Source organism: Ochotona curzoniae, unplaced genomic scaffold (genome assembly GCF_017591425.1).
Source record: "Ochotona curzoniae isolate NIBS_2020 unplaced genomic scaffold, NIBS_Ocur_1.0 contig_605, whole genome shotgun sequence".
Classification (NCBI taxonomy): domain Eukaryota; kingdom Metazoa; phylum Chordata; class Mammalia; order Lagomorpha; family Ochotonidae; genus Ochotona; species Ochotona curzoniae.
This window is the reverse complement of record NW_024466491.1, coordinates 3,444,288-3,662,974: the sequence shown is the minus strand read 5'-3', so window position 1 is coordinate 3,662,974 and position 218,687 is coordinate 3,444,288. Positions and strand designations below refer to the sequence as shown.

The 218,687-nt window shown below is 60.5% G+C and overlaps 17 protein-coding genes across 30 annotated transcripts; 10 read left to right on the top strand and 7 right to left on the bottom strand.

The window, feature by feature from the left end:
• Nucleotides 1-11,027: 11,027 nt before the first annotated feature.
• TNFSF9 (TNF superfamily member 9) lies at nt 11,028-12,881 on the bottom strand. The gene is made up of 3 exons (XM_040990228.1): nt 12,609-12,881; nt 12,309-12,339; nt 11,028-11,820 (listed from the first exon to the last, which is right to left on the bottom strand). The coding sequence occupies exons 1-3, from the start codon at nt 12,879-12,881 to the stop codon at nt 11,354-11,356; spliced, it is 771 nt and encodes a 256-aa protein (XP_040846162.1). The 3' UTR covers nt 11,028-11,353.
• Nucleotides 12,882-25,268: 12,387 nt separating this feature from the next.
• TUBB4A (tubulin beta 4A class IVa) lies at nt 25,269-29,592 on the top strand. 4 transcript variants are annotated; one of them, XM_040990837.1, is made up of 5 exons: nt 25,269-25,369; nt 25,920-26,028; nt 26,197-26,307; nt 28,157-28,248; nt 28,855-29,592. In XM_040990837.1, exons 1-5 carry the CDS (start codon nt 25,313-25,315, stop codon nt 29,212-29,214), a joined length of 729 nt encoding a protein of 242 aa, XP_040846771.1. In that variant the 5' UTR covers nt 25,269-25,312; the 3' UTR covers nt 29,215-29,592. The 4 variants fall into 4 exon arrangements, with proteins under 4 accessions (XP_040846771.1, XP_040846768.1, XP_040846769.1 ...); XM_040990834.1 differs by having other exon boundaries at nt 28,157-29,592; XM_040990835.1 differs by lacking the exon at nt 26,197-26,307 and having other exon boundaries at nt 28,157-29,592.
• Nucleotides 29,593-30,159: 567 nt separating this feature from the next.
• DENND1C (DENN domain containing 1C) lies at nt 30,160-37,944 on the top strand. 3 transcript variants are annotated; one of them, XM_040990750.1, is made up of 23 exons: nt 30,160-30,261; nt 31,092-31,156; nt 31,266-31,309; nt 31,399-31,448; nt 31,891-32,010; nt 32,122-32,191; nt 32,365-32,445; nt 32,537-32,584; nt 32,674-32,727; nt 32,817-32,927; nt 33,570-33,670; nt 33,765-33,810; nt 33,948-34,049; nt 34,143-34,268; nt 34,590-34,694; nt 35,269-35,359; nt 35,476-35,516; nt 35,652-35,723; nt 36,536-36,577; nt 36,682-36,789; nt 36,898-36,965; nt 37,066-37,276; nt 37,377-37,944. In XM_040990750.1, exons 1-23 carry the CDS (start codon nt 30,245-30,247, stop codon nt 37,914-37,916), a joined length of 2,313 nt encoding a protein of 770 aa, XP_040846684.1. In that variant the 5' UTR covers nt 30,160-30,244; the 3' UTR covers nt 37,917-37,944. The 3 variants fall into 3 exon arrangements, with proteins under 3 accessions (XP_040846684.1, XP_040846682.1, XP_040846683.1); XM_040990748.1 differs by having other exon boundaries at nt 36,682-36,965; XM_040990749.1 differs by lacking the exon at nt 32,537-32,584 and having other exon boundaries at nt 36,682-36,965.
• An 88-nt stretch (nt 37,945-38,032) lies between these two features.
• Nucleotides 38,033-42,009, bottom strand: CRB3 (crumbs cell polarity complex component 3). The gene is made up of 7 exons (XM_040990947.1): nt 41,783-42,009; nt 40,777-40,967; nt 40,420-40,648; nt 40,026-40,216; nt 39,247-39,323; nt 38,785-38,928; nt 38,033-38,420 (listed from the first exon to the last, which is right to left on the bottom strand). The coding sequence occupies exons 3-7, from the start codon at nt 40,527-40,529 to the stop codon at nt 38,349-38,351; spliced, it is 594 nt and encodes a 197-aa protein (XP_040846881.1). The 5' UTR covers nt 40,530-40,648; nt 40,777-40,967; nt 41,783-42,009; the 3' UTR covers nt 38,033-38,348.
• A 926-nt stretch (nt 42,010-42,935) lies between these two features.
• On the top strand, nt 42,936-51,626 carry SLC25A23 (solute carrier family 25 member 23). Of its 3 annotated transcripts, none has more exons than XM_040990830.1 (10): nt 42,936-43,112; nt 43,966-44,092; nt 44,668-44,755; nt 45,189-45,300; nt 46,431-46,589; nt 46,702-46,854; nt 47,049-47,156; nt 48,198-48,365; nt 50,532-50,682; nt 51,392-51,626. In XM_040990830.1, exons 1-10 carry the CDS (start codon nt 42,954-42,956, stop codon nt 51,574-51,576), a joined length of 1,410 nt encoding a protein of 469 aa, XP_040846764.1. In that variant the 5' UTR covers nt 42,936-42,953; the 3' UTR covers nt 51,577-51,626. The 3 variants fall into 3 exon arrangements, with proteins under 3 accessions (XP_040846764.1, XP_040846763.1, XP_040846765.1); XM_040990829.1 differs by having other exon boundaries at nt 47,049-47,178; nt 48,160-48,365; XM_040990831.1 differs by lacking the exon at nt 46,702-46,854.
• Nucleotides 51,627-55,026: 3,400 nt separating this feature from the next.
• SLC25A41 (solute carrier family 25 member 41) lies at nt 55,027-60,566 on the top strand. Its single transcript, XM_040990977.1, has 7 exons — nt 55,027-55,107; nt 55,261-55,416; nt 55,648-55,800; nt 55,939-56,046; nt 59,786-59,953; nt 60,045-60,192; nt 60,392-60,566. The coding sequence occupies exons 2-7, from the start codon at nt 55,285-55,287 to the stop codon at nt 60,562-60,564; spliced, it is 882 nt and encodes a 293-aa protein (XP_040846911.1). The 5' UTR covers nt 55,027-55,107; nt 55,261-55,284; the 3' UTR covers nt 60,565-60,566.
• A 1,210-nt stretch (nt 60,567-61,776) lies between these two features.
• Nucleotides 61,777-69,137, top strand: LOC121163286 (KH-type splicing regulatory protein). 3 transcript variants are annotated; one of them, XM_040990754.1, is made up of 20 exons: nt 61,777-62,126; nt 63,029-63,125; nt 63,487-63,525; nt 63,722-63,761; nt 64,145-64,194; nt 64,328-64,399; nt 64,804-64,861; nt 64,981-65,155; nt 65,230-65,328; nt 65,417-65,515; nt 65,592-65,694; nt 66,242-66,342; nt 66,437-66,581; nt 66,674-66,834; nt 66,913-67,022; nt 67,125-67,213; nt 67,292-67,492; nt 67,596-67,673; nt 67,776-67,936; nt 68,841-69,137. In XM_040990754.1, the coding sequence occupies exons 1-20, from the start codon at nt 61,866-61,868 to the stop codon at nt 68,847-68,849; spliced, it is 2,148 nt and encodes a 715-aa protein (XP_040846688.1). In that variant the 5' UTR covers nt 61,777-61,865; the 3' UTR covers nt 68,850-69,137. The 3 variants fall into 3 exon arrangements, with proteins under 3 accessions (XP_040846688.1, XP_040846687.1, XP_040846686.1); XM_040990753.1 differs by having other exon boundaries at nt 67,292-67,415; nt 67,594-67,673; nt 67,776-69,137; XM_040990752.1 differs by having other exon boundaries at nt 67,776-69,137.
• Nucleotides 69,138-70,233: 1,096 nt separating this feature from the next.
• LOC121163001 (adenylate kinase isoenzyme 1) lies at nt 70,234-77,437 on the bottom strand. Its single transcript, XM_040990227.1, has 4 exons — nt 77,398-77,437; nt 75,669-75,868; nt 70,655-70,849; nt 70,234-70,302 (listed from the first exon to the last, which is right to left on the bottom strand). Exons 1-4 carry the CDS (start codon nt 77,435-77,437, stop codon nt 70,234-70,236), a joined length of 504 nt encoding a protein of 167 aa, XP_040846161.1.
• Nucleotides 77,438-77,890: 453 nt separating this feature from the next.
• Nucleotides 77,891-82,599, top strand: GTF2F1 (general transcription factor IIF subunit 1). The gene is made up of 13 exons (XM_040990827.1): nt 77,891-78,195; nt 78,311-78,357; nt 79,079-79,151; nt 79,449-79,642; nt 79,996-80,166; nt 80,524-80,702; nt 80,800-80,953; nt 81,164-81,225; nt 81,380-81,499; nt 81,709-81,782; nt 81,879-82,023; nt 82,158-82,263; nt 82,368-82,599. The coding sequence occupies exons 1-13, from the start codon at nt 78,184-78,186 to the stop codon at nt 82,570-82,572; spliced, it is 1,542 nt and encodes a 513-aa protein (XP_040846761.1). The 5' UTR covers nt 77,891-78,183; the 3' UTR covers nt 82,573-82,599.
• A 1,990-nt stretch (nt 82,600-84,589) lies between these two features.
• PSPN (persephin) lies at nt 84,590-85,373 on the top strand. Its single transcript, XM_040990226.1, has 3 exons — nt 84,590-84,632; nt 84,792-84,968; nt 85,069-85,373. Exons 1-3 carry the CDS (start codon nt 84,590-84,592, stop codon nt 85,371-85,373), a joined length of 525 nt encoding a protein of 174 aa, XP_040846160.1.
• Nucleotides 85,374-85,567: 194 nt separating this feature from the next.
• ALKBH7 (alkB homolog 7) lies at nt 85,568-87,298 on the bottom strand. Its single transcript, XM_040990943.1, has 4 exons — nt 86,935-87,298; nt 86,174-86,347; nt 85,964-86,088; nt 85,568-85,848 (listed from the first exon to the last, which is right to left on the bottom strand). The coding sequence occupies exons 1-4, from the start codon at nt 87,115-87,117 to the stop codon at nt 85,686-85,688; spliced, it is 645 nt and encodes a 214-aa protein (XP_040846877.1). The 5' UTR covers nt 87,118-87,298; the 3' UTR covers nt 85,568-85,685.
• A 1,075-nt stretch (nt 87,299-88,373) lies between these two features.
• Nucleotides 88,374-91,104, bottom strand: LOC121163378 (caseinolytic mitochondrial matrix peptidase proteolytic subunit). 2 transcript variants are annotated; one of them, XM_040990923.1, is made up of 7 exons: nt 90,928-91,104; nt 90,771-90,842; nt 90,066-90,162; nt 89,526-89,713; nt 89,340-89,445; nt 89,019-89,199; nt 88,374-88,985 (listed from the first exon to the last, which is right to left on the bottom strand). In XM_040990923.1, the coding sequence occupies exons 1-6, from the start codon at nt 91,081-91,083 to the stop codon at nt 89,033-89,035; spliced, it is 786 nt and encodes a 261-aa protein (XP_040846857.1). In that variant the 5' UTR covers nt 91,084-91,104; the 3' UTR covers nt 88,374-88,985; nt 89,019-89,032. The 2 variants fall into 2 exon arrangements, with proteins under 2 accessions (XP_040846857.1, XP_040846856.1); XM_040990922.1 differs by having other exon boundaries at nt 88,375-89,199.
• Nucleotides 91,105-97,677: 6,573 nt separating this feature from the next.
• Nucleotides 97,678-110,791, top strand: ACER1 (alkaline ceramidase 1). Its single transcript, XM_040990921.1, has 6 exons — nt 97,678-97,770; nt 106,548-106,662; nt 106,781-106,922; nt 107,675-107,812; nt 109,810-109,947; nt 110,548-110,791. The coding sequence occupies exons 1-6, from the start codon at nt 97,678-97,680 to the stop codon at nt 110,714-110,716; spliced, it is 795 nt and encodes a 264-aa protein (XP_040846855.1). The 3' UTR covers nt 110,717-110,791.
• Nucleotides 110,792-116,298: 5,507 nt separating this feature from the next.
• Nucleotides 116,299-144,629, top strand: MLLT1 (MLLT1 super elongation complex subunit). 2 transcript variants are annotated; one of them, XM_040990804.1, is made up of 12 exons: nt 116,299-116,335; nt 121,780-121,960; nt 128,016-128,098; nt 135,252-135,395; nt 137,314-137,439; nt 139,735-140,271; nt 142,048-142,135; nt 142,768-142,876; nt 143,489-143,588; nt 143,673-143,744; nt 143,817-143,888; nt 144,035-144,629. In XM_040990804.1, the coding sequence occupies exons 1-12, from the start codon at nt 116,324-116,326 to the stop codon at nt 144,161-144,163; spliced, it is 1,653 nt and encodes a 550-aa protein (XP_040846738.1). In that variant the 5' UTR covers nt 116,299-116,323; the 3' UTR covers nt 144,164-144,629. The 2 variants fall into 2 exon arrangements, with proteins under 2 accessions (XP_040846738.1, XP_040846737.1); XM_040990803.1 differs by lacking the exon at nt 116,299-116,335 and having other exon boundaries at nt 121,639-121,960.
• Nucleotides 144,630-147,883: 3,254 nt separating this feature from the next.
• On the bottom strand, nt 147,884-155,129 carry LOC121162999 (long-chain-fatty-acid--CoA ligase ACSBG2-like). The gene is made up of 13 exons (XM_040990225.1): nt 155,075-155,129; nt 154,631-154,857; nt 153,975-154,063; nt 153,562-153,682; nt 152,784-152,864; nt 152,393-152,542; nt 152,140-152,319; nt 150,600-150,781; nt 149,921-150,154; nt 149,359-149,576; nt 149,145-149,284; nt 148,149-148,395; nt 147,884-147,972 (listed from the first exon to the last, which is right to left on the bottom strand). The coding sequence occupies exons 1-13, from the start codon at nt 155,127-155,129 to the stop codon at nt 147,884-147,886; spliced, it is 2,013 nt and encodes a 670-aa protein (XP_040846159.1).
• Nucleotides 155,130-156,341: 1,212 nt separating this feature from the next.
• Nucleotides 156,342-169,565, bottom strand: ACSBG2 (acyl-CoA synthetase bubblegum family member 2). Its single transcript, XM_040990877.1, has 14 exons — nt 169,361-169,565; nt 168,523-168,611; nt 167,894-168,014; nt 167,045-167,128; nt 166,255-166,404; nt 164,962-165,144; nt 164,054-164,235; nt 163,701-163,934; nt 160,781-160,998; nt 159,063-159,202; nt 158,671-158,917; nt 157,955-158,066; nt 156,628-156,773; nt 156,342-156,476 (listed from the first exon to the last, which is right to left on the bottom strand). Exons 1-12 carry the CDS (start codon nt 169,505-169,507, stop codon nt 157,993-157,995), a joined length of 1,869 nt encoding a protein of 622 aa, XP_040846811.1. The 5' UTR covers nt 169,508-169,565; the 3' UTR covers nt 156,342-156,476; nt 156,628-156,773; nt 157,955-157,992.
• Nucleotides 169,566-175,488: 5,923 nt separating this feature from the next.
• Nucleotides 175,489-217,653, top strand: RFX2 (regulatory factor X2). 3 transcript variants are annotated; one of them, XM_040990761.1, is made up of 17 exons: nt 175,489-175,616; nt 202,701-202,798; nt 204,695-204,784; nt 205,900-205,979; nt 206,066-206,324; nt 207,382-207,563; nt 209,623-209,742; nt 210,743-210,858; nt 212,010-212,128; nt 212,274-212,386; nt 212,656-212,810; nt 213,718-213,815; nt 215,134-215,283; nt 215,419-215,627; nt 216,323-216,476; nt 217,145-217,187; nt 217,436-217,653. In XM_040990761.1, exons 2-17 carry the CDS (start codon nt 202,709-202,711, stop codon nt 217,546-217,548), a joined length of 2,091 nt encoding a protein of 696 aa, XP_040846695.1. In that variant the 5' UTR covers nt 175,489-175,616; nt 202,701-202,708; the 3' UTR covers nt 217,549-217,653. The 3 variants fall into 3 exon arrangements, with proteins under 3 accessions (XP_040846695.1, XP_040846696.1, XP_040846694.1); XM_040990762.1 differs by lacking the exon at nt 175,489-175,616 and having other exon boundaries at nt 202,709-202,798; nt 204,695-204,772; XM_040990760.1 differs by lacking the exon at nt 175,489-175,616 and having other exon boundaries at nt 202,709-202,798; nt 204,695-204,772; nt 206,066-206,399.
• The last annotated feature ends 1,034 nt before the right edge of the window (nt 217,654-218,687 follow it).

The following is a 218,687-nucleotide window of genomic DNA, read 5'->3' as shown; positions in this document are numbered from 1 at the left end:
GCCGGGCCCAGGCCACGAGAACCGCACCCGTGCCAAAGCCTTGGGATCAGCGGGCACCGTGGCAGAACTCCGATGACGAAGAGGAAGGAGAGGGAAAGGAGGGGACAAAAACCGCAGGATTGGAGCCAGCTCGGCGGCTCAACAGGCTGATCCTCCGACTTCAAGCACCAGCATCCCACAGGTTCGAGCCCTGGCTGCTCCATTTCCCATTCCATTCCCTACTTACAGCCTGAGAAAGCAGTGGAGGATGGCCAAAGCCTTGGGACCCTGCACCCACAGCTGCACCACATTACTCTCTCCCACACCCTCACCCCAGTCTGTCTCTTTAAGGGAATTTTGTCGGCGACAAAGATGACTCAGGCTGTCTCACTGACCACACAATAAAATCTAGACCTCACACCATCATCTCAAGATCCTGCTTTAAAAAAAAATTTATATATATATATCATTGTTAATGTATAAAATGGGTTTTTTTTTTAAATTTTCTAATTGAAGAGGCGATGTGCAGAGAGAAGGAAAGACAGAGAGAAAAATCTTCCATCCGCTAGTTTATTCCCCAAAGGGCCTCAATCGGGACCCATATGGGAGACCTGGAAGAAGCTCCTGACGCTCCTGGCTTTGTCCTGGTCCAGCCTGGACGCTGTCGCCTGGGGTTGTTGGGCTCCTACGCGTGCATGTCAAATCACCGGAAGATGGAGTCAGGCAGTTCGCGTGTAGGGCTCAGAGCAGTCCCACCGCTGGGTCTCCGTGCAGATCAAGCGCTGGTCCTCCTTCCGGGGCCATCCGAAGCTCACGGCTGTACTTCCCAGGTGGCCAGGTGGGGAGACGCTAACGAACAGAGTGGCCTTCCCTCTGCGCGGTGCAGGGGCGGCCGCAGCCATCACATGGGGCTTTGGAGCAGGCGTGATGATGGGGTTGTGTGGGGATGTTTGTCCTCGCTTTCCTGCGTGACAACACAGCTGGAAGCACTGGCTTGCTCACCCAGCTCTAGAGACTCGAGGCTCGAGGGAGGAGAGAGAGAGGAGAGAGAGCAGAGAGAGAGCAGAGAGAGAAAGGACGATCTTCCATCTGATGATTCACTCCCCAAAGTGACCACAACGGCCAGAGCTAAGCTGATCTGAAGCCAGGAGCCAGGAGCTTCCTCCAGGTCCCCCACGCAGGTGCAGGGTCTCAAAGCTCTGGGCCGTCCTCCACTGCTTTCCCAGGCTACAGGCAGGGAGCTGGATGCAAAGCAGGGCCGCCGGGATTAGAACTGGTGCCCATATGAGATCCTGGCGCATTCAAGGTGAGGACTTTAGCCACTAGGCTATGGCGCCACGTCCCCCTCCCGCAGGCTTCCTTCTATGCAGTCTGTCATGCTACAAAGACTGTGCTTTGGATGCACTGACACCATCAGCTCCACTTCCATGTTGGACCTGATGACTTGCAGTTCATCGACTCCTGGGTGCTCTCAGCCCAGGCAAGCTGACCCATGAAATGAGCCATCCCAGGCGAATTCCTGGGTACGGTAGTTAAGATGGTTCTTTTGAGAGTGAAACTGCCATCAGCAGGGCCAGCATCCCCTATAGGCAGTGGATCGAGTCCCAATTGCTCCACTTCCCATCCAGCTCCCTGCTCCTGAGCCGGACAGAGGCAGCAGGTGAACGCTCAAGTGTTTTTGCGTTCCCGCCCCCCATGTGGAAGCCCCTGCTGGTGCTCGTGGCTCCTGGCTGGCTCTGTCGTGTGTATTTAAGGGAGTGACCCAATGGCTGGAAGCTCTCTCTCTCTCTCCTTCAAATAAGTGCAAATCTACTAGCCCTGTGCAACTGTAGAATGCATTGCTTCTCTGGCTGGGGGTCCCAGGCTCTCTCAGGGCCAGTGCAACTGCTTGCTACAATCTCCCAGGGAGCCGGGATGTCCTTTGCAAGGGCTCCACCTGAGCCAAAAAAAAGGCAAGATAAAAAAAAAAAAATCCACCCCACTGATCCCCAAGACCCCATCCTCTCTTTGCTCCCTGGAGCCTACATTCCATCAAGGTTGATTCAGGTCTCTCCGAGTGGGGTGATATGATCTGACTCCCTGTTAATGCAAATCGTGACTTTGCCCCATGTGGCTTCCGCCCACCCGTGAGACAAGCCCTGGCATGCCCCATCACTCGCCTGCCTGTTCTAACTGCAGAAGCCAGCTGAACCGGCAAGCCATGCGCACACACTCACACACACACACACACACACACACACACACACACACACACACACACACTGAGCTCACCCTTCCGTGTACATGGTGGGGGCTTTACCAGGTCATAAGTCAAGCATGCGTGGCTGGTACAGTCACCCCAGAATGAATCAGATGCTCTAAGAGAGAGATGCGTCTCCAAAGGGAAAGAGGGGCAACCCCTTTCAACGTGCCCTCGCTGCTTGGCTGCTCCTGAGAGCTACAAGGAGCAAGATCCTGGGGCAGGTGCGCCTCTGGGCCCCGTTGGACCTTGCATCCCCTATTCATCTGGGTTTCTGATCTTACTAATGCGGACTTAGGTGGCTGCACAGCTGTCAGTCAAATGCCTTCCCTTTCCTGGGACATAGGGGGATGTGGGGGGCGGATGAAGTCACATAGCCTCACCCCCTTAGGGCCCTGAAGAGCCCGTGTTGGGGGGCGTGGAGCAAAGGGAGGGGGTCGCTCTTTTTCTCTTTTTTTCTCTCCTCTCCCTACAGAAGGACTCATACAGAGACTCACGGTTCCCTTGCCTGGCCTCTGTGCCTGACGATGGCTCTGAGCTGTACCTGCCACCCTCTGAATCAACCTTACCACCGTCGGAAGCCTGTGCTGACAATGTTGGGTTTTTTTGTTTTTTTGGGTTTTTTTGGTAACAGACAAGTACCTAGGCGTCAATGGGAGGCTGTAACCTAGACCACCACGTTTTGGCGAGCCAGGTTTGGGGCGTTTTCCTGCCCGCAGGTCCCCAGAGATCACCAAGGGGGATGAGGTGGCGGTGGTCTTCGACCGCAAGAACCGCCAGGGACAGTCTGATGGAGCATGACTATTTATTGTAAAATGAGAACAACCTGCACAGACTAGGAAAGCGGAAGGCAGAAGGGCGTTCCCCGGAAGTCCTCCCACCCGACAATGTCATTGGCTAGAAGACTTGTCTATCACTCTGAACCCTCCAACCAAGTCACAGGTCACGTTCCACAGGCTGGAAGCTGTGCCTCAGGTCACGTTCACCACCTTTGGCAGGTAAGCAGGCTGTGGGTCCCATCTGACTTCTTTTTTTTTTTTTAAGATTTATTTTATTTTTATTGGAAAGGCAGATATACAGAGAGGAGGAGAAACAGAAAAAAAGATCTTCCATCCGCTGGTTCATTCCCCAAGTAACCACAATGGCCGAGCTGAGCCGATCCAAAGCCGATTTGAAGCCAGGAGCCAGGAGCCTCTTCCGGGTCTCCCATGCGGGTGCAGGGTCCCAAGGCTCTGGGCCGTCCTCCACTGCTTTCCCAGGCCACAGGCAGGGAGCTGGGTGGGAAGTGGAGCAGCCGGGATTAGAACCGGTGCCCCTAGGAGATGTCCGTGTCACAAACTGTGGTGACCAGGGATTCCCAGAGGATCTGGTTGAAACCACTCACACACCGGAATCAATCTTAGCACTGTCGTTTGCTTACTGTTTCTCCAAGGCCTTGGAGCTGCGCTACAGAAAGTCCTTAACCTCCTTAACGCAAAATGCACCGACCGTCTTTGTGGTGCTCACACAGATGTACCACCCTCCACACGCTGGACTTGATTGTAGGGCCCGGCACAGTAGCCTAATGACTAAAGTCTTCACCTTGCATGCACCGGAATCCCATATGGGTGCAGGTTCTAATCCCAGTGGCCCCGCTTCCCATCTAGCTTCCTGCCTGTAGCCATTGAGAGAGTGTACCAGTAGTTGGAAGGCTTCTGTCTCTCCCTCTTTCTCTCCCCCTCCTATATCTGTGTGTGTGTAACTGTCTTTCAAATAAAAAGAAATCTTTAAAAATGCCATCACCTGTGGGCCCAGCAGGGGAACAGTGGACACCACCCTCTTGGGTTGCCACTCTGACTGGTGAGCATGAAAACCAGGACTGGGGCAGGCATGGCACCTGTCGGCAGGTGTGTGGGCTGGATAGTCGGGCTGGTTGGGTTGAACTAGGCTTCAACGCCCATTGACACGTATGAGAGCTGAATGGGTGGTGGGACAGGCTAGACCAGAGACTGATGTGATATGGAATCAAGTCAGGACAAGGGTCTGAAGTGCATGGAACATGGTCCATCTGGAAGCCCAAAGAGGTTGGATTATTCTTCAGCTGGGCATTGGGCAAGACTGCCAGACAGGAAAAGTTTCTTTGGGGGACCACTAGGATACAACATTGCAAAGATAAAGATCTCGCATTTGTTGGCTCATCCCCACCACCACCACCACCACCAAAGGGCTGCAATGGCCAGACTGGAACCAGGAACCTGGCACTGGGGTCTGGTACGTGGGGAGCAGGAGCTCCCCCCCCCCGCCCCCCCCCCCACCAACCGGGCAGCCCACCATGTGTTTGTGCCTTTCCTGGGAGACAGATGGGAAGTGGAGCAGCTGGGACTCGAATTAGAGACCTCCTTATGGATGCAAGCCACAGCTGAATGCTTTCCCTGTGAGCGCGTCCTGATGTCCAGCTGTCAAGACCTTGTGGGTCTAAGCCCACAGTTGTTCAGAATCATGGATGCTGACCAATCCGCGCGAGCCTGGTGTGCGTCCCGCTGTCCATGGTTCTGAAGTGTCCCCTGCCAGGAGCCTGGAGCTCGCCTCATAGATTCCCAGCAGCTGGGTGGCTTAAAGTGCCTGTGGACCAGCAGTCCTATGGCTGGAGGACCAAGCATTCTGTTTCCACACCCAAGCTCAGCCAGGGGTCACGCCGAGCTGTGGAAGGTGTCTGGGGTCTTTTCCAGGAGGCTCTGAGCATCTTCAAAGCCAGCTGGGGAAAAAGTCCAAGTTCTTCTAAGCTCTGAATCGCGGGCTTTTGGCTTCCACCTCTCCGCCTGGAAACTGCCCACTGATAAAGCTGGCAAAATGAGCTCTTGTGTGAGTGGCCTCTGTCTCCGACAGGAGCAGCTTGTTCAAAATACTTAGTCACGGGGTCGGCGTTGTGGCTAACCCTTGTCCTGCAAGGACCGGCTGCCCATGTAGGCACCAGTTCAAGTCCTGCCTGTTCCATGTCCCATCCGCTTTCCTGATGATGAACTGGGGAAAGCAGTGGACAACAGTCCAAGTGCTTGGACCCCTGTGCCCACAAGGGAGACCCAAGTTCCTGGCTTCGAGACTGGTACAGCTCCAGCTGTTGTAGCCATTTGGAGAGTGAACCAGTGGATGGAAACCCGTTTGCTAGTTTTAATAGTTGTTGGATTGAGCCTGGCATGGTAGCCAAGTGGATAAAGTCCTCGCCTTGCATGTGCCAGGATTCCATACGGGCACAGGTTCTAATCCCCACGTCCCTACTTCCCATCCAGCTCCCTGCCTGTGGCCTGGGAAAGCAGTGGAGGATGGCCCAAAGCCTTGGGACCCTGCACCTGCTTGGAAGACCCGGAAGAGGCTCCTGGTTCCTGGCTTCGTTGTGGCCGCTTGAGTAAGTTAACAGACAGAGGATCTTCCTCTCTATCTCTCCTCCTCTCTATATATCTGACTTTCCAATTAAAATAAAATAGCGGTTGGGTCTTATTCATCATGAGATTTTAAAAAAGGAAACAAAAATGAAAAAAAAAAAAAGGAAGCAAAGAGGGCCTAGCTTGGTAGCCTAGTGGCTAAATCCTTGCCTTGCATGCACCGGCTCCTATAGGGGCGCCTGTTCCTATCCTGACCGTTCCACTTTCCATCCAGCTCCCTGCCTATGGCCTGGGAAAGCAATGGAGGACGGCCCAAAGCCTTGGGACCCTGCATCTGTGTGGGAGACCCAGAAGAAACTCCTGGCTCCTGATCAGCTCAGCTCTGGCAAATGCAGCCACAAGAAGAGGGGGACTGGCATGGTGGCACAGTGGGTTAAGGCATTGTAGCAGGTGCCCCTGCATCCCACATCAGAGTTGGAATCCAGTCTGATCTGGTTTCCTGCTAATGTTTAGAGGCAGCAGATTGGGGCAAACACTTGACTCTTCGCCTCTCTGCCACCACACACACACATACACCGTAGGAGCCCCCATGGCGCCCCTGGTTCCCAGCTACTGCCCGGTGCAAACATTTGAGCATTGAATATTGACTCAATGGGTGGAAGAGTTCTTGGAAGAGAGTACGAATTAGCAAGGGAATTGGCAAGAAGAGCTGTGCCTAAGACTATTGTTACGCTGTTAGCTTTCTGTTTCTGTTTGATTTGTAAGCGGCTGCTGGGAGCCGTGTGGTTCACGCTTTGAGTCACCGCGCCATGTCACTCGCCCCACGTTCCATAACCGACGATCCTCGTGCAGGTCTCCTTGCTCCCAGCAGAGGCAAACCTGCATTGACTTTTACGGCACAAGGCTCATGATCCCATCCTTCACCGTGGCCGCAGCTCCAAGGTCTGCCCGTGAGGGGACACACAGGCGCCATGAAGTCTGCCCGCACTGGGAGATGCATCCAGCAAGGGGGGAGGCGGCCACGATGGCCACCTGTGCCACCCACAAGCCTCAGACACGTTGGAGTAACAGAAGCCAAACATTTTGCTTATTAATACCAAAAGTTTAATAGGGTCAAAGGGCCCGGCACCATAGCCTAGGGGATAAAATCTTTGCCTTACATTCACTGGGATCCCATATGGGCACCAGTTCAGATCCCGGCTGCTCCACTTCCCATCTAGCTCCCTGCCTGTGGCCTGGGAAAGCAGTCGAGGACGGCCCAAAGCCTTGGGACCCTGCACCTGCATGGGAGACCCGGAAGAGGCTCCTGGCTTCGGATCAGCTCAGCTCTGGTCATTGTAGCCACTTGGGGAGTGAATCAGTGGATGGAAAATTTTTCTCTCTGCTTCTCCTTCTCTCTATAAATTTTCCTTATCGATAAAAAATAAATGAATGTTTCATGCGTAGATACAATCCTTGATCGGATTGGATAGGGGACAAGGCTGGCTGAGCCGAACCTTGCTATTCCCAGATGGCGGCCTTCCGTTGAGTTTTCTCGTTCACACAATTTATTCCACATACACCAGCAGAGGTGTTCAACGCCTCCCCTCTCTCCTCCCTCACTGCCGGGTGCCTCCTGCTTTTCTGCAGAGCCAAGCTTCCCTTGGCTGTGTTCCTGAGCAAACACACACCCCAGACCCTGCACGTGTCAGCAGATCTGACCATGCTTCCGGCCCCTGCCTTCACACCAACCCAGCTCCAGCCATGACGGCCCGCTGGGGAATGAGCCAATGGAAGAGATCTCTCTCTTTCTCTCTCTCTCTCTCTGTTTCTCCTCTCTCCACCTATTGTCAAATAAAAACATGCCATTTTAAGACAGAGATGTAGATTTCTCAACATCCTATGCCCATTGGTCGATCTAACGGCACATGGGTGGCAAGGGCGGGGGGAGGTGGTCCAGATGGGACAGCTGGGCCCCCACCTCGAAGCTCTCATCCCCATGAACGTACCCAAGGTTTCCTGTCGTCTGTCAAATGCGCTCACACCGCACCGTGAGGTTCCTAGAACCACACCGATCTGTGGTTTCCTCGGGTTTTGCTTGTGAACAATCTTTGTCTCATCTGACTCATCTTTGATGAAACGGCCAGAAAGGGGAGCCTCGTGGAGGTGGGTGTGGGGAGAGAGGAAGAGAAGGAGGAAGACAATATGGAAAGAGAGAGATGATATTGAGAGAGAGAGAGTCAGGTGGACTAGATGGAGACGGAGATAAGGCAAAATGGGGCAAGATGTTCCTGTTCAGGGAATCTTCATAAAAGATGCCAGGACACTTCCAAAAACTCCTAGGGAAAAAAATATATATGTCACATGGAATGATCAGTTTAGGTGCTGCGGGCTGCTTCAGAACCGGCTCCCTGTCCAGCTGGCTGGCAGAGCAACAGAGGATGGTCCCTGTGTGGGAGACCCGGATGGAGGGCCAGGCTCCAGGCTCAGCCTACACCACTGCAACGCGATGGGGGTCAATCAGCAGATGGAATGTCTCTCTCCCTCTCTCTTTCTCAGTCTCTCTCATCAATTAAATGAATAAAATTTTTTTAAAAAAACTTTAAAAAAAAAGATTTATTTATTTATTTATTTATTTATTATTGGGAAGGCAGAGAGGAGGAAAGACAGAAAGATCTTCCATCCGCTGGTTCACTCCCCTAGTGACCACAATGGCCAGAACTGAGCCCATCCAAAGCCAGGAGCCTGGAGCTTCTTCCGGGTCTCCCACACGGGTGCAAAGTCCCAAGGGTTTTGGGTCATCCTCGACTGCTTTCCCAGAAAACAAGCAGGGAGCTGGATGGGAAGCAGGGCTGCTGGGATTAGAACCAGCACCCATATGGGACCCCAGTGCATTCAAGGCAAGGACTTGAGCCACTAGGCCACCGCACCGAACCCAAACTAGCATTCTAACACGGGATGTGGGCATTGCTGTGACTCCACCCATGGCACCCAATGCTGGCACCTAGAGAAACTTCTCCAACATTGATGTGTTGGAAAGACAGACACGGTGAGCTCTCTTCGGCTGGCTCATCCCACAAACACCAGGACGGAGTGGGGCCAAAGCTGAGAGCTGGAAGCCTCTTCCAGATGTCGCAGTGGCAGGGACCGAACTCCCGGATTCTGCTCAGGCTCTTGTTTCAGCAGGTAGCTAGAGTCAGAAGCCAAAGGCAGGTGTCAGACGCAGGAAGCCTTCATTACGAAGTATCTTCACCACCAAACCATCACCAGGATCCCTGGAACAAGCTCGGTTTCGTGGCGGTCACAGTGTGACGGCAGCAGGCAGGAGACACCTCCAGGTTGAATCCGCGAGCATTCATTTTCTCCATCACGTACTGGAAGCCGGGTAAGGAACATCCCGTGGCCTTGGAGCATTGCCAGTTACTGAAATGCTAGAGGCACAACCCGGCTGCAAAGAGACGCGTGGTAAAAAACCGCCGTGCAATATTTCCACCACGCAGGCGCAATGCCAGCAAGTGTCCCACATCCCCTCCCTGCCCCCACCCCAGCACATGCTCACACAGCAGAATGGACCATCTCAGAGCCAGAGCTGTTTCTAGATGTCACCTCAGGTGACCACGCTGGGTTCCAGACTGAATGCTGGCTCCGCTGCCCGTGGAATCATAAAAGTTAGAAACAGTTTCTCGTCCGGTTCGGTCAAGGTCACTTCCAGCTGTTGCCTATGGCTGTGTTGGGCAGAATCCTTGGGCTCCCTGAAGTATGTGTGGGGTGATGGCTGTGGTCTCCGTGGGATTCAGGTGTGAGCCGGAGGACAAGCACAGTGCCGCACGGCCCTTGTGGTTAGAATGCCCCCAGCCCACACTGTAGTGTCCGAATTGGAATCCCGCAGCCAGCTCCCTGCCCGTGCACACCCTGGGGATGGCTCAAGTACTTGGGTCCCTGCCACCCACAGGGGAGACCTGGTAGCGAAAACCTGTGCTAACTCCACCTCCAGGATCCCATGTGGGCATCAGTTTGTGTCCTGGCTGCTCCACTTCCCATCCAGCTCCCTGCTTGTGGCCTGGGAAAGCAGTGGAGGACGGCCCAAAGCCTTGGGACCCTCCTGCACCCATGTGGGAGACCTGGAAGAGAATCCAGGCTCCTGGCTTCAGCCAGCTCAGCTCTAGCTATTGTGGCTTCTTGCAGAGTGAAACAGAGGATGGAAGATCTTCGTCTCTGTCTCTCCTTCCCTCTGTAAATCTGCCTTTTCAAGAAAAATAAATAAATCTGAAATAAGAAACGTTTAAGGGCACTCCGGGCTCCCGTGGTGCTGCAGAGACCCGTCACTTGCTCTCAGCCCTGCCACCTGCCTGCCAGCTTGGGCAGCCTGCAGGTGCCCATCGCCTGTGGTACAGCCAGCATCGTGGCTGTAACAACCTGAGCCCAGCCCCCAATTCCCTTCCCCTCCCCCCATCAACCAGCAATACGAAGGGGGTCTCCCAAAGCGTATGGACACACACCCCAGGAAAACAACACCCTAAGATTCAAATGGTGCTACACCAAAGCCAGCCTGTCCATTCATCTGTTCACCAGCTTTATGGAATCTGTGCATATCCTCCGGGACCCTTGGCTCCCTCTTGAGGTCACCTAGTCATGCCATAAAGTTGCAGATGCTAATATATTTGAAGATTTTATTTTTATTGGAATGTCAGATACACAGGGAGAAGGAGAGCCAAAAGATCTTCGATCCACTGATTCACTCCCCAAGTGTCAACAACAGCCGCAGCCGAGCCAATCTGAAGCCAGGAGCCAGGAGCCTCTTCCGGGTCTCCCACACGGTGCAGGGTCCCAAGGCTTTGGGCCTTCCTCCACTGCTTTCCCAGGCCACAGGCAGGGAGCTGGATGGGAAGTGGTGACACCAGGACACAAACAGGCACCTATATAGGATCCCAGAGTGTGCAAGGCCAGGACTTTATCCACTAGGCTATAGCACCAGGCCCTACAGACTTTCTTGCCCACTTTCATGCTCGCTACAAGGCCACCATGCACTTTTTTCCCCCCTTCTGTTTATTTATTTACACATTCTGTCTACTTGCAAGGTTCCTTAAGAGAGACAAAAATCTTCTATCCTCTACATCAAGCCCCAAATGCCCGGAGAGCTGGGGCTGGGCCAGGCTGAAGCCAAAGCCAAATCCTCCTACCAGGTGTCGCCCGTAGGTGGCAGGGACCCAAGCATGTGAGCCCTCACCCGCTACCTTTTAGGGTGCGCGTGCCCAGGGAGCTGAACTCCAAAGCAGGGTTCCAAAGCAATGGTTTAACCTGAAGTCCGCGCTGGGCTGGGGTCTGGGGTTTGAGTTACCCGCCGGGTTCTCTGCATTTCCGAGGGTGCCAGACCCACAGGGTCCAATAATACCCACCAGCAGCAAGGCTCTGTGAAGCCCCCTGCCAACTGCCCCATGAACCAACAGGCAGGAGGACTCTGGGAACAAATCTTTATTTCTCACATCTTCACATAAATAAGACTCTCTTGGCACACGGCAGATGCTCAATAAATAGACATACAGTACGATGGGTTGAATATTATATAAAGTAGACGGCGTGAGCTTCAGGCTCAGCATAAATAACCAGTAGTCCGACTGGGGGTGGGGGGGGGCAGGAGTGGCTGGGAGTTTCTGGAGGAGGAGGAGAAGCCAGCAGCGGTGACCCCTGCCCCCAGCCCCATGAGGTAGAGCAGCAGGGCCCAGTACCAGGGCCAGGACCCAGACAGGGAAGGGCCGCGGCCCAGTCCAGGTCGTCCGTCCGTCTGTCCGTCCGTGGGCTAGTGTGAAGCTAGTCGCCCTGAAACCTCAGGGGTCACTCGGAAGAGACCCAGGAGTGTGGCGCCCTGGACCAGCTGCCAGGCGGGGTGCGCCTCGGCCGTGGCGCGCAGGTGGACGCTGAGGCGCTGACCAGCACCCAGAGGCAGCAAACGGCCCTTGAAACCCACGGCTGAATCGGGGCCTTTCTCCCCGCAAGCCGGGGGCAGGTGCACCTCGGTGGCCAGTGCGGAGGCGGAGGAGGCTTCGCTGAAGCGCGGTGGCTGCAGGTGCAGCGAGAGAGCCACGACGCCCGAGCCTTGGCGAGCCACCACGCGCTGCAGCTCCAGGTGCAGAAACACATAGTAGACGCCGGCCTGGGCCACCACCACCTCCCGTGCGTCCTCATCGTAGCTCACGCCCCGGGACAGGGCCACGCCGGCCAGGCCCGCCTCGCTGTGCCAGCGCACCGTCCCGTTGGTTAGCAACACTGCAGGGGGAGGGGACAGAAAGGAGAAGTTGAGTTGCGAGGGAGCGGGGAGGGGAGAGGAGGGAGAATGGGGTACCCAGGAAGGCAGGAATGGAGGGTCTGGGGTGGGGGGTCGAATTCCGTAGGGTCAGGATGAGGTGAAGGGAGAGCAGGGGAAGGGAGGGGAGGGCTTGGGCAGAGAAAGGAGGAGGGGGAGGAGGGAGAGAGGCTGTAGAACCTTCAGGAGAGGTAGGAGAGGGGAGATTGTAAACGGGGGGTGTCAAGAGGCCGAATCCCCGCGGAGGTGAGGCGTTCTGGAAGGGTGGGAGATTGGAGAGGAAGGAAGAGGACCGGGAGGAGAGCGCGGGAGGAAAGGGGTCTCCCAGGGCAGGAGTCTGTGCTGGGCTCAGAGGAGAAGCAGAGGAGGAGAAATGAGGGTTCAGGGACCTCCCCACGTCTTCCTCCCTCTTTCCAACCCGGGTTGCAGGGCGCGAGGGGCGCTCACTCACCGCTTTGGGCCACCAGCTGCGCGAACAGACCCTGCAAGGAAGAGAATGGGAAAACGCAGGTGAGCGGCGACTCGGGGAGTGGGGATCCCACCGCGCGCGCACGCCCACCCGCAAGACCCAGCTTAGCTCCCCCTCTCCCCCAACCCCAGAGGGCTTAGGGGATCCCGCGGGCATCCTACTGTGGCCACCCGCGGACTCAGTAGGAAACGAGCCAAAGACAACAGGTGCCTGTCGGGGTTGGGGTGGGGAGGGGAATCGGAGAGGAGCGCAGGAAGGAGCCGTGTTGGGGGCGCGTCTTACCGATTGCGCCGGGACGTCGGGGAGGAGGCCGGCGCGGGCGTCGGGCGCGGGTTCGGGGCCGGCTGCGGGGCCCTGGGAGGCCCAGGTGCGGGCGACGCAGGCGGCACAGGTGGCAGCGAGCAACAGCAGCGCGGTGCCCAGTGCCCAGAGCAGCGGGCGGCAGGTACGGGCCGGCGGTGTGGACGGCGGGGGTGGCCAGGCGGCCTCGGCGTCCAGAGACGCACCACCACCAGCAGCAGCAGCAGCAGCAGCGGCGGCAGGGGAGGGGTGCATGGCGGGGCACGGTGACGGTGCTGGCTGCGGAGGCCCAAGCTGCGCCCTCCTTTTATACGACTTTCCGTGACAAGGGACCCGAGCACCGCCCCTTCGGAACTTTCTCTCTCACGTCGGTTCCGCTGCTCCGCCCCGCGCGCTCCGCCCCATCAGCCCTCGGGGGCGTGGGAGGGTTGTAGGGTGTGTGGGGGGGGATCACCCGAGGCTGCAGAATCGGGGAAGGGGCTGCCCACCGCCTCGCCGAGCCCACCTGCCTTCCCTGCCCAGCTCCCAGGCTCGGCTCGCTCTGGCCTCTCTCTGTCCAGCCCTAAAGTTGTTTGTCCCTCTCGGCGCGCATTTTCTCTCCATGTCTCTTTTCGTCTCTGTCTCCCTCTCTCCAACTCTAATACTCTCTCTCACTATCTCTTCTGTCTCTCTCACTCTCTCCATCTCTCCCCTCTCTCTCTTCCCAATTCTTACTCTTAAGATTTCTCTGACACTTTCTATCTGTCCCTATCTCTCTCGGTTTCTGCGCTTCTGGCTCCTCTCTCTCTCTCTCTCTCTCTCTCTCTCTCTCTCTCTCTCGGTTTCTGCGCTTCTGGCTCGTTCTCTCTCTCTCTCCTTGGCACCCACAACCCCCACCTCTAGAACATCCCCCCCAAACCCGTGACCTCTGCCGAGATGCCAGGAACGCCCCGCCCACCAGCAGAACCCTGCCCTGACCGCCCGCCAGCCTCCCCTCTCCCCAAGTCACTGTCCACCCTTCCCTGTCCCACCCCCACCCACCCGTTCAGAGGCTTCCCGACACGACTCCCTGGAGACCCCGCGGGAGAAGGTTGGAGAATCCAGATGCAGAAAGTCCCCAGCGGCAAGCCCAAGATGAGGCCACCCCAGCCTGGGAGCCTGGAGGAGGAAAGAAATTTCCCGTTGGCCTAGGCTTGGCGGGGGTGGGGAGAGGCAGGCCAGGGGCAGCGAGGGCCCCGGAGCAGACAAAAAAAAGGAAGCTCCCCCCAGTTCTCAGGGTGGAAGGAGAGGCCTGGCTGGGGAAAGCCCTGGGCTGGAGGGTCCCCCTCCCCCCTGTCCCCCGGCAGCAGGCCTTGCGATGGGAGGGAGGGGGGCTGACTCAGCAAAAACCCTGTATTCTGGGATTCCCTGGGAGTGACTGTCAGAAGCAGCCAGAACCAGATGCTGCTGACCGGATGGAAATGCCACAAAGTGTAGAAGGCTTCCTTCCCGGCAGCCTCAAGGAGGCTCCCCAAGCCCAGCCTCTCCCGCCAGCAGAGGTCGGGCCAAACCCTCTAGAAAAATCCCATTGCCCATCTGACTTGCTGGGCTTTGTCTCGAATGTTCTCTCCCCAGACATTCCCTCCCCCCCCACACACACACACCTGCCAGGGTGAACCCCACACACTAACTCTCAGTATGTCGTAGATGGTGGCCAAGACAGCGTTTGCTAAAAGTGACTCGCAGAACGGCAGTGGCGTGCTAAGGTGGCCCCTGGGATGCCACGTCCCACGTTAAAATTGTCAGCTTAAGTCCCCTGGCTGCTCCGCTTGCCAGCTGGCTCCCTGCTTGTGCAAGGTGGCGGAGATGGCCCAAGCCGTGGACCTGGGTGGATTTCCTGGCTCCCAGCTACTGCCAACACTTGGGGAGACAGAACATCTTTGCATATGTATGTATGCCATTTCTCTTTCTGCTTGCCTGTCAAATACATAGATCTTAGTAAAAAAAAAAAAAAAAAAAAAGACAGTACTGGGGGAGAGGGGATGACCATGATGGATGGCAGGATTTTTACAGGGCTTTAAAAAGATTTATTTATTTTTATTGGGAAGGCAGATTTACAAAGAGAAGGAGAGACAGAGAGAAAGATCTTCCGTCTGCTGGTTCACTCCCCAAATGGCTGCAATGGCCAGAGCTGAGCCAATCTAAAGCCAGGAGCCAGGAGCTTCTTCCAGGTCTCCCACGTGCAGGTACAGGGTCCCAAGGCTTTGGGCCGTCCTCCACTGCTTTCCCAAGCCACAAGCAGGGAGCTGGATGGAAAGTGGAACATCCAGGACAGGAACTGGAGCCCCTATGGGAAGTTGGTGCTAACAGGCAGAGGCTTAGCCTGTTGAGCAATGGTGCCAGCTTTTACATAGGGCTCGAGAAGAGATAGCATCAATTAAATGAATCAACCAACTTAGAGCAAGAGAGAGCTTCCATCTGCTGATTCACTGCCCAAATACCCACAACAGCCAGGGCTGGGCCCAGGGGGGGAAACCGGCTACTCCTTCTGGGTCTCCCACGTGGATAACAGGAACCCAAGGGCCTGAGCCATCCCTGCTGCCTCGCAGAGCAGCACCCCGATGAGGGGCGTGCAAGCCACCCAGCTATGAACACCTGCTGCTCTGCAGGTGCAAGTAATCTAGGCTGACTTCCTGGAGGAGGTGCCTGCTCACTTGACTGAAGACCCAGAACAGGATGTCGGCGAGGGGCGGGTCCCCTCGAATCCCTCCTCAGGAGGGAACTCGGTGGGGAGTGGAGGGCAAGTTTACCAGCTCCCCGCTAAGCCCAAAAGTGCGGTTTCTGTGTTGTTATGGTGGGGAGGGAGGGAGGCGGGGCTGTCTAGCTCAGATGTCCCAACCACAGCCCTGGCGCGTCATGGCACTCCTACTGTGGCCAGAGCCCCTCGCACCCCAGTGGCTGGCTGCCCAACACGTTCGCATCCACCCCCTGCAGCAGACGTATGTAAGGCCCAAGGTCAATCCATCGGGGTGAGACAGGTGGGTCTCAGTCGGGAAGAGCGTGTGGCAGGCCCCCCAGCCACCCAGAACAGCAGGGGATGGTTCAAATCCTTAGGTCCCCCCACCCGTGTGGGAGACCCCTGCTGGAGCTCCTGGCTCCTGGTTTACACCTGCCAAAACGTCTGCGAATTTGATTTCCAGGAATTGAAGTCGCCCCAGATGAGCAGATATTCTTTTTAAGATTTTATTTATTTGAAAGACAGAGATTTTTTTTTTTTTTTCTATCCACTGATTCCACTCTCAAATGCTCACAACAGCCAGGGCTGTGCCTGGCGAAGGGCAGGAGCCAGGGGCTGCCTTCCAATCTTCCATCTTCCCCCCTGCTTTCTCTCCCCCTCCCCCCCTCCGCCAGGCACATCAGCAGGAGGCTGGACAGGAAACAGAGGAGCCAGTTTTGAACTCTGAGCTACAGGAGTTGCACCCTCTCTGAGCCACAAAGCCCATCCCAGCATTGACACTGAGCCATAGGCTGAGTTCTCCGTCTCCACCCGGGCAGGGGCAGAGCCGGGGTTTGCTCAAAGCATGGCTGGGGGAGGGAAGGCAGGAATGCCGGGCGCTGTGGGCGGCCCCCACCCACACCTGCTGAAGGTGGGAGAGAGCTAGAGAAGGGATTGACACCATCAGAAGCAGCTCCTCAGCCACGTGGCCGGAAACAGTACCCTCGCAGCTGGTACAACTTCCGAGGCATGTGTGCCAAGCCACGTGGCATCGACAAGCTTGCTCGATAACTCCAGGACTACATGCGGCTAAAGTGAGGGCGTGGACCCAAAAACCTAGGTGCACGTAGGTATTCATTCCAGGTGAGAAAGCCAAGACACGTGGCTTCCCATCCTAGCTCTACCTCCTGCCTGGTGAGGGTAGGGGGGCAGGGGGTAAGGATGCCTCTAGTTACTTGGTTTTCCCATCTGTGAAATGGGTCAAATGCCAGTGGCCGCCACCTCATAAGACCATCATGCAACATCAGGCAGCTGGTGGTTGGCGGGAGGGGATGTGGAAAGATACTGTTGCCTGACCTGGCCTGGTCTGCCCCCATTTCCAGCTCATGCTGGTGGGTTCTACAGCCTACCCCAATCCAGTCAGACCCAATCCAGTCCCAATATGAATTGGCTGGTGTTGCACTCTGACCTGTGGATGTTATGAACTGGCCAAACCTGGCCCCGCCCCCCCCCAGACCTGACCCACATATATCATGGCAATTACTATAACCATGGTATAGGAAGGCTAAGCCTCCATTTGTAGCACCAACATCCCCTAGGGCGGACCACTCGCAGTCCAGCTCCCTGCTCAGGCACCTGGGAGGGCAGAAGAAAATGACCCCCAAGAACTCAGGCCCCTGCACTGGCGGGGGCGGGGTCGTCCAGGCTCCTGGCTTTACCAGTCCTAACCAATGCAGCCACTGGAGGAGTGAACCAGCAGATGATAGATCTAAGAGGGAACAGAGGGGCGCATGCAAGGTGCCAGAGGCGGTGGACGGGGGGGTGGGGGTTGGGGGTCAGTTTGTAGAAAAGTGTTTCCAGCGAAGACCGGTGAGTGCAGGCGGGGAGGGCGGGGAGAGTGTGACGCCTTTACTGGATTCGACTTTTTCTGCTTGCACTTTCCACCCGTTGGTTTGCTTGCTTTTTTTTTTAACAGTAAACACAACACCGTGACCCAGGAGGCGTGTGTGCTCAAAGAGAAACCAGTGGCAGGGCTGTTTGGAAGAAGGGAACTTCAGCGCCTGTGACATCAAAGACGGGGAGGGGCTCCCCCAGCGGAAGCCCCAGGGGACCCGGGAACCCCTCTGAGGAGGCAGGGGGAGCCTCGGAGAGCATCTCCTGCAGGGTCGCTACCACACACACACACACACACACACACACACACACACACACACAGTCACGACAGCCCCCTTTGGGACACAGGGGTGGAGTGGGGGCACCGAGCACAGAGCACACAGCACCAGGCAGTGCAGGCAGGGGCACCCGCGGCAGCCTGAGATGGGCTACCAGAGATGTCAAGCAGACACCCAGACCCACGCAGTTCAAGCCCACGCAGGGGATCGATCACACGTGAGCCACACGGTTGATGCATGTACACAGTTACACAGAGATATGGAGAGACACACAGTTCAAAACACACACCCCAGGCACTGAAGACCAGTCACCACACAGCCACCCAAAGACCACCCATCACACAGCCGCCCAAAGACCACCCATCACACAGCCGCCCGAAGACCACCCATCACACAGCCGCCCAAAGACCACCCATCACACAGCCGCCCGAAGACCACCCATCACACCTGCTGGAGACCTGCTCCGGCTGACTCGAAAGCTTGCAAAGGATGCGTGGATCGGCGAGAGGATAAGAAGAGATAAGGAGAGGCAGAGGAGGCATGGACCATCACGGCATGAAGCTGATAATGGACAACTCAGAAAAGCTGCCTGCTTTGTTTATACACAAATCTTCACAAGCTTTTGCACAACATCCAATTGCTTCATTTTTACTTCATTACAAAATCAATCCTAAAAGACATTACTACTATTTTACTTTAGAGAAAATATTTTCAGCAAGCTATTACTCATTCAAACCTGCAGTGACCTGGCAGAAGCCAGGAGCTCCACGGTTGGCAGCACATGCGGTTACATAGTGACAAGTGGTTTACTGATATCCAAAATCAACTTTTACTAAACACAAACTAACTAATATTGCTTAAAAGATTAGGAGTACAGTTAAAAGATCATAAATGAAAGGAATTTATAAAATCATATGACATAGATTCTTTGCCAAATCTTATAATCAAACCATGCGTCACCCAGTGCTGATTCAATGGTTTCTGTTCTTAGTGTTGATTTAATTGTTTTTTTGTTCTTTTGTTAAAAGGCAGTGAAAGGGATCAAGGCAACTCAGCCAACCTACAAACAGAGGGCCTGTGCAAGAAAGTTCCTTTTATCTTTATCAACTGTTTTCTTTCCCTAAATACTAGTGCCGATATATGATAGATGTTTTTATAAACTGTTTTTCTTTCCCTATCTATAAGTGCCAGTATAAGGTTGAGATTTTAAGCCATTTTTTGGGGGGAGGTTCACATTTGCTTCCCTTTAGAAGATGCCCCATATACTTTCTGCTTCCCATGGTGAGAAACCAAGATGCGTCATACCGTTTGTTGGAACAGTTCGAGGCGCCTGGTAAACAAACTCTTTGTACCTCCATGATTGCCATCTGTTCCAAGATATTATCAAGCCGTTTCTTAAGGAAAACATTACTTATATTAGGGCAAACTTCAGGACAAAGATGGGCACATAACAGGATGCTTGGAGACATTGTGGGCTCAATTTTACTATTGTATACTTTAGCTGTGTGTCATAGCCTTACGTCGCTAAAGATGCTTTTATAACATGATTGATCAGTTTGAGGTGTTACACCAGTTACAGGAATCACTTCACATTAGCAGAAAAATAACACCCTCAGGAGAATTCTGTGAAACATCAGAGAGGTGATTGAGTGTCCATACAATGGGGTGAGGCAGCGATGAGATGACCAGAGACATTCTCCCGGGCCTTGCCACGCAGCTAGAAACTCCTCGTAGCCTTGCTGACCGAGAAGCAGTGCTCATCACACACCCATGCCATGTGACCCAACTGCAAGGCTTCCCACACACACCCACCTGAAGACCACCCATCACACAGCCCACCTGAAGACCACCCATCCCACAGCCACCTGAAGACCACACATCCCACAGTCACCTGAAGACCACCCTAGAACCACACATCCAGGAGATGCAGGGCCAACTCCCAGACCACCCAGCAAGACCATCCCCCACAGTGCATCCACTCTCCAGCCGTGAGCTCACGTAGGATCCATCCTTCAAGAGGGGACAGACTGATCTGGGCTGCCCCTCCTGGGGACCCCTGAAGAGGAGGCAGACCCTGGGGACCCCTGAAGACCAGGCAGGCCCCCCTGGGCTGCCCCTCCTGGGGACTCATGAAGAGGAGGCAGACCCTGGGGACCCCTGAAGACCAGGCAGGCCCCCCTGGGCTGCCCCATCCTGGTCCCTGGGCAGTGCTGCCCAGTGTGGGTGCAGGGCGCCCTCTGGCGGACCTGGAGCCTCGGGCAGGACGGCAGGAGTGTCCCCCCCCACACACCCTATTCCCTGGGGGTCCCCGGAGCCGAGGCCAGGGAGCCGGGTGGGGGTACAGCCCTGAGCCCCTCGCTGGGCTGAGCCGCCCTGGAGACCCCGGAGACCACTTGCCCGGCATGGTTCCGGCTGCCCAGGAAGTGACCGACCACCCAGGGACGGCCCAGCTCCCCGCCGGGCTCACCTACATACACCGAGGCGGCTGCAGCCCCGTGGGGTCGGAAAAGAGGGTGGGCGCCAGCCCTGCAGACAGAAGCCCGGGCATCCCTGCCCTGGCCGCCCCTGTGGTTCCCTCGAAGCCCCGCCCACGCCCCTAGGCCACGCCCACGTCGCTGTCACTTCTAGGCCCCGCCCACTTCCTTGAGGCCTGTGTCCCAAGTCCTGCCCACTCCTAGTGCTGCCCACTGCCCTGTCACTCTCCAGGACTCCGCCCACTCCCTGTCATCACTCTCCTGGCCCCACCCACTGCCCTGTCACTCTCCAGGACTCCGCCCACTCCCTGTCATCACTCTCCTGGCCCCGCCCACTGCCCTGTCACTCTCCCGGGCCCCGCCCACTGCCCTGTCACTCTCCTGGCCCCACCCGCTGCCCTGTCACACTCCGGGCCCCGCCCACTGTCCTGTCACTCTCCGGGCCCCGCCCACTCCTCAGCCCCGCCCACTCCACTCCACACACGGACCTACAGGGTCACATTCGCAGCCACGCGGACACGGAGACCCCACACACCGAGGAACAGTCAGCCACAGACCCACTCGGAGCGACACCCACGAGGCCGCAGTGGCCCACCCTCCTGAGCTGACCCCGGGGGTGCTGAGGGGAGCTGGCCTGGGGGTGTCCACGGATGACAGCAAGCCCTGTCTGCAGAAGTAGGGGGCTGCCCACCCCTCCTCCTGGTGACACTGGAGGAATGGGAGAAGCCACCCACTCTTTTGGGATGAAGGATAGTGGCTGGTGGGAAATGGCTGCCCCTTTCCCCCTGGGAAGCAAAGACGTGAGCTTGGCTAGGACAAACACGTGGGCAGAGCTCTCCATCCGACTGAGCTCTCAACACCCTCCCAGACAAACCTGGTCAGGCGCAGGACCCGCCGCCCAGCCCCAAGGCCATGGCCAGCGCCTGCCTGTCTGTGGTCTTCCAGCACCGGGCGCCTGTCACTTGGGCAGTATGGCCATCCCTCCCGCACCCCACGGCCTGACCTTGGCCCTGCCTGCCTTGCCCATCTCCCAGGATGTCCTGTCCCCTCCCGTCCCCATACCGCCTTCAGGATGTACCCACATGATGTATCCAGCCATGAGTGCAGGCGGGAGGCGGGTCATGCACGTGGTCAGCTCAGAGAATATCCTATTGTCTGCTGCCACTCCTCTCCTCGCTCCCCACCCCAACGCACACACACCCCGTGGATGCTTGGTGCCAGTCCCGCCAGGCACAGCCTCTTCCCCGCCCTAACCCCCCCGGGGGGCTGAGTGCACCCCACAACCCCTCCCCCCAGATCTGGGAGTCTGAACGCTCATTTAGCAGGTTTTCCCATCTAGGCATCCTCTGTCTGCCTCTGCCCACAGCTGCAGAGGCTTCCTGCCAAGCCGCGGCCAAAGTCAGCTTCCAGCTGGGAGGTAGCGGAGGGGCCTGGTGCGTAACAGGTGCAGAGGGACAGGCCAGGGAGAAGAGCCAGGGGAACAGGCCGTGGGGACCCTCAGGCCCAGATCACAGAGACAGCCACGCTGCACTGCTGTGTGACACCCATAGGAGCCAGTCCAAAGCCTCTCCCCTTCCCAGTGGAGCACTTGATATTGAGGCCCCGGAGGCTGCCCCCCTCCTATCGGGGCATGACACTCATTGTTTTCTGGGAAAGTCTGTGTTTGATTTTGGTCTTAAAAGACAAGTAACAAAGTAACCACAGCATCCTGAAAGGATAAGGACCTTCCCCTCCGCCTCCCCCCCAGGAGTACAGAGAGAGGTGAAGGGCAGCTTGCACCAGTGCCTGGCTGCAGTGGAAAAGGGGGTCAGCAAGGTGGGTGAGATCCTGGACCTCATTTTCTGCACGTGAAAAGTGGGGTGTGCAGACAGCACCTGTCGTCCACAGCTGTGGGCTGGCGGAGTAGAAACACAGACCACAGTGAGGTGCTTAGCACAGGTGCTCGCCATGGATGACAAAGTACACAGAGCCCCCCACCCCCGCCTTCTCCATTCTTAGCTTGCTGAATTGCATTTAAGTCTCACACCGAGAAGTGGCCTATGGCCATGGCACAGCATGGAAACAGGAACCCTGGCCAGCGGTTCCCCCCGCCCAGCTCATGCAGCCCATCCTCCAGCTCGCCGGCTCCATCCCTCCAACATGGCTGCAAGCTTCCGGTGTGGTAGGTGACATGCCTAGTACTCACCCCACCCTGGGGTCAGGCAAGCAGGGGTGAGGGAGAAAAGGGGGGAACAGATGACTTCACCAGTCCCCTACCCCACGCTCCCGGACCTCACCGGCCTGGCCACATCCCAGGCCAGCCCACAGCCAACAGTCCCAAACCCTAGAAGGCTGCTCTGTGCCCCCAGTCCTCTCCCTCCGTGGGAACCCCAGCCCAGGGCCACTGGGAGCCCATCACTGCAAGCAACTGTGCTGAATTTAGTGGACGAGCCTGGAGCCAAATCCCACACCCCTGTGGGGTGTCTAAGCCAGGCCCTGTTGCCTCTCCCTTTCATGCTCAATTTTTTTAAGATTTTTTTTTTTTATTGGAAAGTCAGATACACGGGGAGAAGGAGTGACAAAGATCTTCCATCCGCTGGTTCACTCCCCAAGTGGTCACAATGGCCGGAGCTGAGCCAATCCAAAGCCAGGACCCAGGATTCTCTTCAGGGTCTCCCACACCGGTGCAAGGTTCCAAAGCTTCAGGCCGTCCTCCACTGCTTTCCCAGGCCACAGGCAGGGAGCTGGATGGGAAGTGGGGCATCTGGGATTAGAACTGGTGCCCATGTGGGATCCCGGAGTGTTCAAGGCGAGGACTTTAGGTGTTGGGCCATGTCGCTGGGCCCTACACAGCTGTCTTAACCCTTTCTAAAGAAGGGAAACTCATATCGGGGACCCTGGGATGGGTGGGAGACTGAGTGAGGCCTCTTCCTTTATCTCCCTCTTTGTCCCAGATACAGAAAAAAAAAAAAATGTGGAAACAATGGTCTTCCCGATTTCCCTGTGCCTTCATCAACTATGTAACAAGACTTCAACTGTGTCTCCATGAACGTGTTGCAAGAATGTTTCATTTCTGCAGGTCTTCCGGCAGAGGCTGATTGTACTGGATCCAGTTAAATGCCCTGAGGTGTCTTAAATGACACACCTATGCAGAGTAAGAAAATGCAGCCTCCAGCAGGTGTTCTTGCTTCCATCTGCTGGGTCATGCCCTATCCCATTGCCCATGACAACCCCGGGGGGTAACAGGGATGAGCCAAGGCCGGGAGCCCAGAGCTCCATCCCGGGGTCCTCCGACGTGGGTGGCAGGGACCTCAAACACTGGAGCTGGCACTGCTGCCCCACGGGGCACAAATCAGGGGCAGAGCTGGGATGCAAACCCAGAAATTGTTTGGGAGGCAGGTGGCCCCTGTGCCTTATCCTAATAGCAGCCCCAATCCCCGGGAGGCCAGAACAGTCTCTGCAGTGGGGAGCATCTTGGAAGATGCCCCAATTTGTTTCTTTTTTTTTTTTAAGATTTATTTTTTTTTTTATTGGAAAGGCGGATATACAGAGAGGAGGAGAGACAGAGAGGAAGATCTTCCGTCTGATGATTCACTCCCCAAGTGAGCGCAACGGCCGATGCTATGCCAATCCGAAGCCTTAACCACTGCGCCACCGTGCCGGGCCCAGATGCCCCAATTTGACACACACAGATCTGACCATGGAAAATATCTTCAGGGCCTGGTGCGGTGGCCTAGTGACTCAAGTCCTCGCCTTGAATGCTCCAGGATCCCATACGGACGCAGGTTCTAACTCTGGCGGCCCCACTTCCCATCCAGTTCCCTGCTTGTGGCCTGGGAAAGCAGTGGAGGACGGCCCAAAGCCTTGGGACCCTGCACCGGTGTGAGAGACTCGGAAGAAGGTCCTGGCTCCTGGCTTCAGATCAGTGCAGCACCGGCCATTGCAGTCACTTGGGGAGTGAATCATCGGATGGAAGATCTTTTCTTCTGTGTCTCTTCCTCTCTGTATATCTGACTTTGCAATAAAAATAAATCTTAAAAAAAAAAAAAGAAAGAAAATATCTTCAGAGGTCGCCAAATGTCCCCTGGCGGGGAGAACTAAATCAGCCATTTGAGAACTCCCCTCATCAAGACGAGGAATAAATGCGACATCTGAACCGTACACCCCCATCCCCCAGCCACAGAGAATGACCGTCCCTCAGCAGGGGTGGAGGAAAGGGCAGGTGTCTTGGGTCCCCCTGCACTGGTGCAGCGGCTCCTCCGGGTAGACACAGGAAGTCCCGGCCAGGCCCAGGCGTTGATAAGGACTGCAGTGACAGGAGACACAAAAGCTTCCCCTGTGTGCCCTTCCCCTCCCCACCCTGGCAGCGCGGAACAGCCAAAGGCCATCACTTGCACCACCTGCAGCCGGAGTCGCAGCTGTGAGCAGTCAGACGTGGGCAGTCACTTCGCACATGAGACATGCAAATACGACCCGGTGGTTCCTAACGACTCCGGGGAGCAAGCCTGGGTGCAACGGCCCCAGCTCCCTGCAGACACACAGACCTTGCAGAACAAGTATGTGGGTGCCCCTCACTGTGTCACACTGGAGCGGGGCGGGGAAGAACCCTTCCTTGCACTGCTGCGGCTCCAGGCTCCGGCCACTGCAGGTGTCTGCGGAGAGGAACCCTGGGCTGGCAGTTCTGCCTTGCTTGGTTCTAGCTGCCTCTTAAGTGAAAACCAAAAGCGGCGGCCTGCAAGGAGTCTAAACAAAGAGGCACAAAGGGATTTGTTCTGGGGGAGCAAGGCAGCCCCGCGATGGGCCTTGGCCAAGGTGACCCCACCTGCCGCGGGGTCCCACAGCCTCCGGAGCCCCTTGCAGCTCGGGGACTCCCTCCACCCCTACCCCAGCTCAGCACCCCGTTTGGAGAAGGGCAGAGGGGTCCCCGCTTGAGGATTCCGGCCTAGGCGGGCGGTCTGCGTGCTGTGGGAGAGATGCTGCGGGTGGACAGGCCAGGGGCGGGGGCCGGATGGGGGATGGCCCGGCGCTTGTTTACCCAGCGCGGCCAGTCTTCTCCACCCCACCACGGCTGCGGCACACGCGCGCGCGTCCTGGCCCTGCTGCCGCGTGGGGAGCGCACGTCCCCGGGGGTGGCGGCCTCTCCCCGCAGCCCCTGCCCCTCCGGCGCTTGGCACGAGGGACCCCCAGCCTCAGCCCCCCTCTACCCTGGAGAGTTAGTCTGGACCCCTGCAGCCGCCGTCGCCGCAGGCCGGGGCGGGTCCAGGGGGTGGAGCCGGCCCGTGACCGGGCGTGACGCGGGCCGCGGCCGCGCATATAGAGGCGGCCCCGGGGGCGCAGGGACCGAGCTCCGCCAGCACCACCGCCAGCACCACCTCCATCACCACCGCCATGCGGGAGATCGTGCACCTGCAAGCCGGCCAGTGCGGCAACCAGATCGGGGCCAAGGTGCGCGGGGGACCCTCGGCCATCTCCCCCCAACACACACACACACACCAGAGCCCCTTCCGTTAGGGCTTTGGGGATGCGGTGAGGGGTGGGCGGGATGGGGGGGGTCCCCAGGAGATGGGAGGGGGAGAGAAGGGAGGGGACGCTGGGAGACCGAGCCGGCCCCGCTGCAGACAAAGGCTCTCGATCAATTGCGGGGAGGAGGAGGCAGGAAAGGAGACGCAGCCCCAGCGCAGCCCAGAGCAGCAGCTGCCGGCCGCAGCTGGCCTCACCGCTGGCCGCTGTCCTCTCTCGCAGGCGCACAAAGACCCCGCTCCTCCCCACCACGCCGCCCCCATCTCCTCCTTCTCTCACACACCCCGCACCTCCTTCTTGCCTCCTTCTTGCCTCATCCCAGCCCCCTAGGTCACCTTCCTTGGGAAGTGGAGAGAGTGGACGGGTGCCGGGGGTGGAGGGTGTCCTGGGTGGGGCCGGCCGGCCTCTAGCCTCCCTCCCCCTCATCTCCTGTGCACTGCCCCCACCCCCATCCCTCTTGCGCGCCTGTTTGCAGTTCTGGGAGGTGATTAGCGATGAACACGGCATCGACCCTACCGGCACGTACCACGGTGACAGCGACCTGCAGCTGGAGCGCATCAACGTGTACTACAACGAGGCCACAGGTACAGCAGCCCCCCTGGACCCCCGGGGGTGGGCAGGCGATGGGGAGGCCCTGGGAGGTGGGGGAAGGGGCCTGCGTGGCCCCTGCTCTTCCCCCAACCCTTCACTGCCGCCACCGCCACCCCCGCCACCCCCGCGCCCCAGCTGCCCTCCATCTGTTGTCCCCATAGGGGGGAATTATGTCCCGCGAGCTGTGCTGGTGGACCTGGAACCTGGCACCATGGACTCCGTGCGCTCCGGCCCCTTCGGCCAGATCTTCCGGCCTGACAATTTTGTGTTTGGTGAGCTGCCCTCCCCTCTGCCCCTCAACTCAGGAGACCCCAGGTTCCTTCGACTTGCGACTTGACTTGCGAGGGCCCCTGTGGACACACCATGGTCCCTGAAAGATCTCCTGGAGGAATGGGGTGGTTTGTTTTTGTTTCTTTGTTTCAAAGACAGGTACCAAAGTGAAAAGGTTGCCAACCACTAGTTCACTTGTTTCACTGCCCAGCAGAGGCCTGCAGCACCTGCTGGGCTGAGGCCAAAGCCAGGAGCTGCATCCAGGTGCCAGCCAGCCACCTGAGCCCTCCCCGTGGCCAGCACGCCTGGGGCTGTGTTGTGGGATCCAGGCATCTCCGTCAGTAGGGTACATGGCCTCGGGCAGGAAGAAGACGTTGTCATTCGATCCTCTGGACCAGAGCCAGATGACCGTGTGCCATTCCATGCCTGTGATAAGCAAGTAGTGAGCACCTACTGTATACAGCTGGGAAATGCAGCAAGAGGGGAACAAATGAGAGACCCGTTCATTCGGATGAGTCCCTGAGGGTCCCAAGCCTGTGCCCACCCTCCTCCATCTCCCATTCACAGCACAGACCCCCCCCTCCCTACTGTTTTAGGATAGCAGAGGGGCTTAGCATAGTAGCAGTGCTAACGTGGCAAGTTGGGCTGGGACCAGCTGAGGACAGCAGGAGGGGGATGGACAAGCAAAGATGGCAGGCACCTGCCTGATGTCCGCAGCTCAAAAACAGCTCTGCGGGAAGGGGCTCCCTTCCAGGCTGCAGCTCCCCCCCCCCACATCCAGCCCTGGCCCAGCACCCCAGCACCCTTCCCCCCTTGGAACTTAGAATTCTAGAAGCAGCTTGAGAAAGATAGGACAGGCCATGGCTGGGGTAGCTGGGATAACCACAGGTGCTTGGCAGGGGAGTGGGGAAATGGCCCAAGAGTGGAGCTGGTGATAGTCCCACCCGCACACTGTGTGGCTTTGCACACCTCACCTAACCTTTCTGTGCCCATGTGATAGAATGTGCACAGCGAGGGACAGGTGCAGGGCGTCCAGAATGAGGGTGAGAGGTGCAGGCATCCAGGAGATGGCTGGGGAAGAGATCAAGATGGGAACTGGCCAGTGACCACAGGCAGGTGCTTGCACACGCCCTCTCGTGGCTGCTGCAGAGAAGACAGGGGTCACTGTGCCTGGTCCAGGCTGCTGGACCCAGACAGAACAGAGCCGAGGTCGGACAGGAGGAGGAGCAGGAGGAGGAGGAATATTTGCTACTCAGAGCAACAGCAGCCCCGTGCTTGGCACTCTTGACCTGCTGGGGTTCGCATTCCCCAGCAAGATCCCAAAGAATACACAGCATTCATGAGAGAAAATGTAAGTTGGTGGGTGCCAGGGAGATTAAGAAATGCAGCCAAAACCAGCAAGAGGAGTTAACAAACCCAGTGTGTGGAGGCAGCCTGGCTCTCTTGGGGATGGGGTGAGGGGAAGGGTAGAATCTTCCAGCAGCAGGTGCCAGGAGCCTGTGGGCAGGACAGGAGCCTGGCGTGTGGGAGAGGCAGCGAGGGGGAAAGGCGTGGCTGACACAGAGCAGGTTAGGGGGACGCGGGGGTCGGGGCAGGCAGGCAGAGGGTCTGGCTCTAGGTTGATACAGCATTGGTTACTGGGATCATTCTGACCAGCAGGCGGACGGAAAGTACAGAGTGGACGCAGGAGATCAAATCATGAAGACATTCATGCCCTCCCCCTTTTATTGTTTGTTATTATCCAAGAGTTAATAGGGGCCCTAGGGTTGGGGAAGCAAGGGTGGGATGGGGAGCTGCCCCTAACAGGCCACCCCTTGGTGTATTTCCCCCCCACACACACACCTTTCCCAGGCCAATCGGGAGCCGGCAACAACTGGGCCAAGGGCCACTACACCGAGGGCGCCGAGTTGGTGGACGCCGTCCTGGATGTGGTTCGGAAGGAAGCAGAGAGCTGTGACTGCCTGCAGGGCTTCCAGCTGACCCACTCGCTGGGCGGCGGCACGGGCTCGGGCATGGGCACCCTGCTCATCAGCAAGATCCGCGAAGAATTCCCAGACCGCATCATGAACACCTTCAGCGTGGTGCCCTCGCCCAAGGTGTCGGACACGGTGGTGGAGCCCTACAACGCCACGCTGTCCGTGCACCAGCTGGTGGAGAACACGGACGAGACCTACTGCATCGACAACGAGGCCCTGTATGACATCTGCTTCCGCACGCTCAAGCTCACCACGCCCACCTACGGCGACCTCAACCACCTGGTGTCGGCCACCATGAGCGGGGTCACCACCTGCCTGCGCTTCCCCGGCCAGCTCAACGCCGACCTGCGCAAGCTGGCCGTGAACATGGTGCCCTTCCCGCGCCTGCACTTCTTCATGCCGGGCTTCGCGCCCCTCACCAGCCGGGGCAGCCAGCAGTACCGCGCGCTGACCGTGCCCGAGCTCACCCAGCAAATGTTCGACGCCAAGAACATGATGGCTGCCTGCGACCCACGCCACGGCCGCTACCTGACCGTGGCCGCAGTCTTCCGGGGCCGCATGTCCATGAAGGAGGTGGACGAGCAGATGCTGAGCGTACAAAGCAAAAACAGCAGCTACTTCGTGGAGTGGATCCCCAACAACGTCAAGACGGCCGTGTGTGACATCCCACCCCGGGGGCTCAAGATGGCTGCTACCTTCATCGGCAACAGCACGGCCATCCAGGAGCTGTTCAAGCGCATCTCGGAGCAGTTCACGGCCATGTTCCGGCGCAAGGCCTTCCTGCACTGGTACACGGGCGAGGGCATGGACGAGATGGAGTTCACCGAGGCCGAGAGCAACATGAACGACCTGGTGTCCGAGTACCAGCAGTACCAGGACGCCACGGCCGAGGAGGGCGAGTTCGAGGAGGAGGCCGAAGAGGAGGTGGCCTAGCCGGGGCGCAGCCCCAGCCAGCAACACCACCTGCACAGGCCCCTGTGCCACGGGCCTTCGCCTACCTTCCCACTCATCCTTGACCCGCCACAACCACCTCCACTTGGAGCCCTGTTCCCTGAGCCTCCCCCTAGACCCGTGAGCCCTGCTTTTGCGCCCTGCGAGCCTGCCTCCGCCTCTTAGCTGCAGAAGCACCGCCCCCACCCCTTTTCCTCCCTGTCATTTGCCTCAGCCGCCCGCCCACCTGTACTTGCCAAGCGCAGGAGAAAGTGTGTTGGCTTGGGAGGGGCGGGGCAAGAAAAAAGTAGGCTGCCCCACACCCCACCCTACCCATCCTCCCTCCTGCGTCCTCCCCACAAATAAATTCAGTGTTGGCCTAGCCTGCGCCTAGCGACTTGGTCTTTCGTGACACGTAGGGCAGTCAGCAAAGGGGCCATGGGATGCTGGCTGCTCCCGTGTGGCTCATGGGATCCTGGGTCAGGGGTGGGGAGGATGTGAATGGGTGGGGGAGTTGTCCCTCCCTAGCTGTTTGGGCCACTTCCTGGCTGTGTATGTGTGTGTGTGTGTGTGTGTCCCTGTGCAGAGCCTTCACTCTTCCTGGCATGCCCACCCCCACCCCCCAGCTCTCCGGACTGGCCCCTTCTGAACACCTTACACAGATACATGGACCCAGGGAGAGAAATGGATGTGAGGGGCATAGCATGACTTGGGGTGCTGCAGCGAGAGAGCAAGAGGGCTCTGTATGAGGTTTGGGGAGTGGGGGGCCTCGGACATGACCCAGGTTGGCAGTCCCCTGGGACTGCCCCCCTTTACTGCCCACTAGGAAGTAGGGTGCCTGGGTTTCTCACTGTGGGTGGGAGCAGGCACCGCCGAGCGGGGACGTCACCCGTTAAACTTCCTCTCTCGGTGACACAGGAAGTTGAGCCGGCTCTCGGCTCTCGGGGCCCAACCCCATACCCACCACCATCATCGTTCACCGCCGGGACCCCTAAGGGGACTCAGCCTGGCCTTTCAGCCCAGTGCGGGGACCATGGGATCCAAAGCAGAGTAAGAGCTAACATCTCCCTCCTCCTGCCCCCGCACGGCAGCTGGGGCAGGTGGGGGAGGTGCAGGGACCCGCAGGGAGGGAGGGCACAGAGGGTAAGACCAAACTAGAATCAGGGCAGGACCCTGCACTGCAGCCTCCACCCTCGGGCCCTCCCAGCCCTCCTTCTGGCTCTGGACATTGCTACAGCATCTCCAGGAGTGTGTGTGCCCTTCGAGGCTTCTTGGGGCTTCCTGAATGATGGCCGGGAGGGGAGGGAGGAGGCTCAGCAGGGGATATGATGGGGAGAGGGGCAGGGTGAGGCTGCAGTGAGTCGAGGGACCACCGTGTGTGCAGCTGGCTTCCCTCCATCTCACCTTATCCCTCCCTCTCTGCACTGACGTCCAGACAGCATCCTCCCCCAGCACACCACCACCCCAGGAAGCGGCAGGCAAGGCAGAAACATCTCAGGGGACACAGTGAGGACCAAGCACCCCACTCCCTCCTTCCTCAGGGATGAGGAAACAGGGCGAGGGGTGGAGGGGGTAAGGGAGGCCAGCTCCAGGGAACTGGTGAGGTCTTGCCTACAGAAACCCCCAGCACAGCTCACCTGCTTCCTGGGTCTCTCACAGCCAGGAAAGCAGAGGTGGCGGTTGCTCACCTACACGCACAGCCACTCACCCGGAAACACACGTACACACACTCCACAGGATCACAGACATCATGCAACCAGACACATATGCACACACACATACACATGCTTGCATGCATAAAGTCAACACGCTCACACACAGGTGCCACACACATACGCAGCTGTATGCACTCCCCACCATGCACCCTTCTCTGTCCACAGAGGGAGCCCCCCGGCCGTGTTTGATTGGTTTTTCGAGGCGGCCTGCCCTGCCTCCTTGCAGTCCGGTGAGCGGGAAGCGCAGAGAAGTGGGGAGAGGTTGGGCTTGGTTGGAGGGGTGGGGTCATGAGCCTGGAGCCCAGATCTTAGAGGCCTACTCTCTCCACCCCCTCCCAGATCCCCCCATTCTGTGGCAATTCCCCCCGGATTTCAGAGACCAGGTATGCGGACCAGCTCCTTGCTCCCCAGGGGTGGGGCCCCAGAGCCCAGGGAGGGGCCAGCAGCACCTGTGTCTCTCTCCCTCCCTCAGGAAGCTGTGCAGATGGTGCCCAAATTCTGCTTCCCTTTCGACGTGGAGAGGTAAGAGCCCAGGTGCAGGATGGGAGTAATAACACGTTAGCTCCACCTCCTGAGGGCGTGTCTAGAGACTACCATATAGCTCCACCTCCTAGGGGCGGGTTTCTGCTGAGCCCCGCCTCTTTGGGGGTGGAGTCCCTGGAAATGGGTTCATCCTGAAGGAAGATTGCATACTGTGGGCAGCCCTGACCACCAGGAGCCTGTGTAAGCAGGGACCAGGACTTGGGAACAGAGAACATCAAGGCGATTTAGGACATCAAAGGACATAGAAAAATTAGGGATGCTGCTACCTAGAGATGTCCAGGCATTTGACACTGCAGGACCAAGACAGGAGAAGCAGGGCACAGTGGCAGAGGGGGAGAGGGGGAGGGGGTGGAACCCTGCTGGGACAGGTAGGGGAGGAACAAGATGCGCAGGTCTCTGGGGATGTCTCTGTCACCTGCAGGGAGCCCCCCAGCCCCGCCGCTCAGCACTTCACCTTCGCCCTGACCGACCTGGCTGGCAATCGCAGATTTGGTTTCTGTCGCCTTCGCGCTGGAGCCCAGAGCTGCCTCTGCATCCTCAGGTGAAGATCCGGGGAGGACTTTAGCCTCTGTGTGTGTGTGTGTGTGTGTGTGTGTGTGTGTGTGTGTGTGTGTGTAGGGGGCTGCGTGGAACCTGATTCCTCTCCCCGCAGCCACCTGCCTTGGTTCGAAGTATTCTACAAGCTACTGAACACAGTGGGGGATCTCCTAGCCCAGGACCAAGTGAGATCTGTAGCCTCCACTTTTGCTTACCACCCCGACTCCCTAGCCCTGGGCCTAAATGCTCACCCCTGACGCAAGCACTGTCTCTCCCAGCACCCCAGGGAGGCATTTCCTGGCTCAGACACCCTCCCCATCCCACCTCAGCCCTGCTCCGGTACCCCACCCCTTCCCAGGTATCCGAAGCTGAGGATCTCCTGCAGAACATGCAACAGCAAACCCTGCCTGGAAACCGGGGCTCCGCAGGGTTGGGTCTGGTGAGTTGACCCCCGCAAGCCCTCAGGGTGTTGGAGCAGCACCCCAGCTTCCTGAGGAGGACCCACACAGCCACCTCTCCCCCTCTCCCAGGGCGACGGAGTGCAGGTCCTGCCCCCTGCCCCCGGGACGAGCAGGCCGGTGAGCGAGGCAGGGGAGTGCAGGGGTGGCGGGTGGACATTACCAGCCCATGCTCCAAACCCCCTCCCTGATACGCATGTCCCCACCAGCTCTCCTGTTTTGTGGCCCCGAAAGCGGACCGCCTGCCCTCCATCCCTGAAAACGTGAGTTGGGGGTGGTTCTGGGAAGTGCGAGCCCGGGGGTGGCAGGAGAGAGGGGGCTGCCAGATGCCAGAGCTCCTGTGTCCCCCCAGCGGAACCTGACAGAGCTGGTGGTGGCTGTGAGAGATGAGAACATCCTGGGGCTGTTCGCCGCGCTGCTAGCTGAGCGGAGAGTTCTGCTCGTCTCCAGCAAGCTCAGCACGGTGAGAGGGGCAGCCTGAGGATGGGGCCACAGACGGGCTAGCTCTAATACCACCACGGTGGACGGCAGGAGGTTCCACCCCTGGGAGGGACATGCAAAGCTCCTCCTCCTTTGGGGCGGGACTGTATCAGGCTCCACCTCTCTATGAATATGAGGAGATCTGTTTTGGCCTTAGCTCCTCTCCTTGAGGAAGAATGGGAGTAATGGTAAGGTTAGCTCCACGTCCTGGGGGCGTGTCTAGAGGCTGCATTATAACCCCACCTCCTGGGGGTGTGTCTAGAAGCTGTCTTATAACCCCACCTCTTTGGGTTCAGTGCAGTAGCCTGTTGGCTAGGGTCCTCACCTTGCAAGCCCAGGATCCCATATGGGCTCTGGTTCTGGTCCTGGCAGCCCCGCTTCCCATCTAGCTCCCTGCTTATGGCCTGAAAAGCAGTCAAGAATGGCTCAAGGTCTTGGGATCCTACACCTGCTTGGGAGACTGGGAAGAGGCTCCTGGCTCCTGGCTTTGGATTGGCTCAGCTTTGGCTGTTGAGGCCATGTGGGGAGTGAATTGTTAGCAGATGGAAGACCTTCCTCTCTGTCTCTCCTCCTCTCTGTATATCTGACTTCCTGACCCTGAGACTCCATCCCTGCGTGTCCCCAGCTGACTTCGTGCGTCCACGCATCCTGCGCACTCCTGTACCCCATGCGCTGGGAGCACGTGCTGATCCCTACACTGCCCCCACACCTGCTGGACTATTGCAGGTGAGGTCCCGTATGGCTCCATGCGAGAGGGGTGTGAGGGCCCCGGGGGGGGGGGGGGACAGCACCTGCGTGACCTTGCACCCTCCACCCACAGCGCACCCATGCCTTACCTCATCGGAGTGCACGCCAGCCTCATGGAGGTGAGCCCAGCTCCCCCAACGCACCCGCCCGGCATGGGGTGGGGGGCGGGGAGTGCAGAAAGAGAGAGCACCCTCCCCCAGGCCTGGACCCCTCCCTCGCCGCCCACCCCTGCACGCCCTCTCTTCGTGCCCCGCAGAGGGTGCGGGACAGAGGCCTGGAGGACGTGGTGGTCATGGACGTGGATGCCAACACCTTGGAGACGCCGTTCGACGATATAGGGGCCCTGCCCCCAGACGTGGTCAGTCCCTCCCCCACCGCCCTGCTCCGCGGGGAGACCCCCAATCCCGCGCACCTGCCACCCCTTTTATCCCACCACCACACCTCCCTCCAGGTGTCCCTACTGAGGTTGAGGCTACGCAAGGCCGCGCTGAGCCCCGGGGAGGGGGTGTCCCGGCTGTTCCTCCACGCCCAGGCCCTTCTCTTTGGGGGGTACCGCGACGCACTAGTCTGCAGCCCAGTAAGTTACAGTTGCAGGGCGGGGTAGGGAAGGGGCCTGTGCTCCCAGGAGTAGCTGGCCATAGGGGACACTGGACTTGAGGGCTGGGAGGTGGACACTGCGGGATCCCAGGGAACCAAGGCCAGAGGTCTCAGGGGGCTCACTTACATCCATGCCACCCTTCACGCCCCACTAGTGCACCCCGGAGTCACACCCCAGCCCTGCTGGGCCCAAGGCTCTCCCCTCCTCGCGGGCAGCCCAGCCAGCCAAGGTGGCAGATGGCAGGATGCAGAAAGTCGCTGCGGGCGGAGGGAGCTCAGCATGTGGGGTCCCTGCTTCCAGGGCCAGCCCATCACCTTCAGCGAGGAAGCCTTCCTGGGCCAGAAACCTGGGGCGCCACTGCAGGCCTTCCACCGGCGGGCTGTGCACCTGCAGCTGTTCAAACAGGTGCGCGCTGAGTCTGTAGGGGCGGGACTGAGGGCGGAGCCTTGGGGTGAGGCACAGACTTGGGGTGTGGCTGGAGACGGAGTCTCGGGGTGTGGCCTGGGTGCCCCCTTGGGCTGGGGCTGGAGAGGTTCTCAGGGGATCCCCCATTTCAGAGTCTTGCGGTGAAGGCTTGAGTAAGAACCCTTGGTTACCAATTCGAAAGCCTCCGTCTTTGAGGTTCTTGAGGACCTGAGCAGGGGGGCTGATGAAGATGGGTTCCAATTCCCAGTATCTTCCTGGTTCCAGACTTGGGGGGGGGCGATCTATGCAAGACCTCCCCCCCTCTACTTCTGGTGCAAACTCCTGGATCCTGGGAGAGGGGACGGGAGCTGAGCAGGACTCCCAGGCTTCTTGAGCTTGGGGATTGGGTCCTAAGGTCGCTGAGGTTAGGTCCCTGGGGCACCAGTCCGGACTTGGGGAACCAGAAGGGTTGGATGTCTGGTGCTGCTGTGGCTTGAGGACACAGTGGATCTTAACACCCGCCCCCCCCCCCCCGGGCTGTTGTGCCCATGCATGTCCCACCTTCCCTCCCCAGTTCATCGAGGGTCGGTTGGAGAAGCTCAACAGCGGGGAGAGTTTCGGAGACCCCTTTGAAGAGCAGATTACCTGTTGCGGATCCTCCTCAGGTGACCCAAGCCTGGCCCTGGCGGTGCGGCCGTCCACCCTTCGGGCGCCCACAGCCCAGACCTGCCTTTGATGACAAGCTCCTGCTTTCTCTCTTCCCAATCCCCCCCACCCCCAGGCGGCATCCGCTCCTACCAGCTCTGGGCCGACAGCCTCAAGGTAGTTATATCTCACACACACATAGGTCAGAGATCCCCACTTGGGACCCTGGTAGGGCTCGTATTCAACTAGCAACGCAGAGAGGGGGTGCTGGGACCCCGGCCCACCTCTCCCTCCTGTGTCTTCTCTTCCCAGAAGGGTGGTGGTGCGCTCCTGAACTCGGTCAAAACTAAAACACAACCTGCTGTCAGGAACATGTACCGCTCGGTAAGCCTGGTCCTGGAGGAGGAGGGGTTCCTTTTAACCCTGCCTGGGGAACTGGACTTTCAGAGTCTATTGGAAAAAGTGTTGTGTGTGTGTGTCTGGGGGGGTCTTCCATGGGCTGGTGCACACCCCAAATGACCACAGAGCTGGACTAAGCCAAAGCCAGGAGCTTCTTCTGGGTCTCTCACGGGCAGGTGCAGGGGCCCAAGGCTTTGGGCCGTCCTCCACTGCTTTCCCAGGCCACAAGCAGGGAGCTGGATGGGAAGTGACACCCCCACAATACAGGATGTGACCTTTGCAATGACACAGTTCCCCCTGGTGAGGGCTGAACATTTTGGTCCACAAGAGGCATTTATTTACTAAAGTGCAAATGATCAATCGTAACCAGACATGGGAACCCGTGGAGAAGTCTTCCCACTTTTATTGGCCATTGATCGCTCCCACCCTGGGGCCAGGATCATGTCCTGCCCACTGACACGCGACAGCCCAGGTCTACCAGCCACCCCCGTTCGGCTGTGGCAGTCCCAGCCGTGATCACCAGAACTGTCCGCACGTTGCTGCGCTCCGAGACAGGCAGGCATTCCCAGCAGCTGTTTCCACCGCTGTCCATTCAACTTTGGAATGTTCCTTCCGTCTTTGCCAAAGAGGGGGGAAGAGCAACGTTCGTCTTCACTCTTTAGGTGGCACAGGCCACCTTGGGCCATTTTCGCAGACAGACAGATTCAGGGTTGAGCGTGTCCAGGGCCCAGGGTCTGGTCAGTCTTGGGGCTCATTAACCCCTTGTCCTTTCCCCTCTGCCCTCTCACGCTCCGCAGGCCAAGAGCAGCTTGAAGGGTATGCAGCATCTACTATACAAGGTAGCACACCAACCCCAATGCCACCCCTGCCCCACAACACAGTGGCCCATGCCCTCAGGCAGGGAGACCCATAGGGGCTTGCATCTGAGTCTCCCCTTCCCTAGGAGGGGGACCCCATCCTGCAGAGGGGCGGCTCCTTGAGGGTTCCAGCCCCTACCAGCCGCTCGGACCGCCTGCAGCAACGCCTGCCCATCACCCAGCACTTCGGACAGGTAGAGCTGCCGGTTCCTCCACGCCCACCCCTCCCCGATGTCGCTCCCTCCCGTGGCCCCTGCCTACCCCTGCCTGGTCTCCCCCATCTCTTCCCCTCCCCCAAGCAGAACCGGCCCCCCCGCCCCAGCAAGAGGCACCGGCCAGAGGAGCGGCCACCTGAGATCTCAACAGAAGGGTGAGTAATATTCCGAGGTTGGAGGGGTGAGGTTGGAAGAGGCAGGTAGGGGCTGATGGGTAGCTTGTCTGGTCCTCCCCCTCTTTCCCGCCTCTCCCAGGACACTCTCCTCCTTGAGCCCCGAGGAGCAGCCAAGCCCCTGGGCGGAGGACACCCTCGACAACAGCTTTTTGGGGTCCGGAGAGGAACTCGACTTGTTAACCGAGATTCTAGGCAGCCTGAGCGTGGGAACCGACAGCATGGGCGGGCTGAGGCCGAGCCAAAGCTTAGACTGTTGTCACTGTGGGGATCTGGACGGTAACTTCAACTTGGTGAGCTACGCCCCTCCCCTGCCCAGCCAAGCCGCCTCACTCACCCGCACAGCCTGCCAGCTTCCCTCCACTAAAACCCAGGCCTTCCTTGCCTGCCCAGCCTGACACACCAGCAAGCGGAAGATGGGCGTCAGACCATGGGGACCCGGCTCAGCCTCTCTCCCTCTCGGTGCACCTGTCACCGCCACCTGTGCAAGCCGTGTGCCCATCAGGGACCCCCTGTCCCCAGCTGCCCATGGAGACTCACCAGGACATGGCTCCTGCACCCCCCAGCAGCCAAGGGGACCCCAGACCCCCTGACCTCACAGAATCCCTCATCCTGCGTCTCTCCCCTCCCCAAGAAGCAGCTGAAGATGGTGGAGCCTGGGCCACTGCAGTAGCACCCACCCAACACGGCCCTCAGCTCCCGACACCCGGGACCTCCGTCCAGCCTTGTAACCCTTCCTTGGATTCCGGCTGCCCGGACAATCCCAGAGCTCCGCTCCCCAAGCTGCCGCTGGAACCTACCCATCCCCAGCACCCACCTCCAGAGCTCAGGGGGGCCTCTACGGCCGCTGCAGCCCCCATCAAAAACAGGCAGGAACCCCAAGTGAGGAGCCAGTCCCGCGTGGCTGACCTCAAAAAGTGTTTTGAAAGCTGAGAATCCAATAAAGCTATCCGAACCCAAAGCTGCTTTGTTCCTGATCAGTTTGCCTGAGACCAAAATCCCGCACCAAGGCCCAGCTGCACAGCCAAGGTCAGCCCCTGAGGTGCCTCTTCGGGGGTGCGGGGTTATCTCCCCAGAAAACCCTCCTCCTCTGTCCCCTGAGATCCTGGCCACCTGCCTTGCCCACCCAGGCTAATGCCCGCATGTTCCAGCTAGAAAACCATCTCTCTCTCTCTCTCTCTCTCCCTCCCAGTTTTATATAAATATACAAAAGGGTACAGCCCCACCCTCCTTCGCCCATCAAGGCAAGGATTTTGGAAGCACCTATTGGCTTAAGCACTGAGTGAGACGGGGGAGGGTCCAGAGAGGCCCCCCTGGTCCCCTGCCCAAGGCCACACAGCAAGAGGAGAAAAACAGAAGAGGGACCTAGATGGGCAGGCAGCCCCGCACCGGCTCCTTGGAGTCCTGAGGGGCCTGCGCCTCGGCCGCATGGGAGAACTGAAAAAGAGGAGAGGAGGTTATCGGGGCTGACCCGGGTGGGCGCGAGGCAGACCGAAGACTCTCTCGGGAGGCACCGGCAAGCAAGGAGGGAGGTGGCGGGGGAGGTCCCCAGCCCCTCTCCCCACCAAGGCAGGCTGAGGTGGTGTCATTGTAGGTGCCCCCCCTCAGCCCCACGCCCTAGTCCTCCAGTGCCTTCAGAAGCCCGTGGTGGTGCTGGTGGTGTCTGGGCGGTGTGAAACATGCGCACCGGGCAGTCCTGGGCAGCGGTGTCGGCTGCAGCAGCGGGCAGCCCCGGTGGTCAGATGAGCCGCTCCTCAGGGGGCAGCTTGAGGTTGGGGGGCGGCGGGGCGCGGGCACCCACCTGCTCCTCACTGCTGGGCCGGTAGGTGCCCTCTGTCTGTCGTTTCTCCTGAAGCTTCCGCACCAGCAGGAACAGCAGCACCACCACGATGAGCACCCCCAGGATGGAGAAGACCACAATGATGGCGGTAATGGCGCCCTGGGACTGGGGCGTGGGACCAGGCGTGAGGCTGTGGTTTTCCTCCCTCCCTTCATTCACATACACTCCCTTGCCAGCTTGGTGACCCGGCCCCTGCCCTGTGCTATCCACACATCCCCCCCACCCCACCCTTCCCTGTACACCACACACACACACACACACACCCTACTCCCAGCCACCACTGCACCTGCCCGCTTCCTGTGGGGAGGGCATGGGGCGGGGCCCTTGGTCTTTCTGCTCTCTTCCACTTGGAACTTAAATCTAGGGGCACCTGTCCTTTGCACCCCTCCGCTCCCCACCCCCTCGCAGGCACCCCCAACTCACCAGGCCCCCATCGGAGCTGGGACCCGTGGGTGGAACAGTACTGGTCTCATTCGCCAAAGTGGCCGTCGCGCTGGTTTCTGGGTGTACAGGATTAAGTCAGCCCTCCCTCTCTTCCTCCACCACCCTTCCCCTCCCATCCCCTCCCATCCCCCCACAGCCTTCCCTCAGCCCTCTCCCCCCTCATAGCCCCAGGCCCCCCCCCAAGGGCCTAGGCTCCAAGGGCCCAGCGGGTGGTGGGGGGGTTGGGATAACCGGTTGGTAGAGCTGGAAGCTGTTATCTTAAGAAAATCACCCCTCCCACCCCGCTTTCACCTCTTGGGCCTGGGGGCCTTAAGGATCCAGGCAGTGCCTGCCCTTCCCCCAGGCTCCCGAAACTGAAGTAAACTGAAAGAATGAATAGCATGCGGGTGCACACACATGGTCCCAGCGCCTCGGGGAACCGCACCGCCGCCCCTGGGCTCAGGCCTCTGTCCCCAACCCCAAGAAGACACCAAGCCTGGGTGACAAAGGTCTCTGGCCCCTTATCCCTAACTCTTTGGGTCTTCCCCCTGCCCCACTGCCCACCTACCCCACGAAGGTTCAACACCGACCCAGGAAGCAACTAAGATATTCCAACTCTGACCTCTCTTCCCACAAGGCACTCCAATCCCAGCTCCCCAAATTCCGGAGCACCAGGCACTTGCAAGCCCCGCCCTCCACCCCACCTCTCCAAGCAAAGAGAACCAAGGAATCCGGACCCCTCCCTGCTCCCCGCTGTGACCCTCCGGCTCGGCACCTACCTTGAGCCCAAGCTCGGCCCCAGCGGGTCAGCAGCAGCGGCAGGCCGAGCGCCAGGAGCAGCCCCAGCGCCGAGATCGCCATGGGCTGGGGCGCCGGGGTGGTGGAGCCGAACACCGGGCTTTGGGAGCGCGCCACTCCTACCGCATCGCGAGCCGCCGGCTTGGGGGTGGGAGTACCTGCCACTGGGTACCTGGGCGCCCGAGAAGGGAGGAAATGGGAGCTTGTCGGGGAGGGGGGAAGGGGCCGGTCCCGGGCGACGCGCACCAGGGCACCCCGCCCCCGCCGCCGGAGGTCAGAGATTAAAGATTAACTCCCGGGCGCGCGTTCCAGAGCCAGGGAGCCGAGGTGGTGAAGGGGTAGGAGACGGGGAGCCGCCGCCGCCGGCCTCCTTACCTGGCCCGGGCGCCTGGATCTCGCCGCGCTGCCCTGTCCGCGTCCCTCTCCGTACTCCAACCTTGCTCAGTCGGTCGGTGCTCCGACCCCCACCGGCCCCGCCCGCTCATGTGACCCGGAAAGTTTAGTCACTCACCTGGGACGGGAGCGCACTTCCGGCTGGTGCACCTGAGCCTAAAGGAGCGAGGGGCGGAGTCCGGAGAAGGGGCGGAGCCCAGAGAAGGCGCACCTGTAACGGCAACCCGATTCCATCCTTGGAGACGCGCACAGGTGCAGAGACGCACGCACGCCCAGCGGGAAGCACGAGGCACTCGGGCCAAGGGGCAGACGGAGAGAGAGACCCGGAGGGGAACCGACCTGCGGAGAAGACACACGCGCACAGAAGTTCACGCACCACCCGCGCGGAGCCACAGGTGCGTGGAAACCCTCTGCCTTGCACGGCCGCTGCGCCATCACGCACTTCTGTCCTCGCGCAGCGTGCGGTTCACGGAGTGCACCTGTATGGGGGGCGGGTGGGCAGAGTGCGCGCGGCTCCCCGACTGGAGATTCTGGGTGAGCAGGGCGATTGGAGCAAAGCACGGGTTGGGGAGAACTCGGCGGGGACAAACTTTCCCTCCTGGCAGCGGCGCCTGCGAAGAAAGCTATAAATCTTGGTGCTGGGGGACTTTGGAGTTTGGGATATCCCTGTGTCAGCGAGCGCGCGCACACACACGCCTGTCTGCACAAAGCTGGGTGGGAAACCAAAAAGAAAAAGAAAAAGAAAATGTGCATTTTTTGGCAATGAAAAACTGGGCAAACGGAGACTCTACGATGGACTATGTCAATCAGTGGATTCTTCAGTGACCTCATCGTGCCTGGGAGGACGGGGCGAGATCGGCAGCAATTCATAACTGCTGAACTATCAAAACCTCTTGAGCAAGACCCTCGGAGCATGCCCCACATCAGGGACCTGGGGTGGGTGGGAGACTGGGTGGGGCTTCTCCCTCAATATCCTCCTTTACCTCAGATACATGAAGGAAAGGAAACAATGTGGAAATAATCGTCTGACCCACTTTCCTGCAGCCCTAGAACCTTTTCACCCTAATTAACTATGTAAAGATTGTCAAAAATGTAATTTTTTAAAAAAATGGAAAAGTTCTTAAAAAGAAAGAAATGCGCATTTGTGGGTGATTACAGTCCCCACCAGCAGCTGCGGGGGGGAAGCATGGTGGCGGGGGGGACAAGCGGTGGAATTCCGCCCGGGATGTGTGTGGGAAGATGGCTAGGGGAGGGTCCCACATTCTCGGGAAGTCCTGGGGACACACACCCCCTCCTCCTCTCCAAGCTCCAGTTTACCAAGCTGGAATGATCCAGTGCTGTTTACCTTTTGGGGCGAGGGCCGGGCACGTCCCTCGTGTGGCTGAATCGCTCCGGTGTCCAGCTAAGCTGTCCCTCTTCCTCCTAACTGGGCAGGCTGGACAACTGCGCCCTGCACGGGTGGGCGGGACCTGCAGCAGGTGCACCGAGTGGGCGTGAGGTCCGGTGCCCCGACACCCCGACTTCATCGTCCTCCCTGTGGAAGGGCTGCTGGTGGGGGGGGACACCCCAGTTCCCGTGGAACCCCCACCACCACCTCCAGCGGTCAGCCCGCCAGCCCCCCACCCCGGCGTGCGCGGCTGCGGCCCCTTTAAGACGGGCGGGACGGCGGAGGTTCAAGGCTACCCAGGGTCAGGCGGGAGGCTCCGCCTAGGAGGGAGGACGGGGGCGGGGCGGACGGGCGCCGCTCCGCCCGCCTTGGCCAATCAGAGCGCGACTTGGCGGCCTCTCCGCGCGCTGATCTTGCGTTTCTCAGATCGAGACTTGGAGGCGTGCGGGCGGGAAAAAAAAAAAAAAACCATACACACACACACACACACACACACACACACACACACACACTCTGGGTTGATTTTGCGTTTGAGGTGCTGCGGGCGGGCACAAAGACGCGCGTGGTGGCGCAGGGGGTTGAAAAGACGATTAGGAAAAGGAAACGGGTCAAGTGCAAAACAGATTAGCAAACCCAGCCCGTTCCCTCTCCCCGCCTCCCCGGGAAGGACGGGGGAAAAAAAAAAAACACATGAAAGGGTAAACTGAGGCATGCATAAACGAAACCGCCACCCCACCCCCCAGTCCTCCGAATAGTAAACCCCGGATATCTCCACCACCATCATCAGGAGAACCCTCGGGGGGCTGCCCTACCCCGGGCATCCCTCCCCACGCCCCCAGCTCCGCCCCCGCGCGCGGGTCGGGGTGGTGGTGGGGGGTGTAGGGGGAGGAGACGGCCGTCCTGGCGCGGGCGGCGACGGCTAGCAGTTCTCGCCTCCTTCTTTTGCAAAGTGCCGGGGAAGGCCGGCTCTCTGGGAAAGGCTGCACAGCCCGGGGAGGGAGCTGGCCCTGCGGGGGTGCTCCTGGGGGGGAGGGGAGGGCAGGGGGCGCCCCCCTCGTGCCTCCCCCGCCACCCTGAGGCCGCGGCCGCCCCTCCCCCCCGCCCACCCACCCACCCCGGGGCAGGAGTCATGCGGGGGGGTGCCGGCGGCGATGCAGAGAAGCAGCAGCGCTGGGGTCGCCTCTTCCAGGAGCTAGACATTAACAAGGATGGCCGCGTGGACGTGCACGAGTTGCGCCAGGGCCTGGCCAGGCTGGGCGGAGGTGACCCGGATCGCGGTGCCCAACAGGTAAACCCTTGTCCTGCTGGGATGCAAGGCCCCTCCTCACCACCCACCCACCCACCCACCAACACGGGCACCTCACGAGTGCCAGTGGCTCTCCAGGGTGGGGGGCTGGCTGGCTGGCTGGCTGGCTGGTCGCCACCTGTGGCTGCTGGCCAGAATCTCCTCCTCTCTGCCTGTCCCCTGCCCCACTGCCCACCCTCCACCCTACAGGCGATTGCACCTGCCACCCTTCTCATCCCCAAAGGCAGGACACACCCTCCTCCTGAGGACTACCCCACTTCCGGGAGACACACCCTCCTGTAGCCACCACCACCCCCACCCCGGGCACCCTGACTGTCTGCTCCAGACAGGGACCCAGTCCTGAGGTCACCCCCTTGCACCCAGCAGGAGTCACCCCTACCTGTGACTCCAGGTACTTCTGCCTGTGCAAACTCCCACTTTCTAGATGGAAATGTAGAGGTCCCATGGCTGGCTACCTGCCGCCTGCCGGGGACGGGTCACTTAACAACAAGACCCCCAGACAGACAAGCGGACAAGTGTCGCGAAAGGACAACCAGCTGGACAAACCTACCCCCCTCCCACAGTCCATCCCTTCCCCATCTCATGACCTTGAATGCAGACATTGACCTTGAAGGGCCTCAGTTTGCTGGTGGGCAGAGCTGAGCGCCCACCAGGGGCCTTGCGCCCATCCCTGCAATGGCCTTGGGCTTCCTGCTATGGGAGAAGACGGGTGTCCCCATGCTCCCCCCCACACACACACCTCCTCTAGGCACTGGAGTTGGTGGGAGGAAAAAAAAGGGGGGCAACTCTGTTACTTGCAGCCCAGGGGAGCCCCCAGCTGTCTGTCCCCCGCCAGGCCATCTCCCCTGAGGGTGACGCTGACCCAGATGTTGGACTCAACCTGGAAGAATTTTCCCAATACCTGCAGGAGAGGGAAAAGCGCCTGTTACTTATGTTCCGAAGCCTGGATCGGAACCAGGACGGTAAGGCCCACGGGCAGGCGGGCGGGCGGGCGGATGGGGGTGGGCCCGGCCCTGCTGGGAAGGCTGGGGTTGGGGTGGGGGGAGGGCTGGCATCTCCCTGGGTGACTCATGGCCTATTTCGGGAGTTCTCCTCACCCCCACCCCCCTTCACCACCACCCCAACAAGGTGTCGGGGGTGGTGGTGGTTCAAGGCCCCGCCAGCCCAGCCCACTCCATGTTCCTTCCTGGAAGGGGAGGATCCCCACCTTGGATTTTTCCCCCCCAAAGGGCAAAATCTGTCCCCCTCCCCAGTGGCATTCAGACCTGCTTTGGGACATAGACCCCCCCTCCCAGCTGCTTGTGGGTTCCCTGTGGCCTGGAGAACCCTGAGGTCATTCATTCGTCACAGGCCTTGCCCCTTACCCCCAGCCCCTCCCCACCGCCACCAATAACTTATACTTTCAGATCTCCTATCCTGACAAAACTCAGATCCTTGAGTCTGGCTCCACTCTGCCCCATTCCTTAGCCGCAGGGACCCTCACTGCCCCTACATCACACACGCTCAGGCACAGCCTCGCCCACCTCGGTCCCCCCAGGTCACATCGACGTCTCTGAGATCCAGCAGAGTTTCCGAGCCCTCGGGATCTCCATCTCGCAAGAACAAGCCCAGAAAATTCTGCTCAGGTAAACCTCGCCGGGGGAGGGTTGGGGGGGGAGGGTGCAGGACCAGGGGGGCACCGTGGGGCTCCGTCTGCAGAGCGGGGACGGGGAAGGCGGGCAGAGCTGCTCGGAGGGAGGTTGAGGGTTGGAGTCTGGCAGAGCCTGGGGGCAGCCACTGCCTCCCTCTGAGGGCCTGTCTGTAAAATGGGCATACGGATGCCATCTCCCTCCCCGGCATGGGGGGGTGGGTGTCTCCCGGTGGATGCTCCAAGGCTTAAAACAGGGTTTAGTGGCGTGGCAAGCTCTCAGCATGCTGGCAGAGGTTAGACTTAGGTCTCTCCACAAACCCGAGCAGCACCTGCTAGGCCCATCCTGGCCCACCTAGCCACCCGCTCCACCCCCGTGACCCTGAGCCATCTGTCTGCCCGTTGCCCACTCACCCACCCCCGCCCTCCAGCATGGACCGCGATGGCACCATGACGGTTGACTGGCAGGAGTGGCGCGACCACTTCCTGCTGCACTCCCTGGAGAACGTGGAGGATGTGTTGTTTTTCTGGAAACATTCCACGGTGAGCGGGGGCGTGGTGTGGGGGAGGGCGGGACCTGGTCGGGGTCTGTCCCCTGCTCTGTGACAGGCCCATCTGCTGGGGGGTGGGGCGGGCACAGGGGCTTTTGCGGACAGGCGTGTTGGGGTCTCAGGGGGACAGCGGGTAGAGGTGTGGGGAAGAGAGAACGCAGCAGATGGGGCTGCAGGTCCCCCACCCTCAAGCCATGTGTGCACGGCTTCCTCCCGTCCTGCTGGGCCACCTCACCGCCAACAGGATGCTGCTGTGGAATGGCAAACTTGGGGAAACCCCCAGAGCATGTCTTGTGAGGGTCCTGGGAGACGGGAGGAAGACAGGGAGGCGGTCACCCTGGACCCCAAAGTGTCCCTGGTGATGGGACCCAGTGGCTTTGGAAGGGAACTCATTGTGAGTTCTGAAAATTCCCACCCATCACCCCTACCAGCTTGCATGGGGGCCTTGACTAGTGTGGGTGGGCCCTGGCGGAAGCAGAAAACAGCCCTAGGAGGTCCGTGGAGGGAGGGGGTGTTTTCCAGTGGGGTCTTGCTTAGCCCTTCGTAGATATCTCATTAGGCTGCAGGAGTCTTTTTTTTTTTTTTTTTTTATTGGAAAGTCAAATATACAGAGATGAGGAGAGACAGAAAGATCTTCTATCCGTTGGTTCATTCTCTGAGTATCCTCAACAGCCAGAGCTGAGCTGGAAGGGAAGCCAGGAGCCAGGAGCCTCTGCTGGGTCTCCCACGCAGGTGCAGGGTCCCAAGGCTTTGGGCTGTCCTCCACTGCTTTCCCAGGCCACAGGCAGGGAGCTGGGTACGAAGCAGGGCCACCGGGATTAGAACCAGTGCCCATATGGGATCCTGGCATGTGCAAGGGCAGAGCTGAGCTCCTAGGCTATCGCACCGGGCCTGACTGGAACAGTCTTTATGAGGCAGGTGTTTGGGCAGGCTCCCGTAGCATGTGTCATGTTTTCTAAAAGGGACCTTAGGGCTATGCCAGGATGCTCTGGTGGGACACAAGCCGGGACCTCCCCGGCTCTCCCCAGGAATACCTCATTTGGACCCGAGCCCTGCCCTGCCCTGCCCAGCCCTGCCCTGCCCTGCCCAGTGGCCTGATGCCCACAGCACCTTTGCCCTCAGGTCCTGGACATCGGTGAGTGCCTTACAGTGCCCGATGAGTTCTCCCAGCAAGAGAAGCTGACTGGCATGTGGTGGAAGCAGCTGGTGGCGGGCGCCGTGGCAGGCGCTGTGTCACGGACGGGCACGGCCCCACTGGATCGCCTCAAAGTCTTCATGCAGGTGTGTTGGGGGGAGCTCTATGGGGGTGCAGCCTGGCCTGTCCCCAGCAGACCCGAGCCGGACAGACCCCCCCCACCCCCCCACCCCGACACTGCTTTGTCTTGGTGTTCAGGTTCATGCCTCGAAGACCAACCGGCTGAATATCCTGGGGGGTCTGCGTAGCATGATCCGCGAGGGGGGCGTCCTTTCCCTGTGGCGTGGCAACGGCATCAACGTGCTCAAAATTGCGCCTGAGTCGGCTATCAAGTTCATGGCCTACGAGCAGGTGCCGGGGTGGGGGGGTGGGGAAGGGAGAGGCAGGGGGCTGCACGTGGGTTAACTTGGGGTGGGGGCTTCCAAGGGGGAGTATGTCTGTCGCCTGCGTGCTGCCCATGGTAGGCCAGTCCCATGCCTGTGACCCCGCCCCCATCCCCAACCCTACCCCACCCCCCAGGAACTGTCATTTCCTGCCCTTCCCAGATCAAACGCGCCATCCGAGGGCAGCAGGAGACACTGCACGTGCAAGAGCGCTTCGTGGCGGGGTCCCTGGCTGGCGCCACGGCCCAGACCATCATCTACCCCATGGAGGTGAGGAGGGGGACTTGGCAAGGCACGGGGCGGCATGGTGGCTTTGCTTCTCCCGGATTCTGGCCACAGCTTGTGCGAACAAGTGCCAGCAGCCGTCATGGGTGGTGGTATTTTTGGCATGACGGTGAAGGGGGGGTGTTGTTTCTGGGTGTCTCTGTCCTCAGAGTTAGGGTCAGAACCCTCCAAGCTGGGGCCTGGGGTGGTGAGGGCTTCAGAATGTTGGAATTCTGGGGTGCTGCCTTCTGTCCACCACACTATGCCTACTGTGGCATCCATCTGCCTCATGGAGCAATGTGGCTGCTACTGCTCCCCTCATCACATTGAACATTCTAGCCACGACACACAGGCTTTCTGGAGGTTGTCCTTCCTTTTATTCCTTCCTACCTTCCTTCCTTCCTTCCTTCCTTCCTTCCTGCCTTCCTGCCTTCCTGCCTTCCTGCCTTCCTGCCTTCCTGCCTTCCTGCCTTCCTGCCTTCCTTCTTTCCTGCCTTCCTTCTTTCCTGCCTTCCTTCTTTCCTCCCTTCCTTCTTCTGGATCCTTGACCAGGACTTAGGGACTCGCCCCGGGGGAAGCTGAGAAAGTCTTCCTCCTGAGGGGCTGTGTACATGTGGAAAGGAAGAAAGCAAGTGCCATCCTGAGGTATGGGTGCCATCCTGGCAGGTGTAATGGTTCCTAGGTAGTGAGAACAGAAGGCTGAATCAGGCGGCTTGCCGTGTTTTTTAAATTTATTGTTATCCCTATTTTTTCCCATGATGGTTTGATAGGCATTTGATTTCCGCTCCGCATCTTTTCCTCGTGTTTTCACAGTAGCAAAGTCCTTTAGTAACAGTTGCAACTTTCACCTTCTGCTCTTATTTAAGTGTTTCCAGACATGGCAACAATAGCACAGTTAGAACTTCTAGAACATCATCCTTAGGCCACCTGCTTCCCGGGAGTCCCTGTTGAGGGTATCTTTGTTCCTGGGGTTGCAAGGGGTGTTCTGGTGGAAGGGGAAGCGGGGGAGAACTGCCTTTGCAAAGGTCCCACGGGGTGCCCACCCAGGTGCTGAAGACACGGCTGACCCTGCGCCGGACCGGCCAGTATCGGGGGCTGCTGGACTGCGCCCGGCGGATCCTGGAGCGGGAGGGGCCCCGCGCCTTCTACCGCGGCTACCTGCCCAACGTGCTGGGCATCATCCCCTACGCGGGCATCGATCTGGCCGTCTATGAGGTCAGTGGGTACCCCCCTGCATCCCCGGTCTCGCGTAGCCTCCTACAGGTTGTTGCGAAGGGGGCGGCAGCATGGAATCTTGGGGAGCCCCACCAGGCTTCCCCTTTCACTTTACCATGGCAAGATTATTTCTTTTTTAAAGATTAATTTTAATTGAAAAACCAGACTTACACAGAGGAGAGACAGAAAAATCTTCCATCTACTACTGCTTCATGCCTCAAGTGGCCACGATGGCCGGAGCTGAGCCAGTCTGAAGCCAGGAGCCAGGAGAGCTTCTTTTGGGTCTCCCACGCGGGTGCAGGGTCCCAAGGCTTTGGGCCGTCCTCGGCTGCTTTCCCGGGCCACAGGCAGGGAGCTGGATGGGAAGTGGAGCAGCCGGGACTTGAACCAGCGCCCGTACGGGATGCCGACAGACAAAGGCATTAGCTGCTGTGCCACAAACCTTTCACTTGCAAGTCACCCTTCCTGGGGCACCTTCAGGGTCCCCTGTGGCCCCCAGAGTCCTGAAAGCAGCAGACAACACCCCCCCCCACCCACATGCCTTTAGAATGTGTGGGAACCCGCCTTTCTCCAGGCCAATTTCTGAGCACAGCCATCACCATGGAAACCGTACCCCGTGACCAGCATGGTGGGGTTTGCGAAGAGAGGCAGGAATGAAGAAATCTTCACCGTTTCTCTCTGGGAGCTTTCTATTTTTTTTTCCCCCTGGGTGAGCCCCCCAGTTCCACCCAGTAAACACCAGCCTGGACATCCTAGAGAGAGAGAGAGAGAGAGAGAGAGAGACAGAGAGAGAGAGAGAGCCGGGTTCCAAATATACATATCTACATATGCCCAAGCACCTGGGGTATTCTCCGCTTCCTTTCCCAGGCGCATGAGCAGGGAGCTGGATGGGAAGCTAAGCAGCTGGGACGTGAGGCAATGCTGTCTTTGGAGGTGGTGGCTGTTGCCCGTGGTGGCACACCTAGAGAGACCACGGCTGGGGTACGTGGGCTCCAACCAAGCTTCACGTGGTGGGGCGTAGGATTGCACCCACGAACCCTCAGGGGTCGCACTCAGTCCCTCTCTGTCTCAACTTCCCTGCACCTGTTCCCTCTACCTGCCCTGCCCGGCTCTGGCCCCAGGCAACCACAGGAAGCCTAGCTACTGCTCACTCATTCATTTGTTCATGTGCTTAGCAACTATTTACAAAGCCCAGTGACTGGACTGGTCTGTAAGCGGGTAAAGCTTCCACCTGCAGTACCGGCATCCCATATGGACTCCAGTTCACATCCCAGCTGCTCCATTTCCCTCCCAGCTCCCTGCCTGTGGCCTGGGAAAGCAGTGGAGGACGGCCCAAAGCCTTGGGACCCTGCACCTGCATAGGCGACCCGAAAGAAGCTCCTGGCTCCTGGCCTCGGATCAGTGCAGTTCTGGCCGTTGTGGCCATTTAGGGAGTGAACCAACAGATGGAAGATCTTTGTCTCTTTCTTTCTAACTTTCAAGTAAAAAAAAAAAAAAAAAATAGGGTTTCTTTTCCAATGTAACAGCTGGGTGGGCAGTTAGCACAGGTGCCGCTGGCAATGCCCACAGCCCACAGCAGAGACGCAAAGTACAACAGAGCATCTGGGTTGTCCCCCGCTGCAGGGCTCCTGACCCCAGCTCGCCCACTGCTGCCCACCCTGCCCCAGGGTCCCTGCCACCTGTAAGGACAGTGCTGAACACCCTGCCTTCTTGCTGGGCTCCTGTGTGGCTGGTGGCAGGGCCACTCTAGCTCTGATGCCCATCAGGAGGCGGGGCTTGTCCTCAGCCAGTCACACCTGCTGGGACCCAAGGTCATGTTCTTGGGCAGTTGGAGCCAAGATCTCACCCCCACGTGGGTGTAACCGCCATGGAGCCGGGGTGGGATTCATTTCTTGGGGTCCCCTGGGAGGCAGCATGCAGCAGCCCCAGCCCCCTGGAGGGGGAGAGGGAGAGAATTTGGGGCACTAATGCATGGAACCAGTGGCTAGATCCCTCCAGGCCCTCTGCATGGCCAGGCGGAGCAGGGAAGGCTGCTGGCAGCTACACCAGGTGGCTCTGCAGGAAGTGGCTTCCCCAGGCCACAGCCCCGCGCCACCTCCCCCAGCTGTGTCAGCCACTCCCAGCCACCCCTCCTCCCTGAGCCTCTCTCCCAACTCCCATCTCCAGACCCTGAAGAACCGCTGGCTCCAGCAGGCCGGCCACGAGTCAGCCAACCCCGGCATCCTTGTACTCCTGGCCTGCGGCACCGTCTCCAGCACGTGTGGCCAGATAGCCAGCTACCCACTGGCCTTGGTACGGACTCGCATGCAGGCCCAAGGTGAGGCTCACCCCATGAGGGGTGTGGTGAGCTGCTGTCCGAGCTCGCTCATCCTGTCCCCTGGGGACTCGGATTCTGCCCCTCCCCCCAGGGTTTGGAGGGCCTCGGTTTACCCAATGGGACCCCTGGCGGGGATGGCTGAATGGAGCGAGAAAACAGGTGGCTTAGGGCCAGGCACCTGCTGTGATGGGGAAGCGGCAGGGGGAGGACTGGGGTTATGGAAGATCAAGGTCACGTCAGTGAGTGGGTGGGTGGGGTCTTTTCCACCTTTCTCTTTCCTGGCGGGGGGGGGGTTCCTTCTTCTGCCCACCCCACCCCCGGCTCTCCCCCTGGATCTGTGAGAATTTCCTTTGGGGAGGGACATTGGGTTAGTCAGTGCAGACTCCACAGGACTCCTGGATTCCTAGAGCTGATCCAGGACTGACTTGGGGTGAATGGGGGGAGGACAGGAGGAGCCTCATGGAGGTTGGGTGGGGCGCCACAAAGGGCTCCCCGCCTGCCACCCCAGCACAACTGTGGAAACAGAAGTTAGGAAGGGGAGTAGACAGAGGTTAGGAAAAGGGAGGGAGATGAAGTGGGAAGGGGGGGTGTGCCCACCATTGGACGGCACAGGCAGCACTGATTGCTGCCCCACCCCACACTCCCCCCTTGTGCAGGGTGGGCACGTGGCCTCACCCAGCCCCTCTCCTGTCCGTCCCCCTTGCCCCAGCCTCAGTGGAGGGCGCACCACAGCACTCCATGCTGGGCCTGCTCCGACACATCCTGACCCAGGAGGGCGTGTGGGGTCTGTACCGGGGCATCGCGCCCAACTTCATGAAGGTCGTACCGGCCGTCAGCATCTCCTATGTGGTCTATGAGAACATGAAGCATGCCCTGGGGGTCACATCCAGGTGAGGGACCCACAGCCTGTCATCCCCTCCCCCCCCGACACACACACACACACACACACACACACACACACACACACACACACACAGGATCTCTGAGCCACTGGAGATCAGCAACCTTCCCCAACCACCCCTCATCAACTTCACCCACTGGACCCCAACACCCTAGGTCCTTGAACCTGAAGGCTTTCCACACCCCAGCCCTGAGTCCTTGTCCCCTCCCTGACCCCACTGAGACACTGGAACCTGCACCCCAACAAGCCCAAAGTGGATCCCGCCCCCTGGGTCTTCACCACTGGATGTCCACCGGCCAAACAAGGACCTTGACCCCACAATCAGAGGGTCACACATGGACCCCCCATCCCCTCAGGGACCAGATCCAGTGTGTCCTCCCAGCCCACTGCCCCCTGCACACTGGGTCCTAGCTCCCCCTTGCCCTGAGATCCCTTTGCTCCGAGCCCTGCATCTCCAAGTTTCACCACTGCCGTCTGGATGACAAGAAACCTCAACCACTGGATCCCAGATCCCCCTCACTGGATCTCCAAATTCCTTTACCTCAACACTGGGTCCCAGATCCTGCTACTCCGGCTGCTAGATCCCAGCATTTCAAGCCTGAAGCCCTTCACAACCCACCCCACCCCAACCCTCCACCCCGTGGATCTCACATACCCAAACTTCCTCCCACCCCAAACCAGGATATCACCTGCACTGGATCCCTAAAATCTCCACAGTGGAAACCCACCCCCCCCCAAAAAAAAAAAAACCCAGCAAGTGGATCTGGCCACTGCTAGCTGCTAGATTCCCAATCTGACATCCCAAATCCCTTCACTAGATCCCAAGAACTGAACCCCTGGTTTCTAAGGGGATCCCCAAGGCCTAGAGCCAGATCCCCTACCAACAAGCCTAGACCCCACCCATCGGATGACAGAATCCTGGATCCTTTGCACTGCTCCCTACGGCCATGACGGGGTGGGTTTACCAAGGATCCCAAATCCTGGCCTGTGTCCTGTCCGAGAAGATAGAGGGTTCCACCCCCACACCCAGCCACACATCTGCCGAAGCTGCACCTGATCCTGTGGGGAGACACCCCTCCCGCTGCCCCCAAGCATCTGCCATGTCTTCCATCCATTTGTCTTCCAGCCCTTTCCCAACCCATGGGCAGATAGCTCCCCCTTGCCCAAACACACACACATGATGACCCAAGGGGCTCCATTCTGGGTGAGGGCGACCGGCAGAATTGGCAAGAAAACCCTGCTCCCAGGCCGCAGACAACACTGCCAGCCTTGCCCTAGCCTTTGCCCTAGTCGGACGCTGCAGGGGGGCGGGGAGGCCAGACCTACGGGGACCCACAGGGGCAGGCACCCCGGACCCCCGAGCTCACACTGCAGGGCTATTTTTCTACCAGAGAGAAGAGATGCATGCCACCCCCGCCCCACCCCACCCCTACCTGACCCTCGAACAATCTGCACTTTATACTTGGACGCTGAATTTAGGAGAATTGGGGGACTCTCCCCGTCCCCAGCTCTGCTCCTGCTCGTCAGTACCTTGGGGAACCCTACATTGAGAAATTGCGAAAGAGGAAGTGGAGGGGGCTGAAGGCCATGTCCCCCCTCGACCTTGTGACTTCCCTCCCCTCCTCACCTCCCTTGCCTGCCTGTGTTACTTCAAAGGAAAAAAGAGAACAAAAGGAATAAATTTTCTAAGCTCTTTGGTTGTTTTTTTGTTTTGTTTTGTTTTTGTTTTGTTTTTTTCACTGTGGGTGGGGAAGGACTGGTGGATGTGGCGGCCACTGAAGTTATCCTGGTCGGGGGGGGGGTCTCCCCATCTCAATCCTACACAGCTCCACCGGGCCAGAGATGACTACGCCCCCCACCTTGTTTATGACACCTGCCAATTTTCTCTGTATTTGTGCATTTATATTTGTGTCACAGATCTTCCATCCTCAACTGGCTGCAGCGGCTGCAGTTGGGCCAGGCCAAAGTTAGGAACCAGGAGCTCCATCCAGGCCTCTCCAAGCACTTGTCATTTGCTGCCTCCCCGTTAGTGCGGAGCTCAAACTGCCGGCACAGAGTTCTGGGGTTCATGCATATTGTGTCTGCTTATAAACTTTTTGAATATCCTGTATAACTTGAGAGGATGAGAGATAGGGAGGTAGAGTAGTAAGGATAAATGGATGGATGGGTGGATGGATGGATGGGCGGGTGGATGGATGGATGGATGGATGGATGGGTGGATGGGTGGATGGATGGATGGATGGATGGATGGATGGATGGATGGATGGGCGGGTGGATGGATGGATGGATGGATGGGTGGATGGATGGATGGATGGATGGATGGATGGGTGGGTGGGTGGATGGATGGATGGATGGATGGATGGATGGATGGATGGGCGGGTGGATGGATGGATGGGTGGATGGGTGGATGGATGGATGGATGGATGGATGGATGGATGGATGGATGGATGGATGGATGGGTGGGTGGGTGGGTGGATGGATGGATGGATGGATGGGTGGATGGATGGATGGATGGATGGATGGATGGATGGATGGATGGATGGATGGATGGATGGATGGGCGGGTGGATGGATGAGTGGATGGATGGATGGATGGAGGGGGGCAGGAGGAAGACATTGTATCTTTTACTGAAAGCATACAGGCTGTTTTACTTGTCACCCTCCCCCGTGTTTAGGGAAAACTATCTAACAAGACACTAAGGCAATGACGAAGTAACCCTGATCGTGACTTAGACGCCAAGCCCGCTACAGGTGATCTCAACTCTACGGGCAGGCATTCGACCCGGGCTCACGTCCTGACTTCAGTTCCCAGTCCCATCTTCCCATTAGCACAGGTTGTGGGAGGCAGGGCAGACAGCGCCCAGACTTTGGTCCCTGCCACCCAAATGGGAGACCCAAATTGAGTTCCCTTGTTGCTGATCCGGGCCTCTCACGTGGCTGGCAGGGCATCACAGGAACCCTGGGACTCCTGTGTGGGACCAGGTGTTCCAACCCATGTTTTAACCTCTGGGCCGACCACACAGCCATCCCACCCTCTCCCCCTCATCCCCACCTTCAGATTGCACCCAACTGGAAGCATCTTGGAGAGTCGCAGTCCAATACCCTTGCACTCCCAGGTTTGGGGGGTCTGAGGTGAAGCACCTGGAGCATGCGCAGTGAGGTCATGAGGCCTCCTCTATGACATCATCACTCCCAAGACCTCCAATTTATGTGGCGGCTGGTTCCTGCCACAAGCCACACCCCCGAGTGTGACAAAGGAAGGAACAGCACTCCCCCTCGCTCCAAACTGCCCCCATCCCCGTGTCCCAGCCTCCAGCCGCCATGAGCTCTCATCGCAACGAAGCTCAAAAGTCTTGTTCCAGGGTTCAGACCCTGCACAAGACGGTCCAGTCCGCGTTCCCCAAAGATCCCACCACCTCACCCGTGCCCTTGACTGCCTCCTGGAACCCCGGCTGCACACACGTGTTCGGCTACGTGTTTGGGCATGTGTCTGAGAACCATCTGGAACATCTCCCATCTCAACAGGTGAGTTGAGGCAGCCAGGGGTCTTCCAACACCTGCTGCTGGGAACGGGAAAGAGAGGTTCAATGAGAACTCGCCTACTGGTCTGGACCAGGGGCGGGCGGGAGGGGGCGGCACCTATAGCCTGGCTGGGCAAGGGCTGGCTGTGGCCCACAGGTTTTGGACACAGGAGAGCAGCTGATGGTTCCTGTAGAGGTCTTGGAGGTGGCCAACGAGGGAGCCTTGTGGAAGTTTCTGCTCTCGGGAGCCATGGCTGGGGCGGTGTCCCGCACGGGCACAGCCCCCCTGGACCGCGCCAAGGTGTACATGCAGGTATGCGGAGGGGAGGGCAGGCAGGGGCCTGGGAGTGAGGGGGTGGCTGGAGCTTGGGGTTGATGATGCTGGGGCAGGGGGGACGGGGGCGGAGTTGGACTCCAGAAGGAGCCAGGGAGGGTCTGGAGGGAATTCCCGAAGGCCTGCGGTGGGACTGGGGTGGTGGCGGAGTGATTCCCTCACAGCACATCTTCCCACCCCACCTGCCTCCCTGCCGCTCCCCTCCCCCAGGTCTACTCATCCAAGACGAACTTGATGAACCTGCTGGGGGGGCTGCGTAGTATGGTTCAGGAGGGGGGCATCCGCTCCCTGTGGCGTGGCAATGGCATCAACGTGCTCAAAATTGCCCCCGAGTACGCCATCAAGTTCTCCGTCTTCGAACAGGTGCCTACCCAAGTCTGGGAGATCCATCTCCCACACGTACCCTGGCGTGCCCTCTTCCCCTGGCTGGGCACAAGGGTGGGACAGCAGCTGGCTCCTGCCTCACTCTGCTCCCCTACCCCCACCCCAACGACCTTCTAGTGTAAGAATTACTTCTGCGGAGTGCACGGCTCCCCGCCCTTCCAGGAGCGCCTGCTGGCTGGCTCCCTGGCCGTGGCCATCTCCCAGACACTCATCAACCCCATGGAGGTAAGAGAATGGCCACTCCACGGGCAGGGACAGGAGGCCAGGCTGGGAGTTAGCTGCCACCCATCTGGAACTGGGTGGTCCTCCCTCTCCACTCCACTCCTCCTCCCCCCTCTCGCCACTCTGTCTTTTTTGTTGTTTAAAAGATTTATTTGTTTTTATTGGAAAGTCAGATATACAGAGAGGAGAAGAGACAGAGAAGAAATCTTCCACCCACTGGTTCACTCCCCAAATGGCTGCAACGGCCAGAGCTGAGCTGATCTGAAACCAGGAGCCAGGAGCTTCTTCCAGGTCTCCCACATGAGTGCAGGGTCCCAAGGCTTTGAGCCATCATGAACTGCTTTCCCAGGTCACAAGCAGAGAGCAGGATGGGAAGCAATGCCACCAGGACACAAACCAGCACCCATATGGGATCCTAGCGAGCGTACAAGGCAAGGACTTTAGCTGCTGGGCTATGGCACCAGGCCCTCCACACTTTATATTTTACAGAGGTATTTGAAAGGCTGAGGTATGTATAGAGAGGTCTTTCATCTGTTAGTTCACTCCTCAAATGATCAAAAGTGCCCAGGGTTAGCCGAGCAGAAGCCAAGGGCCCACAGCTCCATCTGGGTCTCCCACGCGGGTGGCCCGACCACTAGTGCTGTCTTCTGCAGCTTTCCTAAGTCCATTAGCAGATAGCTGGATCAGAGGTGGAGCCGCACACAGAACATGAACCGGTTTGATGTTTCAGGGGTTGGCTATACCCAGAACGCCACAACGCCGGACCCTAAGACTCCACGTTTTAGAGCAATTTGGGGTTTACCGGAAAAGGAAGCAGAAAGCATCCCCACAGTCCTCCGTGAGGACACACACAGCCTCCTGCAGCGGTAGGCGGTACTTTTGGTTACCATGGTGATGTATTGCTAACATCACGGCTGGCCTCTTGCATGTGTACGCTCTGCGGGAATTTTCAGAAAATATGTGTTTTTCCTGACTTCTCAGAAAGGCAAGCTGAAGGGAAGATGGAGAGACAGAACAACCTTCCACCTGCTCGTGCAGTCCCTCAGGGTCCCTAAGAGTCAAGGGCTGGACCAGGCTGGCGAGGGGCACTCCATCGGGCTCTCCCATGTGGGTGAAACGGCCCCACGAATTTGAACCATGACAACACACGCTGGGTTGGACTCAGATCCAGGCGTCAGGGTACATCCCCAAAGCCCCTTCCAGCCTCCTGGGTACCCTGTCCGTTCACCGCCACCTCCCAGCCTCTCCCTCAGGTCCCTGGACCCTCGGATCTCCTGTCACTGTCATATGCCTTCTTATGTTGGTTTTTGGAGCTTGAAGGGCATATTGTGTTACATTGCATTGTGTTTGCTTGGTCCGTTTCCTAGGATTTTATCCCATGTTGATATCATTTTTTTATTTTTAACAGGAACACAGACTTTATTTTTAAAGCTTTATTTTTACTGGAAAAATACGCAGAGAGGAGGAGAAACAGAGAGGAAAATCTTTCATCCGCTGGTTCACTCCCCAGGCAGCCACAACAGCTGGAGCTGAGCCCATCCGAAGCCAGGAGCCAGGAGCTTCTTCCGGGTCTCCCACGCAGGTGCAGGGTCCCAAGGCTTTGGGCCGTCCTCCACTGCTTTCCCAGGCCACAGGCAGGGAGCTGGGAGGGAAGTGGAGCAGCCGGAACTTGAACCGGCGCCCATATGGGATCCTGGCTCTGGGAGAAGGAGGATTAGCAAATTGAGCCATTGAATCAGTCCCAAAATGAACAAATATTTTAAAACACAGAAGAATAGAGGTTGATTGGAGATTCAAGAGTTTTTGGAGGTCCCGGGCTGGGAAGGTAGAGTAGGCAAGGGCCTTGTGCTCGGATGATGTCCTGGCAGAGCAGCTGGTGGGCAAGCAGGTGCAGGTGGGCACCCTGGTGGGCTGTGGGAGGGGGTGGCAAGTGCAGGCTCCTGACCCAGCCCCAGCTGTCACGCACGGTTGCGGGAATGAAACAGCAGATCTCTCTCTGAACTTTTTTTTTTTAATCTAAAGCAAGAGAGCCATGTGACCCAACTCTTCAATCTCTCTGACCTCCGCGTCAACTCCATCCCCAAAGGGCCCCCTGCCTCGGATTAGGCAGGTGGGGCGGATGTCCTCCTCTTGATGATATTAAGGCAAAGTGATCCGTAGACTTTAATGCTATCATAGCCCTAAGAATCCTGTCAAACCCGTGCAGCCCTTGCCTTCCCACACCCCATCCAGGCCCCAGGGTGAAGTTTCCTATCAGTTACAGAGGCTCCTGGGGGGTGGGAGCCACATGGAGACACGCCCTTATCACTGTATTTGAAAGGCACAGGCCTGGAGCAAAGACAGAGCTCTCCTAGCTATGGTTCACTGCTCAGATGCCAGACCAGCCCCAGCAGGGCCAGACCCAAGCCCATGCAGACTTATCCATGCCTGCGACAAGGGCCCAGAGGGCTTGAGGCAAGAAACTGGATTAGAAAGACAGATCTGGGGCCGGGAGCCATGCCGGCATCTCATGTGGGCAACCAATTCGAGTCCCAGCTGCTCGGCTTCCCAGCTAAGGCACCTGGGAGGGCAGTGGAGGACACACAGCCCAAGTGTGTGAGCCACGGGATTGCTCTCTCTATACAGCTCTGCCTTTTGGCTAAGACAAAGACCCCAGGCACTCTGGGATGAGTTGAGCTGAAATCCAGCCATGCATTTTTTTTTTCCGCTTTAAATTTACTCCTACTGAACAAGTTTTTTTTTTACCCCCTTGTTATTATTCCCTAAACAATACTGCATGGCAACTATCCTGCAGCGTTTACACCATGGGAGGTATCGCAGGTAACTGAACGTGACCAAGTACGCTCAGGACGACTGTGCAGGCTGCATGCCAAGAGTCCACCATCCTGGACGGGGGATTTGAGCATCTCAGGTTACCCACGGGGGACCCCGACCCAACCCCCTGCAGACACAGAGGGTAGACCTGAAATTAGGATGGGGTGCTGCTCTTTGGGTTCATCTTTAGAATGCAGCCTGCCTCTTTGGGTTTTGCAAAACTGTATACCCTGCCGCTGTCTGAATGTTGGGGACATTCTGTATGAATTGGGACGTCTGGTCATTTCCCTAGGAGATGGACAGAGCTGGCTGGCCGGGGCCTGGGGTCCCAGGGGGCACCAGGAGGCAGAAGCTGGGGAACAGATAAGGAAGACATCTGTCCACACACGCTCCCACCCCTGCCAGCCTTGGCTCACCTTCCCACCCTTTGTGTCCATGTGAACTTTGGCTCAGAGCATGGGGATGGGGTGGTAGCACAGTGGACTAGGCTACCCCTAGCATCCAGCAATGACAAAGCTGGCTTTCAAGTCTGGCCGTTGGCTGTTCCACTTAACACCCAGCAGCAGAGGATGGCCCAAGTGCTTGGGCCCCTGTCACACACAGGTGACAGGGAGGACCCGGGTGGAGTTCCAGGCATCGTTGGTTTGGATGAGGCGAACTTGAGGGGTGATGAACCACCCACAGATGGACAATTTCGCTCTGCCTTGCGAATTCTGTTGCTCCCTTCTGGGGGTGGGCTTCCCCCCTGGTCTTCTCCCCCCAAATCCAGTACTGGGACAGGAGGCTCATTCCATGTGGCTACACACATCCACATTTATGCCACCTTGCAGACTGTGCTTTCCCAGGAACTTTTAGGGGAGCAGCGATGAGGAGGGCACGGGGTCTAGGGGCAGCTGCCACCCACAGCCCACCGACACATCTTGCACAGGTACTGAAGACGCGGCTGACCCTGCGGCGGACTGGCCAGTACCAGGGGTTGCTAGACTGCGCCCAGCAGATCCTGCGGCGGGAAGGGACGCTCGCCCTGTACCGTGGCTACCTGCCTAATATGCTGGGCATCATCCCCTACGCTTGCACCGACCTGGCTGTCTACGAGGTGTGAGGCGTGCACGCCTGGAGGGGCAGGCAGGGTGGACACGCCCCACCCCTAGCCCCAGCCCTTTGGCCATTCCCTCCATCTCCTGCAGCTGCTCCAATGCTTGTGGCTCAAGTCAGGCAGGGACATGGGAGACCCCGGTGGCTTGGTCAGTCTGTCGTCCGTCACACTGTCCACCACCTGTGGACAAATGGCCAGCTACCCGCTGACTTTGCTGCGTACCCGGATGCAGGCCCAAGGTCAGCCTGCCCTCCCTATGTCTCCCCTCCCTTGGGGGGTGTGGTCACCTCGGATTGGGAAGTGGGAGGGGAAGAGGGGAGAGGGCCTCCCTCCTGCCCAGGCTTAGTTATTTGACCAAGCCTGCTTCTGCCCTCACCCCAATCCTACCCTAATCCCTCCTGAATTCTCTAAGTTTGCCCCGCCCTGTTTTCCGTGCAGACACCGTGGAAGGTTCCAAGCCCACCATGGGTAGGGTCTTCCGGTGGATTCTGGCCCAGCAGGGCTGGCCAGGCCTGTACCGGGGCATGACCCCCACGCTCCTGAAGGTGTTGCCTGCGGGAGGCATCAGCTGCGTGGTGTATGAAGCCATGAAGAAGACCCTGGGCGTGTAGGCCAACAGCAAGGAGGTGTGGGATAGCGGGGAGGGGGTCCCCAGTCACCCCCATCCACCCCCTAAATCTGCCGGCTGTCTAGGCCCTGGGGCGGGAGGGTGGCCGCACAAGGAGGCTGGATGAAAAGATTCCCAAGAGGAAGCCCTTCCGGTCTACACCGCGGGGAGTGCAGTGTAGACTCCACCAGGCTGGATGCCCGAGGCTGCGGGTCCAGGGTGGCTCCCAGGGCGGCAACAACATCGGTGAATGTGCAATCAGAAAATTAAAAAATGGACGTTGTTTGAGATGGGGAGGACCTCCAGGTCTCACTGTGTGGAATTGGGTGGCCTCACAACATGGCAGCCGGTGGCTCTGATCTTGGGAGTGTGTGGACCCATGGCAGGGAGGGGAGGAGGTCCCAGCAGATGTCCACCGAAGCTCGGGAACGCCCCGAGTCCCGAGGCCTCAAGCGGGCCACGTGCTGGGCCTCCCGAGGCGCGAACCCGGGGACTTGGGGAGGCCCGGCCAGGCTCGGTGGCCGCCCACGTCGGCTGCCATTCACCCCGTCTCCCCGTTGAGGCCGCTGCAGTTCCTTGCTTGCCATTGGTCCGCCACGGTGTCAGTCTCCTCCACACCCGCCCATGTCGCTTCACCATTGGCTGACAGGGCCCCGTGGTTCACAAGGGAAGCAGTCAGATCCGAATCCGACCTCATCCCCTAGAACTCATCCGGGTCCCATGGGCAAGCACCGCCTCCCCGCACGTCCTCATTGGCTCGTGTACATAGCTGTCACGTCGAGCGTCCGCCCAGCCAGTCCAAACGAAGGAGGTGGCGGGGCGGTGTCTTGGGGCTAAAAGTCCCGCCTTCCAGTCCACGTGACTCTCCTGAGCCGTCCATCTTAATCTCTGGCACCGCCCCGCAGTGGTGGAACTTACGCCTCATTGGCTCTTCCTGCTCCTCCGATCGCATCCCTGTGCCCGCCCCCTGCCAGCAGCGCGTCGTTCATTGCCTCCCAGAGCGGTCCGTCACCTCGTCACTTCCCGCCTACTGCCTCTTGCCACATTCCTATTGGTCGCTGCGCTCGCAGGGCTTGGGATTGGTCGTCGCGGGGGAGCAGCGGCTGCTTCGGATTGGCCGAGACGACGGCGGCGACGGCGGCGACGGCGGGCGGGGAAGCCGGGCCGCGCTCGCTCGCTCTCCTCCCTCCCTCCCTGCCCGTCGTCTGCCCAGCCGCTGGCTTTCCCAGAGTGCTCCGCGGCCGTGTGGAGCGAGGCCTTGTTCCCGCGTTGAGCCGCCGCCGCCAGGCCCGGGCCCTCCGCGCCATGTCCGACTACAGCACGGGAGGACCTCCGCCCGGGCCGCCGCCGTCGGCAGGCGGGGGAGCAGGAGGCGGAGGCGGCCCTGCGCCGGGCCCGCCGGGTGCGGGGGACCGGGGCGGCGGTGGTGGCGGTGGCGGTGGTGGTGGTGGTGGTGGTGGAGGAGGAGGAGGAGGGTCGGCCGGCGGCCCCTCGCAGCCGCCCGGCGGGGGCGGCCCGGGCATTCGCAAGGACGCCTTCGCCGACGCCGTGCAGCGGGCCCGCCAGGTGAGGGGGAAAGGCCACGGGGCCTCGGGCACGCGCGCGGGGGAGGGGGAGGCTGGGCACGTGCACGCGCACGGGGTGTCGGGGGGGGGGAGGGAAGCGAGCGAGCGAGCGCGCGCCTTGGAGCGCTCGGGAAAGCGGGGTGCACCGCCGGAGGGAGTCGGGGGACCCCGGCGCGTGACCACCACCCCCAGCACCCCACACACCCCGTTCCCGTGCAGCAGCCAGGCCGACCTGGAACCTGTTGGGATTAAGCGGGGGGGAGTGGTGCAGCCCAGGGACCACCTGAAAGAGGAAGCAAGGGTCTTGCTAGCTTATACCCTCCCACACACAAGAAAAAAAAAGTCACCACGTATCTTGGCCCGGGGCATTCCCCCCCCCCAAAAAAAATAATCCCAGTTGCCTTCGTGTAGCTTTCCCAGGACTAAAATGCTGTGGGAGGGGATCCGTGTGCCCTTCCCCCAGTCTAACGAGACCCTTTAAGGGCTTGTGGGGGGCTCTGGGTCGCTTGCAGGGCTGGAGCAGAGCTGGGAGGGTGTCGCCTCTGTTTGGGGTGGCCTGCTGGATGTGGAGGGCCTAGCAGGTGCACGCACCCAGTGTGCCCCCCTCCCCCGGGAAGGAGGCAGGCTCCTGTCTGGTCCGTGGTGGGCTGGGGTTTGCGAGTGGTCGAAGTGTCCCCATGGATGGGGTCTTGGTGCGGGGAGCTGGGCCTTCTTGGAGAGGGGTGTGTGCCCCCAGGCACCTGGCAGAAATGGCACTTGTGCCAACAGTGGCTGTGTGCACCCCTCGGGGGGCTCCCCGTCTTGAGCTGGGTGGGGGGGAGCTGGCTCTACCCCCAACACACACACACACACACACACACACAAGATGGTGGGTGAATCCTCCGCGCTTCCCGCTCTTTCTAGATCGCAGCCAAGATCGGAGGCGATGCTGCCACCACGGTGAATAATAGCACTCCTGACTTTAATTTTGGGGGCCAGAAGAGGCAGCTGGAAGATGGAGGTACCTGCCTGCCTGCTTGCCTTTCCAGCCTGGGGGTCTGGTGCTTGAGGGAGAGGGGCTGGGGTCCCCCGCTGGGAGGGATGCAGAGAGCTGTTCTGTTTTGGCTGCTTCCTCCACGTGGCTGCACTGGCCGGGGTACAGCTAGGAGCCTGAAGCTCCGGGTCTCCCAGGCTGTCCATACTGCCTTCCTCGGGGGGCATTAGCAGGGAGCTGGATGGGAAGTAGAGCAGCTGGAATGGCAGCTTGTGTGATGTTGACAGGAGGCCATGTACCCCACTGCTCCCCACGCTGGCCAGGCCAGGTGGCCCCAGCAGCCGTGGGCGTGTGGCCACGTGTTGACGCCCCTTCTGCTTGTCCACAGATCAGCCGGAGAGCAAGAAGCTGGCGTCCCAGGGAGACTGTGAGTCCATGGGGCGGCTTTCAGTGGGGGCTGGGCAGGGGACCCCGAGCCCTGGCTACTCCCTTCCCCGAGCTGCCTGTATTCCCAGGCTGGGGCCCACAGGTCCTGGAGAGGGGGCTCCTTGGTGCCCCCTGGGTGGGCAGCGTGCACCCCGGGTGGGAAGCTGACATCGTCCACCCTCTGGTTGTCTCTGCAGCGCTCGGTTCTCAGCTGGGACCCATCCATCCTCCACCCAGGTGAGCGGCCGCCCTGGGGAGCCTGGGCAGGGCCTGCAGGCTGTGGGGCTCCGGGCAGCAGACATAGGTCACTCAGACTGGGGTAGGAAGGGCTTTGGCGCTGCAGGAGCCTCGGGCGCGGGGCTGTTCACAAAGCCTCTTCCCTGTAGACATGGAATGAGGTGGCTGCAGGCAGGCTCTTGTGTTGCTGGGAGTCCGTGGACGTCCAGTGGCCTTGTCAGTTCTGGTCCATCTGCCATGCTGGCAGTCAGCTAGCCGTGCCACCCTGTCCGTTGGAACTCTGGGGGCTTGAGGCCTGGAGCATGGCTGGTACCCCCTGGGGGTGGGCAGGGCCTGGGGGACCCTCTGCACCCCCCCACTGAGATGTCCTTGTGTTTCTGCAGGACCTCAATGACGGAGGAATACAGGGTCCCAGATGGCATGGTGGGCCTGAGTGAGTGCGGGCCCCTGGGGTCCAGGAGGGCTTCCCTGGGCGGGGCTGCCCGGCAGAGAGGAATCCCAGCCACCTGCCCTGCCCGTGGCATCCAGGCCCGCTCGACAGCCCCCGCATCTCCTTCCCCCTGCAGTCATTGGCAGAGGTGGCGAGCAGATTAACAAGATCCAGCAGGATTCCGGCTGCAAAGTGCAGATCTCACCAGGTACGGCGGGACTGGGCTGAGCTGGGTAATGGGTAGGCCTTGCCTGGTTCCTGGGGCTGGCACCTGTGTGTGCCCAGCCCTGGTGAGGGCCTGGAGTAGCCAGACAGCGGGCAAAGGAGTGCTGTAAGGCAAGGCAGGGAATGCTGGGGAGGCCCTTAGCTAAGGTGAGGTGTGGGGGCTCGGGCCTGGGGTCCCTGGGTAATGCTCTGGGGCTGGGAGCCAGGAATGTACCTTCTGGAATCATCTCTCCCCTGGCCTGCTGTTTTGCTTCACTCACATTGGCCTGTGCTGAGCAGGCCCCAAGGGTGTGGGGGCCACAGCATGGGGACATAACTGGCCATGGGTGGTTCTGGAAGTTTCTTTGTCTCCAGGAGGGCCCTGACCCTGTCTCCTCTCTCCTCCAGACAGTGGTGGTCTGCCTGAGCGCAGCGTGTCCTTGACGGGCGCCCCCGAGTCAGTGCAGTAAGTCCCCACCAGGGCCACCGCAGGGAGGGCCCTTGGAGGTTGGGGGAGCCCCCAAGCCTGCACAGCCCAGCCCTCTTGCTGCAGCTGGGCCGCCCACCCCGTTCTCGTCTCCCCAGGAAAGCCAAGATGATGTTAGATGACATCGTGTCTCGGGGGCGCGGAGGTCCCCCCGGGCAGTTCCACGACAGTGCCAACGGGGGCCAGAACGGCACGGTGCAGGAGGTCATGATTCCCGCGGGCAAGGCCGGCCTGGTGATCGGCAAAGGCGGGGAGACCATCAAGCAGCTGCAGGTGAGCCCGGGGCCTGGGCCGGGCCCTTCTCCCCACGCGCCCCAGCCCCGCACTGACGGGCATTGCACCTGCAGGAACGCGCCGGCGTCAAGATGATCCTGATCCAGGACGGCTCGCAGAACACGAACGTGGACAAGCCCCTGCGCATCATCGGGGACCCCTACAAAGTGCAGGTGCGTGCCTCGCTGCGCCTTGATGCAGAGGGCCGGGGGGCTGGGGACACGCCGGCCGTCCCAGCCCCCACCTCCACTGTGTGTACAGCAAGCCTGCGAGATGGTGATGGACATCCTGCGAGAGCGTGACCAGGGCGGCTTCGGGGACCGCAACGAGTACGGCTCGAGGATCGGCGGGGGCATCGATGTGAGTGGGGCTCCTGGGCGGGGCGGCGGGCAGCAGGAAGGAGGCCCACGCTGACCCAGCGAGCCTCTGCCCTCAGGTGCCAGTGCCTCGGCATTCGGTGGGCGTGGTCATCGGCCGCAGCGGGGAGATGATCAAGAAGATCCAGAATGACGCGGGCGTGCGCATCCAGTTCAAGCAAGGTGAGCACGGCTGCTCCACGTCCGGCCACGCGCACCTGCTGCCTGACCCCCGGCGGGGTCCACGTGCTCCCCAGGCCTGGCAGGGTGTGTGGGTGGTGTGGATGCGGCAAGGAGATCCTCACTGCTTCTGCAGAACCAGTGCTGGGGTGCCCCGAGTGGGAGCTGCCCGGCAAAAGCTCCTGGCTCCAGACTGGCTCTGCTGCAGCCGGTGCGACCACTTAGGGAGTGAGCCAGCAGCTTATTTGAAAGAAAAACAGGCAAGAGGGACCCTCCGTGCACTGCTCCACGCCCCTCTTGGCTGTAGTGGCCGGGCTGAAGCCAGGAGTGCCACGTGGTCTCCTTTGTCACCTCGGGGGCCCAAACACTTAGGTCACCCTCCACTGCCTTGCCGTGCACACTGGCAGGGGACTGGATCAGAAGCGGAGCAGCAAGGACTGCTGTGTCACTGTGGGATGCCAGTGCCACAAGCTGGCAGGCCCTGGGGCTCTGCAGAGGCCGTGCTGGCTGGTCTGAGCTGTTCCCTCTGCTCTCTGGGTGCTGGCACCAGATGATGGCACGGGTCCTGAGAAGATTGCCCACATCATGGGACCCCCGGACAGGTGCGAGCACGCGGCCCGCATCATCAATGACCTCCTACAGAGCCTTCGGGTAGGTGGCTGGAGGGAAGCTGCCAGTCCACCCCACCTCCCCACACAGTGCCGGCCCACCTGGCTGCCAGCTCACCCGCCTCCCTGTCTTGCAGAGTGGGCCCCCAGGTCCTCCCGGGGGTCCTGGCATGCCCCCTGGTGGCCGGGGTCGGGGACGAGGCCAAGGCAACTGGGGTCCTCCTGGCGGGGAGGTGACCTTCTCCATCCCCACGCACAAGTGCGGGCTGGTCATCGGCCGTGGTGAGTAGGGGGCGTCTCCACACTTGGGCCCCTCAGCCCCCTCCCCGGCCGCCCACCCGGCGGCCCACCCATCACCTGCTGTGGCCCTGCAGGTGGCGAGAACGTGAAAGCCATAAACCAGCAAACGGGCGCCTTTGTAGAGATCTCCCGGCAGCTACCGCCCAATGGGGACCCCAACTTCAAGCTCTTCATCATCCGGGGCTCCCCCCAGCAGATCGACCACGCCAAGCAGCTCATTGAGGAGAAGATCGAGGTGGGCTCGGGCGGGTCCTGGGGGGCTGCATCCCACTCCCCTCCTCCAGCCTGCTCACCTCTGCCTCCTCCCCTGCAGGGTCCTCTCTGCCCTGTGGGACCTGGGCCCGGTGGACCAGGCCCTGCTGGCCCCATGGGGCCCTTCAACCCCGGGCCGTTCAACCAGGGACCCCCTGGAGCTCCCCCACAGTGAGTGACACTCGGCTTCCCAAGGCCGCTGTGCGGGTGCGGGGCTGGGGACCCAGGTCCTGGCCTTGGGGGTCCCCCAGCTCACAGCTCCCGTCTCCACAGCGCCGGCGGCCCTCCTCCTCACCAGTACCCTCCCCAGGGCTGGGGCGGCACCTACCCCCAGTGGCAGCCTCCTGCACCTCATGACCCCAGTAAGTAGGGGCTGCGGTCCCAGCCAGGGGGGCCTGGGCCTCCTGCGGGCCTGGCCCTTAGCCGCACCCCTCTTCTAGACAAAGCTGCAGCAGCAGCCGCCGATCCCAACGCCGCCTGGGCCGCCTACTACTCGCATTACTATCAGCAGCCCCCGGGCCCCGTGCCCGGCCCCGCTCCGGCCCCTGCAGCTCCTCCCGCGCAGGGGGAGCCCCCGCAGCCCCCGCCTGCTGGCCAGTCGGACTACACCAAGGCCTGGGAGGAGTACTACAAGAAGATCGGTGAGCCGGCACCACGCCCCCGGCTCCAGGGGCGCCCCCGCCCGGTCCTGGGGTCCCCGGGGGCGAGGCCACTGACCCTTCTGCGCCTACCCTCCCCCTGCAGGCCAGCAGCCGCAGCAGCCAGGCGCGCCCCCGCAACAGGACTACACCAAGGCCTGGGAGGAGTACTACAAAAAGCAGGGTGAGCCGGGGGGCGCCGCGGGCAGGACGGGGACCGGGCGAGGCAGCCCTGCCCGCCCCCAGCCACTCGGCTCACCCTGCCCTCGTTCCCCCCATCGCACAGCACAAGTGGCCACCGGAGGGGGTCCGGGAGCGCCCCCAGGCTCCCAGCCGGACTACAGTGCTGCCTGGGCCGAGTACTACCGCCAGCAGGCCGCCTACTACGGACAGAGCCCCGGTCCCGGCGGCCCCCAGCCGCCTCCCGCCCAGCAGGGACAGCAGCAGGCAAGTGGGAACTGCCACCCTCCTCCTCCTCCTTTCTCCTTCCAACCCCCGGCCACCGTCCATCCTGCCTTAGTGGGTAGCGCCGGAAATCCCTTCCCCTGCGGGGTGTGCCCTTGATGCCTGCCTGCAGCGGGGGCCGCGTGGCCAGAGGTCTCCGGGAGTGCCCACGTGCCCGCCGGGGCAGCGCACGCTGGGGCCAGAGGCTAACGAAGAGGCCTCCCTCCGCCAGCCGCTTGTTCCTGTGTGAGCTGACGACGCCGGGGCCAGCTGCAAACAGAGGTGGAACTGTGAGCTGGTGGGTGGGCCCGGGCTGGGCCGCCGCCCGCTCGCTCGAGATCTGGCCACTCGGGAAGAAAACAGCTATTTTTTCCCCCCCTTTTTCTGCATCACTTCTTTGGTCTTTTTTTTTTTTCTCCCCCTTTTACATTTTTGAAAGCCACGATCTTTGTTTTCCTGGCCCGTGTCCTCGTCCGAGTGACTGTCGCAGGCGGCCCGGCCCCGGCGGGGAGAGGGCCGAGGGAGAGCAGCCTGTGGGCGTGGGCGCGCTCGCTCCGCCGTGTCCCGGTCGGATCTGTGAAACGGGCACTGACCATCGCTGCCACCTGCCAACCTACCTCACAGGGGTGTTGTGGGGACGCCGCGCGCGTGGTCGTGGTCGCGGAAATGGTTTCTGTCGCGCGTTCGCCGGGAGCCGCCGCCTAACGTGGGGCGGGGGGGCTCCCCTCCGCGCCTCATCCCGCACACCTGCTGTCCTGTTCCCTCCCTGCTGCTGCTCCTCCTCCTTCTCTTCTTCCTCCTCCTCCTCCTCCAGCCAGGCCGAGAGCGCTAGCCAGTGGACACCACGCGTCCTGCCCGGCCCGCCCCTCCCCGTGGTGACCAATTGCTATCTCTTCCCTCTCCACAGGCGCAATGAATCCAATGTGAACTTCCTCATCTGTGAAAAAAAAAAATCTATTTTTTTTTCCCATTTTGTTCTGTTTGGGGGCTTTGTCTGCTTGTTTTTTTGCTTTTGTTTGTTTGGCGAGAGAGCGCGATGGCCGCCGCTGGGGGTGTGGGGAGCCCCGGGCGAGGCTGGAGCTGGGGGGCCCTGGCGCCCTCCCCCGGGGACCCCTCACCGGGGCCAGCCGTGGAAGTTAGCGAGGAACTGAGTCCTGCCAAAAAATAAATTACAAACATGAAAGAGAGCAGAACAAAAAAAAAAAAAGTATAAAATTTTATATATATTTAAAAAAAAAAAACAAAACCTTCTAATCCCTCCCCTGACCCTCCAGCTTCCAGAAACTGCCTCTGAGGGGAGGCCCCGTTCTCTCCCTGCCACCTTGGCCTCTTGTTTTTAAAATAAACTTTAAAAGGAAAAAAAAAGTCACTCTTTGCTACTTTTTTTTTTCCCCCCCTTTTTTTTTAGTTAGAGTTGGAACATTCCTTGGACCAGGTGTCGGTTCGGCAGGACCTCCCCCCACCTGCCCGCCTCTCTCTCTCTCTCTTTTTCTCTCTCTCTCTCTCCCCCCCTCCTGCTCTTCCTCCTCCTCAGCCCTGCTCAGCCCCCTCTCCCCCCGCCTCCCCCATGGTCTCCAGAACTCGGTCGTTTTCATGTTGAACAGGAGAGATTTAAACTAAACCGAAAAATGAGAACAAAACAAAAAAATTGTATGGCAGTTTTTACTTTTTATCGCTCGTTTTTAACTTCACAAATAAATGATAACAAAACCTCGTGGCGTCTGCTGGCTGCTGTGTGTGCCCCCATCCCTGCCGTGCCACCAGCCCGACCCCGCGGAGCGGCCGCGTGTCCTCAAGTTGTCATTGTCCTTTTAACAAGAACAGAAAATGGTTTCCCACAGGCGCGTTGTGCTCTTAACTCCTCTTGCCTTTCTTTTTTCTTTTCCTTTCCCTTTTTTGATTAAATAAAGTGCTTTTTGTTTAAAAATGGCACATTGGCTGCAGTTGTTGTGTTGGTAAAGGGAAACGGCTTGGGTGGGAGGTTGGGGGCAGGGAGGGCACGGGGAGTCCCCAGGGGCCTGTCAGGGTCATCCCCTCTCAGGCCTGGGACCTGGGAGGGAGGTATGGGCTGGGGGTGGGCCCAGGGACGGGTCCCCATGGACACAGATGACGGGCTCTGCCTCCGCTTGCTGCCCTGCCAGCGGCTCAGGGCACACAGCTAGAGGCCCAGGGCACGGCCTCTCCCTTAGGCAGGGTTCATAGTGAATTCAGGGACCCCCGCCGTCACCTGCATGTGGCAGCTGCCGGTCCCGCCCCGAGACTCTCACCTCGGTGCCCCGCGCGCCCCAGGCCTGCCCGGGTCACTGCAGGCTCTCAATGACAGAGCAGCATTTGATGAAGACGCTCTCTGGTGAGTCTTCCGCCAAGATCTAGACGAGGGGCAGAGCAGGTAAGTCCATGGGGCCGGAGCTGCCCCCCAACACGCCCAGGAGAGGGTGGTGGGCCACCAGCAGCCGCCCCCCTCTGCCCCTGCCCTAGGGGCATGCCTTGACCTTGTGCTGGGTGGCCCTGGAGACGTGCCTGGCTTTGGGTGACACCGGGGCCCTTTTCCCTTGGTTGGCAGGAAGTTCATCTGCCGAAGAACCGACCATGGATTTCCCATCCCAGTAAACTTGGCTTTTCAGGAGCCCACTTACAAATACGAGTCCTCCCGCCTTGTCACAGCCCCACCCCTGACTCCCGTGCCCCAAACTCCATTCCCCAGGGCCCGGCAGCACCCACACTTCGCAGCAGCTTCTTGTGCTGGTAAAAGTTCAGGACTGGCTCGCACGAGGTGTAGTGAGTGTCCAGCCGCCTGTGGATGGCCGGCTCGGAGTCGTCCTCACGGTGCTCCAGCTGCCCACGCCGCAGCACCCGCTGGACCATGGTCTCCATGGAGCAGTCCAGCACAATGACCGCGCTGGGGGCCCGGCCCACCTAAGTACGCAACGGGGGCGACAGGTGAGCCTGGGGTCCCTTTTCCCAGCAGGAAAGTCACAGCTCCTCCCCCTGGTCTATCTTGATTTCTTTCAAAATCTTCCATCCGCTGGCTCACACCCCAAACGGCTACAATGGTCAGAGTTGAGCCAATCCAAAGCCAGGAGCCTCTTCCGGGTATCCCATCCACATGGTGCAGGGTCCCAAGGCTCTGGGCCGTCCTCCACTGCTTTCCCAAGCCACAGGTAGGGAGCTGGATGGGAAGTGGGGCTGCTGGGACACGAACCAGTGCCCACGGAGGGGGACCCGGCTGGAGCTCCCCAGCGGCTCCTGTCTTCCACCTGGCCCAGCCCTTGGCTGCTGTGGCCACTTGGGGACCTGAACCAGCAGCTGGGAGAGCTTCTGCCTCTGTGTCTCCAACAAAACAGAGAGATATTGTTGAGGGAAAAAAAAAAAAAAACCCTTCTGCCAGCCACCTCTTCCAGGCGCCAACCTTTGTCCCGAAACACACCTGCCCTGACTCCCTTCCCAGGGCCACGGGAGGGCCCTGTCCCTGGGTGGCCTCTGTCCCTGGGTGTCAGGGGACGCCCTGTGCTGCGCCCTGGGCTTGGGGGGACGTGTATGTGGGGAGGGGTGTGTGTGTGACAGACATGTACCCACACAGGGCTCTCACCTTGCTCCAGGGAGCAGGTGCGGGGCGATGGGAGATGCCCACATGGGTGGAACTGTCACCTCCCCCGACACCCCCACCCTGAAAGGGGACCCTGAGGGGGAGCGGGCGCTGGTCCTGTCCCAGAAGCTGGCGGGGATGGGATTAGGGGATATGTCCCTCCCCAACAGGGCTTTCCTGGGACCTCAGTCTCCCTGTATCATCACACAGCACGTGTCGGCCTTCCAGACACTTGGAGGTCACATCCCGCCTCGAGGGTCCTGCTGGGGGATCCTCTGCTGGGGTCTGGGGTCCGGTCACCCTGGTGTGGCAGAAGTGTGCGTATGTGGGGGATGGGGCGGAGGAGGGGAGGGTGATGCCTCTTCAAGCTGCACCCACTCTGCAAGCGCCCCTCCAGGAACCCACCACCGATGCCCGAGCCAGGCAGGCTCACCCCGTTAGGCTCCCAGTCTGGCCCACACAGCGCCCATCCAAATACAGGTCCCAGGCATCTAGAAAGTTCTCTCACTTGCACAGAGACAAAACTGCTCTGTAGTAGTCGGTCTTTGGGTTTGTTTTTGGCGAGCATTTGCTCTCAATGTGACGGCACTCCCTCCCAACGAAACGGGGTGGGGGGGGTGAGGGAAGTCTGCGATGGAGAAGCAATGGGGGTGAAGGTGGGGGTGGGGTGACGGTCAGACGGGGCTGCACAGCCAGTGCTATGGGGTTCCTATGGAGGGGGGTCCTGGAGGCCACGCAGCCCCTAGATGGACTCCCTACTCCTGTGTGATATCAGGGTGTGGAAGGTTCTAGAAGATGAGTTAGTCCAGCACAGCAGCGCTGATGGGCAGCCCAGGGCTCGGTCAAAAGCTTGGGAAAGCCAGCTCGCTGCGGTTGCCATGGGGACGTGCAGGGCCTGCAGTGCCAAGTCAGTCGGGTTTTGTGTGTGTGTGTGTGTGTGTGTGTTTCCCAGAGAAGTTGGGTGTTGCTGGAACGGTGGCCATGTGGATGCAGAAAGCTGCGCTGTGGGGTGGGGCTGGCCACCTGTGCACGGGGCTGCTGCATCCGCGAGCTGGGGCAGAGCAGTGGGTGCAGGGCAGTGATGGCCCTGCTGGCTGGCTCCCCATGAGCCTGGGGCTGTGTTGCTTCAAAGCCGGGCTCCGGGAACTCCATCCAGCTCCCCTCTCCCCGCTGGGTTTGTGGTGTGCCGGTTCGAATCCTGGCTGCACTGTTTTCCCCTTCGCTCCCTGCTCCATTTGTCTGGCAAAGCAGAAGATGGCCTAAGCACTTGGGGTCCCTGCCACAGGCCAGGTGGGGACCCCAGATGTCACATGACGGGCGAAGGCATGCCTTCCTTTGTGCCTGTACGGGGGCCTGGAGTTGAGACCACACAGGGCTGTGGGTTACACCTGCACACTGTTGGGCCCGGCACGATTGCTCAGTTGCCTAATCTGCCCCCTTACAAGCACTGGGATCCCATTTAGGCACTGGTTCAAGTCCCAGCTGCTCCACTTCCCATCCAGCTCCCTGCCTATGGCCTGGAAAAGCAGTGGAGGACGGCCCAGAGCCTTGGGACCCTGCACCTGTGTGGGAGACCTGGAAGAAGCTCCTGACTCCTGGCTTCGGATCAGCTCAGTTCCAGCCATTGCAGCCATTTGTGAATCCCCCAGTGGATGGAAGATCCTTCTCTCTGTAATATCAGCCTTTCCAAAAAAAAAATCATATTTAAAAAAAAAACATGTATTTACTTTTTATTGGAAAATCAGATATACAGAGAGGAGGAGGAGAGAGAAAGATTTATCCTGTGCCCAAGAGCACAGGAGCAGGGAAAACCAGTTGGACGTGGAGGAGCTGAGCCTTGGAGCCACTTCCGGGGTGTGGGCTGTTGTCCACATTCAACTGCTTGGGCAACGCCCCGCCCCTCTGCAGGGACTGCAAACGGAACCGGGCAGGGGGCATAGGAGGGTGGCGCTGAAGTCCCATCCTTTCCAGAAAAGCCTGAGAGGCCCTACCACTCCTTGCCCCGTTTTCTGAACCCGGTTGTGGGGAGCCCTCCACTGCCCCGTCACTGGGCGGCGGCGGGTGGCGCTGGGACAGGAGCCTGCAGCAGAAGATCCGAGCTGACCAGCAGGTGAATACCGCCAGCCGTTGCTTGTCTTCCTTCAGCCCCAGGTGCTGGCCCCGTGCTCTGTTCTGTGTGTTGGTATGTGTTGTCCATGGGTGGCAGCTGGCACCTCCCCGGGTGCCCCAGTAGTACGCTGTGCCCCTTTGCCTGCACCAGGGTGCCCGCCCGAATGCATGGCAGTGCGGCCGGGGTCAGGCCACTGCTCGCCACGCAGGTATTCCGCATATCGGAGGGCCAGTCCCCTAAGGCAGCGAGCAGGGGTCACAGATGGCCATTTTAGGAATTCTGGGGGCCCAGCCCTGGGACAGATGGCTGAGAACACAGAAACGTGAACAGCACCTACTTGTACATACTTAAGTATCGGCCTGGGACCTTCCACCCTGTCCCTAAGACACCTGCCCTTGGGCCCAGTGCGGTAGCCTAGTGGCTAAAGAATCCCACATAGACCCCAGTTCTAATCCTGGATGCTCCACTTCCCATCCAGCTCCCTGCTTGTGGCCTGGGAAGGCAGTCGAGGATGGCCCAAAGCCTTGGGACCCTGCACCTGCACGTGGGAGACCAAGAAGAGGCTCCTGCCTCCTGGCTTTGGATCAGCTCAGTTCCTGCTGCTGTGGCCACTTGGGGCGTGAACCAGCGGATATAGGATCTTTCTGTCTCTCCTCACTGTAAATCTGACATTCCAATAAAAATATAAAGTCTTTAAAAATAAAGTCCTTTTGATCTGTGATTGGCTATGGAGGGCGGCCTGGGAGGATCCTGATTGTACCTGTGTTTTAGGAAGGACATGGGGGGGGGCAGCAGGGGGTGCCCAGGTGCCTGAAGTGGGCAGGAAGGCAGGGAAAGGGCCTCTCCTGAGCCCTCCCCTCGTCCCTCCCCACCTCCTCATCCTCGGATTTCCCACCCAGGCCAAACCTCACTTGAGGTGGGGCAGCTGCGTCCCAGGTGTGTGCCCGGGTGCTGGTCCACAGGCGTGCCCCCACCACACCCGCGCACCCCGCTCTCTCTCACCAGGCGCTCGAACTCCTTGGCCTGCTGCAGCCCGCGCGGGAAGCCGTCAATGAGGAAACCCTGGCTCTCGGGGTGCGCCAGCATCTTGCTGGTGACCATGTCCAGAACGACGCCCTGATGACAGAAGTGCGTGCAGCCGGTGTGTGCCGCAGGGGTCGTCCCCCCCGACCCCGGGGCGGTCACCAGGGTGCGTTGGGCTGCCCCTTCCCCGCCCAGGGACAGAACCTGGAGGTGACACAGTCCCCCCATCCCGGCACCCCGCAGTCTGAGCTTGCTTGGAGACCCTGGTGGGAAATGCAGCTCAATGCAGGACCCTCCACCCCAGGGGTCGGGGGTGGGTGACTGTCTCTCCTAGGCCCCAGGCACATCACGAGGTCAGCCCTAGGATTTTCTCCCTTTTTTTCGGGGTTGTGAGGAGAGATGAAGAAAGAACCCTAGAAGGGACTGGGGGCCAGCATGCTAACAGAGTGGGTTAAGCCTCCATCTGCAATGCCACATCCCATGTGGATGCTGATTTGTGTCCAGGCTGCTCTACTTCCCATCCAGCTCCCTGCCTGTGGCCTGGGAAAGCAGTGGAGGACGGCCCAAAGCCTTGGGACCCTGCACCCGCGTGGGAGACCCGGATGGAGCTGCTATCTCCTGGCTTTGGGGAGAGAACCAGCGGATGGAAGGGCTCGCTGTTTTCTCCTTCTCGCTGTGTAATTCTGCCTTTCCAATGGAGAAATGAAATCTTGGAATAAAAAAGAACTTGTCTGTTACAGGTGCCCCTGTTCCTCTCCACCCCCCAATCTCTCAGGGGTCGGCTGACATTGGACCCGAGTCTCAAGTGCCAGGCACCTGTTAAAGACCTACCTTCTAGAAACGATGTCACATCCCCCACCTTTGGCTGGGGTGCCCCATTTCCACATGAGGATATGGAGGTCCAGTAGAGACAGGGGAGAGGGTGTCGGGGGGAAACCCAGCGGTGAGAGGGAGGGGGGCCAGCCTCCACGCCACCCCCCGCACAGCCACTCGCGACCCAGGCCGTGACTGCTCACCGTGGGCACCAGGAGCCCCTGCAGCATGACGTCGCGGATCTGGCGACCCCTCTGTGTGTGCTGCCGGGCTTCCTGCCTCAGCAGCTGGCCCAGGCCCACGTGGCAGAAGCCATACTTGGCGGCCATGTTCTTGCACTGTGTCTCTTTGCCAGAGCCGGGGCCGCCCACCACAAAGATAATCAGAGAGGAGTTGAGGGCATCTGGGGTGGGGGAGACAGGGAAAGGCGAGTGAGTGCCTGCTGGGCACTGGGCCCTGGGTGGCAATGTCCCCTTCAACCCTAAGGTGGCATGGTGGGGAGGGCATGGTGGGGAAGCCGGATGGTACAGGGCCAGGTGTGCTGTGTGCTGAGGGTGTGTGAACTTGAGCCAGCTGGTCCCTGGGTGTATGTGGGGAGAAGAAAGCTTCATAAGCACCTTTACTATTCCATTTCACAGCTGAGAAAACTGAGGCTTGGCAGGGGAAGGGGGCATGCCGCGTTCAGGCCACACCACTCTGCACGGCTCTTGATCCCATCCTAGCCCAAGGTCCCCGCCAACTCCTCCTTTAAACTTGACCTATTTATTCTTCCCCTAACCTCCTCCCCCAGGGAAAAATGCCTCCCTTCTCCCTTTCCTGTGGAGGGTCACAGTTCACCCCTGAGGCCTTTCCTAACTTCTGCGTAAGCAGCTTAACATGGGTATGTGGTCTGGGGTGGAGGGGCGTAGGTAGGTGGGCGTGGGTGTTTATTGATATAGCAGGTTAAGCCAGTGCAAAGCAATGCCAACTTTCTATACCAGAAAAGGTTCGAAGCCCACCTGCTCCACTTGCTGATGCAGCTCCCTGCTAGGGCCGGAGATGACCCAAGCGTTTACTTGCCACCCACCCCCACGGGAGACGCCGACACAGCTCTTGGCTCCTCGCTTCGGCAGACGGAATGTCTTTCTCCATCTCTCTCCCTTTCTCTCTGTAACTCTGTCTTTTCAAAAAATTTTTTTACACATTTTTTTATTGGAAAGTCAGATATACAGAGAGGAAGAGAGACAGAGAGGAAGATCTTCCATCCCCAGCGGCCACTACAGCCGGAGCTGAGCTGATTCAAAGCCAGGAGGCAGGAGCCTCTCCTGGGTCTCCCACGCAGGTGCAGGGTCCCAAGGCTTTGGGCCGTCCTCCACTGCTTTCCCAGGCCACAGGCAGGGAGCTGGATGGGACGTGGGGCTGCTGGGATTAAGGGACGTGGGGCTGCTGGGATTAGAACCAGCACCCATACGGGATCCCAGCAGCAGTGCATGCTAGGCGAGAACTTTAGCCACTAGGCTACCACGCCCAGTCCTTAAAATGTTTATTCAAAGAGCCTCCTCTGGGGCCAGGGTTGTGGCGTTGCAAGTTAAAACGTCTCTCACAGCAGCTCCCTGCAGAGAGCAGTGGCTGTGTCCTAAGTGCTTGGGGTCTCTCACACCTCCATGGGATCCAGGGCTGAAGACCCCAGCCATGGGGGCCACTGGGGAGTCACCCGGCCTCCCTCCCTCCCTCCCTCCCTCTCAGATAAATCTTATTTTAAAGAAGGAAGCGTCGCCTTCAGCCTTCTGACAGGCACCACCCAGGGCTGGCACGCAGCTGCAGGTGCTGGGTAGGGTAGCAGTGGGGTGCAAACGCCATCATGCTTTTTGGGGTGCTCCCTCCTGCTGCCGCCCCCCGACCCCTGTCACACATGACAGCTTCCTTCCCCTTTCTCGGCGGCGACCACGTTACCCTTCTCTTGGGGCTTCAAGGTTCTGCCCACTGGGGGCATCTTGGAATAGCACAGACCCATCCCAGCGACGGCTGTCTTTTGGGGGGTCGGTCAGCCACCCTGCTCCCCCTCCCCCGTCCCCTCCTCTGTCACTCCCCAGCGCTCATCCACGTCACAAGGGCACCCCACCTCATAAAAAAAAAAGCAACATTGGGGTCCCCCTCCCTCCCCGGTCCTCGGGGAGACGAGCCCGGCCCATTCCCGCCCCCATAAAAAGCAGGGCAGGCCGCGCGCGCGCGCGCGCGTGTGTGTGTAGGCCCCGCGTTGCCATAGTCACGCGGACGCACTTCCGGGATGGGCCTGCGCATGCGCTCGAAAGGAGAGCGGGGGCGGGGCACGATCGCTTCCTTCAGCCCCTTTACCCAGAGTGCCCAGCGCGCGGCGCGTAATGGCGTCACGAGGAAGGCGTTCCCCTGCCCGCCCTGTGAAGCCGCTCAGCACGGCCCTATAAAAGCAGGCGGTTTGTGGGTGTCCGGCTCGGCGCCCGCCCCGGCGCCTTCTCCCCGTGTTCCCCCTCGGTGTCCTGGGCCCGGAGTCCGTGTCCGGGGCCGCCCCGCGTCGCCCTCCGCAGCGTCGTCCACACGCGCGCCGCTTCCGGGTCGTCGTCACCCTTTTTTTTTTTTTTTTTTTCGGGGCGCGCGAGGGTGTAGGGGGTCGCCCCGAATTCGCGAATCTTTCCAGGAACACGAAAACTCTCCCGGCTCGGGCCCGTCTACGGAACGCCCATTGCACACCCCCACCTCGCTATGGCGTCCCTCGTGAGTAATACCCGAGGAGGAGAAGGAGGGATGTTGGGGTGCACGCGGGGTGTGGGGTCCCCTCCCTGGCCCCCGAACCTCCTTCCTCACCAAGCTGCGATTCCTCTGTCCACAGGGCCCCGGCAGCCAGAATGTCACCGAGTATGTGGTCCGAGTTCCCAAGTGAGTCCCTGAGGGTCTCGGAGGGGGGATGAGGGGTCCCCCAAACTGGGGCTTCCTGGGGGGGGTGTCGGTCTAGGGGGTTCAGGGCGGCTCTGGCTCCGATCCCCGACCTACTGTTTGTCTCTCTTGCCGGGGAGTCGTGTTGGTGCCCCAGGAAACGGAAAAGATGAAGTTTATTGTGGGTTGAAAGGCAGGGGTCGCCCGTCCTCCCCTGCCCACTCCCCATCGTAGGCTGTGTGTTTGGTATTTTTGTTTGTGATGAGTTTCATCTGTAAGGCAGAGTGGAAAGGTTTTGCGTGTGGAGTTTCCCTCCTCCTGTGAGTGCACTGGCTGGGGCCGAACCAGGCTGAATTCAGGGTCCTGGGGAATGAATGGAGCAGGAGCCGGATGGGGGTGGGTGTGCGGGGAGCAGCCGGGACCAGAACCTGCACCCTGTGGCGGCTGCTGCTGTGGTCGGCACCAGCTAAAGATTTATTTATTTGAAAGTCAGATTTACACAGAGAAGGAGAGACAAAGATCCTCCCATCCTGGTTCACTTCCCAAGTGGCCACAATGGCTCCAGCTCAGCCGATCCGGAGCCAGGAGCCTGGAGCCTCTTCCGGAGGCCTGGAGTGTTGGAGTCCCCCAGCATCGCCTAGCTCAGAGTGCCGGGCTTGGGTGGGTTTGATGAATGAATACATGAATATTCAAATCGGAAGCACCTCTTCCCCATCCGTTGCAGGAACACCAGCAAAAAATATAATATCATGGCGTTCAATGCCGCTGACAAAGTCAACTTTGCTACGTGGAATCAGGTAAGAACTTGGTTTGGGTGGCCCTGGGGGGTGGTCACGAAGAACCCCGTGGTGGATTTGATGCTCTCTGCTTGTATAGTTCCCCCTCGTTGCTGGCTTCATCCACAGTGGGCTGAGGCCCAGAGGAACTTTCCAGAAGCTTCTGGTTGTCCACTGTGCACTCTTCTGAGTAGCAGGATGCTGGTCCCCGCTGTGCAGCAAAACGCAGCCGGCTCCTAAGCGGGGGGGCTGTTCCCTGGTTCCGGGGGCGCAGGCGCAGTCCCCTCACCCCACGAGTCTGGCTGCTTGCTCCCCCAGGCCCGACTGGAGCGGGACCTGAGCAACAAGAAGATCTACCAAGAGGAGGAGATGCCGGAGTCGGGCGCGGGCAGCGAGTTCAAACGCAAACTACGAGAGGAGGCCCGCCGGAAGAAGTATGGCATTGTTCTCAAAGAGTTCCGGCCGGAGGACCAGCCCTGGCTGCTGCGCGTGAACGGCAAGGCTGGCCGCAAGTGAGCGGTGGGGCCGGGCATGGGCGCCCGGGAGAGGGTGCAGGAGGGGCACCCTAAAACGGGAGCCGGTGTGTGACCGGCCCTGGAGGTGCCTGGCAGGTGTGGGGATGCTAATGGATGCTGGATGTTGAAGGGCAGTGCAGGTGGACCCACAGGCCAAGGCTGCCAGGATGTGCCAGGACCTAAGCCCGCGGGCATCTGGGCAGGAGAGTGAGGATGAGGGTAGAGCTGAGGTCAGTGTCCGCTTCAGATCGCCCCATCCTATTTGTCCCTCCCTGGGGATGCAGAGGACGGCAAGGGGGATGCAAGCAGGCTGGGGCCCTGGGCTGGGCAGTGACCGTGGCTCCCTGCAGGTTCAAGGGCATCAAGAAGGGCGGCGTGACGGAGAACACGTCATATTACATCTTCACGCAGTGTCCCGACGGGGCCTTCGAGGCCTTCCCCGTGCACAACTGGTACAACTTCACGCCGCTGGCCCGCCACCGCACGCTCACCGCCGAGGAGGCCGAGGAGGAGTGGGAGAGGTGAGCGGGGCTTGGGTGGGCAGTGGCAGGCCGGGTCACCCCTCTGTGATCGGAGCTGGGGGTGTTGGGGTGAGGAGGTGGGTGGGGAGTGGAGCCGTTTTGGGGGTTGTTGGAACCTGCTGGAACTAGGAGGCTGCGGTGCCAGCCAGCACCACCAGAGGGCGCCGTGGACACAGCTGCGCGCCTTGTCCCCTTAGCCGATGCGCCGAGGCCCCCCGACCTGTCCCAGCGTCTGGGTCCCCTGGGCGGCCCTCAGCACTGCCACTGTCCAGTCCCCACACACGGGACATGCCCCCCGGCAGCTCACACTGGCAGGTGCAGGCCTCCCGGTCACCCTGCGCCCCCACCCCCTTGCAGGCGGAACAAGGTGCTGAACCACTTCAGCATCATGCAGCAGCGGCGGCTCAGGGACCAGGACGAGGACGAGGGGGAGAAGGAGAAGGGCGGCCACAAGAAGGCCAGCGAGCTGCGCATCCACGACCTGGAGGACGACCTGGAGATGTCGTCGGACGACAGCGAGGCCAGCGGCGAGGAGGGTGAGGGGGGCAGGCCCGTGGGGCGGCCCGGGGTGAGCGCGGGCAGGGGTGGCTGGCCTTGGCCTGAGTCCAGCCTCTGTTCCCCCTCCTCCCCCAGGCAGCAGAGCCCCCAAGGCCAAGAAGAAGGGGCCGCAGAGCAAGGGCGGCAGGAAGAAGAAGAAGAAGAAGGGCTCGGATGACGAGGCCTTTGAGGACAGTGACGATGGCGACTTCGAGGGCCAGGAGGTGGACTACATGTCCGACGGCTCGAGGTGAGTGGGCAGGGAGCCCTGCCCGGTGCCTGCCACCTCCCTGCATGGCATCCCCCGCACCCCTGCCAGACTCCTGCCACGCTGCCTGCCCACTCGCCTCTGCCCCCTCACCCCTGTCCCCCTCACCCCTGTCCCCCATGCCTCTGCCCACCCACTCGCTCCTGCCCCCCACGCCCCTGCCCACTCGCCCCTGCCTGCCTTGTCTTACAGCAGCTCTGGGGAGGAGGCCGAGGGCAAGCCCAAAGTGCCGCAGCAGGAGGAGGGGCCCAAAGGTGGGTGTGGCCCAAAGGTGGGTGTGGCCCAAAGGTGGGTGTGGCCCAAAGGTGGGTGTGGCCGAATAAGGGCCAGGCTGGGGGGGGCAGGAGGGAGGCTGGGCAGGGCCCCCCTCTTGCTCACAGCTCCCCTCTCCTCACCCCTACCCCGCAGGCGTGGATGAGCAGAGCGAGAGCAGTGAAGAAAGTGAGGAAGAGAAGCCGCCCGAGGAGGACAAGGAGGAGGAGGAGGAGAAGAAGGCCCCCACGCCGCAGGAAAAGAAGCGCAGGAAAGGTGAGCTGGGGGGGCTGCAGGGGGCCGGGGGCGGCCAGGGGATGAGGTGGCAGGGGGTGCAGGCCGCAGGGATAGGGCGGTGGGGGACAGGCAGTGAGTATAGGCTGCAGGGGCGGCTGGTGGGGGTGCAGGCTGCAGGGTTGGGGTGCAAGGGTCAGGTGGGCTACCCCAGCGCTGACCCCACCCCGACCCCACCCTGACCCCTGCAGACAGCAGCGATGAGTCTGACAGCTCCGAGGAAAGCGACATTGACAGTGAAGCCTCCTCGGCCCTCTTCATGGCGGTAAGGCCGGGCCCTGGGTAACCGGGGTGTGGGGTGCGGGGCAGGGCTGCCGTGGGGGTGCTAACCCCACTCTACCCCCATCCCTGCCTCCTGCAGAAGAAGAAGACGCCCCCCAAGAGGGAGCGGAGGCCGTCCGGAGGCAGCTCCCACGGCAACAGCCGGCCAGGCACACCCAGCACTGAGGGTGCCGCCTCCTCCTCCTCCTCCACGCTGCGTGCCGCGGCCGGCAAACTAGAGCAAGGTGAGGCCCAGTCCTGCCGCGACCTCCCGCTGCCCAGTACCTGGATCCAAACCTGGAGGAGGGTGGGCAGGGAGTGGGTCGGGGCTCCCCACCCTGGCCCAACCCTGCCTCTTCACACATCCCCGCCCCGACAGGAAAGCGTGTCGGCGAGGCACCGGCGGCCAAGCGCTTGAAGATGGACAATCTTTCCGGGAAGTCCACCCCGCAGCCGACATCCGGGAAGTCGACGCCCAGTGGCGGGTAGGTGGTCGCAGGTGGGATGGGTGTGAGGGGGCGGAGGCCAGGATGGGGCCAGATCTGCAGGAGCCCTCACCTCACCCTCCCCTTCCCCATCCCCCGAGCAGGGACGTGCAGGTGACCGAGGAGGCCGTGCGCCGCTACCTGACCCGTAAGCCCATGACCACCAAGGACCTGCTGAAGAAGTTCCAGACCAAGAAGACGGGGCTGAGCAGCGAGCAGACGGTCAACGTGCTGGCCCAGATCCTGAAGCGGCTGAACCCCGAGCGCAAGCTCATCAATGACAAGATGCACTTCTCCCTCAAGGAATGAACCCCAGTAAACAGCATTGGCTCAGGACAGCCGGCTCCGTGTGTTTCCTGGGCCCCTCCTTCTAGAACCTACTGCAGCGTCCACCAGGGAGTGGGGGTCCACACTGTCACCTGGGTGATGTCCCTGGAGGCGGCTTCCCCTTGGCGAGGCCTCTCTTCAGCCGTGTCTGACCCCGTCCGTGGGCCCCCTGCTGGCGTGCTGTGTTTCAGCCAAGAGCGGGGCGCCCTTTTCAGCTCAGGGCTCCGAGGGGCAGCGTTATGCCTTCTCCTGTGTCTTGAACCTCATTCTGTCCAACTCAGGTCCTAGGCCGCCATGTCCCCCTACCTGATAGGTTCTTTTCAAAGATTGAACTTATTTGAAAGAGTAGAGCAGAGAGAGATCTTCCATCGGCTGGTTCACCCCCACAAGGGGCCGCAACAGTCAAGGCCTGGGCCAGGCCAAAGCTGGACCTCCACTGGGTCTCTGTCGTGAGTGGCCACGTGGGTCCAAGCATTTCCGAGCACCTGCCGCCTTCCCGTGGGAAGGGGAGAAGCCAGGGTTCGAACAGGCGCCCATTTGGGATGCCAGTGTCACAGGTCACAGCCTCACCCACTGGGCTTCGTGAGACACGGCTGAGCAGGGCATTCCTAGTCACTGTGTAGCCTGGGCCAGTGTGTGGGGGCAGGTCCCCATCCTTCAGTGCTGGCCGTTCACCCCAGCATCCCATTGCCCAGGGAGATTTCTGATGTACCCTGGCTTTCTCCAAGTCCGATGCTGCCGCCAAGGACTCTGGACGGGGCCCGGAGGTGCCCCGAGTTCCTGGGCGGATACCGCGCCCAGAAATGGAACTTGGCTTGCAGCCGCTGCTGCCAAACCCTCCGTCTTGGCCGTGGCCAGGAACTGCAGGTGGAAGGCGTCCCTGGCCTGGCCCAGCCCTGCCGACACTTGGCCGCCAGCACGTATGCCTGAGATATCCCACTAATTCCTAGGAATGTCCTGGCTGCTCCAGCTGGGCCCCCCTCTCCCAGGCTGTGAGCCAGGCCTCTGTGGCTCCCACTGGCGCTTTACGCGTGGGCTCTGGAGGCTGGGCTGCAGTCCTCGGCTGGGCTCCACCTTGCCGTAGCTGCTGCCTCAGCTCTGATTGGCATCCATCAAGCGACTGTTTTGGGTCTGGAAGTCCTCGAGGTGTCTGAGGTCACAACTGCAGTTCCTCTGGGCATGGGGCTGGCACTCCTGACTTGCTGGGGGCTCACGTGGCGACTCATATTCCTGCAGCTGGTGTCTTTGGGGGGCAGAGGGATCGGCCATCAGTTTACTAGTGACCTATAGGGAACGGCAGCCACGGTTCCGGGTGGGCCAGGAGCTCCTTCCAGGTCTCCGCAAGGACTTGGAGGCACTTGTTGCCTTCCAGTGCGCTGGGTTGAGAAAGGAGCTGGGTGTCTCCAGTGGTGTCTTAGCTGCTAGGCCAAGCCCCACTCCTATGTAACCCCCTTTTTTTGGGGGGTGGTAGTGGTATCAAGCCCCAACTCCCACAGCAAACAGGCTGCCTTACCGCTGGGCCAAGCAGTGCCCGATGCACACGGGTCCAGGCATGGAAGCCACCAGGGTTTGCAGCCCCTGCCGCCTGTCCCACTGGTTGTTCCAGAAGCTTCCCTCTGGGTCCCAGAGGGGGCAGCAGGCACGGGGCTCTACCTGGCCTGGGTGTGTGCATAGCCCAGCCCTTGGCCTCTCCCTTTTCCTGTTTTTGACACCGGCTTCGCCAGGCCCGGAGACAGGGCCATGATGCCTTAATCCCTCCATCCGCCCCGGGCAGGAGCCATGACGGAGGGGCACCCCGTCGGCTCACCCATCTGCCAAGCTGCTCTTTCCTGGCACATGTGTAAGAAACACTGCCACCTTCCATGGCATGCAGCACTGGGAGGGAGCTCCCTGCGCTGCTGGGGACCCCTGGAGCGCACCCCGCCATACACACCTCAGGTAGGGTGGGTATACCGGCTGGGGCCTGGCTGCTGCCGGTACAACTCGTAAATCAGGGGGGATGTCGGAGATGGATCTGTGGAATGTCTGGGTGCGGTGGAGGTGTGAACCCTTAACCCTTAGGGGGAACGGGGGCCCCTGAACTCAAGTGTGTGGACGACATGGGGCCGTAGCAGCCGGTGGTGAACAGGTTAACTCCTGCCCAGGCCCCAGCAGGGCATAAATTCAGGGGACACGGGGTCCCCCTTCCTGAGACCTGCCAGCAACGGTGGCCATGGGGACAGCGATGCTGGGCGCCGTGCTGCTGCTGCCCCTGTCCCTGCAGCTGGGCCGGGCATCCCAGCCTTGGGATGCTCCCTCGATGGTGGTGGCAGCAACGGAGCGGGAGTTCCTGTCACAGCAAGTGGCAGAAGCTGGGGGGACCCCGAGGCGCCCGCTGGGTAAGGATCTCTGAGGGGGTTTTGGGGGAGGGTGGTGTCTCCACACAGCATCCTGCCCTGAGCCCCCCATCCCTGGCAGTGTCCCCTGTCTGTCCCTCAGGTGCCCGTTTGCGCCGTGCCCCGGCCGAACCGTGCCAGCTCTGGAGCCTGACCCTGCCCGTGGCCGAGCTGGGCCTGGGCTACGCCTCGGAGGAAAAGGTCATCTTCCATTACTGCGCCGGCAGCTGCCTGCGCGGTGCCCGCACCCAGCACGGCCTGACGCTGGCGTGGCTGCAGGGCCAGGGTCGAGCCCACGGGGTGCCCTGCTGCCGACCGACCCGCTACGCCGACGTGGTCTTCCTGGATGACCGCCTCCGCTGGCAGCGGCTGCCCCAGCTCTCGGCGGCCGCCTGTGGCTGTGGCTAAGATGGGGCTCCGCCAGTGGCCCCGGAGCCCAAGCGTGCGGCTGACTTATTTATTGGGGCGGCAGCGGGGGGCAGCACATGCAATAAAGGAAACCGTTTTCTTGGCCTTGGGGGCCCCACACCCGTACGTGCCTCTGTGTGTCTGTCTCAGCTGCCCATGGACTGGTGTTGCCAGGGACCATCACCCCGCCCCCTGCCCCACAAGTGATCCGTGCCAAGGGGGAGGCTGTTCTGTCCAGTTTGCCACCTTTATTTCCCATTCAGGCATCTGTGAGAGGCCCAGATGTGGTGATGAGGGGGGACAGCAGTGGGGTCAGCAGGCTGGAGGGGGCTGTGGGGGTTCCCCGGGTCCCGGCCCCTCTGGGAGGGAACGGCAGATCACAGAGATGCGACGGCTGCGGGGAATCCGTCGCTCCCCAAAAAAGGACTCCTCGTCCCGCAGGATCTCGTGGGAGAAGTCATACCGGACTGAGTCCCTGCGGGGAGGAAAAGGAGTGCGGGGTGAGGGCAGCTCGCCGTGGGGGAACCGATGACGTCTGCCACGTGGGTGACAGAAGGTGCTGGAAGCCGTGGGCAGGTGTCGGTGCCAACCTGAGGATGTACAGGGAGCCAGGCTCCAGCAGGAGTTCCAGCCAGTGCCCCGGCTCCTGGGTGTGCACCAGCCGCATGACGCTGGCGGACAGCAGGGACAGGCCGGCGATGGTGTCTCCGCAGAACTGCAAGAGGAGGGTCAGGGTGTGGGGGTCAGGCCCCGGCCCCACGCACACACCCCATCCCGACCCCACCCCAGGCCCTGTCCACCTTGACGCTGTCCACGTGGGGCTTGATGTAGCCGCGGGCATCCAGGTCCAGCACGTGCACGGAGGACAGCAGGGCCTGGCCGGGCCTGAAGGCCGCCACCTGCACGCGCTGCAGGATGGCCCGGCTGGCCTGGGACCAGCGTGACTTCTCAGTCTCCCGGAAGCCGTGGATGGCCTGGTGGGAGAGAGCTGGGATCATTCCCAAGCCGGCCCACGCCACACCTGTGACCGCAGCCAGGTTCCCAGTGGGCGTCAAGACCAAACACTATCCAGGTCTGACCTCGGGGTCCCCACCCAGAACTCCTCCACCCCCAAAAGCTGACAAGGCCTGGTCTCCTGCCGAGTCCCTTCTCGACCCTAACCTTGTTTCCAAAGCCCTCGGCTCCAGATCCGAGCTTCACAGCGCGCCTGCGCCCCAGGGCCCCAATCCCCCAGGCCCTGACCCCTCCAAGGCTAGGGGCTCCATCCTGCCCTGGCTCCGCCCCGGCCCAAACCCCGCCCACCAAGAGGCCCCACCCACCACAAGGCCACGGCCAAGGACCCTGATTGGCTTACAGCTCCCAGACAGGCCCCGCCCCCAAGGGCTTAGATTGGGTTCCAATTCTGGGACGGGCCACGCCCTCATCCTCGGGCCCCTCCCCTCCCAAGGCCCCGCCCCTCAGGGCTTAGATTGGGTTCCAATTCTGTGGGACGGGCCCCGCCCTCATCCTCGGGCCCCTCCCCTCCCAAGGCCCCGCCCCTTCCGGCCCCGCCCCGCCGCACCGCGTCCCAGTGGTCGTATTCGTAGCGGCGGCGCCGCAGCTCGGGCTCGAGCTCCCGGCTCAGCGTGTCCTCCTCGGCCGCGCTCAGGAAGCCGGGCCGCACGAGGACGGCGCCGCGCAGGCGGCTCAGCACGGCCGGGCAGGAGCCGCGGAGCCAGGCAGGCAGCGGCCCGGGGCCGGCCATCGCTCCGCAGCCGCCGCGCGGCCATTGGCTGAGGCAGGGCCGAGACTCTCCTGCGATTGGCTCGTTCCCGATCGAGGTCCGCCTCCCGCGCAAGGCTATTGGCTGCGCCAAGAACCCTCCTCCTCTCCTGCGCTGTTGGTGGCAGCGCCTGCAGCTGCCAAACCCATTGGTGCAGCGGCATGTCCGTCAGTCGCCTCGCCCCTTTCTGGCAGGTGGAAGGCGTCCGGGTCACAGCCTGGGAGAGCCAGGGTCAGGGTCATGGGGTCAGAGGGACAGGGGTCACAATGGGGCCGAGTTGGGGTCAGAAGTCAGCGCTCAGACGGTGTCCGAGTGGCCGGTTCGAGTTCCGGGGCTGGTTTCCCGCCAAGACAGCTCGGGGAACATGACCCCGATACTGGCTCCCTGCACCCCAAGGGAGACCCGGATGGCGCCCCTGTACTGGCTCCCTGCACCCCTAGGGAGACCCGGATGGCGCCCCTGTACTGCTCCCTGCACCCCAAGGGAGACCCGGATGGCGCCCCTGTACTGGCTCCCTGCACCCCAAGGGAGACCCGGATGGCGCCCCTGTACTGGCTCCCTGCACCCCTAGGGAGACCCGGATGGCGCCCCTGTACTGCTCCCTGCACCCCTAGGGAGACCCGGATGGCGCCCCTGTACTGCTCCCTGCACCCCAAGGGAGACCCGGATGGCGCCCCTGTACTGCTCCCTGCACCCCTAGGGAGACCCGGATGGCGCCCCTGATGGGGAAGAGAAGCGATGGAAGTCCCTTGCCTCGCAAATATAACCCAGAGAGAGGAGGGCCCGTCGCGCGAGCCTAGTGCCTAAAGCCCTCGCCTTACAAACGCTGGGATCTCATGGGCGTCAGTTCATGTCCCGGTGGCCCCGCTTCCCTTCCAGCTCCCTGCCTGTGGCCTGGGAAAGCAGAGGAGGATGGCCCAAAGCCTCGGAAAGACAATCAGCCTTTCCAATTATCATAAATACATCTGTAAAGACAATACAGGAAAGTCCCAGAAGGAAGTGGCCGTGCCCGCATGACTGCTGAGCTATTGGAACGAGCACTTTAATGCTGAACTCTGTCCTGCTTATGAATATCCTTGTCCGTGGGGGCAAAGCGCAAAGAAACGTGACCTCAAGTGCTTGCAACGAACTCATTTATTTCTTAACAACTGCCAGCATCACATATGGGCGCCGGTTCGTGTCCCAGCAGCCCCACTTCCCACCCAGCTCCCTGCCTGTGGCCTGGGAAAGCAGTGGAGGACGGCACAAGGCCTTGGGACCCTGCACCCGCATGGGAGACCTGGAGGAGGTCCTGGCTAGCACCCAGTGGATCCTGCGCCCTTCAACCCCCACGTTTTCGTTCTTGCTGCGCCCCACCTGCCAAGATGCAGAAGAGCTGGCTCCACGCCTTGCTCAGTCCCCATTGTTCCATGGCAGGTAGGCTTGTCCCTGGCCCCACACACATGGCGCCTTGCCCAGGCCTTGCCACCCCACCTCACACCCTGATGCTTACTGCCCACCCCGCCCCGGCTTCCCCAAGGGCGGCTTCCCCTCATGGCCCCGGTCCGTGGTGTCTGTGCTGCAAGGATGGAGGGTCCGGCCCGGGGTGCAGGGCATGGCGAGGCGGGCACATGCGCTTCCCCTGTCCCCATCATGGAGCGTGACGCAGGACCAGACCACAAAGGTTTAATCTGGAATCACAGTGTCTCGGGAGGCCTGCCTGTGTGGCCAGCTGGCTCAGGGGGTGCCCAGCTCAGGTCCCAGGGTGGCCAGCTCCAGGGGACCCCCCTCAGGTCCTAAGGGAGTGGGGTCCAGGCCTCAGACCCTGCTGGCATGGTGGGCTCCAGGGTATCCCCAGGTCCCGGGGTGGCGGGTCTGGGGCGTCCACTCAGGTCCCGGGTGGCAGAGTCCCCAGGGCTCAGGAGCCTGCTGGCGTGGGAGGGTCTGGGGTTGCTGCGGGCTCCTTCTGCACCAGCTCCGGCTCGTCCTCACCATCCTGGGGCGGGTGCACCAGCACCTTGTCCAGGATGCCGAATTCCTGGGCCTCCATGGGGCTCATGTAGCGGTCTCTCTCCATGGCCGACTCTGCGGGGGGCAGACAGCCTGGTGAGGGGAGGAGCCATGGGCGTGCCTTCCTGCCAGCCCCGCCCCCTCGGCACCAGGAGGCGGGGCCCAGGGCGTGGCTCTCTGTGCTCCCCGCGGGCGGCATGGCGCGGGGACCTCACCGATGACCTGCAGGCTCTGCTTGGTGTGCTTGGCGTAGATGGTGTACAGCTGTTTCTTCAGCTTCATGATCTCCTCGGCCTGGATGGCGATGTCCGTGGCCTGGCCCTGCGAGACGGGAACCCGGGCCGGTGGGGGGTGGACTCCTCTCCCCGCCTCCTGGCCCTCCGCCCATCCCGGCCACTCACCCGCGCGCCCCCCGAGGGCTGGTGGATCATGATGCGAGAGTTGGGCAGCGAGTGGCGCATGCCCGGGCTGCCGGCAGCCAGCAGCAGGGAGCCCATGCTGGCAGCCTGGCCCACGCACCAGGTACAGATGGGGTTCAGGATGTACTGCATGGTGTCGTAGATGGCCAGGCCTGCGGTCACCACGCCACCTGTGGCAGGAGGAGGGGGAGCTCAGGGGGGCTGGGCCAGGTCCTCCTGCCTAGCTACCCCCCCATGCCCTTCAAGCAGGGGATCCCCTGTGCCTCTGGGTGAGCCAGAGAGACGACTCAGACCCCAGCACTCGGGCCATCTCCCACTGCTCTCCCAGGCGCCTTAGCAGGGAGCTGGATGGCAAGCGGAGCAGCCAGGACTGGAACCAGCATCCTTACGGGCTGCTGGCACTGCAGGGGCAGCTTAGCTCGTGGCATCTGCCCAGTGCTGCCCAGTGCACCCACACACCGGAGCACAAGCCTGGGGCACTCCCTGGCCCGGGGGTCTCTCCGGAGTGCCCGCCCCGCTCACCAGGGCTGTTGATGTACATGTGGATGGGTTTCTTGTTGCTCTCCGACTGCAGGAAGAGCAGCTGGGCGATGACCAGGCTGGCCACGCTGTCATCGATCTGTGGGTGCCGGAAACGGTGGTCAGGGGGAGGTCAGGGGGAGGGCCCGGCGTGGGACACCGGGAGGGAGAGGCCAAACTTTGAGAGGTCAGATGGGGCAGTACCAGGGAAGGAGGGGGATGGGAACCAGGGAGAGAGGGGGATGGGGACCAGGGAGAAGGGGGATGGGGACCAGGGAGAGAGGGGGATGGGGACCAGGGAGAAGGGGGATGGGGACCAGGGAGAAGGGGGATGGGGACCAGGCAGGAAGGGGGATGGGGACCAGGGAGGAAGGGGGATGGGGACCAGGGAGAAGGGGGATGGGGACCAGGCAGGAAGGGGGATGGGGACCAGGGAGAAGGGGGATGGGGGCCAGGGAGAAGGGGGATGGGGACCAGGGAGGAAGGGGGATGGGGGCCAGGGAGGAAGGGGGATGGGAACCAGGCAGGAAGGGGGATGGGGACCAGGGAGAAGGGGGATGGGGACCAGGGAGGAAGGGGTCTTAATGGTCAGGGGATTGGGTGGGAGGGGACGTGAAGCCAGGAGTGAGGAGGGCGCTGCTGGGGAAGGGGGTCGGGGGTGAGGGGTCAGGGGTCAGGGGTCAGGGCCGCCCAGCAGGTGGCGCTCACCGGGCCCATGACGCACACAATGCGCTCCCGCAGCAGCCGCGAGTAGATGTCGTAGGCGCGTTCGCCGCGACCCTGGGACGTCGGGGAGACAGCGGTGAGGGGTCGGGGTCCGGGCCGTACCCCGAAACCCGACTCCACCCCGCGAGGGCCGCGCTACCGTCTGCTCCACCACGATGGGGATGAGCGGCGCGGCCCGGGCCGCCGTCGCGTGCAGGCTCCGCCGCCAGGGGCAGCGCGCGGCCAGGAGGGGACCCAGCGCGGACCACCGGCCGGACGCCACCCGGGACCCCCGGGCCAAGACTGCCGGCCACATGGCGTCCCGCGTCCCTGTCGGCTTCCGTGCGACGGCGGGACTACAACTCCCGGTGCGCTCCGCGCCAGGAACGCCCACTTCCGCGCGACGGCGGGACTACAACTTCCGCGCGACGGCGAGACTACAACTCCCGGCGCGCTCCGCGCCAGGAACGCCCACTTCCGTGCGACGGCGGGACTACAACTTCCGCGCGACGGCGGGAATATCGGCTGGCACCATCGCTGGGTGACCACCAGGTGGCAGTGCAGCCTCACGCTGCTCTCGCCGCGGCCGGCACCATCGCTGGGTGACCACCAGGTGGCAGTGCAGCCTCACGCTGCTCTCGCCGCGGCCGGCACCATGGCTGCCCGCCCCTCTCCCCAGGCACACAGACCCTCTAGTGCCGCTTCTCGCAGCAGGATGTGCTGCAGCCAAGCCCCCTGCGCTCTGCCCTCCGAGCCGCCGAGTCCCCGCCTGCTTCGTGATGGAGACCGCCGGCAGACGCACGCCGTGATAGAGACCAGGGTCGAGGCCAGCAGAACCAGAGGTGGCGGCTGCACCGTGGTGAGGTGGGACAGCGGGGTGGAGGAGGAGGAGGAGGAGGAGGAGGAGGAGGAGGACAGCGGGGTGGAGGAGCGCACAGATGGCGGGACGCTGGGCAATCTGAAGCCAGAGGCCCCTTCTTTGTCTCCCATGCGGGTGCAGGGTCCCAAGGCTCTGGGCCGTCCTCCACTGCTTTCCCAGGCCACAGGCAGGGAGCTGGATGGAAAGTGGAGCTGCCGGGACTAGAACTGGCGCCCATGTGGGATCCTGGCGCTTTCAAGGCGAGGACTTCAGCTGCTAGGCCACGCCGCTGGGCCCCATTCAGTTCTTCAAATAGATGAGAATAAACATTTTGGAAAAGTTCAGGGCCATTGAGTGTCCTTGCGATGTGAAGCCATTGCCTGTGTGGAGTCCAGAATGTTCCTGTTGCCTCCAGAGAGAAGTCTGTCCCAGGGGCCGACACCCCCTGTTCCCTCCCCCAGCCCCGAGCATCCGTCCTCCGAGGCGGCATAACGTGCCAGTGGGATCGCACAGCCCAGGATTGGCACGCATCAGTACTTGGTGCCCTAAGGGCCTGATTGGGCTCCGTCGTTGTTGGTTCCGTTGTTGGGTGGTCGCGTTGTTGGCTCCGTTGTTGGTTCCGTTGTTGGGTGGTCGCATTGCTGGCTCTGTTGCTGGGTGGTCACGTTGTTGGGTGGTCACGTTGTCGGTTCCGTTCTTGGGTGGTCGCGTTGTTGGCTCCGTTGTTGGGTGGTCGCGTTGTTGGCTCCGTTGTTGGGTGTCACCTTGTTAACTTGTCGTTGGAGGTTGTTACGCTGCGCTTTTCCGTTGGAACACCTTTGCTCACAGGAAAGACAGAACCCAAGTTTTGTTTTGCTTTTGCAATGGGACAGTGTTCACGTGACGAGTCCGTTTTAAGCGGACCCTTGGATTCATTCTGACACAGGTCTGCTCGCGTAACCGTGGCCTCCGTCCACCCCGTAGGGCCATTTTCCAAACAGTGGATCAAGGCAGGTGGGTGGCACGGTACATTTCATCGTGACGTGTGATGCCCACAGTCTATGTAGGAAGGCTTGGTTTGAACCCCGCACTGCTTGCCTGCACTCTAACACACACTCTAAGAGGCTACAGTTTGGGCCTGGCTCAGTAGCCTAGTGGCTAAAATCCTCACCTTACATCCTGCAGGATCCCCTAAGGTCGCTGGTTCACGTCCCGGCTGCTCCACTTCCCATCCAGCTCCCTGCCTGTGGCCTGGGAAAGCAGTGGAGGACGGCCCAAAGCTTTGGGACCCTGCACCCGCGTGGGAGACCCAAAAGAAGCTCCTGGCTCCTGGCTTCAGATTGGCTCAGCTCCAGCCATTGTGGCTGCTTAGGGAGTGCAAGATTTTTTTTTTTCTTCTCTGTATAAGTCTGACTTTGCGATAAAAATAAATAAATCTTAAAAAAAAAAAAAAAGAGGCTGCGAGTGATGGCTCAAGCCCTTGGGTGCCTGCTCGCCTCGTGGCGGTCCTGCGCGGAGTTTCCCGGCTTTGCCCGGCCCAGCTCCGGCTGCTGGAGGTCCTTCGGGGGAACGACCCCTCAGATGGAAGAGCTTGCTCTCCGTATTCTCTCTCAAGTAGATGGAAATGAAATCAAATCAGCTTTCAAAGTTTTATTGACTTATTGGGGAGGCAGTCAGAGACAGGAAAGGGAGGGAGCCCGCACCCAACGGGTCACTCCCAGACACCTGTGCTAGCCGGGGCTGGGCCAGGATCCGAGACGTCGGGTGCGAGGTGCACAGGGCAGGGTGAAGGGCCAGGGCGCTCACAGACCTGCCTCCCACCCTGCTGTCACTCCCTGGTGCCCACGCCTCCTGCCACGTGACAAATGCACACAGCCCTCCTCTCTCTCTCACTTCCTTTCTTCTTTTTTTGTTTTTTTTTTTTTTGAAGATTTATTTATTTTTGTCGGAAAGCCAGATATACAGAGAGGAAGAGAGAGAAAATTTTCCATCTGCTGGTTTATCCCCCCACAAGTGGCCGCAACGGCCGGTGCTGCGCCGATCTGAAGCCAGGAGCCAGGAGCCTCTTCTGGGTCCCCCACACACGGGTGCAGGGTCCCAAGGCTTTGGGCCGTCCTCCACTGCTTTCCCAGGCCACAGGCAGGGATTTATGCTGAGACGTTATTGGCCCCGTATCTTATCTGACATTCAGACTTAGTCAGGCATCTGTGTTTTACCTGGCAGCTCTCCTCCGGGTGCAGTGGGGTCCTGGGTTTGGCAGGGGGCGGGGATGCGTAGCTGGGGCATACTCCGTTCCAAGGCTGTACTCTGTGTGTGTGTGTGTATGTGTGTGTGTGTGTGAGAGGAGGGCGGGAGCCAGGAAGGAAGGTGCCAGGCGAGGTGCCCTGTCCTGCCTCTGGCCAGTCTCTCCTCTTCCCTCCCCCACGAGCCGTCGCAATCCTGGGTGTGTTCAGGTTGTGCCTGCCGGACTGGCTGGGAGCTCTTGGGACTGCCTTCCTCCTTGTAGAAGCAGCATCTGGGGCTCCCACGCTCACCGACATCCACCTGTGGCCGGGGAGGGAGTGTGGGCCCCCCTCGCGTCAGCGCTGGCACGAGCTGCCTTGTCCACGTGTGCTCCTGGAAGTCCCAGGCATGCAGGAAACACGGGGCAGCCTCATGTCCTCAAGGCTTGGTTAGGTCATGAACTTGCCAGAATTCACATCTTTCTCAACTCAGAGGGATCCATCCTGATGCAACTTTTTTTTTTTTAAGATTTATTTATTTTCATTGGAAAGTCAGATATACAACGAGGAGGAAAGCCAGAGAGGAAAACCTTCCATCCGATGAGTCACTCCCCAAGTGGCCGCAACAGCCAGACCTGCGCCGATCTGGAGCCAGGAATTTCCTCCAGGTCTCCCATGCAGGTGCAGGGTCCCAAGGCTTTGGGCCATCCTCCACTGCTTTCCCAGGCCACAGGCAGGGAGCTGGATGGAAGTGGAGCAGCCGGGATTAGAACTGGTGCCCCTGTGGGATCCCAGCCGTTGCAAGGCAAGGATTTACCCAAGTAGGCTTTTGCGCTGGGCACCTGATGCACTTTTGTATACCCATCCGTGTGTCAATTATGAAACTGGATTGGTTTCTATTTTTTCAAATACTTATTTTGTATATTTGAAAGGCAATGGGAGAGAGCGGGAGAAATCTTACATCTGCTGATTCATTCTCTCCACAATGACAACGGCCAGAGTTGGGCCGGAACACCTCCTCCCGTCTGCCCCGTGTGCGTGCAGGGTCCCGGGGACCCGGGTCACTTTCCACTGCTTTTTTCAAGCGCATTAGCAGGAAACCAGATCATAAGTGGAACAGCCGGGACTTGAACTGGGACACGTGTGGGATGCCAGCCCTGCCGAACCCACTACACCACCCTTGCCAGCCTTAATGAGAAAATGCATAAATAAAATTTAAAAGAGGCAAAGAGAGCTCCCAGGCAGATGCCAGGATGGACTGGGCTAAACGCAGGAGCCTAGAAACATCACCTGTGTCCCCTGTGCGGGTGGCAGGAGCTCCAGCTCTCAGAGCATGCCCCCCTGTCTCTCAGGGTGGGCTTTCGCAGGGAGTCAGGGGCAGGGGCAGAGACGGAGGCTCAGGGCCAGACCCTGCAGCGCTGGGCATCCTCAGTGGGGGGCGCTCACTCCGGGCACCAGCCACCTGCCGGCTCCGTGAACTTTTTCTTAATCTCGTTAGAATCTTGCAGGAAGCCACAGGTAGTCTTCGAGCGCCCGCCCCGTCCCCACGCCCGTCCAGCCGCCCGCCCGTCTCCCAAGATAACATCTACAACCAGACCATGTCAAAGCCAGTGAGTGACTTCGCGCCGATAGCATCTCTCCTGGCTTGTGTAAGTTTCACCAGCTTTGATCCCCATTTCCGTGCCGTGTGCATGGGAAAACGCCGCCTGGCTTAACACATCTTCCCGCCCGCGCCCCCCGAGGAGCTGGCATCCCCAGAAAGTGGATGCTGCACACACAGATGATGAGCCAGCTGGGAAAGGAATCGCACATCCCCAGCTTCCAGCCGGGTCCTGGAAGGGGAGTGAGCAGCAAGGGGGACAGGGAGGTGTTGTCTCCAGGCCCAGCTGAAGGGCGAGGAAGCAGAGGTTTGGAGAGTGAAGTGCCCGGTCGTGTGACCTGAGATAAACTGCTCGACTTCTCTGGGCTGAGGGTTTCTCGGCGAGGCACCTGGAGACAGTGTTTTCTCTCTTTTAGGGCTGTCAAAGAATGTTCAATGAGGGGGCCCGGCACGGTAGCCTAGCTGCTAAGGTCCTTGCCTTGAATGCGCCAGGATCCCATATCGGTGCTTGTTCTAATCCCGGCTGCTCCACTCCCCACCCAGCTCCCTGCCTGTGGCCTGGGAAAGCAGTGGAGGACGGCCCAAAGCCTTGGGACCCTGCACCTGCATGGGAGACCTGGAACAAGCTCCTGGCTTTGGATCGGCTCAGCTCCAGCTGTTGCAGCCACTTGGGGAGTGAACCAGCCGATGGAAAAATCTTCCTCTGTCTCTCCTCTCTGTAAAATCTGCCTTTCCAGTAAAAAAATAAATAAATTTTACAAAATAAAAACCAAAGCATGTTCAGCGAGGGACAGGTGCTCGGCACAGCGGGGAGGACATTTGCCTTGTCTGTATCCAAGCTTGGAGCGTCTGAGTTTGAAAACCGTCGGTCCAAGTTTTCTGCCAAGACAGACCCCAGAAAACCAAGACTGGGCATCCCGGACCAGCAGCCCCAGGAGTGACCCTGCCCTCAGAGGCGCTGTGGAGGTGGCTCTCGGTGCCAGATGGGACATTGCACAAGCTCTTCAATCCATTTTCAGAGTACAGATGCGAGACGCAGACCGCCCAAGGTGGAAATGGCCCGGCAAGTTAAAGCAAAGTGTTTGAGAAATAGGCGGAGGGGTGAGGACTTAGCCCACCCTGGAATTTCCTGAAGCATTTTCCAGCTCCTGACACCAGCTTCCTGCCCGTGTAGACCCCGTGGGGCAACACGTGTGGCCCAGCTCCTACCCGGCTCCCACCCACGTGGGTCCCAGCCTCCAGCTGTTACTGGCGTTTGGGAAATGAACCAGGAGATGCCACATCTTTTGAATATGTTTCTCTGCTAATCAAGTAATAAAATAAATGACTAATTTATTTGGAAGGGAGCGTTACAGAGAGAGAGAGAGAAGAAAAAGAGACAAATCTCTTATCCACTGGCTCATTCCCCAATGGCCAGGGCTGCAGCAGTCCAAAGCCAGGAGCCAGGAACTTCTTCTGGGTCTCCCACGCAGGTGCAGGGTCCCAAAGCTTTGAGCCGTCCTGCTTTCCCAGGCCACAGGCAGGAGGAAGCTGGATGGGAAGTGGAGCAGCCGGGACGCAAACCGGTGCTCATATGGGATGCTTGGGCTTGGAGGTGGAGGATCAGCCAATTGAGCCATGGTGCCGGGCCCCTTATATTGGTTTTTTTTTTTTTTTTAATCCTATGTGTCTTTTTGTGAATTCTCGGAAGACCTCTGGAAAGCATGGATTTCAGAAAGCCCCCTGTGGGTAGCAAAGACTCCTCAGGGGATCTGGGCTGAACCCACTTAGGTGGGTTTCCCTAAGACTTAGGTAGGAAAGCCCAGCGGTGGAGAGCCCAGAGCCTGGAGCCATCCTGGCCTCACCACTGGGGGCGAGGGGTGGAGGAGTGAGGGTTTTGCTCCAGGCCTCCGTTTGTCCCTCTGTGGAATGGGTAGAGTGGTCCCATCACTCACCTCCATGAGCTCTGGCTTGCTTCCAATACCAATTAGCAATCCTCCACACCCTAATTCCCACATCTCCCGGCCTCCTCCCTGCCCTGCCTGGCCGGTCCGGGCCTCTGGGGAATGCCCAAGGCCACCAGCGCCACACACCTCAGCCGGGCCATCCCAGCGACAGGCAGCCCAGAGTGGCTCAGCAGGTTTTTCCTCTCGGGCCCGCCTGCTCTCCCCGCCTCACCCTGGCCCGGCCCCCTCTCTCTGGGCGGCTGGCTCTCCCGCCGGCAGCTCCTGCCCGCTCCACTCGGCCAGGCGCAGCCAGCGGGCGGCAGGCATGCCCAGCATCTTCGCGTACCAGAGCTCCGAGGTAGACTGGTGTGAGACCAACTTCCAGCACTCGGAACTGGTGGCCGAGTTCTACAACACGGTGAGGCCAGGGGGTGCCCAGGGTGGCCGGCAGCCAGCGGGCGGGGGGGCCACAGGTTCAAATCCCGGCTCCCCAGGAAATGGGCAGGGTTGGCTGGCGTGACTCCTTGTGTCTTTTATTTTTTTTTTTAAGATTTATTCATTTCAAAGAGTTATTGAGACAGGAAGAGAGATTTTTGCATATGTTGGTTCACTCCGCAAAGCCTTGCAACAGCCAGAGAGGGGCGGGTCCCGAGTAGGAGCCTGGAGCTTCTTCCAGGTCTCCCAGGTGGGTGGCGGGGGCCTATGCAGTGGGGCTGGCACTTTCCGCTGCTTTCCCTGGTGTATCAGCAGGGAGCTGGGTGGGAAGCAGAGCAGCTGGAACTGGAGCTGGCACCTATAAGGGTCGTTCCTGTGCAGAAGGCACAGATATGCCCTCAGGCATCGCTTTAGGGTGAGGATGGGGGTGTGTGTGGTGGGGGGAGGACGTGCTGGCAGTTGCTGGGCATTGGGCAGAGCAGGGTCACCAGGGGATAGAGCAGGGTAGGCTTCCTGGAGGAGGAGGTTGCGTCTGAGCTGCCTGCCTGCACTGGCGCCCACAGCGGAGGGGCACTGACCCGCCTGGGCGCTGAGCATGCCACCTCCCAGGACGGCGTCTGAGGCCTGTTGACACCCACGGAGCGTGGCCTGGAAAGCTCGCACATGCGTCCGTGGCGGTGACATTCAGCCAGCGCTGCTGAGACTGGGGCAGCCAGATGGGTTCCGTGCTGTGCCTGCACAGGCTGCCGGGCGCACAGCTGTGCGAGGCGAGGCTCTGGGCTCTGTGGAGCTCCTGCCATGAGGCCGCAGGGCCCTGCAGGTCACCTGTGCTGGGCTTCCCGCCATGTACGCCATGGAACCCGTGGGCGATGGGCTTTTGGGGGCACTTGGCTACACACTTTGTGTGGGCTGCCATAACATCTTCCCAGATTCACCATGACTGGGACGGGAACCGCGAGGGTACCCCGCAGAATTCATGCAGAGTGGGGTTAATGCAAAAGTTGATTTGGGTGCAGAAATTTTTTCCAAACGTGTGTGTGTGTGTGTGTGTGTGTGTGTGAACTATCTCCGATCGTGCAGGAGAAAAGGGTGTGTGTGTTTGAGATAGAAGAATTCAGCATGGATTCCAAGTTTGTGGATGCTAAAATGAACTTTTTCTTTTTTTAAAAAAAAACCTTTATATTGAAAGAATTATAGGGAGAGAGAAGAAAGAGAGAGCTGGTCAATCTGAAGCCAGGAGCCAGGAGCCTCTTCTGGGTCTCCCACATGGGTACAGGGTCCCAAGGCTTTGGACCGTCCTCCACTGCTTTCCCAGGCCACAGGCAGGGAGCTGGGTGGGAAGTGGAGCAGTCGGGATTAGAACCTGCACCCATATGGGATCTGCGTCACTTGAAAGGTGAAGATTTTATGCATGGAGCCATTGGACTCCACATATCTTTTAAAAATTCCACTTCTCCGTGGATTTTATCCATATAAATATTGTGAATTTATTTGTACTTTATTTGAAAGGTGCGAAAAGAGAGATGGAGGGAAAATTTTTGTTTGCTGGATCCTTTCCCAGGCACCCTCCGTGGTTAGTGTGCTGTGGCACAGCTAGGAGCTCAGACCTCATGGGGTCTCCCACACGAGTGACAAGGACCCAGGAACTCGGGCGTGATGTGCCGCTTCCCGGGGTGTGCTTGAGCTGGGAGCTAGATGGGAAGTGCAGCCTGGATTCGAACCCCGGGCCTGTGGGTGCGGCACTCACGTCACTCCTGAAGTTCCTGAAGAGCGTTCGTGGAACTCTCCGAAAGTCAGAGCGTGTCCCAAAACCCTTTCCCTGCCACAGTGAGTGAGACCTGCCACGACACGCTGAGCACGGTGGCGTGGGCGGCGAGTTCCTGGATGGAGCCAGCTGGGATGGTTCTGGCTCTGCGGCCTCGTGGCCTCTGTTGCAACGCCGATTGGGCCTTGTAGGGCGAGAGCAGCCGTGAGGGACAGCTCGCAGAGGGTCGGGCGTGACTCTGTCAATCAAACTGGATGGGCACCGCATGGTGGATTTCATATAATTGTCATATGTCATAAAAAAATAAAACCTTTCCATTTCTGTTTCAGACATTTAAAATGTAAATTTTTTTGAAGATTTATTTATTTTTATCAGGAAAGGCAGAGTTACAGAGAGAAGGAGAGACAGAGAAAGAAAGATCTTCCGTCTGCTGGTTCACTCCCCAAGTAGCCGCAACGGCCAGAGCTGAGCTGATCTGAAGCCAGGAGCCAGGAGCTTTTCCCGGGTGCCCCTCATGGGTACAGGGTCCCAAGGCTCTGGGCCGTCCTCCACTGCTTTCCCAGGCCACAGGCAGGGAGCTGGATGGGAAGTGGAACAGCCGGGATTAGAACCAGTGCCAATGTGGGATACTGGTGCTTGAAAGGTGAGGATTTGACCATTGAGCCATCACACCAGGCCCATAAATATTGTTCTAAATTCACAGGCCATGCAGGACAGCTGTAAAAATTTGAGGAAAAGCAGAATTCAGAGCTACGCTTGGGCAGGCAATGCAGAATTGAGTCGGCATTGGGATGCCTGGATCCCGGGTCGGAGTGCCTGGCTGAAGTCCTGGCTGACTCCCCGTGTAACGGAAGCATCAGCCTGTATCTCTGTCAAGAGCCAGAACACGAGCGATTGTTCAGCTGCGCATTCACTCCCCAGATGGCCACAGCAGCCAGGGCTGGACCAGGCCAAAGCCAGGCGCTTGGGACTCCACCTGGGCCTCCCATGCAGGTGGCTGGGACCCAAGCTCCTGTCCCCTCGTGTTTCCCAGGCGCAGGAGCCAGGACCCAACGCCACACTCCTACAGGGGATGTGGCAGCTGTGCCCAGTCCCGGTTCCTGCTGTGCAGGTCCAGGTCAGCTTCTGCCAGCGAGTGCTCTGGGAAGCAGTAGGCGATCGCTGGAGTCCTTGGGTTTCTGTTGCCCACGCAGGAGCCTGGACGGAGCTCCTGGCCGCTCGAGTTGGCCTGGTCCGGCTCTGGCTGTTGTGGGCCTGCGACTCAGCTGATGGAAAAACTTTCTCTCGGTTTCTGCCTTCTGTGTGGCTACTTTTATTAGACATAGAAGAAAAAGACATGGTCTCTTGGCACTGGGGCATAAAAAGATAAGCCTCTGCAAGCAGCATTGGCATCCCATAGGGGCATCGGTTCTAATCCTGGCGGCCCTGCTTCCCATCCAGCTCCCTGCCTGTGGCCTGGGAAAGCAGTGGAGGACGGCCCAGAGCCTTGGGACCCTGCATCCACTTGGGGGACCCGGAAGAAGCTCCTGGCTTCGGATCAGCTCAGCTCTGGCCATTGCAGCCACTTGGGGAGTGAACCAGCAGATGGAAGATGTTTCTGTCTCTCCTTCTCTCTGTAAATCTGATTTTCCAGTGAACATAAATAAATCATTAAAAGGAAGAAGAAGAAATGGTAAAGCGAGAGCTGGTCTGTTCAGGGTGCACTGAGAGCGTGGAGGAGGCGGGGGGGACCAGCTTGTCACCGATGCCGCGTCGGGGTGCTGCTGAATCCTCCTGTGTGCACCCCGACGCCGTGAGCCAACCCCCTGCAGGCGCTCTGCTGTGGAGGGGCTGGTCCCAACACAAAGACAGGCTCTACCAGCCCCACCTGAGGTGGAGAGAGGGATGGGGGCTGGGCTGGAGGTGGGGGAGGCACCGCTTGCTGAAGGAGGCAATGCCAGCCGTACCAGAAGATTGGTCTCTTGGGGGGTCGCGGAGGCCGTGTGCGCAAAGGCCCTGGGGTAAGAAAATGTAGCTGGCAGGTCTCAGTGGCGGCTTGGAGCCCAAGCAGGCAGGAGTGTCCTGGGGCCAAGGCAGGAATGCCAAGTTGAGGGGTGTGGGCTCCCTTTTGAGGGCACCGGGCAGAGGAGGAGAGGCACAAGACCTAGGGTCTCGTTTGAAGTCAGGGGTGTTGGGAGTGCTGGCTTCCAGTGGCATGGGGCGGGGCGGGGGGGACATCAGGGCATGGGCCGTGCCCGTCTGCACCTGCTTGCCTCTGCCTCCGTGCCCATGCCGCCGGCTGCCAGGCGCTCCCCTCTGGCGCTCCTGCTGACTGCTCTAAGTACTAAATGGTGCTGAAAATGCGAACACCATGCTTAGTTTTATCTGCCTTCATCTATTTGACGTACAGAGTCGGAGAATGTGCGTTTCGGTTTCCTGATTCATTCCCCAAACAGCTGCAACAGCCAGGGCTGGCTGGACCAGGTGGAAGCCAGGAGCCCAGGAGCCTGCAGCCTCATCCGAGTCTCCCACGGGAGTGGTGGCCGGGACCCAAGGGTTTGAGCCATCATGGGCTGCTGACCCCGAGCCTGCATGAGCTGGAGGAAACGCCGGGGAACTGGGCCACAAACCCACATGTTCTGCCCCGAGGGGCGGGTGGTCCCAAGTGGGGAGACTTGCAAGCGAGGATTGTTGATTATGTCATCGTAGGTAGGTCTCTCTTTCACTGAGGTGTAAAGGAAGTGGCCCACAGCTCCTGGTACATCGCAAGTGTGAAGTGAGCTCGAGTTGTGAAAGCGACGTTTATCATCTTTGCTTCTTGAGAGTTTTATGGAGTCCGAAGTCCTGGCAAGGAGGTCCTCCCTCCTGCCGCCCTTGTCACACCCCTCCCTGTCCCGCCCGGCCTCTGGATGTGCGCCCAGTGAGTGCTTGCTGGTGACCGTCCTCAGCAGGTGTCAGGAGCCCGGTGGGAGGGGTGGCAGGGTGATGTTGGAAAGGCAGAATTCACACACACACACACACACACACACACACACACGCTATCCACAGGCTTACTTCCCAAACGGGCACAGCGCCCAGGTCTCGCTGAGAGTGGTGGCGGGGACCAACAGACCTGAACCTTTGTCCGCTGCCTCCACAAGGCACATCAGCAGGGAGTTGGATGGAAAGTGGAGCAGCCAGGGCTTGAACCTGCACTTCAGTATGGGATGCTGGGGTCACAGGTGGCAGTCAAACTCGCCTTGCGTCACATTCCCAGCCCCACCATGTGGTCCTTAATGTAGAGGAGGTTCTGAGCCCAGCACGGTAGCCTAGTGGCTGGCCTTCTTACCTTGCACGTGCTGGGATCCCATATAGGCGCCGGTTCATATCCCAGCTACTCCACTTCCCACCCAGCTCCCTGCTTGTGGCCTGGGAAAGCACTGGAGGATGGCCCAAAGCCTTGGGACCCTGCACCTGCTTGGGAGACCCAAAAGAAGCTCCTGGCTTTGGATCAGCTCAGCTCCGGTTGTTGCGGCTACTTGGAGGGCCAAGCAGTGGATGGGAGATCCTTCTGTCTGTCTCTTCTTCTCTCTGTATATCTGACTTTCCAAGAAAAACAAATAACTCTTTAAAAAAAAAAATAGAGGAGGTTTTTCAGGAGTGGGTGATGGATGGATGGGGTGAAGTCCCCCGCTGCGGCTGGCACCCTGGGCCGGGGTTGCTGAGCTGTCAGCTGGCTGGGGCTCCGGAGCTGCTCTGGGTGGCCTGGGTGGGGTGTGAGGCTGAGTGCTACAGGGCAGGGCGGGAGACCCTGGCACCAGGACTGTCGCTGCTGCTGATGTTTATCGAGGCCCCAGAGCCGGTTGGGGCCCTTTCTGGACCCCACCCGCTGCTGCTGCTGCGCCTTCACTCCGGAAACTCGCACCCCCCACCGCACCCCTCGCGCCCACGTTCTGGTCTCAGGTGCAGTGATAGGTGGCGCCTGTGTCTCCGGCCGCGCCATCTCCCCGGAGCCTGGCCTCGAGGGTGCCCGCAGCAATGCTGATGTTTGATCTGCTGCCAGAGGTATCATTAGGTCAGACCTGGAGGCGGCAGTGGGCCCCGTCCGGGCAACCTCGGAGGAGGCGACTTCGCACCCCTGAGACAGCCCTGGAAAAGCACAGGAAAAGCGGAGCTTGCGGGCACGTGGGGAGGGGCACGAGGTGCGAGGACGGGACACGGCCGTGGCCCTGGTGTGCACTCTGACCTTGGGGAGACTCTGGTTAAGTCCTGAAGACACACTGGTCCCAGTCGGAAGGACTGACTTTGACAGCTGCTTCACTCCCCGTGCCACTCGTCCCAGCTGGTTCACTCCGCACGCCAGCCTCCCTGCTACTGCACACCCTGGGCAGCCGCAGGGGACGGCTCAGGGGCTTGGGCCCCTGTATCCACGGGGAAGATCTGAATAGAGCCGCTGGCTCCTGGCTTCAGCCTGACCCAGTTGTGGCTGTTGTGGGCATTTGCGGCTTGAACCAATGGATGGGAGATCTCTCTCCCTCTGTAGGTTCATTCTCTGACTCTCACATGAATGAATTGATTAATGAAACATGTTCTTTTTTTTTTTTAAGATTTATTTATTTTATTGCAAAGTCAGCTATATATACAGAGGAGGAGAGACAGAGAAATATCTTCTGCCTGATGATCCACTCCCCAAGTGGCCACAATGGCTGGGGCTGAGCTGATCCAAAGCCAGGAGCCAGGAGCCTCTTCCGGGTCTCCCATGTGGGTGCAGGGTCCCAAAGCTTTGGGCCGTCCTTGACTGCTTTCCTGGGCCACAGGCAGGGAGCTGGATGGGAAGTGGAGCAGCCGGGATTAGAACCAGTGCCCCGTGGGATGCCGGCACCACAGGTGTAGGCTTAGTCTACTACTGCATGGCATCAGCCCCACATGGTGTCGTTTATCTAGAACTTTCTACGTGTAAAATCTTCCGCACAGTGTCTTCACACGTGTGATAGCTGAGCCATGTGGTTCCCCAGTGAGTGTTGGTAGAATGTCATGTTCTTGGTCCTCGGGGTACAACGGAAGACAGGAAGCCCAGAACAGCTGCTCTGTGTGTGTGTGTGTGTGTGTGTGTGTGTGTGTGTAGGGATATGCAACTTCCAAGAGGATGGGACGTGTTAGGGCCCTCGCACCTGCCCTGGTCTGGGGGTGACTGGGGGATCTTCTGCTGCAAAAATGACACCCAGAGACAAGGCATGTCGGGCGGCCATTGGCTTGGGCAAAGAGGTGAGGAGGAGGAGGTGAGGTTGGTCCAGGGGGTGGGCACAGCTCAGGCAGAACCCTGAAGGTCAGGGACACCCCGCTGTCCTTCCCTGAGCAGGTGGCAAAGTCAGGCAGCCGAGAGTGGTGGGTGGAGTCACAAGTCGGGTTGAGCGGCTGGATGTTACAGAGAGAGGCTGCGTATATGGGTTCCCAGTGGCGCACAGGAGCTGCGGAGACGGGCTGCGGAGACGGGCTGGGTCAGCATCTTTGCGGAGTGTTGATGCGCCCAGGGCTGGAGGCTGAGGCAGTGCTGGGAGGGAAGCAAAGAGAGAAAGAGAGAGAGAGGGGACTGGGGGAGGTGTGGGCTTGGGGTGAAAGGGGTTGGCCCCAGACCTGCCTGCCACGGGACCTAGCCAAGAGGAAGGACTGCTGGCCACAGGGACAGTGGCCCGAGGTGTGGCCAGCCTGTCCGTGCCGTCCTATAACCTGTTTTTCATTGCCAACAACACAATGGCATGGGTGGGGTAAGAAGTTTGTCCTGGCCCACGGCTCCTCTGGGCCAAAGTCGAAGGCTTGCACCAGATCCAAAGAGTTCGAAGGTGAGAGCCGAGGGGGAGGTGTCGGGACGGGCCTGGCCCCGCCACCAACGCTGCCAGCTTCTGAGATAAGCCAATCGGCTTCATCCGTGAATCACAGACCCATGGGTGTGAGAGGGCAGAGTCCCTCACTGTCTTCTAATCGGAGATTAAACTTCAACAAGGGGCTGGGCCACCCCAAGGGGAATGCCCCCACCCGCACCTCGTGGGCCCCCCAAAACCACAGCATCTCTGGTGCTTGACTCCAGCTCCCTGCTGACATGCACCTTGGGGTACCAGGAGACACCTTAAGTAGGTGGGTGCCCGCCAACTGCCCCCCCCCCCCACAGGAGCTGGATGGAGTTTCCGGTTCCCTGGCCCAGCCCTGGTCCTTACTGACATCACAGGTGTGAACCAGCAGGCGGCCCCTCTCTCTGTTTTGTAAAAGATTTATTTATTTTTATTGGAAAGTCACATATACACAGAGGAGGAGAGACAGAGAGGAAGATCCTCCATCTGCTGGTTCATTCCGCAAGTGGTTGCATCGGCTGGAGCTGAGCTGATCTGAAGCCAGGAGCCTCTTCTGGAGTTTCTTCCAGGTCTCCCACGCGGGTGCAGGGTCCCAAGGCTTTGGGCCGTCCTCCAGTGCTTTCCCAGGCCACAGGCAGGGAGCTGGATAGGAAGTGGGGCCGCCGGGATTAGAACTGGCGCCCGTAGGGGATCTGTGCATATCCGCCTTTCCAATAGAAATACATATTAAAAAAAACCACCCCTAGATTGCTGTCGGTAGTGGCCAGATTGATCCCTGGTTGGTTTATTCTGTGAGTGCTGAACCTGGCGGGGGGGGGGGGGCGGGCATTGCTGGGGAGGCAGGGCTTCTTCTAAAAGGAAAGCGGGGAGGTTTAGCCTAGCAGTGGAGACCCCGGAGTGTCTGGGGTCTGACTCCGTGCTTTGCCCCTGATCCCAGCTTCTTCTGCATACAGACTGTGGGAAGCACCAGTGACAGGGCTCAGGGGTGGGGGATCCCCTGACCCCAGGTGGTTGGGGAAAGACTGTTCCCCAGCTTCTACCCCCAAGCCCACCCCAGTCACCGTCAAGGTCAGCTCAGAGATGGACAGGCTATAGTGAAGGAGTGATGAATTCTGCCCAAATGGTGAGAGAGGACCCCGGCGCTAACCACGAGCATCCCGGCCTAACCTCCCCCTGCTCCGCCTCCCGCAGTTCAGCAATGTCTCCTTTCTCATCCTGGGACCCCTCATGACGTTCCTGATGCACCCCTACGTCCAGAGGCGCTCCCGTGGCAGCTACGGCAGTTTGTTTCTCTTCACCATCACAGGTAGAACTTGGGGCTGGCGGGGTGGTGAGCTGGGGTGCCCCCCAGTCCTCCCAGATGCCCGTGCCCACCAGCGCGCCCACCCCTCTATGCCTCTGCGCTCTCTGCCCCGCCCTCCCAGGTCTGTTCTCCATGTACTTCCACATGACTCTCAGTTTCCTGGGGCAGCTGTTGGACGAGATCGCCATCCTGTGGCTGTTGGCCAGCTGTTACAGCATCTGGCTGCCTCGCTGCTATTTCCCAGTTTTCCTGGGGAACAACAGGTGGGGGCAGGTTGGCTCTGTGTGTGTGTGTGTGTGTGTGTGTGCGGGTGGGTGGGTGAGAGGGGGGAGCTCACACCCTCTGGGGACCACCCTGCCCAGCCTCCCTGAGCAGCCAGGCTCTTCTGTACCACTCCCCTGCCCCACTTCCCCATCCACCTCCTCTGATCCTACTGGGATAGCCTGGGCAGTCCTCAAATGCTGTGTGAGCCAGCTTAGCAGGGCGGGTGTGTGTGTGTGGGGGGGGAGGGGACGGTCCCTGAAATTGCAGAGTCCCAGCGACCCCTCTCCAGGGCCTGAAATCTTTCATACTCTTTCATGTGACTGTCCCAGGTGCCCCTCCTGACCTGGCTGATCCCGTTCCCACCCCGGGCCCTCTGATAGCATCCTAACCCTGCTCGGTTCACCTGCACCCTTGGCATCCCTCCCCACCCCCTCCCTCTCTTGCTTTCCCTCCCCCCCAGCCCCTGGAATTTTGCTGGAGCCCAAGAAACCTTCCTTCGAGCCTCCCTGGGTCACTTGAATCCCTGACCTGCCCCTTCCCCTGGGGTCCCCCTAGAGCTGTTTCTTGGCCTCACCCGTCCCTCCCGGGACCCTCTTAGGACCTGACCTTGGACCCTCCTGGGATCCCCTCTGCTGGGCTGCCTGAGAACCGCACAAGACTGACCCGAGCCTGGCGGTGCGCGCCCCATCCTCACCCTCTGAGACCACAGGATTTACACCTGACACTGTGTCCTCCCCCCCGCCCCCCGCAGGTCCCACTTCTCCTGTCTGGTGGCCGTGATGACCTTGATTAGCACCCTCTTGTCCTTCCTGCGGCCCACGGTCAACGCCTACGCCCTCAACAGCATTGCCATCCACATCCTCTACATCGTTTACCAGGAGTACAAGAAGTGAGTGCCAGGCACGGGCACCTGCGTGGGGCGGGCGTCATTGGTCCTCTCGGCCCCGCCACCAGGCTCAGCCACAGCCCACCGTCACTCACCCACAAGTGAGAATGCGAACCCATCTATATGTGTCTGCAGACCTGGTCCCTGGGGTAACAAAACCCCACCCCCTGAGCACGATATGATACTGCTGACAGCTTGGTGGAGATGCAGAGGGCTGGCCTTGGTGGCACAGTGGGCTATGCCCCCGCCTGTTGTCACCCACGCTGTGTATTGCAGTCCTGGTTCAGGTCCCGGCTGCTCCACTTCCAAGTCAGCTCCCTGCTGATGCAACAGGCGAGGCGGCAGAGGATGGCCCAAGTCCGTGAGGACCTGCCCGCCCCCCTGCCCATGTGGGAGACCCCGATGGAGCATCTGGTGGCTGGCTTCAACCTGGTGCACACCCCAGGTTGAACCAGAGGGTGGGATATTCCATCCACCACCTACCCCCAACCTGTGTCTCTCTCACTTTCAAATAATTTGTGGGAAGAGAGGGGTTAAAAGGTAAGTGAATTATCTATTTCAAACCTCCCACATAAGAACGCCTGGATTTAGAAAGCAAGCATTACCCGTCATCTTTACTCATTTGTGGCATCTTTAAAAAAATAATTTCGTAGAAGATGAGAGGAGAATGGTTTGTGGCCCAGCACTGTGGCATGGCAGGGAAAACCTCCAGTCGCAATGTGATCGTCCCACAGGACTGCCGGTTCTAGACCCGGCTGCTCCACTTCCCATCCAGCTTCCTGCTAATGTGCCTGGGAAGGCAACAAGCATTCATTTTTTTCTTTCTTTCTTTCTTTTTTTTTTTTTTTAAGATTGCACAAATGAGTGGAGATCATGAGTGGTGCTTGCGTTGCCCAAGCAGCCGGGACTCGAACCGGCACCCATATGGGATCCCAATGCATGCAAGGCGAGGACTTTAGCCACCAGGCTACTGCACTGGGTCCGGCATAGGCCATGTTTTCTCGACCCACTCATCAGCTCCCGGGCGCACTGGTTGCTGTTGTGGCTGGGCTGTTTTGGATGGAGTGAACAGAGCTGTAGCAGACACGGAAGCACAGGCGTCTCAGCCGTGCTGGGGCCTGTGGTCATTCCATAGTTACTTTCTTTGAGCAACTCCCCACTGCGTGGAGCAGTTCTGCATGCCATGCTGGTTGCACTGGGTCACATGATCACCATATTCTCATACATACGGGAGGGTGGTAGCGTTCTCTACACATTGGTAGTTAAATCTAGATTTAGGCTTGGCTATCTCTTAGGGGCGGGAGGGGCTGGGGTAGGGGTCACAACACCGCCCGGCCCCTCCTGTTTGCGTCCTATGTTCTGGCCTTGGCAATCAGCAGGTGTGAGGAGGCCACAGCTGTGTACGAAGCTTGCGCCTCCTAGCAGATCCTGGTAGCTCACCCACCTGGCTTTCCTTGCAGGAGTTTGCTTGCCAACCTTGGACTAAGCTCCAACATGGTCCTTTCCTTAACGTCTGAAGTCACGAGTTTGTGCCTGAGCCATCTCTAGCAGGGGGCAGTTGAGTTTTGAAAGGCTCCTTAAAGAACTTTTTTCTGTTTCTTTTTTAAGGAGAGAGAGCACTGCTGTGCAATAGATCACTCCCCAAATGCCTACAGTGGAGAGCAGACAGGACTTCACCTGGTCTCCTGTATGCAGTCGCAGGGCCCCACGTCCCTGGGTCATCTTCTGCTGCCTTCCTGGGAGCGTTAGCAGGGAGGCCGGGTTAGAAGTGGAGTGCCCTGGACTCCAACCAGAGCTCTGAAATGGGATGTCAGAGTCACATATGGCAGCTTAAGCTGCCACCCCAGCCTTGCATCTTTAATCCTCACTCCTCCCCTCCTTCCCACGTTGGAGCCCCATGCCCTGAATGGAAGAATCGCCCACTAGTCAGTCAGCCTCTGCACCTGCAGGTGTCCGAGCCAGGCATCCCTTCCACCCCCTGATTCTTCTACCCTCCTTAGGACCAGCAACAAGGAGCTGCGGCACCTGATTGAGGTCTCTGTAATCCTGTGGGCCATCGCGCTGACCAGCTGGCTCAGCGACCGCTTCCTCTGCAACGTCTGGCAGTGGGTACAGTTCTTCTACCTGCATAGTGTCTGGTAAGCATCTGCTCTCAGGCCTGACCATGCAGCATCCATGAAACTGTTCATCTGCCCATCCACCCATCCACCCACCTATATATCCATCCATCCATCCATCTATCCATCCATCCATCCATCCATCCATCCATCCATCCATTCATCCATTCATCCATCCTTCCATCCATTCATCCTTCCATCCATCCATCCATCCATCCATCCATCCATCCATCCATCCATCCATCCTTCCATCCATCCATCCATCCTTCCATCCGTCCGTCCGCCCGTCCGCCCATCCGTCCATCCATCCATCCATCCATCCATCCATCCATCCATCCATCCGCCCATCCGTCCATCCATCCATCCATCCATCCATCCGCCCATCCGTCCATCCATCCATCCATCCACCCATCCATCCACCCAGAATGATGACAAGAGCTTGGGCAGTGGGCCGGGCAGCAGTAGAAAGGCATCCCACTGGCAGGCACCTGTTGACAAGGGTTGTAGACCTAGCAGCTCTTGTTGGATAGCTGAAGCCTGTGAGAAGGAAGTTAGGGTGAAGCCTTGGGGGGAGGTGGGGTTGCTGTGGCACCTCCTCAGCTCTGCCCTCCTGTCCCACAGGCACGTGATCATCAGCATCACCTTCCCTTACGGCATGGTCGCCATGGCCCTGGTGGATGCCAGCTACGAGATGCCCGGCCAGACCCTCCGCGTGCGCTACTGGCCACGGGACTCTTGGCGCGTGGGGCTCCCTTATGTAGAAATCCAGGAAGACAACAAGAAGTGTTGACGCCTGCCTGGCGTACGAACTTGCTTGTGTCCCGAGGAGGGAGACCTGGTTCAGGTGTTGAACCTGAGGGACATCCTTGGTACTGGCCCTGTCCCCAGGGCACGGAATGGACTTGGTGACATCTCTCATGATGGTCCTGGGGAATCGCCTGGTCTATTTTGCTTTTGATTTCACTTCTGTTTCAGCAGCTTCCCCATAACCGTGTTGTCCTCACATGACCAGGCACCATTGTCACATGACCTGGTTGGGGGTCATCGATGATGCATTATCTGCTAGGAATGACCCCAGGCTGGGACTTGTACTCCATGTTGGTGGTCATTGCCAAACTGTCTGGTTCATCTGCTTGGGGGCCAGCACACAATCCCCCTGTCCTTGCAGGGAGGGGGACACTGCAGAGGACGTGCCTAACTCTGAGATAACCCATTTGATGTACCTCATTTGCCACCCTCGCATGTATGTGGTGAGTGTACAAACCCTCACCATCCCCCTGGTCTTGTGGCAGCCATTGTCACCGGCAGTTGGACAGTCACGGAAAGCGAAGACCACCTGGGTGCTGTGGGGATGCAGCACACCAGGCAGGGGCCAGGACGGGAGGATGGTTTCCACGGTGCATAGGGCCCAGGGCTCGGAGACAGCCAGGGCTGAGTTCCTGTCCTGCTGTTTCCTAGTTGTATAATCCTGGGGAGGTGATTCTTTTTTTTTTTTTTTTCTATCTTTGGAGCTCAAGTGCCTGATGGGTAAAAGGAGAGTAGCATTTCTTTCTCTTGGTGTGTGTGTGTGTGGGGGGGGTGGTTTCTATGTAAATGAAATAATGTGTAGAAAGTGCTTAGTGTGGAGTCTGGGAAATGTCCACTCATCTGTCCACTGGTCCACTGGACCCTCCTCTACTGACCTACCAAGGCATCCTTCCCTTTTCTCCTGCTTCTGTGTGTACACTGCTTCATCCTTTCATCGCTCATCTGTTTCATTCGCCATTGATGGAATTAACCCAACCCATTCGTTGAACAAGCCGCGCATCTGTCCATGTATTGGAACAGATGCTTCCATGGTTGGAACTAGTTATCCATCCCTGCATCTCTCAATGAGCAAATCATTTATTCATCCATCATCCATCCACCCACTCTCCCATCCATCCATCCATCCACCCATCCATCTATCATCCATCCATTCATCCACCCATCATCCATCCACCCATCCATCCATCCACCCATCCACCCATCCATCCATCATCCATCCACCATCATCCATCCATCCATCATCCATCCACCCATCCATCCATCCATCCATCATCCATCCACCCATCCATCATCCATCCACCCACTCTCCCATCCATCCATCCATCATCCATCCACCCATCCATCCATCATCCATCCACCCACTCTCCCATCCATCCATCCATCATCCATCCATCCATCCACCCATCCATCATCCACCCATCCATCTATCATCCATCCATTCATCCACCCATCATCCATCCACCCATCCATCCATCCACCATCATCCATCCATTCATCCACCCATCCATCCATCCATCATCCATCCACCCACTCTCCCATCCATCCATCCACCCATCCATCCACCATCATCCATCCACCCATCCATCCATCCACCCATCCACCCATCCATCCATCATCCATCCACCATCATCCATCCATCCATCATCCATCCATCCACCCATCCATCATCCATCCACCCACTCTCCCATCCATCCATCCATCCATCCATCCATCCATCCATCCACCCATCCATCCATCATCCATCCACCATCATCCATCCATCCATCCATCCATCATCCACCCATCCATCCATCCATCCATCCATCATCCATCCACCCATCCATCCATCCACCCATCCACCCACTCTCCCATCCATCCATCCATCCATCCACCCATCCATCATCCACCCATCCATCCATCCATCCATCATCCATCCACCCATCCATCCACCATCATCCATCCATCCATCCATCCATCCATTTTTCTATTCATTTATCCTTCCAGACCATTCAGTCATCTTTCTACAGATAAAAGAGCCCCCCCCCTTTCTCTTTGTAACTCTGCCTTTCCAATAAACTTACCTTTAACGAATAAAGCTGGTGATTCTCTGCAGCCTATAGGACGATGGTGCAAGGCCTCTGTCTGACTTTTGAGATCTGTCCAGGTTTGAAGTTAAGCTGAGAGAGGTGGGGGAAAGGTCTCTCCTGGGTGGCAGCTGCGACACTCCGGCTTGGTCCCGTGCAGTGCTGCAGTGGGTGGGTGGCTGCGTGCACGTGCGTGCTGGGAAGCAGCAAACTTGGAGGTAGAGCGTGCTGAAGGCAGAAGGAGTGAGTATTCTAAGGGATGTGTCCAAAATTCTTGCTTGTGGCTGAGGGCTGGTGGAGTCATCTTCGAGGTGAGGTAGACCAGTAGAGGGTGGTAGAGAGCAACACAGCAGCAGTTTCAAGCCCGACAGAAAAGTTACTTTGTGGCCACTTGTGCGGCTGCTCCTCCATCCCCACTTAAGCATTTGTAACACTGAGATAGCAAGCCCCGGGAATGCTGCCCAGCTGTCCCCATCCCTACCAGGCACGCTGAAACGTGGCTCCCTTCATGTCTTCCTTTAACTCCTTGCAGAAGGCAATCAGATGAAATTTGGAAGTGGAAACTAGATAGATACACAGTACGAACCAGGAGCTGTACCACTTGGAGCTTGGAAATTCTCAGGCCAGGCTCGAGGCTGCAGTTCTCATGTGAGATTTTAACAAGGGAGGAAGGATGTTTCTGTCCCATTGTTGGGCAGAAAAATAGAAACCCAGCATCGTTGGAGGGAGGACTTTGAGTACAAGCAGACTTTGAAAACTTTTGAGGAGACTCACACGTCCTCGTGTGGTTAGGAAGCCGGGCACCCACAGCCGCCCGCCTCTAGGCTCTGAGCCCTGGAGCTGTTCAGTAGGACAGTATGAGAGAGGGGTTTTAGATGCATGATGCCAAGCCACATTCTCATTCCTGGACAGTGGAAGATGGACTAAAGAACACGTATAAAAGAAATCAACCTAGCTATTGGACTATGATTTCAACTTTTATTCCCAAATATTTCTAGAGTGCCTACTCTGTGCCAGGCATTGTGTTTAGGCTGGAAGAGTGAAAAGACAGATAGAGACCCTTATTTTGGCGGGGGCGGGAGGGGAGGCTGTTCAGCGCTGTGGCTTGCAAGTTAAGCTGCCACCTGCAGTACCAGCATCTCATATGGCAGCCGGTTCAAATCCCGGCTGCTCCTCTTCTCATTCAGCTCCCTGTTCATGCACGTGGGGAAGCAGCGGAGCGTGGTGTAAGTGTTCAGGTCCCTGTCCCCAGGTGGGAGACCTGGGTGAAGCGCCTGGCTCCTCCTGGCTTCAAGCTGGGTCCGTCCTGGTTGTTGTGGCCGCTTGGGGAGTGAGCTAGCAGATGGAAGATGTGTGTGTGTGTGTGTGTGTGTCTGTGTGTTTCTGTCTGTAACTGCCTCTCAAATAAATAAATCTTCCAAAAATGAAGGTGGAATTGCTGTATTGGCCTGGAGAAAGAGACAAGGAACCGAATTGGCAACTATGTATTTATTAGGAAGTGTCTGGTGGAGACAGAGGAAGAACTTGATAAGCTACTGTGTATGTAATTAACAGGCTGACAAGTGGAACTAGGCAACAAACTTTCTAAATGTGTATCTAGCAGGGAGCAACAAAGTTCCTAAGTAGAGAGTCCTAAGTGCTGTGGAAATAGATAAAGCTAGAAGAGCTTGAGGAAGGCAGGTATGCAAGACCCAGGTAGGATGCAACAGCAGGGTCTGCCGAGGTAGAAGTGGGCAGGTGCCCTGGGGACAAAGACTTGGAGGAGAAGGGGTTCAGGGTTCAGCCAGGCAGTTTTGGGGTGGAGGGAAGGGGTAGTGTCCAAGTTGGGAGTGGGCATTTGGCCTCATGTGATTACGCTAGCACTGCCTGTTGCAAATGGACATGGCACACTGTCCAAAATCAGTATTAGAGTATGAGGAATCTGCACGCCTGCGTCCCTCATTACAGACTCTGCCGTGCGTCCCTCGTTCCTAGCAGGTTTTTTTTCTTTAGTAGTGAACAATTCCCGAGCTACGTGTACAAGGAATCTGAAAAACTTGTGTGTTTTATGCATTTAGTCTTGGGTCCCAGCCTGGAGTTGTGTCACTTCGTACGCATAAACATTCCATTAGTAGGGGACGAAACTCAAAAGCTGAACTATAAAGAATCTTAGATAAAAGAAGCCCAATATTTAGTAATAAGCCAGACCCTAGCACCCAGTGTGATGGTTCAGCCGGCTAATCCTCTGCCTGGCAAGTGCCGGGATCCCATATGGTCGTCAATTTGTGTGTTCTGGCAGCTCCACTTCCCATCCAGCTCCCTGCCTGTGGCCTGGGAAAGCAGTGGAGGACGGCCCAAAGCCTTGGGACCCTGCACCCACGTGGGAGACCTGGAACAAGCTCCTGGCTCCTGGCTTCAAATCAGCTCAGCTCCAACCACTGCAGACACTTGGGGAGTGAACCAGCAGGTGGAATATCTTTCTGTCTCTCTTCTCTGTCTCAATCTGCCTTTCCAGTAAAAATAAATCTTCAAAACAAAACCAGGCTCTATTCCAACAGAGAGAGCGAGTAAAAATGAGAGGGCGTGAGCTAGGGGAGGGGAAGAGAGGGAGGAGAGAGGGGAGAGTGTGTCTTGGGCATTTAATACAGCAAGATTTTGAATTTGGGATGGTCTAGGGAGCGTGTGTGTGTGTGTGTGTGTGAGAGAGTGTGTGTGTGTGTGTGAGAGAGAGTGTGTGTGTGTGTGTGTTGGGGAGCAGCCCACCTGCCCTTGCCACCCTCCAGGGTTGCCAACACCGATGTGAAGTAGCAGAATGCCCGGTCGCCATCCTCCTGCCACGACGCAGCAAGCTGAGCGGACGAGGGTCGGGAAAGGTGGGGAAGGTGGGAGAGGTGGGGGAGGGGGAAGGGCCCTCGGTCCCTCTGCAGGATTCGAACCAGTAACGACGGCGGCGCCTCGGGGCGGCGCGGGAGGGGGGTGTGTGGGACCGTCTCCACGCAGGCGCGGCCCCGCCCCGCCCCCCTGCACGTGCGGCGCACACCTCGCGCCTCCCTCCCTGGCCTGCTCCCGCCCTCTGCACTCGAGCCTCGGCTGCCGATTGGTCAAACCGTCCGTCGCTCGTAGCGCGGTCCGGCAGGCCCCCCGCCGAGGAGGAAGTCCCGCCCCGAAGGCGGCCGCCCGCGCGTGCGATTGGCTGCAGCGGCTGTCGGTCGGGGCGGCGGAGCCCCGAGTCGTCGTCGGCGGCGGCGGCTGCTGCTGCTGCTGCTGGGGCGGGCGGGGGAAGCCGAGCGGCGGCCGTGTGTGTGTGTGTGCGTGTGTGTGTGTGTGCGCGCGTGTGTGTGTGCGTGTGTGTGTGTGTGTGTGTGTGTGTGGGAGCGCGCCCGGGGCTGGCGGGCGTTTCCGCTTCCGCGGGGGCCTGGCGGGCGGGCAGGCGGCGGCGAGCGGCGAGCGGCGCCGGGCAGACAATGAGGGTGGTGGGACGGCGCTGAGCGGCGGCGGCGGCGGCGGAGCGAGCGACGCGGGCCCGGGGGCGGGGCGGGGCGCCAGCCATGGACAATCAGGTGAGGAACGGCCTGCTGCCCCGCTGCTCCGCCCTGCGGGGGGCTCCCCGGGGCCGGGACGGACCCCGCGACGCCCTCCGTGCTCCGCACATGCCCCTGCGGGACCCCGAGGCTGGGCCGGGGCCCCGCTCACCTCCTGCAGGCCCCTCCATCACCCCCGATCCCCGTGTGGGACCCCGAGGCTGGGCCGGGGCCCCGCTCACCTCCTGCAGGCCCCTCCATCACCCCCGATCCCCGTGTGGGACCCCGAGGCTGAGCTGGGGCCCCTCCATCACCCCCGATCCCCGTGTGGGACCCCAAGGCTGAGCTGGGGCCCCTCCATCACCCCCGATCCCCATGTGGGACCCCGAGGCTGGGCCGGGGCCCCTCCATCACCCCCGGTCCCCATGTGGGACCCCGAGGCTGAGCTGGGGCCCCTCCATCACCCTGTGGGACCCCGAGGCTGGGCTGGAGCACCCCTCACCTCCTGCAGGCCCCTCCATCATCCCCGATCCCCATGTGGGACCCCAAGGCTGGGCTGGAGCACCCCTCACCTCCTGCAGGCCCCTCAGTTACCCCTGATCCCCGTGTGGGACCTCAGGGCTGGGCTGATGCCCCTCCATCCCCATGTGGGACCCCAAGTCAGCCTTGAGCACCCCTCACCTCTGGGAGGTCCCTCCATCATCCCCCATCCATCCGTATGTGGGACCTAGAGTCTGGGCTGGGGTCCCTCCATCCCCATGTTGGACTCCAAGTCTGGACTGGGGCACCCCTCACCTCTGGGAGGTCCCTCCATCCCCATGTGGGACCCTGAGTCTGGACTGGAGCGCCCCTCATCTCCAGGAGGCTTCTCTGTTCTCCCCTGATCCCCATGTGGGACCCCGAGGCTGAGCTGGGGCACCCCTCACCTCTGGGGAGGCTCCTCCATCCCCACTTCCAGAGTGGGACCCCTAACTCCTCCTTCCCCCGGACCTCTTCCTCCTCCTCCAGGTAGCTAAAGAGGGACCTTCCCCCTTCCTGAGCCTGTACCACCTTTTCCCTGTTTGAGTCCTGGGCCAGTTTTGTCTCCTTTCCTCTCCCCAGCTACCCTGAAGCCCCCAGCCTGCTGCACCTCCGCCCTTTCCTCCTTATAAGCCTTGGTAGCCCCAGCCCTTTCCTAAGGTCCCCTTGGAGGCAGCCCCCCTTCCTCACACCCACTCACTCAGGTACCCCCCAACTTCAACCCCCCTGCCCCGCTGCCTCACCTCCTACTGCTGTGGTCACTCAGATTTCCTCTCCCGCCCCATCACCACCCCACCGGCTCCTCTTTCCATCTGGGCAGCTCCACCACACCCAAGGGCTGCCTCCTTCACCCTCAGGGTCCCTCCCATAAGACCAGGGTCCATTTCCTCCCTGGAACACCACAGTCCTTGGCTCCCCACCTCCCCCACCAAGGTGGGCTGTCCGTTCTCTGCTGTGGGGCCCTTGTGTGTCCCCCACCTCATTCTCAATCTTCCTGTGCAGTCTGGAGCTTCCCCTGCCCTCACTTCCCGCCCCCCACTATCCCACCCCAGCATCACAGAGCCTGTCTGCAAAGCTGGAATTGTGTGATCCCCACCTCCCTGGGCCTTCCTGCTGGGGCTCTGGTACCCACACCCCGCCCCTTCCTCCTGCCGCCCCAGCCCCTTGCTGCCTCTGCTCCTCCCCCGTGCCCCTTGACTGGCAGGGGCATGGGCCAGGAGCCGTGGCAGTGATAGGTGCTAGGTGTTGGGGTGTGTGTGGCTGCTGGCGCCAGCCCATGGAGGTGCTATGTGGTCTCGGGGCAGCACCAGGTCATCCAGGCACACAGCTTGTGTTTCAGGCGCCCACTCGCTGGGGTTTCCCTTTTGGCTCTAGCGTTTCTGGTTTTTGTTCTGCGAGAGCTGGGAACTGCCCCGTGGATTCCCATGGGGAGCCAGGAATTGGAGCATACTGTCACCACTGTGTGGTGAAATGTCCCTGCCCAGCCCTGGGGGGGGTCTTGTCTGGCCCCCGCTCTAATCCGCTCATCTCCAGTGTGTCCTGCTGTGACGCATCGAGGTGGCTGGTGGGTGCGTCAGTGGGAAGAGGTGGCACACTATGACAGAGAGGGGCTAGCGCATCTCTGAGCTGCCTGGGACGGTGGGTGGGTTGGTTTCTTGGGTGGCCCAGTGAAAGGGCAGCACAGGTGACGCGGGCCCCTTGTAACCGTGGTGGCCATGGGGCGGCACTGGCCTCGGCCCCCACAGAAGTATTTGGTGTATACCTGGTCCTCAGAGCGGGGGTCTAGTGTGTGTGTGAACCTGCATTGTGGTGCACCTCTTCCAGCCAGGTTTACGGGAGACTTAAGAGGTCCCCGGAGACAGTGATGTCCCCCATGGCTGCACCGCCTTTCCTGCCTCCCAGCTTGGGGTTCACATCTCACTGCTGCTCTTCTCTTTCTCCAGAACCTGTGGTCCACCCACCAGGTGGGATTCCCCGTTGTGCTCTGGGCCCCCAGGCTCCCTGTGAGTGCGTCATCTGGTTCTCAGAGCTCCAACTCCCCAACCCTGAACACTTGCTTGGTCCCTCACCCCGGACTGTCTGTGTTCTCCCTGTGTGGGTCTGTGTGTTGGACTGGGGGATGGAGCCGGGTGATTCCCTAGGGGCTCTGCCTGCCAGCAGCGCAGTTGGTCTCCAGGGCGCCGGGTGGGTGGGAAGGACTGGGGTGGAACCTCCGTGAATGTTGTGCAGACCCAGGAGGGGTGAGTCAGGCACTGGGGGCGCGGGGAGGTAGCTGGCCCCCTGGGCAGCCCTGTCCCAGCAGGACCCTGGAGTTTCCCTTCCCAGAGGTTGGCCTGGCACCTGCCCTGGGGGCCAGCGTGGGGGTGGTTGGTCTTGTTGCTAGCCGCAGGTGAAGATGCTGGTGGGTTTGGGTGGGAGAGCAGCGTGTTAGGATGTACCTGCCGAGGGGGTGGGTCTCTAACTGTGTCCCCTTGCCCCATGTCCAAACGCCAGCCGGGAAGGGCCCGAGATGGGTTGAGGTCTGCTTAGGGAAAGTCAGAGTTTACCCAGTGCACTGCCTGGGGGGGGTGACCCACCTGCCCCCACCCCCTTGCTTGACAAGCTGCGGCCAGCCCCTTCGTGGCGTTGAAGTCACTGTGTCACAGCACCTGCAACCCGACCAGCCTGTCAGGACTCCTCGCACGGGGTTTTCCCACCAGCTTGGCCACGTGTCGGGTCACTATCTCTGCAGCCTGACCAGGTAGCACATGCCTTGGTTGGGGTCGTCTGCTTCCAGGAAGTCTTCCCAGATTACCCCCCTCCCTGTTCCTGGGAGAACTTGGGAGAGACACCCGGCCCTCAGCCCTCGACACCCACGTAAATGTTGTCCCCCCAAGTTCCTGAAGGTCTGTCCCCAGGGGGCCCAGGACGCCAAGGGTGGTGGTGTGATTGCACGGCCTCGTGGCCTGCACGCCTTGGCGTCGTTCACAGAGAGGAATAGCAGGGCCCCTGTGTTGTCTCTGCCGTGCTGTGGGTCAGAGAAGCCAGGGAGCACGCAACCCCTGGCTTTGTCCCTGCCCTATAGCCCGGGAGCCACTCTGGCCTTGGATCCATGCAGCCGGCCCTGCCCCCGTCCTTTCATGCCCTGGCCGGTGGCTGCCACCCTTGAGAGCTCACGAGGTAGGGTCGTTCACATGTCAGGTGGGACCTCACAGCCCACGGCTGCAGAGGGCAAAGCCTGTGACTCGTCCCTGCCCCCTGGGAGGCAGTGCAACCCCTGGACCGCAGGTCATCCCACAGGTGGTACACAGATTCTCAATGGAAAGCGCCACTGTGGCCCCGGAGTCCCCAGCAGGAACCCCTGGGGAACTGCTGGAGAGAAACTGGCTATTAAAGAGCTGCCCCCTGGGACCCAGGCTGGGGCGGGGCTCCTGGAAGGCTGGAGAGCTGCACTGAGCAGGTGTCTTCCGCCAGCCAGCGCCCTCAGGTGGGGGAGAGACCCATGCCTTCGGGTGAGGCATTTGTTGGGTTTGCAGGGCTAAGAACCCTAACCTGTTGGAGCCAAGTGGCCTGGAGGGAGGGCCGTGTCCCTGTGGAGGCCCTCTGCCCTAGTTGAACTGTTCCCAGAAGGCCTGTGGAGCCGCCTGTGCCCCTCAGCCATCCGGAGTCAGAAGGCTGGCACCCGCTTGCTGGGGAGCAAGTGGCCAGGGAGTGGGTCCCTAAAAGACACAGGGAAGGGGACCCCCTGAGCTGGGCGCCCTGGCGTGGCTGGTAGGAGACCCCTCTGTGCTCACCCAGCACCAGGCGGTGGGTTGCTTGTCTGCAGTTTAGCCTGGTGCTTCCTAGAGAAACGAGTTCAGCGTGCTGGAGTCACGGGCCAAGGGGACCCTGCTTGTCAATCATTGGGGTGTCCCCGTGCCCCTCTAGTGTAGTCACAAATGGCAGGAAGGCAGCGGTGGCGTTGGTGAGACGGCGACCCCGAGCAGACAGTGGGAGTCACTGGTGGCACAGGGGGTGGCGTTGCCGCTGTGTCCTCCCGCTGTGCCCACATCGGGGACGAAGTGGGTGGTTGCATTGAGTGTTCTGCATGTGCGGCGCTCCTCAGCAATGTGCTTGTGGTACAGCTGTGCCTGTCTTTGTGGACGGGGAGCCTGCTCCTCCCACATCGGGCTGGACGTAGGGGGAGGGGTGAGAAGCAGGGTCCTTGGCTGTGCGGGTGGGAGGGTTGGGTGCCGGGGTGTGCTGGTGGAGTGCAGTCCAGGCGGCTTTCCTGGAAGGTGCCACTCTCCCAGCGGCTGGCTCCTGCTTCCCCCGTGGGCAGTAGGTGGGCTTGGCCCTGCAGTGGTGTGGGGCACTCCCTGGCGTGATACCGGCTGTCAGGTCTGTGTCCGTTAGGGGTTTGGAGGTTTTTTCCTAACGTGGCCTGCAGTGGGATCACCTGAACTGCCTACTCAGAGTCCCCAGAAGCCCATCGCCAGCCGCTGGCTGTCTCCCCAGGGCCACCCTAGGGGAGCCCGGAAGGGCCTCTGTTCCGCCCAGGATGTGCAAGGAGAGGGTGGAGGCGTGGCCAGGGAGGCCTGGAACAGGTGGTATTTCCTACAGCAGCTACCCATGCTGTTGGGAGCCCCAAAGCCTGGAGGGGGATCCCAGAAGCAGGCAGGACAGCGCCCCCCGTGGGCGGCAGCCAGCTCAGGGCTTTCTGTAGAGAAAGATGCCTGGAGTGTGCTGAAGATGTGGGGGCTGCTTGAGTGGTCAGGGAGGGCATGGGAACAGTGCTGTGGCATCATGAACTGCCGAGGAGGCAGTGTGAGCAGAGCAGAGGGGGTGGGGCGGACAGCAGGTGGCTGTGCCCCGGCTGGCTGCAGCAACACTCGGCTTGGCGCCAGTGCCCTTAGAGTACCCCGGCTTGGATGGGCGACCCACATGGGAAATCGGGGTGGTTGGCCATGATACTGACCCCGTTGCTGTCCCCTTTGTCCCTCCAGTGCACTGTCCAGGTCAAGTTGGAGCTGGGACACCGTGCCCAGCTGCGCAAGAAGCCCACTACAGAGGGGTTCACCCACGACTGGATGGTGTTTGTGCGCGGCCCCGAGCAGTGCGAAATCCAGCACTTTGTGGAGAAGGTGATCTTCCGGCTGCACGACAGCTTCCCGAAGCCCAAGCGTGGTGAGTGGCCCCGGCCCGCCCCGCACGGCCTCCCCAGGCTGGCGCTGACCTGGGGAGGGGGCACCCCAGCTGCCACCTGCTGCCAGCACCCGGAGAACCTCCTTTGGGGTCCCACCCACCTCTTTACCTGACCCGCAGTGGGTGGTAGTGAGGGGGCACCCTGGGCTTGCTGGAGGGCACAGTATAGAGCCAGAGGCCACTTCCTGCAGCAGAGACCCTGGGACAGCTCTGGTAGGCAGAGTGGGGGCAGTGGTCATATCTGTGCCTTGTGGGGCCCGGGCCATGTCCCTGAGTCCTAGGCCATCAAGTATTTCCTGGGTGGGCGTGTTGAGGATGGATGAAGGGGGCGGGAGAGACTGCTACAGGGCTGCTGACCCCTTTTCCCGACCAGGTGGGGGTGCGGGGTCCCTCCCGCCTCTCCCCTCCTCTTCCCCTTTAGGCCCACGGGTGAGGAGCCATGGTACAGAAAGCATCACTTCCCACACTCACCCCAGTAGCCCTTGTGCAGGTGGGGACAGGCCGGGTTCACCAGATGTGGCCCAGGCAGGACCCTCCACTGCTGCCGTGGCGGGGACCTTCTTGAAGCTTTCATTTCTTTGAGAGACAGTGCTCTAACCTGCTGGCTCACTCCCCGGATGCTTCCAGTGACCGGGTGGGGACCCAGCTGGGAACTGGGACCTCGATCCGGGGTACCTGCTGCGGGGTGGGTGGTGTGGGTCGTGCGTGGCTTGCCTGCTAGGTCCAACAGCTGCACTGTAGTACGTGTGTGTGTGGTGGTGGGGCTGTCCCGCTGTGGGAACAGCTGGCCGAGGGGAAGCCACAGGTACCCTGCTGCCAGTCCTACTGTCTGTGGCCCCTCCCCTCCTGCCTGTGTGCAGAGCAGTGGCTTTGGCCCCGCCAACGCTTGCCATTGCTGTCGGTGCGGTCTGCTTCTGCTTCCTCTTCACTGTCCCCGGAGCAAGTGACCGCCGGCGGTGACTGGGAGCAGGCTGCAGCGCTGTCAGCACACGCGTGTAGCTTAGCAGCCCAGTTGCATGCTCCAGGACGCAGGCGAGTGGCAGGCTGTCTGTCAGGCAGAGGCCCCTGAGAAAGGGTTCCCTGGGAGGGCTGGGACTGGGCATCTCCCAGTGTCCACCTGTGGGCACTCCCGGCTCCGTGGGCTGCCGGCTGTCTGGCAGTGCCTGAGTGTGCTCCAGGAGCTGGGGGGGGACGGGCTTACTGGCGGCCAGCCTGGAAAGTGACACCTCATGTCCTCAGATCACACATTGTAACAAATGGAGGAAGCCCTCCCCCGCGTGTGATTCAGAAAGACCTTTCACATGGAATGCGCTCACATTGTAGCTAAGATCCCGGTGTGAGAGTGTCCTTCACTTCAAACGTACACACATTGTATCAAAGAAGCCACGCGCAGCCTACTTGAAAAGTTATCCGCTACTTCAACTCTGGGCACATTGTAGCCAATCAAAGCAGTGAGTGTGGGCCTGGGGAGCAAGCATCCCTCAGAGCAGCAGACCGTCTCATACCAGTAGCTTTTCAAAGAGCCGAGGCTTGGCCCTGCGCGTCGGCCAGGCTTTGCTGGAGCATGTTGCTAGCATCAACTAATTTGCTTCCTATTTCTTGTGTGCGTTTCCCAGATGTGATTTCCCATGTTTGTTAATTTCCCCACCATGGAAGGGGCAGGGTTTATCCCGGACCGCCCTCTCATCCCAGCGGCCGCTCCGTGTTACAGGTGCCCCTGTCTGCTGTGGCATTGCCTGTCCCTGTGACTTGCAGTGATGAGGCCAGCCCACGGGGGGCCCTGCCCTCCTCCCTAGGGGTCCTCTGGCCCCCCCAGCCTAACTTTTCTGCGGTCGTTTCCTCCTTAGCCCCGCCATAACGTGGAGTTTGTTCGGCTCCCACGTGTCCCCTGGCCTGCCTGGAGGCTGGTGTGCGGCGATGTTTGCTGCGACCAGGAAGTGTTTCCTGGGGAGTGGATGAGTGAATGAGCCAGTGGATGACTCTTTCCTGTCTCTCAGTTTCTGTCAGTGTGTTCTGATGCCCCGTCGAGGGCACAGACGCACGCCCCGTGTGCCTTTGGACGGTCCACACCCTGCGAGCCGCACTTGACCTGGGGAAGGTGTGGAGGTGCCCCTGAGGTCCCAGGGCAGCCGGTGGCGTGGTGCTGGCTTCATGGGCGCCCAGGGCTGCTCTCGGCCGAGATTCCCTTCTGCTCCTGCAGCTGAAGGAGGATGCCCGGGTCACACGACGTAATATTTCGGGTCGCTTTCGGTTAAAATGTTTTCATTTGCTTCCTGTACGGGCGGGCCTCGGATGCCTGCCTGCCCCTCTCCTTTCTCATCCTCCTGCCGCCTTGCCTTCCCTCCTCCCCCACCTTCACCATAGTGGTTGTGCTCACTGGAGTGCCTGCTGGTTTGCGTTTAAAATATGTGAGGAGCAGAGGGGCAGACAGAGCACCCCCATTCTCTAGGCTCACTCCCTCACACCCCATGCCTGCTGTGGAGGGGGTACCAGAAGGCCCGAACCAAATCCAGGTGTCCCGTGTGGTGGCAGGCACCTGCCAGGGCTGCCTGGGCCTGCCTGTCGTGTTGCTGTCCCTGGCCCCTGGTGGCCCCTGGGGCCGGCTCCCTCGCCGTCACAGCCCTGGGCCTTTTCACAGCCGTCGTCCTAAAGGGCTTTATTTATCCCTCTTAGTCTCGGTTTGTTTCCTCCCCTTGGCAGGGCACTTTCTCAGGTAATCACCCAGGAGATTAATTACTGCAGAATTTTCCCAAGGAAGGTGTGTCCCCGCGTGAGTGCTGGCATGCTCCGCTCAGCGAGGCCGTCGTCAGCATCTCATGAGTGAGTGAGGTTTGGCCGCTTTGAGCTGAATTCTCACCGAGAGCCTTGAGGGCATTGTCTCCGTTGTCCCTGTCTTCTTCCAGAGCTTTTGGGATTTTTTTTTCTTCCAAGATTTATGTATTTGGGCCCAGCACCATAGCCGAGTAGCTAAAGTCCTTACCTTGCACGTGCCGGGATCCCACATGAGCGCTGGTTCTAATCCCGGCAGCTCCACTTCCCATCCAGCTCCCTGCCTGTGGCCTAGGAAAGCAGTCGAGGACGGCCCAGAGCCTTGGGACCCTGCACCCGCCTGGGAGACCTGGAAGGAAGCTCCTGGCTCCTGGCTTTAGATGGGCTCAGCTCCGGCCTTAACAGCCATTTGGGAAGTTAGCCTATGGATGGAAGATCTTTCTGTATCTCTCCTCCTCTCTGTGAATCTGATCTACCTTTCCCATAAAAATCCAACACAGCAGGGCTGGGCCACACTGAAGCCAGGAAGCGGGAGCTCCGTGCGGGTCGCCCTGTGGGCGGCAGGGGCCTCAGGACCTGGGCTGTCCGCTGCTGCTCTCCCAGCTGGGTCATTTAGTGGACAGCTGGATCAGAGGCAGAGCAGCCGGGACTCGAACCCGTGCATGTCCATTACCCTTACAGGAAGCAGGCAGCGGCGTCACATCCTGCGCCACAGGGTGGGCCCCCGCTCTTGTGCCACCTTCTCCGCAGCCGAGGCTTTCTGTCGGGGAGCTGGGAGTGGCCGCGGGTGTCTCGCGCAGTCGTGGGTATCGGTGCGGTGGCGCGTGGAACACCAGGCAGGGCTTGGCACACACTGGGTGCTGTGGCAACGGGAGCTGCCAGCTGTCTTCATTGAGTCGGCTGAATCATGTCCCCGTGTCGTACCTGCGTTTAGCTCTTTAGGTCAAGATTTTTAGCTATTTGAATGATGCAGTTACAGACGGAGGGTGAGACAAAGAAGGGGAGTCTGTCTGCTCGTTCGCCCCCAGCTGGCCGCGGTGGCCGCACCTGGGATGGTCCGAGCAGCGGCTCCATCCGGGGCCTCCCGCTGGGCGCAAGGGACCCAGCACTTGGACCGTTCTCTGCTTTCCCAGCTACACGAGCAGGGGGCTGAATGGGAGGTGGAACAACTGGGGCTTGAACCTGGCCCTGACCTTTTGGCTGATTTGTTTGACTTAATGTTCTAGTCTTTCTACTGAATTTTAAAATCACACAGTCGACTCCTTTATTTGCCACTTTTGCCTCTGTGATTCGAAACCACTGTACATTGAAAAAATACATATGAAGAGATATTTATGTATTTGAAATGCTGAGTTTACAGAGAGAGGGAGAGGCAGAGATCTTTATCCACCGATTTACTCCGCAAGTAGATATAATGGCTGGGGCTGGGTTGATCTGGAGCCAGGAGCCAGGAGCTTCCTCTGGGTCTCCCACGCAGGTGCAAGGCTCAGGGACTTGGGCCATCCTCCTCTGCTTTGGTCCTGGGACCAGTGGACAGGCTCTGGGGGTGGTAAGGTGCCTCGTGGGCCCTGCGGAGGGGCCGCAGTTGGTCCTGGGACAGTGGACAGGCTCTGGGGGTGGTAAGGTGCCTCGTGGGCCCTGCGGAGGGGCCGCAGTTGGTCCTGGGATGGGCCCCGGGGCACAGTTAAATTCTGACATGTTCTGGCTGACCAAGCCAAGGATCGCTGGGTGCTGAGCACAGCACCTGGGCCACGGGTGGGGCTGGTTCCTCTGGCCTGTTCTGGGCCCTGTCACTGTCAGAGGCCAACAGTAGTGCGGGGGATGGAGGACTAGGCACGGTCACTGCTTTGATTGCTGGGAGCGGAGGCAGCTGGGGACACTGGTGGCCTCCAGCTTCCAGATGCCTGAGGCAGGGAGGGACTGGGCTGTGCCGGCTGGGGCAGTGGCAGCTGAGCTGGGTTCTGAGGAAAGGTGGGGACCAGGTCATGTGGAGGAGAGGAGAGTGTGAAGGGGCCAGTGCTGGGAGCCCAGGCTGGCTCCTACCCCACAGCTCAGCCGCTGGGTTGGTTCTGAGGCCCAGGCCAGCTGATCCCCCATGACCCCAGCCTCAAGGTTGGTCTTGGAGGGGGTTGGGCACTACTGCGACCTTTGCTTGCTAAGTTAGTTTGGGTGGTTAGGGCGTGCCAGGGTGACGTTTGAGTCTTTGTTTTTGTTTACTTAAAGATTTATTTGCTTTTTAAAGATTTATTTTTATTGGAAAGATATACAGAGAGGCGAGACAAAGAGGAAGATCTTCTGTTTGTTGATTCACTTCCCAATGGCCAGAGCTGCACCGATCCGAAGCCAGGCGCCTGGAACCTCTTCCGGGTCTCCCATGCGGGTGCAGGGTCCCAAGGCTTTGGACTGTCCTGGGCTGCTTTCCCAGGCCACAAGCAGGATGGGAAGCAGGGCCACCAGGATTAGAACCAGCACCCATATGATCCCGCCGCATGCAAGGCAAGGACTTTAGTCACTAGGCTACCTTGCTGGACCTATTTATTTATTTGAAAGGCAGAGTGCCACAGAAAGGAAGAGGTTCATCTCCCAGCTGACCACAGCGGCTGGGGCCGGGCCGGGCCAGGAGCAGATGCCAGCTGCAGCTCTGGCAGGTGGAGGAAGCCAGCCCCAACAAACAGGGCACGGCCCCATGTCCTCACTGGGACGGGCAGGGCAGGGCTGCCCGGGGCTGGTGAAGGGCAGCAGGGGTGATGGGGTGGAGCAGTTCCGCTCTTGGAGAACCGTGTAGCCTGGACCTGGTCCTGGCTGTGTCCTGTCCCACTGCCCCTGGGACTCGTGCATTAACCATGGGCCCTGTATGTGTCGGTCAGGGCAGGCAGGGTCTTTCCTGTCCCCGGTGGGGGTCGTGGCCTCTACTGAGCCTGGCGGGGGTGGGGGGAGCGGCAGGGCTTTGCTCTTCCCTCTCTGATGGGCCCCGCGACAGCGGCCTTACAGGCCTGGGCTTTGCCAGCTTGCTGCTGCTCCCTACCTGTTGGCTATGAGCCTGCGTTCCCTGCCCGCGAGCCTGGGGCCTAGCATCCAGACCTGACCCCCGCCTCGTGCCTGCTGCTTTGAGGTGCTGTGGATTGGGTGGCTTTCAGGCGTGGTGCAGTGCCCGGCGGACCCAGGGCTGCTGACGGAGGCAGTGGAGGGGACGGGCCGCGTGCTGCCGGCGGTCGGGCAGGCCTCGAAGTGGCCAGGAAGCTGACGATGTGTTTCCCTTTCCTCGCAGTGTGCAAGGAGCCCCCGTACAAGGTGGAGGAGTCGGGCTATGCCGGCTTCATCATGCCCATCGAGGTGCACTTCAGGAACAAGGTAGGCGCCCGTGGGAGAGGGCTGGCGCCAGGGGGCCTGAGCGGTGTCAGCGGCGCCTCGTGGCGTGGGCAGGCCCGGGATGGCCCGGGCCCCTAGAGCAGCCTCCTGGGCTGGCTGTGTCTGCCGAGTGTGAGGAGGGCTGAGCGGTGCTGGTAGAGGCAGGTGCGAACACGGAGTCATGGGTGAGTGTGTTTGCTCTGTGCACATGGCCTGAGTGTGAACCTGCTGGACACCCTTTCTGAGCACCGCGTTCTGACTGGGGGCCTGTGCCCATTTACGCCGAGCTGCCACAGCCTCTTGAAGGGCCTCATGCCCATCAGAAATGTTCACCAGGCCCATTGGGATTGGGGGACGTTTACGTGTGGGGGTGTCTTATTTTCCTCCATCAGTAGTTGCTAAGGGTTTTTTTGTTCTAATGTTGGAAGTGAAAAAACCAGCTACCTGGCTCGTGGGCGCCCCCAAGGGGCCGGCGGTGGTGTGTGCAGGCTCAGGCTGGTATGGCTGTGGGTACCTGGTCATGGTCTTCAGGAAGGTGTGCCCTGCTCACTGTAGTGGTTTCTGCCGTCCAGCTGGCCCTCGGGACCCCGGGCTGACAGTCAGAGGCTGTCACCCTCTCTCCGGGAAGCGAGTGCATGTCATCCTGTGTGATCCAGTCAGCTTTTTGCTACTGGGTCTCCCTGGGTGGGAGACCTGGCTGCTTGTGAGATGTGTGGGGTGGGGACACCCCATGTGCCTGCATGGGTGATGAGTCACCCTCAGAAGCAGGGGTGCCTCTGAGGGACCCCCGTGGGATAAGGTCCGGGGCAGGTGTGCAGGTGGCTCCACACGCAGCCTCTGGGGAGCATGTGAAACAGGAGGCCAGCAGGTGCATCTCTGCAGGGCCATGCGAGTCCACTGGGGAAGGTGGTCCACAGCACCGGGTGCTGGCAATCTGCAGGTGCTGGTGGGCGGGCTGGGGCTGCACACACCCAGGGAAGGGAGCAACACATAGGGCACCTGCACTGCCCCACGGGATCTCCAGGGCAGTGACCTCACATAACAGCCATGTCACTGTGGCAGGTGTAGAGATGGGCACCCTTCCTCCTGGCCACGGCATCCCTGCTGACCTGCAGATTGCCTGCAGGGGTGAGAGGAGTCCCAGGCGCTGGGCTGGCCTCCCACCTCTGGCTTCCAACTCCAGCCACCAGCTGTCACACGCCCTGGGAGCCAGTGTTGTTGAGTGGCTGTCTCGCACGTGGGAGTCTGGCATTATTTTTCCAGCTTCCAGCGTTTGCCCTGCCCCATCCTGGCTGTGACAGGCATCCCGGGAGTCGACCTGCAGATAGGATCTTTCTGTCCTAGAAGAGGACAGTGGATCTCCGTGCTTAGCCCCAGCCAGGCTCCCCTCGCGGGGCTATCCTGCTGGGGCTCCCTTGCTTCCGGTCGGCGTATACCCTGGGAAGCAGCAGGTGGGTCAGGAAGTTGGGAGACTTGGGTGGAGTTCCGGGCTCCTGGCTTTGACGTGCTCCAGCCCTGGCTGCTGCAGGCACTCAGAGGGGGACCAGTTCGGAGAGCTGTTGCGCCCTCTCTCTCTACCAGCACGGCTGGCTGCTTGCCCTCAGCTGGCTCTGCACCAGCCACTGTGGCTGCCTTCACCCCCAGAACTATAGGGGTCAAGGGAGGGGATCCCCCGCTCATCCCCATAGGCTCCTGCCTCGTTTCCTTCACACAGGCCTGGAGGAAGGTGGTCACTGCCCACTGCGAGCAGGAACTGTGGGCGCCGAGTCGTTCAGTGGGGCGGGCAGCAGCAGCGATGTGTCAACTGCCACCTGTCACCGACGTGGCTGACACCCGGCCCGCCGAGGGGCAGTTGTGGACGGGTGGTGGGCTGTGCTTACATCCAGTGAGGAAAGTGGTGCAGCTTCATGGCCCGTGTTCTGCCAGCGTTGTCGGAGTGCAAAGTTTTATAAAGACCAGACGGGCCTGCTCGGGGCTGGAGTTGGGCGAGATGCAAGCGAGCGGGTGGGCGGCAGCTGGGCCCATCTGCCTCGGGCAGCTCACATGTCCTGCTGCCCGGGGCGTGGCTGGCAGGACTGGTGGCAGCTTGGGAGTAAGGCGGAAGGAGGAGGTGGATCTGCTGTTTGCGGACACACGGACAGTGGTTTTCCAGCTGTTGGCGTCTGTGATAGGGCACGGTGTATGTGTGTGTGTTTGGGTCACTGCTGTCCCCTCTTGGGCGCTTAGAGGGGGCATTGCCAGGCCATGTGGTGGTTTTGCAGTCCACTTGCTGAGTCCACCTGTCCCAGGGGAGCCCACCTTGCACCTCCCCTCCCCCCCGCAGTGTGCGGGGGACCCCAGAGACCCGGCCTGCTCTTCCTGGTGGGGGCATGGCACCTCTGGGCATCTGGATTGCATTTCTCTCCGGATTAGCTGCTCAACGTCTTGTGTGTGGTGGCTATTTGTTCTTGGGAGAATTTTCTGGATAGATCTTTTGCCTGTGTTGGTCTTGTGCTGTAGTTCTGGTCCGTTCTGAAAAATCACCCAGGTTGGATTTCTCCCCGGCAGTCTTGATCTGTTTGACAGAGACAAAACTTCCATTCGCTGGGTCACTCCCCAAGTGCCTGCTGCAGCTGGGGCTGGGCCGGGCCGAGGTCAGGAGCTCCATCGGGGTCACTCCCCAAGCGCCTGCTGCAGCTGGGGCTGGGCTGGGCTGAGGTCAGGAGCTCCATCGGGGTCACTCCCCAAGTGCCTGCTGCAGCTGGGGCTGGGCCGGGCCAAGGTCAGGAGCTCCATCGGGGTCTCATTTTCAGGGACAGAAACCTTCAGCTCCTGGGACACTGGCTGCTGTCTCTCAGCACGTCAGCAGGGAGTGATGTTGAAGAAAAGTAGCCAGGACTGGGAACGGGCACTCTGATGTGAGGTCCGGGTGTCCCAGGTGGCGGCCTAACGCGCCACGCCACAGCACCTGCCTCTCCTCTTCCTGCTCAGATGAGGACACGGGGAGGCCTTCCTGTGTCGTGGGAGCAGCGGGCCTGGGGCTCCTGGAGTCGCTGCCTGGCCTGGGCACGCTGTGTGTGCTGTACGGCCGAGGGCGTGTCAGCCGTGGAGGGGAGGCCCTCCCACCAGGAAACACCAATTGCTTTCTTCCCATGGCGTTCCTGACTGCCCAGCTTCCTTGAGATGTTCCTGGAAGGACAACGATTGGGCGACAATGACATGTGCCCTGCAGCTGTGGCACAGTGCTCCCTGTGAGTGGGGTGGCTTGTGCCTGCCACTCATGCCTGGGCCATGCCTGGGCTCTGCCTGGCAGGAACTGTGGGATCAGACAGCCTTTGATAGCACAAATTGGGGTGCTCTCTTCCCTTGCCTGGTCCGCTGGTGCGTGGTGGTGTCACGGCTCCCTGTGCCACGTCCACTGATGCGTGGTGGTGTCACGGCTCCCTGTGCCTGGTCCGCTGGTGCGTGGTGGTGTCACGGCCCCCTGTGCCTGGTCCGCTGGTGCGTGGTGGTGTCACGGCCCCCTGTGCCACGGCGGCAGTGGTCTCTCCCAGAGCTGGCTGTAGTGATGGGCAGGAAGTTAGGGGCTGCCCCCGCCCTCCTCCATTTGCTCTGGGAATGTAGCCCAGGCCCTCAGCTGTGGGGTGTAAGGCCTCTCCTGCCCCACACATCTCCCCGTGTACCTGGCACCTGCCCCTGTGCCTTTGTGAGTATGTTTGCACAGGACAGAAGTCAGCCCTTCTTGGAGGGAGTCAGGCTGCGGACCTAGGTATACCCCGAGTGTGTGTGAGACAGAGTGGGTGTGGTGAGGTGTATGAGTGAGTGTGAAAGCCAGGACCTGAACGTGTGCGTTCATTGTGGGTTTGTGAATGTTGGTGTGTGAGTGTTAGAATCTGTGTATTTGTGAGAGCCGCGAGCATGCCCTTACTGTGGAAGACCCGAGGCAGAGGAGGGCAGTACCCCAACCCCTGCCCCCTGCCCCCACTCCAGCTCGCCCATCCCTCTGCTCTTGATGGCTGCCTCCCATATGTTGGCACGCCTGGGGACAAGCTTAGCTCTACTTCCAATCACTTCCTTCTAGCGTGCATCCTCGCTAGATGCAGATGACGGCTCAAGTCCTTGGGTTGCTGCGACTCACGTGGGAAACCAGGACAGAGGTGCAGGCTCCTGCCTTCTGCCTGGCTGGAGCGTGGCTGCTGTGGGCAGGGGCCAACAGAAGCCAGGAGCCCGGAATGCCATTTTGGTCTCCCATGCAGGTTGCAACAGCCCAAGTGTTTGGGCCATCATCCACTACCTTGCCAGGCACACAGCAGGGAGCTAGGAGCCTTTATGACCTTTCACCTGAGGGGTGCGGGCAGGAATGCCCCAGCCTGGCACAAAGCCAGGCCTGAGGCTGGAGCGTGGCTGCGGCTTGGGCACCAGCACCCGCTGGACCAGTTCTGCCACATCTGGGCTGCTGAGGAGGGACAGCCGCTGGCTTGGCGTGGATGCCTGTGGCCTGGGGGTGGGGGCTGCTTGTGGCGTGGCCATTGTGTGCCAAGGGGCTGGAGTCTGCCTCTCTAGGCACCACGCTCCCAGGCCAGGGTCCCAGCCTCCTCAGCCTCGCAGTTTCTTCTGGCGCTGCAGGAGAGGCCTCTGCCTGACCCACAGCCACTGCCTCCCCCTGTTCCCATCCTGTTTCCTTCTGGGTGTCGGGCAGGACTGTGTCTCCCCTGGCGACCATTGCCCCTCCAAGATGCAGGGTTTCCACCCAGACTGGTACAGAGATCCCAGGAACTTCCTGTGGGGCTCAGCCAGGAGCCTGGCGGGAGGGCCCACAGCAGCACAGCCACGGGGCCATCCTGAGCTCCCACTGGGTTGGGCTGCTTGCTGCGAGCGCCCCGGAGGGTCAGCGGGGCTCTCTGTGCGCCAGGCCACTTGGGACCAGGCAGCAGCAGGCTGGGGCCGGGCCGCCACGCCAGGAGAGCTGGCCACTGAGACCGGCGCTGAGGCTGGAGGTCGCGATGGGTGGTCGGGGGTGGGGGTCTTCAGCTTCTGCTGGTTCTTCAGCGAGGCAGGAGATGGAGCAAGACTCCCCCAGCGGAGCCCTGAGCCAGAGCCGGAGCGCCCCCGCAGGCTGTGCGGGAGGAGGAAGCCGGGCAGCCCCGCCTCCGTCTGCTTGCGCCCAGCCGCTCCCCGCCAGGCGCCCCTCCTCAAGGGTCCCAGGGCCCCTCAGAGAACACAGGCTTGTTGTTTGTGGCAGTCAGCACCCAGCATGGAGGTGCGAGCTACACATCATGACTCAGGGGTCTGTCTCCCAGGTTGCCCTGAAGCCCCATGAGCACCCAGCGCCCGCTCTTCACCCTCCTTGTTTGTGGCCTGTCTGTTGGTGGGTACCCGAGAGCACGCCCATGTCCATGGTGGTGATGGAGCAGATGACCCGGGGGGTGTAGCAGTGCCGTCCTGCTGTATCCACGGGGGTGGACCTGCCCCCGTCCCCTTCTCCGTGTTTGCCTGGAGGTGGAATGAGGGCTGCTCCACTTGCTCTCGGCAGTTCTGAGGCCTAGGCCCGGCCCACCGCCTCCACTGGACACAGCCTGGTGTGGAGACCAAGCCCTTTCTCGTGTGCTGCTCCGCCCACCCTCCAAGCAGGTTCCACGCTGAGCAGGGACACAGGGACACAGGGACACAGTGCCCTGCAAGGCAGCTGCCCCCTCGGGTCATGCCCAGAGCGCCCAGCCCCCAGCTAATTCTGTCTGCTTGGGCAGTGGGGAGGCGGCGTGCAGGTGCAGGTGAGGGGTCCTCAGGCCGGTGGAACGAACCCCCTTCTCCCCCCAGGGAGGAGGGATGTGGAGCAGAGATGCTGTGCGTTGGCAGTTCAGGGTGTATCATGCAGAGTGATGGAGGACAGAGGGCTGGGCAAAGCTGTGTCCCTCAGGGCTGCATCCAGCCGCCTGTGCCCACGTGGGCTGGCTGATTTCTCTGTTTTTTTTTTTTAAAGATTTATTTTTATTATTTTTTCATTGGAAAGGCAGATATACAGAGAGGAGAGACAGAGAGGAAGATCTTCCGTCCGATGATTCACTCCCCAAGTGAGCGCAACGGCCGATGCTATGCCGATCCGAAGCCAGGAGCCTCTTCCGGGTCTCCCACGCGGGTGCAGGTTCCCAAAGCTTTGGGCCGTCCTCGACTGCTTTCCCAGGCCACAGGCAGGGAGCTGGAAGGGAAGCGGGGCTGCCGGGATTAGAACCGGCGCCCATATGGGATCCCGGGCGTGCGAGGCGAGGACCTTTAACCACTTGCGCCACCGCGCCGGGCCCGATTTCTCTGTTTTAAGATGGATTTTAATTTGAAAGTCAGCTACAGAGAGGAGAGAGGTCTTCTATCCACTGGCTCACTTCCATGTGTGCACAGCAACCCAGGGCTGAAGCTGCGAGTCAGGAATCCCCCTAGGCCCCCACATGGGTGGCCGGAACTCTAGTACCCCGCCCCACCCCTTACCCCCCAGGACACAGAGTGAACTCGGGAGCCAGGCTGGGGACCAGGCCCAGGCAGGACATTGTGGATGCATGCCTCCCAGGCGGTGGCTTAGCTTCATGGCACTGGCCTGCCCCGTGCTCACCAGGCCCCTAAAAGGAAGGACACCCCATTGGCTGTCCCTTCCTGCTGTAACCCCAGGCCCTGTCCCCGTGGACGTTCCCACTGTGTCTGGGTAATGTGTGCATGGGCCGGGCTGTCTTCAGGCTTTCTCAGGCTGCACAAATAGGACGCCAATATTGCAGCTGGGAACTTGACCTGCTATGCCGTAATGCTGGCCCCGGCCTGTTCTTCATGCCAGCCACGGCCTAGGAAATCCTCATTCCCTCTTCCACAAACATCCTGTGCCTGCCCCGAGCTGATGTGCGGGGCCTTGTGTTACGGTGCCTGTGACCACTCCAGTCCTGTCCTGTTGTGTGGCAGGGGACTCCGTGCAGGGACTTCAGACATTGGGGTTGGGTCTTGGCCGCTTGTCTGGGATCCTCAGTTTCCCCTTTTGGCTGTGGCGGCTGTGGGGCTGCAGGAGCCTTGCAGGCCCCGGACAGGAACGCCACCCGTGGACCTGTAGGGACGCTGCTGGCCACGCTGATATCTGTGGGGACAGCCACTGCAAGGGCCGCCCTCTGACCCTGAGCCAGCTCGCTTGTTTTCCTGGTTGCAGGAGGAGCCCCGGAAGGTCTGCTTCACCTACGACCTGTTCCTGAACCCGGAGGGCAACCCGCCCGTGAACCACCTGCGCTGTGAGAAACTCACCTTCAACAACCCCACCACCGAGTTCCGCTACAAGCTGCTCATGGCCGGAGGGGTGAGTGCCCCCTGTGCTGGGCATCAGCCCAGCCCCGTCCCTGCTGGCCTGGGAGGCAGGTGGCTGGGGGCCCGGGGGACCTGTGACCCCAGCAGGCTCTCCAGGCAGGGCTGAGAGACGCAGTGCAGGCTTGCAGCCGGGGTGCCGCTGCCGGGTCTTTGAGCGTGGGCGGGGTGTGCACCGTGCGTGGCGTGGGGGAGGCAGGGGCGTCGGGCGCCGTGTGCTCAGGCAGTCGCCATTGCCTCTTCGTTCCTCTCTTGGGAACCTTGTTTCCATCCACCCGAGGATCCTACTCGCTGGTGGCAGCAAGCTGAGCATGTGCTGCCGTGTCCCTCTGCCAGGCTTCTTGCGTGGCTCCAATCTGGACCAGGGAGGCTAGGGAGTGGTGTGTGGGGTGCTGTATGCGGCGTTGAGGGAGCCCCCTTCCCGGCTCTGCTCTGCTCCCGCTTTGCGTGGCCACGCGTCTGTGTTTCCACACGGTGTTTCTGGGCGTCCCCCCATGCCCACCCCCAGCCTGTCCACAGGCTTCCTTGTCGCGTCCCTGGGGAGCAGCTGCGTCCCCGGGCCTCCCTGAGCTCCGGGTGGGTGGCGGTTTCCTTTGCTCTGCCGAGATGAAGGCTGTGAGGAGGGCGTCGTCTAAACACATAAAACCCGGGGTGGGGAGGAGGCAGCGCGTGAGGGGAGGGCAGATCCGGCTCCGTAGGAAGGGCCGACGCAGCAGGGCAGCTGCCAGCTGGCCGCCAGGGCTGCCCCGGGAGCAGGTGACTGCTCCAGAACCTGCCGGGGCCTTCGTGGGACTGTGGCTCCGTCCGGGAGATGCCCTGACCAGGCCGCTGTGCCCCGATATCTGAGCGGCACGGGCCGGCGGCAGGCTGTACTGGGAGGGCTGGAGGAAGAGCTGAGCCGGCCACAGTGGAGAGCAGCCGTGCGTCCTGCCCCTGGCTGGGGGTCTCCTGGGGGTCGGGGCGGTGGTTCCTGCAGTGGGAACAGCACAGCCTGCGTTACCCTTGCTCTTCTTGCCTTGCGCTGAGGGTCTGTCGCTGGGGAAACTGCGCTTTGCCGAGGGAGCGTCAGGCCGGGGTGGAGCTGGAGAGGGACCAGCTGTGTGCCAAGGACAGTAGGAGGGGCCTGGGGCAAGCCAGCCATGCCTCCTGGGGGCATCAGGCCAAGGCAAGGTCTGGGGCAGTTGCATCTGGGGTATACCACCCTTGCCCAGAGCCGGGCCCTGCTGCCTCTTTGAGCCCCACGTCCTGGGACTGTGCCATGTCAGTGACCCCAGACAGAGGGCCTGGCTCAGCCCAGAGTGCCAGGCGCCTGCGGCTCCTGGATGACACTGCCCTCTGGAAGCCTTCGGCTCACCCCGCCATCCTCACCTCACCCTGCTCAACACAGCAGGTGTCTTGGGAGTCCCACGGGAGCCGGGCAGGCGTGTCCACGAGCTCTTCTTTTCGGACCCCAGGCCCTTGCTCGTCACCCTGCGGCTTCCTTGCTCTGGCAGCTTGGACAGGAGTGGGCGGGAATGGGCAGGCCCGCCCGCACAGGTCTTCTCTTGCTGGCGCCCCGTCAGCTTCGGCTGCCAGCCAGGGGAGGAGGAGACACGTGGGACCTGCCAGGGCGGCTTCTGCCCAGCCCCTCCTGCTGACCCCTCCTCTCCCTAGCCGGGCTTGGTCGCCACGCTTCCTCACGCTTCCTGGCGCACTCCCACCACGCGCCTGTCGTCTTGGCCACTGAGCCCCCTCGCCCTGAGGCCACGCCGCTCCCCCGCTCCCCCGGGCCCAGCCATCCTGGGACCCTGGCTTCTCTTGGCTCCCCACCACAGAGCCGCTGCACCTGCTCCCCGCTGGAGGCGAGCGATGGCCAGGCCCCACCCCGCGGCCCCCGCCCGCCCTGGTAACGTCTGTCTCTTCTTTGTCACTAGGTGATGGTAATTCCCGAAGGAGCAGAGTCGGTGTCCAGGCCCAGCCCCGACTACCCCATGTTACCCACAATTCCACTCTCTGCCTTCTCTGACCCCAAGAAGACCAAACCGTCCCACGGCTGCAAGGTTAGTGAGGCAGAAGGCCCAACCCCGGCCTGGCCAGGTTTCCTCCCACTGCCACGTGGGCCTTCTGCACCCGCACTCGCTCCGTGGCGGCTTCCTCCTCAAGCGCTCTGCGCCCTGCCACTCCATGCCGCTTCCTTAGGGTGCCAAGCGTAGGCCAGGTGGTCCAGGGGCCTCATCCCATTTGTCTTGAGGCCAGAGACCCTCCATGTGAAGCCCACACAGGTCTGGACCCCTTTCCTCCACGCCCCTCCTGCAGCCCCTGCCCCCACAGTGGCTTCGGGCTATTTGCATCTTGGGCTGTACTCCAGCCGCCCGCGTCTTGGAGCCCACAGCCTGGACTGGGCCTACCCTGGGCCGTTCCAGACTTTGCTTCTCTGGCAGTGGCTGCCACAGAGGGAGGGGGCTTCCTGTGCAGGGCCAAAGCCATGGCCAGTGTGCGGAGAGCTGAAACGCTGTGTCCTCTCGCCTCGCCCAGGCTGGGGGCGCCCTGGGCCGTTCGGAGGCCTCTCTGGCTGGACCGTCCCAGCACCTGCCTGAGGGCAGACCTTGGATTGAGACTGCGGGCCGTGGCGTCGTGCACACAGACTCTCACACGCCTTCACCCTCTGCGCAGCTCTGCGCAGTCACCGCTCGTCTTGTTGCACTTGTGAGGCCGAGGGTCTGTCCTCCGCTCGCATCTGTCTGCTCCTTCTCTCGCCTGTGGGCCTCGCAGGCAGGGCTGGCGAGCAGGTCTCGGGCCACCCCCGTCTGGGTCTTGGGGCTGGAGCAGGGCTTCCTGTGCTGGGCTCTTGGCTGCCCTGCGGAGGGGAGGTCAGAGGACTTCCTGTGGGGGCCCTCGCTGCCTCACTGCCCCCCAGGGCTCTTTGGAAATCTGCTTGGGGCAGGGAGAGGAGGGCCCGGCTGCCGCTTGTGGGTCAGTCCTTGTCGCCTGGTCACCACTGGAGCCATGCGCCGTGATGGGGGTGGGTACCCCGGGTGTCTCTTGATCCTTCTGGGAGCCCCCAAGCCAGCCTAGCTCCCCCTGCCACACTCCCGGGAACCCTCTGGCCAGTATCGGGTCCTGTGGCCGGCCTCGCCATCTGCTCCCCGAGGCCCTGTCTGTGGCGCCGTCCTGGCATTGCGCCCGCGAGCCGCTTCTCCCCCAGCTGCAACTCTCGCTCCAGACTGTGCCGTTGCTTCTCTGCCGTCAGCCCTCCCCCGGGCCAGGGCAGCCACAGGAGGATGGCTGTGCCTGCCTGTAGCCCGTGCCTCCAGTGGCAGGGCCGGCAGGGCATACAGCCTGCAGGGGCAGGAGTGGAGGCCCTGTCTGTGCTGTGCCCCAAGGGCCACGTAGAGGGCTCCCTGGGCGCTGTCTCATGTTGGTCCACTGACCGCTGCTCTCTCTCTCTCTGCACCTCCATTCCTCACTGTTCTGGGGTTTGTGGGCGACATTGAGATGGAGACTTGGTGGGCCCTCACCGCAACTTGACATTGTGAGTGAGATTCGGGGAGCTGGCGCCTGCGTGCCTCCAGGAGGGGCTGCTGTCACCTGGGGCAGCCCCTGCTTCCCACCCGCCTCCCCCTTGCCCTTCCTTCAGGGAAGCCGGCCCCCGGGGCTGGGACGGGAAGGTGCGGCCTGAGCCTTCATACAGCAGAGCGTGGCACCAACTGCTCAGTATTGGAGCTGGGAGCAAGGCCGTGTGGCTCCTCGGAGGCTGGGTGAGGGCCCCAGGAGGAGGTGCTGCTAGTGGGGTGCCCACAGGGAGGACAACGATCCCACCGCAGGGAGCCCCAACCAGGCGTGCATGGGGCCAGTGTGCAGGGGGGCAGGCAAGGAGGACAGGAGTGACGAGAGAAGCTCAGGGCACCACGAAGGCTGCTGACCCTCAGGGCTGGGTGCTCGCCCTCTCCCCTGGGGGCAGGGAAGGGCACCCCTCATTCAGGGGGGCGCTGGTGGTTGTGGAAGGTGGGGATGCCACCCTGAGCCCCGAGTGCCCCGCTTGCCTCCGGGGACCTGCCCCACCGACTCCTCCTCAGTGAAGGCTGACTGCCGGCTCAGGTGCTCAGCTGGGCGGGGCAGCCCCGGGAGGCCAGGCTTGTGTGGTGTGCTGTGCCTCGGGGTCTCTTTGTACCTCAGAGGGGTCACGCAGCTACGCCACCTCGTAGTCTGAAGGGACAGCCGCGCGTGAAGCTCTAACCTGCCCCCTGGCTCTTCCGCCGCCCGGGAAGCAGGACTCCGCGTGGTAGTGGGCACAGGGCAGCCCGGGATGTGTGTGTGTGACCCTCCCTGCCTCGGCATTCCCCACCCTCCGACAGGACGCCAACAAGGAGAGCAGCAGCAAGCCCCCCAAGCCGCACAAGGTGACCAAGGAGCACCGAGAGCGAACGCGCAAGGACTCGGAGAGCAAGGGCTCCTCCAAGGAGCTGGAGCGCGAGCAGGCCAAGGGCGCCAAGGACGCGGCGCGCAAGCTGGCCGAGGGCCGGCTGCCCAAGGAGGAGAAGGCACCGCCGCCCAAGGCCGCCTTCAAGGAGCCCAAGCTGGAGAGCCTGTCTCCCAAGGGGGGCGCCCCGCCGCCGGCACCGCCCAAGGCCTCCAGCAAGCGGCCGGCCGCCGCGGACTCGCCCAAGCCCAGCGCCAAGAAGCCCAAGAAGAACAGCTCCAAGGGGGCCCGCAGCGCCCCGGGCACCTCGCCCCGCACCTCATCTTCCTCCTTCCCGGACAAGAAGCCGGCCAAGGACAGAAGCAGCAGCAAGGGGGACCGAGGCAAGACCGAGGGCGAGTCCAGGGAGTCCCGGAAGGCGCTGGAGGTGGGCGAGTCTAACTCCGAGGACGAGGCTTCCTACAAGTCCGAGGTGAGTGGGGCCCAGCTCGCTCTCAGCTCTGGGAAGTGGACTCGGGGTTCAGTGTCCCCGTGTGAGGCCAGGGTCTGCGTCCCCCGTGAGCCCCATGGTCGGCTGCAGGAGCTTATGCCCTCTGCCAGTGGGGCACCCCACCAGGCAGCCCACCGCTCTGCTCCCCAGGGCATGAGCATGGCTACTGAGCTGCACACTGGGGAGACGTGGGATTTCCACGTTGGCCTGCCCCTGTGGGGACCCCAGTGTCCCCCACCAGAGGACACGGACCATAGGAGCAACAGCTGCGCCTCCCAGGAGGGGCTGACCGGGGGCAGCAGGATCTGCCCTGGCCTTGGTGTCAACGCCCCCGGGTGTGAACAAACCCAAACTGCCACAGAGGGGAGCATGACCCCCAGGTTGGCTGGGTGCGGCTCCTGGGGTGCCTCTTGGCAGGGACAGTACCGGCGGGGGCTAGTTGGGGCTGGGGTGACCCTGTATCCTACCACCACCCCTGGCTCTAGACACACGTAGGCTGCTGTGGCCCAGCACCCAGCACTTACCCCAGTTAGCAATGGCGGAAGATGAGCCACCTCCCCTGAGGCTGGGTGGGGTTGCATTGGCCATAGGCCCCACCCTGTCCAGCTGCCCCAGGTTCCTGCACTGGGCTGTCTTCTGGGGAGTTCATGCAGGGCACTGGGGTGCCGGCATGCAGGGTTAGGGCTGGTGTCCAGCCCAGGGTTCCCTGTGGGCACTGCAGCCACTGCAGTTGGAGCCCGTGCCCTGCCCTCCCCCACGTTGAGAGGCTGCTTCGGGCCCTGAGCTGGCTGCCCTGTCTGCTCTGCCCATCTCCTGGAGCACCAGCCTCCTGGATGCGTTTCCTGCCCGCCCCAGGCCACATGGGAGGACCCAGAGCTGGCCTCTGCCAGTGCACAGGAGCTGGGTGGCCTCCAGGCCCCAGGTGTGATGGCACGTTCCACTAGGTGGTGGTGCCGAGCCGACTCGGCTGCTGCCCACAACTATGGGGTCACGTGTGTGGGGGGAGGTTGGCAGAGCTCTCTGAAGTCCCCCAACAGCAGTAAGCCATGCAGCTCCCTCAGAGATGGGAAAGTTGAAGCTTACAAGTGGGGACTGCGTGAGCCGGTTGGTGAAGCCATGTTCAAACAGGGCTGCTGAGGCAGGAGTCAGCCTGTGTCTGGGAGAGGGCAGGCAGGTGGGCTGGTGGGGCTTTGGCAAGCTGTGTCTGCAGCGGCTGGGTGGGAAGAGAGGCCCCTTCCCCCAAAGGTACCCCATTTGCCCTCTGTGGGGTGCGACAGGCGAGGGGCTTTGAGCCTGCAGGAACAGGCTATATTCTGTGTCCCCAGGGAGGCTGCTGGGCAGCCCGGCCCTCCAGCCCCGTCTTGGGGCCCTGGGGCCTGAGTGCACACACACGTCCTCATGCCGGCACTCCTAGTACTTCTTGCCCCTTCAGTTTGTCCCGCTTGTTGTACCTTTGGCCCCTGGCGGCCACATGGCGGTGGGCAACTGGCAGGGCACAGTGCCTGGCTCACTGGCGTTGGTCCTGGTGCCCTGCGCATACATACAGACACTTGCACCCATAGGACACTCAGGCACACAGGCATGCACCGGCCCAGCCCTCCCGTTGCAGCCTGCATCTCCCTCCGGGTTTGGGGTGAGGGTGCCCGGGGCGGTCTTTGCCGTGCCGTCCCCAGGGGGGACAGCCAGGTGCCTGTACCAGTGCCAGTGGCCTGAGATGTGCTGCTTCTCCCCCTCCCCCGGCTGCCCCACGGGGTGCAGTCCGCTGCGTCCAGCCCATCCAACTCCAGCTCCAGCTCCGACTCCAGCTCCGACTCGGATTTCGAGCCGTCTCAGAACCACAGCCAAGGTGCGTCCCAGGGAGGGGGTGGCCTCGGGGGCCCGGGGTCCGTCAGGGGCAGGGGGACAGCCCTGTGTGTTCCCAGGCTCCTCCCAGTGGCCGTGGGGGGCGGGCCACCTGGAGTGGAGGACTGGGAGAATGACCTGGGACCCCCAGCACCCTCCCCCAACCCAGACCCAGACCCTGGGCTGGGGGATGGGACCCTGGAAGCCCACACTCTCGCCAAGGGCTCTTATCTGCTGAGAAGGGAGGGAACCTGCTAGAGCCAGACCATGTGACCAAGGTAATTGAGGGCTTTGTGTCCCTCCGTTGCCTTGGTAACCGGGATATAAACCAAGATGCCATCTGTAGGGGACTGGAACCGGGCGCCTCAGGAGAAAGGGGAGGACAGTGGGCTGGGGGCGGCTGAGGGGCAGCTGGGGGCAGACACCCCGAGCCCAGCAGAGCGTCCCAGCCTGGCTGTGGTGTCCGCGCCCTCCCCGCCAAGGGGGAGCCCTGATCCCCGCACCTTGGGAATGGAGGGCCCTGGGGCCTGTGGGCAGCCCCAGGAAGGTAGGGGGCAGTGACGGGGCCCCTCGGGGTGGCGGGGGTGGCAGGGGAAGGCGCTGAGCCTGTTCGCCCTTGTCACTTCGCCCCTCCAGGCCCCCTGCGCTCCATGGTGGAGGACTTGCAGTCCGAGGAGTCGGACGAAGACGACTCGTCATCAGGAGAGGAGGCCACCGTCAAGACCAACCCTGGGCGGGACTCCAGGTGACCGCACGGTGGGGCCAGGACTGGGGGTGGGGGTGGGCAGCCCCCCACAAGCCCCTCTGTCTTGGTACTCCCAGTCCCTGCAGCCCCTCTGAGTTGGGAGTGGCTGTCAGCTGGGGGGAGGGGGTCTGGGAGAAAACCCTGAGCAGGTGCTGCTGGGACACCTCCCTCCTCCCTCCCTCCCTGGCTTGCTCTGGGGCAGCCCGCTGCCACCTGCTGGGAGGGGAGTGACGTGGGTGGCAGTGCCACCTGGGTGACCAGGGCAGCCGGAGCCAGGCCTGGGGAGAGGGCGCGGGAGGGAGTGGAGAAGTTCTAGGAAACAGCCTTCGTGGGTGGGGGGTGAGCTGGACGCCGGGGAGGGGGCACAGGATCAGGCAGGGATTCTGCGGCCAGGGACTGAGGGGATTCAGCCTGCCCGGTCCCCTGCAGCCAGGAGCCCGGGGCCGCTAGCGTGTCCTTAGGCAGGGGACAGGCCTGGCCGGCTGCCTGCATACCTCAGTGATGGATTGTGCCAAGGCAGCTTCCGTTGTCCCAGACACCCCCGGGCCAGAGCCAGGGCTCGGTGCTCTTGGGTCCCATGGCTGGTGGGGGCTGACCGCCACGTGTCTGCAGGTTGAGCTTCAGCGATAGCGAGAGCGACAACAGCGCTGACTCCTGCCTGCCTGGCCGCGAGCCCCCGCCCCCCCAGAAGCCCCCGCCCGCAAACAGCAAGGTGAGCTTGGCGGGAGGGCCGGCCCTGGGGCCTGGGAGGCCAGCGCAGGTGCTGAGCCGAGGCCTGGCTTGTGGGTTCCTGCAGGCACCAGGCCGACGGAGCCCAGAGCCCTGTAGCAAGCCGGAAAAGATTCTCAAGAAAGGCGGCTACGACAAGGTGGGCGCTGGGGAGGGGCTGCCGGTGGGAGGGCGGGGGCCGCGGCACCTGCTGACCCGCCCGTCCCCCCAGGCCTACACTGACGAGCTGGTCGAGCTGCACAGACGGCTGATGGCGCTGCGGGAACGCAACGTGCTACAGCAGGTAGGGCAGGCCGGGGGGCGCGGGGGGGGGGGCGCCGGGGGGGGCGCTGGGGGGCAGGGCAGCCCCGCCCCGCCCCCACCTCCAGCCCTGAGGTGGTCCTGCCCGGGTCACCCCGCCCTGAGGTCCCCCGCCCGGTCACCCTGCAGATCGTGAACCTGATCGAGGAGACGGGCCACTTCAACGTCACCAACACCACCTTCGACTTCGACCTCTTCTCCCTGGATGAGAGCACGGTGCGCAAGCTGCAGAGCTACCTGGAGGCCGTGGCCACATGACCCGGGCCGGTCCCTGCTGCGGGGACCGCCTGCCCGCAGCACCGCCTTACCGCCCGCCCAGTCCTCGGCCCTCCAAGCCGGCTGCACTTTCCTTGGCGGCTTCCTCCCGCCCTCCCCACTCCGTGTGGGGAGCCCCCGGGGCCGAGGGCTCCCCTGCCCTCCTCTGGGCAGGTGGTCCGGCTGAAAGGTCCTGACCAGGCTAGGCATCAACTCCCCTGAGAGGACGAGGTGTGCGTCCTGCCGGGGGCTTCCTTGCCCAGCCCCAGCACAGCAGCCCTGCCTGCCCCCCCGGCCTCACTGCAGGCTGTGGGGCCAGGTCTTGCTCCCCAAACGGTTCTGAACACACCCTGCACCCACCTGGGAGCCAGCGGCTCTGGGTGTCTGTGCGGCCGCCCGGCCGGGCCGTGCTGTACAGTTTTGTCTATATTATATTTGTGTGTGTGCGCTGTTAAGCCCACAAGCGGTTTCCAATGTGCGTTTCTGTGGTGGCAGTGCCTGTGGGGGGTGGGGGATTCGAGGGGGTGGGGGGACTCGTAGGCTAAATGTCTCGAAGACTTATGTGGAGCTGCAGGCCGTGCGTCACCCCCACCCCAGCGGGGGCCCCAGGGCCAGTGAACCCTCCGCCGGGGTGGACGGGGGCGGGGGGGGGGCGTCCCCCTCCATGGCCGCCGCCTCCCCAACCGCTTCGTTAAGCGAGTCTTCGAACTTTGAAAGAAAATGAGCTTTTGCCAAATAAGACGGGATGCTCACTGGAGCTCTCCAGCCCCAACTGTTGGGGCCACCGCCTGCCACCCACCGCCACTGTCCGTCCTGGGGACAGGCCCAAGGACACTGCCCCTTGACCCTCGACTCTCCAGCCAGGCTGCTCCAGGGCCCATGCAGGCCCTTGCTGAGCCGGCCCACCTCGGGGCTCCCGGGCTTGGCTCGGCCTCTCGTCTTCCTAGACCTTGACTCAAGGCTCCTCCCGTGGCTGCCTCCCCACCCGGCCCCAGGATCCTGTCAAGTTCCTGCACCCTGGCCGAGGTGCAGGGGCCAGGCCTGGGGCCCTGCCAGTCAGCCCCCTTCAGACGCGGGCCGTGGGGTTTGATGTGCCCCCTTCCCTAGGCCCCGAACTTCTTCTTGCTCAGATTCTACTGGGTAGGTTCCCCCATCACCCTGACACTCCAGGCCTCCAAGGCACTCCCCACGCCCAACTCCAGCTGCCCCCCGAGGGTGGGGAGGACAAGGATTGCAGAAGTGACCTCAGAGGCCCCTGCACCTGCCCCCCTTCTCTCCGGCCCCACTGCCTTCAGGTACCAGGGAAGGGGCGGGCTGTCACTGCCCTGGGCAGCCCCTTCTCCAGGCAGGCCAATAATACTCCAAAGTGAGGGCACCTCCGCTCCCTGCCCCCACATGCCCGAAGACCAAGACGCCGGACAAGACATCCCATGCCCCGTCCCGGCCCAGGCCGCGCAGGGGTGGCGGCCACCGCTCGGCCTTCTGCACCCCGGGATCCGCATGGCGGCCCCAGGCCCTTGGCACCATCAGTAAAACCTCCGCAAGCCCGTGTCTCAGTTACCTCCTCTGGCCAGAAGGCCTCGCCGAGGGCCACAGCGTGCCCTGCTGCCCAGCAGCTGGGCCCAGGGGGGCACTTGGTGATGGCCACACATCCCGTGTTGAGCTGCTCGCCATCCCCCACCCCCGCGCGGACCCCGGGCCCGGCCATCTCCTGAACAAAGTATAAACGGACGCCAGAGAGCAGAAGGTATTGGTTATCTTCCCCGCCCACGCGGCGTCTCCGCTGGGAACCAGGACTCGCCGATGAAAGGAACAAAAAGGAACTTGTTTGTGATGCGTCACAGGATTGTTTGCGTCCTGATTTTAAACTTTTTTTTTTGTTGTTGTTGTTGTTAAATTGTGAAATTATGGAGTTTTATAGAAAAAAAAAGTGAAATAAAGTCAGATGGGAAAGCAGAGTGGCCTTTTGTGCTTCCAGGGGAGTCGGGTGGGAGCAGCGGGCTGCTTGGCCAGCAGGTGACAACACCAGAACCCAGAGGCTGGCAGCACGCACGAGGCTCACAGCCTGCTGTGGAGGGGGCAGCAGGGTTAGAGCTGTGGGGGCGCGCCGAAGGTGGATGGGTGCTGGGGGAAGGCTAGGCGAACGGACGCATGAACAAATGGGTGTATATTTCGGTGGATGGGTGGTTGATGGGTAGGTGGGTGGTTGGTTGGATGGGTGGGTGATGAATGGATGGACTAGTGGGTGGTTGATGGGTGGGTGGGTAGATGATGGGTGGGTGGGTGGATGGACGGATGGGTAGATGATGGGTGGACGGGTGGGTGGATGGACGGGTGGGTGGGTAGATGATGGATGGGTGGGTGGATGGACGGATGGGTAGATGATGGGTGGGTGGGTGTGGGGGTGCCTGGCACTGAACTTGTCGCTGCTCTTGGCCCCAGCTACCTGTGAAGCAGCAGAAATGACATTCCCCATCACAGGACGGTTTCAGACCTGAGGCCCTCGAGTCATTGTGGCGTGATGGAAGCTCCCAGTATGAATCCGAGGGGTGAGGGTGTTACCCTGAGCCTCACCACCCCCCCCCCCCCCGCCATACTCTTCGCAGCCTTGGTGCCTTTGGAGCCCCCGCAACCCCAAACAGGACACAGCCTCAGCCAGTGGGTCCAGGTAGGTGTGGTCTCACGGCTCCTGGAGTCAGTCTGGCCTTGTCACTCCCGGGGCAGTGGGGTGGAAGCTGGGGCCCTTGCCAAAATCTCCCAGTGAGGGGACACGCCCCAGCCAGGGCTTGGCTCCAGAGACCAGGCCTCTGTCCCCCGTTCCGTAACTCCTGACCTTTCCCCACAGGTAAAGCCGGCTTGAATCCTGGGTGGGTGGCATGGTGGGGGCCGCCCTGGCCTGTGGTCCACGGCGGCCCCCACTTCCCGGCCACTCCTGTAGGTGTAAGCCTGCCAGATTCTAAGGCTGGCTGGGACCCTAACCACTTAGAACTTGGCAGTCTAAGAACTTGAAGTGTTTGCTTATTTTTTGAATGGCAGAGAGAGAGAGAGTTCCTTCATCCCCTGGTTCACTACCCAAATGGTTAGGAGCAGGCACTCCTTCTGGGTGTCCCACATGGGTGCAGGGGCCCACACACTTGGACCATCCTCCACTTCTTTCCCAGGCCATAAACAGGGCTCTGGATTAGAAGTGGACCAGCCGGGACTTGAACCATGTCCGTGTGGGATGCCGGCATTGCAGGCGGTGGCCTTACACGTTACGCTACAGCACCAGCTTCTGGGTACACTCTTTCAGCCACAAGTTCCCCAGGTTGTTCTGATGAATCCAGGGTGTAACTCCCTCTAACTCCTCTCACACACACACACACACACACACACACAGGAGCAGACCTGGGGCCCACCCCGTTCTCAACACACACCCCAGGGTGGGCGCAGGTGGCGGGGTGATGCCCTCAGGTGTCTGTCCTGCAGCAGGGCATCCCCGGGCAGCATGTGGCGTAGAAGCAGGCCCAGGCGAGGCACCGCGGAGCGACCTCCGGTTCTCATCACTTTAATATCACTTTCCCGCGCGGAGTGAACTCCCCCAGGCACACCAGGATGCCTCCCCCTGAACCCACATCCTCCAGCCCCACACCCCCTCGTGGGAGTGAGTCAGGCAGGAGGACTGGGGGCCTGTGGCTACTTCCACGCAGATCGGAGTCCACGGGGAAGGGGCCTCCCTGGCCGCTAGCCCTCCTGGTGGTCCTCGTAGAACCGTCTCATCTCCACCTGGTACATCTTGGCCACCACCGCCCTCCTCAGCTTGAGGGTGGCCCCTGCCAAGGGGTGCAGGTCAGGAAGGGGGTGGAGACCCACTGCTCCCACCCACCCCACCCCAGGGGGAGGGTCCCCAGCAGGCCACATTGTCACCAGAGTGGCAGGGCCTCCTCACCGCCCAAACCCCCACAGCAGGTGCCTCCATCCCACGCCAGCACATCCCACCTCTTCTCACCAAGCTCTCCGCCGGCCACCGAGAAATCCTTGTCCAGGATGCACCACTTGACGACCCTGGCTCCGTGCGAGGGTGCGCTGGCGTTGGCCGCCTCGATGGCCAGGCTCACGGCCTCCAGGACGGCGGGGTCGTGGCCGTAAACGATGTCCAGTAGCCGACTGGACTGACTGTGCAGCTTGCGGCAGAAGGCCACGGCCTCACTGGTGAGCATGTGGCGGGGTTCTCCCGTCTCGGGGTTGATCTGGCACTGGCACGGGGGGCTGGTCAGGTGGTTCGTGGGGACACCCCCACTGCCCCGCCTGGGCCCGTGGACTGTCCAAGGGGTGGCCCCATGGCCTCTGCAATGTGCTGCTTTTAATTAAAATGTATTCACTAGAAAGAGGCCCGGTGCAATGGCTCAACTGGCTAATCCTCTCCCTCCAAGTGCTGTCATCCCCTCTGGGCACTGGTTTGTGTCTCGTCAGCTCCACTTCCCATCCAGCTCCCTGCCTAGGGCCTGGGAAAGCAGTGGAGGACGGCCCAAAGCCTTGGGACCTTGCACCCACGTGGGAGACCCGGAAGAAGCTCCTGGCTTCTGGCTTTGGATTGGCTCAGCTCCAACCGTTGCAGCTACTTGGCAAGTGTACCAGCGGATGGAAGAGCTTTCTGTCCTTTTTCTCCATAAACCTGCCTTTCCAATAAAGAAATCGAACGGAAAAAGAGAACTTCCATGGGTTGGTTCACACCCCAAATGCCTCGAGCAGCCAGGGCTGGGCCAGGCGGAAGCCAGCAGCTGCATCCGAGTCTCCCGCCCGTGGACGGCAGGGTCCAAGGACTTGGGTCACCTGCTGCCTCCTGGGGTGCGCATGTGCAGGAGGCTGGGGTGGGAACAGAGGTGGGACTCAGACCCTTGGGGCCTGATGAGGCATAGAGCTGTTGCCAAGACACAAGTGTAAACACAAGGCCTGCACCTGGTCCCCCAAGTGTCCCCGATGTCACCCCCTCTTCCATCAGCACCTTCAGCGTGAGCAGCGCGCACAGGAAGGGGGCGCCCTGGCCCACAACCACCACATAGCGCGCGATGGGGAGCCCCAGCTTCACGCAGTCCTCGATGGGGTGCGGGTTGATGGACTCGCCGGTTTGCAGCTTGATGACGTCTGCACATGGGGAGGGGGCGGCGCTGAGGGTGGTCAGGTCCCTTCCCCCTCCCCCGGCCCCGCCTGCCTCTCACCCTTGATGTTGCCCGTGATGGAGAGGAAGTTGTTCACGTCCAGGAAGCCCAGGTCGTCCGTGTGCAGCCAGCCTTGCGCGTCCATCCACTGCCGGGTGGATTCCTTGTCGTCCAGGTACCCCATGAAGACGTTGCGGCCCCAGATGCAGATGCGGCCCTCGCCCTGCGCGTCCTGGTCCACCACCTTGGTGCAGGCGCCTGGGATGGCCTTCCCACAGCTGAGGGGGACAGGCGGTGAGCCCCCCAACTGCCCACATCCCTCCCAGGGCTCCCCACCCCCTCGGCTCCTAGGGTGCAGAGTGGCAGGAGGTGGGGAAGGGCACCGGGGACAAGGCGGGGAGACAGTAGGGAAGGAAAGAGGGGTCCAGGCTCCCCCGGAGAAAGAGCTGGTGCCTGACACCCCACTCGCACAGGCCGGGCCTTAAATGTGATCACAGCTGCCACCCTGGCCCAGCCATGCCAGCTGTCACAGATCCTATCCCGTTTTCGTGTCCCACCGCATATGGAGAGTTGACGACCCACACCACCACAGGGGCCATGCCTGAGAAGCTAGGGCACCCACCTCTGCAGCCGGAAGTTGTCCTGGGTGCAGAGGGAGTGGACACCTGAGGCTTCGGCCAGGCCATACAGCTCCAAGATGGGGATGTTGAGGCTCAGGAAGAAGTTGAAGGTGACCCGAGGCAGCCGCAGGCCCGAGCTCAAGAACTGGTGGCAGCTGCCCAGGCCCAGGAAGCGCCTGGCGCTGTCGAAGGTCAGCAGCTTGGCCAGGCGGAAGCACAGCGAGGGGTGCACCTGCCTTCTGACAGGAACAGCCCACGCAGCCAGTGGGCGGGGTCGGCCTCAAGCCTTGCCTCCTTGGCCCCACCCACCCAGGCCCCACCCCCCGCCCGGGCCACGCCCATCCAGTCTCCACCCAGGCCTCGCCTCTGTGTCCAGGCCCCACCCTCACCCAGGCCCCGCCCCTCAGCCCAGGCCACACCTCTCCACTCAGGCCCCACCCTCACCCAGGCCCCGCCCCTCAGCCCAGGCCACACCTCTCCACTCAGGCCCCACCCTCACCCAGGCCCCGCCCCTCTTTGCTCCAGCCACGCCTATCGCCAGGCCACGCCCTTCACCAGGCCTTGCCCTTCCACCCACGCCCCCTCGTCCCCGCCCATGCCACACCCCTTCATCCCAGGCCCCACCCCGCTGTCTGGGCCCCGCCCCGGCCACGCCCCTCGTCTCCAGGCCCCGCCCCTCACCTGAAGACCCGCTTCCGGTTGTCCCGCAGCCCCACACTCGCGGCCCACGCGTCCACCTTCTGCCAGAAGGCGCTGGCGTCCAGCTGCCGGGCCTTGAGCGCGTCCTGCAGCTGCTCCCAGACCCAGGGGACGCCGTAGAAGGAGGTGGGCTGCACCTCCCGCAGCAGGTCCACCAGCGAGCCCTGTGCGGGGCAGCAGGGGCAGGGCTGGGGCAGCAGGGGCAGGGCAGGGCTGGGGCAGCAGGGGCAGGGCTGGGGCAGCAGGGGCAGGGCAGGGCAGGGCTGGGGCAGGGCAGGGCAGCAGGGGCAGGGCAGGGCAGGGCAGGGCAGCAGGGGCAGGGCTGGGGCAGCAGGGGCAGCACGGGGCAGGGCAGGGCAGCAGGGGCAGGGCTGGGGCAGCACGGGGCAGGGCTGGGGCAGCAGGGGCAGGGCAGGGGCAGGGCAGGGCAGCAGGGGCAGCAGGGGCAGGGTAGGGCTGGGGCAGCAGGGGCAGCACGGGGCAGGGTAGGGCAGGGGCAGGGCTGGGGCAGCAGGGCAGCAGGGGCAGCAGGGACAGGGCTGGGGCAGCAGGGGCAGTACGGGGCAGGGGTGGACCCACGTGGTACCCCGTCCCCTCACCGCGCCCGGGGGCCACGCCGCACGCCCGGCTGTCCTTCCCAGTCCAGGAGGTGGGGAGGGCAGGAGGCAGGAGCCACCCGCCGGGGCCCACAGTGCCCAGGGCCGGGCCCGGAGCCGGGCGCTGCCGCCAGGTCTCCCTCCCTGGGTGGCAGGGACCCGAGGACCTGAGCTGTCAGCCGCTGCCTCCGTCCAGGCTGCACAGGAGCCGGAGTCGGGGCCTCAACTCGCCACGCGGTGGCCATGGCCCCCCGCCCCTTGCAGCTGCCTTCTGAGTCCCCTTCTCCCACAGATGCCCTCATGCCCCCAGGAAGAGGGGAGTGGGGAAAGGCGCCATTGTGGCACAGTGGATGAAGCCACCGCTCTCATAGGGGCACTGGTTCTAATCCCAGCTGCCCCACTTCTCATCCAGCTCCCTGCTTGTGGCCATCGCGGCCACTAGGCAGTGCAGAAGCAGCAGAGTGAACCGCCGCCCGTGTCTGCGTCTCCCAGGGCCGCTCCTCGCCATGGCTGCTGTCCCAGTCGGCCCAGTCCTCGTCCTATTCAGGGCTACATAGTACTCCACTTCCTGTCCCACGCTGAACCCAAGGCACTTCCGCCCCTACCTGGCCCTCCCTGGGCAGGAAGCCGGGGGGTGGAGCCACGGCTGCGCAGTGGTCCGCATGGGTGGTTACACGCATGTGCAAGGCGAGTGAGGCCTTCTGGTTGCCACAGGGCTGACTCCACCCATTGCGGCCTAGAGCAGCCGCTCATTGGTCCAGCATCCCTGAGTGGGTGGGACATGGATGACTCCACCCCTTCTGTTCGAGACAACTGCTCATTGGTCCATCATTCCCAAGGGGGTAGGCCGTGAGGCGTTGGCGCCGCCCCTGCGGCCAGAGGCAGCCGCTCATTGGCCAGCTCCGGGCCGTGGGCGGGGCGCTCACCTTCAGCACCTCCTCCGGCTGCGTGAAGTAGAGCGTGCCGGCCACGGCGATGGCCACCCAGACGTGGAAGAGCTGCGCCCGGAAGCAGCTGAGCGGCAGGTAGCAGAGCAGCACCTCCTGGCCCTCAGGGGGACGCCGGAAGCTGAGGCTCTGCACGATGGCCGCCGTGGTCCAGGTGATCTGCAAGGCCGGGTGTGTGAGGCGCGGGCCGGCGGGAACAGGTGCGAACCGGCGCGAACCGGGGGCCGCTCACGTTGTCGTGGCTCAGCATGGCCAGCTTGGGGCGCCCCGCGGCCCCCGGGCGGTGGACCAGCGTGCAGCACTGGTTAGGCTTCTGCGAGTCGATGACCTGGTCCAGCTGGGCGTCCGACACGGCCTTGGCCAGCTCCAGGAACCGCTGCCACTGCGGGGAGGCGGGTACCCAGGGGTCAGGGGTCAGGGAGCGGAGTGCACCCAGAGGCCCGGCCGGGGCTCCCGGGGGTCAGGGAGCAGAGTTCATCCCAAAAGTCCAGGGCTCGTTGGTGGTCAGGGAGCAGGGTGCACCCAGAGGCCCGGCCGGGGCTCCCGGGGGTCAGGGAGCAGGGTGCACCCAGAGGCCTGGCCGGGGCTCCCCTTCCTCCCCAGGCCTCGGGGCGCCCATGCACCGAGTACAGGCCGCGCTGCTCTCTCCGGATCTCTTCCTGGTACTGGACGATAGCCTTGAGGTGCTTCAGGGAGCCCCGGATCTGGGAGACACACACGGTGGGGAGGTGCATTGTTGGGTAGGTGTGGCCGGATAAGGAGAGACCCAGCCAGACCTGCCCCAGAGGGCCACAATGGCTGGTGGGGCTGTCTGTGCCAGCCAAGCCAGGAGCCAGCAGCTGCTCTGGGTCTCCCACGTGCGTGCAGGGGGCCAAGCACTTGGGCCATCCCACCTGCATTCCATAGGGACACCAGTTCAAGTCCCAGCTGCCCCACTTCCCATCCAGCTCCCTGCCTGTGGCCTGGGAAAGCAGTGGAGGGCCCAAAGCCTTGGGACCCTGCACCCGCGTGGGAGACCTGGAAGAGGCTCCTGGCTCCTGGCTTTGGATCGGCTCAGCTCCAGCTGACACAGCCGCTTGGGGAGTGAAGATCTTTCTGTCTCTCCTTTGCTCTGTAAATTTGCCTTTCCAAAAAGAGCAGCAAACCCACACACTGTGATAGGAGGTTGGGTGTTTCCAAGACGTGACCGGACAGCTGGCCAGGTGTGCATGTGGGTCTGCTCCCAGGGGGGACGCGGTGGTCCTTCTTGTGGGAGTTCCAGCCAGGGGCACCTGGTCCCAGTGTCGCCTGAGTCATTTGTAAGTAGCCTCAGAAAGGTTGCTCCTGGGAGCCCCGAGCCCTGGCTGTGTGGAACCCCGCCACCCGTCCCCTCTTCCTGCCCAGCGGCGGTCAGCACCTCACCTGGGTCACCTTCTGCAGGTGTCTGTCGCTGTCCACCACGAAAATGTCCATCTTGGACTTCTGGGCGATGAGCCGACAGACTCTGGGCGAGTTGGTGGACAAGAGCCCCACGGAGAAGCCCCTGGAAGCGGAAGCAGGAAGGACCAGGTGGGTTTCCTGACCCCGCCCCCCATCCAGGCCCACAAGGTACCCCGTGGGACGGTAGGACAGAGGCCCACGCTGTGTGCTAGCGTGTGCGATGAGTGAGGGGGCTCCGGCGTTCTGGAAGGGAGGGCCTGGTGTGGGGACCCTCCAAGCAGGGAAGGCTTCCTGGAGGAGGGGATGTGTGAGCTGGGCTCGCCGCCCCCACCAGCTGTCTGCTGGGCAGGCCTGGGGCATGGGGAGGGTGGAGCAGGCAGCGTAGGAGGCCTTACCCTGCCATGATGGCACCAATGCTAGCGATGACCCACTCTTGCGAGTTCAGTCCCATGATCCCCACGCTGTGGCAGCGCTCGAGGCCCAGCTGTGGGACGGGTGGGGTGGAAGAGAGAGAAAGAATGAACTTCCATCCACTGGGTCACTCCCTAGGCAGCCACGGCAGCTCTGGCTGGGCCAGGCCAAAGGCAGGAACCGGGAATGCCGCCCAGCTTTTTCCCACGCAGGTGACAGGGCCCCCCAACCCCTGGACAGTGAACCAGTTGTGTGTCTGCCTCTCCAACACAGAGGAAAACCACCTGTTGGTTGGATACCTGGCCGGACAGTGAATGCATGTAGCTGTAATGTGAGGGCGTCCCCTGTTGAATTCCTGCAGCAGGCCTGCTGGCTGCTGACACTACTAGAGCGTGCATGCTTATATGTGAGCTTATAATATCTGAAACCCACTGGGGCGTGCGCAAGTTCCATACTTCTCCATTTGGAAGCGTGGAGCCGTGTGGCTCACAGACACAGGCACCTGGCCTTATTCCAGTTGGGAGTGATACACAGGTGCAGGAGGTGGGAACGTAGGGACGGATGGAGCGTCACCCCAGGCGTGTATCTGGTGGATGCAGGGGCGCGGGCCACCCCACCAGCACCGCTCTGCTGGCTGTACCCTGAGGAAGGCCTTGGCTGCACGTCGGCACTCCTCGTAGTACTCAGTGTACGTGAGCAGGTGCCAGCCGTTCCTGCGCTTGGAGCCCAGTGCGACATAATGGGAGTACTTGAGGGCCGTGCCCATCAGCAGGTCGTGCACGGTGAGGGGCGCCTCAGTGTCATACAGGTTCCTGTCCTGTCGCAGCCGGACCTCGCCATCATGCTGCGTGGTCCAGTAGTTGAGGCCTGCAGGCCACCAAGCAGGGAGACAGAGAGAGAGAGAGAGAGCCTGGTGTGCAGGGGAGGGGCGGGCAGGTGCAGACACGGGCTGGAGGTGGGGGACAGGATCCGGGAGAGGCAGGGACACAGAGGCAGCGGTGGGACCCTGCTGGGGACAGGCAGCATGAGCTAAGAGAGCGAGAAAGGTGGGGCAGGACACGGGATGCTGGGATGACCAGCCTACCTCCGCCCTCCGCCTCCTCGCTGTGGGCACTGTCGCGGCTGCTGGGCCTGGCCATCTGGTCTACTGGGGCTGACCAGACATTGTCATGAGCCAAGTGAGAGTGGGTTGAGAGGGTCCCGAGGAGGCACAGCCTGGCGCCACCGGCCCCAGCAGGCCTCTCGGGATGGCTGCAGTGACAGGCCGGCCCAGCGCGGCGGGTAGAGAGGGAAGCCAGCTGACGAACTCCGTCCTGAGGCTGCTGAGGTCCAACACGTTGGCCGGAGGAGGAGATGGAGCGAGGCAGGTGGCAGCCAGGACACTGTGCCCGTCTGTCACTGGGGTGCAGCCCCCGCCCCCTCCCCTCCACGGTCTACTTTCACCCCTCTGTGTAGACGCCCCCCTGCCTGGAACCCCGGGGGACAGCAGTCTGGAGATGGGGCACACTCAGAACTTAGCCCTGTCCATGGACCGGCCCTTATGACCTCACGGCAGATTCCGGGGTGCTGGCACGGTCCTCTGATTGGCCCGTCTCTGAAGAGTGACCCCATGCAGTGGGGGAGGGGGACACCCCAGAAAGCGACTCACTGCCCCTCCCCACCAGTTCAGTGATCTCCACGGTGACGGTGCCCAGGGAGGAGGTGGGCTCCTAGCCTCGGGTTCAAGTGTGAACGGTGCCGCGGTGCACCCTGGCCCGGGGTGAGGGCGGCTTTCAGGGGGTGCCGTGGGTTGGGTCCAGGATGCGGTGCTGGGGTGGGGTAGCGAGGGAGCACGTTATAGGTTCATTTGCCCCCCCACACACACACCCCCACTTACACACACACTCACTAACACACACTCACTCACACACACACTCACTCACACAGGCGTGGTGCGTGCTCGGGATAAATGAACTCGTAAGTCTGTGTAGAATGCCACTTTCACTCATGGCTGGACGCTGTTGGGTTTCAAAAGTAAAAAATCAATGGCTCAGTGGCTACATCCTCTGCCTGTGGCCTGGGAAAGCAATGGAGGATGGCCCAAAGCCTTGGGACCCTGCACCCGCGTGGGAGACCCAGAAGAAGCTCCTGGATCCTGGCTTCAGATCAGCTCAGCACTGGCTATTGAAGCCACTTGGGGAGCAAACCAGCAGACGAAAGATCTTTTTATCTCTGTCCATAAACCTGTCTTTCCGATAAAAGTAAATACGCCGTTAAAGAAAATAAAAAATTCCAAGCCAGAACTGATGTGTGTTCAGGCCATTCTCCGTCACACTGCACACGAAGCACGAAGTGTCCGCCTTGGACTGTCCATCGAGACCAGTGACAGCAAAGAGCTTTATTGTCAGAACTTGTCGGGGGGCTTCCAAGTGGGGCTCCCAGGCACGTGTGTAGGTCCGGGGGCCTGGCCCTTCAAACTCGAGGCGGCTAAGGTCTCTTGATGTCCTCTGGAGGATCAGAGAAGGAAAAAAATATAATCAATCCAGCTGCAAACGCCAACGCTAGAGCTGTGTTCTGGCCCAGCCAGTCCCTGTTGGTCCTTGCACTTCTCCGCCCAGGGCTTCTCCAGGCCCATGGCTGGGAGGGGCGTGGACAGACCTGTGAGAAGCCTTGGGCTGCAGCAGGCAGGGTTCAACGAGGGCACCTCCTCACCACCGTCGGGCAAGGCGACCACCAGGACAGCATGACCTCGCAGACTCAAGGAGCAGCACCTGCTCCGAGGAGCAAGCCGCCACCCGGCGGACCTGGGGCAGGAGAGAGAACAGGATGTGACGTGCGTGCCCGTCACCAGCCATGAGACACCCCTAGGGTCTTACTGAGAGAACGGATTCCCTGGGCACCACCCCTGACCCCCACGTCCCTCCGTGGAGAGCTATCTGCTGAGTGATGCCATCGGAGGAAGATGCCACAGCGGCTTCCACCTTCCACCCACACAGCTCAACTGTCTCAGTAGCTGCATGGAAAGAAAACAAATGAGCGGGGGAATCGAATGGTTACAGGAAGTGTTCTGTGACCCCATGTGTTGTCATCTCAACCTTGGACGTCTCGAGCCAGAGGGGCCGCACCCAGGCTGGATGGGGTCCTAGTGGAGGGTCCACCTCCCGTTGCAAAGTCAAATCAGAAGTGCTGCAAAGATGGGAGGTGGGGCGGTGGCAGTGGACGTGGGATGCTGAATGGAGCCCACCCTGAGACACTTGACAAGGGGTGGGGGACTTGAGCCAGCACGTGTTGAGTGAGAGGCAAACAGACTGAGACAGCACGGGCCTCGGGGCAGTCCTGCCACTGTTCACCTGCCATGAGTCATGGCGCCCAAAGTGCGGCCCCATATGGAAATGGATTCATTCCAGAGGATGGAAGGAAATCATTAGAGCAGGGGGGCTAGCATTGACATAGGAAGAGAATCAATCTCTCTCTCTCTCCCTCTCTCGCTCTCTCTCTCACACACACACACAGCTGCAGGGTCAGGGGGAGGTGGCCACTTATATACCCTGGACTGACCATTACAGCAGCTCATCAAGCCTGAGTCCCATTGTGGGGGGGGTCTGCAACCTGGCCCCTCCCCACACCAATTCGGGCATCAGAAGCGGGACACTTTTCCCAGGCAGGAGTTATCCAGGAGCTCCTGTGCTGTGCGGCTGCCTGAACACCTGGCAGGTGAACGGGCTCACCTCTCCGCTCCTTTTTGTCCCCAAGGGGGGGCCAGCCGTCCAGGGTTCCTGGCCCATGGAGGAGCTTTCTCCTCCAACTGCTGAGAAAGGCTTTCGAACCACTGCCTGTGACACCAGAATCTGATAGGGGCATCCCAGAGTCCACATGCACTCTGTGGTTCTGCTCTCCCGTGGGCCTGCCATGCGTGGGGCGCTCTCAGGCCGTCAGTCATGGCACAGCCACACCTAGGGGACCATGCCTAGCACCCACATCTCACCGTCAGTCAGCCCGCAGCAAGTGCAGCCACTTGCACAGTCATTGGTATAGGCTCTCGATTTGCAGCCTGTATTTGAGGTTTATGAAATGCCTCTTAATTTTTGTCGTCGGACCTGACAAGAGAGGAGAAAACGGCTAAGCCAGCTTCTGTCGAGGCCGAGCCAGAGCCATACTTGTCGGACTTTCCAGCCACCAACAGCTGTGAACGGAAACCTCTGTTCTTTACAACACAAACCCTCCTGTGGGATTTCCTTATAGTAACACAAGGACTGACCCAGCAGGAGCCGTAGCGAGCACCGGGTGGTATAGGTCCAGGGCTAAGGATGGTCATTTAAGCCAACATGGGGAGGGAAGGGCCACTGTCGGCAGGCAGCTTGCAGGATGAGGCCTGGACGGCTAGGAGGAGGGTGTTGGAAGCAGAGGGAGAGCAGGTGCCAAGGACCTGTGATTGGACCGAGCAAGGAGAGCTGCAGGCAGCATCGACAGGTGGGGACAGAGGACAGGGAGTCCTGCGCAGAGCTGCAGGGAGGAGTTCAAATCTCACTTCCAGAGGCAGGACACAGCACCAGGATGAGTCAGTGGTCAGGGAGCTGGAAGCCCATCCGCTGAAAGTGGCAGCATCTGTCCCACACCCACCAGTCCCCTCAGAGTAAAGGATCCGTCCGTTTGGAGCCCATGGGGACCCGGACACAAGCCAAGGACGGGCACCCTGCTCACCTAGCTCGCCGGTTACAATGGAGAAGTCCTTCTCCAAAATCAGCCACTTGCGGATCTTCTGCGCGTTGGAAATGGCCTCCGCGTTGACAGCGTCGATGCCCTGCTGGATGGCCATGTACACCAGGGGGTCCCGCAGCCTCACGACCTCCGTCACGGTGCTCGCCTGGCTGCCCACGGCTCGGCAGAAGTTGAGCGCCTCCGGGCTCAGCTTGTCCAGCGGCTCCCCGCTTAGCCAGTCGGTCTCACACTGTCCCCGCCATGCCCCACCCCGGGGGGGGACACCCATGTCACCACTTGGGGCCTGTCCGTAGCCGGTGCCACCTGCCCACCCCAACCCTCACCCCCGACCCTCTGTGTGTGTGTGGGAGAGCAGGGTGTGGATGGTAGTCTACCTTCAGTGTGAGCAGCATACTCAGGAACTTGGCCTTGTCTCCCACCAGCACAGCATGGCTGATAATGGGAATCTTCTGCTTCGCCAGGGTTTCGATGGGGACAGGGGACACGTTCTCGCCACCAGCCGTAATGAGGATTTCTGTAACACGGGCCGGCTGGTCATGCCGTTTTCCCCACAGTGGGGTGCCCCTGCCTGCCCAGCTGCATGTGCTGCGGTGCCTTACAAAGTGGCCAAGTGGACTGCGTCCGACAGCCCGGCTGCCTGTTGCTGTGCTGGGGGTTGGAGGTCAGGGGTGTGTGTGTGTCTGACTCAGAGAACTGCCCCCAATGCAACGGCGCCACCTGCTGTCCATGATGTGCACCTTCTTCCGCTTCCACCAACCCCTTTCCTCCAACCCCAACCCTGGGGTCTTGCACAGTGACCAAGCCATTCTGCTTCAAAGTTTATGGAAAGGGCCCCGGTACAGGGCCTCGCACACCCTGGGATCCCATATGAGCCCCGGTTCCAATCCCAGCAGCCCTGCTTCCCATCCAGTTCCCTGCTTGTGGCCTGGGAAAACAGTGGAGGATGGTCCAAAGCCTTGGGACCCTGTACCCGTGTGGGAGACCTGGAAGAGGCTCCTGGCTCCTGACTTCAAATTGATTCAGCTCCAGCTGAACCAGGAGCTTCTTCCAGGTCTCCCACGCGGGTGCAGGGTCCCAAGGCTTTGGGCCATCCTCCACTGCTTTCCCGGGCCACAGGCAGGGAGCTGGATGGGAAGTGGAGCAGCTGGGACTTGAACTCGCGCCCCTATGGGATCCCGGCACATGCAAGGCGAAGACTCTAGCCACTAAACTACAGTGCCAGGCCCTCTATTTGTTTTTTTATACACACACACACAAAATGTCTTTTAAAAAATTGTGGGAAGTGTATATCATAGAAATTGTGTGTGGATTTCAAAAACAATTTTTTTTTGGTGGAAAAATAAATTACTCTGAGGTGGACAAATAGCTTAGTGATAAAGAAGCACACGCCAAGGGCCTGGGTTCGAGTCCCGGCTGGGGCGCCCGACTCCAGCTCCCTGCGTATGTGCACCCTGGGAAGCAGCAGGTAGGGGCTGAGCGCTGGGGTCCCTGCTGCCCACGGACGAGGCCAGCAGAGCGTGCCCGGCCTCTGGCCCTGGTCTTCGGTTGGTTACCGCAGGTGTCTAGGGAGGGGTTCTGCAATCGGGCACTCTGTGTGTCATTGTGTCTCTCACGTAAATACACAGACTGGCCTCTTAGCTCCATTTTCCTAACAGGGAGTGGGAGTTCACCCAGGCCCCATCCTGCCAAGCTTGGAGCCTGCTGTCACGTGTGGGGAGTGGCAGAGCTGCAAGCTGCAAGCTCCGGGGTTTGGGGAGCCCTAGGGGCGGAGCCTCGGCAGGTGCAAACCAGGGGGCGGGGCCTCGGCAGGTGCAGCCAGGTGTGACCCAGGGGGCGGAGCCTCGGCAGGTGCAGCCAGGTGTGACCCAGGGGGCGGAGCCTCGGCAGGTGCAGGCAGGTGTGACCCAGGGGGCGGAGCCTCGGCAGGTGCAGGCAGGTGTGACCCAGGGGGCGGGGTCTCGGCAGGGGCGGGGCCTCGGCAGGTGCAGGCAGGTGTGACCCAGGGGGCGGAGCCTCAGCAGGTGCAGGCAGGTGTGACCCAGGGGGCGGGGTCTCGGCAGGGGCAGGCAGGCTCACCCCAGTCCCTTCCTACCTTTGATGCGTCCCGTGATGTACAGGAAGCCCTGGGTGTCCACGCGGCCCAGGTCCCCGGAGTGCAACCAGCCGTCCTCATCGATGGCCTCCGTGGTGGCATCCTCCATGTCCAAGTAGCCCATGAAGACGTGGCGGCCCCACAGGCAGACCTCGCCGATGCCATTGGCGTTCTGCTGGGACACCATGGTCTTACAGCCGCTCAGGACCTTCCCGCAGCTGCCGGAGTTGGGGGCAAGGGAGCCGCCACTCAGACACAGCGCCAGGGGCACCTGCCCCGGCAGCCCAGCAGGCAGGTGTGGGACCTGGAACTGGGTCTCACTCCCAGTGCCTTCCTCCACGGGGTCCCACTCCCAGCGCTCCCTGGACCTGAAAGCTCAGGCTGTCGTGGGCAGCTTCTTAACCTCGTGTGTGTGTGTGTGTGTGTGTGTGTGTGTGTGTGTGGTGGGGGGGATAAATTCCAGCCATAAGTATAGTCTTCAAAATAGTCATGGGAAATGTGTTATGGGAAAAAATGCATGGTTTTCAAATTCCTTTTTGTACCAAAATTGTGTGTGTGTGTGTATGTTGATTTGAAAGGCAGAGAAGGGCCGGGGCACAGTAGCCTAGTGGTTAAAGTACTCCTCTTTTTTTTTTTAAGATTTATTTTTATTATTTTTTATTGGATAGGTGGATATACAGAGAGGAGAGACAGAGAGGACGAGCTTCCGTCCAATGATTCACTCCCCAAGTGAGCGCAACGGCCAATGCTATGCCGATCCGAAGCCGTGAGCCTCTTCCGGGTCTCCCACGCGGGTGCAGGGTCCCAAGGCTTTGGGCCGTCCTCCACTGCTTTCCCAGGCCACAGGCAGGGAGCTGGATGGGAAGCGGGGCTGCCGGGATAGAACCGGCGCCCATATGGGAACCCGGGCGTGCAAGGCGAGGACCTTAACCACTTGTGCCACCGCACCGGGCCCTAAAATACTCCTCTTGCATGCTCTGGGATCCCATAGGGGCACCAGTTTGTCTCCCAGCTGATCTACTTCCCATCCAGCTCCCTGCTTGTGGCCTGAGAAAGCAGTGGAAGACAGCCCATGTGGGAGACCCGGAAGAGGCTCCTGGCTCCTGGCTTCGTATTGGCTCAGCTCAGTGGCCGTTGCGGTCACTTGGGGGGTGAATCATGGGATGGAAGATCTTTCTCTCTGTCTTTCCTACTCTCTGTATATCTGACGTTCCAATAATTTTTTTTTAAATTTTTCATTTTTGAGGCAGAGATAACAAACAGGGGTTTTTTCCATCTGCTGGTTCACTCCCCCAAAGCCTGCAGGAGCCAGAAGAGGACCACACTGAAGCCAGGAGCCCAAAGCTACACATCCTGGTTCCGTGAGTGGGCTGCAGGCCCCCCCACCGCCGCCCCGAGTCCTGGCGCCCACCCTTCTACTTGGCAGGGTGTGCACAGCAGGAAGCTGGAGTCAGAAGCCAGGCTGGGGCTTGAACCCCAAGGTTATATCTCAAGCCATGACCTTACTATGCTTGCAAACACCTGCTCCCTGCCCCCCCCCCCAGCTTGCCTACAGTTCCACACTTCCAGGAACTCTTGGAGGGACCCTGATGGGTGTTTGGTCTGGGCACCATTGATGCCAGAAACGGTTGTGGTGATTTTGCCTTGGCGGGACATTTATTTGAATGGTTTGAATGTGTCTTCTCCTCCCACTTCTCCTTCCCCCCCCAAAAAAAAACACTCCCCAAGCCTGACGGGAGGCAGGAAGCTGCAGGTCGGACTGGCTACGATGAAGCTATGCACCGTCAGGCCGGCCTTAATCCAGGATAACCCTGTGTCCTTGCAGCAGGTTCACGCATGGAGGTGACATGTGAAGGCTGGAGATCAGAGATGTTTCCCCCCGCAACCGGAGCCCCCAGGGACCGCCAGCCCCACGTGCAGCTGCGCATGCCCTACTCCTTGATACAGCACGCCTGCCCTCCAGAACCGTGAGTTAGCCATTTGGTGGTTCTTGGTAGTGGATGATTCGTCCAAGGCCCCAGTGCGGAGGGGGAAGCTTTTCACCGCCCCTAGGGGCTCCCATGTCCATGGTTTGAGGCCCAGCTGCTCTGCTTCTGACCCGTCTCCCTACTGGTATCCACCCTGGAGGGCAGCAGGTGCTGGCTCCAGGAGATGCCTGCTACTACCCCCACGGGGATCCCAGATGGAGCTCCTGGCCCCTGGCTCTGGTCCTGTGGGTGTCTGGGAGGTGAGCCAGCCAATATGAAGTTCTCTCTATATATATGCCTTTCATATAAAGACACAGATCTTGAAGACATACTGGAGGTAGAGGTTGGCCTTTTGTGTCCTACCAGGAAGTGTCTTATCTCCAGGGAAGGCATGCCCTTTGGTTTCCAAGGAATTTGAGTGGGCCTTTGGGTTCCACAAGAGACAGCCCAAGTGGGAGGGACGACAGAGCGGACAGGGGTTAAAGCCAAGGGCAGCAGGTGATTTTGCCTCATTGGGAAGATTCAGCTGGCAGTCAGCTTCCCCAGCCAGACCCTGGATGACTGGAGAGGCCCCAGTCTGGGAGAACAGCCGGGCCAGGAGGTGGCCACCAGGAGGAGCTGGGGAAGAGCAGCCGGGCCAGGAGGCGGCCGCCGGGAGGAGCTGGGGAGAGACAGGCTAGGTTCTGGTTCCTGGTCCTGGGAGAAGGCCAGGGAGGACCCAGGCAGGGGTCTGAGGTGGGGCATCCCAGGGATGGGGTGTTGAGGCTCTCATGGTGGGTGGGGGAGGATCATGCAGCGGGGTGGAGGACAGGGCAGGGCGTTGCAGCTGGCCCCCGGCCATTGGACTCTGAGAGGCTGGGCTTCCGTAGGCGGGAGGTGTGGGGCACATGGAAGCTAATGGAGGCCTTGCCGTGATTGGGGGACCCGCGCCCACCCGCCTGGGAGCCTGGCACCTGTAAAGGCGGTAGTTGTGCTGGGTGGACACCGTGTGGGGTCCTGAGCTCTCACTCAGCCCGTACATCTCGCCAATGGGAATATCCAAACTGAGGAAGAACTCAGAAGTCTCTGAGGACAGTGACGCGGCCCCGCTGATGAAGTAACGGCAGTGGTCTAGGCCCAGCCAGCTCCTGACCTTGCTGAACACCAAGGCCTTGGCCATGCGGTAGCTCACAGTGGTATCGCGTTTCCTGGGGATGAGATGGGGCCCAGGAGAGGTGCGCTGGTGCCGTGGTGGGAGGCCAGGCTTGGGTACCTGGGCAGGCTGGGCTTCCTCACCTCCCACCAAGCCCCCCACCACGCAGCCTACCCCATCATCTTCCTCGTGTTGACCCTGAGTCCGGCATTCTTGGCCCACGAGAACACCTTCTTCTTCAGGCTCGAGGACTTGCTCATGCTCTGCCTTAGCGTCTCCTGCATCTTCTCCCAGATGCGGGGCACCCCAAGAAAAGCCGTGGGCTTCACCTCCTGCAGTGTGCCGATCAGCGAGCCCTGTAGGTGGGGCCACAGCCATGGGTCTCTCCCCGCCCGCCTGCCCATCTGCCCTTGGCTGCCGGGGTGAGGGTGGACTTCAGGCCCCAGGGTGGGCCAATCGGATGCTTGCATTTGCTCTAGGGATCGGGTGAAGGGCGGTCAGCCGCAAAGCATTCTGGGGCACCTGTCATATGAATGTCTTTCACCTCAGCCGCCTCGGCCTCTCCCCCTGTCCTACCCTGTTCTCACGTCCCTTTGATTCACGCCCGCCCCCAACCACGAGCTCTCCCCTGACTCAGAGAAGCCAGACCCTCCCTCCAGCCCTCTTCAGGTGTCACATGCGGAGGACACAGCCCAAGATGAGCCAGCCCAGCCTGAGGCAGAAAGAGAAATACAGAAATAAGAGAGGAAGTTTGAATACTTGGAGACTTAACAGTGAACAGTGGCAGGTCAGGTGGAACAACTGGACAGGGGAGGGGAAAAACAAATGCAACCACTAACCCCAGGAAAACCAAAAAGTTGTGCCGGGTGGGAAGGGGCTCAGCTGAGTTAGTTCAGGGTGATTTACCTGGCGTGTATAGGGTGGCGGAAATGAAGAGGAGGATAAAGAAAAGAAGTGTACATCACAGGGCCCAGTGAAAGGGGACACAGACAACGTTCCACTATTCAAAACATGTAAACCCAGAAAAGGCGACGTCCCATCTCCAACCTCCGGGAGACGTGACTAAGCCACGTGGCCCCTACCTTGAGCGCGTCGGTCTGAGCAAAGTACGTGACACCCCCGACCTTGATGGGCAGCCAGATGTCCATCATTTGGGCTGCGATGTGGCTGAGGGGCAGGTAGCTCACCACTGCCTCCTGCTTGCCCGTGGTGCTTGTGCTTGTAAGGCCCAGGTTCTTGGCCAGCGTCCCCGCTAGCCATGTGATCTAGAACACAGCAGGCAGATGGCCCGCTTAGCTCTATTCGGTAATAATTAGGAAGCCAGGAGCCAGGAACTCCCTCGGGGTCTCCTGTAGGTATGGCAGGGGGCCCAGGTACTTGAGTCGTTACCAGCTTTGCCTTCCCAGATGCAGGAGTAGGGAGCTGGGTCAGAAGTAACTAGGACTTGAACCAACACTCCAGAAAAGAGACAAGCTTAACCCATGGAGCCTGCACACACTGGCCTCGCCATAAGTTAAAAAAAAAAGACTTCACAAATTCTCTCTTTGTGGTACACATACTATTCTTCGGCGGGCTCCCAAAGTTTCCTAGTGCCTGTTGACGTTAGCTAAATGGATCCGTACATGAAGCAGTTACCAGCAGGGACAGTGCGAGCAGCCGGCCCTGGTTCTCACCCTGCTCCTGACACGTTCCTTATCGAGGGCTGGCTGGAGGCCCTCAATGTGCTCATTTATGAAATAGCACCTGCTGGAGAAAACGGCTGGATTGCCATAAAGTGAGAAACCTGCCCAACAGAGACATCGGACACGCGGTTTCCAAGTTCTCCTTGGAGGCAACCAGAGCGGCTGTGGAGCTACATTCCGGGACCTGGTTGACTGTGAACCCTCGGGCTACGAATGCCTTCTTCAAGGCCCACCCCTTCCTCTCCAGGCCCCCAGCTGCACATCTGCTTGCTGCCAGTCACTAAGTTTGCCCTTTCGCTCGGTTTTCTAGACATGAAACCACAGAGCAGGCATTTGCCTTACACTTTCCTAACAGTGACCTCAGCCAGCCCCGCCCCGCCCCGCATCCATGCACCCACGCAACCACAGAAACACTGGCAAGAAGACCCCGTAGGGCCATTAGGCTTGTTGCACTCTCATTTTACAGATGGGGAAACTGAGGCTCGGCAATGTCAGAGGCTTCGGCTGAGATCACAGGGCAAGGCTTTGAACTCAGCTCCACCGCTGCTCCACTCCACCCCCAGCCCTGCTCTCCAGCCTCCACGGGGCAGGGATACCCTGCGCTCCCCGTGTGCGTGTGTGTGTGTGTGTGTGTGGTTGGAGGCAGGCAGGACAAGGCAGTCTAAAGACCAGAGGGGAGGAGCTGCAACGCACATTGTCATGGCTGAGCATGACGCCCTTGGGGTTGCCCATGGTGCCGGACGTATAGATGATAACAGCACACTGGTTCGCCTTCTGGCTCTCGATGATCCGGTCCAGCTGGAGGTCGGGCACGCTGTTGCCGAGCTCCATGAAGTCGTCCCACTGCAGAGGGAGAGAGCAGAGGATGGCGGCAAGCCGGCCGCAGGAGAAAGGTCTGTCCCCCCCCCCGTCCTACTGGATCCCGTCCGCTCTCTCTGCAAAGCGTGATTCCCGGCCATGCTTTTCACCCTGCAACTTTTTTGCTGCTGCTCCCCGCTCCCAACACCAGCTCCGGGCACCCCTATTTCTTGTGCCCCAGATCCCTGGTTTGTAAAATGGCAGGGGCGTCAGGATCCGGCCCCTACAGCAACAGAATGCACATAGGTGGCCCTAGGCACCTTTGGCGGGGATGGGGGGGGCGTTGGTCCAGGACCCCAGGAGACACAAGGTCCCTTACAATCAGTGGTGTGGTGTTTGTACTGAGCCGACACCCATCTTCCTGTAGACAGACTGAACTTCACAGGTGATGGATAAGAAAATGCAGGGGGGCGTGCAGGCTGAGCATGTATCTGACTGCTGTTGAGATCTCTGAGCGTGGGGTCTGCCCCTAAATGTCCAGAGCGCTGGTTCTCCTGTGCTTGGGGCGCACTGTGGGGTCTTTGCTACTTTTGCAAGTTCCTTGCAGAGGCCCCGCCCACTGGTCCGTTAGGCCCCGCCCACTTCCGTCACCCACACTGCCTCCTTCCTCCCCGTCCCCACTTACAGAATATAGGTTATTATTTCTCTCCCGCATGGGCAGCCTGTACTGGACGATGGCTTTCAGGGTTTCCATCTTGCTTTCTGGAATCTACAAGAAAAGTTTGTGTAGGTTTCTTGGCACCCCAAGCCTGGGGAAGATGGAGGCGGCTGGGGTGGGGCGGGAGGAGTCCTGGAACAGGGCTAACCCACGTCCTCCCCTGTGGGAACGCTATGCTACCCATGGACGCCTTGGTGTCAGCCAGCCGGTCAGTCGGTGAAGCCACGCCGGCCCTGGGCAGGCCACTGTGGTGGCTGTGCTGGGGTGGGTGTGGACCCAGCCTGGGTAGAGGCAGGCAATCGCATCAGAGCACCCCATCATCCCGGCTGCTCCACTTCCCATCCAGCTCTTTGCTGGTGCACCTGGGGGAGGGCAGCGCTCCGGCCTCTGCTGCCACAGGGGAGACCCGGATGGACCTCCCGGCTCCTGGCTTTCCCCAGTCCCAGCTGATGAGGCATGGGGAATGGGTGGAGCATTTCAGAATAAACCCCAATGTCTTTCAAATAAATAAATAAATCCTTTATTCAACCATGAAAGTTTCTAAACAGCCGCGGGATGCCCAGGAAATACCATGTGATGATGGGTTTGAAGCAGAGGCTGAGTAATAAGCCAAGTGCATGCGATGTGGAAATTCAAATTGTGCCCTGTCCGCCGTGCCTCCCCCACGCCTTTCTCCCCTCGAGGGGGCCTCCCTGGGTAGACCAGGAGGACCCACTCCTCGTCACCATCCCGTGGGGGCCGAAGGACACCTAGGCCGGGAACCCAGAGTTCCCCTGGGGGTGGGACGTGGCCGGCAGCGCCGGGTCCGGCTTTTACCGAAAGGATCTTCCGAAGCTGTTGGTCGTTTTCCACCAGCAAGACATTCACCTTGGCCTGAGTGATGACGTATTGGCAAGCGTCGGCAGAGTTCGTGGCATAAATGCCAACACAGAGGCCCCTGGGAAAAAATAAAAAAGGAGAAGGGATTCAGGTGTATGCGCCTCCCCTTCCTGCACTGCAAAGTGTCCTCCTCCTCCAGGCAGGTGCCGGGATTGCAGGACGTCCTGAGATGAAGACCAGACACGCAGGGAACGTGATGTCGTGACGACAGTAGTCCTTGGGACACCCACAGCCCTCCCAGTTCCCAGAAGAGGAGAACGAGGGACCGGCCAGCAGTGCTGCTCGTTCGAGGTCCCACCTGGGACTCAAAGCCACAACTCGGCCTGCGTTGCCCCTTACATCCGCAGCCTCTCTGTTCGGTCAGCCACGCGAGCTGGCGTCCCGTGGTGACCTCCAACCTGCCCTTTCACTTGAGCAGTGACCGGTGAGGTCTGCCTTGAGTCTTTTCGCTGTTGCTGTTGCCTCTTCAATGCCAAGCCCGAGGTTCTCCCAACGCCCTGGTGCCCGGGCCCCGGGTGGGGGGGGGTGATGATAACCCACTTCCACTTTCGGGGGACGCACCTTACCCTGCTAGGATGGCGCCGAGCGCAGCTATGAACCACTGCATGGAGTTGAAACCCAGGATGCCAACTGCGTGGAAGCGCTGCAGACCCAGCTGCGAGGCAAGAGAGCGGCCAACGGATGGGCGGCAGGTGCACGGCCACGCCCTCGCACCTGTCACCTCCACCCGCTTCCGGGCCACTTCAGAGCAAAGCTAGCCAGGGACCATTTAAAAAGCATCCGACCCGTTAGAATTTAACACCAGCAGTATAAACAGTGTGTCTACCTTCTTGATTGATGAGGGGTTTTATTTTTTTCTAAGATTATTTTTCATTTATGTATTTTAAAGACAGAGAGAGAGGTCTTCCATCTGCTGGCTCACTCCCCAAATGGCTGCAACGGCCAGGCCCGAGCCAGGTTGAAGCCAGGAGCCCGGAGCTCCTTCCGGGCCTCCCTGGGGCCATCTGCTTCAGCCTTTCTGATCGCGGGATGAATCAAGGCTAGTCTATGTAATCAACAGGATCTGGGAGAAGTGATGGCACCCATGTGGAAGTCCCCGGATGGAGTTCCCAGTTTCTGCCTGTGGCCCGGCTCCCCCCGCTCCCAGCTGTGGCAGGCACCTGGAAAGCAGGCCAGCAGGTTGAATCTATCTCTGTCGCTGTCTCACCCCGCGTGCTGTGTCTCTGCTTTTCAAATCAATCAACGCATAACAAAACTTTTAAAAACAGGGGAACTTGGTCCCTCTCGCACATCAATGTGTATATGCCTCCCACCTCAAACGCAAAGTGGATTGGATAGGAACGGACTGGGGCGGGGCATCGCCGGACGGGGTGGGAGGGCAGGGGAGCAGCGACAGGCCCTTACCTTGATGAGGGACCTGGCGGCCTTCCGACAGGCCTCGTAGTACTGGGTGAAGTTCAGCATCTCCCACTTCTTGCCGTTCTTCGAGGCCAGAGCTGGGTGGGTGCCGAAGCGGTTGACGGAGTCGCGGAAGAACTCGGGGACGGTCATCGGGGTCTCGTGGCCCGGTCCGTGCTTTGAGAGCCTCAGGAGGACTTCTCCACTCCGCTCGGTGGTCCACAGGCTGAGGGGAACTGTAGGCAGGTCCCGGAGGGTGAGCGGGGAGGCAGAGGGGACGGGGCCACTGGCAATGGTTTCTATTGATTTTCTAACTTTGGGGGTTTGCTGGGTTGACTGTCATTCACTCCCTGCCACAGCCAGCACTGTACCAGGCCGAGGCCAGGAGCCCTGAACCCAGCCATGTCTTCCACTCGGTTGGTGAGGACCCAAGTGCTAGGGCCCTCCGGGGGTGTGCGTGCTGGCGGGAAGCTACATCAGAAACGGAGCCAGGACCCAAACCCAGGCTCTCGGATCCAGGATACAGAAATTAAGCCCTCACGCCCCCCCCACCACCACCAGTTGCTAAAACCCTGCCAGTTAAACACCCATCTGAGTGGGATGGCTTGCTTGCCTGCATGACATCTCTTTTGCAAAAGGGCACCTGTGGACGGGGAGGCTGCCTTGTGGCTGGCAAGGTCCCCCGAGTCCAGCTGTGGCCATCACACCCAGCTACCACATTCACAGATCCAGGCAGCACTGGCCACGTTGTGTGTGCACGGGGATGCCGAGGGCCGGCCTGGCCAGCAGGTGCCTCACGGCCCTGCCCCACGCTGTCAGTCACTCGCTTGTGAGGGAAGTGTACAGGCTGGTCCCTACAGGGTCACACGTCCCTGTGCGTGGCTGCTGGCACAGTCGGCGTGTCCTTCGCGCCCCCTGCCGCCCCCTGGCTCAGCGCACCTGAGGGCTTGCTGGTGTCCATTCCATGGTCCTCAAGCTCCTCTTCCAGAGTCACGGGGGACTCGGCCTTCACCACCTCCACAGGATTGCTCTTGATGGCACTGCAAAAAGTCCATGACGAGACCTGAGCCGGACTGGCAGGGAGACCCGCCTCCAGCCGCTGCTCATGTCTGCCGAGAACCCCGGGGTTCGATGGTCATGCCTGCCCTGGGCTGAGCGAGAGGGTGGGTTCAGCTGGTTGTCCAGAAGGGTCGCTGAGACGGTGTGGCTGTAAGGTCAAGTCACTAGGTCATTGTATGGGGGACAACGTGCTTTGAAATCTTCCAGAATATTCTTGCCCGTCAGCGGTCTCAGGGCTTCAGTTCAGGGAACCCTTCTCACACGGTTCCTAAATAGCCATCTAGACCAGGAAACGGCACCGGGTTGGCATTAAATCTGTGCCAATCCATGTGCTTCTGAAGGTCCCTGCTGTCCCAGGAGCAATGGAAGTGGAGCAGCCAGGACTTTAACCAGTGCTGCTATAAGACGCTAGCTGCACCGTGACAGCAGCCCGTCTTTCTAGACTCATGAACCATCTTTATGGCTGCTGGTCCCAGATATAAACTCTACCTACAGGGCTTTTCAATTGTATCATTTAGGGAACAGCCAGGAAAAAAAAATATTACCAAGATACAACTTTTTGTCTTCTTTTTCTTAGATTTATGTATTTGAGGACCCAGTATGATGGCTCGCAGAGTAGGTAAATCCTTGCCTTGCAAGTGCCGGCATCCCCTAGGGGTGTTAGCTCATGTCCCGGCGGCTCCACTTCCCATCCAGCTCCCTGCCTGTGGCCTGGGAAAGCAGTGGAGGACGGCCCAGAGCTTTGGGACCCTGCACCTGCGTGGGAGACACAGAGGAAGCTCCTGGCTTCAGATCGGCTCAGTTCCGGCCATTGCGGCCACTTGGGGAGTGAATCAGTGGGTGGTTCTTTCTTTCTGCATTTCAAACAGCAGAAAATAAGTAAACCAACTCCTAGGAATACATGGGGAGTAGACAACATTTGCAAAGAACACAGCTGACACTACAGACCTTAACCAGCGGGATTACACTCAACCTGTTCGCCCTGCACGGTGCTGCCCGGGTCAGAGACCTGGACCGGAATCCCCACGGCTTCCTGTTGCCACCCTCTCGGCCACCCTCTCGTGCCCTGCTGCCAGGCCCCTCACCTGCCCCTCTTCATGAGGTGAGGTTGTGGCCGCCACGGTGAGGCATCGGGAGCTGGGGCGTCTGTTCAGCACATGGGTCTTCCTTCTCGCCCCGACAGGCAGCCCCTCCTGGGGACCTGAACAGTAGGTGGTTTCGTGGTTTCCCCCTGTCCAATAAGCCCACTACCCCATTTAACCTTCTAGAACATTCCAGAACCTTCTGGCACCTTTGTGACATCACTGCCTGGCCCTTACCTCCCCATCCCCATGCCTCTCCCCTCTCACAAGGAAACTGCTTCTAGGGCAGGGGTTATTGTCAGTTGTTCATTCATTAGTCACTCATCTACACTGTGCATTTGTGTCTGGCTCTGGAAGGTTCTAGAAGGAACCACCCAAATGCAGGGCCTTGAGCTAAACGCTGGGGAGTGTCACGGAGTACAGACCCACAGCGAGGTCTGTCCCTGGAGAGAGAGAGATGCTTGGAGTCACACAGACACATGTAAAGTGGCAACCACGGAGAGGCACAAGGCGGCCTGGGAGAGATGACGTTGGGGGCAGACAGTCTGGGGACAGGGTGCCAATTCCCTGAGCCCAGATGTGTCTGTCTGAAAGACAAAGGGACGGTCTCCTACCTTCTGCTTTGCTCCCCAAATGCCAACAGCCAGGATCGAACTTGGGGACCCAGAACTTCATCGGATGTCCCAAGTCGCCGCTGCAGCCTCACGGTCTACACGAGCAGGGAGCTGGAGGAACAGAGGCGGAACTCAAACCCCGGGCCCTGCGGGAAAGGCCGTGGCCATCCCAGGGCCGGCAGATTAGAAGGGTGCTGCTCCTGCTTTCTGCAAGCTAGCAGGTGATGGTAGACGAGGGAAAGCAGTCGAGGATGGCCCGAAGCACCTGCACCCGCATGGGAGACCCGGAAGAGGCTCCTGGCTCCTGGCTTCAGCTCTGGCCGCTGTGGCCACTTGGGGAGTGAACCAGCAGATGGAAGATGTTTCTCTCTCTCCTTCTCTCTGTAAATCTGCCTTTCCAAGAAAAAAATAAACAAATCTTTAGACGTGTTCTTATTAGAAGCAACGGACAGACACACCCCTCTCTCATCCGTAGTGTCTGGTATATTTGTACACACGCAAGCATGTGTATATTACCCTGTCGCACACGCTGTCTGCTTAATGCACGTTTACATTACACAGACCTTATGGACACGATAACACACAGGTGCACTCCCAAAGAGTCCTCATCTGGTCACACTCACACACACACACACACACCTGATTGGAAAACAACAGTCTTCCTGCTGTGGGAGGTGAGAGGGTAGGATCCCTGGCAGCCAGGTTGTCCCTCAGAGGAGAACATGAGGACAGCTGGGGACAAGCAGAGCCTGAACCTAGGCAAGCGGAGATCAAGTTCTGAGGGCAGTCTGATGGTGGTGGTCTGGGGGCTTCTGGATCCAGCAGTTCCCATTGTGTGTGTGTGTGTGTGTGTGTGTGTGTGTGTGTGTGTGTGTTTTCCCTTTGAGCAGCAGTCAGCAGGAAATGTTGAGTGCAAGAGGCAGAAAGCAAATTTTTTGTTAGATTTATTTAAGGATTTATTTACTTTTTATTGCAAAGTTAGATATACAGAGAGGAGGAGAGACAGAAAAGAAGCTCTTCCAACCGTTGATTTATGCCCCAAGTGACCGCAGCGGCCGGTGCTGCGTCAATCCAAAGCCAGGAGCCAGGAACTTCTTCCGGGTCTCCCACGTGGCACCCAAAGGGGAGATCAGATGGAGCTCCTGGCTCCTGGCTGTGGCCTGGTCCAGCCCTGGCCTTTACAGCCATCGGGGGAGTGACCCAACAGGCGCGTTTCTTTGTCTCTCTCTCTCTCTCTCTGCTTTTCAAATCTCTCGACAAAGTCAGTGTTTGAACAAAGCAATCTCCGCCAGCGTGCGATGCTGACGGAGCTCGGAGGAGCTAACCCATTTCTCTCTGGTTACGTATTTTTGAAACCCTTTTTCCTTCTCTGGTTTTCTATGCAATTCTCCTTCCTTCCCTCCTCTCTGCAAGTTCTTTGTCCTCAGCCTCTTCTGTGTGGACCCTGGAGATGGCCCATGCATGTCCACCCTCTCTGGTTGCCTGGAGATAATTCACGCGCTCGGCCAGGGAAAGCGTGGATTTTGGAAGAGGCACCTTCACCTGACCCCCTGGCAGGCGCGCTGGGCCGTCCCCACTGTTCGCTATGGAAATGATTCCGTGTGGCACGAAAATGTGGCGATGACCAAAAGTGAAAAAAAAAAAAAAAAAAGATTTCTCCCCGCTCTCAAAATCCAAGGGGCACTCGGGTGCTGCTGGTACAGAAGTCACCCACGGACAGCCGCTCCTGATGGAAATGGCCCTTGCGTGCTGTCTTCGCGAGAGCTGCCGGCTCGAGTTCGGGTCCTTGCCAGTGGGGAGGCGCTCAGACGCACCTCCTACGTTCTAAAAGAGCCCGTGGGTGCTGCCAGGTGCCTGCCAAGGTGCGCATGAAGCCTTCTGAAAGGCAGGGTGTCAAAAGAATCAGATGGAAAATTAGGGAGAAAGAGAGAGATTATCTGTTCATCTGTTCCTTTACTCTGCACGTGTCTACCGTGGCTGGGATTAAGCCAACTTAGGCTCAGTCAGGGGCCCGAGCATTGGAGCTGACTGCTTTCTCGGAGCAGCCGGGACTCGAACCAGCGCTCCGATATAGGATGCTGGTGTTGCAGCGCCAGCCCCAGGTGGGCCCTATTCTATACTGGCACATCCTCACATGGGCCATCTTGCGTTGCCTCCCCTGGCACATCAGCAAGGAGCTGGACAGGAAGCTGAGCAGTTGGGACTCAAACTTTGCACCTCCTTGTGGCGCTGGCAGGTGGAGGATTAGCCTGCGGAGCCATCGCGCTGGCCCTGTTAACTTCTCTCCCACTTGCCATCAACTGCCTGGGGTCCCCACGTGGTGTGTTGTCAGAGTCCTCTGCGGTCAGAGGTGGGTCTCCAGGTGCCCCATGGACGCAGACGTGGGTCTCCCCCAAACCCCGGGTGCCCCATGGATGTGGTCATGGGTCCCCCAGACCCCAGGTGCCCCATGGATGTGGTCATGGGTCCTCCCAGGCCCCAGGTGCCCCATGGACGCGGAGGTGGGTCGCCCCCAGATCCCATGTGCCCCATGGACACAGACGTAGGTCCCTCGGTCTTAGGTGCCCCATGGACACGGATGTGGGACCCCTAGACCCCATGTACCCCAAGGATACAGACGTGGGCCCCCCAGGTCCCAGGTGCCCCATGGGCATGGAGGTGGGTCTCCTATGTCCCAGGTGCCCCATGGACGCGGACGTGGGTCCCCCAGACTCCGGGTGCCCCATGGACGCGGACGTGGGTCCCCCAGACTCCGGGTGCCCCATGGACGCGGACGTGGGTCCCCCAGATTCCGGGTGCCCCATGGACGCGGACGTGGGTCCCCCAGGTCCCAGGTGCCCCATGGGCATGGAGGTGGGTCTCCCCCAGACCCCGGGTGCCCCATGGACGCGGACGTGGGTCCCCCAGGTCCCAGGTGCCCCATGGGCATGGAGGTGGGTCTCCCCCAGACCCCGGGTGCCCCATGGACGCGGACGTGGGTCTCCCTAGACCCCGGGTGCCCCATGGACGCGGACGTGGGTCTCCCTAGACCCCAGGTGCCCCATGGACGCGGACGTGGGTCCCCCAAGTCCCGTGGACGCGGCCGGCACTCAGCCCGTCCCCCAGGCGGAGCCACCAGCCCGTTTCTCCTGCCCCCGCCCACGCACGCGCGCCTCTCACCCGGCCCCGCCCCCTCCCCGCGCCGATTGGCCTGTTGTCCTTGACAGACAGTCGGGGCAGCCAAGGCGACGGGTCCCTGCGGTCCGTGCCGCCCCGCCCCCCGCCCAGCGGCGCCCGTTGGGGAGGGCGGTTGGAGCTTAGTAACCGTTGCCGCTGACAACGCCCCGCCCCCTGGCGGCGGGCGGCGGCGGCGGCCGAGGAGGAGGAGGAGGAGGAGGAGCGGCCGGCGCCGCCGCCATAGAGACTGTAGCCGTGGAGACAGTTACTTACCAACGGGGACCAACACGCAGCAGCCGCCGCCACCGCCGCCGCGGGAGCCGCTGCCCGAACTCCCGGCCCGAACTCCAGGTGACCGTGGCCGGCGGACCCCGGGGTGCCGGGCGAGCTTGGGGGGGAGCCGAGGGGTCCGGGGCGGGGATGGAGGACCCCGAGGACGGGGGTGCCGGCCGGCGTCCCCCCAAAACGCCCGTCCGATCCCGCGAACCCCCCCCGGCGGGAGCCGTCCGTTCTTCAAACTTTCTGAGGCTTTTTCTTTTTTTGTGTGGGGGTGGGAGTGACGTGAAGAAGGAGTGACTTCAGATGCGCCCAACTTCCCAGGAACCCCTTTGCCAAGTCCCCCCCGCTTCTGGAGTTGTGGGGGTCCCCGAGAAAGGGGGTCCCCGAAAACGGGGGTCCCCCTCCTCCCCTGGTCCTGTTGATCCCTCACCACCACCACCAGCACCACCCCCTTCTCCGTCAATTAGGGGCGCCCGGCCCCACTCGCTCACGCCTCACAAACTTTTGCCCGACTTTGGAAGGGTTTGGGGTGTGGGGGTTTCTTCCTCTCAGGAACCGACTTTTCTCTCTCAACACCCCCAAATCCTCAACTTGCGGCACTCTCCTTTTTGTTGTTGTTGTTGTCTTAGCCTCCAACTGTGCCCCCCGGGGAGGTGGGATTGTATTTGGGGGTGGGGGGCTCCAACGCCGCCTCCCTTATGTACCTGCCCCCCACCCGCGCCATGCCCTGCATTCGGTGTGTCCCGGAGTCTCCCCTCTCCCCCAAGAAACACTGCATTTCTGGGGGTTGGCCCTAGGACTGCTTTCCTGAAACGTGGGTGCGTCCGTGCTGGGACGAACTGCTTGTCTCTCCTTGTGACTTTTCTGGACCGGTCTCTAACGAGGCGGGCGCGCTCACCTTTGCAGCGTTTGGGGTTCTTCGGACACTTCCCCCACTTTCTTTTTCTTCACTCCTCGCCTCTCTTCCTCTCCACCCCCTCCTCGCCTCACATTCCTGGCTTTGAGGGGGACCCCGGCTCCGCCCCCCGGCTTTTCCACGCCCGCCACCCCCGCGTGTGCGCGCTCGCGCGCGCGCGCGGCCACAGCTCCCCTATTTGGACCGATCTGGAAGCGAGAGAAAAGTTTGAGCAAAGTGTTGGTTTTGTGGTTGACTTGTTGAAGCGATCCACAGGATCCCGGGCCGCACCCCCGGCCCTGCTCTCTCTCCAACCCTGGCTTTCCTAGGTCGCTCCCTGCACTTTGGCGTGGGGTGGAGAGGTGGGGGGCCGTTAGCACCTGCTCGGCCAGGGGAGGGGAGGGGTCCCCTGCTGGGCTTCCTGGATGCCGGGTGGGAATGGAGCTGGGGGTTCCGCCGCGAGATCCAGGGTGGGCAGCCAGCGCCGCGCCTGGGGGGCGCCTCGTCCCTGCCTGGGGGGCTCCCATGGGTGCAGCGTGGGTGAGGGCGCCTCGTCCCAGTCTGGGGGGCTCCCGTGGGTGCAGCGTGGGTGAGGGCGCCTCGTCCCAGTCTGGGGGGCTCCCGTGGGTGCAGCGTGGGTGAGGGCGCCTCGTCCCAGTCTGGGGGGCTCCCGTGGGTGCAGCGTGGGTGAGGGCCCCTCGTCCCTGCCTGGGGGGCTCCCGTGGGTGCAGCGTGGGTGAGGGTTTTGTTGCTCTCCCAAAGGGCGTTGGCAGTGGAGAGCTAAAGCCTGCAGCCCTATGCCAGGTCAGATCTCCCCAAGGAAATGACCAGAGCCTTTATTATAAATGCTCCTGTACCCCTAGGTCAGACAAGAAGTGGAAAGGAGGCAAGATACTTTCGTGACCAGTAATAATAATAATAATATCCCAGAAATAAAGACAAATGATTGTCAATCTTTAAAAAAAAGTAAAAGTGACATAAAGACACTTGAAAGTCCAGTAATAATAATAATAATAATTAGTCATAATCTCCAATAGCAATAATGATCATAGCACCCCTTAAATATGTACAGTAACTACTTGTCAAGTTTGAAAAAAAAATCTCCTTTTTTAATACATCTTTATTTTTAGTTTTGAATGATATGGTACAATTTGGTATAGGCTGGGATTCCCCCCCCAACCTCCCACCCCCCAAAAACAATCTCTTTACAAGCTAAAGATATAGATGTTTCCAAACCAAATAATAATAACGGCATACAACATCGGCCAGATTATTATTATTATTATTATTATTATTATTTTGGCCCACATCACTGTTTTTATCACATACCAGGGCTTTTGTATTTGACCTGTTCTTGGAAGTTTAAAGACTTAGACCGATTCTAAAATAAGCATCACTCAACATCTCCAAGGGAGGGTGGGTGGATGGGAAGCCCTCCCCTAGGCACGGAGTTTTCATTTCCGCCATGGCCAGCCGGGGCTCTGGCATCCACAGACTGAGGTCTTAGCCCGGACTATGCCTGGGATATCCTGCGCCCTGGGCCCTGCTTTTCAAGTTGTCAGCAACTTCAGGAAAAGTTTGTCCCTTGCTGGGGGCTGAGCCGTCCTCAATCACGTTAACCCTTGTGGTGCCGCCCAGAGTGAAGGACCCTGGTGGCTGCCGCAGGCCATCTGTGGGAGGGCTGGGTCCCTGTGCGTGCCTGGCTGGGGACCTGTTGGGCTTATCTGTGTGTGTGTGGGGGGGGGCACCCTCACAGAAGTTGGCCACTGGGAAGCCCCAGCCCGTGGACCCTCCTGGTGCACACGCACACACAAACGCACACACGCTGTCAGTTCTGTCAAGATTCCCAGGCCAAAGGGGACAGGACTAGAAGTCACCTCGTGCCAGTTTGGGTCCAGTTTTTGGCTGCCAAACACATACATGCCAGATTGGCACAGTCTCGGGTCTCCATGTTGTTAGACGGGCTTGCGGGCTCCCCGTGCCGTAGGGGAAGGTGGTCGCACGCTCTCCCCTGGTATAGATGCCTGTGGCTGCTCCGTAGGCCAGGTTGATTTCCTTTGAAGTGTGCCTGGCACAGCCTGTGCCCCTCAGCTGTGGGATGAACGAATGGCCTGGTGGGGGGAACGCATGCTGGGGAGAAGGGTCGCTGAGAGCCCATGCCGTGCAGAGGGGGTGCTCCCATGGTCTCTGCGATGCCCATGCTGGGCATATCTGGGGAGCTTCAGAGAAGCGCCTGCATCTGGAGGAAGCCCAGTGGCGTCACCCTCATCCAGACCCCTCTTCCCAGGCCCTGCGCCCTGGCCAGTGTCCACTCACCTCTCCTGACTGTTCAGAGGGACACCAAATAGTCGCCCTGTCTCCTTGCTTTCTCCCAGGCTGCTAGCAAATCCTGCCAACTCTGTGGCAGTCACACCTGGCCGTCTGCTCTGTCCCCACGCAAGTCCTGAGGTGCATTTCAGAGTTCACACCTCATGGATCGCGTTGGGAGCTTGGCCCACCCTGGCCCTCCTCGTCCAGGACTCCCCATCCAGGATTCAGGATCTCCCCGCCCCTGGTCTCTTGACAAGGTCCTCTTTGCTCAGCTTGCTCCCTGGAGGGCTTCCTTACCCTTCTGGCCTTTTGCTCAGGGATCCCGGGCCACTGTTGAAAGCCTGCACGGCCTGGGAACACGCAGCACGTGGTCCCCATGGGTGCTATGCCGCCCCCACCTCCCACACCCCCAACCCCAGGGACGGAGGGTCGTTCTGCACAATCTGTGATGCATACCTGCCACAAGGTTCCGTGACGTGTCCAGGGCGGGCAGAGCAGTGGGGTTACCATCTCGGGTTTCGGGGAGCTCTGACGGGCAGCAGGGAGTCGGACATCAGCCGTGGCCTTGGGCCAGGGCAGTGAGGGGTTTTGGTGTGACGTGTGAGCTCAGAGGCCCCGCGTGAGGCCCTGCTCCCGTGCCCTCGGTAGTAGCAGCTGTGCTAGCTATTACAATTAGAACGAAGCAAACACATGGAAAGTGGCCTGGTGTGTGTGTGTGTGTGTGTGTGGGGTGGGTTCTTCCAAAGGGTCCCAGGGGGTGGGCATTCTGGTTGAGATTTGACTGGTCTTTAATCACAGAGCTGGGGTTGCCTCCCAGGGCCCAGCTCCCTGCTGATGAGGCCCGGGAGGCAGCCCTGATAGCCCACGTCACTGGGTTCCTGCACCCACATGGGAGACCCGGGTTGAGTTCCTGGCGCCGGGCTCTGACCCAGCCCGGCCCTGGCTGTTGAGCACGTTTGGAGAATAAGCCAGTAGGTGGGAATTTCCCCTCTCTGTTTCTCCATCTCTCAAACAATTGAAAGAAACAAACAAAAAACTTAACTGGGAGATGTATATTGTGAGAAAACAATGCATGGATTTCAAAACATTTTTGCATCAAAAGGAAGAATCCGAATTGCATTTTTTTTTCATGAACTTTTTGGATGTATCCTCGGAGGCTTCAGAAAGTTCCTAGACTGCCTGACACAGTAACCTGTGGCTAACTCCTGGCCTTGCACAAGCACTGGGATCCTATATGGGCGCCGGTTCTAATCCTGGCAGCTCCACTTCCCACTGGGAAAGCAGTGGAGGACGGCCCAAAGCCTTGGGACCCTGCACCTGCGTGGGAGACTTGGAAGAGGCTCCTGGCTCCTGGCTTCAGATCGGCTCAACTCCAGCTGCTGCGTCCACTTGGGGAGTGAACCAGCATATGGAAGCTCTTTCTCTCTGTCTCCTTTTCTCTGTGTATCTGTCTTTCCAATAAAAATTTTTTAAAAATCTTTTTAAAAAGTTCACACAGAAAAATGGAATTGTTATGTGGTTGTTTTTTTTTTTTTTTTGGTGAACTTTCTAAAAAGATTTTTAAAAAGTATTTATTCATTTGCAAGGCGGAAGAATAGAAAGAAAGAGATAGAACTTTTCCATTTACTTGTTCACTTGGTTGATCCCTGCCCGCCACAGCCAGGGCTGGGCCAAGCCACAGGTAGGGGTCTGGAACTCCATCTGGGTCTCCCATGTGGGTGGCAGGTGCCTGAGAGCTCGCGCCATCACCTGCTGACCAGGCACATTAGCAGGGAGCTACATGGGAAGTGGATGTGGGCATCCCAGTGTGGGGCGTGGGGTGGGGTGGCTGGACACACTGCCCCCAGTCCTTGCCTCGTCCCCGGGCCCTGCGAGGCCCCCTGATTTTTAGGTCTAGTTGGGTTGCGTGGCTGCAGCTTGTTTTGTCGGTTTCCGAGTAGGAAGTGCCCCCTCCGAGTTAACTTACAAGTGCATCGGTGCCAGGACTCCACTGTGCCAAGTGCAAGTGGCCAGGCAAAGGAACAGGCACCGAAGAGGCACCTTTGCGCTTTCAGCTGCTGTTTGTGGAGCGAGCCCCGTTTGGAATGAATCCCTCAGCGAACCTGTCACTGGCCGGTGCCAGCTCTGCGGGGCCGCGCTGGCAGTTGGGTACACTGACAAACTGGTTTGCCTTCTCTGTTATCACTGGCTCTCGGATGCCGGCCCGATGCAGGGGCTGGGAGGCGGCCAGCTGGAGCCGAGCGCCGGCCTGGCAGGCACGCCAGGGCTTGAGCGGGTGAGGGGGTGCCTGGAAGCCGTCGGCCGGGCCCGCTGCAGCTCGTGTGATTTCTGCTGAACTCACATTCCTCCTTTATGATACACACGTCCCACATGCTTTAAGACCCCGTGCGAGGCCCTCGGCAGTTGCTCAGTCTTACTTCGTCATGTTTGTAGATTCTGGCTTGCTGCTACCTGCTTACAGAGGCGGAAGACCCGGCTACACCTGCTAATGGCGCACTTTTAGAGAAGGGGGAGAAAATGTTGCTAAAACCCAAGAACTGGTAGGACTGAGAAGTGATGGGCTGATGGTGCCGACGGGTCAGTTACAGTGCAGGGAAGCCCAGCTGGGCTCCACACACCCTGACCCTGGCTTCCCCTGCTCTGGGCTCTCAGCTGTTCGGAGCCTCCGTGCGAAGGCCGGTGCCTTGGCAACAGGAGAGTGATTCAGGATGGGTCATTCACAATTGCAGGCGTGAACTTGAGCCAGGAACAAAGCAGAGCCGTGCAATGCCACCTGGGCCACTCATGTTTTCTTGAAGACGCTAGCTAGGCGATCAGACCCCGGGGAGTTCAGAGGGAAGAACCAGATTGGGCTGGAAATGGCAGATGCAAAGGCCCTGGGGTCAGCTGGACCAGTCGAGGGTCCAGGGAAAGGGATCCAGTATTTATCTCTGGTGCATGCGGGCAGGCGAGGAGCGCCCATCTCAAGGCACTGCCGCTGTGTGTTCATTGTGCTGTACAGCGAGGAGAGACAGGAGAAAGATGTTTCACTCCCCAAGTGGCCGCAGCGGACGGAGCTGAGCCAATCCAAAGACAGGAGCCAGGAGCCTCTTCCAGGTCTCTCACACGGGTGCAGGGTCCCAAGGCTTTGGGCCTTCCTCCACTGCTTTCCCAGGCCACAGGCAGGGAGCTGGATGGGAAGGAGAGCTGGGATTAGAACCGACACCCACATGGGATCCCGGCATATGCAAGGCAAGGACTTTAGCCACTAGGGCCCAATAGGCTGGTGTTTTAAGGACAGGGTGGAAGGTGGCACTTTGAGAGAGGGGTTCCAGAAGGCTGGGCTGGGCTGGGCAGGGGAGAGATGCGTCCAGCACCGTACCCAGCTGGCTTGCCATATTGAGGGACACCGATGGGGGAGGGTTTTCTGGCATGCAGCTGGGTGTCCGGGTCGGGATCCCAGGGCCATCCAGGCGAGAGGTCAGGACTTAGGAGTGGCTGGTGTGTCATTGGCCATCTCCATCTAGGGAACGGATGAAATCACCCAAGAAATGGGTGGAGAGAGAGACGTGGCCAAGGGCAGAGCCGGGGAGCCTGCACTCCCTGTGCTGACCAGGGAAGGCCAGCATGCAAAAGAAACATTTCACCAAGTGCCAGAGGGTGTCCGGCACGGCTGCCAGATGGCACCTCCCAGCATGCATTTCCCGGTGATGTCCTGCCTCGCTGCCTTCGCCGTTCACACCACTCGCTGGTGTCCCTACCCCTTCTCCTGCGCTCATGCCCCGGGAGCCTCACTCCTGCAGCCCGCGGCTCCCTCCTGCACCTGCCAGCCCCTGCGGCTTGGTGCTCTGTCCTAAACTGGCATCATCTCTTCATTCCTTCCCACCAGCCTCACTTGGGGGCTACCAGGCTGACCCCAGAGGACCGCACGGCCGGCACCGTCACCCTGCCGTGAACCACACAGGTGTCCAGGCCCCTTCTTGTCCTAGCAGTTCAGACCAAGCTGGCATTCCCCGGCTCTCTCTCTGCTTCGCCTCATCTTTTACCCATTGTCCTAGTGGACTTGCCTAACCATGCCAGGAGCCAGGATCCGGGAAGGCACAAAGGCAAGGAAGTGCTCCGAAAACATTCCAGGTTGACAAACGGCTTGTTTAAGACATTGCCTGTTTGGGTAGCCACCCGCATGGAGACGGCTTGTTTGCCTAAGATAACGGTTGGGCCAAGCCATACCCAGGCCAAGCCCGTGGAGACAGGTGCGGGTCATCCTGGGAAGTGGGTGTTTGGTCCAGGGCTGTCACATGAAAGCCAGGGAGCAAATGGCCAGAGGCCACACTTTGGATGGCCCAGCTGAGAGCCAGAATCCGGCAGCTCCACTGCAGAGGGGCCAGCACCTGTAGCCAGCACCTGTGATGGGAGTTTCCATGGCAGCGTTGTCCCACCCAACACCACTGACCGGAGTTTCCGTCCATCCTCACCTGCTGCCCCAACTTTGCTCCCCCAAACCTTTGCAGACCCATCCTCAACAGCGGCATCTCCCCCCGTCTTGGCCTTCTGCGTCCCCCCTCTGTGCTACACCCCTGCTGTGATTGGAAACTCTGCCGCCCCCCCCCCCCAGCCCGCTCTCCGACACTGCCTTGTCTGTCCCGGACCCGTGAGGAAGCAGAGCTGCCTCTCTGCTGCCGGCTGACCCTCAGGACTGGGTGACTCGCCGTGCTGGGGGCTGGTGTGGAACGGCACCCCAACTTCCTCCTGCCAAGAGACCCCGCCCTTATTCCCAAGTCATGACGACCAGCTGTGTGTGCAGCCCTTGCCAGCTGGCGCCAGGCTGGGGCACCACTGGACTAGTCAGCCAGATGTGGCATGCGCGTCTTCCTGGAAGTCATCGTGCGCTCTGCTTGGGTGAATCATTGCGTGCCCCACGTCCAGCAGGCCGTAGTACACCCCACTTCCTGTAGACCGCCGCACACCCCACTTCCATCAGGCGGTTGAACGGCCCACATCCTGTGGGCAGCTGCACACCCCACTTCCTGTAGGTCACTGCACGTGGTTCTGGTCTGATATGTAAATGAATGACACATGACGTGCGGACACATGCCCTTTAGCATGAGGAGGCCCAGGCCAGCTGCTGTTTCATCATTTTTTTTAAAAAAAGATTTATTTATTTTTATTGGAAAGTCAGATATACAGAGAGAAGGAGAGACAGAGAGAAAGATCTTCCATCTTCTGGTTCACTCCTCAAGTGGCCACAATGGCCGGAGCTGAGCTGACCCAAAGCCGGGAGCCAGGAGCCTCTTCCGGGTCTCCCACGCGGGTGCAGGGTCCCAAGGCTTTGGGCCGTCCTCCACTGCTTTCCCAGGCCACAGGCAGGGAGCTGGAAGGGAAGCAGGGCTGCCGGGATTAGAACCGGCGCCCATATGGGATCCCGGGTGTGCAAGGCAAGGACTTCAGCCGCTAGGCTACCGCAGCAAGCCGTTGACCTTCAGTTTTAACAAGAAACACGAATCATGAAACCTTTGCCAGAGACCTAGGCCCCTTCCAAAGCCCGTGGTGTGGGTTGGGTGCAAATGAACCATTGCAAACGTGGCCTGTCTGTGCCAAGTCCCCCAAGGAGCCTCTCATCCTGTCTGGCTTCTCCACCCAGCTGAAATACCAAGAGGGTTTTTTCTAGAAGGTTCAGCTTTGGTGGGGTGAGGGGAGTTCTCGCTTGGCATGGGATTTTTTTTTTTAATATTTATTTACTTATTTTTATTGGAAAGGTAGCTTTTAAGAGAGAAGGAGAGACAAAGATCTTCTGTTGGCGCCCATATGGGATACTGGCGCATGCAAGGCAAGGACTTTAGCCGCTAGGCTACTGCGTCAGGCCCGGATGGGATGGAATTTTGCTAGGAGCAGAGTATATGCAGCGCCTCCTTTTGCCAAGCTAGTTGCAGGGGACTGACCGGTCTGCTGGTTTGCTTGGTAGTTTACAGGATTTCACTCCATTAGACAGTCCCTTTGGATGTGGAACAAGCGAGACCATCCCCCTCCGTGCTCGCGAGAAGGGCGAGTTGTAGGGCGTGTTGTCTGAGTGTAAAAGCGTGGGTTTTACTGTAGCTCAGGCAAGCAGTAGGAGACGGGAAAGCTGAATGACCACCCCCAAAAAGTCAGCCCGAACCCCAAGCTGTGCCCGGGCACACGGTTAGAGAATCAGCGGAGGGACACATACCAGGCTCATTTTGTAAGCAGATACTTCTTCCGTTAAAAAAAAAAAAAACAAAAAAAAAACCAACCAAGTCTGTTTCATTCATTTGAAAGGCAAAGAGACAGAGACCTTGCGTCTGCTGGCTTACCCCCTAGATGTCGGCGGTAGCTGGGGTGGGGCCAACCTAAAGCGGGGAGCCTGTGACCCCACCCAGGTTGGCCACAGCAAAGGGTAGCCGAGAACCAAATCCTGGGTCATCACCACTGCCTCCCAGGAGGCTGGGATCAGGAGGGGAGCTCCCTGCCTGTGGCCTGGGAAAGCAGTGGAGGACGGCCCAAAGCCTTGGGACCCTGCACCCGCGTGGGAGACCTGGAGGAAGTGCCTGGCTCCTGGCTTTGGATCAGCACAGCTCCGGCCATTGTGGTCACTTGGGGATTGAATCATCGGATGGAAGATCTTCCTCCTCCTCTCTGTATATTTGACTTTGCGATAAAAATAAATAAATCTTGAAAAAAGAAAAAAGCAGAAACCAGATGGGCTGAAGTCAGCCTGCCGGTGATCGGCCGACACCTGCCGCTGTGGGCTGGACCCCGGGGTTCTGTGTGGCCACAGCCCTTCCCCGCGCGGCCCAGCCTGTTGCAACCATCTCCCTCCCCGCAGCTCCAGCCAGCTCAACTCTCTGTGCCACACCCTGCCCTTGAACTAGTCCGTCCCTCTGTTGGATGCCCCAGAAGGTCCCTGAGATTCCCCACCCCCCAACCAACCCCAGTGTCCTCGGTCAGTGTTGGCTCCACCACATGAGGCTGCCAGGGCACAGGTGCCAGGCCTGGCTCTACGTGGCACCCCCTCGTGGCTTCCCTGGCTTGACATGTCACTGACTCCCTCTGCCTGCTGGCAGATAGCATGGGTCTGCTCGCCATTTCCACATGCACTCAGGGCTTGGTGTTTCTTCTGAGGGCCCTCGCACATGCGCATGCCCGCACGTGTCATCTGAGATGTTTGCATAGTCGTGTCGCAAATGGAGAAGCAAGCGTAACTTAGTACGCGCTGCGTTCAATGAGTGCGGTTGGAAATACTGGTATTGTAAGGCACAGAATGTGAACAGGTGACCACCGAGGCGTCTCACGTGGCGTTCTGGAGTGTGTATTTAGGTTTAGAAATGGCAGTTTTGAACCCACCACGTTTCCAGAGCTCCTTGGCCCATGTGGCCGGCAGCCCCAGTACCCGACTGCATCGGTGAATATGTCATGGTGAAGGCAGGTTCAAGTTTTACATCATTTCTTTCCTTTTTTTTTTTTTTTTAAAGATTTATTTATTAATTTGAAAGGCAGAGGTGATGAGAGAGCGAGACCTTCCACCGCTGGTTCACTCCCCCAGCACTGGGGCACTCGCTCCGACCTTCCCACTTCCCTTGGCAGGGAGCTGGATGAGAAGTGGAGCAGCGAGGGAGGGGAGGCGACTTGAGACGCCATGCCCTGTAGCCAGCCCAGGGGAAACGCCTCTCTGTGCTTGGGTTATGAGGGAGGCCCCCGTCCACTCCCACCCCGGCCTGTCCCCCTCTGACCCCACGGGCGCCCCCACTTCCCCTGGGACCTGCTCCCTGACAGGCCTGGTCAGATCTCGCTCTGTCACTGCGTGCACTGGGCCCCGTGCCTGTGGGCGCCTCTTGGGAAGCCCCAGCAGCTCAGCAGATGTGGGCCACCACCTCCCTCTGCAAGCTGGTTCTTGCTCACCTTAACTCCAGGCTCCCCCTTGCCCAGCAACCACGCTTCCTGTTCCTTTGCGTTTCCTACTGATGTGGGCAGTGTGAAGCCCCTGGCTGCCTCTCCTCTCCCCGCTGCCTTGTATCTCCTTCCAAGAAGTCCCGCAGGTGGGCAGCCTCCCGGCCACACAGCCTAGTCCAGAACTGCCTGATGGGGGCGGCCAGGAGGGGACTGGGGGGATTTGACCTCCAGTGGCCCCGTCTGCTCCCTGAGTGCTCACTGTCCTGCTCTCAGACCTGGCTCCTTCCTGTGGCAAGGTTCTTTCCCTGCAGCTCTGGACAAACCATTGAAAGCCAGGATCACCAGGGCCTGCGCTGACACAGCCGGTCCTGGCATCCCGAGTGAATGCTGGTTCAAATCCCAGCTGCTCCCCCTCCAGTCCAGCTCTCTGCTTCTAGAAGCAGGTGATACCCCCACGTACGGGTGGAGCCCTGGCCTTAGCAGCAATCTGAGGGTGTGAGTCATGGGTTTTCTTTCTTTTTTTTTTTCTAAAGATTTATGTATTTGTGTATTTTAAGGCAGAATTACAAAGGCGATCTTTCATTTACAGGTTCACTCCCTAAATAGTTGCAATGACTAAAGCTGAGCCAATCTGAAGCCAGGAGCCAGGAGTTTCTTCTGGGTCTCCCACGCAGGTGCAGGGTCCCAAGGCTTTGGGCCGTCCTCCACTGCCTTCCCAGGCAGAGAGCTGGATGGGAAATGAAACAGCCGAGATACAAACCGGTGCCTATATGGGATCCTGGCACTTCCGGAGGAAGATTAGCCCATTGAGCCTTGGCGCCCGGCCACCACTTCCGTGACTGAGTGACGGCTTGTCACAGCAGAAGTATTCAGAGCTGTGGCTTTGCCAGGAACCCCGGGAGGGTGGAATGGGAGTGGGGCCTCTGGGCGGGGGGGACCCACCTCTTGCCCTTGCCTAGCCAAGTAGGGACAGTTCCCTAGGAAAATCAACCCTTCCCCCTCCCCCCAAGCTTCCCCAGATTCCCGGGCAGGGTGGGGCCGGGGCAGGAGGGTTAGGGGGCGTAGGGCAGCGGTCACTCAGGCGGTTTTTGAGGTGTGTCTCTTTATCAGCACAGCTCCTGCCTGGCCTGTTTGGATTCCTAAATGTAGGTGGTGGGCAAGGTATTTGGCCTGTGGCTGCGTGGGAGGTGGAGGGGGCGTGGCTCACCAGCACTCCACATCCACCCAGAGGCCGTCTGTGTGTCTTGGGGTCACCTCCACGAGGGGGGTGAACCCCGCGTGTCACCCGTGTGGTTTATTACCAAAAGGCTCATCTGACTCAGTTGAAGAGCCCTCTTGGAGGAGAGGGGTGCTGGTGGGTGTTTAGCTTCAGGCCCCAGCGAGTCTGTCCGAGTCTCCTCTGATCAATCAAGGTCACCCTGTGTGTGGGCTGTGGCGAGGGAAGCTGCTCTGAGCTCTGCATGGATTTCCAAGCTTGCGGCACCCGGACCAACAAGCTTCAGTGTCATTTCCCATACTCACAGCTTGCCCTGCGCCTTAGGGGTGAGCCGCGCCCTGGAGCACCTGCCCGCGGCCTTCTGCCCTGCCCGTGGCGCCCTCCCCCTCACAGAGGCCTGGGGGCCACCCTGCACGTGTGCACACCTGTGTTTGAGAACCTGGGGTGGGAACAGAATTGAGGGGAGGAGGGAAGCCAAGAGGAGCTCTTATAAGAACGGGGAGCAGTGCGGCAGGCACATTTCTGTGGCTGTGGCTTAAGTAAGAACTGCTTTTCCCACGGCAGCCGGCTCAGCAGGTGCCCGGTACAGCAGTTAAGACATGGCTAGGAATGTGCATGTCCCACATGACAGGGCCTGGGTTCGAGTCCCAGCTGCGCTCTCCATGCCAGCTTCTTGCTTGGGCACGCCCTGGGAGGCAGTGGATGTCGGCTCAAGCACTTGGGTCTGCCAGCACGTGGGAGGCCCGGATGGAGCTCTTAGCTCCTGGTCTTGACCTGGCTCGGTCCAGCTGAGCAACACGAACAGTGAGCCACGAATGAGGAAGTGAGCCTTTCAAGCAGGTGAAAAATTAATAACTTGCAAAAACTTGCTAAAGAGACAGCGTTCTAAAACTCTGCACTTGAATTCTGTTTTCCAAGAAGCTTCTCCAAATTCTCTCCTCTATCCTTCCCTACGAGAAACTCCACTGTGGCCGCACTCTGGACTCAACAGTGCCTCTGCCTCCCCGTACGTGTCTTTTCCGCAAATGGCTGCACATTCACAAATGGTTGAATTTTTTTTTCGATACCGGCCTTGTGAGCCGATTGGGAAGGTGAACAGTGAATGAATCGGGGAGGTGATGTTCACATGATGCGATCGTAATTGCCCCCGCGTTAACCGTTTGTGCAAGCACTCATTTAATTTCACGTTAATTAAGTGCTGACCCGGATAAGCCCTTCATTTAGCAGCCGTGTAGCTGCTTGAATCTTTTTTTTTTTAACATTTATTTATTTTTATTACAAAGTCAGATATACAGAGAGGAGGAGAGACAGAGAGGAAGATATTCCATCCCATGATTCACTCCCCAAGTGAGCACAAAGGCCTGTGCTGCACCGATGCGAAGCCAGGAGCCAGGAACTTCCTCTAGGTCTCCAATGTGGGTTGCAGGGGCCCAAGGCTTTGGGCTGTCCTCCCAGGGAGGCGGTCAGGAGCCAGAGCTGGGTCTCGAACCAGACTGACGTTGTCCGTGGGCTTCTGAGCGACTCGGGTTCACTCCCACCCCTTTCGGTTCACCCATGGACACTCAGGGTGTTCCCATTTTGGGGCTGCCCCATGCAGCTCTGCTCTAAGCACCCCAGTTTCAGAAAGCAAAAGGTTTGTGATGGTGGGCAGCGGTGCCCATGGCTGGAGTGTGGCACACACGGGGTGGGGGGCCACGGCTCCCAAGGAGGGCGAAGGGGCAGTCAGAGCTAACAAGTCGTGTTGGGAGAGGCCGAGTGTGGAGTGGGTGGTTGGAGTGACAAACCACATAAGCATGCCCTGGGAGGCACGTGGGGCCCACGCGAGGCAACGCCCCGAGACCTTTATCAGGATCCCGGGTGGGTGACGTCAGCCGGAGCTGTTTCAGCCCGTCAGAAGCTGACGGTGCCCAGCTCGACAAGGGAGCTCGCTGGGACTGACCGCTCCCACGCTGATGCGATGGAGAGCCAGCAGATGGCCAGCCCCGGGTCCCTGGCCTGGCTGACCAAACAGCCCAAGGCGGGTAGAGAGATGGGGAAAGAAGCAGAAGGTTGTCCCCGCCCTGACATATCTCGTTAAGTGTATGCAGATATTACAAAACCTAAAGCTAAATAAATAAATAAAAACTCTGAGATTGTTTTTTAATTATTTTATTTTTATCGGAAAGGCAGATATACAGAAAGGAGAGACAGAGAGGAAGATCTTCCGTCCGATGATTCACTCCCCAAGTGAGCGCAACGGTCGATGCTATGCCGATCCAAAGCCAGGAGCCTCTTCCGGGTCTCCCATGCGGGTGCAGGGTCCCAAGGCTTTGGGCCGTCCTCCACTGCTTTCCCAGGCCACAGGCAGGGAGCTGGAAGGGAAGTGGGGCTGCCGGGATAGAACTGGCGCCCATATGGGATCCTGGACGTGCAAGGCGAGGACCTTAACCACTGAGCCACCTCGCCGGGCCCAAAAACTCTGAAATTTGAAGCACTCCCAGTCACAAACATCTAGATAAGGAAACACTATTAAGTGTGCAAAATCGGCCCCTTTCGCTAGATATTTTTTTAAAGATTTATTTATTTATTTATTTATATTGGAAAGTCAGATTTACAGAAAGGAAAGACAGACAGAAAGATCTTCCAACTGCTGGTTCACTCCCCCAAGTGACCGCAACAGCCAGAGCTGAGCCAATCCGAAGCCAGGAGCCAGAAGCCTCTTCTGGGTCTCCCATGCAGGTGCAGGATCCCAAGGCTCTGAGCCGTCCTCGACTGCCTTCCCAGGCCACAGGCAGGGAGCTGGATGGGAAGTGGAGCAGCCGGGACGTGAACCAGTGCCCCTATGGGATCCTGGAGCGTTCAAGGTGAGGACTTTAGCTGCTAGGCTATTATGCTGGGCCCTTGGTGAATATTTTAAAAAGCAACATGTCATTGTTGAGGAGAAGGCCACGGCAAAGTGAGCGGTGTGTGGGCCTGGGGGAAGGGGGACCTCTCTCTGCCGGACAAGTGGGGGGTTGACCTTGGGGTGGGGGCAGGCGTTGATCTGGGGAAGCCTGCTGCCCTGGAAGGGCCCTGCCTGCCAGGACCCTAAGCCCTCGGGCTCCTTGTGGCGGACTGGGTGGGCATAGATGCTGGGCGGTTCTAAGGCCAAGGAATCACTGCCTGGGGCGTCCCCTGGGGGAGGGTAACTCGCTGACCCCCTCTGGCCCTGCACCTGCTGCACGCTGCCCTCACTCTCTGGGTATGGACCTGCCCTAGGCGGCCGCCCTCCCGCAAGGCACCCAGTAGGTCCCCGTTCCCTCCCACTGAGCCACCATGCCCTGCCCACCAGGGCACACAGCATCCACTTCCCTAGAGTCCCTCCTTCCGCCTCGCCCTTCCGGCCCCCCTTGCTCCCCCTTGCTTTCCCACGGGGAGTCCACCCCTCCCGCCTCCTCCGGGGCCCTGGCTTTTGTCCACACCTCGGCCAGGTCACGGCTGAGTCCAGGGCTCCTGTGTCCGGTTCCTCTTGGTTCTGCAGGCACCACTCGCTCATGCCCCTGTGGCCTCCCACCTTTGCCCTTTTCCTTGTCCGTTTGTTCTCCGGCAGCAGTCACAGGGCCCCGGGCAGTGGCTGAGGCAGAGCAGGCCTTTGCTGGACTCCACCTCTCACTTTCCTGCGTTTCGTCCCCAGCAGAAGTCCGCGCCTTGTTGAGGGCCTGTGGGCCAGTGGGACCGTCGCCTCCGCTCTGTCCCTCGCTCGCTTAGCTCCTCGCAGCCGGCCCTCCCACTCCTGGGCCGTTGCTCTGGCTCAGCTCACCGCGAGCTGGCCCTCCTCCCCACCCACCACAGGCACCTAATACCTCCAGCCCTCGCTTCTCTCGTACCCACGCACCTGCTCAGGCAGACATCTGAAAGCCCTTTAGACTCGATGTGACGGTCTCATGGCATGTGCTGGTTCATGTCCCGGCTGCTCCACTTCCCATCCAGCTCCCTGCTTGTGGCCTGGGAAGGCAGTCGAGGATGGCCCAATGCTTTGGGACCCTGCACCCGCGTGGGAGACCCAGAGGAAGTTTCTGGCTCCTGGCTTCGGATTGGCTCAGCTCTGGCTGTTGCGGCCACTTGGGGAGTGAACCTGGGGATGGAAGATCTTCCCTTCTGTCTCTTCTCATTCTCTGTAAATCTGACTTTCCAATCTTTTTTTTTTTTAAGGATTCCCCGCTAGGCTCGTGTCACTCTCAGACATAACGTATATGTTTTCATTTATCTTGTCTGTTGAGTGTAGGCACACCCACACAGACTGGAAGGTTCACTGCTTGAGGAGGGGAGTCATGTCAATGGTTCCTACTCGGCAATGCTGGCTGTGGGGCTAAACTCAGTCAGGGACATGGCTAGACCAGCCCCCAACTGTCCTCTGCCAGCTATAAGCCAAGCCTCCCTCCCAGGCAGAATCCAAGCATTGTCCCCTGAAACTGTGGCCCAACAGCGAGTCCTCGGCTCTGGCCAGAGTGACGTCCCCCTTGGGCCTCTAGTCAGGGCAGTGACCACTCCAGGATCCCGCCAGGCCGTGGATCTGCAGGCCCAGAAGCTGGTCCCCTTGGGGTGCGGGTTGACAACCCAGCCTGTTTCCATAAGCGAACCTCTATCATTTTCTGTGTCTGGAGCTGGCTGCAATGCCCCCTCGCGTGCCCTGGCCCTGGGGTCACCTGCACGGCGTGGCAGGTGCAGCTCAGCTCCTGGGGCTTGCCTGTGCCGAGTCCGCACCGGCAGGGGCCTGTTGCTACAACTTCCCGTTGAATCAGCGTGCCCAGAAACGATGGGGGACGGCCCTGCAGGGTCTGCTGGCATCACGGCTTCCTCCCCTGCCCAGTCCCCTGCGCTGTCTGCCCTTCTTGGGTCCTGCGATTTCAGAGCAAATACGGGCCACTGTTTCCCCTCCCGCCCTCCCCGTGGTTGCTATAGAGAGACGAGATTGTTTGCCTTTGTCTTTCGGGCTTCTGAAAATAAGAGATTACATATTTGGGAGTTTTTTTTTTTTTTAAGATCTGGTTAGTATGAGATAGAGGGGGTTGCTCCGGGGATGACATTGTTTGGTTTGGGAAGGACTCTCTCGGTTGCCTGGCAACCGGCGCTTGGAAACGGGAGTGGACTGCGTTGCCCGTGGCAACGGTTGTTAACTGGGCAAACAATGAGTTCCCCCTGGCAAACAGCGCCAAAGCCTGAGGACGCCCGGGTCTTTCGTCTGAACATCTGCACGTATCTTTTTCTTTTTTCTTTTTTCTTTTTTCTTTTTTCTTCCCCCCCCCCGTTCGATTATGTTTCGCACTCGCTCTGCCCGGACAGGTAGACGCGACCCCACGACGGGGTGTCTGTCCGGGTGGAAGTGCGCGCGCGCTGGCATCCCCTCCCCGACTCAGGAAGCGCCCAAGTCAACTTGTGGCTTTGTACGCGTGTCCCAAACTGCTCTCCGCACGCTGCAAACATCTTAACAGTCTCAAGTGGAACTCGTGTTGTTGTTGTTGTTGTGAAACGCTGGTAAAAATCATTGGTGGGCCGAGCTGTCATCCGTGGTCGACCTGCACAACCCGCGATGGCTCCGCTCAGACCTCCCCCGACCCCAAGGGGAGCCACGGGGCACCCCTACCCCGGATGCCTCCTGTTCCCGCCGAAAGCTGGGGGGGCGGGGGTCCCCAGACGCCCCCTTCCCCAGGACACGGAGCGGACGGTGGGACCCCGGGCCCTTAGCCGTCACCCAGGGACCCCTCGCCCCTCGCCCGCGCTGCTCCTGGCGCTGCTCCTGGCGCGCCGGCGGGGCGAGCCCCAGAGTGATTGTTTACCAGGCTTGTTGCTTAGGTAAACACGCCCCTGAACTTCACTCCCAGCGGTGACACGCTGCTCTCCCCGCCGCCCCGCCCCGTGGCGCCGGCTATAAAGGCGCAGCGCCGGCCGGGCCAGGTTTCTGGCGGGGTGACCAGAGCCTGCCTCCCCATGCGTCCCAGCGCGACAGCAGCACACGGCGCAGCGGCCGGCCCGCCCGACGGCTCTCGCGGTGAGACTCACTTCAGTTGCATGAGTTTCTGCTTTTTTTTTTGGTTTTATTTTTGTCTTGTTTTTTTTTCCCTCCACCCCCACTTGGTAACTGAATGCCTTCCCCCCACCCCCCACCCCAGACACTGTTGCGTTTCCCCACTGCCCCGGCGGCGGCGGCGTTACAAGTCCCCGTTTTGCCACGATTGAAAAGTCTCTGAACAAGCTTCCCAAATCGCTTTCCCAGCGGCCGATCGGGCGGGCAGCGGGCCGTCCCATAACCCACCAAAGCAAACTGACCTCCAAGGAAAACAAAAAAGGAAAAAAAAAAAGCTGTGAGCTCATGGTCCCATCCAGGGTGACAGTGCCGGACACCACAGCCCACAGGAGTTAGAAACGCAAGGGGTACTTCACAAAGTTCATGGAACGTGATATTAAAAAAAGAAAAAAAGTCCATTTGGTTGCCCAAAAAAAAAAAAAAAAAATTGGCATGGTGCTAGCGTTTTTCATGATGCGTCTTTTCCATGATCTTGCAGAAGATTTCCCTGCTACACATTGTTTCAGCTGTTACTCGGCCCCTACATAGACTGATCTTGAACAAAAATGTCTTTTCATTTGCTTTGAGGGGGGGGGGGTCTGAGAAACATTTCCAGGGTGAGGGGCCCTCCATCTGCTGTTTTCGCCCCCACCCTCCACCCCAAATTCCTGTAACAGCCAGAGCTGGGCCAGGCAGGAGGCAGGAGCTCTCCCGACTTCAACCTGGGTGTCCCACGTGGATGGCAGGGAGCCAGTCGCGGCCTCTCAGGGGACATCGGCAGGAAGCCAGCCGGCTTAAGAGGCAGAGCCGGGACTTGATGGATGGGGGTGGCCGCTCTGGTCCCCCAAGCAGCTTCGCAACTGCTGAGCCAAACAACCAACCTCTAAACTTACCTTTAGAAAGACGAAAGACTTGTTATTGGAAAGGCAGAAAAAACAAGCAAGCAAGCGAGAGAGACCTGCCATCCAGTGGTTCACTCCCGCACATGGCTCAAACCAGGAACCTGGAACTCCCGTCTGGGTCTCCCACATGGGGCAAGCGGCCCCAGCACGAGGGCCGAGGGCCGTCCTCCGCTGCTGCTTTTCCAGGTGCAGGAGCAGGGACCTGGGTGGGAAGTGGAGCAGCCAGGACTCGAACCAGCCACTGCGGTGTATGGCTGCTGGGATGGCGGGTGGCAGCTCAGCCTGCGCCACCGTGCCGGCGTCTGAACTTACCTTCAGATGCCATTCCCGCTGGCCTTCTGCGGTCGTTAAGTACGAGGTGTGGCCGAGAACCTGTGGCTGCGGTGAGGGGGTGGCAGATTACTTTGTGCCTAAAGGTAGACCCGTCTTCCAGAAGGAGCACGTTGGCAGAGCAGGCGCCTCCCCTCAAGCCCCTGGATTACACAACGCGGCTCAAACGGATCCGTTTTTTAAAATGGATCGTGCGGAAGTGGTTGGCCCCAGCGCGCAGGTCCCCGCCTCACTCGCGTGTGGCTGTCAGAGGCAAGAGTGGGATGGGGGTGTTCGGGTCTCCTCCCGCCCTCCGCCCACGGGGCTGCAGTTCTCAGTGGAAAGTCTTGAATGTAGCTCGGCCTTCTCCTGGAGGGAGCGCTTTTTATTTGGGAGAAGGAGATTTCCTATTGTTTAGTTCACTCCCCAGATGCTCACTCTCGGCGGGCCGGCCAAGGATGGAGCAGGAAGGAGGCGGGCAGTGGAGGGCAGTGCTGTGGCATCGTGGGCGCAGTGGTAGGCTGTGATGGTGGAGGGCAGTGCTGTGGCATCGTGGGTGCAGTGGTCAGCTGTGATGAGGAGGGCGGTGGAGGGCAGTGCTGTGGCATCGTGGGTGCAGTGGTAGGCTGTGATGGTGGAGGGCAGTGCTGTAGACGCAGTGGTCAGCTGTGATGAGGAGGACAGCAGAGGGCAGTGCTGTGGCATCGTGGGCGCAGTGGTAGGCTATGATGCTGGCATCCCATATGGGCTCCACTTTGAGTCCTGGCTGCTCTGTTTCTGGTCCAGCAACCTGCTGATGGACCTGGGAAAGCAGCAGCAGATGGCTCAAGTCCTTGGTCACCTGCAGCCATGTGGGAGACCTAGATAAAACTCCTGGCTGCTGGCTTCGATCTGGCCTAGCCCTGGCCATTGCAGACATCCGGGGAGTGGACCAGCAGAAGGAAGATCTCTCTCTGTCTCTGCAACTCTGACTTTTAAAGTTAAATAAAAAGATTGTTCTTTGTAAGTTCTCTCTTAGCTCCAGGGTGGGGTGTATGTTTGGCACGGCGGTTACTGCCCCTCTTGGGGTGCCACAGCCCATGCCTGAGTGCCTGAGTGGCACTCCTGACAGTCCCCCGCTGGCACGCTCTGGGTAGCAGCCCTGGGGCACCGCCTTCTGTAACTCCAGGAACGCTGCAGTTCCTGGAGCTGTGGCATGGCACTTGGGGCTCCCCCGGGATGGTTCTTTGCCCCCCGCTAGGGGACCCTGGGCGATGACTGGGGGTGCTCCTGGCATGGAGTAGGCGGAGGCCAAGGTGGGCTTTGCCCGCCGCACTGACCTTGGTCCGCTTAGAAGCTGCTGGTGCTTGCCGCATGCCTCTGCCTTCATACCTGAGCTCCCCCAGGAGGGACCCAGTGTCCACTGTGTTGGGGGACTCCTCCTTCCCCGGCCTGGCAGGTTCTGCTCAGGTGGGACTAGGGACAGGAGAACTCCCCGGTAAACCTCCACTGGCCGCCCGAGGGGCAGGAGGCCAGAGTCGCAGAGAGCAGGCGCGTACAGAGAGAGAAGTTGAGACGGGAGTGGCAGAAGCAGTGGGTGAGGGGGCGGGGCACTCAGGTGGCCGGGGTGCCCTGTGTGTGGGGATGGGGGTGCAGAGGGAAATCCCGCAAGGCCAGAAGAGCAGAACAGAAAGCAAGATGGAAGAGGTGTCTTGGCAGACACAAGTGGCTACCACACGCTGCGAGGGAACCAGCCGCTGGCGGTTCTGAATCCTAAAGTTCCCCACGGGCACCTGCTCGTGGGAGAGAGAAGGGGCCACCAAGAAGAGTGTACAGGGGACGGGGCTGGCACTTCCTTGGCCCAGCAAGCTGAGCCGCAGGTGGCGTTCCATCTGAGAACTGGCCGGGGTCCTGACTGTTGTGTCCACAGAGTTTGCTTATGCACTTGGCACAAGTGCTTGGGGTTGCTTGCCACCCGTGTGGGAGCCTCAGATGGAACTCCGGGCTTCGGCCTGGCCCCGCTCTGGCTGCTGCGGCCGTTTGGGGAGTGACCCAGTGGACGGAAGATCTCTCTGTCTTTCTTTCTTTCTGTAACTCAGCCTTTCTAAGACAAATAAATAAATAAATAAATATATATTTTAAAATTTGTTTATTAGACAGTTGTGGAGAGATGGAGAGACAGAAAGATCTTCCATCCACTGGTTCACTCCCCAAGTGGCTGTAACAGCTAGAGCTGAGCCAATCTGAAGCCAGGAACCAGGAGCTTCTTCCAGGTCTCCCATGCAGGTGCAGGGTCCCAAGGCTTTGGGCCGTCCTCCACTGCTTTCCCAGGCCACAGGCAGGGAGCTGGATGGGAAGTGGAGCAGCCAGGACACGAACTGCTTCCCAAATGGGATTCCAGCGCATACAAGGCGAGGACTTTAGCCATGAGGTTACCACGCCAGGCCCACGGCCAGACCTTTAGTACGGCTCCGTGTAGGATGTCCAGCAGGGGGCGGTCGTGTGTGGAAGCTGGGAGGAGTGGAGAGGGGCTGGTATTGCTGGAGTCACCACCCGTAAGGACCCAATGCCAGGGCACGCTTGCAAGGCAAGAAGTTCCCTTTAGGAGTTGCTGGCACACATTGAGGGTCGTTCAGATAAACAGGGCTGTGGGACAGCTGGGAACTGGAGGTGCAGCGGGTGCCGGGAGTCCTGTGAGAGTGGGGAGTGTCGGGGAGCTGGGTCAGGGACCAAGAAGGTGCTGCCAGCACTAATGCCCAGGCACTGGGAGTGCGGGACCCCAGGGGCATCACTCTGCAGTGGAGAGAGGTCAAGTTCAGTTGGAGCGGTAGGACTGCCCACCAGAGGGCTCGGGTGGACGTGGGCTCCCTAGGTAGACTTGGGGCTTCCTGGGTGGATGTGGGGCTGCCCAACAGAGGGGCTCAGGTGGACACGGGGCTATCTGTGTAGACTTGGGACTTCCTGGGTGGACGTGGGGCCGCCAGCCAGAGGGCTTGGGTGGACGTGGGTCTGTCTGGGTGGATGTGGGACCATCCTCTGGAGGGTTCGGGTGGACGTGGGGCCCCCAGGTGCCCTTGGAGGGATCCCAGGGTGTGGGCGCGCCACCCCTGCCGCCCTGATGCCTCCGCCGAGCCAGGGCCACCCGAAGCATACGCACGGGCCAGCAGAATCTCTGATGTCACTCGCTCCTTAGCTCTGGCCCTCCCATCAAAACTGTCAGCTGGTGGGATTTGACAGCCCCCACCAGAGTGAGGCCAGCGTTGCTGAGAGGAGCTTGGGGCAGCCTGGGGCTGTGGAGCAGCCAGCACTTCCCACTGTGCCCTGAGCGGTTCCTTCCTGCTCAGAGGGGAGAAGCTGGTCTCTCCGTGGGGGACGAATCGGTGGTCACCACAGGCTGTCTGCCAGCCAGTCAGAGGAAGAGTACAGAAAACTGCCCTGCTGACTGTGCCCTTGTAACCTCTAAGGGTTACACGGGCCTGTCTAAACACTGATGAGGTCCCTGGGGTGCGCGTGGGGGGCAGGTGGCCAGCTGCCTCGGGCGCTGCAGGGCCAAGGTGGCAGTGAGTCAGCTGAGACCAGGAGCCGGGCCTGGAGCGCAGTCCGCGGGCCGTTTTCTGCATTTCCTTTCCCGACGTGGCTGGTAACTAGGCGATGGAGTATTTTCCTGTAAACACTTGGTCCCATCCTCCGCGCCTGGCACATTCATTCACCCCCCTGTCCGCCAGCGCGCTGCCTTCTCCCCTCTGCGACCTGCCCCCTCACTTAGGAAAACCGCGCAGCCGATGTCCCCTGGGGGGCCCTCTGTCCTCAGCCTTCAAGGTCAAAGGCGCCACTCGCGGGTTCCAGATGCCGGTGCTGGCCACGGAAACCAGCTGGCACCGCCTGGCCCGGGCTGCTCGCCTTGCCCCCCCGCCTGTCCCGGCCTGGGCCCGCTGGCACGCACAGCCAGCCACACAGCAGGTGTTTGGGAGCCCCGGGGGAGCTTCCGGTCCAGCAGCGTCCAGCCAGCCAGGCCGACGAGGGGAGGTGGGAGGTGACAGGCGTGTCACAGCAGCTCTCCTTTTCATTGGCTGGTCAGAGGCTCCTGTCACCGCAGGCTAACAGGGTTCAGGGATGGGAGCCCCCCCCCAAAAAAAAAGACTGCTGGGGTCCCAGCTGTGGGACAGAACAGCAGTAGGAAGACAGGGCAGGAATGAGTGCAGGACACGTTCAGGTTAAAAGTCAGGCACTTGGCCCTGGGCACGCGCCCCACCACAGGCGCGCATGTGCCACCCCACGCTGCAGGCTGGTCCTCGGGGGGCCCTGTGTAACCTCCCAGGGAAGGGGACTCAGCCACGGCCATGGCCACGGCCACCTGCTGCCCTTGCAGTGTCCGGCAGGGGAGTTCACGGTGTCTAGCCTCCACTGTCTGGAAGGCCTGGCCTCACCCCCAAAGGCTGCCAGCTGGGACCAGCAGGTTCTAAGAAGAGCAGACTGAAAAACCCTGCCATGTTTGCCCTGGGAGCCCACAGCCAGCTGCTGGGGACATTGCAAATATATCTATATTCCAGCATCTCCTCTGCAGCTGTCAGCCTGGACCCGCCCTGTCAGCGTGGACCCTCCCTCCGTGTCGTCCTGCCTGGTTTTTATTTAGTTCGATTTTGCATATAGTTGGTGTATAGACCATGGCCGGCTAAAGTGCCGAACAGCTGCCCCCAGCACTTGACCCCGTTCCACGGTGTGCGTCTGACTCCCTAGAAAGTTCTCCAGCCCTCCGCGCCGCTCACTCCCGCCCCGCCCCGCCCCCTTAGCGGCGGCTTTTCTCTTTGCTCATCTTCCGCTGCAGCTGATGTGTTCTGCATGGAGCACACGGGCTCCCGGCTGTGCCTTTCTGGTTTTTGTTCGCTGTTAGCAGTTGCTTAGGGGATTTCAACGCAGGTTAAAACCTCATTATCACAGTCTATACTTTCTCGTTCATTCTCCTTCCAGGGAAGCCTTGGGCTGTCCACTCTTACACTGCTGGGAGTAGATGTGCTAGGAAGCCTGAACATTCACTGTTTTTATGACATGGCTTTTTCATGTCTCTTGGACAAACATGAGGGTGTTTCAGAAAGGTCACGGGAAAAAATGGAATTATAAGTTTGCTTTTGGTGTGTTTTCCAAAATATATTTTTTTAAAGATTTATTTTATTTTTATTTTTATTGGAAAGGCAGATATACAGAGAGGAGGAGAGACGGAGAGAAAGATCTTGCGTCCGATGATTCATTCCCCAAGTGATGGCCAGTGCTGTGCCAATCCAAAGCCAGGAGCCAGGAGCTTCTTCTGGGTCTCCCCCACACGGGTGCAGGGACCCAAGGCTTTGGGCCGTCCTCCACTGCTTTCCCAGGCCACAGGCAGGGAGCTGGGTGGGAAGCGTGGCTGCTGGGATTAGAACCGGCACCCCTATGGGATCCAGCTCTTGAAGGTAGAGGATTAGCCTGTTGAGCCATGGTGCTTGACTGTCTTGAGCACCATTACGTTTCCCGGTTTCTTCTTGTGGCTCGTGGTTTCTGCCTGGCGTGAGGAGATGCTGTGGTCGTTCCCTGCTGCTGCGGTGGCCAGCAGCTGAAATCTCGGCTTCTTTCAGTGGCTTTGTCTCCTCCCGTCCTGTGCCCTCCAGGAATTCCCCCTGGCCTGCTGACCTCTTGTCTGACCCCTGGGGGACAGCCAGGCTGCTGCCTTGTGCCACCGAGCCTGTGTGGGTCAGGGGTGCCCCAGGACAGTGCCAGGGGGAGCACTCCCCTGCACACCGCCCCATTGCCCCCGATGGACCCCATTGCCCCATTGCCCCCATTGTTCCCATTGCCCCTAGTGGCCCCCATTGCCCCCATTGCCCCCATTGCCCCGTGCCTGGGGCGCGCAGCCTGCAGACGCGCCAAGCAAGCACAGACCTATCGTCGCCACCAGGCGGCGCCCGAGGCCCAGGCAGCCCGGCCGGCCCCGCGCGGCTCTGGCGACACCTCGCGGCGAGAACGGCAAGTGCAGCCGGCCGCCAAGATAGGGGGCTCAGCAGGTGCCCTGGGCAGAGACCCCCGCCCTGCTGCCCCCTGGACACTGGGTGGGCAGAGACCCCCACCCTGCTGCCCCCAGGACACTGGGTGGGCAGAGACCCCCGCCCTGCTGCCCCCAGAACACTGGGTGGGCAGAGACCCCGCCCTGCTGCCCCCAGAACACTGGATGGGCAGAGACCCCGCCCTGCAGCCTTCAGGACATTGGGTGGACACAGCCCCATGCCCTGCGGCCTGCAGGAAAGGCCACCTTATCCGCTGACAGTTTACAAAGTCAAGAGGAGGCAGATTTCTCCCGCTGTTCATTCTAGCAAGGGGCAGTGTGGCCTCACAGGCTAAACCACCACTTGGGAGGCCTGTGCGCGCCACGAGGCAGTGTCACTTCCCATCCAGCTCCCGGTTAGGGTGCCTGGGAAAGCAGCGGGGCAGCCCAAGTCCTGGACCCCTGCCATGCATCCACGTGGGAGACCCCGCTGGAGCTCCTGGCTCCTGGCCGCAGCCTGGCCCAGCCCCGGCTGGTGCAGGATTCGTGGAGTGAGCCAGTGGATGAAATGTGGCTCTCTCGCTCTCTCTCCCCCTTCTGTCTCTCTCCCTTTCTGTTTTTCAAATCAACTTTGTAAAATCAAAATCATATGGAATGCTTATGAGTGGGTTCTGACTGCTGTTTGGCCCTCACTGTGCGTCAGGAGCCATGGCGGGGCGCGCCTGTGTGACCACGGGGCACCCCGCAGGCTTGTGTGTCAGGAGCAGAGTAGCTGCTTGTTGATTCACAGTGAAGACACTGCCTCTTTGCATTTATCTGAAGCAGTTCTGTATCGTCCTCCACCTGCTTCTGATGCCAAGTGCATCCTTTTGTCTTTAAAAAAAAAATGTTTGGTTATTTTCAAGGACAGTGTGACAGGTCAATTGACCAATCCCCTGTGTGCAGGTGTAGTACCCCATACAGGCGCCAGTTCGAGTCCCGGCTGCCCCACTTCCTGTCCAGCTCCCTGCCTGTGGCCTGGGAAAGCAGTGGAGGACGGCCCACAGCCTTGGGACCCTGCACCCGCGTGGGAGACCCCCAAGAGGCTCCTGACTCCTGGCTCTGGATTGGCTCAGCTCCAGCTGTTGTTGCTGCTTGGGGAGTGAACCAGGGGGACAGAAGCTCTGTCTGTCTTCTGTAAGTCTACCTTCCTGATTTAAAAAAAATCTTTTTTTAAAAAAAAATTACTTATTTTCCTTTCATTTGAAAGAGAGTCAGGGAGCAAAACTCCCCTCTGCTGGTTCACTCCCCGAAACGCCTGACCCAGCCAGAGTTCTCCATCCGGGCACCCCACTGCCTGCCTGGGACCCAGATGGCAAGTGGAGGAGGCAGGACTCAAACCAGGCACCCGTGAGGGCCGAGTCAAATGCCTGCTGCACGTGGAACACGCAAGCTGCCCGCGTGGACGATGCGGGCACCTGCCGGCATGCCGCCCTGCGTGCCAGCAGCTCTCAGCAGCATTGGTGGTCTGCCACTGCCCCTGCGCCTCTGCCGCCCCGCTCGCCTCCGCCGCCCCGCTCGCCTCCGCCGCCCCGCTCGCCTCTGCCGCCCCGCTCGCCTCCCACTCAATGTCTCTCCGCCTCTCTCTAGAACAGAGCATGCAGAATTCCGAGGCTGGATCGGACTCGCCTGCGTCCGTGGCTCTGCGTCCCGCGGCGACCGCGCAGCCTGCGCCCGCCTCCCCGCAGGTAACAGCAGCCGTCCCTGCTGAGCTGGCCACTCCGCGCGCCTGCCCCGGGGTGCCGGGCACCCACACGCTCGCTGGCCCCCTGCCGCAGAAGGCCCCACACAGTGTGCTGCCGACCCACCTGCCCTGGAGCCCCTCCTGGACACACACAGGCCAGGGAGTCGCCTGGACTCCTAGGAGGCCGTAGAAGTATGTTCTCTTTAAAACACAGAAGTTTTGAATTTTTGTTTATCTGAGAAATCAAGGAAGATCTTCCATCCTCTGGTTCACTCCCCAAATGCCTACAGCGCCAGGGGTTGCATCCAGGTGTCACACCTGGGTGGCAAGGGACCCGGCACCTGCCGCTTCCTGGGGGGCGCATGCGCTGTGTGCAGCGTGACAGCTGGAGGTGTCAGCTGGCCACGTGCCTGTCCCCAAAGGAGAGAATCCTCCCCCTTGAAGGCCCTCACTGCCTGCGGATTCTCTGCCACGGGCTGAGCAAGGCCAGAAGTAAATGTTAAGATGCAAAGAGAAGTGATGCTGAGTGCGTGGAAAGAACCGGAAGCTCCAGCAGGGGCATGGATGTACCGATATACCCCGGGCACTCCGCTCACTCCAGAACGCGTGGTCGGTCAGCTCCTGGCGCCTCCTCTCCGCCGGCAGGGCGGCCAGCAAGCTGGGGCGGATTCATGTCCTCGCTCCCTTGAACCCAAGCCACAGGGGTCAGACCTCCCGCCCCTTGCTGCATGCCCCCTTGTCCTGGCCAGGCCCCTTGCACCAACATCCCCTCATGCCCAGGTGGACCCTGCTTTCCCATGCCAGTGGATTCAGCCGGCAGGATCCCCCAGCTCCTCCTGGCTGTGGCCCAGGGCAGCCTTCTGTCCATGGGACCCGGCCCTACCCCATCCTGCACAGCTCACCTGACCAGAGAAGCAGAGCTGACCCATTGAGTGCTGTCTCCTCAGATTTCAGCTCCCACGGCCACATGGCCACCAGCACGGCATCCGTGCCCGAACACAAACCCGCAGTGGACTGCTCAGTCATGTAATTGAGGCAAAATGGACAGCAATCAGAACCGGCCATTTGAAAGCAGGGTGATGGGTTTTTCATAGAGTCATACCATTGTACAGTCAGCCCCACTCTCTGGTTCCAGAACATTCTTGTGGCCCCTGAGTGGTCATCCACAGCCTCTGGTTGGCCACACGTGCACGTCCTGTCCCGTGGACGGCCCCGTTCTGGTCGTCTCCTGTCAGCGCCCTGCCCGGCATGTGACCTTTCCGTGTCTGCGTCTCTCTGGAACCGTCTCGGGGCTTGTCGGGGCCTGGTCCGTGCTCCTGGCTGCATCTCGCACAGCATGGCCGCTCTGTGCCTGTCGCTTCATCCCATCGTGTCTGTGTGCCTGGCGGGGCGCTCGCGAGAGCTGGGTGCCCGGGGGTCTTGCAGCCCGATGTCCCATGGTCACCACCTTGGCCAAGCCTTCTCTCATGCTGTAGTAACATGCCCTGGACACTGGAGGGCGGTGCACCCTCACGCACTGCCCTCCCACAGCTCTGTCACTGCTCTCCTTGTCCCAAGGCTACCCTGCCAGGGTCACCCAGTGGCCACAGAGCTATGGCCAAGGACAGCCAGGCCACCCAGATGCAGGCGGCCTGGGTTCGAGCCCTGGCTCCGGCACTTGGATGCCCCTCCCACAACCCACCCGCCCCCCGTGCAAGGGACAGCAGCGTCCCCTCGCTGCCACTGCAGGCTCCACCCGGCACTGCTGCTTGGGCACTGGTGGACATTGTCGTGTGTGCGTGCGTGCATGGGGCACGGCAGGACTGTCGCTGTGCCAGCTTCTCCCGCAGCAGGAACGGGGCCGCCCCGGGGGCAGCGGGCGGGGGGAAGTCTGACAGCCCGGCCTCCCCTTGCCTTACAGAGGGTGCTGGTGCAAGCGGCCGGCCCCGCGCCCAAAGTGGCCCAGATGCAGCCCGTCTCCCTCCCCAGGGTCCAGCAGGTGTCACAGCAGGTAAGCTCATGGGTGCAGCCCCCCCCCATACACACACACCACACTACACACACCCCCAGAAGCTTCTGGAAGCTCTGGCAGTTCCCACCAGTGTGTGCTGGGGGCAGCACAGGTGGGGAGGGGGTGGCGGGATTTCCCTGGCAGGAACAACACCCACTCCCCAGCCCCAATCCCTGGGCAGCAAAAGGGGTGTGTCATCAAGGAGCTTCCTGCTGTGAGCTAACTGCCCTGCAAGAAAGTTCTAGAAGCACACGGGACCCAGGCCATCCCCGGGGGTGTTTCAGAGCGAGCTTCAAGCTTTCCCTGGAGCTGGCCATGTCCGTCTTGGCTTCGTGGGTCAGGCAGCCTCTGGCACGGCCCCTTGTCTCTGCCAACACGGCGCTAAAGAGGCGTGGACAAGGCTGGGTGCCTTCAAAGACGGGTGGGCACACTCAGGCCGGTCATGGTACCCCCTGTCTCCCAGGGGCCCCTGCTCCAGGGAGGCCCGTGTCCCGGGTGTGTCACGTGATGGATAGTTACTTATACATTTAAAGAGTTTTCTATTTGCAAGAGGGACAGACAGATCTTGTGTCTGCTGGATCAACTCCCCAACTGACCTCAGTAGACAGGGCTGGGTGAATCAAGCAGGAACCAGGAGCTCCGTCCCGGTGTCCCCCGTGGGTGGCAGGGGCCCAGGGGGTCCCCGCTGAGCATTGGCCAGGGAGCTGGAGCAGAAACAGAGCAGCCTGGAGTGGAACCTGTCCTCCAGCATGGGATGCAGGTGGCTCAGGTGGCGGCTCAGCGCACCGTGCCACAACAGGACAGGGGGGTGAGGGGCCTGCGGTGGCCTGCTGGCCCTTTGCTCACGCCTGCGGCCAGTCCGCCCCGGCTCCCCTCGCGTGCTCATCCACAGCTGCGGCCCCTGCTCCCCTCGGGACATGCCAGGGCGGTGGTCCCCACGGTCAGGTGCAGTGGACAGGGGCGGCAGCCGGCGCGTGGACGCCCTCCGCCGGCGTCTCTGCCGAGGTGCGCGCAGGCTGCCCTCGGGGTTATCGAGGACACAGGGTAACCAGGGGCAGGGTGGACGAGGGGGCGCGCACGGGCAGCTGAGACCCGGAGCCGCTGTGTCATTGCAGGTGCAGCCGGTCCAGCAGGTGTACCCCGCGCAGGTCCACTACGTGGAAGGGGGCGACGCCGTGTACACCAACGGAGCCCTGTACGTGCGTTGTGGATGTCTCCCCCCTCCACCTGCCGGGCGTCCTTGGCCAAGGACCCCTGACCTCTCTCTCCCTCCCCCCATAGTCGCACCGCCTATGCCTACAACCCCGAGCCTCAGCTCTATGCCCCGAGCAGCGCCGCGCCCTACTTCGAGGCCCCCAGCGGCGCCCAGGTGACCGTGGCTTCCTCCCCGCCGACCGTGCCTCCTCACAGCATGGTGGGCCTCACCATGGACGTCGGGGGCAGCCCCATCGTCTCCAGCGCAGGAGCCTACCTCATCCACGGGGGCATGGACGGCGCGAGGCACTCGCTGGCCCACACGGCCCGCTCCTCACCAGCCACGGTAGGTGTCTGGTGCATGGTCCTGGAGGGTTTGGACACAAGTGGTCCCTCTCCACGACCCCTAACTCCCTCCCCAGCACCCCTCAGTTCGGTCTGTGCCTTCTGTGGTTTGTGCCCCCCAAGTCTGGCTTCAGGACTGGGCTGGTGCCTGGGTGGCAGGCCCCGCAGGTGCGTTCTGCCTTGCCTGGTCGTCTGGCGCTGTGTGTCCAGCTTGAGGGTTTAGGCTTTGCAGTCCCGGCAGCCGTGACAAGGTGGAGTGGGGGGCCTGGGCAGCCGGCCGTGTGCGCGGAGGTGGTCCTTGTAAGTGCCTACGGGGCACTCGCCGGGCTGGGGCCGCCCACCTTCCCTGGCAGCGCCTGGGCATCCTGGCTGCTCAGCTGTGGCCGAGCCCGTGGTCTTGGCCGCTCTGGCAGGCGTGGGCTCCCGCAAGCGGATCCCCTCGACAGCAGGTGCTAAGGGGTCCCGTTCCCGCCTTGCCACCTCACTGCATGCTAGTGGGTGCTCATTTTTTCTTTTTTTTAAACTAAGGCTGCTTGTTTTCTCCCTGCCAAGTTTGGGCAGTTCCCTGTCCAATCTGGATGCAGGTGCTGTGGTGACATTGGGAGCTGCAAAAATGTGCTCTGTCTTCACTGCATCTCTCTCTAAACCTGCAAAGTTAAAATGGAGTATTAAGTTTGAAGTTCTTTTTATTGGAAAGTCAGATACGCAAAGAGGAGAGACAGAGAGGAAGACCTTTCGTCCGATGTTTCACTCCCCCAAGTGACCTCAATGGCCGGAGCTGATCCGAAGCCAGGAGCCAGGAGCCTCTTCCAGGTCTCCCACGCGGGTGCAGGGTCCCAAGGCTTTGGGCCGTCCTCCACTGCTTTCCCAGGCCACAGGCAGAGAGCTGGATGGGCCGCTGGGATTAGAACTGGTGCCCATAAACTTGCAAGCCACTTGCAAGGCAAGGACTTTAGCCTGTTAGGCTACTGGGCTGGACCCGCAGGCGTGTTTTTTGTTTGTTTGTTTGTTTGTTTTTGTTTTTTTTTATGCACTCACTGGCGTCTGTCTCTGCCCAGCTGCAGTGGCTGTTGGATAACTATGAGACAGCAGAAGGTGTGAGCCTGCCCCGAAGCTCCTTGTACAACCACTACCTCCGGCACTGCCAGGAACACAAGCTCGACCCGGTCAACGCCGCGTCCTTCGGCAAGCTCATCCGCTCCGTGTTCATGGGCCTGCGCACGCGGCGCCTGGGGACCAGGTGGGTAAGCCGGGGGACCCCGCTGCACCCGTCTTCTCTCCTGCTCACTCACAGACAGATGCCAGAGTCCAGCTCCAGCTGAGTTCGGAACTCGGGCAGGGCACGTGGATGAGGCGCAAAGAAGAAAGAAAGAGACGGACCACTAGGATTTCGTGATCATAATGGACAATGCGGGCCGCTTTATTTATACAAAATCAGTCCAACTCTGGCTCAGACTTTTTACGTCACGGTCAAGTTGGGAATTTCTAAGAGTAATTCTGCCATAGTTTTACCTAGAAACAGTACCTAGAAGTTCCTGCTAACAGTACCTAGAAGTTCCTGCTACAATTCTTATCCTACAACTCAATCTTGTATCACAAAGAAGGGAATCTAAAGAATGAGGAAAGGATGAAAGCCTAAATCTACATCCCTTGATTAGCACAGGCTCAACGGGGACAGCCAAGACAGTAGGAATAACAGAGGGCCCTTTTGCAAGACGCTATCACCGACATTAACCCCCAAGCTCACCCTGAGCAAAAGGCCAGCCTCGCCGTAGCGAACAGTGCCTGGATGGATTAGAGTTCTTCCGCGGGGCGGTCCGGTGTCCACGCAAGAGGTGGAGCTGCATTCAGGTGGTTGTAGAGACGTCCGCCCGGCGGGCCCTGCCAAACAGCGGGAAGTTCCTTGCGGCCCTGCCTGCAATGGAACAACACTCTTCACCCCCTCGTGTCCCCCACATCTACTGCACGGACCCCAACAGACAGAACTTTCTGGAAGCCGTGGGGCCACGGCCTCCCCCCTCCTCCTCCTGGGTGTCCTCCAGGCGTGGCTGGTGACCTCGGAGCCCCTCGGAGAGAGCGGCCACCTTGGCCGTGGCTCTGCTCTCTGCATTCGAAGCCGGTGACGGTGGTGGTGGTGGCGGGGGAAGGAGGTTTGGGAGTTTCCGCAGTCAGGTTTTTTTAAAAATGTAGTCCTTGGCATATCCTGGGTTTTTGGTTTAAATTTTATTTTCTCTATTTGAAAGGCGCAGCGATGAAAAGAGAGAAAGAGGCCGATCCTCTGTTCACGGGCTCACACCCCAGTGACCCCAACGTCCAGGGGAGGGAGGAAGTGAAGCCAGGAGCCAGGAGCTCCTTTGGGTATCCCATGTGGGTGGCCGGGACCCTAGTACCCGGGCCATCTTCCACCTCCCTGCCAAGTGCGTCAGCAGGGAGCCAAGTCGGAAGCAGAGCAGCCGGGACTCGAACCAGTGCTCTGACAGGGGCTACTGGGTTGCAGGCTGTGGCTGAGCCCACTGCGCCACAGGGCCAGCCCCTGGGGTCTGCAGACGCTTGATGCCTTGAACTCTGCCTGGTCCCCTCAGCTGCTGTGTGGCCAGTAGCCACCAAGGGACAGGCCTACTGCTGCAGTGCCCCCCTGCACACCCACAGCTGGAGGGAGGCCCCGGGCTGGCAGCAGGATGTGCTCGCCGTGGCACCGACCTGGGGCCAACCAGGCTCCAGTGACCGGCTGTGCAGTAGAAGAGAAGTGAAACGGAAGTGGGGGTGGGAACAGAAGTGGAGGTGCTCCAGTGGGAAGCTGCAAACACCACGGCCATGGGGGCAAGAGAACAGGGTCCCCCGTGCCCTATGGAGAGGGCATCCCCGGGGCACAGGTCACCCAGCCTCTGTGTCAGGGGTGATTAAGCCCCACTGCCCTGCTGCCCAGGGCTTGGCACCAGCAGGGCGCCACCTGCTCTCAGAGGGGCCAGTGCGCCCCCCTGTGGCCAGCTTGTGGGAACTGCGCTAGTCCCAGCAGCCACTCGGCTAGACCAAGGCAGAGGCCTTTCCCTGAGGTTTCCCCACCAGGTTAACACCACCAGGAGGCCGCCTAGGCTGGCTTCTCACCGCAGGACCTGTCAGAGGCTTGACCGAGCTACCACAGTGGAGGTGTTAAATCCCCCGTCAGCATTGGTCCCTGCGTCCAGCAGGAGCAGAGTGGCCAGAGACAGGGGCCAGCGGAAGCACGTGCCCCTGGCCCCGAGGACACGTCCCTTGGCAGGGGCTGGGTGGAAGCTGACACTGGGCTGCTGGCTTTCCAGGGGCAACTCCAAGTATCATTACTACGGCATCCGGCTAAAGCCAGACTCGCCCCTGAACCGGCTGCAGGAGGATACCCAGTACATGGCCATGCGACAACAGCCCACGCACCAGAAACCCAGGTGGGTGGCCTGCCAGGGCTGAGGAAAGGTAACGGTGGGGAGAGAGGGTGTGTACAGAGCCCTCCCCACCCCGCGCTCCGCAGTTCAGATCCCTGTCCATCCCTCAGTGGCCTGCATCCGGAATCAGCCACAGTCCCTCCACGCAGCAAAGCAATGAGGGTTGCCACGTTATGGTCCCTGGCAGGTCACAGTGCCTAGTGATGTCACAGCCGTCTGTGTAAGTGCCCGGGGACGTTCCCACAGGGAAACACCTGAGGACAGAGCTCTGCGGATACAACCCCTCCACGAGCAGCACAGAGCATGCAGGTGGATGCAGGGCTGGTGGATGGAAGAGTGAGTGATTGGGCAGATGGGTAGATGGATGGATGGGTGGATGGCCGGCTGGCTGGATGGGGTGAGTGGATGGATGGATGGATGGATGGATGGACGGATGGATGAATGGGTGGATGGATGGATGGATGGGTGGATGGATGGATGGATGGATGGGTGGATGGATGGATGGATGCGTGGAAGGATGGATGGATGGATGGATGGGTGGATGGATGGATGGAGTGGGTGGTGGATGGATGAATGAGTGGATGAGTGGAAGCACTAATGGTAGGTGGGTGGTGAGGGGTAAGCACGGGACGCGCTGAGCCTCTCCAAGCAAGGAAATGCTGACACCTCCTACAGCAGGGATGGACTCTAGGATGTGAGCCCAACACAAAAGGACAAAACACTGCAGGACCCGCCAGGGGGCTTCCAGGGACAGGGGCTGTGGGCAGTTCCCAGGGACAGATGGGACCATCCGGAGGGGGACAGTGGTGGTAGCTCTGCGCCCTGAGGCACATGCTTTCTCAAAGTGGTGGCGATGGCCCCGCCTGAGGCATGTGTATTGGGGCACGGCTGAGGAAAAATGGCACACACACACCCCAAGTTGAAGCCTACTCAGCCCCATGGTCTCAGGGTAGCCTAGGAGCCATTGTGCGAGCCTCGTGTAGACGTGTGTGCCCCCACCCAGGTATCGACCCACCCAGAAGACGGACAGCCTGGGGGACAGCAGCTCTCACAGCAGCCTACACAGCACGCCTGAGCAGGCCACAGCCGCCCACAGCCAGCACCACCAGCAGTACATAGGTGAGTTGTGTGGCCCCACCCCCGCGAGCATGCCGGGCCATGCCACCCTCGGGCACTCACGCCTGGGCAGTCGGCACAGGGGGGTGAGCAGTGCTTGGGATGCCACATCGGAGCACCTGGGTGCGTGCATGTTCTGGCCGCATTTCCAGTTCCAGCTCTGTGGGAATGCAGAGCAGTGACGGACGGCTCCAGCACCTGGGGCCCTGCGTCCGTGTGGGAGACCCGGATGGAGCTCTGGGCTCCTGGCTTCCCGGCCCTGGCTGCTGTGGCCATTGAGGGACGGACTCATGGAAGATCTGTCTCGCTTCTCTGTCCATCTGCCTCTGCTTTTCAAGTGCAAGGAAGTGATTCTGCTACAAATAGGAAGAAAGTTCTAGATAAGCTATGTTTCTGAGACTTAGCAATATGCCTACGCCAGCATGGGAACATGCAGCATGACTTCGAGGAAGCAGTGGCAGAGGGGCTTGTGGAATCCAGCCCCCATCCTGGGCTTGCCCTCTTTGGTGCCCAGAGCCAGGTGGGCACTCCCTCCCTGGGTCCTGGCACAAGGCAGCCAGCTGCATCTTAGCATGTGCCTGGTCCCTCTGGGGGACCCTGCGACACTGGGGGGCTTCCACGTCATTTTGTCAATTGCTGAGCCTGGCAGAGCCACATCCCCCACCCTATCTGCCCACTGCCAGTCCTCTCCCAGCGACTGGGCCAGCTCCAGGATCCTGCACAGAGCTGTAACACTACCCAGCCACGTGGAAAAGTTGGGAGACCAGCCTGGGGCCACTGGTCACAGGGCAACAGGGAGTATCCCCAACACTGGAGCCTCCATTCCACATCCCGTTACCCCAAGAACCCTGCTTCCGTCATTGAGAGCAACACACAAAAAATGTTAACCTGCTGGTTCCCTCCCCCAGTGTTGCCCCAGCCAGGGCTGGGCCAGGCCAAAGCCAGGATGTGGGCACAGCTCTATCCGGGTCTTGCACGCGGACACAGGGGCCCAAGGACCTGAGCCATCACTTGCCACCTCCCAAGGCGCGTGTCAGCAGGGAGCTGGCATCAGAATGGAGCCAGCACGAGTGGGGCGCAGGCGCCGTAATGACGGGGCAGGCAGGTGGCCCGGCCCGGAGCCCCGTTCCCGATTGTCCGCTTTCCTCCTACAGACGTCTCCCATGTCTTCCCTGAATTCCCAGTGCCCGATCTGGGCGGCGCCCTGCTACAGGAGAGCATCACGCTGCGTGACGTCAAGGCCCTCCAGCTGGCCTACCGGCGGCACTGCGAGGTGACCGCATGCAGGCGGCGGGAGCCGCGTCCGTCCCGGGCTCCCCGCACCTGCCACCACCTCACCCTTCCCCTGGGACCTCAAAGACCCCGCCGTCCCCCGCCTCCCGTCCGTCCATCCGCATGACCAATGTTCTCGCCACCAGGCGACCCTGGACGTGGTCATGAACCTACAGTTTCACTACATTGAAAAGCTGTGGCTTGCCTTCTGGAATTCTAAGGGCCCCGCCAGCGACGGCCCCGCCTCACTGCCTGCCAGGTGACCAACCGCCCTCACCCCATTGCAGCCCCCGGCATGCAGGTGCTGTGCCCTGGGAGCCACCTGCTCGCACGTGTGTGTGGCTCCAGGCTTCCCAGGGCTCTGTCGGTGCAGAGGGTCTCAGAGGTTCTAGCGGTGACACACGCAGCTACGGCTGGGGAGGGGCGGGACAGGTGCACTCATGCTCACGCGTGTGTCAGAGCTAAGTGTGCCCAGGGGCCGGGAGTCCTGTGGCCTGGCCAGGCTGACCAGCCCCCCTCCACCCGCAGCGACGAGGAGCCCGAGGGCGCCACGCTCTCCAAGGACAAGCTGGTGTCCCTGTGCAAGTGCGAACCCATCCTCAAGTGGATGCGGAGCTGTGACCACATCCTGTACCAGGCCCTGGTGGAGATCCTCATCCCTGACGTGCTGAGGCCCGTCCCCAGTAAGCGCGCCCGGTGCCAAGCCACGCCCCGGCTATGCCCACGCCCATGCCCCTGACCATGTCCTGCAGGGTGGGCCTCAGCAAGGATGTGGACCATGCCAAGCCATGTCCCGGCCACGCCCACACACCCCTGACTGTGTCTCCGAGATTTAGAGAGAAGGAGAGAAAGATCTCTCCACTGGTTCACTCCCCCAAGTGGCCACAAAGGCTGGAGCTGAGCCGATCCAAAACCCTGGAGCCTCTTCGGGGTCTCCCATGTCAGTACAGGGTCCCAAAGCTGTGGGTCATCCTTGACTGCTTTCCTAGGCCAAAAGCAGGGAGCAGGATGGGAACTGAAGGAGCCGGGATATGAACCGGTGCCCATATGGGATCCCGGCTCCTGAAGGTGGAGGATTAGCCAGTTGAGCCATCCTCCTGGAAGGTTCCTTTCAGGGCATGCAGGATGGTGGCCCGGTAACAGCTCTGAAGTCAGTGCTGACACCCTGGTGCCGAGGTTGGCACCTGCCGTTCGCTCTCCCACCCCAGAATCACTGGGGAACATTGCGTGAAATCCATTCTCGTCTAGGGGCATAGTTGCAGCCTCTTACGGAAGGGGGCCAACCCGGAACCATCAACAGGGCCCATGGCTCGCCCTTCCCAGGCCACCTCCCCAGCCTTCCCTGTGCCAGGAGCCCTGCACTGTGGGGTGCCTCGTGACAGTCGGGACTTGGTGCCCTGGTGTCCTGTGGTGGCCCCAGGCACGCTGGGCAAGCACGTTTGGCTGTGCCCCTGGAAGGAAAGAGAAGGAGCCCTCGGGCCAGGGCCGGTTGTAGTGGGCGCTGTCCTGGCGGCCCTGGCTGCCACTCCGGTCGCAGCTGCTAGTCAGTGCCCCGACCGTGGTGAACGCCCCGGTGCGTGTTTCTCCCAGGTACCCTGACTCAAGCCATCCGGAATTTTGCCAAGAGCTTGGAGGGCTGGCTCACCAATGCCATGAGCGACTTTCCCCAACGCGTCATCCAAACCAAGGTGATGCAGCTGGGGTGGGGTGGGCCAGGGAAGGGGCAGGGGACGCAGGAGGGTGATGGAGAGGGGAGCAGGCTGCGGGCAGTGGCCAAAGGACCGGAAACGCCACCTGCTTTCTAAGCTCTCCCTATCCTCGCGTCAGAACATCAGATGGGGACATGCTGTCTGTGTGTGAGCCTGCTGTCTTTGTGGCCATCTTTTCAAAGATTTATTTATTTATTTGAAAGGCAGGGCGGGGCCAGGGGCAAAAAAAGAAGCCAGGTGCCTGAGCTCCTTACGGGTCTCCCACGTGAGCAGCAGGGATGCAAATACTTGGGCCATCCAGTTTTTTTTTTTTTTTTAACATTTATCCATTTTTATTGGAAAAGCAGATATTCAGAGAAAAGGAGAGACGGAAAGATCTTCCATCTGTTGGTTCACTCCCCAAGTGGCTGCAATGGCTGGAGTTGAACCAATCTGAAGCCAGGAGCCAGGAGCTTCTTCAGGGTCTCCCACGCGGGTGCAGGGTCCCAAGGCTTTGGGCCGTCCTCCACTGCTTTCCCAGGCCACAGGCAGGGAGCTGGATGGGAAGGGGAGCTGCCGGGACATGAACTGGTGCCCATATGGGATCCCAGTGCTTGAAGGTGGAGGGTTAGCTGAGCGAGCTGTTGTGTTTCGCTAGGCTTTCCCACATTTATTTCTTTGACTAGCAGCAGGAGGGCAGATAGCAACACAAGGAAGGTTGCCATTCATGGATGGCGTGGATGCCCACCACAGTGGAGGGTGGGCCATGCCAATCTGGGTTTCTCACGTGGGCGGCAGGGCCGTTGTGGGGCAGCAGGAACTCCCCACCCCTTCCCTGCTGCCCCGCCGCCCCAGGGTGCTGGCTGCGAGGTTCTCGGGTACCAGCTCAGATGCCAGCCCAGCCTTGCAGCTCCAGAGAGCAGCTGAAGGAAGGTGCCTGAGGTCGGGGCTGCGCTGCAGCACAGTGTGTTCAGCGTCCGCCTGCTGCGCCAGCGTGCCACGTGGGCACTGGCTGCAGCTCCCTGCTAATGGCCGGGGAGAGCAGCAGTTTAATCTGTCTCTGTCAGCTTACCTTTCCAATAAATACATTTTAGGAAATAAAAGCAAACAGGCCTGTGTGAGGGCGCGGTCCTGGAGGATCGCCCACATCCAAGCAGACACTGCGCACGGCCTCGCCTTGCTCCAGGGCGGTGGGATCCGCGCCTCCAAAAAGGAGTGGCCACGGGGGACGCGCGCTCCGCTCTGGCGGCACTGTCCCACTGTCCGACGCGCGCTCCCCTGCCTGGTGCACCAGGCTGAGCCCCGCGTCCCGTTACAGGTGGGCGTGGTGAGCGCCTTCGCGCAGACCCTGCGGCGTTACACGTCCCTCAACCACCTGGCGCAGGCGGCGCGCGCCGTGCTGCAGAACACGGCGCAGATCAACCAGATGCTCAGCGACCTCAACCGCGTGGACTTCGCCAACGTGCAGGTGACTCCCCGGGGCGCAAAGCCGCAAGGCCTGCGGGGTCCGTGGCTGTTGGGCCCCGGTGCACAGTAGGTGACACGCTCCCCTGGGGCCTCGCTTCCTGCTGCGCTCACCAAGCACCCCTTGCTCCCCGCACAGGAGCAGGCGTCCTGGGTGTGCCAGTGCGAGGAGGGCGTGGTGCAGCGGCTGGAGCAGGACTTCAAGCTGACGTTACAGCAGCAGAGTTCGCTGGATCAGTGGGCCAGCTGGCTGGACGGCGTGGTCACGCAGGTGCTCAGGCAGCACGCAGGCAGCCCCAGCTTCCCCAAGGCCGCCCGGCAGTTCCTGCTCAAATGGTCCTTCTACAGGTGCGTTCCAGGTGGGGGCAGGGGGAAGGGAGAAGCTGCCAGATGGGGTGGGGGGCTCAATCTGTTGACCTCCTTAGGCTAGGCAGACCTGCTGGTGTGCTCCTCCCTGCCCATTCCCAGCCTGGCCTCGCTGCCCGAGGACTTCTCCACCTATGCCCCCCATCACAGCTGGATGTCCCTTCCCACACCGCCATGAGGCTGTCATGCACAGCCTCCTGGCCTGGGTCTGCACCTGTCGCGAGGTGCTGTGACCAGGTCACCTGGCTGTCCATGTACTTGTCCACTTGTCCTGTCCCCTAAGCGCTGCCTGGGTGAGCCAGCGGAGGGCCCGGCAGACGGTGGCCACCTGGCATGGCATGGGACGGGTGTGAGCGCCCCCTTGGGGGCGGGGATGTTGGTGTGCTGTGCTGTCCACCTCCCCAGAGTCCCTGGCCTGTGTCCCCTCCCCTGCACCCCTGCAGCTCCATGGTGATCCAGGACCTGACCCTGCCTGTGTCCCCTCCCCTGCACCCCTGCAGCTCCATGGTGATCCAGGACCTGACCCTGCCTGTGTCCCCTCCCCTGCACCCCTGCAGCTCCATGGTGATCCAGGCCCTGACCCTGCCTGTGCCCCCCCAACCCCTGCACCCCTGCAGCTCCATGGAGATCCAGGCCCTGACCCTGCCTGTGTCCCCCCACCCCCTGCACCCCTGCAGCTCCATGGTGATCCGGGACCTGACCCTGCGCAGCGCTGCCAGCTTCGGCTCCTTCCACCTCATCCGGCTGCTCTATGATGAGTACATGTTCTACCTGGTGGAGCACCGCGTGGCGCAGGCCACGGGCGAGACGCCCATCGCCGTCATGGGCGAGGTGAGGCCCTCCCCCTGCAACGCACCATTACACAGTGGCAGGTGGCCCGTTTCACGACACGGATACACTGTGTAGTTCTAGAACATTCGCCTCAAAAGGGAAGCCCACCTGGCGACCCCGAATTCCCCCTTCCCTGTGGCTGTGGGCCCGTCTGTTCTGGGCATTTCCCATCGGGGTCGAGGGGAGTCACACACCTCCCACATGGGGTGTAACATCTTCAGGGTCGCTGCACGCCACAGCGGTGCCACACCCCATCACATGCATCAGGGTCTCGCAGAAGGAGAGCGTGCCACATCCCTGGGACCCCACACGGTGTGGCATGGCGTGGCCCCGCCACTGGCCACCAGGGCTGCCCGGAGTGTCTGCACATGGCCTTCTCTTCTTACATGCGTTTCCGGCTCCTGTGCTGTCCCTGGGCGTCAGGAGTGGCTTCCAGGACTCGTGTCTGGGACTCAGCTCTTGCCGGAGCTCACGCTGGTCATTGGAGCCTTCTAGAATCTGTGGGAAGGGGGTGTGTGGGGGGCCTAGCACTGGCTGCAGGGCGCCCTGATGCCCTGCTGGCCATGCCCCCTCCCAGGGATCCAGCTGCTGTGCCCTGACCCAGCACTTCAGCACGGCCCCCTGCAGGTGTCATGAGGGGCACCCCTGACCACACCTTCCTCTTGCAGTTCAACGATCTCGCCTCCCTGTCGCTGACGCTGCTGGACAAAGGTAGGTGTGTGTGAGGCCGTCGAGGGGACACCCCCAATGCCCACTCCACCCTGGCCCAGCCCCGTCCCTCACCCAGCACAAGCCAGTCAGGGAAGTTCCCGGGGATAAAGTGGGGGCTGTAAGGGCAAAGACATGGCAGGCCTGGGCAGCCAGGGCCAGGGGCTGACCGGGCCGCGCAGGCCAGGGTTCCCACACGCCTTGGCCGCGTGCTGATGGTCCGCTCCCCACCCCCGCGCCCTGTCCCGCAGACGACACGAGCGATGAGCGCAGCAGTGAGGCGGATGGCGATGCCCACGGCCTGGGCGAGCCCCTCGTGAAACGGGAGCGCAGTGACCCAAGCCATCCCCTTCAGGGCATCTAGCAGGACCGTGGGCGCCTTCCGCGGGCTTCCGGAAGCTGGCGCCGGTCCGCCCTGTGAGCCTGGACTCCACCGGCCCCGCTGCCCGCTCGCCTGCCCGCCCGCCTGCCCGCTGAGCAGCTCCTGGGTGACGCCATGTCTGCCCTGACTCTAGGGCCACTCCAGCCAGCAAGGGCTGAGAGAATGTTCTAGAAGAGAGGTGGTTGCAGAGGTCATCCTCAGGGCGAGGGGACAGGGGGCGGGCGGGATGCCCCTTGTGGTCCCTGCCTTGGCCGCTGCCTCCTCCGTGCAGCCCCCTCACCAGGATTGCAAAGGGGACTTGAGCAAGCCACCCTCGCCCCGCGCGCCAAAGAATGCTGGGGAAGCGTCCACTGTTGCCATGTCCCTGGCCAGGTCCTCAAGGCCAGCAGGGAGCAGATGACGACCAGGGCAGCCTGCACAACGAAGCCCCACGCTCCCTCAGCTCCGGGCAGGACCTGCCCACGTTCAGGGTCACCATCTGGGCCCCCCATGGCCTGCAGCAAAGGTGTGTCCCCAGCGGCCAAGGAGGGGCCGGTGCCACAGCCACTCCACTCGTGTGCCAAGAACAGCCCCTCAGGCAGCTCCCCCAACTGCCCCAGCACCGTACTGCCCCCCCATGCCTCAGAGCTGCCGGCCTGGCAGGAGCTCACCCCCTTTTCCCCCCTTCCCCACCCCCTGCAAATACGTGACCTCTTCATGGTCACCACCAAGGACACCCACGTGCTGTGGGCTTGCGTGGACCTGGGTGTGCTGCTCAGGGCCCCCGCCGAGAGGGCCCGGACCCCCGCCCTCCCTGCCGCCCGGGAAGCGCCATCTAACTCAATGCAATGTTTTCTCTTTTTGGAAAAATGTTTCTATGATAATTTTGCTGTCTGATTTTGTTCTTAGCAGGTTTGTTATGATTCTGTGTACTGTTGCACTATATTCAGTCCCACTTTGTCCGCGTTCAGCCGAAGGTACTGATGTCCCCTCACGAGGCCTTAAAGCGCCCCCCCGTTTCCTGCCGGCGCCAGGAAGGTCCCCCCAGCCCTCCGTGGGGAGAAGGCCGGTCAGGGTCACGCGGTGTGGCCTCCCGGCTGGACAGTGTCCTGCCAATGCGCGGGCACCCCCTGACGGGCACG

Bases quoted from the DNA above. Each gene is read 5' to 3' on its own strand.
- DENND1C (XM_040990748.1), top strand. The intron at 32,728-32,816 runs GTGAGTTGGGGG...GTGTCCCCCCAG, and splicing joins TGCCCTCCATCCCTGAAAAC to CGGAACCTGACAGAGCTGGT. The intron at 33,671-33,764 runs GTGAGGTCCCGT...CTCCACCCACAG, and splicing joins CACCTGCTGGACTATTGCAG to CGCACCCATGCCTTACCTCA.
- ACSBG2 (XM_040990877.1), bottom strand. From the start codon at position 169,507: ATGACCGTCCCCGAGTTCTTCCGCGACTCCGTCAACCGCTTCGGCACC. The intron at 159,203-160,780 runs GTAGGAAGGGAC...CCCGTGTTACAG, and splicing joins CATCACGGGACGCATCAAAG to AAATCCTCATTACGGCTGGT. The intron at 158,067-158,670 runs GTGAGCAGGGTG...CTCTCTTGTCAG, and splicing joins CATTGTAACCGGCGAGCTAG to GTCCGACGACAAAAATTAAG.
- LOC121163378 (XM_040990923.1), bottom strand. From the start codon at position 91,083: ATGTGGCCGGCAGTCTTGGCCCGGGGGTCCCGGGTGGCGTCCGGCCGG. The intron at 89,446-89,525 runs GTGAGTGGCCGG...CCCGTCTCGCAG, and splicing joins AGCCCTCGGGGGGCGCGCGG to GGCCAGGCCACGGACATCGC. The intron at 89,200-89,339 runs GTGAGGTCCCCG...TGCCCCCCGCAG, and splicing joins GCAGAGCCTGCAGGTCATCG to AGTCGGCCATGGAGAGAGAC.
- CRB3 (XM_040990947.1), bottom strand. From the start codon at position 40,529: ATGAGCGGGCGGGGCCGGTGGGGGTCGGAGCACCGACCGACTGAGCAA. The intron at 38,929-39,246 runs GTGAGTTGGGGG...CCCACGCCCCAG, and splicing joins CCAGCTCCGATGGGGGCCTG to TCCCAGGGCGCCATTACCGC. The intron at 38,421-38,784 runs GTGGGTGCCCGC...CCTCTTTTTCAG, and splicing joins GGCCCAGCAGTGAGGAGCAG to TTCTCCCATGCGGCCGAGGC.
- GTF2F1 (XM_040990827.1), top strand. The intron at 79,643-79,995 runs GTGAGCGGTGGG...GGCTCCCTGCAG, and splicing joins AACGGCAAGGCTGGCCGCAA to GTTCAAGGGCATCAAGAAGG. The intron at 82,264-82,367 runs GTAGGTGGTCGC...TCCCCCGAGCAG, and splicing joins AAGTCGACGCCCAGTGGCGG to GGACGTGCAGGTGACCGAGG.
- TUBB4A (XM_040990834.1), top strand. From the start codon at position 25,313: ATGCGGGAGATCGTGCACCTGCAAGCCGGCCAGTGCGGCAACCAGATC. The intron at 25,370-25,919 runs GTGCGCGGGGGA...GCCTGTTTGCAG, and splicing joins GCAACCAGATCGGGGCCAAG to TTCTGGGAGGTGATTAGCGA. The intron at 26,308-28,156 runs GTGAGCTGCCCT...CACCTTTCCCAG, and splicing joins GCCTGACAATTTTGTGTTTG to GCCAATCGGGAGCCGGCAAC.
- LOC121163001 (XM_040990227.1), bottom strand. From the start codon at position 77,437: ATGCCCCCAGTGGGCAGAACCTTGAAGCCCCAAGAGAAGG. The intron at 70,850-75,668 runs GTGAGCAGTCAC...TTGCGTACTTAG, and splicing joins AGGGGCTCCTGGTGCCCACG to GTGGGCCGGGCCCCCAGCGC. The intron at 70,303-70,654 runs GTGGGTGCTGCC...CCCCTCGTCTAG, and splicing joins ACAAGAAGCTGCTGCGAAGT to ATCTTGGCGGAAGACTCACC.
- LOC121162999 (XM_040990225.1), bottom strand. From the start codon at position 155,129: ATGGCCAGGCCCAGCAGCCGCGACAGTGCCCACAGCGAGGAGGCGGAG. The intron at 154,858-155,074 runs GTAGGCTGGTCA...GGTGGCCTGCAG, and splicing joins CGAGGAGGCGGAGGGCGGAG to GCCTCAACTACTGGACCACG. The intron at 147,973-148,148 runs GTGAGAAGAGGT...ACCCCTTGGCAG, and splicing joins GGTGGCCGGCGGAGAGCTTG to GGGCCACCCTCAAGCTGAGG.
- MLLT1 (XM_040990803.1), top strand. From the start codon at position 121,705: ATGGGCGACCCACATGGGAAATCGGGGTGGTTGGCCATGATACTGACC. The intron at 135,396-137,313 runs GTGAGTGCCCCC...CTTTGTCACTAG, and splicing joins AGCTGCTCATGGCCGGAGGG to GTGATGGTAATTCCCGAAGG. The intron at 143,889-144,034 runs GTAGGGCAGGCC...GTCACCCTGCAG, and splicing joins AACGCAACGTGCTACAGCAG to ATCGTGAACCTGATCGAGGA.
- SLC25A41 (XM_040990977.1), top strand. From the start codon at position 55,285: ATGGTTCCTGTAGAGGTCTTGGAGGTGGCCAACGAGGGAGCCTTGTGG. The intron at 55,801-55,938 runs GTGCCTACCCAA...ACGACCTTCTAG, and splicing joins AGTTCTCCGTCTTCGAACAG to TGTAAGAATTACTTCTGCGG. The intron at 59,954-60,044 runs GTGTGAGGCGTG...CATCTCCTGCAG, and splicing joins CCGACCTGGCTGTCTACGAG to CTGCTCCAATGCTTGTGGCT.
- TNFSF9 (XM_040990228.1), bottom strand. From the start codon at position 12,881: ATGCACCCCTCCCCTGCCGCCGCTGCTGCTGCTGCTGCTGCTGGTGGT. The intron at 12,340-12,608 runs GTAAGACGCGCC...TCTTCCTTGCAG, and splicing joins CCGACGTCCCGGCGCAATCG to GGTCTGTTCGCGCAGCTGGT. The intron at 11,821-12,308 runs GTGAGTGAGCGC...CTCCCCCTGCAG, and splicing joins GCAGCTGGTGGCCCAAAGCG to TGTTGCTAACCAACGGGACG.
- RFX2 (XM_040990760.1), top strand. From the start codon at position 202,709: ATGCAGAATTCCGAGGCTGGATCGGACTCGCCTGCGTCCGTGGCTCTG. The intron at 202,799-204,694 runs GTAACAGCAGCC...CTTGCCTTACAG, and splicing joins CTGCGCCCGCCTCCCCGCAG to AGGGTGCTGGTGCAAGCGGC. The intron at 210,859-212,009 runs GTGAGTTGTGTG...TTCCTCCTACAG, and splicing joins GCACCACCAGCAGTACATAG to ACGTCTCCCATGTCTTCCCT.
- LOC121163286 (XM_040990752.1), top strand. From the start codon at position 61,866: ATGTCCGACTACAGCACGGGAGGACCTCCGCCCGGGCCGCCGCCGTCG. The intron at 65,156-65,229 runs GTGAGCCCGGGG...TTGCACCTGCAG, and splicing joins AGACCATCAAGCAGCTGCAG to GAACGCGCCGGCGTCAAGAT. The intron at 67,674-67,775 runs GTGAGCCGGGGG...CCCATCGCACAG, and splicing joins GGAGTACTACAAAAAGCAGG to CACAAGTGGCCACCGGAGGG.
- ALKBH7 (XM_040990943.1), bottom strand. From the start codon at position 87,117: ATGGCCGGCCCCGGGCCGCTGCCTGCCTGGCTCCGCGGCTCCTGCCCG. The intron at 86,348-86,934 runs GTGCGGCGGGGC...CTCTCCCACCAG, and splicing joins AATACGACCACTGGGACGCG to GCCATCCACGGCTTCCGGGA. The intron at 85,849-85,963 runs GTTGGCACCGAC...TCCTCCCCGCAG, and splicing joins GGCTCCCTGTACATCCTCAG to GGACTCAGTCCGGTATGACT.
- PSPN (XM_040990226.1), top strand. From the start codon at position 84,590: ATGTCGGAGATGGATCTGTGGAATGTCTGGGTGCGGTGGAGGT. The intron at 84,633-84,791 runs GTGAACCCTTAA...GAGACCTGCCAG, and splicing joins TGTCTGGGTGCGGTGGAGGT to CAACGGTGGCCATGGGGACA. The intron at 84,969-85,068 runs GTAAGGATCTCT...TCTGTCCCTCAG, and splicing joins GACCCCGAGGCGCCCGCTGG to GTGCCCGTTTGCGCCGTGCC.
- ACER1 (XM_040990921.1), top strand. From the start codon at position 97,678: ATGCCCAGCATCTTCGCGTACCAGAGCTCCGAGGTAGACTGGTGTGAG. The intron at 97,771-106,547 runs GTGAGGCCAGGG...CGCCTCCCGCAG, and splicing joins TGGCCGAGTTCTACAACACG to TTCAGCAATGTCTCCTTTCT. The intron at 109,948-110,547 runs GTAAGCATCTGC...CCTGTCCCACAG, and splicing joins TTCTACCTGCATAGTGTCTG to GCACGTGATCATCAGCATCA.
- SLC25A23 (XM_040990829.1), top strand. From the start codon at position 42,954: ATGCGGGGGGGTGCCGGCGGCGATGCAGAGAAGCAGCAGCGCTGGGGT. The intron at 43,113-43,965 runs GTAAACCCTTGT...GTCCCCCGCCAG, and splicing joins CGGATCGCGGTGCCCAACAG to GCCATCTCCCCTGAGGGTGA. The intron at 46,855-47,048 runs GTGCCGGGGTGG...TGCCCTTCCCAG, and splicing joins AGTTCATGGCCTACGAGCAG to ATCAAACGCGCCATCCGAGG.